This window comes from Xenopus laevis, chromosome 5S, assembly GCF_017654675.1.
Source record: "Xenopus laevis strain J_2021 chromosome 5S, Xenopus_laevis_v10.1, whole genome shotgun sequence".
Classification (NCBI taxonomy): domain Eukaryota; kingdom Metazoa; phylum Chordata; class Amphibia; order Anura; family Pipidae; genus Xenopus; species Xenopus laevis.
In genome coordinates, this window is record NC_054380.1 from 93,453,945 (window position 1) to 93,721,174 (window position 267,230).

A 267,230-nucleotide genomic window follows, 5' to 3' on the forward strand; every position below is an offset into this window, starting at 1 on the left:
TTCAGCTGCCTCTACCTACAGAGAGGATGGTCATTAGCCTTATGGAATATATAAATATATATAAATATATATATATATTTTTTAATATCATATGTATGCAAGATATATATATATATATAAATACATTTCTTCATTGAAATATCTTTAAATAATCTGTGACCATGTGCAATTGCCGGCATAGCCAGCTACCCTCCCTGTGGATGTTTAAATAGGTTATAGCAAGGCGAACTTCCCACTAGGTTGCCTGCCATATCAGCCCAAATAGTGCACAACTGGATGAGCACAAAAATGAAAACCACTAGAACAGTCCATTGGCCAGGAGACTTGACCTAAGAAATCATTGCATTATTTTGCTACAAATTACCATTTACTCTGCCCAAGTGGTGGACTATGATGCTATCATAGCAGGCAATTTGACTCTATCCTGGATACCAAACTTACCCTTCTTTGAATAACAATGGAGTGCAGGCCAGGCTGCCCATCTGCTTTGGGAGCCCTCAGCTGCCCCTGCTCAGCTCCAAGGGTAAGGTCAACCAATCACTTACCATTCTTCTTCTGTAGCGGCCCATTCATAGATATCCTCCTACAGTCCTACATGCCTGGCTCAAAGGGTAAGAAATAAATAACTGATTTTGTTGACTGTGGGCTATTAAATTCTCACTTGCTGGTAGTCCTCAATCGCCCCTCCCCCCAGTGACCATCAAATGTTATATTGACAATGGGGAACAGCTTAAATGTCATGTTATATAGCAGGACTGCCTATTTATACACTGAAACTTAAAATACATAGACATTCTAAATGCATAGCATACAACTGCTAAACCAATTTGCCAGTTTAGTCTAGAAAGAATTTTGGATATTTGTCTATATCTTCAGCTTATTTAAAGGAAAGCTATAACCCCTAAACAATGTAGTTCTCAATAAAAAAATATATTGCATAAAACCCTGCTTCGTGTAAATAGATAATTTTCATAATAATGTACTTTTTTAATAGTATTACCATTGGGTAATCCTAAATAGAAAACTGCCATTTTAAGAAATAAGGATCCCACGATTGACAGTGCACACATGCAAACCAAACAAACCATACACATACCTCCCAACATTTGAAAAATTTAAACAGGGACAAAAACATCAGCCACAAAGATTTTTTGACCATGCTCATTTTATGACCACACCCCCTAATACCATGTCCATTTTACAAAATTTGGCGGGTTATTCAAGTTTGAACACATTTCTCAAAGTTTTAGGGCCATGTTTTATGTGTTATAATAGTTTTGCTAATGAAGCTAAGATTGCCCTTTAAGTTATGAGTCCCAGACAGATCTGCTTATATTAAATTGTTACAATTGTTTCTTTGTTTATCTTAAATTGTTACAAATGTATTGAATTGCAGCTGCTCCGTGTTCTGGGCTGTCAGTGCAGGAGATCAAAGAGAAACGCAGGACAACCCAGGACTGCGGGCTGAGCTTGCAAAAATCAGGGCTGTCGTGCAGAAAACGGGACAGTTGGAAGGTATGCATACATGGAAAGTCACATGAGCCAATTAACAGACAAAGTTCTGTCTTTTGCTTTCACACTTCCTTCTGTTGCAGTTAGAGCTGCATTATATCTAGTCAGGTGATCTCTGTGGCAGCACAGAGAATATCATAAAATGGTGGCTCAAGGGAAAAGATGTAAAAGGGCAATATTTACTTAAAGAGATACTGACATAAGAAAATAACCTTTTTTATTCTCTGTCATAATATTGTCTTTGAATGCTATTTATAATTTTGCCATAAAAGTATTTGCCTGATGCTTTTACATTACCGTTCTTACTACCCAAGGCAGGTTTAATTCAAGTTTACCATACTGGGCAATTTGCACTTGGACAAGAGTTGGTGTGCATAGGTGTAGGTTGGTTGGATAATTAGGTAGTATAAAGGTACAGTTGGAAAACACCAGAAAGAGAAATGGATTTGGCATTTAGTAAGATATCCAAAAGTGCAGCACATTTCTCATATCTGGTTTACTTTGAAATAAACAGTAACTAGTAGAAGTAGATCAATAATGGAAACAAAATAGGGTTCCTTCATTTCCCACCCAACTACAGACTGGTATTACCCTTATTGGGATTCATCAATATAGTGCACAGTTTTTTTAATCGGCATACCTAGAGCCATAGAAGTGGATCCTAATTTGCATGCAAAGTAGAAGGAATCCTGGGAAGTAAACTAGTATCTCTTCCAAAATTTCCATAACCATAGAATACCCTATAGGCTAAAGCTCACCCACCGAGTTATTAAAGCACTTCCTTGGCTCTACATATGCTGATTAGAGATCCCTTCTCTGCACCACTGAGCCCAAATAGGGGTGGGCCCAGTTTGGAATCTGATCACCAACTGCCCTGGCTCTGTTTTAAGGCCCTTCCCTTTTGTCAGTTAATTTTTGTTTATTCATATGAGTAGCCGCCATATTGTTTCCCTTCAGAGCAAGTAATATTTCATCCACAGACTCAAGTTACTTCTAATATCCTCATATTATCATAATATACAAGTTTTAGTGAGCCATGTGACAAAAATGACATCACTGATGACATCACTAAGAGCCATTCATAAGGATATAATTTACAGGATATTCATGGCTTTTGTGTATTATATACTTATAAACAGTGCTAAACAGTGTCATCAGTTATACTTGACAATTATTGTAAAACTCCTGTTTGTCATAAATTAACAAACTAACTTACTAGCACTATATAAAAAAAATTATGTTGTAATATAGTCATGGAACTTCGCTGTGATGCCTAATTGTCCTATATTTTATAATCGGGGTACATTTGTATTAACCTACAACAATGACAGAGAGATCAAAACTGCTTTCCATCATAAGCTTACAGTTTGAGTTTTAGGAACACATAAAACATAAGATTATTTTATACAGAACATTGGGAGTATGACCTTGTTTATGTAATGGTTAAGACAATATTGAGATACTGAAAAGGGATTCAATCAGTGTTTTTTACAAAAAAAGAAGGGGAATTTTGCACACTATAAGTGATGTTACAAAATCTTATACATAGAAAATATTTACATTTCTACGAAAACATATATGTATCAAAATAATTATTTACAACTCCTTAAGGCAGTCATTGATTCCAAAATTGTATCCAAATAGCATGTGCTTATTTTCTGTGGCCCCACATGGCCCACCTTATGCGTTTCATACCCTCTGGCACTTAGTCATAGTCAAATTTTTTTTTGTTTTACCAGTTGAATACTGTAGGAGTGCTTTTTCTACTACAGAAGGGCAATTATATACTGAATAAAGTACCCCCTCTTGTAAAATATAAGGATATTATAAGTTACCGAGGAGTTTCATGACCATATAAAAACACAAGGCCGAAGGTTGAGTGTTTTTATACAGTTCATTGAACTCAGAGGTAACTTCTCATATCCTCATATTTTGCAACTGGGGGTACTTTATTTATTATAATACACAAGTTTCAGTGAGTCATGTGACAGAAATGACATCAGAACTCACCGTTTATAACTGATGACATCAGAACTCACCGTTTATAAGGATATTCATGGCTTTTGTGTATTATAGGGTAATACGCACAGTAACTTTTCAACATGTTTTGTTTTCTGTTTGTTGCCAGAGATCTATTTTATTTGTGATTCTTTTAGCACAGTAAAACAACAAAAGGTGAAGTCATTTTGGAATTCCGCATCGAGTTTCTGCTCCAGGAAAGCTTTCCATACTGTGCATACAGCTACACCATGGCCTCTTTTCCTACAGAGAGAATTACAACCAGGACAGAGCTGGGAGAAGCAGCAGGTCTGGCTCATTGACTTGGCAGCTTAATAAGAACCTTATCTTAACCAGACATGGAGTTTAAATTCTGGCTTAGACCATGTCTGTCGTCACATATTCAGACACTTAGAATATATAAAATGGATTGGCCTCCAAAGGAGACATAATGGGGCTTTATAATCATTGCAGAATAAACGTTGAGGCTGCAACTGAAATAGCAGAAAATGCCCACAGGGCAGGGGTAATGAAATAAAATGTCTTAAAATATGGAGCTATCACCTGTTGACAGCAATGTTTATTGAACTGTCCTATGTCGGGCTTCCAATTTACAGCTTTGTGTTGGGTTCTTGTGCAATGGTAAATACGAATTTCTTTAACTCCTTTGGTTTTGCTGTGAAAAGATGTTGACAGATGTATCACAGATATACAGCAAGCAAGAATTATTGCCAGGAGCTCAAAACTCTGAAGAGCCAATATACTTTGTCTGCATTGTACAATTCAGAGTAAAGATGCAGGTCACCTGAAAATGAACTTTTATGATGCTTTAGCGTGTGATTTTCTGAAACAGCAGTCGGTCTTTAGTTATAAGAGATAAAGAAGATATTTCAAAAGAATGCCAAGTATTTTGTTGAAGGTAGGACTATGTACAAGAGCCCAAAAAAGAATGCATTGCAAGATATTGAAATCCTTCTTGGGTGGTCAAAGGGTTCATGTTTTATTTCAATTTATAAATTTGAGTCTAATAAAATACTGCCCACAGCGGGCACCTGTTTAAACAAGTCCCTCTTCCTCTATAATTCAAATGTCTAGCAAGTTTCAACATCAGCTTGTTGGAAGAGAAAGGGGAAAAGAATTTCAACTCATCGCACAATTCTTTCTCTCTCTTTACTTTATTTGTAAATTACATTTCACTAATCATGATCCTTCTTCCTGCTTTGTTAGTGAGATATCCCATCATTCCCTGGAAACCCATATCTTGACTTTGCTTTACTAATAGGACTTGGACATTCTTCTACAGTACAGTATTGATCAGGGTTCCCATGGAGAACACAGTGAAAGGATTCTATGTACGTTTAAGTCCACACAACCTCACTAATAAGGGCAAAGGGTTATTTCCAGGATACAATCATGCATATAATGTATATAAAAAAGAACAGATATCTGTCTCAGAGATACAACTGGTAAATCCTGAAGGATGAATCTTAAACTATCATTAAGGGGGTGATTTATCAAAATCAAAAATATTCTGATTTTCTGACCAAACTAAAATTCACAACTTTTTAATGTTTATGAGCAGTGTGCAATAATGAGTAAATCCCAATAAATGTATTTTCGATTCTTCAAGATTAGTGCAAGTAAGACAGTTTTGAGGATTTAGAGGATTTTTGAGGATTTCGTTTTTGAAGTGTTTAGATCTTCCTAATAGTCCTATTCTGCCTTCTTCCCCTTCTGTCTGTCTATTATTGTTATTATTATTATTAATAACATATTTAAAAAATTATTAATAACAACAACACATATTTATAAAATACCAACATATTCCATTGTATCATATTACTTTTAATGTGTTAATTAAAAAGTTTGAACACTATGCTTTTCAACTTTTAGTCCGAGCATATGGCTGGGCCGCAGACATCCCTGTCATGAACCCTATCAAGCATATATTCAGTGACATGCAAATGAATGCAAAACCATTGTTACTTTTTTATTTATCATGAATGCATTTTTGAGGAGCATTATGCCTACTTTCAGAGGTCTATCATTCTTCTGTCATGGGCGAAATAAAAGTTTCACACGCTAAGAGACATTGTCGACTGAATACTTGAATGTGTTTTCTTGTTGAAGTGTTTGTTATGCACAGAAGTGACAAATATTCCTATTAAGATTAAAAGGGTTAGAGATTGTGCATTAGTATTTTAGAAATCTGCTGGACACGTCAGTTAACCGTTCACTTCCTGGGGAACCTTGGATAGGGAATGGTATCTCCATGTGCTGCTGGAATTAGAAATTAGATTGCAAGCTCTGCTGATGTTGAAATTCCACATACATCTCTGTCTCACCTAACAAAGATAGAAATAAAATAATTGGTGATGTGCAACTGCTAGGCAGCTGCACAAAGGATAAGAAAAGTCTTGCTGAAGCCCTGGTGATGTCTAGGAGAAAGTACCAAAATGAATTATAAAGCCTGCAATAAAAAGAATAGAGTGGAGGAGCAGAACAGCATCTTTATACGATTTTCTTAAATCAGCCATAATGAAAAATAGTACCAGGAAATCAAGCATTAGGAACTGTAGGAAGCAAACTGAAGCATAAATGGGCGAGAGACCCAGTCAGCTTGAATAGTAATTTATGTTGAGATTCCCCATTTAGGAAAGTGAGTCAAGACCATAGTAAGGCTATAGGCAGCACCGCCATCAGAAATCATGGGGCCTCGTACAACAACATTTTCTGGGCCCTTGATCCCCGCTTGCCCCAGCCCCACCCTAGATCCTGCCCACCCCACACCACATTAAAAGGCCACAAAGACAGCGCTAAAAATGGTAAACCCCCCCCCCACACACAAGTTATAAAAAGCCATTGGTGCTCAGGACCCCATTATAAGTTAAAAAGACAACACTGACGGCCAGGGTCCTACATATGTTTTTTTTTTTAAAAAAAACATTGGTGGTCAGGGCTCCTATTCAAGTAAAAAAAAATCATTGTTGATCAAGTCCCCCCTATTAGTTAAAAAAAATTGGCAGTAGGGCCCCCACATAAAAGTATTCAAAAAAACTTTGGTGGCCAGGGGCCTATATAGTATTAAAATATTACATTTGGTAGCCAGGGGTTTAAATAAAAAATTAACAAAAACACACTGGTATTCATTGGAACTTACCTTGGGCTTCTTTTGTGGCTTTGGGTCTTTTCGCATCTTTAGGACTTCAACTTGTAACTTCAGGTCACCAACTCTTTGGGATTTCGGCTCTTCGGGACTTCAGATCTATGGCGCCGTCGAGGGGGGCCCGCGCAGCACAGCCGGGCCCCCCTTTAGGCCCAAGCCCGTTACAAATGTGTGGCCCTGGCCATAGGTAACTGATAGTTCAGTGAATCATTGTGTTTAGGTAAAATGGAATACAGAGCTACAATGTAGGCCACATTATTAAACTGCTCTCTCAATGGAAACCCTGATGTGAGTCTCAGGAAACAGATGACAAGTTACCCATTGTCCGTAGTGAAAACATTGTCACAAAATTGTCCTGCTACACACTTACACATTTACCAACTTTAATATTAATCATTAATCATTTTGTACTCTTCTTTGAAATATTTGCCTTAACATTCAGTTTACTTTCAAAATGCTGTTTAAAATAGTATCTGGGTACTGGGGATACCTGATTACTGGAACCAAAAAGCCTATGCTCTGTGTGGCTGCATTTTTTTGCCTATTCAGGTCAGTTCTGACTTTTCAACCACTGGTTTCTAGGGTAAATAGAATCCTAGCAACTAGATATGGCACACTGGAAGACTGCACTGCAAAATGAAAAGTTGAATGATTAAAAAAACACAAAAAAATAAAACATAACGACTAACTGAAATATGTCCTAGAACCATTTTCTACAACATGTTAAAAAATAATTTTAAGGTGCTACCGCTTTAAAGAATGTTGTACACAGATAGAATATATGAATATTTCACATGTGCTGGTAGTGGTGTGCAATTCTGTGTATAAAACTAAAAAGTGTGCATTGTATTGGTATATTCCAGTGACTTTTAGTGGATGTTACAGTTTCTAGTATTGGCCTGAGAACCTGCCACAGAACATGTAATGTTCTAATTAACACTGAAGCAGCAATAAAATTGCAGATCTGCAGGCAGCCACTTTCTATGGATTCCAATTATTAAGTTCTGGAAAGCAACCCAAGCGACCTGAATTGAATAAATAAATAAATAAAAATTGCATGTGCCATAGCCCCTAAGACTTCTCACTTTCCATTTTATACAGGTATGGGATCCGTTATCCAGAAACCTGTTATCTAGAAAGCATAGAATTACAAAAAAGGCCATCTCATAGACTCCATTATAATGTAATAATTCACATTAATAATAAACCAGTCCTTTGTACATGATCCTTACTAATATATAATTAATCTTTATTGGATGCAAAACAAGCTTATTGGGTTTATTTAATGTTTACATGATTTTCTGATAGACTTAAGGTATGAAGATCCAAATTACAGAAAGGCCACTTACCCTGAAAACCCCGGTGTCCTGAGCACTCTGGATAACAGGTTCCATACATGTAATTGTTTTTCTTTTCATTTCAGACAGCAGCTTTAAAAATTTATACCTTTAATATAGAAATATAATGGCAGGATACTGTTCCCCATGTTTGGTAATGTTCATGTACAATTCTCTTATATCAACACATTCATGATATGTTTGAACTTCTATTGTTCAAATGAATTGCACCTCTATCTAAGGCAGTGATTAGAAGAAAATAAAGCTGCCCACGGTTACAGCAGAACCAGTTGTCTCAGTTTCCCTCTTTAATCCATTGCTTGGATGTTCTTGTCACATTACATGTAGGAACATGTCTGGCTTTTTGCATATTCAAAATCACTGGAAGGCATTTGCATCTTTAATTAAAGCAGACATTTTCTGCCACTTGTATGATGGATGGAGGAAGAATCAGCTGCCACTTGACATGACTGACTGACAGCTATCCCAGTAATAAGGGAGTTCTGCACAGATGGACTGGAGCTGACATGCTGGGGTGTGGGAGGGCTCCAGGTAGGTGAGTGGGAGTGAGGCTTTAAGTGGTTTTAATGAGAATCAGATTGAAATAATAGAGATTCCATCTAAAGGCAAATAAAAAACACCTTATGTCCCCAAGCCTTTTGTTTTTTTTTACAGAAATGTTGTCACTTAATATTGTCTTACATACCTCCACCTACACATGTATGCGTAATGCTCAGTATAAACACACTCTTTACATCTGTGAGCCTTTTGCATAAAGTAATCTGTAGCCATGTAGGTCACTTGTTCTTTAAGTGAGATGTCCAGTGTGTGGATTTCCAGAAATTTTTTTAACCTTGTGTACCAGTTCCCATCAACAGACTAAATCTGGCATTGCAGTCCTGTAACAGCTGCTGGTTGGACTTTCTGTAAACGTTGTCCCCTTTGCATTGCACTGTCTGTATTGATTAATACAGTATAGGGTCACATGATGGCAGGTATATGTTACTTTATAGAAAGATACACAAGGAATCATGTCAGTTTTAAGCTGTAGAACAAAAGAAGATTGGCACACAGGCATTCAAATTGCAGGGTATACCTGCTCGTTTATTGTGCGGAATGCAACTTTTCGGGGTCACGCCCCTTTGTCAAGCTGGTGTTAAGCTGGCCACAGATGCAAAGATCTGATCAATGTACGATCGGACTTTCCCATCTCCTGACCTGCCACTAACCATTCATATCAAAGTCTTACCATTCTGACCAAATAAAGAGGTAAAGAACAGATCAGCCGATGTTCTGCCCCTGACAGTAATTGTACGATAGACAAAGCTAATGACAGTCTCCAACTGAAAATCATACGATCGGCAATACATGCAGAGATATTATCGGCAGCCCACAGAAATCTTTTAACCTGTCCGATCGACCAAACGATCGATCTCCGCCGGACGAAAAATGTCGGGACTCTCCACTCACAGTCCGAAAATCGTACCAATCCTCGATTCGTACGATGAGATCTTTGCGTCTATGGCCAGCTTTAGAAAATAAATAAATATCTAAGTACTGAGAGTTCATGAGTGTTGGAAGGAGGTTTACCCCAAAGAGTTTATAATCGACGGGAACCATTTATAAACACACCTAAAATATTGTCTTTGTTCTTTTTGTGGAACCATACTCGTGCCAACACTTGACCCATTTAGATTTGCTGTCAAAAGCTGAACATGAAATACTTGTCTGTTAGACACCATGTAAAGTAAGACAAACAAGATTACCTTCATTTACAAGCTTTATCCATGACATAGAGGCAAATGTTCATGTTCTGGTCTTAGTGCTGCAAGTTTTACAACTACCTCACAAAAGTCTAATCCATCATGTCCTGTCACAATGTTTTGCAACTCAGAGGTCCCCCATTTGCCTAATCCAACAGCCTTCAGTTTCATATGAAAGAGCTCACAGTAGGCTTCAGCTAAACCTGTTGTTTTGGCCTTATCTAAGTCAACAAAGCCCTCTAGGCCTAATATGTCCTCAGAAACAACGCCAGCCTTTTCCATCTGGAATGTGCAAAAACTTTAGCCTCGAGTTGTGATGAATGACACCTGATCATGAGCATTTAACAGTGAGGCACTTTTAACATAAACATGTTAAAGAAAGACTTGTGTATACTAAACACCAAAACCGTGTTATTGCTAAACACACAACTCATAGGAAGTTACTTCTGAGGATAAAATGATTAGAAACATAGTAACAGGAAGGAAGAAATATTACATTACGCAGATGCAAATGTATAAAAAGCACAGATTGGAGGTGTAAGTGGGGCAGTGTAAAATTTTTATAATGTCTTATAACAAATCTTTTTTTGTGGGTAACTTAATGGTAATGGGGCACAAGAAGTGTACCTTTTAGAAACAAGTGATTGCAGCCTTGTGTTGTCAACACAAGCTGCTGTCACAGCCCTGGAGCTACTGCCTGCCTCCCCAAACAAAAATGTCATCCTCCTCCTCACCTGGGGTTTTTAAGATAAGGGTTATTTCTGTTATTGGAGAACCATTGCTTAAGATTTAATAAAAACGATGTTGTATTGTTTTATAGTTATCAATAAGTTATGGTTGCTTACAGTTTGTACAGTTGTATTATTACAGAGAAAAAACAAATGGCTCAAAAATAATTGATTTTAAATAGTGGAGGCACATGAATATGAAAATAAGAATGAATAAATAAAATTCATTAGGGGTTCAGTTAAAATAAGGAAATAAATTCTGGCTTCTGTTGGGCATTATGATATAACTTGCAAAGTTCCATAGATAGTGAGTATACAGGAAATTGTTTTCTCAGTCTCCAGTCCTCTGGGGACACTATAGGGATACTATACTTTTAGCCCAGTAAACACAGCCTGGATATTTCATGGTGTATTGCCTTGTAGATGGTCATAATTATAACGGGGTTTCTGGCAAAATAGTTTCACTATCAGACTTTTATGAATCATTAGAATACAGAAGGTTGATGAGCTGATCACCTTGGATGGGAAGCTGGTTTGTGGCTTTACTGGTTGCATTCCAGCAATACAGCCTTCCAGTTGCTGACTGATTTTTATGGTGGGTGCCTGGCCTTTGAGTAGAGTTAATGTATTAAGCTTTTTATTTGTCAAGTTAGGAGCTTAATGCTGACTAGCAATCTTTCATTGCCTGCCCTATTTAGACAAATAGTTGGCCCAGTTTGAGTCAAACTAAATCACCCCTTTATTTCTTATTACTAAGCTCAGTGGGACATTAAATATATCACATAAAGCCATTAAAAGAGAGACTGGCATTAGCTCTGAAATAGGGAGTAAGTGTAATTGTGTAGAACAATATACAGGTATTAGGCACATGGGACACTTCATAGTTGGCACTATTAGCAGGCTGAAAACACCACAGGACAGAGAGAAAGACATTTGCACAAACAGTGTAGGTCCAACTCCCACACCTGGTGAAGGGAGGCGGGGGTCCCCCCAAACCCTGGTTTGTACAGTATAACTTAACTTAAAAGAAGGGATGTAATTTCCCATTGAAATGTTGGTGTGCATGCCATAGTTCCAATAATATCCCAGGAAGCAAACAAGTATTTACCCTAAAATCATCATCATCCTCATTTATTTATATAGTGCCGGAAAAATACACAATGCTTCACATTCATTTATAATGGCCAAGCATTTTACAAAACAATTTTACAAACAAGAGTTTACAGAGAGGGTCCTACTCACACAAGAGCTTACAATCTAAATTCCACCCTAACAGACCATCAAGCTGGGATTTTAAGAGTATCTAGCAGATTAGGCATTCACCAAAAACCTAAATAGTTTACTCTGGGCCAACCCTTGGGGTGATAGTCCCACAGTTTGGGAATCGATGCACTACAATGTCTGCTCACATGCTTGCAATTTGTTACCCTAGTATATATATTGTATACACACACAAAACATGAAATAATTTACATTACAGGAAAAGAGTAAATTGTAATAGTGCTTTAAAGACCCACAACCCCCACTGCACAATCATCACAAACACCCAGCTGCAAAATAAAAAGCAGCCTGTGGCTTGGCCTCATTTTTGCAGAATAATGAAGAGCACTGTAAGCAATACAATTCTGTGATTTCTGTGGGTGGACTTGTCTTGCGTCTGAATAGCACATATGCCCCATTGTGTTGCTTAGCAGCGAAACAACACACAAAAATGTAAATCTGCAGTCTGTAAACATACCTTTAGCAAGCAATTTGAAGGTTAATTATCATGACCATAAAACGTATTTATACAGTAAAATTCATTTGCATGATTGTTATAAAAAAAATGTTTTTGAGAAAATGTAAGATACAACCATTATGTATAGCACAGTGGAGAAAAGAGTTGCTTTCTTGCAGTTGTTTATTTCCTTGTCTAAAGTTTCCAGGAAAAGAAATGATCATTTCTTTAATTGGCAATTATGAAATTGCAAGTATATTTCTGTGAAGAATGACTATTATGGTATGTGCCATGTGTTCATTTCATCTGCACTGTATATTTCATACTAGGAGAGCCAGTCGTTCCTGATTGTCATTGCTATGTGCCCTGTAAAACTGTACTGAGCTAAATATTGTACTAATGCTATGCTACCCCCATTCACTGAGGTTTAGGGGTGTAGAAGTTCATAAACATGAAAAGAGATTGCAAAAGATTTTGGATTCATGAGAGTTGGATAAGCCGTAGATAATGTAAGAAGCTGAGTAAAACAAACAGGAGGTGCATTGTGGAAATTCAAGTTGCAAAAATATTGTCTGGCTGTTAAATTGGACATGGTGCAAGAATTGGAATGTTATGGAAGAGGTAAATGTGGTTGTCATATATTTAACCAGGAAACCATGCCTGAAGTAAAAAGGGAGGGGAATGCAGAATCGCTGCCTCTGGGCAGCCGTAAGTAAAGTCATACTAGGGGCTGTGTGATGGAGAGGAGTGTTATTGATTAGTGTACTCCCATAATAACTAAAAGGAATGAAAAGTTTTGTGTTCCTCATTGCAAAATCATATTGTCCTAGCACAAGCTAAGGCCATGTTATGTATGGTAGATATATAACGGCTTAGTCACATTTTCGTAAGACCTGTGTATTTAGCATATTTTTTACATTTAACTGTAATCTTGATAAAACCATTAGAGGGTGCCCACTTAGGGGCCGATTCACTAACTTCAAGTGAAGGATTCGAAGTAAAAAAACTTCGAATTTCGAAGTGTTTTTTGGGCTACTTCGACCATCGAATAGGCTACTTCGACCTTCGACTACGACTTCGAATCGAAGGATTCGAACTAAAAATCGTTCGACTATTCGACCATTCGATAGTCGAAGTACTGTCTCTTTAAAAAAAACTTCGGCCCCCCAGTTCGCCATCTAAAAGCTACCGAAGTCAATGTTAGCCTATGGGGAAGGTCCCCATAGGCTTTCCTAAGTTTTTTTGATCGAAGGATATTCCTTAGATCGTTGGATTTAAATCCTTCGAATCGAACGATTCGAAGGATTTAATCGTTCGATCGAAGGAATTATCCTTCGATCGTTCGATCGTACTATCAGCGCTAAATCCTTCGACTTAGATATTCGAAGTCGAAGGATTTCAATTCCCAGTCGAATATCGAGGGTTATATATATTTGACCCTTAGTGAATCAGCCCCTTATTGTTTCCTAACTCCCCAAAGGCTTTTTTTTAATGCTCAAATCTCATATGTGATGTGATTTAGGATTGACTTGATTGAACTAAATAGACAACAGGCTATTCTTTCCTATTTGTGTTGAAAGTCTAATGTTTTGCAGTGTAGTGAAAAGTCTATTGAGTTCATCTTTTTTCTAACCTAACTTGCTGATGATGCAAAGCAAGGCAAAACACTCATTCAAGTTGTCTCCAGTTTCAAGAAGAAGAAATAAAACATTCTGACTCTGAAATACAAATCATACCAGTCCCTGAGTCAGGATTCTGGATAATCTTTTCTATGCTATGTGTTGAGAACCTCACTTCAGGTGCCAGTTTGGACTTACAGAATTCCCTGAGCTGGCTCTGTCAGTATATATATATTTATAGTATATACTGTATACCATAGCCTTTCTAATTTATGTGCTACAAATTCAATATGTTTGAATGGATCTCCACAAATCTATACCCCATCTGCTGCTGACTTTAACATGTCCTTAAAGGGGACGTTCACCTTTAAGTTAACTTTTAGGATGCTATAGAATGGCTAAATCTAAGCAACTTTTCAACTGGCCTTCATTTCTTTTTTTTAATATAATTTTTTAAATATTTAATTCTTCTTCTAAATTATTTCCAACTTTCAAATGGCGGTCACTGACCCCATCTAAAAGCAAATGCTCTGCAAGGCTACAAATGTATTGTAATGGCTACTTTTTATTGCTCAACTGTAGACAATCAGGATGTATCCTCTATAATCATGGCCTCCCCCCACCCAAATGAAAGCAGCCATACAGCGCCTGCCTACAAACAGTTTTTGGAGGAAAGAGATGTAACGTGATATATCTTTTTTGGAATAAAGGATAGCTCCTATGCTAAACTCACACATGGCTAATAATTCACAACGTACAGGAAGAGGCAAGTCTCCAGCTGTTCAGGAATTCTAAGAGATCCTCATAGAATTCCACAGTTTTTTTTTTGCTCTTACCTAGGACTCGTTTCAGCTTGAGGAAAATGATGTGTCTGTTTGAAATCATCCGTGCAGACTCTTCACCGGTGTACATATTGTGCAGGAACATGCACACAACCGGGTGCTCCCACAACCCCCCTTTTGTATTAACATTATTACTTACCTTTAAAGAGAGTTTAGATTCTGCATATCACAGTACAATAGAGCATTCCTTCACTGCATATATCAGAATTTATAGGGGCACTGTTTGTCTTGGCAAAAGTAAAATGATATATTCCCTCTGAACAAGAATGACTTTCATAGTTTTCAGGTTTTCATCCTATTTGAAATATGTATGGAGAATGTTTAGTATGCTTCAGAGTGTCTGGCCCATTGGTGATATCAATCATCACTGAAGATGGCCAGTCGGGCAGTGATCTGATATGTTGGGAAGCAGCAGGAGATAGTAGACATGGCTCCAGTCTGCAGGAGCGGTATTTATATGCCATCTACACAGAGGAGGCACTGTAAATTTTGAGTGTGTTAGTTTGGCCGAGGAGTTTGGCCTAGGAGAGAGACACAAAACCCCAACGGCCATGCCCACAGGGTCCTAGAATGGGTTTGGAGTTCTTCATTTTTTGTTAATGTATATTAAGGGTATCCCAGTACCTTACTTAAATAATTAAAGGGTTTAGGGCACAATCAGGACACAGTTTTGCTTCTTCTTTTTTGCATTCTCCATGTGGCATGCCACGGTGGTTGTTTAGTTGGTTATAATGAAAACCCAGTATCTGAACTACAATACAGGTATGGGACCTGTTATCTAGAATGCTTAGGACCTGGGGTTTTCCAATCTTTCTGTAATTTGGTGCCTTGATTCTACTAGAAAATCATGTAAACCTTAAATAAACCCAATAGGCTGGGTTTGCGTCCAGTAAAGATTAAATATGTCTTCGTTTGGATCAAGTACAGGGTACTGTTTTATTATTACAGAGAAAAAGGAAATCATTTTAAAAATGTCGATTTTTTGTTGTTGGATAAAATGGAGTCTATGGGAGATGGCCATTCTGTAATTCAGAGCTTTCTGGATAATGGGTTTCCAGATAACAGATTCCATACCTACCCATAACAAACTCTAACACTGTAATAGTACAAGAGAAAACAACAAATGTCTCCTTTTTGGAGCTTGTTAAAATGCTGGGATGCATGGACCCCTTTATTGTGTGTCATAAGATTGCTTGCATTTGAAATCTTAGGAGGACCTCTAGTGGTAAGTAAGTGTATAATGTTGTTTAGCCAGAGAGCACAGTCTGGTTTATTAGGTAAACATCAGGGATAGAGATAGAGAGGTAGGATGAAGGATGATACAGATTTTATGGTTTACTCCACCTTGTACAGTGTAGAAAAGTATGGATTTGTAACACTGTTGTCCATTATGTTGATTCTTTGCTAACAATGCATTGTCACATTCTGGAACAAAGCGAAAGACTCTCTAAGGAACAAGTAGAAAGAAAGAAAAAAAAAAATATATATATATAACTATATAGGTGCACTCAGATGGTGATGTCTAGGTGCTGGAACAAAAATTCATATCTATAAAGCAAAAAACTTCCGCACACATAGGTCTTGATAAGTGAAAAAAAGCTGGTAGATTTATTTCAGAAATAAATCTACCAGCTTTTTTCACTTATCAAGACCTATGTGTGCGGAAGTTTTTTTTGCTTTATATATATATATATATATGTAACAGTGCATATGACAGCATCACTGAATAAAGAAAGTGACAACACAAAAAGTACTTGATTGTGAAATTACAATGAGGGGGAAATCGAGCAAAGTGACACAAATGTAGAGAGGTTCACTGGATCAATAGATTAAAACTAGGTGGATTAAACAAGGCTTATGATTTGTTGTTTCTTTATAATGTGTTTCTTTCATTTTTGATTTTTATTGGTTTTTAGTTTTATATTCTGTTTTTTCTTTATTTGGGTGATATTTACTGATTGTATGTTACATGATTTACTGTGTTTTGTAAACATTTACAGTTGCTTGGTAATGTGTATTGGCCCATAGACTATAATGGTGCATAATTTTCGTAAGCGAGACTATGGGTCAGGTGATTGCATCATGTGGATGCAATATGTGGCTGCAACGTGTAACTTGATGTGCTTTTTAAACCTGTGATAGACCAGACATTTATGGCTTCATAAAGGAAGGATGCTTCCTAAACATTGACATTGTTGTCTGGACATTATTTATTGCTGTTATTTGATTAAATGTTGTTAAAAGCAAGGCAAAGAATGATGGCAGTGCTGTGTACTGAATCGAGCATATATATGTATACTTTTATTTCCAAAGTATAGATTTGCATAGAACAGAATGATCATAGTCTGCCTGTAGCATTACCGACAGCAGTCTGTGTGTCTGATGAGGGGTTTATAGTGGGTTGATTAAGGACCAGCCACAAAACTACATCTGATAATTAATGGCAGTTGTGTCTGGCTTTGTTGAGGTGCTGAGAGTATCAACCAAGTTCGGAAGTAGGTAACCATTAATCTGAAGCAAGAAAAGATACATCCAACACTGATGGATAATGTTTGCCCAGCTGGGGAATAATAATGAAGATACATTGAAGCTATTTTGTGTCTTGCCTTTTGATGCATCACTATGGGAGCAGAGAGAAGAATACCTGCTTCTTCCCAGCTACTCACACATACACAACGTATGGTTGTACTCCTCTGCAGCCAATGGGATTGGGGGGTTTAAATTAGTTCATTTGAATCTCCAAATGTTGGAGACTTTCATACACCATATAGCTATAAAATGCAAGAAAAATAAGAAGAAGAGTCAGCACAAAAAGAATGAATGCTTGATCCAAGGGCATGGTACCTGTGATCATATAAAAGTGGGAAATTGGCAAAAGACAATGTCAAAGTGCCCCGTGTTGTTTTAAATGAAATCAGTTTGCTATTTAATTGGCATCATTCTATAGAATTGAGTGAGAAATTCTACTAATAAATACAGATCAATAACCTCAACCCGAATTACTAGATTTAACTGAGAAATGTGGTATTTCGAAGCGAACACTCACGTACATACATTGAAACTTGAATGAAAAAAAACCTTGTTTGCATATAATGTTACCGTGGGACCAAATCTGTACAATGAGACATTTTAAACACATTTGCTTTTTGATTTTCTAATTTTTGCCATTTTCTAAAATGTAAGTTTTCATCTTATTTAAATTGTTCCAAAGTTATACCATTTGGGCCCCAAGTAAGCAGCTCAGCAAAGAGCACTACCTTTCGGATACATTAGGGGCAGATTTATCAAGGGTCGAAGTGAATTCGAGGGAATTTTCGAAGTTAAAAAATTAGAAATTCAAAGTAATTTTTTGGATATTTCGACCATCAAATAGGATACTATGACTTTGAATTCAATTCAAAGTAAAATTGTTTGAATATTCTATAATCAAAGCACTGTCTCTTTAAAAAAATTTCGACTTCAATAGCCGAATTAAACCTGCTGAAGTGCTATGTTAGCCTATGGGGACCTTCTAATGCATTTTTCTAAGTCTTTACACATCGAAGTAAAATCGTTTGATCATATGCTAAAATCTTATTTTTTACTTCGAAATTCACCCCTTGATAAATCTGCCCCTAATTGCTGACATTTGCCTGATTTGTCAACTAGGGGGTTATTTGTCAAAGGTAGAAGAATTTTGAAACAGCAGCACCGTATTTTTCTTATTTCTTAAAAGCCTTTAATTGTGCATAAGGGCATCAGTATTGCGAGAGATGCTTAAGAGCCCTACTGGATTGGGGATGAGAGCCCTTTAAGTTGAATAAAGACAATACAACAAGGGGCACTTTTTAAAATATTGGCTTTTCTCTTTTCACCTAGCAGGAGGGGCAATCAATATATTTAAGACATTGAGACATTGGGGCAAATTCACTAAGATTCGTAGTTGCGCCAGGCGTAACTTCGCCACACTTCGCCAGGCGTAGTTTCGCCAGCGCTTCACAAATTCACTAAAATCCGAAGTTGCGCTCAGGGGTAGCGTAAGGTTGCGAAGTTGCACTAGCGTTGATTCGCTAAGTAAAGCGAAGTTACGCTAGCGAAGGCTAATTTGCATACGGCGCGAAATTCAAATTTCAATGGAGGAATACGTATCAGCACTACAAATGGCTAGAAAACCTTCAAATCATCAAATAAAATTTTTATTTTGCCCTACACATGTGCCCACTGTCTAGGTAAGTTGCCATGAGTCAGGAAATGTAGGGGGGAAGGAGGGGAGCCCCAAAAAATTTTTCGATCTTTTTCAGCCTATCACCCATAATGTAGAAAACACGCCAGCGTGTTTTGGGACTTAGAAAAAATTTTGACTTTTTTTTAAACAATCCCTATCTACTCTATTGCACTTCGCCAGGTCTGAGGTGGTGAAGGAAGTCTAGCGTAAAAGGTAGCGTTCAGTACACTGCGCAAGTTAGTGAATTTGCGTAGTTACGTCGCTAGCGAAACTTCGCCAGGCGTAAGGGTGCGAAGTAACACTAGCGAAACTACGCCAGCGTTCGTTAGTGAATTTGCACAGTAACGAAAATGACAAACGCTAGCGAAGTAATGCTAGCGTTCGGCGCTTAGTGAATTTGCCCCATTTTGTGCAAACAGCTACTAAAAATGCCTTACACTTTAAACAAAACAGGGATTGTTTGTCCATATATTGCAATATATTTAAGATGGCCAACTACGTCAAAGTCATCCCATATCTGGCCAGTCCTACGCTCAATTTTCATCTGATTCATTAAGAATTCTATTGCTTCTTTATACATTTATCTATAAGTGCCTATAGGTAAAGGAAATTGGGAAATGGCAACAAAATAATAGAATGGGAAGGGAATTATAGAAGCTGAGCCCATGTGCCAAATGTCAAGAAAAGGTCCAAATCTGTTACAATCCCATTGCTAGAAAAAAAATATATATAGCATCGTGACATCAAATCAGTTATGGTCAACTAAAGCAAGCTCCGAATCCATTGTGGCCTTGCAACATTTTGGGAAGGCGGATGAGACAAAGCAACAGTTGATATTGTTGCCACTACTTGCTAGTCATTTAGCCAAAATGTCCCCAAAACATGTGCAGCCAAAAATGATTGTGTAAAAACCAAATCAGACAGCGGCCTTCAGCAGTGTGTGTGGGTTTAGTGGTTGTCATTAAATTGCTCCGTTCCAGAATTCACGTGTGCATTGCTCTGGTCAAACAATAAAATGTTTTCAGAGACCATTGTGTGTTGTGTTTTGCTACTATTCATTTGATGACTTTAAGATGGATAGGCCCCAGGGTCTTGTTTTAATGCAGAGTTTTAGCTCAGGTCCTGTGGATGGGAGACGGCCCAGGATTTAGCACATCTCTGCATGAAAATAAGTGAGTTAGCTACTGATTCAGTCTTTTGATGGAATAATTTTCCAGCTGCAGCCGTTTATCCCCAAAAATGTACAGACACTGGCAGACCAGTTTCAATTTGATTACATAGGTATGGGTATTCCAGATCTTCTGTTCGTCTTTTAATCATGACTTCACACTCCCAGATGAACCACCTTTAATTTGTTCCACAGACATGACAGGTACAGATGTTGCCCAGCTCCTCTCATTTCTGTACTTACTGTACCTAGGAATACTTGTAATATCACACACTCAGGACACTCAGCAATAAGAGCAGTTTGATTAGCAACCGAATACTTAAAGATGCTTTACTAATTTCACATCTTGCCTGTAAATACTTTTTAGATTGCAAACACAATGTGTGCTCAAATTGAACCATATATATGCATATTGATGTTATTTTATTTGGATCTCTAAGTGACAATGACGGCATCTTTTACTCCTTCTGTAATTAGACTCCCACAATTCACAAACAACAATAAAAATTCCTGCAGGCATAATACACCCACACTGACCCGTTGGAAGCAGACTCAGCTTATCACAACCTTTTTACTTTATTGCTTTTAATGAATTGTGACTTCATACTTCAGAATTCAGAGCTGGTGCCCAGCATGTTCTGATGGGATTTCTATATATTAGTCCTGAGTCACGCCTGTTGTCTCTGTGACCTGTAGTCTACAAAGGGGTAGAGATGTCGCGAACTGTTCGCCGGCGAACTTGTTCGCGCGAACATCGGGTGTTCGCGCTCGCCGGAAGTTCGCGAACGTCGCGCGACGTTCGCCATTTTGGGTTCGCCATTGTTGGCGCTTTTTTTTGCCCTCTCACCCCAGACCAGCAGGTACATGGCAGCCAATCAGGAAGCTCTCCCCTGGACCACTCCCCTTCCCTATAAAAACCGAAGCCCTGCAGCGTTTTTTCACTCTGCCTGTGTGTGCTGAAGAGATAGTGTAGGGAGAGAGCTGCTGCCTGTTAGTGATTTCAGGGACAGTTGAAAGTTTGCTGGCTAGTAATCGTTTTGATACTGCTCTGTTATTGGAGGGACAGAAGTCTGCAGGGGTTTGAGGGACATTTAAGCTTAGGTAGCTTTGCTGGCTAGTAATCTACTTACTATCATCTGTCCCTGAAATCACTAACAGCTCTCCCCCTACACTATCTCTTCCAAGCACACACAGGCAGATTTTTCAGATACATTTTTGCCCTTGATCCCCCTCTGGCATGCCACTGTCCAGGTCGTTGCACCCTTTAAACAACTTTAAAATCATTTTTCTGGCCAGAAATGTCTTTTCTAGATGTTAAAGTTCGCCTTCCCATTGAAGTCTATGGGGTTCGCGAACCGTTCGCGAACCGCTCGCATTTTTGCGCAAGTTCGCGAATATGTTCGCGAACTTTTTTTCCGACGTTCGCTACATCCCTACAAAGGGGTCAATGTATCATGTGATCATGGTCACACGTGATTGTCCACTGGTGTAAAATAGCAGAAAGCTGTTTGTTTCATTTCTTATTTATCAGCTCGCAGGATAAATGCATGGGAAATGTGATACATAACCCTTTCGTGAGTTTTTATAAATGTGCAAATCGGGTAAAATAGCATGAATCAAGCTTTACTGTGATTTGTTTCCAGCCACCTAAAATGTAATAGTAAATTAGTATTTTAATTACATTTAATTTACAAATATATGGTCTATTAGGGTCTTATATAGGGTCTTCTGGGGAAGGAATCTTTATGTAATTTGGGTCTTAATTAGGGATGCACCGAAGGTGCACCAAATCCAGGATGCGGTCAGAATTTGGCCTTTTTCTGCAGGATTCGGATTTGGCTGAACTCCTTCTGCCTGGCCGAACCAAATCTGAACCCTAATTTGCATATGCAAATTAGGGGTGGGGAGGGAAATCTCGTGACAAAAACAAGGAAGTAAAAACATTTTTCCCCTTTTCACCCCTAATTTGCATATGCGGTTTGGTTCGGTATTCGGACGAATATTTCACGAACGATTTGGGGGTTCGGTGCATCCCTAGTCTTAATACCAATTCTGCTAAAAATCATTGAAACATGAATGTTGTGCAGTTTCGTGACCATCAAGTCTAAGTACTGTTTTATTTTTACAGAGAAAAAGTAAATATTCTTTAAACATGAGAATTATTTGCTTAAATTATTACAAACATTTTGTCTCTTTGTCACCACTCTGAAAAAATGCATGCAAATTGGTTTTGGGCTTACACATATGGCGGTGCTTTGACTTCTGCTTTCTTTTTCATATTATCGTGCTTATATTTAACAAGTAGTACCTTTTGGGTTCATAAAAAGCAAATGATTATAGTGCATATCTGAAATGGATTGCACAATGAGCAGATTGTCATCAGCAAAATAAAATGCATTCTAGCTCCTTTTGGCAAGAAACCCAAACATTTCTAAATACTGTAGGTCCAGTATGGATGCAGGTTCCATGATTTCCTTGTTCTGTAACTCTCATTTCTTTTTACAAATGAGGGTCTTATAAGAGAAACGCCCGAGGTGGCCTGGTCAGCTTTTGTTTCTCTGTGCAAGAAATTTCTGCCTCATTGGTCCCACACAAGACTTCCATTAACTCCAGGCTACTGATGGTAGTACGTGGAACAAAAAGGCAATCCTGTGTCTCATCATGAGGACAAGCCTGAAAACAAATGTTGCAGGAACCTGACAGAATAGAATCATCCGCTCAGTGTCACTGCATACATTTACCTACCTCAGTGTCTATTCAAGGGACTTTCCAAAGCATTGTCAATAGTGGGAGATGGGGCATCGTTGCTATGAGGACAACGCAACAGAAAAAATGATGGCTGTCAACAGAATAGAAAAACATAAAGGCCATGTTTGTTCTCATGGTATAAGGATACATTTGAAACAATTCTAAGAGATTTAGTGAGCAAGACTAATTGGGACTCAGGAGATGAGAGCAAACTTTGGGGCTACTTCATACTAGAGAGTTTACTCAAAGAATTAACACGACCATCTCTCATACTCCACAAACCCTCAAGGTAAAGAGTTTCCTTGTTGTTTATTTAAGTGTGTTTGTTATTTAACTCCATTCGCTGGTATTGGTGAACAGTAAGGACTATCAACAGAGAAATGAACAACTATGACCATGTACTGTTTAAAGTTGAGACATGACTGCTAGTAAATGCACGGTGCCAGGCCTAGAACAGAAAGTATATACAGTACATGTTGCTTACAACTAACCAAGCATAGTAAATATGCATTATCAGCTGGAGAGAATTTAGCTGGACGGAATTCAAAACCCTAAATTACAGGTACACGACCTGTTATCCAGAAGAAAGAGGCCTTGGGTTTTCCAGATAAGGGAACTTTCTCTAATTTGGATATCCATATTATAAGTCTACAATAAAAAATTAATTAAACCCAATAAGATTGTTTTACCTCCAGTAAGAATCTTAGTACAAGTTACTGCTTTATAATTACAAAGAAAAAGGAAATTATTTTTTAACATTTTAATTATTTGCTTAAAATGGATTCTATGGGAGATGGCCGTTCTGTAATTTGGAGTTTTGTGGTTAAAGGGTTTCCAGATAATGCATCCCATACCTGTATATTGAAAACATCATTTCCATATTCCTCTTGTTGTATGGCAGCTTTCTCTTTCTCCAGCTGGCACCTCAGTCCTAGAACCAACCTACTAAGCAAGAATAAAGAGTAGCAGTTATGTCTCTACTTTAAGCAGTACATTCAAAAATGGTCATAGTTGTTCATTTCTCTGTTGATAGTCCTTACTGTTCACCAATACCAGTGAATGGAGTAACAAACACACTTAAATAAACAACAAGGAAACACTTTACCTTGAGGGTTTGTGGAGTTTGAGGAGTATGAGAGATGGGGAGAGATTCATCTCCTGCCTCTCTGAAATCTATGTACTTACTTTGATTATTTGTGTATATGGTCATTTATAGGCCTACATTTTGCTTGGCTAAAGTGTTTGTTTTTGTCAGACAAAGCTTTAGTTTGTAGCCCTATTTTTAATTGTGAAATGTAAAACTTGCAGACTCATTTACCTTATGTCCATGTACAGTATAAATAAAATCTGTCTATCCATCTCCAGAGAGAACATCACAATAACAAGAGTGTTGTTGCCAAGTATAATTATCTATAGGAATCATGCTGCTAGTGACATAACATTAAACCCCTTAGTACCATAAATCACTTTTGTGCACATTAATCACCAGTCCAGTTTACTGCTGATACATTAAAAATATTTCTGGGCAGATTAACCTTAGGCAGTCTGGGTCTGACAGTTCATCACATGACACCTGACAAGTCACTAAATTGCACAATCAGTCCACTCATTTTTCTTATGTGGGTCTTACAGCATACAGGGCCTTTCTAGGATGCCTCTTGGCTCTTAGGGCAGAGACACGCTGCGATTCAGAGAGATTAGGCGTCCAGCGACAAATCTCTTCTTCGGGGCAACTAATCTCCCCGAACTGCCTCCCCCGCCTTCCCGTCTGCTAGAATAAAAATCGCCGGCAGGATGGCACTCGGAGCTCTTCGTCTTCCGAAGTCACCTGAAGTTGCCTCACGAGGAAACTTCGGCCGACTTTGGAAAACGAAGTGCTCCAAGTGCCATCCCGCAGGTGATTTACAGGTCTGATACAGCTCAGTGTACAGTATGTGAGCTGGAAAATTTCTCCATTACGCATCAGAAAATGCAGAAACAATGCATTTCATTCTGATTTTCCCGGCCCAACGCGTTTCGTATTGGATAATACTTCCTCAGTTCTTTGCCCCGAGGAAGTATTATCCAATACGAAAAGCGTTGGGCCGTATTTAACTTGTCATAAATAAAGCCATTAATTAAACACTCGATTTTCACAGTGTGAACTTCCCTTATATCACTAAAGAAAATTAGTGCGATTTATAACTATAACTATTGGCGTCCCACACGAGAAAAAGACCCCACGACCGCAAGCAGCGAAACCGGCAACCGCCGTCTCCAACTACACGAGCCGCTCCGAAGCCCAGCACATTTGACTGAATACAACGCCGAGAAGGTCAACTCGTGAATCAGAACGGGAATACCTTTATGCGCATCAACCGTACAACTGAGGGGTAAGCGTGGACAGTATCCGCTATTTATAATTATACAGACAATACTGCACTATTCTAGCTTCTTCCCAATAGGTGCAACCTTACACGACGCAAGTCCAGGATAAAGTCTCATCACCTACAGGCACGCTAACCGCAAGGCTTTTGTGAGTAGTTCAGCTTACTAAAATATTGCATCCATATTAGATGGCTACTGGACTGTTGGGATTGCTTATTCTTTTCAGATTTAGGGATCAAAACACTGCTGTTTAGCGCACCTACTCTCTTGACTTTTCCAGTTTGCAAGTGGACCCACACACTATAGGTGCTGCTTGAATATTACCTTCGACGTAAGTGCGGTTTCTTCACCATTGTACATATAAACAATTATTCAATGTTTCTGTCCATTTCAAGGGCATAACAATGTACTGCCTCCCCCAAAAAAACATCTTCAGAGGTGCCCGGTGCAGTAGATCCTACCAGGGCCCAGTCACCCACCGGCTTACATCCCCTGCTCCTCGCCTGCTTGCACTCAGTAAAGAAAGAAAGCTGGGAAGGGGAGGGGGATTTCTAAGAACATAGAGAAAGTGGACCCTGCGGGCCCCTTGCGACCATGGAGTCTGCTCAGGGGTGCTTCGCCAATGAGGCGAGTTGAGGCTGTCGCCTCAGGCGGCAGCGCCCCACTAGGTACCAGGGGCAGCAAAAATGCTGCTCCTTGTACTTTAAGAGCGAATTTCCAGGGGAGGGGGGGGCAGCAGCAACTGGCAGCGGAGGGGCCAGGATCGCCCCTGGGTCTGCTCCCTCTATAGTTACTGTTTGTCACTGTTCCATGTTGACTCATTGAATATAATGCATAAGGGCAACATATCCTGTGTTAGCTTTTCACCATTAGGAACAAAGGTGTTTTGAGAGCAAAGATACGTTAGAAAATTCACCTATGCCTCGACACAGAAAACATATAACAGAATAATAGGAAGAGCAATAATGGACCACTCCAAGGCCATCGGGTGTAAGCACAGTGAGAAGCTTTTGTCTCAGTGGAGTTTTCTAACATATGGTAAATGTCATTTTTGGGTCAATTCACTTCTTCAGTAACTGGCCATAGACAATCATAATTAGAAATGTCCCAATTTCATAAAGGTTAAGACTCAATCTCCCTCAGTGCAGGCGACAAAATTTTGGATAAATGTAAATGCTGGTGGTAAAACATATGCACTGGGAAGTCGCCTTGTGAAGTTCAGTTGGGCTAATACAGCATGTATATGCGATGCATATGGTTTTGCAAACCAGCAATTAATGCTGATAGGAATGTAATTGGAGGAGATTACGTGCAGGTGACAAAACGTCCTTACTAGCTGCCTCATTAGCTGTGCAACTGTCCCTGTGACTGACAGTTTAGAATAAAGAGATTAATGGGCTTTTGTTTAGGTTTAAAGTATGGAAGCTTTAAGGAACTGCTGTGAAAATAAGTATATTACTATGAATTGAATATTGTGTATAATGAATACATCATATATAAGTTTTGCTTTTATAATTAATTTATAATAAGGCCTGATGCATTCTCTATTTCCTAACCAGAGAAGGGAATGAAGATGGGTTAGTTATAGCTTTTGCATCTATCACAAACCATACATATGCCACAAAGCTGATGCATTTCCTTTTTCAGGAGACTGTGGGTAATACTACAAACTATAAAGAGTAGTGCAAGTGATATAATATCCTTTTATTTCTGCTTTGTGTAATATGTGGGAGGTAGAGGCATTGGGGTTATAAGGGAATGGCCAGTGAGCTAATTGTATATTCTAACAAGATCAACTGTTATATATATATATATACTGTTATATAAAGAAATTAACCAAATGAGCATTATCTTTGTGTGTTACTTAATATTTAAATAATGTTACAAAAAAAGTTTCTTGAAGTTAAGAAAAGACCTGCATTAATCCTATAACCTATTCTAAGAGTGCAGAAGACTTGTGTAGAATAGCTGGTTCATATTTAGAAAACAATTATTTTATAGAATATTGCAGAGCTAAGGTCAGCTCAAGGTGCATTAGATGGCAAACTGCAAAGGGATTTTTTCGTGCCACAGTGACATTTAACCTCTATATATCTTCTTAATGAAGTCAGCACAGAAAGACACCCAGTGAGCTTTTGTGAGAGAGCAAACCAGTTCGAATTTGGGCTCACTAATAGGAGCTGTCACTCGGGCTTTTCCAGGTCAGAAGCTTAGAAGAGCAATTACATCAAATTGGAGGCTGCACACACTGGAATAAGCCTCCACAGGCAGGGAACCTAAATCATTAGACACGGTCCTTTTCCATGATAAATTGTAGAGGAGAGTGAAACATGCTGCTAGTCATTAATCTGGGGCAATCAGGTTGAAAGCTGGCTTGTTTTATTCAGTAATTAACTGGTTATTTGAAGAAAAATGATACATAGCCTAGCATGCGCCAATACAACTGCCAACCCTTGGATGGTAATGCAGAGCAGTAGGGAATCTCCTGAGGATAATTCATAGTGTTTCAATTAAAGACATTGACAAATACTGAAAAATGACTGCAGGATGGTATTGACAGAAACACACGAAAGTATATGCAGGGAATTGTGCTAACTCTTTCCAAAATTCAAGACAAAAAGGAACACCAAGAGCCCCAATAGTGTAATATGTTTTAACAAGGAGTAATGGTAGAGTAAACAAGTTAATACTCACAAACCAGGGTTACCGCTAGGCAACCACTGTATAGGCAGGTGGGGAAATTATCCTGACCCCACTCAGGAATAAGAAGTCGCTCTCTGTAAAAGAAGAAAGTGGGGATGATACCCCTCCACTCGGGGTGGACTCGATATGGTAGTAAAACAAAACAGAGGCGCCAAAAGGATAAAAATAGCTAAAAGCACTTAAAAACCCAATGGGTAATTCAGAGGAGGTAGTAATAAACTTACCTCCTCCAAGCAGACACCAACAAAAGTGGTAATTTTCAATAGTAGTTTATTCACAAAACTGTATTGCAACGCGTTTCGCAGGCATTTCCTGCTTCATCAGGCAATATGGAGCGGGAGCAAAAACCAACAGTGTCTTTGTATAAACACACCAGGCGCCTCTGTCGAGGCCAGAGGCGCCTGGTGTGTTTATACAAAGACACTGTTGGTTTTTGCTCCCGCTCCATATTGCCTGATGAAGCAGGAAATGCCTGCGAAACGCGTTGCAATACAGTTTTGTGAATAAACTACTATTGAAAATTACCACTTTTGTTGGTGTCTGCTTGGAGGAGGTAAGTTTATTACTACCTCCTCTGAATTACCCATTGGGTTTTTAAGTGCTTTTAGCTATTTTTATCCTTTTGGCGCCTCTGTTTTGTTTTACTACTTTCCAAAATTCAGGCTACAATACCCCAAAGAAAGATCTAAAGAAAACCAGACACTCAGATTTTTAACCTTTGAAACCATTTAAATGCCAGGGGGCTCTCCAAAACCAGAGGAGTTTAGACACACATAGCACAGAGCTAATAAATGAATAAAGCCTTTGCCACCTGCTCGCCTGCCTTCAAGTACTGTCCTTGTACTGACTGAGCTGCTCTATTAAATCACCATTACTGCCTACCCAGAGCTATCCAGGGTCCCCATAAGCACAGATAAACTCTTGCCTGTAGCAGGCAACACAAAACATCTATAGTATAAATATATTGCCTTCATTTGTACAAATCCAGGGTCAGACTGAGTCAGTGGGACAATGGGAAATACTAGGTAGTCCCGAACCCTCGTGGGCCCCAGAAACCAAGACCTGCTCCCCACCCCAAGAGTTGCATCCTTGACTTCCCCCCTTGCAACAATATAAACTAAAGTTTGTGCAGGGGGCAGAGGGGGGGGGGTTGTGGTTGGAACAGGAGGCCCAGGGGTAAAGGGCGTTGCAGCTGGGGGCCAAAGGGGAGTTTTGAAGGCCCCTGAGGTGACAGTTCATGCCCGAATGGAGTTTACAATCTAAGTTCCCCTATTATATCCACACACAATAGGGTCAATTTTATCAGAAGCCAGATATCATATGGGTTGTATTTAACATTGGTGTGACTACAAAATGGGTTCAAGTGGCACTGCTAAAACTCAGGAATTGCAATGTGGAAAGGAAGCCTTTATATGTGGTCAAATGCGCAGCATCTTTTAGTTTAGGACTTTAACATGTGCAAAGGGCCTTTTTTTTGGCTAGAAGATTGTTAAGGAAATTTTGGACCATAACAATACTCTAATCTCTGGTCTTGTGAAATGAAAACACATCTGCTGATTTTATATCATTAGACCATTTTTTGCCATATTGAAGGGAGCAGGACAGTACTAAGCAGAAACTGATGGCTTTTGCCAGATAGCTATAATTATTATTATTATTTATATGTATTTTTAAAGTGCCAATATATTCTGCAGTACTGTAAAATACATATACAAAGAACATACAGAAGTACATACATAGCAACCAGTAACAGATACAAAAGGTGAAGAGGGTTCTGCCCATAAGAGCTGACAATCTAAAAGTTCATCTAAAACAATCTTTGGATTGCATAACAATATAATTTAAATGGGGGTTGCACATTTCAGTATACCTTATTCATATGGCTATTTTCTCTGATTGGAGAAGTAAACTATCCTGTATTACCCTCATCTCTAACTGTCACTTTGCTTTCAGTCATTTTTAACAAAAAAATCCTCAGTGAAGTGGAAGGTAAAGTAAACATCCCAGCTTGTGTAAGTGTAATAGTAAATCAAAGGCAAATGAAGAGGAAGAGAGCATACAAAATGAAATGAAGTTATAATAAGTTAAAAGCATAACAAATCTGTTCTGATCTGGGAACTTTTGCTTGTGTCTGTCTTTTTGACTTTGCTTCAGCTGCTCGACAAATCCAAACAATAATCACTTTCAAATAGCTCTTGGACCAGTAAATAAAGACTTCATTTATTCCGTTCTGATTTCTTCAATCAGAGAGCAGTGAGGAACGGGTCTCCCTACAGAGATGGGAACACAAAGCTAGCTGGTTTGAAGAAAGACAGTTAATGAAAAACTGCACCAGGGATCCGGCTATAGGTCTGTCTGCTCAAATCCAGCCCACACAGAAGCCTTAGATCCTTAAGCTGCACTTTGAAGAACGGCTGCGCCAGGCCATTGATGAAAGCAAGGTCACAGACTGCACAGGCCTCTCCTCTGTACTCTGCTGTCAAGTTAAAAATCATTGAGGTTGTTTGACTAAATCTTACAAAACAGCCTAACACATCTGATTAGAAGCCAAAGAAAGGCATTATCTTGGTTTACATATCTGCTTGTTTGATTTCCATTTTTTTCTCCTTTATCATGGGAATTAGGTTTTGGACAATATCACAACTCTGAAAGGGCAGATGTTAAGTTATCCTAAGCCGTTATGCAGGAAACCTTTGCTCCCCATGGATACAACAGTGAAATATTTTAGTCTGCATTGGATACACTGAGGTAGGGGGCATTTTCAGAAAAATGGGGCTTTATTAGTTGAAAGCACTTCAAGTAAATCGAATCTGAGTACCATTAGCTAGGTTGGAGATAATCAATTTGGGTTTAGTTATTAAACAGAGTCTCAGAATTCAGGGGAATGTAGTATTCATGAAGTTACATTTGGTTTTCCAATCATTTTAAGCTATAAAACAGAAGGGAACAATAAATTCAATAAATGAAAAAAAAACAATGCATATGATATATACAAACATGTTCAAGATAAACTGCCAAGTGTCCGTCTACACATAAAGCTTACAGCAAATAGGAGCATATTAAGGGCTGTTTTGCACAGTGCCTGGCACATCAACTTAGAAATGCCAATAATTGTAGGTTTTACATTTCATTTCATATTGTAGAAAACCTTCTTACAGACAAATTAAAGGAAGGTCACAGGTAAGTCTTATAAGGAAGGAACAGCAAAAAGGAAAGAAAACACAAGAGGTGCAGAGGATGTGGTTGGTGGTAAAAGATTTAAGGTTTAAGGAACACTTCAGTTTAGCATAAGGCAGAAACATAAATACTTTGTGATCATATTGTTTGAACATCTGAAAGTCTTGAGGGGCCTGAAACAATTCATAAAAATGATACTATCCAATTTACTGTAAAATATTCAGTGATCAATTTTGAGCAGGACCCCCTTTACCTCTTGCACAGGAGAAAACTAGCTGGACAAGGTGCTGGAGAGCAGAACTCGCTCAGCCAGACTAGGGGTAGGCAACAGGGAAGGTGTGTGCCTGGTGCCCCCAAGCTTTGCGCCTCTCCTGCCTACCCCTAGTTCCAGCCCTGCTTTTGTATTGGTTATTGTTGTATGTTTATTGTATTTATTGTGTTTATGTTTAATCAGTATACACACATTTATTATGCAGCACAGTGGAATATTTTGAAGATTTATAAATGCATGTAAATAAATATAATAATATTGTTAATACCGTATATACTCGAGTATAAGCCGTCCCGAGTATAAGCCAAGGTACTTAATTTTACCTCCAAAAACTGGGAAAGCTTATTGACTCGAGTATAAGCCTAGGGTGAGAAATGCAGCAGCTTCTGGTAAGTTTCAATCAAAAAATTGAGGGTTTCTGCTCCCATTGGAGGTGCCGGCGTCTCGTTTTTGGATGCCGGTGAATATTCTTGGACGCCGGCGAATATTCTTGGAGGCTATTCTTGTACGCCAGCGACTATTCTTGGACGCCGGCGACTATTTTTGGATGCTGGCGACTATTCTTAGGCGCCGGCAACCGTTTTTGCGCTTGACCTGAGTATAAGCCGAGGTAGAATTTTTCAGCATATTTTGGGGGCTGAAAAACCTCGGCTTATACTCGAGTATATACGGTAATAATAATTATTAGAAAGTGTAACTATTGTTTGAGTAACTAGGGTTTCAAATAAAAATGAGCCAAGAGGAGAACATGCTTTATTAAAAATTCTTTTAGAGCAGTCATTTTAAGTCTTTTGGGCTCAATCCAATCTTGTGATCAGGGGCGATCCTGGCCCAATTTCTGCCCTTAGATTTCGTTCTGCTGCCCCGGGGGGTTCCATGTTGCTAATGCAGAGAGCACAATTGCACTCTCTGCATTAGAACACCTGAATTTCTGGTTTGAAATCCATACATTCTGCTCTTAAAGTTACCAGGAGCAGCTTTTTGCCACCCGTGCTACTTGCCGGGCTCTGCCACCTAAGGTGAGTTTCTCAACTCACGTTATTGGCACAGCACCCCTGCATGTGATGCAACATTTGGTCTGGCCCTAAATACCTTATAATAAGGTTATATTTATGTTAAAATATTTCTAGTTGTTCATGTTTAAATCTAGAGGGCTCCAAGACACGATAACGCTTCTTTATAATACTCTTTCAGGGATATCTTAGGCAGCGTATTCTCACCCAAAACCTCACCCTAACCATTCTTCAGATTAGGTTCCCCCCTACCATCCACTAACTCAGGGTCCCCTTGGTGAGATAGTCCATTTGGTTTTGAGGTATAGAGGAACCAGATAATTCAGAAAATTTGTATCTAATATCACCAAGGAAAAATAATGAGCTTGCATCTATCTATCTATCTATCTATCTATCTATCTAACTAAATGATAGTTCTGATATTCTCGGGTAGCTTGTGCTCTGCATAGTAATGTATACCGATAAATGCACAGAAAATTGTCTTTACACTGAGTAGCACAAAGTAATGACTTTGATCTATTACGTTTGTAGAACATTATTAGCTGGTTTCATTTTGATAAGCTGATTGTATGACCTCTGCACAAAAAGGGTCATCTCCTAACCCTCTTTTGTGTTTGTGCCTGGACACGAGAGTTTGCAGAATGAAATCCCCAGTGATTTTTGTTCTGCCCAACTCTCTCTGTGTCAATGCTCAGTCTTGCATGTGCTCCATTCAATGCTGGCCAGGAAGGCTTTTGCTTTAAATATAAAGTCTTGGACAGAAACATATTGGAATTACAATTCATTGAGATCACTCAGTCATATAACTCCAGCCACAGTGTCAAAGACTTGCTCCATTTTTGGATTCAAAGTGATTTTTACAGCCAGTAGATTTTTTTTGCAGCTATAAATCAATTAATGATCCAACAAATAAATATGCATTTCATGCCTTCTGATGGTGACAGCTTGAACAAAGCCCCAGCAATGTGTGGATGTGGTTTTGACACAAATGGGGAGGAAGCTGAGAAAGTCTGTACATATTGTGTTAGTTTTTATTTGCACATTTCAATCAACATCAGAAAGGAAAAGGCTTATATTCTGATCCACTAACTAGAATACCATAACGCAAGAAAAATCTGCTGTTTTATTTCTAGAGATAATATCACATGTAGCAGGAAATATACTCCGACCATGCAATATTAGTTCTCTAAGATTTTAACAAATCAAGTTCCTTTTGTAACAGGCCACTCCCAATATAACATCATGAAGGGGTTGTTCACCTTTAAATTAACTTTTAGTATGATGTAGAGAGTGATATTCAGAGACGAGTTACAATTGGTTTTAATTTTTTTATTTATTTATTATTTAGCTTTTTATTCAGCAGCTCTTCAGTTTGCCGTTTGAGCAATCTGGTTGCTATGGTCTAAATTACCCTAGCAACCATGAATTCATTTGAGTAAGAGACTGGAATATGAACAGGAGAAGCCTGAATAGAAAAATTAGTAATAAAAAGTAGAAATAATAATAATACATCTTTACAGAACATTTGTTTTTAGATGGGGTCAGTGGCCCCATTTGAAAGTTTGGAAAAGCAGAAGAAGAATTCAAATAATTTATGCATAGAATTGGTCATTCTACAACATACTAAGGGGCCGATTCACTAAGCTCGAGTGAAGGATTCTAATGAAAAAAATTCGAATTTCGAAGTATTTTTTGGGTACTTCGACCATCGAATTGGTTAAATTCGTTCGAATACGAACGAAATCGAACGAATCGAACGAAAAATCGTTCGACTATTCGACCATTCGATAGTCGAAGTACTTTCCCTTTAAAAAAAACTTCGACCCCCTACTTCGGCAGATAAAACCTACCGAAGTCAATGTTAGCCTATGGGGAAGGTCCCCATAGGTTTGCTAACCTTTTTTTGATCGAAGGATTTTCCTTCGATCGTTGGATTAAAATCCTTCGATCGATCGAACGAACGTTTAGCGCTAAATCCTTCGACTTCGATATTCGAAGTCGAAGGATTTCAATTCGAGGGTCGAATTTCGAAGTATTTTTAACTTCGAAATTCGACCCTTAATGAATCTGCCCCTAAAAGTTTTGGTATTTTTTTAGGAAGAAAACTAGATTTTACAAGACTGGCTATATATATATATATATATATATATATATATATATATATATATATATATATATATATATATATATATATATATATATATATATATATATATATATAGAAAAAGATAAAATCCCCTATTGTAAAATATAAGGATATTAGAAGTCACAGAGGAGTTAAATGACCATATAAAAGCACAAGGCCGAGTGCTTATACATGTCATGGAACTCAGAGGTTACTTTTAATATGCTCATATTTTCCAGCAAGGGGTACTTTATTTATTATAATACACAAGCTTTAGTGAGTCATGTGACAGAAATGACATCACTACTCACCGTTTATAACTGATGACATCACTAGTCACGTTTATAAGGATATCATTTACAAGATATTCATGGCTTTTTTGCATTATATATTTATATAAAAATCCTGGTTCAGTCATACATTCAGGTACATTTGTTAAAGTCAAAATATGACTGATGTCGTTTTAGCAACCCTCTGCAATCTCAGCACAATTATTTGCAGCTTGTTTGGGAAGAGCATAGCAGATACCTGAAAATAAAGCTATCAACATGACAGATGAAATCTCCATAGTAAAGCCAAACCTATTAGTGGCAACAGCATGAGACTAAGCATGAGAAGCATATAGAATAAACCCCCTAGGAATTATGTCTGGGGTATGGTTTTACTGGAGATGGAACAGTTACTTCTAGGTTGCAAAACCTGAGAAACTAATTCATATAATTAAAGCTAAATCCTGCAACTGCACAATACATAATATGCCTAATACTAAGGACGAACCAAAGAAATCAATTCTGTATGGGGATCTAGGCAAAACGTCTTGCAAAATTATCAGAGATTAAGCTCAGGATCCTGTCTGTTTGGCCCCATGACCAAGAGCTTGAGAGAATCTAGAACTGGTTAAATATAAGATCCTGACTTCATCAGTAGGAGATATTTTCCTTATTACTGTAATATTGCTGCTTGGCACTAACCAGTCATTGCAGAGGGTCCAGTCCCTATGATCTTGCAGCGAGGGGAGGGAAATCTATACTGAAATGCTACAAAAGCACCATTTATTATGCGTCACTGATTTTCTTAAATTCTGTTGGAAAACAGCAAGTGTACTTGTGTTGGTTATCCACTGGAGGATACTGGGAGCTGAAGTACAGACACAGCTTTTGACCCAAGAATTAGAAATCCTGCCCAGTGCTTGTTGGGTACATGCAGAGCCCCAGATAATCCAGGAAGAAAGCAATATCTATAATCAGAGTTACCTAAACTGTGGCCCTCCTGGTAGTGTATAACTACAACATCCACCAGGATACATAGTTGCTAGGAATTCTAACAGGCTTGTTTATTATTACAGGTGGGTGGGAGCTGATGTTGTGCTTACTCAGATGATATAAACTGAAATTCCAAAGATAACATGAACTACTTAACTCTATGACCAAACTTGCGAAAAGTACTGCCTTCTGTAGGGAGTGTCGTCCACTTGACAGACCGACACTACTGCATTTCTTTTGGTATAACCAGGCCATAAGTCTAAGAAAGCCCAATAACTTGCTGGGTAAACACTGGAAGGATAATTCAAAGAATGCCCCTCACCGCTCTGCCCCTCTATGTAAATGAACTACTGAATATGTAAAATATAGCAGCCTAACTGCAGGATGCACTGGCAACTCTATAGGGTGCACTTATAAACCCACAACTGATATGGGTGAACTTAGGGGGAGTAAAGTGCCAACCCATATAGCATGTAGCTATCAGTCAGGGATACGATGACTGTAACATTAAAGCCTGGGAGAAGTTTAAGGGTCAGGGCTAACACTCAGATTCGGGGAGATTAGTCGCCTGGCGACAATTCTCCTCTACTTCTCCCCGAATTGCCTCCCGCCGGCTAGAATGAAAATGGCCGGCAGTATAGCACTTGGAGAGCTTTGTTTTCCTTGTAAGGCAACTTCAGGTGACTTGGGAAAACGAATCGATCCGAGTGCCATCCCGCTGGTGATTCACATTCTAGCCGGCAGGAGGCAGTTCGGGGAGATTAGTCGCCCCGAAGAAGAGGAGATTTGTCATTATGCGACTAATCTCCCTGAATCTGAGCATGTGCAATGACCATCAATGTGTAAGTTAGTGCTTAGTGTTTATCATTATTTTGTAACAGTTGGTTTATCTTATTTCATCTTATCATCGTTTCTATGTTATTCCAGGCTTAAACATTCAATGCTGTACATAATCTATCAGTTTCCCCAAATGCCCCAGCTCCAAATTGTAGATTTTGCCTCCTTTTCCCGCTTTGTTCCTGACTTTTGATATAGTTGGAACTGATTAGCCTGCAGGTCGGGACATTTACTTTTGTTACAGACCCTGCTAAGCAACAGGACCATCCTCCCTCATTGCTAAAATTTGGGTGGACACAACCTCACAGTAAAACTCTTGTTCCCTTTTCAATGCTGTGCACATTGTGCTTGGTGGAAACACAGGCTCCAGCAGCCGCTTTTGTGGCGACAAAAACATTAAAAACAATAGGGCAATCAAGCAAAATGTGTTAATTTGACATGGGCCACAATGATGGCTCCAAACGTGATCTATGGGCATCTCTGGGGTGTGCATAGCAATACAGATAGAATTAGCCAACCATTTCTGAACCGAGTAGGCTCTTTCCTTAATGGCATGAATTAGATTAGAAATAACTAACAAAGAAATTACTAGAGAGGGAGAAAAGTAGCAAAACAAAAGAACTTAGTTGTCATGGCTGTTCTACGGATGTGCAGCTGGCCTTGTGCTGTTGCATGCGCCCATTCCAACATCAGCTTTTATTATAGAACTAGAAACTCAGATTTAGGGTATCCTTTGCTAACCATTGTACTATCATCAGTTTGGTTGTTGCATACCAGGGGTCATTTTGAACACAAAACCCTTATATGCAATAAATTGCACTAAGTTTGCCCAGTAGCATTAACCCATAGCAACCAACAGGATGTTTGCTTCTAAACAGGTGATCAATAAATTTTACCTATTGATTGGTTGATATAGGTTACTGCTTCTGAGCAAAAATAGTGCCTTTTATTACATTACCCCCCAATTAGTGTATGTGCTGCTTCCTGTCTATACTGTGCATGTCGGCGACCCTAGAAAGCATCGCACTAACAACGCAGCCACATCTTGCCCCCTTATTCCTCCAATGACATTCAAATTTGGATTTTTACAACAATATCCAGTTTTTTTAAAGCTAAAACTCAATATGAGTTTCAAAAACTCAAATTATAGATATTTATTACGTTTTTTTTGTTAGGGCTTGTAAATGCACATTTTTTTCCCCACAATTGTATTCAAATCAAGTTTTTTATTATATTCAGATTTTTTTAGTAAATAAGCAAACATTCATCATGTGAAGGTAGATTAGTTAGATTAGATTAGATGATGTGAAGGTAGATTAGTAAAAAAGTCAGATAAGTAAAAAATCTGAATATAATAAAAAACTTGATTTGAATACAATTGTGAAGAAAAAAATGTGCATTTACAAGCCCTAAAAAAAAACGTAATAAATATCTATAATTTGAGTTTTTGAAACTCATATGAGAAAAAAAAACTTTTAAAATTAAACAAATTGGGAATTTGATGAACAGGCCTATTGGGGTTTTAGGGGGAGCCTGAAAAGTACAATTACTATTGCACTTCTTAAAGTGATACTGACACTAAAAATATTAATCTACATTAAAAGTTACCTATAGCTCATGTTGATCGTTTTTCGCTGATAGTTCTAATTTTGTAAGTAATTGTTACTTGGAGTTCCTAAACTTGACTGTTTTGCCAACCTGACTGCCCCTTTTCAGCCTGTCAGAGTTTCTAATGCTAAAGGACTCCTGCTGCACAAAAATGGCAGCCCCCTCATAAAAAAGGGGATAAGAAAGGTAATGTAAAGGAATCAGGCAGATACTTTTATGGCAAAAGTATAAATAGCATTCAAAGATAATGTTATGATTAGATATTAAAAATTTTTATTTTCTGGCATCAGTGTCTCTTTAAGGCGGCTGAACATAATTTTAAACCCATTATTCATAATTAGAATTTAGGGAGGGTATGGGAATCTTGGAAACATTTGACTTAAAATTTTTATCTTCCACAAGTATCCATATGTATCAGCGTATTTGAAATACACACATACTTCATTGTCAGCATTTTTCAGGTGTTTTACGTATATTCAGCCCCTATTTTTCTCCATTCGGTTTATGAAGCATTGGCTATGATTGGCATCCTCTTGTTATACAAGTGCGAGAAGCATTTCTTAGACAGGAAGGCGGCCTCTTTCAAAGGAAGTTTACAGTTGCCATGGCTCAAAAGATGAGTGTGGGCTTCAGGTCAGTATTGGCAAAGCAAACATTCCAGGCCCATGAGCAGAACATCACTGTTGTTTACTGAGAGTGTTTTAGAAGAAACAAGTCCTACTTCATGGTAACAAAGAAGACAATCACATTATCCACTGACGGTCAACAGTGTTACAGTGCTAAAGATGTTGATTCAATATTTGTGAAGCAGCAGATAGGGCATGCTCCGTTTGTTTACTGACTGGGGTAAATTAGTTGTTACACACATGAGGATCTCTCTGAACTCAATTACAATATTCACACTTTACCTCCCTGTATTGCTGAGATTAACAGGGGCTGTTCCCTTATAAGAGATGTCTTCCATGGAGAATAAATCTCACATACACTAGAATCCTCATTTTATGTTTTTCAGGGGATCAAAACAAAATGGTGCAAAATCCAGGAAATTGTAAAATCAGGGAAATGTATTATGCAGAATACGGTATATAGGTGGGACCACAAAAAACAACTTAAAATCAGGGGTGGGTTTTACTGTAAAATCACTGAGCAACATTATTTGCCATGTCGCTCTCTCGTTTATAAAAATGATAGAAAATAAATCTTTGAGCCAAAACAGAAGTATCCAAAAGGTGCCAATATTGAGACCAGTTTTTGCACTTGAATTTTCCTTAAATGTGTTTTATCCCCTAATAGGACAAAGTACACCACACCTGACGTATAAAAAGGCATGTTCTGTTTCGTAACAACCAAACTGCACAGCCAAACCAGCAATCTACCATTCTTTGGGGGGAATTAACAAAAGTGGAGATAGCCCATTTCTGGAGTAAAAGTGGTGGTAAACTGGAGTAAAAAAACTTTCTCCATTTTCACAAAAAGAAATCAGCCTAAATTCCGACTCAACCGCCACTTTTCATGTTTTAGAGAAAGAAAGACAGTTTACAGACACTTTTATGAATTTGTCTTTCAAAAGACATAAAAATGGCGCAAAAACTACATTTTAAACAACATTTTCTCCTGCCATTTTAAAAATGAAGTAAAGTTTAGAGTAAAGGTGGCCATGCACAGAGAGATCCGCTCGTTTGGCTATGTCGCCAAACGATCGGATCTCTCCCCGATATGCCCACCTTGAGGTGGGCAATATCGGCTGATCCGATCGTGGGCCCTAGGGCCCAACGATTGAATCCTAACGATGGCTAATGGGCGATCGGATTGCGGGACTGCATCAACGAACAGATGCGGCCGCGATCCGACCGGATTTTTATTCCTGTCCGATCTATATCTGGCCAACTTTCGGCCAGATATTGTTCGGGGAAGCCCGTCGGAGGGCCCCATACACGGGCCAATAAGCTGCCGACTGGGTCTGTCGGCAGCTTTTATCGGCCCATTTATGGCCACCTTTAGTCTTCCTCGTGTGTCAGATCAATTCTAATTTAATCGGCTCCGCTTTGGTTTAGCCAATCTTCATTTCACACCTCTTGTAGGTGCCACATTGGTGAATTATTATCATATTAATAAGGATTAGCATTTTATAGTAAGGGATCAAATTTGTGTCTAACCCTATAAGTGTAAAAGCCTCATTAGTGTATGTGCTGCTTCCTGTCCATACTGTGCATCTCGGGACCCTAGAAAGCATCGTACTAACAAGGCAAGCCAGATCTTGCCCCTTTATTCCTCCAATGACAAATTTGGGTTTTTACAACAATATCCAGTTTTTTTAAAGCTAAAACTCAATACGAGTTTCAAAAACTCAAATTATAGATATTTATTTTTTAGAGCTTGTAAATGCACAATTTTTTCCCACTATTGTATTCAAATGAAGTTTTTTTTATTATATTCAGATTTTTTAATAAATAAGCATTCAACATATGACTTCATTTTAATTAGAAAAAAAGAAACTTTTAAAATTAAACCAATTGTGATTTACAGACAATTTTATGAATTTGCTTTTCAAAATAATTTAATCTGCTCTTCTTTGGTTCAGCCAATCTTCATTTCACACCTCTTGTAGATGCCCCATTGGTGAATTATTATCATATTAATAGGGATTAGCATTTTATAGTCAAAACTCAAATTTGTGTCTAACCCTATAGGTGTAAAAGCCTCATTAACAAAACAAATAAAACACTATTTTATACAATTTTATATGCATTATTGCATTGTTTTACTAGTTTTAGTTTAATGAATGAGGCAATATTAGCAATTTGAGTGAATATATTAGGAAAAGTAAAGCCTCCCAGCCATTTTTTTTAGTTTTAGCAGCAATTAGACACTTGACCTAAGACAATAATACATATTTCTGATATAAATCCCTATATTATGCAAAATAGCATTTCTTGTATTTAGATCCTTATATCTTGTTACAGAAGTGGAATTACACAAACGTTTAGGCAGATTTATAAGGCCTGAAAAAAATTATGTATAATTTTCTTAGGTTAAATAAACCCCCTCCCCCAAACAAATCCAATTTGATGGCTGACTTTGAAGGGCTAAAGACAAATTCAGAAAAAAATGTCGAGCAAAAGGCAATATCTGAAAACTATCTGTTTAAAAGGAGATTTCACAAAAGTGGAGATAGAGGTTTTTATAAATTTGGTGGCAAATCTGACACTTTTTATTTTGTCTCAAAATCACCACTTTTGTGAATTCCCCCCTTTGTGTTTAAGGAGAATGATCATGTACACTGCATACAATTTGGCTGGAACAAGTGAATCTCCTGGAGTGGCCCCAGCCTTTATATCTTTCACATGCACAAGTTGGGGAGCATGGGGGCAAGAAAGGTGCTGAGGAATCTTGTGCTTGTAATTGTGACAGACATTAGACATCCATGCAGATCCGAAACATGTTGTGATCCGAATACAATTTATTGCAGCAGAGTCTGTTTACTGTGTGCTCCATCCTACACTATTTTGAATGATTACATGTTGGTCTACTGGTGTGGCCCGATTGGAAAGTGAGCACTTTACACAGATGGAAGCGTTGGACTAAATCCATTGTATTATCCAGCACTGTACTTTGCACATAGAAGTCCAAGGCTGCACTAGTGACAATCAAAAATAAGCTTTTTTTGTTTTCAGTTAGTACACAAACATACAGTTGTGTTCAGAATAATAGCAGTGTGTTTACAAAACTGAATGAAGCTCAAAATCCTTATAATGGCTTTTATTTCCATACACACAAATGCCTTGGTAACACTGCACATTCTATTCCAAATCAAAACATGAATAAAATTGTATCAAAGTTGTGTTATTTTATTTACAGAAAGTGAAAAAAAGGAAATATTAGGCTGTTCAAAATAATAGCAGTGTCTGTATTCTTCTTTACAAACTCAAACATTCACTGTATAAACTGAAACATGTTTCAAGATGTTGCTTTCCTTTGAATCACTGAACTAATATTTAGTTGTATAATCAGTGTTTCTGGGAACTGCTGCACATCTGTGTTGTATGGAGTCCACCAACTTCTGGCACCTGTTACATTCCACAATTCTTCTGCATTCCTTGGTTTTGCTTCAGAAACAGCATTTTTGATGTCACCCCTCAAATTTTCTGTTGGATTAAGGTCATAATGTTGTTGGTCTGGAACCAAGATGTTGCTCATTTACTGGTGTGTTTGGGGTCGTTTTCTTGTTGAAACTCCCATTTCAAGGGCATTTCCTCTTCCGCATAAGGCAACGTGACCTCTTTAAGTATTTTAATGTATTGAATCTGATCCATGATCCCTGTGATAAGTAGGCCCAACACCATAGTGTGAGAAACATCCCCATATCAGGATGCTTGTGCCACCATGTTTCACTGTCTTCACACTGTACTGTGTCTTGAATTCACAAAACTTGTTTTTCCTTTTTTTAAATATTTAAAAATATGCACAGGACCAGGGGGAAAAAACAATGCAGCGGCACCATTTTACGCACCTTGTGCAGGTGTCCCTAATGCAAATTTAAGACTTGTGCCTGCACTGTAACAGTAAAGCACAGTGGCTTATGGTTAGCAATTCTGCCTTGAGGTACTGGATCCTGCATTTGCTCCTGGCTCAGGTACTATCTGCAAGGAGATGGTATGTTCACCCTGACCCTGTATCTGCATGGCTTTCTATCCATACGCCATAAACATATAGGCTCCTGATAAAAACTGACCCTACTGTGTGTAAATATGATAAGGACCTTTGATTGTAAGCTCCACTGGGGCAGGGACTGATGTGAATTACCTATAGTCTTTAATGCTCTGCGGAAATGTGTCGGCGCTGTATGGATAATAAATATAATCCAACATTTTTATTCTACTGCACACAAGCAAGGCTGTCTGAAAACAGTCACTTGGGAAAATGACAACACCTAAGTGTTCTGGGTTTTTCTGCAACCACAGCATTATCATGCAATAGTCACGTGTGTATTCCATAAGTACAATCATTTCTATTAGCTGCAAGAATTCCTGGCTTTTCCTAAACCCACGAGTGCCATTCTCCTTAGTATGACATTGCACATGAAAACTGCAGCTTTATTCTTGCTTAGTTTTTTTGTATAATCCAATACAATTTCACACTTTTCATTTCGGAAAAAAAAAAAGCAATGCTACTTACTTGTCACTTCTGTAAAAAAAAACATCTCTATTTTGTTTTTTTTAGGGACTATTAATGGGCAATGGACAATTCACATCTGTCACAAAACTAGATTATTTGGGTTTAAGAGATTAAGTGAAAAGGAATTGGGACACTAAATTACCTTTTCTTTACATTGAAGAGATGTCACACGACCTAACTTTCTCAAGTCCAGTTTACCCCTCAAATAAAAAAAAGCCAGTCCTGCCTGAGCTCTCAACAAGTGGCACGCAGCGGCATTCTTTTGTATGAGAAAGTCCCTGCCTTTTTGTTGCTGCATTTTTATCCTGGCAACCAATGGCTTTTATTTAGTGTTTGCCAAAGGGATAAACCGTTAGGCCTTAGGTGTCACCTGCTGATCCTCATGAGTCATGAATATTCCCTTAATCCTTCTATTTAGTATCCCAGAAACCTTTTCATCTCTTTTCAAGAGAGACTCTGGTACTTGGCGGCATCTTATCTGATCCTGGATGTTCCAGAGTTGTCTTCTATTTCCAAGCAAAATGTAGTGTTTCTCCTACACTTGAGCGTTGGTAATGTTTCTATATCCATTTACGACTGGTCAGATGGGTACAAGGAGCAAATCAAACCCTAAGGCAATCAGATTAATATATACTGAATATATATAATAGGTTGCTGTTAGGAAGCTTTAGTGAGCTATACGATTGTTGTTGTTTTCTTTCCGTTTCGGCATCTTTGCACACCATTGGTATAGTTTGTTTTTCGATAATGATTTAACTGTGTTTCCAAATATGACTCACATCCCATACAATTAAAATTCATCCAGACGAATAATACAACTGAAAACAAGAACAGTTTAAAAAATCCCTCCAAAATGTTTTGTTTGCCTGTTACAAGCTGGGAGACAAATGGTACAGGAATTAGTAGAGAAAGGAATGACGCCCACTGGCCCCACTGAATTCATTTACCTACATCAGAGGGTATTCAGGGGCAATGAACAAGTCACGTTACAAAGCAGAATGAAGCTTTGGGGTCAGTCACTACATTGCAGAATGTGACAAGACATTACCAGGCTTCGGCTTCTTTGTGTCCTGCTCATAATAGGGAAACACAAACTGAGCAGCTTTGGAATCAGTAGCTTCGGGATGAGACAGGCCAAACTCTTTGCAAATGCTAATGGCATTGTCATCTACTGTCAGGACATTGCCCAAAAAAGAATGTTGTCTTTCACATGAACCAAAGCTCAGACTCCTCAATGGCTGGATTTGATGTGGGATTCCCAACGCAGATTAGATATTACAGCACTGCCTCTGAGTTACACTCAACGGAACACAATGGTTTGTCCTCAAAAACTAGATTGGTCCTTTGGCTCAGAAAATATAGTTTAGGGCCTGCAGGATAGAACAAAGTATTGTTTTTCAGAACCAATGTTGATAAATGGGCCAGAATAAGAAAAGCTAAGTGGCAGGGGGAGAGTTGCCAAAGGCTGCGGCAAACAAGGAAAGCTATAAAAAAAATCAGTGTAAAAAATGTCATATTTGGGCAAACGACTGCCAATGAGTTAACCCTAAACATTCTAATGCAAATATATTCATATTTAGACATACAGTTGTGTTAAGAATAATAGCAGTCCGACATCACTAACATGATCAACCACTGCTTTTGGTACAAATTCTATTTCTACATGGCAAATAATTTACTAGTAGGTGTAATAGAAAACCAACAGACCCTACAGTCATGTTGCTGCTACTGATTCTGTGTAATGGAATCATTGAGGCTTGTTCCAAATAATATCAGTGTGGAGTTCAATTAGTGAGGTCATTCATTCTGTGAAAAAACAAGTGTCAATTATGGCCCTTATTTAAGGAAGGAAGGCAGCAAATTGGAGAGGGGAAAATATATAAAGCAGCGCAGAAAAAGGCTGCTCAGATGAAATGATTTAAAATGGCAACCAAAACCAAAGACGTGGAAGAAAATGGAAAACTACCATTCGAATGGATAGAGGAATAGCCAAAATGGCAAAGACTCAGCCAATGATCAGCTTCAGGAAGAACAAAGAACGTCTAAAGTTACCTGTGATACTGTTAAAATTAGAAGTTGCCTATGTGAAGCCAATTTATCGGCAAGAAGCCCCCGCAAAGTCCCATTGTTGTAAAAAAAAAAAAAAAAAAAAGGTGCAGAAGAGGTTACAATTTGCAAACAAACTCATTGACTACCTAAAGAGAAATGTTGTACTATGGTGTTGGGTCTATTTATCACATACCAGGGATCAGGGATCAGTTTCAATACATGAAAATACTTGGAGGTCGTGTTGCCTTATGCTGAAGAGGAATTGCCCTTGAAATGGGAGTTTCAACAAGACAATGACCCCAAACACACCAGTAAATGAGCAACATCTTGGTTCCAGACCAACAAAATTGAAGTTATGGCGTGGCCAGCGCAATCCCCAGACCTTAATCCAATAGAAAACTTGTGGGGTGACATAAAAAATGTGGTTTCTGAGGCAAAACCAAGAAATGCAGAAGAATTGCGGAATGTAAATCTTTCCAATGCATTTGCGTGTATGGAAATAAAAGCTACTATAAGGATTTTGAGCTTTATTCACTGCTATTATTCTGAATACAACTGTAGCCATGAGAGTACTTGTTTGGCTGATAAATGCATTGGCCAAAGGTTGTTTAGGTGCCACCAATGATTCCTAAAATCTTAGATTCTTTTATTCATGACACCTTTTTAAAAGAATGAATTTTGTAAGCACATCATATATTGAGGCAATATGGAGTCTGGTGCTTCAGTTGTTTATTCATTCTCTCTTAGCGTATGGCGTATAATGAATTTTAAGTGAATCAACTCAGATGCAGTTAAACTCCAGACTTTCAGCTTTAATTCAGTGGGTTGAACAAAAAAAAATGCAAATTTTTTGCATAAAAATGTGAAGAACTACAGCCTTTTTTTTTTTTAACACAATCACTTCATTTCAGGGGTTCAAAAGTAATTGGACCATTGACTCAAAGGCTATTTCATGGGCAGGTGTAACAAGCCATCCTTAAAGGAGAATTCAACCATTTTACAAAAAGACCTGTACCCCCCACCCCACGTAGACCCCCTCCCTCTTCCCCCAGGCTAACTGCCCCCCCAGGGAAATGCCCCGTACTTTATACTTACCAATTGGAGTTCGACGCAGCCATCTTCTGTGTCTCTGCGTGGAACTCCGATGCCAGTATAAAGTATGAGGCATTTCCCCAGGGGGGGCAATTAGGCTGGGGGAGGAGGGAGGGGGGTCTACGTGGGGTATCGTTCTTTTTGTAAAAGGGTTGAATTCTCCTTTAAGTGTTTCACCTACATGGAGAGCTCCTTTGACCGCATTTTGTCTGAGAAAAGAAGACATCCTGAGAAAGAAATCGCTGGTAAACTCAGAAACGCAAAAAGACCTGGACGCCCACGGAAGACAACAGTGGTGGATGATCGCAGAATCATTTCCATGGTGAAGAAAAACCCCTTCACAACAGCCAAACAAGTGAACAACACTCTCCATGTGGTAGGCGTATCTATATCCAAGTCTACCATAAAGAGAAGACTGCGTGAAAGTAAATACAGAGGGTGCACTGCAAGGTACAAGCCACTCATAAGCATCAAGAATAGAAAGGCTAGATTGGACTTTGCTAAAAAAACATCTCAAAATGCCAGCACAGTTCTGGAAAAAAGTTCTTTGGACAGATGAAACCAAGATCAACCTCTACCAGAATGATGTCAAGAAAAAAGGTATGGAGAAGGCGTGGAACAGCTCATGATCCAAAGCATACCACATCATCTATAAAACATGGTGGAGGCAGTGTGATGGCTTGGGTGTGCATGCCTGCCAGTGGCACTGGGACACTAGTGTTTATCCATAATGTGACACAGGACAGAAGCAGCCAAATGAATTCTGAGGTGTTCAGAGACATACTGTCTGCTCAAATCCTGCGTGCTGGGATTGTGAATTCCAAGACGGAAGGAAACACAATTTAAATAACAGAAACCAGTATGATGTCTGAAAGGCAATATTTTGTGTATCATATGGTTGAAATGGACTTCACACAATTATAACAGAATCATGGTGAATTGTTACCAGAGAGCATTTATTTGCATTTTTGTCCAAATACAGATTATTTCATAAATATTTGGTGTTCTTTAAATAAATGATGCTGTGTGACTTCACAGCTGGAATCTGACAGCACACAATCAATTCATTAGAGAAAAGCATGAGATTTCTATAGAAAGGCAGGGCAGCTTCCACATAACATGTTCAACCAGTATCTTCTGTCACCAGGATGATGATGAGCTACAGTAAAACAATACATCTTACATGCTTTCCAATCAGAACATCTCTATATACAAGCAATAATTTAACAAGGAAAAGTGCATCCACCGTAAGATGTAAGATCTTTAGAGTAAACATTCGGTGTATAATGTAAGTGCTGACTGAATGGGGACTGAATGATTTAACACTGCAGAATGTGTAGCAATGATAGAGGAAATCTCAATTGCTAAAATACAATGTCCTCACTAATAAAACAATGCTATACTGTATGCTGATAAGGGGGAAAAAAGTAAATATAAACCAAAAAAATGTACTATACTCATTCAGAAACTAGTGAAAATAAGTGATTTATTGAAAAACCCAACATTTTGAGTTCTGCTTTACCCTTACTCAGAGACTTCTGGTTGGTTCCTGAGGAAGAACACAGCAGAGCTCAAAACGTTGGATTCTTTTCAATAAACCACTTATTTGCATACGTTCCTAAATGAGTATAGTACCTTTTTTTTGGTTTATATATACACACACACATACATACATATATGCGTGTGTGTATTTTATATAGATATAAGGGATACACCAAATCCAATATTCAGTTTGGGATTCACCCTTTTATCTGCAGGATTGGGATCTGGCCAACTCCAAGTGCCTGGTTGTGAATCAATTTGCATATGGTTTGGGTTCCACAGAATCCCAAAATAGCAGATTTGGTGCATCCCTAATAGATACACACACATATCTATTACCCACACAGGTCTGCACTTGCTGTTGCTAGCTTTAATTTATAATTTCTTGTAAAATAAACGGCATTAATTAATAGTAGGGAAACTGCAATGCTCCGAATTACTAATCAGTAGTAAACGATACACAAGTTTAGGGGGCAGGTTGGGGAAGTCCTATGTGCCTTTTCTATCCTGCTCCTTATGAATTCAGTGCTACCAAACACCAGCAGCACAGCATTCATGGAGGGAGCATATCTGTTGGTGCACTTGTTAGGGGCAGGGTGCAAAGTGCAAATGTTGGCTTGCATCTTTTTTTTTTTTTTTATTATTTTTTTTTTTGCACTTGAAATTTGTAAAGGAGCACTTATGTGTTGTGCTGAATTTTCATGTCTGTGCTATAGAAACATTCCTGTGCACTGGAACCACATGGTTTTACTTGTGAAAATAAACTCGGGATTCCTCCTCTCTGTATATTATTGGATGTTATTGTACCAGAGTGAGGATATAGTATTTTAGCAATCAAGCACCAATGATGGGTTAAAACCAAAACAATTCTTACCTGTGTTTAAACAAAAGCACAAACACAATGCATATGGGATACTTTTCCCCCACAGAAGAATAAAATATTCACATAAGAAAATAAGGCAGGCAAGCACCACACCACCCCCCACAAAAAATCTACAAGCAGATTCATCAAATACTGTACTGGGGAATCCAGAAGGACTGCTGATAAATCTGCCCCATACTTCCTTCACTTTAAGGTTTTGTACATTTCCAGAGCTACGCAGAGATTTACATTTCTATACAAACACCAGGAAAACACAACAAACAGCATTCATTTGAATAATTTCCAGTAATGTTGCATCTATTAAGTGGATCTTGTAATGTGGAATCAACTCACCCGTTCCATAACTTCTAATCAAATTGTACAGCCTCCTCTTGTTATTGTAAACCTCAAAACCAAAGGGGTAATGTGGTAACAAAGATAAATATTTATCCTGGTCAATCAGTTTTTTGTATTATTTTGCTAATTTTCCTTCTATGCTCATTTGTTTTATAGGAGCTCTTACCTGCAGGTCACAGATATTATGAAACAATGCCACATATGTCAATCCTTAGGTTGGGGTTTTCATGAATATAAAGAAGAATAAAGGAGTATTCATGAATTTCATACTAAAACGCCTTTAAACTGGGCACTCTCCTCAAGTTGGGGAACCATATCCACGACACTAATAAAAGCCGTTTGGTTGCTTCGGGTTACTAGCCAGAAAACAACTCTCAATCATACTAGAAAACGGTTTTGTCTTGTGATAAAATGATGCAACAACCACTGGGCACTGGTTTAGGCAACACATAAACATGGTGTTCCTAGGAAAATGGTCCCTTAAGTTCCCTTTTACAGTACGGGGAGGGGGGATGGTAAATGGTGACAAACAAATTGCTGTGAATTAGAAAACTGAAACTGATCAAGTGGAAGCAGAGAGACCAATAGATGTGAACAGATATATTGTACAAGAGCGATTAGTTGCAGCTTCATGTATGTGGTTTTGTGTGGACATATATTTATCTGCGAGTGGTTGGTGCATGTATTGATTATATACACACACACACATATAGACATATACATGTATTTTATAATAGTATTAAAAGAGATGCATTGGGTGACTGTGCTGACCTTACCATTTGTGATATAAATGTGCTATACATTAAATGCAAGTCCATTTCACTATTTAAAAAAAAAATTATGTTCAATTCATTATCAAGAAAATCAGAATTTATGGGACAACGTATTTTAAGGTGACTAGTGGCCAGTTTACGTCACCCCAACTGACTTGTACTTCATTTTCAGCTATTTGCAACGTCACCAGGAGGAAAGACATTTTTACCTTTTTGTGCTGGGCTGCATTACGGGCGGAGTATGTATACTAATAATTTCCCTGCATGCTTTGTGCTTAATGAAAAGCAAACACCCCCCTCCCACCCAAATCATTATGCAAAAAACTAAGCAATAAAATATACCTGAATGGAGCAAGGTGGGGTTTTATGCTAATGCCACAGTTTCCCAGAAATGTTTCATTAATAATGGTTTAAAATTCTCTTTTACAAGGAAGGTCTCGCTATAGAACTGAAGATTTCTATTGAGATATTTCATAGATTCAGTGCTGCATTTCATATGGGAGGAAATATTATTACGTGACAGGTGACCTGCATATTGTAAATGCACACGTCTGTGAGGTCGAGAGAGGGAATATATCAATAGTTACATATATATATATATATATATATATATATATATATAGCTGATAAAATTATATGCTGCTCCAGTATAGCTTGCTTTTGGAAAAGAAATTAATACATCTAATGTGATCGCAGCACAAATTATACAGCAGCAAAATATAGTGAATAGTTGCGTACGGAATTTATAGACATCTGCCTGGCAGATAAATGAAGGCAATAAATGAAGGAGAGGTTGCAACATGGGCTGATTAGATTCCACAAAATGAGTACAAAATTCTTGAAAATCCAATTGTATGGAGCTAAGTATTTTCCTATATAGGGAGAAAAGAAGAAGACATTATGAGCTGCTACTTGGGAAGACATGGAAGGGTACATAATAATGACACAAAAGTCAGTGTTACCTAGTCAGGCGGCATCTGCTATTTCTCTTTATGAAGGGCTTCAATAAAAGCTTCAAGTTTTTCCTGGATTTCTCGAACTTTTTCTAAACAGAAAACAGATTCAGAGATTCAATTCAGTGGGAATGTTTTCTAAACAAGCTAGAGGTATTATAACAATACATTCCCTATTTTCAAACACAATATTTTCAAATGACAAGCCTGACCTCAGACCCAGGAACACAACAAAAAGACAATAGACGTTGTTCTAATTCTACCCATGTGTTTAGTTGGTTTAACAAAAAAACATTTTGGAACAACACCACCACAAATGTCAATTTGGCACCATTATGGCATGCTAGTTGTTATATTCAGACTTTGAAATATAGGAGCAATATGGTCATGAAATAATTGCACGGACCTAGGGGAATATTTATGTAGGGGTTGGAAACACACCACACATTGCCACTTTACAAACACGACACACCGTGTAACCTCACACATAGTTTTACGGCTGTGTAATGAATTTTGGTGTACATGAAGCATTTTTGACAATAGTCGGATGTAAAAAAAATACACGCTTTTATAAAATGTGTAATCTGTTTAGTGCATAGTTCTCTGCACCACACATGCAAAAAAATCCTGCAGAGCTTTTGAACCGCAGAGTATCTGCAGTGTGGGGCCATGCAATGCCTGTAACTGTAATGCACCCACACTTGCATTAATAAATGCACTCATGAGAAATGAATACAGCATGGAGGCAGTATTTGTTCTAAAAAATCTTGGTACACGTATGGGACTTGTTATCCAGAATGCTCGGGATAACGGGTTTCCAGATAACAGATCCCATACCTGTATGTGTGTGTGTGTGTGTATATATATATATATATATATATGGTTGCTATGCGTTACTGACTATGTGCAGATTTGCTCAGTGTTTATAAATGAGTCCCACTGTGTTTTACTGACCCACCCACTAACAGCAGTCAGGCTGGATGCTAATCACATTTCCCCATATAAATTTCTGAATACTAATAGAAATAACACAATAAACTCAAACACATTCTCCCTAGTCAACTGTAGGTGAATGTTCTGTGGTACATTAGGCTACAGATGAATGAATACATACAAGGCATGAGTGGAATTGTCACTGGAGGGGCATTTACAAGGGTTGACGAGGGTACAACAGGGACATTGAGGTCTTTATGTCATACAACGACTCTGTACAGTGAAATCTCAATATTACATCTGCCATTTTTAATATTTCCTCACATTCTACACTTTTTTTGTGGTCCCACCAGCTTATAATGCATCCCCCTGATTTGATTCCACTTTATCTGCTTCCCTGAAAAATGGTTGTTCTGCCGTATAACAAATAATAAATCAATGGTATTAGCACACACTCCAGTCGCAGTTGCGGTTTACTTACACAAAAAGCAGCATCACAATAGCATCATATAATGAAGCATTTTCTTCTTAGCAAGACTTCTTGGATGCTTAGTTTTTATTCAAACCGTTACATGAATCTTACATTACTATTATTTTGATGGTCCATTAGAGTAGAGTTTCCTTTACATAAGTGCAAACTGCTTTTGAAGAGTGAGAATTTACTAACACGTAGGGCTTAAATGAGTAAAATAGAAACAAAATCTCAAAGGGTCCCATTTCCCTAAATTCACATGGTTTGAGTGTAAAGCACCTGTTACATTCTTGTCACCCATTCCATAATGATTACTAGCCCTTTACACACACTTTTATCTTCCCTTCAGAAGTTGTAGCTTTGGATCAGTCCCTACAAACAACGGTCAAAATGGAGATGGAAATTCTATACTGAAATGTTATGCCCAGGATGCTGAACAAAAACAGGATTTTTTATACTTACCGTTAAATCTGTTTCTCTGTGATCAATAGGGGGACACAGGGACGATGGGGTTAAGCTCCACCCTCCAGGAGGCAGGACACTTACTAATAAATTTGTGGGCGTGCCTAACCGGCTTAACCCCCACACTCCAGCTTATCCAATCAGTTTGTCACAAAAAAAGCTGTAACAAGATTACGTAATAATCAAAATAATAATAACCCACGTAGAAGGTAAATCAGGGAATTATCCCGACATGACCAAACGGTCAATAAACAAAAGTTTTAGGGCGGGCCGCCCTGTGTCCCCCTATTGATCACAGAGAAACAGATTTAACGGTAAGTATAAAAAATCCTGTTTTCTCTGTCATCATAGGGGGACACAGGGACGATGGGGACTTAACAAAGCAGCCCCCAAAACAGCAGGGCGGGAAAACGAATTAACCATTACTTCAGCACAGAATGTAGCACCTTGCGCCCAAAAGATGCTTCAGCTGAAGAAAAAATATCAACTTTATAGAATTTTGAAAAAAGTATGTACAGAGGACCAGGTAGCCGCCCTGCAAATCTGGTCCAATGAGGCCGAATTACGCCAAGCCCAGGAAGCTCCGATTGCTCTTGTAGAATGAGCTCGAACTCCCTCCGGTGGAATCTTCCCTTTGGCCATGTATGCCTGTCTGATGGTCTCCTTGATCCATCTAGAAATGGTAGCTTTAGATGCAGGATGACCCTTCCTGGGCCCTGATGGTAATACGAAGAGAGTTTGAGACCGTCGAAAAGACCTTGATTTTTCAATATACCATCGTAAGGCTCTAACTACATCTAAGTTGTGTAGCCGACGTTCCTTATCATTCTTTGGTTCCGGACAGAGAGAGGGAACAACAATGTCTTGGTTGATGTGAAATGACGAGACCACCTTAGGAAGGAAAGACGGAACTGTGCGTAGGACTGCCTTATCCTTGTGGAACACTAGAAAAGATGGATCTGCCGATAGTGCACTCAGTTCTGACACTCTTCTAGTGGATGTAATTGCCATTAAGAACACTACCTTCCAGGTAAGCCAAGTATCTGAAATAGATCCCATCGGTTCGAATGGTGGATCCAGAAGGGCTTCAAGAACAACATTCAAATCCCATGCTGGAACTGGAGGCTGATATGGAGGAACTATATGTGCCACTCCTTGTAGAAAAGTGCGTACTGTATCATTCAAGGCTAGTTTGGACTGAAATAGGATTGACAGAGCTGATACTTGTACTTTCAGAGAGCTGAGTTTTAGACCTCGCCTGAGCCCGCGCTGCAGGAAAGACAGAACTCTCGGAATGCTAAGCTTGTGAAAGGATAGATTGAACTCCTCGCACCAACTCCGATAGGATTGCCAGACTCTGTAGTATGATTTTGAAGATGAAGACTTACGAGCTCTCAATAATGTGGCAATAACTTCTTCTGTTAACCCTTGTCTTCGCCAGATGTCTGCCTCAACAGCCATCCCGTCAAAGCGAACAACCCTGGGTTGTGATGTGCCACGGGCCCTTGGAACAGAAGGTCCGGCCTGTTCTCGAGACGTATCGGTTGTGCTATTGACATTTCCTGAAGGTCGTAAAACCAAGTCCTCCGAGGCCAGTAAGGAGCCACCACAATTACCGTGATGTCTGACTGTCTGATCTTCTTGAGGACTCGTGGAAGCATGGGTAGCGGAGGGAATATGTACGCTAGACTGAACTGCCACTTCTGTGTCATGGCATCGACCCCTGCTGCCAGTCTCTCTCGGTAACGAGCAAAGAATCGAGGCACCTTTGTGTTGTTTCTTGACGCCATTAGATCGACCTGTGGTTGTCCCCAATGGAGTACTAGTTTTGCAAACACTTCTGGGTGAAGTTCCCATTCTCCCGGATCTAGACGAATTCTGCTGAGGTAATCTGCTTTGGTGTTTAGAACTCCTGGGATATGGATCGCGGACAGCTGTACTTCGTTGGTTTCTGCCCAACTGAGAATTTGTTGAGCTTCCAACAGCGCCGCTTTGCTGCGAGTACCTCCCTGGCGATTTATGTACGCCACTGCGGTAGCATTGTCGCTCTGTAATCGAACCGGACTTGCTTGTAATAACTCTGTCCATTCGGCCAGAGCTAGTCTTATTGCCCTTAGCTCTAAGATGTTGATTGGAAGTTTGGACTCCCTTGGAGACCATTGACCTTGGGCAGACAAGTTGTCCCAGGTTGCTCCCCAACCCCTCAGACTGGCATCTGTGGAAATTATCTTCCAATCTTGCGTCGCCCAGGATTGACCCTTGGAGAGATTGGTCGGTCGCAGCCACCACTGGATGGCTACTCTTGTCGACTGAGATAGATTGAGCTTGCGAGTGAGAGCTCCCCCTCTCCATGACGTTAGAATGTTCGCTTGCAATGGTCGTAAGTGAATCTGTGCAAATGGAACGGCTTCTATGGTAGCAACCATGAGTCCCAGTACTCTCATTCCTAGATGAACAGTTGGACTCTGATCTCGGAGGAGTAGACGGACTTGCTTCATGACCTTCATTTGCTTGTCCAATGGAAGATGCACCATTTGTGTAATGGTATTGAACTCGAGACCCAGGAATGTCATGTGATGACTGGGTCGCAAATTGGACTTCGACCAATTTATGGTCCAGCCAAAATTCTGCAGAAGACTGATTGCCTTGCTCCGATCTTCCTCTGCCTTTTCCTCTGATCTGGCTTTCAGAAGCAGATCGTCCAGATAAGGAGTGACTGAAATCCCTTGCAGACGTAATGCCGCCGCCGATACTGCCATTAGTTTTGTGAACACTCTGGGGGCTGAAGAGAGTCCGAATGGCAGAGCCACAAACTGGTAGTGTTGGTTCCTGAATGCGAATCGAAGGAAGGAGTGATGCGGCGGCCAGATTGGTACATGGAGGTACGCATCTCTGATATCGATAGACATCAGCAGTTGATTTTTCTCCATCCCTCTTATCACTGATCTCAGAGTCTCCATTTTGAATCGTACTGATCTGACGAACCTGTTCAGCTGTTTGAGATCTAGTACCGGCCTGAAGGAGCCGTTTTTCTTTGGCACAATGAAAATGTTGGAATAGAATCCGGAAAATCTCTCTGAATGTGGCACTGGAACAATCACTCCAGTTTGTTCTAAATTTGTGATGCAATTTAGAAAGGCAGCAGCTTTGTCTGGATCTGCAGGAACCCTGGACATGATGAATCTTTTGCCAGGAATGGTTGAGAAATCTATGTGGTAACCTTCGGAAATAATTTCGTTCACCCACATGTCTGACGCATGGTTGATCCACACCTCCCGGAATTGGAGTAACTTGCCCCCAATACGCTCCCCCGACTCCGGAAGGGGTACCCCGTCAGGCTGACGAAGACTTATCTGCTGCGGGCTTGATAACCGGTCGATTGGTCTTCCAATGCATGCGACCTTTGTCGTTTGTTTTGGCTCGAAAGTGTGACCGCTGTGGTGAATTGTTTCTTCGTGTGTATCGTCTACTTGAGCCACGAAAAAACCTTCCCCGTCTGGTGGAAGTAGTTGTTTTACTTTTGGCCTGTGGAAGAAAAGTGCTTTTTCCTCCCGTCGCCTGCGAAATAATTTTTTCGAGCTCTTCACCAAACAGGCGCTGTCCCTTGAATGGAAGAGATGTCAAGGACTTCTTAGAACTCAGATCTGCTGACCAATTTTTCAGCCACAATGTTCTACGTGCTGCAACAGAAAGAGCGGAAGTACGTGCCGTGACTTGAACTGTGTCTAGTGCGGAGTCGCACAAATAAGCCGATGCCTCTGCTATCGCATTGGCTGATGATAACAGATCGGATCTGGAAACTGCATTCTGGATGTCCTTGACAAGCGATTCGGACCACGCTTGTATTGCTCTGGCCACCCAAGCCGAAGCCAGGCATGGGCGAAGAGCTGACCCAGACGAAGAATAAATTGACCTAAGAAAACCTTCCAATCTTCGGTCAGATGGGTCTTTGAAGGATGCCGCATCTGTGACTGGCAATGTAGTGGACTTGGCCAATCTTGATACAGGTGCATCAACTGCTGGGGGATTAGTCCACTTTTCTACCAGATCTTTCGAAAATGGATAAGACTTAGAAAATTTCCTAGTCGTCTGAAACTTTCTTTCTGGAACACTCCACTCTTCTTGTATTATGTGAAGAAGATGCTCATGAGAAGGAAAACAAACTTCGGATTTTTGCTTCCTCTTGAATAACCCCAAATCATCCTGGGATTTGGGCGTTTGTGATATATTCAACACATCCATAACACCCTTAATAATACCCTCCACATCATGCTGACTATCATGATCTCTGTGGTCCTCCACAGTTTCTTCCTCCTCCCCAGACGAAACTTCAGAAGGAAGTAATTCTCCCTCAGATTGTGAGGATGCCTGCTCAGCTGCAGATTCGTCAGACAAACAATGAATAGACGTAGTAGGCACTTTAGTTTCTTCAGACCGCTTTCGCTTAGAGCTAGTCTTTTGATCAAGTCTGGCTAACATTCTTCCTAAATTGTCAGCAATAGAGGGAAGACCCTGCAAGGAAGCAAGGGACTGTGTTAAATGAATGGCCCACAATGGTGCTGGCACATCAGCATCTGAGCTGAGCCCCTGACCTTGAGAAATACTCTCCCTTGAAGGATTCTCTGGCTGAGCCGCTGGAGGGCTTGAAACATCCTCTGAAATGAGCGCTGTACTCTGCCCCACTAAACAGGACTTACAGAGCGGCTCCCCCTGCCCTCGAGGCAGCTTAACATTGCAATTGGCACAGGCAAAAAATTTAATCTGCGCTGTTTTGGCAGCCTTCCCCCCTGCCCTGGTGAATAACCCCTCTGACCTACCTTCTGCCATGGAGATTGGGTAAGTAGGAGTGTGTGGGGCAGTCAGCAACCGCTTACAACTCGCTAGCACTTGCAGGAGCGGAGAAATGGACCATCCGGTGCGCAGCAGAAGCACTATGCGCAAGATGGCCGCTGGAACGCATACGCGCATGCGCACAAGTGCGCAAAATGGCCGCTGGAACGCATACGCGCATGCGCACAACGTGCGCAAGATGGCCGCCGGAACGCATACGCCGCATGCGTTCCAGCGCAGCGCGATCCGGCCCTCTCCCCCCTCAGCCGTCTCCTCACTTAGACAGAAGGCGCAGCGAGCGCCCAGACACAGCATGGAGGGAAAGAACCGGCCAGTACAGGAGCACGCCCTGCACCTCTTACCAAAACAGTAAGGATAAGGGGGGGAACGGGGGGAGGGCTACCGTGCTAGGGGGGAGGCTGCCAAGCCAGACCTGTGAGGTGAGTTGTTATGCCCAAGGCAGGTACTCACCTCGTGCCCATCCCGGCCAGACCATCTGCCATCGCCAAACTTAGCAGGGATACGTCTGGGTGGTCGTTATAGCCTATAGCGGCTAGAAATGACCCCGGTGGGCGGAGAAATACTGGGACTGTACTAAGGACAAACATGCGCTGCCCAGAGTAAGACCACAGAAAGAGAGTAGTCATCCTTGACTAACATCGCTGGACGTCCATCCTCCTGGTAACAGGACACTTAAAAAACTGATTGGATAAGCTGGAGTGTGGGGGTTAAGCCGGTTAGGCACGCCCACAAATTTATTAGTAAGTGTCCTGCCTCCTGGAGGGTGGAGCTTAACCCCATCGTCCCTGTGTCCCCCTATGATGACAGAGAAAGAAATGTTGAAGTCTTGTGGTTAAAACATTAACACTATCAATGCTTTTCTTATAGTAAGTAGTAAACATCTAGCTCTGACTATACCAGAAACAAGATATTGAACAGAAGGATTATTTTATATATGTTACATATGTTACTGAATGAAAATGTCAGATGTTCACGACAGCATTAAAGCCCTCGCAGAATCAGTAGGAGTAATAAAGGAGTAAATAAGTTAAATATGTCTTTAAGACTTCTTCAGGAGTTTTATGTTTAAAAGGTTGTCTTTACAGACTCTTTACATATGCAAAATGAAGCCTAAATTAAATTGGTCTTAAAACCAGACCTGTTATACAGAATTCTTGGGACCCGGGGTCTTTACGTAATTTGGATCTTCATACCTTAATCCTAATAGAAAATCACGTAAACATTAAATAAACCCAATAGTCTGGTTTTGCTTCCAATAAGGATGAATTATTTCTTAGTTTGGATCAAGTACAAGGTATTGTTTTATTATTACAGCGAAAAAGAAAAGGAAATCATTTTTTAAAAATTGGATTATTTTGATAAAATGGAGTTTATGGGAGATGGCCTTTCTGTAATTCAGAGCTTACTGGATAACGGGTTTCCTGATAACAGATCCCATACCTGATATAATACTGATATAAAATTACTTGAAATTTAAAATGAAATATGCTGTTTGCATAAGCACAATGTACAGGTAAGGAATCTGTTATCCATAATCATGTTATCCAGAAACTACAAGAAGACTATAAAATGAACGAATCCAGAAAGTTTCGAAATACAGGAAGGCCAACTCCCATAGATCCCATTATAAGCAAATAATTCTAATTTTAAAAAATGATTTCCTTTTTCTCTGTAATAATTAAACACTACCTTGTACAAGGTCCCAACTAAGTCCCATACCTGCATTTAATTGTCACACTTGTGGTGATGGCATCTCTGTGCTGTGGAGCTGCTTCTCATCAATAAGGATGGGACATTTTGGTAAAAGAGAAGGAAGAATGGATGGTACAAAATGCAGGAAAACACTGCAAAAGAACCTTTCTCAGTCTGTTTAAAGGGCACCTATTGGGTAAAAATGTTATCCCCAACCAAAGGTGTGGGCTAATTGAGCTTTGGTTGGGGATAACAGTAGGGGGGATAACAGTAGTTGGGGATAACAGTAGTTTGGGGATAACAGTAGCTATCTGGTTGGAGATAACAGTAGTTTTCTTTAAAAAAAATGCCCCCGCCAGCGCTATGATACCTGCATCGGAGGGAGCTCCCGATGCAAGCAGCCATGTCCGGTCACTTGCAATTCGGGCAGCTTTTCATTATGCGAGTGACCAACTAAGAAACTGTGGAATAACAGAATAAGTGCAAAAACAGGGGGTGTGCACCAATAAAGCTAATTGAAAAACTCACCTCAGACGGCAGCACCCCACCAGTTACCAGGGGCCACAAAAGTCGCTCCAGGAAACTTTATGGGGCAGATTTATCAAGGGTCAAATAGTAAATTGAATTTTGGAGTTTCAAAATTCACACCGAATTTTAATCCCCCTATTCGAATTTGAATGTGAAATTTATCACACCTCGACCATGGAAACAGTCCTAATTGCAATATTCGCCACCTAAAACCCGCCGAGTTCATGTACAAGTCAATGGCAGAGGTCCGTTGAGCCATTTGGAGGTGTTAATGGCCTTCCTGACATTTTTTTTTTTTTTCCAGGAGAAAAACGTGATTTGTATGAATCAAATACGTTTCAAATTTTCAGGTCAGAACCATTCAAATCGAATATTAGAAATTCAATTTTTTTCTTAAATAACCTCTATTCGAATTAAAAAAAAATTCAGATGAATTTGAAATGTGACCTTTGATAAATGGGCCGCGTAGTGCAGAGAACGCAACTGTGCTCCATGCACTAGCGTTGTGGACCCCATGGAAAGGTGAGTTAGGGGGCAGCAGCAGGAAAGCCGACTCAGGGCAGCCGGGGGTAATAATCACCCCTGTGCAAAGAGGTCATGAGACTTACCTGAACATGAGTGCAAGGTTGTTCCTTATAGCTTTTATCTAGAAGATTATAGCAGCCTTTGAAGGGGGAAAAAAACTGCGTGGGATGTTAACATTATCTGCACGAACAGGAGAGTCCGATTTTAGGATTTCCTGCTGAGCATGAGAATGTAGGAAACATCAGTTGTCTATCTATCCCTGATCAGAACACACCTGAGCACACGTAGCCGCTCCTTTACAACTGCCGCTATGGACAACACGAGCCATTTTATTATGTTTGCTCTTCAAACACAATATCACTATTGTTTAGGGGTGTACATGAAACCATATAATGCCTAAATAGTCTGCAAATATACAGGGTCATAAGCAAAGGTTAGTATTTCTTTAAAAAAAATCCTGCAGGCAACCCCCGCACCAGCAAACAGCAGATGGTTGGTATATGCAGCATCATAAGCTGAACTAGAACTGGCGCCTTGATAAAATACAGAATCCAAGATGCCAATTATCCGAAGTTTCACAATGATACATCAGAGTCTCATGGTAAAGTGATTAGTCATTGGATAAGTCAATATTCCAAAAAAAGTACATAATTTATTATGGATTAATGACAGTGTTAACAAAAATGCTACCTGGATGGTGTTTTCACTTTTGCAACCTCCAATTCAACCCAAAACTACGAGACAGGTTTAAACAAGGGAGATGCTTGATATCAAAGAAAAAAAATGCATGTGAAGATTTTTGGAATTTTATCAAATTTCTTGCGAATTCTCTCCAAAAAATTTTGAGTGTTTTCAAGACCAAAAAAAAAATTGGCAAAATAATAATAAATGCACTTGTTGAGAAATGCTAACAAGGTATTTACTAGGGATGTTCCAAACTCACTATTTTGGGCTTTGGCTGAATCGATCGTGAAAGATTTGATCGAATCCTGAAACAAATCAGAATTTGCATATGCAAAGGGTAAAGAGAACTGCGCTCTTGGTTAAATATTTCTTTACTCGGTTATTTGTTTGACGAATAGTCACGTCATTTTAAGGATTCCCCCAAATTTGAATCCTGCTGAAAATGGATGAATCCTGGCTAAATTCTGAACCTTTTTTATGTGACAAAAAGTCATGTGATTTTAAGGAGTCCGTTCCCCAAGGCAATTGAATTCAGCCGAATCCATATCCTGCTGAAAAAGGCCGAACCCTGGCAAAATCCCAAACTGAATTCTGGATTCAGTGCACCCCTAGAATTTACTTTGAAATTTTCCTAAAGCGGTCTTTATAAGCCCATAACATTTACATCGAAAACAATATTTATAGAATTTTATATATTACTGGACATACTGGGAATCTCTATATTTAAATGCACAACCCTATAACACAGGACTGATTTGTCATTTCTCTGAGAATTAAGAAAGAAAAAATAAAGAGTAGAAACCACCCAAGCAGCTTACTCGGTAACAGAGCAGTGATTATCACCTGCAAGAAAAGATTTATAAGAGGAGGGCTACAACCTTTTCCTTAAAGACAGTAAAACAGACGGGCAGTGAATGGAGAGGCAGCAGGTCAAGAAAACACAGGGAGGAGACGCTATTCTGCACTGCTCATTCTTACAGCAGAAGAAAAGGGGTCAACATTGTAATGGCATGTCCCAATCCTGGAAAGGGCCCTTTTCCATACTTTCATAAATACACAATAGCTCCTTCACACCCTGTTGTTAACAGTGATACATTTTTGTTTGCCCAGTGGTTTTGTAGTGGCAACGTTAAGTAGCAGGGCTTCTTGAATGAGGGGCTTTGGCTCATTTAGGTCAATTAGCTGGAGTGATCTAATAATGGCAGCCAAATTGTAATTGCTTCAATAGACACAACAGCTGCAGTAGCTGCACCTGGGAACAGCTACAAAAGAAACCATCCCACCCCTTATTAATGAATCCCACTATATTCACGCATTAAACTTAGTTACAGTGGGGAAAATACGTTTTGAACACGTCAACGTTTTTCTCAGTAAATATATTTCTAATGGGGCTATTGACATGAAATTCACACATAGGGGAAAATTTACTAAGCTCGAGTGAATTTTCTAAGTTAAAAAAGTTCGAATTTCGAAGTAATTTTTTGGGTACTTCGACCATCGAATAGGATACTACGACTTCGTATTTACTTCGAATATTCCTTCCACAGCACTTTTCTAAGTTTTTTTTGATTGAATCGAAATCCTTTGATTGATCACTAAAAATAGTTTGAATTGTTCGATCGAATACGCTAAAAATCAATTCGAGGGTCCTCTTTCGAAGTTTTTTTAACTTCGAAATTCTACCCCTAGTAAAATGCCCCCAGATGTCGGTAACAACCCAAGTAATCCACACATACAAATAACTCAAAATAAGTAAAGAAATGAAGTTATGTGTAATAAAGTGATATGACACAGGGAATAAGTACATGAAGAAAGGGAGGTGCAAAAAGCCATGGAAAGGCAAGAAACCTGGCTGGTGTATAAATCCCCAGTAGAAAGTGAAATAAATAATTCCTTAAAGCAGGTACTGACACGTTCCTATAAAAATCATAGGATTGTGTCAGTATCAAGTATTTGCTGCACCCGGAATATTTTCCCTGAAAGCCACCCCGTGGACCTTTGCGAAGCCGACCTGCTCACACTACTAACGGATCTTCTGCGTTGCTTCCGTGACGCTGGGCTGGGGGCGCAGCGATTCTTCCATAGGCTAAAGTCCTGTTTTCATTAGTAATTCGCCTATGGAAGGATCGTGCCGTCCCCAGCCCAGCATCACTGAAACTGCATAGAAGATCTTTTAGCAGTGTCGGAGGGTTGGATCAAAGCAGGTTCACAGGGCTGGTGGGCGGCTTTGAGGGAAAATATTCCGGGTGCAGGAATTACTTGATACGGACACGTTCCTATGATTTTTATAGGAACGTGTCAGTATCGCTTTAACACGGACTTGGAATAATGCTTCCGTATTTCATGTTTACATCAGCTTTAAGTGCAGAATTGATGGAGCTTGTGCTTATATTACAGTGTGTCAGCAACACAGATTTTTATTCTTGTTTCTTCCAAAAAAATATACAAGTTGCCGATATGGAAAGTGTTGCGGTATGACAGATGACAGGAGTTAAGGTGGAGGGGTAACGGGGGTTTCTACAAAAGATAAAATATGCAACATGTGCCAAATAATCAACTTATTTCTTTGTGTTGCCTCAGCTAAGATTTCTCACCTTTCAGTCCAACAGTTAAATTAGCCCTTAAAGGAACAGTAACATCAAAAAATGCTAGTGTTTTAAAGTAATGAAAATATCATGTACTGTTGCCCTGTACTGGTAAAACTGGCATGTTTTCTTTAGCAAGACTACTGTGTAGCCATGGGGGCAGCCATTAAAGCACAGGCTACACAGTAGATAAGAGATAAATTCTTAAGGATCCCACTGTATACTACAGAGCTTATCTGCTGTGTACCCTGTGCCCTTTCTCCTTTTTAAGCTTTGAATAGCTGCCCCCATGGCTACGCAGCAGTTTGTTTATATAAACTATAGTAGAATTTCTGAAGCAACCACACCAGTTTTACCAGTGCAGGGCAACAGTACCTTAGCTTTTCATTATTTAAAAGCACTTTAATTTTTTGGTGTTCCTGTTCCTTTAACATCTTCAGGCAGCGGTGTTGTAAATATAACTGAACCTTTCAGACAAATAGTAATGCACTTAAGTTTGTTCTGTGCAATGCAAGCATCAAATGTGCAAATAACCTTTTCCAAAATAAATACACTGTATATATTTCCACTACATTGACTTTACTGTATAACATTATGTATGCTGCTTCTTGGATGAAGTGCTGACGTCCAAACCGTTCATCTTATACTGAAGGAATAATTGGAGAGAGCATCCCTGGGCAGCTGATAGCCTGTGCTGCATGTCTGGAGCCAAGATATTAACAAGAGGTTTCTTTTTATATGCGACCAATGTGGTCTGACTGAAGGGGAATCACAAGCTGATGGTCAATGGTGTCACATGAACGATTTTATTGCCACATTGGCCTTTTTGTGACCAGCAGCTGACCCAATATCTGTTATAATAGGAAAGTCATGCAGATATTGGCTCAGAGAAGTGATTTTAGTTTGTTACTTATAGAGGAAACACTTAGATACCAAAACTGCAGGCATTACAACTCCAGGCTGGGTAAAAGTACTATATGGGATCCGTTATCCGGAAACCCTTTATCCAGAAAGCTCAGATTTAAGGAAAGGCCGTCTGCCATAGACTACATTTTTTCCAAATATTTAAAAATTCGGTTATTTTTTTCGCTGTAGTAATAAAACAGTATCTTATATTGGATCTAAACGGATATATAATTGATCCCTATTGGAAGCAAAACCAGTCTATTGGGTATATTTAAGGTTAACTTAATTTTCTATCAGATTTCTAGTTGTATGAAGATTCCAATTATGGATTATCTGAAAAATCCCAGGCCCTGAGCATTCTGGATAATAGTTCCCATGCCTGTACTGACTATACAGTTCTGTGACCTTAGAAAAATAATAATTGTGCTAGAAAAGAATTGCCAAGAGAAATTGCATTGATTTTGTTGCATGCATATATGCTTTCTTGCAACACAGGGGCAATGAACTATGTATAAGTCACATACATTCCAGTTTGTTGTGGTCACTTCTATATGGCTGATCGGTGGCATATTTAACTTACAGGGGACACACTCAATAGGCAGTAATGTAATAAGTATACAAAACATTTGTTATGCTTATTTGTTTTGTCTTCAGCAAGAAGCAGAATAATAAAGAGCACTGCCCCAGTTAATAATGAGAAACAGAGGCTACTTAGAAGGCCATTGAGTGGCATCTTGTAACCAGGCAAGTAGAAGAATATGATTATGATCAGCAGCACCAAATACAGAAAGCAGAATCAGAGGCAGTCAGTATAAAGTCCACAGTGGCGGATTAAGGACATGTGAGGCCCCTAGGCTACACTTTCCCCTGGGCCCTCTTCTAGGGCTGGACCTTATTTCGGGCACAGTACGCGCCATGGTAAATATGCTAGTGGTTTCAAGCTTAGGCAATGGCACATGACGCTAGCGTATTTACGCAGTGAAACAAAAATAACAAAAATTATCTCACTGTCTGCAGAAATTATTCCACTGTCTGCAGGCTGCAAAATTTTTTTAAATTTAATTTAAAGAAAAAATTCTCTGCCTGGTGCCCACTGGCACTGACTGCTGCAGCCTGCAGGACCCTGGACCTTGGTACTGATACCACCACGCTGGCTGGCCCCATGGCCCGTTGGGTCCCCCCGCCCCCGTGCCTTGCTTTCTAGCTACGCTAGCTGCCTGGGACTGAGACAAGTTGCAGCACAGTGCAGTCAGGAAACTTGAACTTGGGCAGCAGCTTCTTGGTAAAGAAATTGGCAAGACTCAGAGGAGTGGTGATGATGAATGAGTGTGACAGTGGAGTCACGAAGACGACAGACAATCAGACTGCTTGTCTGCGTCTGACCGAGTATGTGCGAGAGCGCGCTGCACTCAACTCGCTTAAGTAGCTGCGGGTTTTTGCCGTCGCACACCAGTGACGTCACTGATGAGCACCTGCACTTCCACATGAAGACAGTCAGCCCGGCGAGTCTACAGATTGGTTGCACTTGCACACTGTGATGCAGAGAGGCACTGTGAGCCAGTGATGCTGCCGCACCCCTGCATCATGCCTTCAGTGTCTTGTCTCCCAGAGTCCCAGTCAGCAAGCCTGGGGGGTGGGGTGAGAATTTTTTTTTTTTTTTTAAACCCACGGGCCCCTACCACTAATGGGCCACTAGGCTTGCATTAATAACAGTGTTAACAAAATGGCTGCTGCCTACTTGCTGTGATTGTGAATTCCAAGACGAAAATAACCAAGATTTTAATAATTTTTAAAGTGCAAGTTAAGTTTATGTTGCTTGACTAACATCATATAATAGGATTTGGAATTATTTCTGAACGGGACAGGTCCCCTTTAAGAGACAGATATGGAGGGGGGCGTTATTAGAAGGAATACCATTAATCCTAAGTGGTTGCCACAGACACTATGTGCCTTTAATTAGTGAAAGTTGGGATCCACGTGTGATCAATGCATTAGAAGATGATTCCAGCTAAATATGTATTTACAGGCAAATATTCCCATTAATACCAATGCTTTTTTAAATTTCTTTATCTGGTGTTCCTTTATCTTCAGATATATAAGATGCGCAAGGTTTAGTTAAGAATATCTTCAGGCGTATGTTATTCAGCACAAAAAAAAAAAACGTAACTTTTTGCATATGTGTATTTATCAGTATGAATGGTGCCTGTCGCATTGTTACCTCTGTTGAAGCGTTCATAATATATTAGCTGAGAGTCAGATAAGGAGAATGAAAAAGACAAGCCTGTACTTGTATATTTAGTACAGGGGATGACACAATATCTGTTGCCCAGACAATGATGAGGCATCTAATGCTCAAGGAGGAAAAACAGCAAGAGACAGGCTACACGCTCTCCGGCAGCTCCTAAACCTTAGGTTCTCTCTAAATACGCTGAATATTGCCATCTTGTGTGCATAACTGAACAAAATCAGTAGCAGATCATGATGCTGGTACCCAGCGCCTAGAAAATGATAGCGGATAATATTAAATGACATGAGAAAACAGGCTAAAATGTCATTATTCTTACTTAGCATAGACATACTGATGATACATTACTGACACGGATCTCTGCCTCTGTGTGGCTAACATGCTGCAGATAATGTAACACATCGCATAAATACACCGGCGGAGGAAAGGCTAGTCTATCCTGTACCAGTATTTATTTTAAGGGACCACAATGAATGTAATCTGACTGTCACCTCAACCATGGGACCTCAAATGCAAGAACACAAGCATTTTCCAAACTAAATTTGCCAGTGTGCACAGTGACAGTTGGGTATCATTCATTCCTGTCTCTCTGCATATTGTACAGTTCCAGGACAGATATTATGTTGGCAGAGAAAATACACCCAAAGGTGCCTATCACTTTTATTTACACTATGGTCAGTTTCATCTGCAGCCAATTAACCTGACTATATGCTTTGGTGAGAAAAATCCCGACTGCAGGGAGAACATACAAATTCCTTGTGTCCTGGCTGGAATCAAATATAGGACCCCCCCCACACACGGTGCCACCATGCTAGATAAACAGAAACATTCCACACAGCATTTCCCTTTATGTGTCTCACCTTTCTCACCTTCCCAACCAGGTTATTTTTCCTACTCTCACCCCTTGTCCTGTCTAAACGCTCCCAATATTTATCCACGGCATCCAGCTCCGATGCTGAGATTGCTCCGATGCTGAGATTTAACTGAGGACAAATGACAGACACATTACTGACCCTTTGTACAGAAAACCATTTCCACAACTAAGCCAAAGAATAAATATCTTATTGGTTACAAATGTTCCCCTTTTGGATAAAAAAGTCTCAATGTGACAGCCAGCTGCTTGCATACAAAAAATACACACTATTAAGTGCTTTGAAGTTCTGTAAATAGCAGCTCGGTTACTTTGCAGACACCAGGACATGTCTGTATGTCTGTCTCTGATCCCAGGGTAGAAGGAAATGCACCAGTGCAAAGGCCAGAGGAAAACCTCTTGTAAATAGCAATGACAGGACTGAAGACAGATGTGGGTCAGGACAACACAGCTGCAAGAATGGAGCTCTGGCAAATGATACACAGATCTGTGCTCCAGCCTCTCCAGCACAGTGACTAATGCAGGCCCCAGCTTGTAAATCCATACAATTTAGTCACTCATGTAACAATATATCACTGTACATCTCCAAATAGCATATTTTGTGATACTTTAAGATGTATTTTGAACAGCTTAAATAAAACAAATCCTTCACCTTCAATGCTCACCTTTATTTCAGTTCAGCTGTTTTCAGAAATAAAGACTTTTTTCCAATTACTTTTTATTTGTGACTATTTTTTAAATACAGGTATGGGACCTGTTAACCAGAATGCTTGGGACCTGGGCTTTTCCGGATAACGGATCTTTCGTTATTTGGATCTTCATTAGTGATGGGCGAATAAATTCGCCTGGCGCATGGTAATCCTAGGGGTTGACTAATCGGGGGTTGACTAAGCCCGATTAGCGCTGACTAATCGGGTTAGTCCAATATCACACTGCCTTTGGTGGGCATATTAGGGGAAAGATCCGTTCTTTAAAGTGGACCTGTCACCTACACATAAAAAACTGCATAATGAAAGTCCTTTCAAAATTAAATATGGAACCCCCAATTTTTTTTTTATTAAAACATCCATACCTGTTATAAAGGTGTTTAAATATCTAAACTGTCAATCAAATATTACCTGCCCTGCCTCTATGCCCGTGGCACAGAGGAGGGGCAGTCAATTACTTTCACTTTCCATTCAGCACTTCCTACATGTCACTGCTCTCCTCACATTCCCCCTTCCCTCCTCAGGCTCTATATTTGTGTAGGGCACTGCACATGGACATTAGGTCCCCCATTCTGACGCATACACAAGATTTTGTGGTGATACACAAATTACCTTAATAACCATGTCCAGAAAATGGCAGCTGCCTGCTGCTGTGATTGTATAATTCCAAAACAGAAGGAAACACAATTTAAATAATAAATACAGTGTAAGTAAAGTTTATTTTGCTCAACTAACATGATAGAAAAGAATTTGAAATTATTTCTTAGGGTGACAGGTCCCCTTTAAGCGACCTTGCCAAAGGAGGGGATCTTATAGTGTATGGCCACCTTAATATAGTAATTTGAAATTACTTTAAATAGTTATCTCATGTCGTATTTTCTCCCATCACTCAGACACAAAAGAGAAAATGTTAAAAATAATTATATTTAATTATAGTTATACTAAATAAATCAAAGCCCTGAGTTGTTCATAAGTGATATTTCAATAACAGATGTTCCCTGCCTTAATAAAATATAACTTAAAAAGGAATTTCTGGCTGTAAAAGAAGGGACTGGAGGTGAGAACCTGCCTAGCAACTAACACACAATAAAACACTATCACTCTAGGAAACAATAAGGAGAACTTAGCAACCCTGTTGTTAACTGCAGCGCAGAGTCCAAAGCACAGCAGACATGTCTGGGCATGTGCAAATATCCCCATTGCTAGTAGTGCTCTATACTATTTCACTATTTTACCCACAATCCTTTCAAGGATCTGGATTAACATGCACAGTACTATGTACAAACCAGGAAGGAGGTGACTTTATTAACATGTACCGTATATAGGCAGTGTTACAGTCTATGAATAATCAGTGCACAGGTCAAAGCTCTCAGTCATTGAGTAAGAATTCTCCCCCAGTTACAACAGCATATCCTTATATTTCATTCTAAAGCTCTGATCAAAATGCAGGGTTGGCTAGTACTATCACTTAGCTTGAAACTTTTCCCAACACTTTGAAGGGGTATTTGAAAGTGTACCCGAATGAACCAATGTCCAAGAAAGAATGCACCTATGCAAATAAATCAGGGAGGCACCAAATTCAAATCCCAAATCCTTCGTAAAAGATTCAATTAAATACCATACTCAATCCGAACTCTAATCTGCATATGTAAATTTGGGCAGAGTGCACGTCGGCGTTGGGCCCCAGTGTAGATTTTTTTGCAGGGGGGCCCGGCGTACTCTAGTTACACCACTGACTATAAGTGTGGTTTAAAAATGTTTTACCTTCCTTGTCTGTCACATGATTTTAAGGTTCCTGGATTCGGTGCATCCCTACATTAAACACAACACACCCAGCAGTAAAAAAGTTAAGTGAAATCATATAGTGAACATACTCAGAGCTGATTTTGAAAATGCATCATACTCATAGTGTTTCCCGAAATCCACTCTACTAACTGGCGAAAATTCGCCAGCGATGGCTTCGCAGCCATTGCAACACTTCGCCAGGCGTAGATTCGCTAGGACAACGCTAATTTACTAAAATGGGGGGTTGAGTCAGGGCGCCGAACGCTGGTGAAGTTTCGCTGGTATTACTAAGGCAATTAAACTGAAGATGCGCTAGCATTGGCTGATTTGGATACGGTGGGAAATTATAAAGTTGAATGGACTTATATGTTGCTGCAAATATATTACATTACACAAGTCCAGGGAACCTTAATTAAGAAAATAGAGTTGTTATAATGCCCTACACATGAGCATACTATATAGTTAATGTTCCATATGTTAGAAAATGTATGGGGGAACCCAGTTACCCAAAAATATTTTTATGGACTTTTGCAGGCTATCGCTGTGAAAAATGGAAAAGACGCCAGCGTTTTTTTAGACAAAATTTTTCCACTTAAAAAGATCTAAGCACTCCAGTGCACTTTGACTGGTCTGAGCTGGCGGAGGTAACATTCACTAAAATCCGCATCTTAGCGAATTTGCGGAGTAACACCAGAGCGAAAATTTGCCTGGTGATAGAGTGCGAATATTTGCTAGTGTCTGTCTCTTTCGCTAGCGAAGTTACGCCTACCCCCTCTAGTAAATTGGTGAAGTGTCTGAAAGCGGTAAGTCACTTTGCCCTTTAGTAAATCTAAAGCCCCTGTGTGTGCTTTGAGGACTGATCATGTGTGATCAGTACATATAGATTCATTCAGCATAAGACAGCAGATCAGCTTTCCTCCATACTAGTGGAAAAATGTAAGCCCCAGATAACAGCATGACAAATCTCCACCCCTCACCACACCTTGGAGCAGCAGTTAAAATACACCTGTAAATAGCCTCAGTGGATAAAACATGGATTAAACAACTGCAGCAGCACTCCAATCTTTGATCAAACTTTTAATTTGTGCAGCAACGGCAACGTTTCGGGCTATACCAGCCCATTATCAAGCTTGTTTAATCCATGTGTAGAGAACCTGTGCAGAGAGGAGTACAGCGTGCACCCAAGGCTTCAAACAGCCAGTTGTGTGAATGTGGCACTTTACTTTGTTTAGCCCCCAGTGGATACACACAAATAGGTGAAGCTCCAGCACTAAAATACTCCATGTGCACCTAAAGACCCATGACTGCTGCTCCTGCTTGGCCAAGGACACCATTCTGGACCCATTGTGGCTCACCTGTACCAGCAATCAGATCCCATTTCTTCTCTTTTTACATTTGGTGCTGAAGTGGAGTGAGCTGGGGGTCTACGAGTGAGGGTAGTGGGGGGGGGGGGCAGATGTTATGCCAATTTATTTTCATTAGTATTAGAATTAGTATTTTCAGCCGGATATATGAGGGGCTTCCACAGATTTCAAAGAAAAACAAACAAAAAGAACATCCCAAAGTCCCCATTCAATGCTAATAAAATAGGATAGATCTGCTTCTCTTCTGTCTGCATCAGATTGTTTGAATAAAGTTTGTTGTGCTAGACACATTATTGCCTTATTCCTCCTTTAAAGTGAACAACACTGACACCTAGAGGCAGATTCTATTTAGTTTAGAATGTACCAAGGTTCCTATTGCGGAGTGTTATTAAATTTGACTTCAGAATCCAGAATATTGGAATTAAGATAAAATATAGATCACTTTTTGAACTCAACACATTTTCTTTTCATTCCTACACAGATCTGCAAATTGTGTGAAATACTGTAGAAATATGGACTGTAGGAGCTGCACAAAAAAATTACAATTGCCAATCTGGAAAAGGAAAATGATTTATCTACAAAGTGCCCACTAGTTATAAACAGCACTTGCACCAAATGTTTATTCACATCAAACCCTGCCCCAGTGGAACTTACAATATAACTTCTCTGCTGCAGTCACACAAAAAAAACAGAGTTACAATTTGGGCACATTCAGGAAGAAACGGGAGCACTGGGTGGAGACCCATGAAAATAGCAGAACACAATTCCCACTCGTGTATGTATATTTTTATTTATAAAGCACTACTTGTGCTCGTAGCACTGTACAGTAACACTACTCATACAGATGTGCATTTTTTTAAATGTAAATTTACATTAAAGGGGCGGTTCACCTTTAGGTTAATTTTTAGTATGTTATAGAATGGCCAGTTCTAATCAACCTTTTCATTTGTCTACATTATTTATTTATTTTTTAATAATTTTTGAGTTATTTGCCTTCTTCTTCTAACCCTTTCCCAGCTTTCAAATGGGGGATCACTGACCCGATCTAAACACAAATGCTCTGTAAGGCTACAAAAGTATTATTATTGTTACTTTTTATTACTCATATTTCTATTCAGGCCTCTCCTATTGATACTCCAGTATCTTATTTAAACCATGCATGGTTGCTAGTGGAATTTGGCTGAAATTGCAAACTGGAGAGCTGCTGAGTAAAAAGCTAAATAACTCAAAAACCACAAATAATAAAAATGAAAACCAATTGCAAATTGTCTCAGAATTAGGGATGCACCGAATCCAGGATTCGGTTTGAGATTCGGCCTTTTTCCTTGTGTCTGGCCGAACCAATTCCGAATCCTAATTTGCAAATGTAAATTAGGGGCAGGTAGGGAAATCACGTGACTTTTCGTCACAAAAGAAGAATTTTTTCCACTTATTCATTTTCTGTCCTTAAGTTTCATATGCAAATTAGGATTCGGATCGGTATTCAGCCGAATCCCAAATAGTGGATTTGGTGCATTCCTACTCAATATATTACTCTTAACATCATACTAAAAGTTAATTTGAAGGTGAACAACCCCTTTAATGCTGGTGGGAAGGGATCTTCAGACACTCCATGAGCCAGTGTCCTTAGATGACATTAAGGGCTGGGCAGGGGGAGGGTAGACGTGTAGGGAAATCACTATTACTAGGTGATGCTCACACTACAACATAGCATTTTATATTGAAAAACTGCTTATCTGAACCTATGCCCACTTATAGCAACATATTTGTCAAAACAACATTTGTTCTATGAATGCTAGGAAAACAGCCTTACATCAAATGATTTGTGCAGGAACTCTTGCACACAAAAAAAGTTTATCTTTTATTTTTTCAGACCCTGAGAGAACAGCACTGGCATGGTAATGTACTTACTGAGATTTTCTGCTAGTTGGACCCTCTTTCCAGTTAATAAGGTTACTTTTTTATCACTGTCTTCAGCAAAGTCTTCTAACACCTCTTTTACATTCTTCTCTAAACGCCGTACTGCATGCAACAGAAATAAGCCCATGTAAATTCTCCAAAAAGTAAGACAATTGCAACATCCAAATGTTAAACAGATTAACTGTACTGAATGCAATGGATTTAGGCATATGTTCTAAACACAAAATGAAGGGGCAGCTGCTTTAAATGGGAAATATGACAAATAGTGTTGGCACATTACCACTGACAACCTTTAATAAACGTTTACCTTCTGTATTAATAAGCTGCTGTCTCAGAGTGTTTGCAGTTATTCCCAGCATTCTCTGTATTCTCCAGAACAAAACCACATCATTGCACTCCAACTGAAATATATGGAAGGTAAAATTGCCCTTTTATTTGGATATAAAAGACAACACTTTGGCACTGTAGTTATAGGCAGCATAATGGTTTTTCCAGGACAACTTAATGATACACTAGCACCACCTACCAGAAAACCATTGGAATTATAGGACAAATATACCCTTTGCAAGACAGATGATTAGGGTTGGTTCTCATGGATATTCAATTTACCTTATATACCTATATATATTTTAACCAATTAACCCAAATATTGTCAGGAGATTATTATTTGTAATCATTCTCTTGTGAGCAGGACCCTCTATACCCATGTTTATTCTGTAACCCTTGTTTGTGAAATTATTGTAAGACCCCTGTTATAAATTAATGCAAAATGCTGCGTAACTTGCTGGTGCTATATAAATAATGATCACAAAGCACACACCTATTCCTTATGACATGAATTGTAAAAGTTTTGACTTAACCAGACCTTACCTCTGAGTCTACAAAGTGCCTTTGATAATAATAGAAACCTCTTCTGCAATGGTTGCAGTGCTCAAGTTCACTTTTTAAGAAATGCCTTCTGTACACTTGGTGCCATGTGTCTTTTATCTAGGAACAAAACAATTCAGTAAGGTGCTTGATAGTTAAAGGAGAACACAAAGTTCTGAAATAAAAAAAGAAAATATTGGTTGCGACCTATCAAATTGCCATATACATATCAATATTTACCTTTAGAACGTTTACCTTGATTCATCATTTGAACAATTGACAGGAACAAAAGACTTTTATTTCCACTGGCTGATGCAAACTAATAAGTATGTATTTTTGGCCTGTGTGTGTGAGCCCAGAAACTCATATGAGCAAGAGGGACAGACTTTAGTAATTAAAATGGCAGTTTTCTTTATAGGATTATCCAGTGCCACACATAATTCCAAAACCAAACTGTTCATGATAACATTTTGTTCATATTTTAATTACAGGCTGCTGTATGGGTTTCTTTTTTAGCAATGCAATTAAAGGGGTTGTTCACCTTCCAACACTTTTTTTCAGTTCAGTTGGCTTCAGACAGTTCACCAGAAATACTTTTTATTCTCTATGTATGACCATTCTTCTAATATTGAAGTGTAAATCAAAATTTTCACCTTCTAAAGCAGCTCTGGGGGGGTCGCCAACTCTCTAAACTGATCTAAATTGATAGCATTTCTTATCTCTGTCCCTACTGAGCAGAATCCCTGAGTTTCATTAAAGGCAGCTGTTAGAATTAAAACGATAGTTGCTAATACTCCAGAGATGCAGCTGAGAAATGTATTAACTAAATGTTGCAAAATTTTAACAGTTCAGAATCTGCACCTGAATCACTGAGCTGCCAGACTCAAACACCAGAGACAGGTACAATCAACTTTAAACTTAAGATTTTGGAAAATAAGTAAAAAATAAAAAATTTAAAGTAATTGAAAAAAGGTTTTATTTCGGGAGAACAATCTGAAAACAACTCAAAAAAAGTGTTTGAAAAGTGAACAACCCCTCTGGTTTCAGAGATCATAGTAGAATTTACTGCACACAGGAAACTTAGAAGTCACACAATTAATTCAACGTATATTACAACATTTAATAAAAATATATATTTTACTATTATTTTAACACATCAAATTTACAAATTCGGCACTGTCTTTATTATGCTCACCAAAACTGGATCCACTTCCACTCCTCTAGCCTCCAGATTTTTTCTTACAGTTGTTACTTCATCATTAGCAAGATACGCAGGATGGTCTTCGTTAACTTTTAACATTTTTTCTAGTTCCGTTTTAGTTTCATTACGTATGTGCTTTATGGGTTGAAACAAAAGAATTTTCCATGAATGACATTTTAATACTGACTTTTAGTTATTTGAAATGTGCAGCTTTTCTCTTTTACTCACCTGTTCGGGAGCCCGGGAGGTCCAAGAAGTCCATCTCTCCTTCCAGTCAGGTCCCACCATGTCCCGAATAACAGATTCAGCTAAAACAAGATAAATCATTGCAGGTTAAAAACATGAAATCCAAGATCTTTGCCAGGTATATTCACAAAATGGATAAATGCCCTGAGAAAGTAGCTAAAACACTTCCTTGTAATAAATACTTGCGCATACAAATTGCTGGCAGTGTTTAGCTAAGAATACTTTCATGTCACCACACATAGTGCCAGATAAGAGATGAAGCTTCCACAATATCTTTGCAGACTAATACCACACGGATTGTGACAAAACACAAATTAGTTATATCAAATAGTGATAAACTGGGTATTTCAGTCTCCACGTTGCCCAAGCTTCATGGCAAAATCATATCTGGATTATTTTTCCTCCATATCTTTTGTCATATTTTTAAATTTTAACAAATTTCACCCAATAGAAGATTTGTTGACCAAAATGTTCCCTAAGAAATTTTCTGAAAAAATAAATAAAAATAAATTAATTAAAATTAAAAAAAAAAATAATAATAATAATAATAAACTCATTCAAGATAACATTTTAATTTTAAAGAAATATTTTCCATTAAGAGCTTGAGTAACAAAATCCCATTAACAAGGAATATGATTTCCAAATGATACAATGCTACCAATAGGAAGTTTTTTTTATGCACAATGATGATAATCAATAATTCAATTCATGTGTGCTTCAAGAGTGGAAAACGGCTCAGGTGCATGCTGTACCCTCTGCCAGGGCAAATAGATGCAGATCAACAAAAGCAGCAGCACTACGATAATTTGAAAAAAGCGACTCTTTACTTAAAGTGCCAAGGCAACGTTTCGGGCTTCTATGGCCCTTTATCAAGCCTTGTTGATCAGCTCTCTATAAGCAGATACATGAAAGAAATGGCCTAAAGTGAGGCACTACATCTAATTGTTTTATGATGTCTGATACATCTATTTATTCCCCAGAAAGAATATAATGAACCTACTATCTTTCAAGCGGCTTTGTAATGTATCTTCCATGAAATGAATAGCTGCATCCCACTGTTGTTTATCTGAAATGGAACGGTCTTCTAAGGTATTATGCTGGATAACACGCTAAAAGGTACAGAACAAGCATTACTGGAAATAAGGTAGAAAGCAGATATAATGCACATGTAGTGAACATATGTATAGAAGTGTAATGGTATTTGTTGCTTAGTAACAACAATACAATCATATATTTATAAAAAAATTCTAATACCAGACTGTCTTCTGCCTGCTCATTCCATTTATGCCTCTTGATGCTCTCCTCTTTCACTGACTCCTTAAGTTTGTCAAATATGTCATCATGTTTGCCTTTCTGTTCAGTCATAAAGCGGGAGAACTCCTGCTGAAGGGTCTCCCATGCAACCTACACAAAACAGTGATTATACAGCAAAACATTCATATCGTTTAAAGGCAACAGAGGTCTTGTACACTTTTAACAAAACTATACATTCAATAAAAAATATATAGTTTCACAGTTATATTTCAGGAATCCAATTTTATGCATATGTTTTAAACATTTGCTGCATTATAAACTATGGAGCAGTTACCTTTTCTTTAAAAATGTAAACACTTTACAGGACTTATGGAAACCGCATTTTATTGTTTTAAAATCTGCGTGTTGAAATAGTTCTGCATGAGTTTGTATTCTCACCTCTACAGCTTTATTAGGCAGTTGTTTGTCAGTCCATTGTTTCAGCTTTATGTCCACGGTGGTATTGAAAGTACCTGAATTCATAGTCTGGGCTGCTGGGAGGTAGATGTTCTCGATTACATGAGTAGACACTCTTTCCCATAGAGTCTTCTGAAGAATCTCTTCCCTAAGAAGTCACCATAGAAGAAGAAAAAAAATGAATTTAATGTGAAAGATCATGGGAAAAATATATACTTTAGGAAACACCACAAAGCAAAAATCACATATTAGATCTCCTTTTTAGCTTGAATGTTTGCTAACATAAGGTTCAAAGTTTAAAAATGGCAACTTTAAACCTCATACCTTCCATCTTCTTTCATTTATGGCAGGTTGGACTTGGGGAGGGGGCTGGCGCATTGAAGGTATTTCACTTGTAAAAACAGAATACCAATACTTTAATAGGCGCTATTTCTCCTTTGACACTGTCTATTCAGCATATTTTGGTATCTGAATGCATATCACTTGAAGGTGAAGCCACATAGGTTCCATGTAAAAACACGCTTTTTGTTTTTACTACAGGCTGAAGTTAAGGTCAGTACACCATCCAAGAAGTTGGATTATGTTGACATAATGATCAGAAAATGTATGAACAGAATTGTTAGTTCGTCCCTTCATTTAGTCAGGTTTGCCTCACTATAAAAAAATAAGGGGATTCCAAACTACCACAATTATAATAAATACAGAGTGAAGCATATAGCTTCAATAGTTTATTTTCCTGAATCTGTACCATTAAATAAGTTCCTTTGTCTGCAAGTTGTCCGATATTCTAGTATAAAATGTCTCCACCATTAATACTGGCTTGCAAGACAAGCTAAACGAATGCATCACAGAAAGATCAAAAATGACCTCAACTCTGATACAGCAGCCCTCTTCTTATGTCTGCAGCTATATGACAGACTTCACACGACATATTGGCATTCATGCATATGCTAAAGCAGAAGAGAAAATTACCAGTGCTTTGGTGTAACCTGGGTAAGGCTGATAACCTCATCAAGTATTTCATTCTTGGCTTTCTCAAACAGTTCATTCTATAAAAAGATTTATAATTAGATATAAGCAAGAAAAAAAGTAACATGTACTTAGAATGTAATTTAAGATCTGTCCTACAGGCAGCTGAATAATGGCAATACACAGCAAGTATAAAAGGTTCTTAAAATGCCATAAGCAATAAGGGTAAACCAAACAGTAAGTGAATGGTTTATTATGTCACACTTTTATAATAAATAATTTATCATTGTATAAGTTTGCATGTACATAAATGTACACACACGCACATCTCTGCCTTTTGCATTATGACAGCACCAATTAAATAATATGTTTATCCTTAATATGAACAGACTGCAAAACTGTACAAATTGTGTGCATACAAGTGTTTGCATATGCACTATTGATCAGACAATATTAAATAAGTGGACCAGCACTCAGAGATAGCTTGAGGATAGACTACAAGACAGATTGACTGATAAAGTGTAGTAATTTGTGACCTTTAGGGTCAGGGCACACAGGCAGAATCTGGGAGATTAGTCACCCGGCGACAAATCTCTTCTTCTTCTTCGGGGCGACCAATCTCCCAGAACTGCCTCCCCGCCGGCTAAAATGTAAAAAGCAGGCGGGGTGGCACTCGGAGCGATTCGTTTTTCTGAAGTTGCCTGAATTTTCCTTGTGAAACAACTTCAGAAAACGAATCACTCCAAGTGCCATCCCGCCCGCGACTTACAGGTCACACTTATAGAGTGTGTGACCACCTAAAGGTGCACAGTTAAAGGTCAAAAATGTATACACTATATCTTTCAATCTGTCCTTTTTGTCTATCCTCAACCCATCTCTGAGCGCTGGTCCACTTAGTTAATATTGTCTGATTGTTGCATCCGGAGGAGAACGGATTTTGGGCACCTACAGAGGAAGTGGATTGCAGGATCCTAGATCTTTTTTTCTTCTCTATATGCACTATTTATGTCTTGCCTAGTTTACTTGGAGGTGAAGAGAGGAAATTAGTTATTTTAAATTTCTACATCCACACAAATTGCTGTAATATATTATTGATATATATTACTGATATATTTGGTCAGCAGGGTATATAATATGAGTGGCTGCAGTTAAGTTATCTCCTATAGTGATAGACACCTATCTTAAGTTCTATTCAGGCTATATGCTGTGTTGGCCAATTAAACATGGGAGCCTTTACTATAGCTCAATAGACAAATAAACAATAGTTCTCTAGTAGCAAGGCTGAAACCGAAAGCAAAGTTAAATGCTCAACAAACCCTATAAATGAAAACGTATACAAATTAAATGCAAGTGGTTAATGTAAGGAGAAAAAAAATATAACTAATACATTACCCTGTCAAGCTCACGCAGCCGTGGGTAGTTGTTCTTCCATTCAGTCTCAAGATTAAAACGTGTTGCTATGAAAAGAGGCAAAAACGTGTCAAAACCAACATCTTGTGCCAATTAACAGCTGTTTCTTATAAACTTGTTTTTATACATTACTTTACAGTATATAACAGACTATAACAGACTGTAACACAGTACAAATTAGGATGATAAAATATTTATGGATTTTCACATGTACAGAGAGATGCCAACCTGGATTCTAAGTTCTCAGGGTCTAAGTTCTCTGCCTGCTCCCACTCTGCATCAGCCCTGCAGCTTCTGTGGATTTCAGGTGATATTTTCTATGCATGGAGCAGGTAAGTAAGGATTTGGGGGAAACTTACTGACAGTGGGAGACCATATGATGGCTAAATCAGTGTGCATGTTGAAAAATACTATTGAGTTGTCTGCAAGTACCAAACAGGTGCATGTGCGTTCAAAGAAGCACACCCAAACGTGTGCATTTGGCATGCAAAATCTATAATAATCACTGATACTGATGCTATATTGCACTGGACTGACTGCCCAAACGGAAAAGATTTTGGGCAGAAAAGAAACTCTGAATTTTTAATTTCAAATAAAATATTTTAAAAAAAGTATTTGGAATCCCATGTCATTTCTGTGTTGCTTACATTATGTAATGGCAAATTAAGGCACTCACTGAGTGAACAAAGTACTCAAAATATAGGAACCTGCAAAGTTCACTCCATCCCTGCTCATTTGACTAAATCCTAGATCTTCCCCAGCCAGTATGCTTCTTTTAAGAGGAGAGATTTCCCAAACCAACGCCATTTTTAAAAGCATAGGACCACCATTTGTTTAAAGGGGCGGGTATGGGGTGCTATTACAAACCACATATGAAGCTCAGCCCAGCTTCAGGCTACAATACAATATACAAAAAGGGGGGTTCAAGAGACACTGATTACAAGTAATGCTACTATGCAGAGAAGTAAAAGACTTTTTATACTATGACCAGAGGTAAACAAGTTAGGGACTATCATATGGGGTTTACCTTGACGTGGTATGGTGGCTTATCAACTTTGTGGTCATAACTTTGTAACCAAAAACCCCTGTTTTGTAAACACATGCACTTGCATTACTTATGAGACAGGGGACCAGGGAATGTGCATTGAAAAGTAGCACTTCCATTATTATACTTAAATATACTTTAACTTAGCCTTTTGAGTGCTCCCACAACCCCCCCCCCCCTTTTTGGAAGTTTTAATACCTCTGCAATTATGCTCCCCATAAAGGAAGAAAACACTGCCAGTAGAATCATCAAAAACAACAATGGTCAGGAATTGGCTTTAGTATCTCAGGGCTGCTCACGTCACTTTTAGCCAAGCAAGGTTAAAGGAAGAAAGAAGCAGTCACAGCTCTTAAACCCAGGGTGCTACCACAACTGCAACTGTTATACTAATTACATGTAAATGGGAGATAATGCTACCTTTAAAAGCATCAGCTTGCTGTTCTATCGACTCCCGAACCATTTTCCAAAAGCAGTCAGAAACAGCCAGACTTAAATTCTTGGTTGTCACTTGATGAGCCTTTAGCATGCCTTTTCTAGAAAGGGGAAGAACATAAAACATTTAAGGTGGGGCAGATTTGTAATTTGCCAAAATAATAAATAAATAAATAAGTGTGTGTGTGTGTGTGTGTGTGTGTGTGTGTGTGTTTCAAATGGCTTTTGTGTGTGTATGTGTACTGTAATTTATACCTTGTAAGCAGAAAGGAAAATATTTTATCAGTGCTATTAGTCAGTGCCAATCAAGTAGGTTAAGTCACTGCAATTTCAAGTTTATCTTGATATACAGTAACTTGCAAAAGTATTTAATCATTGACCAATTCTCTTTACTGGATAACAAATTGTACTCTGATATCTTGGTGTCTGTGAAATTATTATTTCATTCTGTGCATCTAAGGGTTAGACTCCATGGAAAGTAGTTAAAATGATAGAAAACAGCTCCTTGAACAGGCACCTGAGACACTCATAAGGGAACATATTGCCTATATTTATATTGCATCCTACTCCTTACTAAGGACTCAAATGGTAACTGTTATCAAAAAATATCTCCGACCAAAGGTTGGGGGTAACAACAGTTTTTTTTCAATTGCTGCCAGGCTAGGCCACCCACACTGGAGGGAGCTCCCGGTTCGAGCAGTCATGTCAGGGCATACGTATGCGCATAATGAGGAAATCTTGCGCATGATGTCAGACGCGAATTAGGCCGCATTATCTCCCGCCCCGTGCGAGAGTCCTATCGCAGGCGGGGAACAATTTTTTAAAAACAAAACTGCTGTTAGCCTCAACCAGCGTGTGAGCTCTATTAGCCAGCACCTTTAGTTGGGGATAATATTTTTTGGCAACAGGTACCCTTTAAAGCAGAAATAATTCTACTCCAACAAAACGGGCTTACTGTTGATGAGATTTTGTGCAAGAACTACTTCAGTATCCCCGCTGCTAGAAGTTAAAAAAAAAGAAAAGAAAAGCAATACATACTTTACAAGTGATGATCCTTGAAAAAACTCCTCTTCATAATCTTTAATAGAATCAATACTTTCATTGCTGTTGCCTATTAGAATAAAAGTGAAAGCAGTCACTCAGATTTTGGCAGGCTCTGCAATACAACCGGTACCAGCATACCAGCTGTGGTGCACAACAGAAAACAAACTCGTTTAAGAGAGAATAGCATTCTGCCTATACTGTAAAACTGCATTTATCAGCCAGGGGATACAGGCAGCAATAGCACAATAGCAGCAGGCTGACCATATATGCCATAAACATGTTGTCTCTATCTAATGAACACATAAGTATGCAATTTGCTGCATCGTTGGGGTTATTATAGAAAATACACCATATTACATTGAAACAGCATACAAAATGTTCTGTCATTTTCTCTCTTCGTAGCTAATAAAGCTGGTAATACATTTTATTGCGTACATTTGTTGGTACATGTTTGGTTGCTCACCAATCTCAACCAATATCTGCTGTTCCAATTGTTTGCACTCTTTGCAGGAATACAATATGTGACTTTTGTATGCTCTGCATCGGTTTGACCCATGAACCTACTGATTGTGGACAGTGTAGAATTTATATTATTATTATTACCTTTTCCTGTGACCACAGCAAAGTAACCCAGTGCCTTCATTGGAAACAATTTTCCTTCAATTATTTGTTGAATCTATATATGAACAGAGGTCTACAATGAGAACTGTTTTTCTGATGTCAGACAGTGCCAAACAATACACCGATATGAAGAATAAGCACTTACACGATTAGGACTGGCGACATTTTTCTCCGCAAGATCTACTTTAGTTAAGACAAATATAGTGCGCCTTCCCTGTGGATCCATCTGACTTACAAGGTCTGTCACAATGCTTCGTTCTGCATCCACAGACCCATCTGTCACATTCATGAGAGAAGTCAGTTAACACAGTTTCACAAAAACAATGCCCAGACAATAATGGTGGGAAAGTACAATTTGAGACTCATGCTTATTAGTACTTTATACTAAATAAAAATGCTTATTTTTAATAAAACTACCAGTGTAACTAAATGGTTTCTTAGATTGAAACATAACATTTAGCCCCTCTTTTTCTTCTTCTCAACTATATACTACAGAGTTGTTAACAAAACATGCCTGTTTTGTGTTCTTGTTATACTTTAAAACAAGCTGTCCTTTAAAGAGACAACTGCAAATGTAAAATGAATGTCATTTGATACAGGAAGATCAAATATGTTAAAGATAACATTCAACGGAAATGTATAAATGATATTTGTTTGAGAAATGTTTAATACTGTCTCATATACAGCAATGTAAAAATAAAAAAAACAAAAACCCCAAGTATTCAATTTGTAATATATATATAATGTTTTTTCTTTTTAAAGCTAATCTTAGTTATACTATCTGAAGCCATTTATGGCAGAATCTACATATATATATTTAAAACATACTATTGATAGTTCAAACATACCTGTTATACAAAATACTGGTAGAACCTGCATACAAATTAAATATATCACACTTTTTTTTATCAATCATTCGTTCTAGAGCAGGGATCAGGAACCTTGGCTCTCCAGCTGTTAAGGAACTACAAGTCCCACAATGCATTTGCCTTTAGACTCCTTCAAAAGGCTCCATTATTGCATTGTGGGACTTGTAGTTCCTTAACAGCTGGAGAGCCAAGGTTCCTGATCCCTGTTCTAGAGCTATAAAGCTACCTGATTAGACCCACGCTGGGTTCTGTTTAAGCTTTTTAACTGCCTTTGCTATGCACCAGATAAAAGAAGCAGTAACATCCATGATAAGCCCAAAGATTGAAAGGAGTGTAAAAATATATAAATAGTATAAATGTATATTTAAACAGACACTTACCTTGAATGCAGAGAATAATAGCATTTGGGTTTAGCATGTAGGCTTTGCTAATGTTGAAAATAGTCTCCTTGGTATCTGGTGCCATTCCTGATGTTACAGTCTAAATGAAAATTAAGGTTTATACGGAATTGAATACTTTAAAAGGGTGGTTCACCTTTAAGGTGGCTTTTATTATGTTATAGAACGGCCATTTCTAAGCAACTCAATTTTCATTTTTTATGTTTTATAGTGATTTGCCTTTTTCTTCTGACTCTTTGCAGTTTTCAAATGGGCGTCATTGACTCCCTTCTAAAAAACAAATGCTGTGAAGGGCTAAAAATGTATTGTTACGTTTTATTACTGATCCCTCTATTCAGGCTCTCTCCTATTCATATTCCTTATTCAAATGAATGCATGGTTGCTAGGGTAATTTAGACTCTAGTTACCAGATTGCTTAGTTTGCAAATTGAAGAGCTGCTGAATAAAAAGCTAAATAACTCAAACAACACAAATAATAGAAAATGAAAACAAATTGCAAATTATCTCAGAATATCACTCTCTTCATCATGCTAAAAGTTATCTCAAAGGTGAACAACCCCTTTAATATTAAAAACAAATCCAATCAACAATAAATGTGACTTACACTGATGACTCCAGGTAGATCCACAAGCACCATTCTCTGTATCCCAGGGCCTTTCACACTTAAAGAAATGGTCTACAAAAGACAGGTAGAAACATATGACAAGGATGAGTAGAAAGAAGCATAAAGCAGAAAATGAATTTTGTATCAGTTACTCAAAGATATTCATAAAACGCTGGCAAACATTTCCATGATGGCCAGTGGTTTGATAAGAGAAGAGTAATAACTGCACTAGCAGTGTTACCTCTGGACTAACAGTTTGTCCATTTTTCACACTTTTCCTCATTCGGACCTCTATTTCATCTCTCAGTGCTGCCAACTGTCAAAGAAAAATGGAACACATCATTACAAATAGTTTACTTTATGGTTTCTAACAAATATATTACATTTTCTACTGCTGCACTAAAAAGGGTTTAAAGTTTCACTTAAACTGATAACAGTTTGCCAAGTCACCTATGCTATGCAAACCCAATCCGCTTAATATCATGTATATAAAACACATAATTCACATTGGATAATCATGGTTTAGGCCATCATTCATCTAGTCAGTACTAGACTATACTAGTGCTGGTTCCACGCATTCTCTGTTTCTTGTTGGCACTTTGATTTTTAGTGCATGTTTGTTTACATGGCAATTTACAGCATAGATCAAAAAGTCAACCATGAGCATGGAAAGGGATAAAACAACTTTCCACATTTTGAGGAGGCAGATTTATCAAAGGTCGAGGTGAAAATTCGAATGAAATAAATTTGAATTTCGAGTTATGTTTTGTGTACTTCGACTAGGGAATAGTCCAAATTCGATTTGAATTTGAAAAAAATGTAAAAATTTGAATATCGAAATTGATCATGTACTGTCTCTTTAAAAATTCGACCGACCATTCGCCATCTAAAACCTGTCGAATTGCTGTTTTAGCGTATGGGGGACCTCCTAGAACCTATTTGAAGTCAATTGGTGAAAAATCAAAAAAGGTTTTTTATGGAAAAGGTTCGAATGCGCTATTCCTTCGATTCAAATTTGGCTGAATACAGACCTATTTGATCGAAAACTGACCTATTCGACCCAAAAAAAACTTCGACCTAATTTCGGTTGGTCTTTTTGAATTTCAACGTTTTTTCAATTCGAAATTCGACCCTTGATAAATATGCCCCTTAGTGTGCTTTTACAGCTTTTACCCATTTTTGTACACATAGCTTTAATCAGTATATTACAGCTAAAAAAATATAAATTACATACACAAAATGTAGTTACTTGGCACCCGGTTTTTTTGCTTTAGCCAAAGGCACAAGTTTTTGATTGGCCTACTTACTCTGTAAACACGTGAACAGAGGATCATACATACGGAAAGTTCACTTTGAGTCATTCTAAGGATACTGACAATTTGCATGTCAAATCTACATTATCCATTTAGGATCATGCAAAAAACAAATGTCCACAAAAGCAAATTTACAATACAACTGAGTGCTCATCTACAGGTTATATAATGTTTAATTTTTTTTACTTACATCTGCCTCCTTGGTGAGGTCAAACTCCCGCGAACTGTCCTTAAATATAGCTACATGATGGGGACCCTCACTCAGAGTAACCTTATGGGGGAAAAACAGATGTAACAGAAGAAAAGGTTAGAAAAGCTGCTTCTCACTGCCCAATTATTGTCTGTTTGGCACTGGATCCCTGAATGAGAGATACATATCAAAAGTACCTTTACAGGAGAACGAGTCATCATCTCGCCAGATCCACGAGGAAAGATCCGGGCCTGAGCAATCATCTCCAAGACACTTGTCTTCCCAGAACTCTGATCTCCAACCACCACTACCTGTCATAGGCAAAACAATAACATTATTAGTCCATTGACACATGCTGTTTTCCAGTCTACAGTTTTGTGTTCATGTGATATTTTAATGAAATAGGTATGTCTTAATACTTAAATGTTCATTCAGTTTGATGCTTGTAATATTATTAAACCATGGCATTTTCTCTCAACAAGATAATTGAAAGCTTATATTTTAATGACATTCTGCAGAGCTCACAATAACTGTGCACTTCATATATCTGCCTTTTGAAAGGCTTTGCTGCAGAGATGGTGGATAAAGCTAAATTTAGTCAGCGCTAAAATTTTCAGGGTTCAGGAGACCTACAGCTGGAAAAATTATCCTTTGCATTTACAGCAAAAGTAACATCCTAGTACCCTCTCCGCATGATAAATAGTTAGCAAGAGAGACAAGAACAAACGAAGAGAAGATGTAAGTTGTACTGTAAAAATGCTGTTTGCCTTGATTACTCCTTAAATGTTACCGAAGAATTCACAGTTACAACATAATGATAAATGCAGTATTTTGTCACTGACATAAATTAATTTGCAAGTTCAATGAACACAACGAAGAAAGGCCAGTCAATACAATATTTAATACATACTCTTGGTAAATGGTCCTGTGTGTTGTAGTTGGCGTCATAATCAGATAGTATGTCTAATACTTCAGAGTACATATCAATCAAAGATTTCTGGGGAAAGAAGAGTATTCAATGTAGAGAACAGATTAGGAGTTAATGCTATTTTAATGCACCACTGGATAACATCTCTGCATTAGTGCTCATCTGTAAAGACTGCATAAAAATCCTATATTTATATCTGCTTCAGCATTCCTTTCTTAGTTTTCAAAATATTTCTATTTCCTTCATCCAAAATGAATTTCTTTCATGCTGCAAGCAAACCAGTCTAAGCAAAAGTACATTAAATATTTTCAGTGGTTTAGTTGTTTAGAATTACACTTCAATTATACAAAAAAAAATCAGTTTTTGGGAGGAAGACTCCTTTTAGTCAACAGAAAAATAGATACTTTTGTGGACCCATACAGAGGAAGGTGGGGGTCAGAAGACAGATGGTAACCAATAAGGAACAATCATGACTAAAAATACCTATGTGTGTTTTTATATTTGAGGATAACTTTGCTATACTGTTGGAATCCCACTTCCCCAGGAATAAATTCTTATTGTATATATTTACTGAATTGAGGTTACTTTCTATTCATTGCTGCTTCCTATTGAGTCTAAGGTGTCATTAAAAGGATAATTCTCATTCTTTTTGTCTTAAAGATTTGTTATATCCCCCTGAGATTGTGATCGTCACTTCCAAGGCAACTCTTTGAAAGTACCCAACACTTCTCCACCTGAGAAAGCACAGTCAAAAGGTGTCACAACTACATATAAGGTTATCTCGTGTTAAATCAGACCACATAGCCTATCAAGTATTAATGATTAGTGACAATATATCACAACCAGAAATAATGAGCATTTTATAGAAAAAAAATGTAAATGAACTAAAGTTTGGAGGAAAACAGTTCCAATATACAACCTTTAGCTTCCGTTGATGAATGCCCTTATCATCTTTTTGCAGCACCAGCTTCCTAAGATCTTTGTTTTCTTTTTCAAGCCGTTCAAGAATGCGTTGGTATTTCAGCTATAAAATAATTATACATGTTTACTACTTACTGAAGACTCCATGTCTGTTTAGCTACCATGTTTTTTTTTGTTTTTAATGAATGAAGATGCAGCCAAAGATAAATAATGCTTTCCATTGTGCCTGTTAAACCTACCTGGTTTCTTAGAAGTTCTTCTTGGAGTTGATCTATCTTATCTTTGTCTGAGACCTATATAACAACATGCACTTGATTAAAGGTAAGATTATACAATAACCAAACATTAGACATTGAACATTATATATACATATAAAATAACCATATCACTGCTTTAAATCCAGGCCCCAAACTGAAGCTGTAAAATACAATAAATAAATAAATATATATATATATTAGATCACATAGAACAGCACTCCAATTTAGTGAATCATATCACCTTTATTTGCATGAATCTAGCGTATATATATATATATATATATATATATATATATATATATATAAATTTGACGTAGTTGGCCAGCTTAAATATATTGCAATATATGGACAAACAATCCCTGTTTTGTTTAAAGGGTAAGGCATTTTTTAGTAGCAGTATGCACAAAATGTCGCTGTCTTAAATATATTGATAATGGGTTGAGTGCAGAGGACTCTTGTATTTGACTATATATATATAAATATATATATATATATATATATATATATATATATACACACACACACACACACACACACACACACACACAATACAGTACACAGTATATATAAATGTGTAGATGAAGACTTAGGCACACACTAAAGTGCACATAACCTGGGTGCAAATGAGGAAGATATTGCTGATGCACACCAGGAATTTCAACAATGAAAAAAAAATGATTTATTGGATCAACATTTTATGAATATTTATATATAAAATATTATTCAATATAATATAGTATACAGTATATACTGTATATATGTATATCTCTAAATGTAAACAAAGAAAAATCAATTCCTTCATGTTTATCAAGCTAAGGCTTCATGCACACCAAAAATTCCATACATGTATGTAGTTAAAATCTAACTAACTGGAATATTACATAGGAAATCTTGCATTAATGTCATCTACTTAATTATAATAGGCATTGAACTGTACTCAAGAGGAAGACGTAATTATTTGAGTAGTCAGAACAGATTTGAACCAAATTTCTCTACTCTAAATAATAGTGCAAATCATGTAATGTTCATGGGTCTTTAGAATAAAGAGAACAATACATTATGAAGTATGTATGTATATGTATTTACAGTGGTGTTTGAAAGTTTTTGAACCCTTTAAAATGTTCTATATTTTTATATGAATGTGACCTAAAACATCATTTAATTTTCTAATAAGTTTAAAAAGTAGATGAATAAAACCTAGTTAAAAAAATGAAATGCAAATTATTATATTTGGTCAATATTTATTGAAAAAAAAACTATCCAATAACATATCTGTGTGTGGCAAAAATAAGTAAATCCTTAGGATTATCATATAATTTGAAGGTGCAATTAGAGTCTGGTGTTTTCTGTCAATGGGATGATAATTAGGTGTGAGTGAGAGACCTTGTTTTATTTAAAGAACGGGGAAAAAAGCCTGGTCACACATACAACACATTTCTGGATGTGTATCATGGCTCAAAAAACAACTGAATCGTGAACAGCAAAACTTTACCATCAAAAACATTTCAACATAATCATCTGAGTATTTCCTCAGCTGTCTGTAATTCATCACATAAGCTACCCACAATCAGGTTAAGCACCCTCCAGAAATCCTTCATACTTTCCTATTCCCTGTATAATCACTACATTGCAAGAAACTTCAGCACTTTATCCAATAGAAACTAAACATGGTAAAATGTTTGTCTTTTTCACTTCAGAAAGCCTATGTGAACCTCATTCTTTATTAGTAAGTAGTGTAAAGGTGCTAGGTGCTACCTTTATTGGCTAACTACGATAATAATCACAGGAAGCTTTCAGGACAGTTTAGTTCCTTTTTAACTTTACACCACTTTTGTTATGCTTCATATCAAATGCTTTACCCTATAAGAGAAAAGCCAAATGTTAGGCACCCCTAGTGATTATTAAGACTCAGGACTGATGCTTCTGTTTGCTGAAAAGTGCACCAGCCCTAGGTATTATAGTTAATGCTCCACACTGCAATCTTCTGCAGCTTCTTGGACCTTCGCTACAGCCTGGACCAGGTGCACTTGACAAGCAGAGTAAAAACCAGCCTTTGCATCAAAGTTCTGCATTTCACTCTACTGTAAAATGCATAACAGGAGGACTGGATATGCAGGAATAGGAAGTAAATGGATTCCTTTATTCGTCACAAACAAAATTATAAAAGTACAACCAGTAGTGAAAGTACTATCCAGGGCTGGAGCAATTTTTTAACTGAACAGAAGCATTTGCCCAGGGTCTCAGATAGTGACTATAAACACTGCCTAACATTTTGGCATCCCCTGAGTGATTATACATGTATTTTTTTCTTTAACTTTAACCAATCACAAGATCCTCTGTTTGTTCCAGTGTTCTCCACTTTTGTATGATTGTCTTGAACATTTAGGGGCAGATTTATCAAGGGTCGAATTTCAAGTTCATGGGAGTTTTTGTAAACTCCCATGACTTCGAGATTAGACCAATCTAAATTTATTATTAAATTAGAATTTTATTAAACTCGGGTGAATAGGATCGAACTGAAAAATCGAATCAAATTTGAATCGAATTGAATGTCAGGAAGGCTGCAAACAACTCCAAATTGATCCCAGGACATCCTCCATAAACTAAAACAGCAATTTCAGCAGGTTTAAGGTGGCGAATAGTTGAATTCAAGTTCTTAAAGGGCCAGTGTATAAAAATTTCAAATATCGAATTTGAAAAAAGAAAAAAATCGAATTTTAATAATTCCCTAGTAGAATTTGACAGTGTTGGCCATAAAAAAATTAGATAATTCAAATTCCGAAGCTCGAAATTCAAATTTTCACTTCGAACCTTGATAAATCTGCCCCTTATATTTTATAAAAAAATTGCAAAAATTATATAGCTTTATAATCAATGTTTCCCCTGTTGATGAATAATTTTTTTAATGACCAATTAGCTACACATACGTATAAGTACAGTTCTAATGGTATAAATGTAAAGTACCGTTAGTAAAACATATTGTATTGTCAAGAGGCAACATTGGGTGACTACGCAATGCATATGTTATACTAACAGCGATCCTAGTAGGAGTGTAAGTTTGGATGTTTTGCTGGCGGAGATTAAGCACGGGCAAGAAAACGTCCTATCTGCTGTTACCCTGAGAAGATGCTAACATGTGCAAAGTCTAAATCCCCAATCGCATACCAGATGTTTGCATAAATGCTGCTTGCTGGTTAATTGCTATGGTTTACTATAAATTGTAATGTATACATAAAATACATTATGTATAATTTACTGTATATGAAGGCTCAGTTACAAATGCAAGCTCAAAGTTCAAACATGGGCACAAAACCGCATGCATTTGGTCACCATTCAGATAGGTGCTAGCATCTATACATGCTTCACTATACTTGTGTCTTGTTCTAAAATGCCAGTTCCTTCCACTTTTCAAAAGGTCAAGGTGAGCTGCATCCCCACTAATGTCAGTAAAAAAAGAGAAAAGCAGTTTATGCAGAAGGTGGATTTTAATTTGCGTTTGTACTGGATGCAAGTTGCAGCACATGCTACTTTGCAGGCAACCACTCCTCCTCTCCTCCTGTTCTATCAGAAATTGCTCTGAAAATTGGAGGAGTAGACAAACTGAAGCTTGAGCAAAAGTTCATCTTTTGGAAAGTGAATGATCTCAAATAATCTCCTGATCTCAATCTGAGAATTTGTGGCACTGGTTAAAAAAAAAAAAACAAAGTTGCACAGCACGAACTGACTTGATCCACCTGGAGAATACCAATAAGCTAAAACAATGCCACATTAAAAAGCTACAATAAAAACATGAGTTTTAGCGCTTTAATAAAAATATTACAGGAAACAAAATGTTATCATAGAGTTTGTTATTTTGTTTGTAATTATTTATAGTTTTTGCCCCTGATTTTTTTTATCTGCTAAATATCATGCTTGTGCACTTCTACATGGCTATAAAAAGGAAGAACAGATTTCTTTTGAAGAAAAGGGTGGGTATGCTTTTACACACTGTACACGTGAAATCTATTACGTTGGTACAGAACATCCCCAAAAATATCCCTATGACAACAAGCTTTACAAGCTTTTGTAATCATATAAGATTTATATTAAAAATTGCTTCTACAACTTAATGCAGTAAGAGAAAAAATGTTGCTCATACAGAGGGGCAAATTCACTAAGCCGCGAAGCGCCGAACGCTAGCGTTAATTCGCTAGCGTTTGGCATTTTCGCTACTGCGCAAATTCACTAACGAACGCTGGCGTAGTTACGCTAGTGTTACTTCGCAACCGTACGCCAGGCGAATTTCCGCTAGCGACGAAACCACGTAAATTCACTAACTTGCGCAGTGTACTGAACGCTACCTTTTACGCTAGACTTCTTTCGCCACCTCAGACCTGGCGAAGCGCAATAGAGTAGATAGGGATTGTTTAAAAAAAAGTCAATTTTTTTTCTAAGTCCCAAAAAACGCTGGCGTGTTTTCTACATGATGGCTGATAGGCTGAAAAAGATCGAAAAATTTTTGGGGCTCCCCTTCCTCCCCCCTACATTTCCTGACTCATGGCAACTTACCTAGACAGTGGGCACATGTGTAGGGCAAAATAAATTTTTTATTTGCTGATTTGAAGGTTTTCTAGGCATTTGCAGTGCAGATACGTGTTTGAAATTTGAATTTCGTGCCGTATGCAAATTAGCCTTCGCTAGCGTAACTTCGCTTTATATAGCGAATCAACGGTAGCGCAACTCCGCAACCTTACGCTACCCCTGTGCGCAACTTCGGATTTTAGTGAATTTGCGGAGCCCTGGCGAAACTACGCCTGGCGAAGTGCGGCCAAGTTGCGCCTGGCGCAACTTTGCATCTTAGTGAATTTGCCCCAGAGTCTCAAGATGTGCTAAATTAAGGGGAACATACACATGGACAAAATACACAGGGACAGTAACACAAACACAATAACTGTGTTCTTTTTTTCAAAATGCAGAAACTGTCCCTACCTGCTCTTATTATGTACCGGACCATGGGCAGCTTTGGGCCAAGCTCTTCTTGCTGTCCTTGCCCTAACTGTGCCCCACTTCTGTACCCGCAGCATCTATTTCAAGGCATGCTTGCCCAGCCCACTGCGTAAAATCAGAGATAGGGTGGGGCAGGCACAGGTTTATAAATAGACACAGACCAGGTCGGGTGCAGATTTTGTATGGATGGGTAAGGGTCGGGTCGACAATTCAACAACCCAGAAATCACTACTACTACTACTACTACTGAACGTGAGACATAGAGCCTTGCCATTAGGACAGACATACATTTTTTATTTGCTCCCATTGGCTGTGCTAGAAAAAAGGGAATGTGCATAATGTCACCTACAATACAATTTGCCAGGCATAAGGATGCCACCTGGCCATTACTCGGCCTAGGTGCAAGGGCAAAGTTATATGGAGCCCCAGTGAAATACAGTCTTTCCTGGGGATGGGCATCCTTTTTAGAAAAAAGTGCAACAGCCCATCCACTGGCATTTTCTTACATTTTCAGCCCTTTGATTATTGGCAATTGCACATGTGCATTACAATATAACTTGCCAGGGTTTACTCTACTGCGCATGCATGAACAAGAATTTGTTGAAGAGATGCCTGAAGAAAGGTAAGCAAAATGTGGTACAGTTTTTTCTATCTACGGGCTGGTTCAGTTTGCTCCTAACATGGAAAGCTCAAAATCTTAGACACCTTCCAGTGAAATTAGCTTTATATGTCATTCCAGTACAGGCAGTGTGTAAGAGGAATACGCAAAAAAATAAAAAGGGAAAGGGTAATGTGTTAAAAAAAGGAAAGCAAATAGCAAATAGGAAACAGAGAAGTTCAAAAAGTAGAAATGAAAAGATGATGAAATGTAGAAGGGGGATAAAATGGGAAAATAGTTTAGAAAGGTAATGTGAGGCAGAGAAAAGTCTGGGGCAACAGCGAGGTGAAAAGACAAAATGTAAAAAGTTAAAAGCAGATGGAAAGAGAAAAGAACATAGGAAAAATTGAGTGGGGGGATAAAGATGGTACAACAACTGAAAAAAAAGAAAGATGGGTTAAGTTGGCAGGTAATATCAATGTAAGCAGAGGGGGTTATTGCAGATAATACATAAAAGCCCTGACTATCTTGTAAATTATATCCTTATAAACGGTGAGTTCTGATGTCATTTCTGTCGCAAGACTCCTAAAACTTGTGTATTATAATAAATAAAATACCCTCTGATGCAAAATATGAGAAAATTATAAGTTACCTCGGAGTTCCATGACCTGTATAAATACACTCAGCCTTCGGCCTCGTGTTTTTATTTGGTCATGAAACTCCTCGGTGACTTATAATATCCTTATAATTTAAAAGGGTACTTTTTGCCAAATACAGAAATAACCAAACTATTGTTATATATATTTTTGTTCTTTCTTTTTTTTAATGTCCACTCACACCTGCATGCCACTCACCTGTAAACACTGGAAATGAGATCACTCCAGACATTATAATTAACAGCTTGGCTTTATATGTTATAAGACTTCAAATAATGAAGAAATTTTGAAAGTTCACACTAAGAAGGCATTTTAATAACCAGTGTAGAGTCTGCTGCCAGTCTGATGTTCAACTGCAACCATCAGATTTTTGCTTTAAAACCAGAGACCAGTGAATGCTGCTTGAGCATTGGCTGCTATAGTTTACTGAGAATAGAGCAAAAGGTAGCTTCTGTTTTTTATATTACCCTTAAATGTTCACAATATCTATAATATTTACAAAGGAGCACTTACAAAAGCAAGCACTAAGTTCAAAAATAGGCACAAAAGTGCATGCATTTAAATGCTATTCACATAGATACAGGTACATCAATACAGTAGAACCACAATTTTACGTTTTTTAGGAGGACCAGAAAAATATGGTGTAAAATGCAGGAAAATGTTAAATCAGGGAAATGTATTATGCATAATATATAGGTGGAAACACAAAACAACAATGTAAAATGAGGGAAAACTTCAAATCAGGGGATGTAATATTGAGGTTTCACTGTGCATGCTTCATAATACTTGAACTAAAATGAGAACTCAGGGCTGGAACGAAGGGTCAGCAAAAGAGGCACATACCTAGGGTGCAACAGAGCTTCCACACAATATACCAACATGGATGCTAATTTGTGTATACATTGGTAAACTGTCTGCAAGCTGCAGCACCTGCTACTTTGTCGGTGGCCTATATAACACTAGAATTCTGCTGAAAAATACTGAATTGTATGCTCATTTGACTCATATATGCCCTATGAAATATTATTCATTCTAACAAGGCATTTCACATTTACTAGGATGAGATGAAACTGTATGATTCACATAGCAAACAAAAAAACAAAAACAAAGAAGTGCTCTCAATGTTAACTGCTAAGAAAAAAGCCCACTCATTTTCAAACACAATGTAAATGGTCTGAATGCAAGATTATGTGTAGTATCCATAATGCAGGAGTTTACACAGTGCACTTGCTCATGCAACATGCTATGCAGGACTGGTCTCTTATATTAGAGCTCACTAGCCACTAAGACTATTACTGTCACATAGCACCAAATGAAACTGGTACTTACATAAATGTTATAGTTACTAGAAACCATGAATGTCCAAGTCACTGCAATCCAGGGGGCAAATTCACTAAGATTCGTAGTTGCGCCAGGCGTAACTTCGCCGCACTTCGCCAGGCGTAGTTTCGCCAGCGCTCCGCAAATTCACTAAAATCCGAAGTTTCGCTCAGGGGTAGCGTAAGGTTGTGAAGTTGCGCTAGCGTTGATTCGCTAAGCGAAGTGAAGTTACGCTAGCAATGGTTGATTTGCATACGGCGCCAAATTCAAATTTCAATGGAGGAATACGTACAATCACTACAAATGCCTGGGAAACCTTCAAAACATCAAATAAAATTTTTTTTTTGCCCTACACATGTGCCCACTGTATAGTTAAGTTGCCATGAGTTAGGAAATGTAGGGGGGAAGGAGGGGAGCCCCAAAAAATGTTTCGATCTTTTTCAGTCTATCACCCATAATATAGAAAAAACGCCAGCGTTTTTTGGGACTTAGAAAAAATGTGAACTTTTTTTGAAGCAATCCCTATCTACTCTATTGCGCTTCGCCTGGTCTGAGGTGGCGAAGGAAGTCTATCGTAAAAGGTAGCGTTCAGAACAATGCGCGCGTTAGTGAATTTGCGTAGTTACGTCCGTTAGCGTTAGGCGCTTCGGCGCATAGTGAATTTGCCCCCAGGTGTTATGAAATAAAATTCCCCACAATTGCACAAGTTTAAGATTTAACCCCATAATGACTTCAAAGACTTGTTTACACCCCCTGTGTAGATATGATGCATGTATTAATTACTCTTAATGTCCTATTAGCCATCACCTTGCGATGTTGCTGTGAGGTGCCCATGTTAATGTTCCCAGCAGCCCTGCGAGCTTCTTCTTCATGTTGCTGTATCTGCTCTTGTAATAGTATGAGTTCACCAAGCAAACCCTGCCGTGAGTTTACAGAGAGAGACACGGGGTGAAGGTGGGGGCCAAAAACAGCAATGGAAAAATTAAAATAAAGGGGTTAACATAAAGACAGATGGAAATGCCTGGAAACAAAATAGCACGATAAGCACCAAATAAAGCATGTGCTGAAAAGCTTGTTCCAAAAGCTTAGAAAAAGTACAGTACGCATTTGTTGTCTTTACTGTTAGAAAATCAGGGCATATTTTACAGAAAAGCAGCTGATTAAAGCATTGCCTTACACATGTAAGCCTACACAGCACTGTTAGAGGTGCAGGATTTGCATTTTGGGTACTATAATATACCATCACCCTACTGATTCAGGTGTGAAATATTTAATTACTAGTTCCCAATAACCTTTTGTTCTAATAGAGGAGGCAGATAGACATAGGATGTATTTTGCTAGTAATGGTTTCTGGTCTATTTTTCACATGCTGTGAATTTAGCCTATAGTCATTATTAGAACAGTAAGGTAATGTATGTATGTATATTTGTATAGCGCTCCTTGAGGGCAAATCACTGTACAAACAAACTATCACAACAAGGTAATAAAAACAAAATATTATTTACACCTCTAAATTTTAAGCCATTTTCATTTCATCTTGACACTGCATAGAAAAAGTGTTCATTGTGTAATGCTTGGTGTATGTGATTTCAGCTTTTTATTGCCATGAAACAGCAACATCCAGTATGGCTAGATCTATTAACATGGTTTTGAATGATATATAAACATCACTATGATTCATTTATTCAGGGAGCACAGGATATACGGTTGCAAAAGACTTGATGATGTGTCAGAAAATATGAATATTTTCCACGATTTGTATACTTAAAGGAGAAGGAAAGCTACCGAGGCAGTTTATTGCCAATAGATTAGCCACAATGGTGCAAGCTATTCTCCACAATATTTTACCGTACATCTCTAGAAGCTCTCTCTCTGTTGTTTAGGATAGCAGCTGCCATATTAGCTTGGTGTGACATCACATCCTGTCTAAGTCTCTCCCTGCTCACTCGTAGCTCCAGGCTCAGATTAGAGCAGGGAGGGGAGGGGGGGGAAGGGAGGGAGGGAAAAAAGGGAGGGGAGAGGAGCAAACTGAGCATGCTCATGCCCAGACCCTGGAGGTTTAAGATGAAAACAGGAAGTCTGATACAGAAGCCCATGTGTACATAATAGAAGGAAAGACATGCTGTGTTTCTTTTTTAGGACTTTGAGCAGCATTACTTTGAGTGTTTACTAGTGTATTTATATAGACCTTTCTGATAAAGCTTACTTAATTTTAGCCTTTCCATCTTGTTTAACACTGGTTCTAAATACAAAAACACACATTAAACAGTAAAAAACGGAATTCAGTCAAAATAGATAGTGGTATGCAATGTCCGTCAAGGAAAAGGTTAAAAGGGGAATGAAAGGCTTGGAAAAGAAAATCTGCAAAACAGACTCCACGGGCCACTTTTGCAATTTACGTTGACTTTAAAAACATAGAAGTTTTTAAGACAACTCTTTCTAAAATGCTGTTTTCTCCCCATTCCAGCACCTGCAGCAATCAGGAATAGGGAGAACTGCTTATGCAGAAGGCCTCCCCAATTGAGGGATAGTGTAGACACAGTGCAGTGATGTGACATCTCCAACAGTCAGAACAAGATCTACTATACTCCCAATTTGGAAAATCCCGCACAGGTCACTAAGGGTGTCACAGCAGTGGGTTAATGTGGCCATAGACATAACAATTACGATCATTCTTGGAAAAGATCTTTCCAAGAAAGATCGTTCGTTTCAGTACACACGTGTAGAGCTGAATCGTCAGATATACAGCTAGAAACAATAGAATTCTACCTGTATCTGACGATTCAGCACTAACAATGGCCGATGTTTGTGTGTCTTTAAAGGCACCCGATCAAAATTTTCCGTCCAGCCCGATCGACGGCTCTTTTCTCCATCATACACGCTCCGAATATCATACGGAAATTTGTTTTGTGCGATATTATCTGTGGGTCTATGGCCACCTTTAGTATTGGGGATACTAATTGGTCCATCCAGATCAAAGCACAATACCATGGTAAGCAGGAGAACAGAAGGCACTCTATGCAAAGAAAACATTTAAAGCTGTTTTGCCCTGTCAGAAGTCTGTCAACTCAGTCTGTAAACTGAGCAAACATCAAACAAAATGTAGATATGAAGTTTAGTATAAAAAGACAAAATAAACTTAAAGGACAAGGAAAGCCTAATATCCTATATAATAAAGTTCAAGTGTCTCTGCGTCCAGTCCCTGTGTCCGTGGAATTGCGCTACTGCGCATGTGCCCCAGCAGTAGCCCGCCTCCTGAAAGCTCTGCCAATCACATGTTCGGACACATACCGCATACCCTATCATCTGCCCTATCGTCCAGTGGCATCGTAGATGACATTCCCCGGTCCCTGGCTGGACCACGTGGTGTGCGTGCTGCTGGTAACCAGGGAAGCGAGCGGCGGAGGCACAGGATGCCGGGGGTGGGGGGAACCGGAGCTGACAGCGGTTGCCTTCCTGGGACACAGACACAGGTAGGCACAATGAAGTTTTCTTTGCGCGGCGGCTTTCAGGCAGGCTCAGTACATTCCCCGGTCCCTGGCTGGACCACGTGGTGTGTGCGCTGCGGGTAACCAGGGAAGCGAGCGGCGGAGGCACAGGATGCCGGGGGTGGGGGGAACCGGAGCTGACATCGGTTGCCTTCCTGGGACACAGACACATGTAGGCACAATGAAGCTTTCTTTGCGCGGCGGCTTTCAGGCAGGCTCAGTGGTGACGCTGGAAAAGAATGTAACCTGGTATGCGACTGCTGAGCGCTCCCCACACACACACACAGCAAGTGAAGCCGATGAGTAGCACAGCTGTGTATAAGGGAGACGCTGATGGCTGTGTCACAGGAGATGCCGCTCTCCAGTGGATTTTGCATTTGACAAAACCCAGGTGCTGTTTGATGAGCCACTTGAACTTCACTGCTACATACAAGGTGGTGGAAAAGAGCTATAAAAATTCTTCTTTGGGATACAACTGGAAGTTGATAGATGTATTTCCAGCCTTCTTAACTACTTCTCTGTTGTTAGGACATGATCACCTCAGCAGCTGCTGAAAGCTAACTAATTCCAGAGATCAAATAAGACAAGAAAGAATGTATTTGGTTGGTTTAAACTATGAAGGAATTGGTGCATAGAACTCCCCCTGAGTGTTTAATGCTGATATGAAAGTTTGCTGAAGGAGGAATAAAGGGCTGGGCTGTTTCTGGTGTTTCCTTCTCTGTGGAAGATCCTTTATTGTCTCTTCATCCTATATCCTAAGTGTCTCTGCATCCAGTCCCTGTGTCCGTGGGATTGCGCAACTGCGCATGTGCCCCACGGACCTCTAGCGCCCGTTAATTTAACGGGCTTAATGTCTAGTATAATAATAATATATATGCTGTCTCATATGAAAAGCCTAACTACAATACCTTATAAAGCGCTCTTGAATTACCTGAAATCATATCCATTTTTATGTAGAATAAACTTGTTTCAAAAAATATTTCCAGCTACTTCAATCGCAGTCACCAATAAAGCTGCGCTCTGGACCAAGAGCAAGACTTTGATTCTGCGCAGTTGAATCTAGAAGGGATGTGGAGCAGCCGGTAGAAGGCGCTTTCTCATGTACATGTCAATAGCTATTGGCAGTCTGATCGAGAGCAAGTATCCCGTTTCACAGTCTGCGGGCAGAGCTATATTTCTGAATGCGCGCAAACAGCGCATCCGCCATATTTGTGAAGACTGCATTACAGCTGCAGCGAAAAACGTTTAAACTGCCAAGTAACGGAACAAAGCTCTACTAAGCAAAAATAAATTTAGTGACTAAGCATATATGTCAGTCCTTGAACTGACAAAACAAACAAAATCAGCAGTCTCCTCATTCAAAGCACGAAATGGCAGTTCACAAACTAGGAGTCCATAACATTTATTTGTATTTGTAAGACAGCACTTTGCATTGCAATTGATCTGGGTATACACAACACTTGCACAAACCTAAAAGCAATATATATATATATATATATATATATATATATATATATATATATATATATATATATATATATATATATATATATATATATATATATTATATATATACATATACATATACATATATATATATATATATATATATATATATATAATCCAGTAAATGGACCCGCACTCGTTCATATTTAGTGAAATAAATGTGTCTTTATTCACAGGTTCATTTCCATTTACTGGATTGTATTATCAAACTTTGACCAACGCACCACCATAGACTGAATTATATCCGGAAGGAGTGCGTTCACTGTACCGACAGAATATATATATATATATATATATATATATATATATATATATATATAAATAACCTTTACAGGAACCGTTCAGTGTAAAAATAAAAACTGGGTAAATAGATAGGCTGTACGAAATAAAAAATGTTTCTAATATAGTTAGTTAGCCAAAAATGGAATCTATAAAGGCTGGAGTGACTGGATGTCTAACATAACAGAACCCAAATTCCTGCTTTTCAGCTCTTTGTAAAATGTATAATGAAGCAATAGAATTCTTAATGAATCAGATAAAATTGAGCATAGGACTGGCCAGATATGGGATGACTTTGACGTAGTTGGCCAGCTTAAATATATTGCAATATATGGACAAACAATCCCTGTTTTGTTTAAAGGGTAAGGCATTTTTCAGTAGCAGTAGCACAAAATGTCGCTGTCTTAAATATATTGATAATGGGTTGAGTGCAGAGGACTCTTGTATTTGTCTATATGTATTTTGTGGTCACAGCCTCATTGCACCCCCGCCTAATGGTTTTAAAAAATAGTGGTGAGCACAACTTTCCCTTGTTTGTTATAGTTTATACAGGAGCAGTGACCAGCTCCATGTTGTAGCTCCCACCCTTCCCAACTATAGTCAGGTGATCCCACTGGTGTCTAATAAAAGGGCAGCCAAGTATGGAGGTTTACTTTGAAAGCAGCAAGTTAAGTTGCAGGTAAAACCATGTCCCTTTGTAAAATGTATAATGAAGCAATAGAATTCTTAATGAATCAGATAAAATTGAGCATAGGACTGGCCAGATATGGGATGACTTTGACGTAGTTGGCCAGCTTAAATATATTGCAATATATGGACAAACAATCCCTGTTTTGTTTAAAGGGTAAGGCATTTTTCAGTAGCAGTAGCACAAAATGTCGCTGTCTTAAATATATTGATAATGGGTTGAGTGCAGAGGACTCTTGTATTTGACTATTTGTATATATATATATATATATATATATATATATATATATATATATATATATATATATATATATATATATATATATATATATATAATCCAATAAATGGACCCACACTCGTTCATATTTAGTGAAATAAATGTGTCTTTATTCACAGGTTCATTTCCATTTACTGGATTGTATTATCAAACTTTGACCAACGCACCACCATCGACTGAATTATATCCAGAAGGAGTGCGTTCACTGTACCGACATATATATATATATATATATATATATATATATATATATATATATATATATATATATATATATATATATAAATAACCTTTACAGGAACCGTTCAGTGTAAAAATAAAAACTGGGTAAATAGATAGGCTGTACGAAATAAAAAATGTTTCTAATATAGTTAGTTAGCCAAAAATGTAATCTATAAAGGCTGGAGTGACTGGATGTCTAACATAACAGAACCCAAATTCCTGCTTTTCAGCTCTCTAACTCTGAGTAAGTCAGTAACTTTAAGGGGGGCACATGGGACATAACTGTTTAGTGAGTTTGCAATTGATCCTTAGCATGCAGGTTAGATTCAAAAGCAAACAGTTATATCCCATGTGGCCCCCCTAAAGTCACTTATTGGTTACCGTCTGGTAGAGCTGACAAGCAGGAATTAGTGTTCTGATTATTATGTTAGACATTCAGTCGCTCCAGTCTTTATACATTACACTTTTGCCTAACTATATTAGAAACAACTTTTTATTTTGTCTATTTACCCAGTTTTTATGCTGAACTGTTCCTTTAACTTAATAGATCAAAACCTTTGACTTACAGTACATAGAAACTACTAAGAATTTGATAAAAATACAAATTTAGTCAATACTGAACTTTTTGGCATATGCAAAGTATCTCCCCAACCAAGTGTCAAATCTGTGTGGCCAGCACACCTGATATCTACCAGCAGATTCACAAAAGAATTGATATATCTTACACTGAAATCTGTAGCAAAACCATTTGTGGCAAAGATATCCCTGTACAGTGGTATGTTATTCTGTTGTAACTATAATTAGGTTAATCACTGGCACGCAAAAGAATAAAATATGCAGTAGGTTGAACATAAATTAGACTTATACTTTTAGTTTAAAGAGGGTGGTCACCTTATAGTAAACTAGCAATATAGCATATAAAGCAGTACGCGTTTTCAAATTCTTCTCTATGCTTATAGCGAATTATGTTGTTTTAAGAGGAAGAATGTGAAAACCAGCACACTGTTTGCAAACAATCTTCAATTTTTGTCTATTTTTATATAATTGAATTTTATTTTCTGCAAATCCCACGTATGCTGCTACATGCTTGATTCACCATTTTAAAATTAAGAAAATCTAGTTTTACAATCTGTCCATGCTGGAGAGAGTTTGAATAGAGAGAAATACTTCAGAAGCTGGAAAAAAAATATACACTATGTTTAAAGTTAAACAGGAGTTGTTGCAGATGTGAAAAAAAGAATACCATACTAATGAAGGTAAAGTACGTGAATACTTTTCAACTGACAGATTCAGATTGGCGTCAGATGATTTAGGATTAAAGAAATTTGTCTCCCATAGAAGGTGAAGTTATGAGGGTCCAGAAACCTGCCTGTTTTTGAAAATGCATTTACTCTGAGGCACAATTTTGACAAGAATTTAAATGTTTGTAGAGTTCAGAACCCATTTAAGCTTAGCATATAGTTATCTTACCTTTTTGAACTGTTTTTCAGAACCCTCAAATGTCTGGCTGTCTGTGGCTTTAAAGGCAGTCTCCCCTCCTGGGCCTGACACAAAAGAAATCAAAAAACATACTTTATCTTGCTTTATGCCTGCATAGCGCAAAACTCAAGAAAAGATAACAGGTCTTTAAAGAAGAACTAAAAAGTAACTAAAGAAGTACGGCAGAAATGTTATACATTTTGTTTTGGGGTTCTATACCAGCCCAAGGCAACCACAGCCCTTTAGCAGGGAAGATATGTGCCTCCAAAGATGCCCCAGTAGCTCCTCATCTTGTTCTCTGCTGATTCACTGCACATGCTCTGTACTAATGTCAGTTACTGACCGACTCAAAATATACAGTGATCATAGAATATAAATGTCACAATATAAGGCTGATTAGTAATTAATACATGGCAGCACAGAAACCAGTGTAATTAGCATCAGAATTTAATAATCAGCCCTGAAGCATCATCTTATATTACAGGTCAACCTCATTTTCTGCTTGATAATTTGCAAGGACCCCTAATCTTAGTTTCTCAACAGCTGCTCAGAGGCCACTGAGCATGAGAGTGTCTCAGCCACTTTCCAAGATGGTGACTCCCTGTGACAAGTCTGAAGTACTGGATAATTGCTGCTATTACGAAGTTGAAACTTTAGGCTGATGCTATAGGTTTATTTTATAAAATATGGCATTTTAAGCCACATTCATTTTTAGGGTTTAGTTCTCCTTTAACTGTCAAAATGATGCTGTTTAGCTGAAAGGGGAGTGTTTTTGAATTTGTGGAGCAAAATGGCATACAAATGTATGAAACAAAAATGGCATCAAAAGCAGACAAGAAATACATGGAATGATATTTAGATTTAGGCTTCCTTTCCATATACAGGGCCATACTATAAATTATTGACATTTGAAGAGGTTAACTCTCATTTTCCCACAGACTATAATAGTACTGAAGTAACTTAGAAGGCTGTATAATGGATGTTATAACTGATGTTTTAGCTTGTCAATAATGGCAACAGACAGGGCATTTACACACCTAAAAACAGAAGTAGATCAGAAGGTCCTATGACTTCACTAACCAAATTGTGACCTGTGAAAAATCAGCAAAAAAAAAAAAAAAAGGGGAACAATAATATTGTGAAATGTGAAAACATGTTATTAAGCACTGGAAAGGAAACCTATTGTATCTGTGATATCATTTTGTAAAGATGAAAGACACAACATACTGCTAAGCATTAACTATGAACCTCATTTATATCAAAACTTAACAACAACATTACCCTCCTCTGACATGACAATTTAATTTATTCATGAAACGTATAAGTAGAGTGTGGAAATGGTTTAAGTAAATAAAACACTGCTGTGATATCATATTATATGAGTTAATACACATAGTATAATACACTATAGCTCCTACAGAATAGCAGGAATAATCAACCCTCGGTGCTCCAGGTGTTGAGCAAATACATCTTCCAGTATCCCTCTGCCAAGTCATCTGATGGAGGAATGCTGGGAATTGTAGTTCCACAACATCTGGGATGATAAAAGTTTACTATACATGAGCTACAGTATTCTCCTTTGTGTATTTCCAGCTGTTCAAATTTCCTTACCTGTGGAGAACCATCCCTTTAATAAACTAAAGCTTTCTCCCAGCTTCTCAAAGTCTGGTAGAAGCTTGGATAACTCCTCAGCATCAGGAAGGGCTTTACTTAATTTTTCTGTGAACAAGAAAGACTTTTTTTAACATTTCAAGCAAACAGAAAAAACAATGCTCACAAACCTTAACTGAAAAAAAAAAATTAAAAACTCTGTTTTACTAATATAGTCAAGGTCTAGTCATAAAAAAATTTTTCTCAAACAGAAACAGTGCTAACCAATTGGGGAAAATGACGAATAAGTTTAATTTTACAAAGTGTTTTTCCATAGTAGTTACATGGAAAAGATTTCTGCAGATTCATTAAGTCCCCATAGATGTGTACCTTGTTAAAATGAATGCAATGTTCATTCTTTTTGGGACAAAGCAGTAGGTTCAGAATTGCTGAACTGTAACAAGCTATACACATAAAATGTATTTGACAGAATAAATCATCTGAATCAATTCTGACAAATAACCATATTTTTAAAGTTAAGTGTTTATAAATAATTGAAAATTCTAGCTGATATGTTATGGTCTGTACTAACCAAAATCAATGTGTTGATCCAACTCCCAAATAAAGTCAGGCACTATCCACTTGTATTCACTAAGATCAGGGAACATATCCTTCCATTGATCAAAGGTCTAAAATTAAAAACAAAAAGAATTGTTACTGTAAACTACTAGAAGATACCCTGGAAAAAGAAGTTTTAAAAGTATACCAGAATGTTATCTCGGTGTAAACAAGCAATGAACTATGAACATTTTGAACTATTCCTTATACTTTGCATTCTGCTCATGTTTAAAAATATAAACAAAGAGTATTCCATCAATAAGAATTTAGCAACCATAGTTATTTTCTTCAAATGAAGTTAATAACAGGAAAACATTTCTAATTTCTAATAAGAATGACAAATTTTAGGAGATGGTTTGCAAACACATGTACCTTTTTTGCGGTGTATCCACCACCAACAGCAGATCCTAGCAGAAGATAACGCAGTTTTAATAATCGGGATGCCAACCTTGCTACCCAAAAGTTACGTTTAGCGTGGAATCCATAGCTCACAGGGAAAAGCCTGCTTTTCCGTGGTGGGAGGCGAGAGAGAGAGGAGTACCATTGTGCTGATATTCTTGGTAAAGGCCTGTGGATCTTCAAGCTTGAAAAATGGGAATGGCAACTTCTCTGAAAATGTAGGTTATGTACAGGTATTTTGGTATCATTTACAGAATGCTTCTTTACCAGCCCTCGGCAAACAATGCTGTAATTGTTAAAAGAAAAAATTAACAATGCATTCCATCTAGTTGTAAAAATGTCATGCATGAGAATTAAAACACGCAAAGTAAGACCAACTGTTTTGTACCGATGATATTCAAGTAGGGATGACATTTTCCTATGGACTATAGCAAAGCTCAATGATATACCAAGAGGGAGGTATACTTAGCATTAAATGAGCTTTCTTTCAGCACTGCTTAGTCCATACTGGCAGACAAATCAGCTGTCCACCGAGAAACCCTCTCTTTCCCATATGCAGCCTGTTAGGTTGTGAGATAAAGAGGGCTTCTCAGTGAACTGTTGGTTTATTTTTATTGTGTTCACAGGAATCAGGAAGAAAAATTTGACTTTAGTTTCAAATTCAGATTTTGAACGTTTAGTATAAGAAATAACATAAGACTGTATAACCTTCCTAGCCAAAAGAGGCAAAAGGGATATTCAGCCAAAGCCCTATTCATTGAAATACTATGGCACACTCTTTATATATATAGAATGTGAATATAGAATAGAATGTGGCACTGCTTGGAATACATTAAAAGGGAGCAACCCCATTGCTTTTATTTTTCACAAAAAAGAAAAAAAAAACACATTTCTGGAGCTCTGACCCTTTGTGAGGTGGTGCTAAAAAAAAGTATAAAGTGTAAGAGTTATAATGACACAAATATGGCTTCTAACTTTTTTCCCTGAAAGACTGTTACATAATATTTTAATTCAGACACAAAATAACTTGGTTATAAACACCTAACCAATAAGCACAGCGCGGCTAATTTACTAATACAGCGGCTAAATTAAACCAGTGCAGCTACCCACAGCCACCAATCAATTTTACTCATCAGATCAGCTATTTGGTTGGGTCATTCACCTTCCAAACATTTTTTTCAGTTAAGCTGGTTTTCAGACTGTTCACGAGAAATAAAGACTTTTTTCAATAATTTTCCATCTTTTATTTCTACGTCATTTCCAAAATTGAAGTTTAATGTTCCAGTCTCGGTCTGGCAGTTCAGTAATCCAGGTGCAGATTCTGAACCGTTACAATTGGCATACTTTAGTTTATACATCCGAGTTGGTGACCACCCCCACCCCCCTCACACAGCTGCTTTAGAAAGACATAAGGTGAAAAATTAAACTTAATTTTTTTCATTATTCGTAAAACGGTCACAAATAGAAAAAAGGAAGTAATTGGAAAAAGTCTTTATTTTTAGTGATCTATCTGAAAACAACTTTTCAGATAGATCAACAAGTTTGAAGGAGAACAACCCCTTTACATGAGCCATGCCGTGTTGTGGAATATGGAAGAAGGCTGTGCAACTGTGTAACCCTATTCCTAGTGACCCCAAACTTCACACAATCCTGAGCTATTTCTCAGGATTATTATTCTAAAAAGACAGACACCACATATTCCACAGCCCTGATCAGACAAAGCCCCTGGTATATATCTTAGAAAATGCCCATGCTTAGTTTTTGCTAGCCTTTAATTGTGTCGTCTCATCCTCCCTCTTACTGCGCAGCTTTAGCTGCTCCTTTAGTCCCAATGAGGTGTGTCTGTGTTCTGTACAAGGACAATGACAGGAGAACCAACAACACAGTTCAGGGATGAAGCTAAAGCTTGCCAAGCGCTTCACAAATCCTATGACTGCAGCAGCTACTTGCCATTTGCTAGGGAGCCAAGCCACACACAGTGTACCCATGTGTTCCAGACAGAATGAAAGAGCAATGATGCCAATATGAAAGGTTAAAATAATGAACTGGAACGCATTGTCGGGGGGGACAATGGCAACTCACCAGGCAGCCCGCAACATTTTGGGCGACGGGGATTAACCCCCGTATTTCCCTCACATACAGATCCCGCAAAGCTGACAGGCAAGGGCACGTATGGAACTGACAACAGATACACTTCCGGGTAAGGAAAGGACTACTGATCTAGAAGGCTCGGTCGGAACAACTACCGCACCTATAGTTCCGGATAGGAAAGGTTCCGCATTTGCTGCACAAAATACATAAAATAGCCCCTAGCGTATTAACCAGGTTACAAATGTAAGATCGCATAATACTTGTCACTTTGTGAACCTTCTATACGTATGACCAGGTGGTATTCAAGGCAGCCAGAAACTCAGCCTTCAGCCCAAAACTCCCATTCTGGTTTCTCTCTCACTTAAACTTTGTGGTGCCGCATACCTCCCAACTGTCCCTTTTTCGGAGGGACAGTCCCTCTTTTGACAGCTCAAACGCAGCCCCTCTTTTCTCTGCACTGAACAGCCAGAAAAAGAAACAAAGTTTCTCACTTAATTGGCTTTTAGCAGAGAGCCCAGAACACCTAACAGGTGCAAATAAGATACTTTGTAACAATTTTGAGACACAAAAACACAGTTTAGATAAGGAGAAATATTTCCAAACTTTCATAACCTGCCAAATTTTGTAAAACAAACATGGTAATTAGGGGGTGTGGCCACAGAAAGGTGTGTGGTCAAAAAATTGCTGTGGTACGTGCGGGAAAAAAAATTTTGTCCCTCTTTTTACTTCCAAAATGTTGGGAGGTGCCTTAACTTAGCCTCAAAGTTTTAGAACTTATGGGTTAGTCTCCTAGAAATTGCTGACAAATTTTTATTATGGCATGGACATGTTATTGCTTTCTGCAATACAACCTCCATGGGTTCCTTTATTCACATACTTAGTGCCTACTGCCTAGGGTTGCCACCTTTTCTGGAAAAAAATAACGGCCTTCCTATATATTTGTGTTTTTTCGCTATTAATAACATTGGGATCAACCATCATTTTTACCGGCCAGGTGGAAACCTTACTTCCAATACAGTATATTTATGTTTTTTCCCTATTAATAACATTGTGAACAACCAACATTTTTACTGGCCAGACTGGTAAAATACCGGACAGTTGGCAACCCTGCCAGTGCCTTATTGAGTTGTGAATAGAGTTGCCACCCGGCCGGTATTTTACCGGCCTAGCCGGCCGGGGGCGGTATTACAAATTTACCGGCAATACAATTGCCGGTAATTTGTAATACCCTTTAAAAAAAGCCCCTGGCCTGCCCCCAATTCGAAAATAACTTACCTTTTTTCCAGCGATGTGCGATGTTGCTCCGCCCCTTTTGCGGCACGCCGCGTGGCTCCGCACCCTTTTAGCATCACGGACTGCCCCCTTTTGGTGCCCGCCCCCCACTGGCCGGTAAAAAATTTTAATAAAGGTGGCAACCCCATACCTCCCAACATTTTGGAAGTAAAAAGAGGGACAAATTTTTTTTCCCACACGTAGCGCAGCAATTTTTTTGACCACACCCCTTTCTGTGGCCAAACTAATTACCATGTTCGTTTTACAAAATTTGGCAGGTTATGAAAGTTTGAAAATATTTCTCCTTATCTAAACTGTGTTTTTGTGTCTCAAAATTGTTACAAAGTATCTTATTTGCACCTGTTAGGTGTTCTGGGCTCTCTGCTAAAAGCCAATTAAGTGAGAAACTTTGTTTCTTTTTCTGGCTGTTCAGTGCAGAGAAAAGAGGGACTTTCCAGTACAAATGAGGGACTGCGGGTTGAGCTGTCAAAAGAGGGACTGTCCCTCCGAAAAAGGGACAGTTGGGAGGTATGCAACCCTAGTTGTGACTAGTCATGTGCATGTAGGGTTGCCACCTGGCTGGTATTTTACCGACATGGCCGGTAAAAATTATGGTTGATCCCAATGTTATTAATAGTGAAAAATTACAAATATAATGGAAGGCCGGTATTTTTTTCCAGAAAAAGTGCCAACTCTATGTGCAGGTCAGGAAATACTCAACCCAAGATCAACCCTAACCCACAAAACCCACACCTGGCCCTTACCCACAAAATGTTGCAATTGAAGTACCCACATCCAACCCGTACCCATGTTGTCTTGTTCCATATTGTACTTCTGTGCACACCTTTGGTTAAAAAAAAAGAAACTTTTGTAAATAGGGGAGCTGTGCCAATGAGGTGAGTTGAAAAACTTGTCTGAGGTGGCAGCACCCAGTAGGTTACCAAAAAGATGCTCTTAGTAACTTTTTAAACCAGAAATGTAACTTTTATATTGCCAGAGAGTGTAATTGCTTTCTCCACACTAGTGGTGTGGCCCCCTAGACATGCGGCCATGCAGGAAAGTTAATCATTGAGGGGGGCAGCGTTGCAGGAGACGCCTGCCTTAGAAATGCCACTGAGTGTAGGCGTGTACTTCCTTTGACTTTTTTGGGGGTGTGGGATCAGTGTTTTTCAATGGTGAGTAGGGATGTAGCGAACGTCGGAAAAAAAGTTCGCGAACATATTCGCGAACTTGCGCAAAAATGCGAGCGGTTCGCGAACGGTTCGCGAACCCCATAGACTTCAATGGGAAGGCGAACTTTAACATCTAGAAAAGACATTTCTGGCCAGAAAAATGATTTTAAAGTTGTTTAAAGGGTGCAACGACCTGGACAGTGGCATGCCAGAGGGGGATCAAGGGCAAAAATGTATCTGAAAAATCTGCCTGTGTGTGCTTGGAAGAGATAGTGTAGGGGGAGAGCTGTTAGTGATTTCAGGGACACCAGTCCCACTCCCCAACACTGCTAGACTAATAGCACTGGGCTCTTATAGTAGTAGTAGTAGTAGTAGTAGTAAAACAACAAAAAAATAAATAAAAGCAGTCCTTACAAGGACTACTGTTATTGCAGCAGTCAGCAGATGAGATCAGAAGCAGGACAGCTGCCCACTGCAGCTACATACAGAGCACTGCAGTAGAAGGTAGATTACTAGCCAGCAAAGCTACCTAAGCTTAAATGTCCCTCAAACCCCTGCAGACTTCTGTCCCTCCAATAACAGAGCAGTATCAAAACGATTACTAGCCAGCAAACTTTCAACTGTCCCTGAAATCACTAACAGGCAGCAGCTCTCTCCCTACACTATCTCTTCAGCACACACAGGCAGAGTGAAAAAACGCTGCAGGGCTTCGGTTTTTATAGGGAAGGGGAGTGGTCCAGGGGAGAGCTTCCTGATTGGCTGCCATGTACCTGCTGGTCTGGGGTGAGAGGGCAAAAAAAAGCGCCAACAATGGCGAACCCAAAATGGCGAACGTCGCGCGACGTTCGCGAACTTCCGGCGAGCGCGAACACCCGATGTTCGCGCGAACAAGTTCGCCGGCGAACAGTTCGCGACATCTCTAATGGTGAGGGTAATCTTTAATTAGAGTTCAAATTACAGGGGTGGGGGTAGTGGCTGGGCTGTTATTGCAGGTGACCTAGTGATCGAGGGTTGAATCAGGGTTGTGTCTGTTAACAATCTAGGTATGTAAAATTTGATTTTGACACAACTGTTTAGGTTCAAAATTGTGCTGGTGGCTTTTGGATGCCCTCCTGGGGCTATGAGTCAATTAGCAAAATCAGTAAATATATATTGTACTTGAGTGAGACAATCAATACATATATATTTACTGTATATACATTTCAGCAACTTTTTGTTTTACCTTCTGCCATTTTACACAGCTTAAGGTTTTTACACAATATTTCTGGTTTGGACATTAACAAAAGCAGGAACCCCCTTACAGTAAAGGATTCTGAAGATGGGTTTATGGGAGTAAACTGCAATTTGTATGATACTACTATTATTACTTCTAAAGTATTTATAAAGCACAACATATTTTGCAGCATTGTACAATAAATGGGTGTTTGATTCACAGATACATTTGGTGATGAGGACCCTGAATATACAGTACTACACCAGCATATTGAAATCCGTAGCTGTACCGCATGTGTATTTGTATGTAAGTACCTGGCCTTGATAAAAATGCTGGCGGAGATGTTTTATTTCTAACTCTGTTGCATTCCATTCCACAATGGATATGTTTTGGAATGTGCACAAGCTCTGCTGGCATGTGAAGGGTTAAACACCTGGCTGATTTAGGAGGAGGGGTCTGCGTGGAGTTCCTTTGCAGGAGGAGCAGTTGCATGCTTATACGCCTGTCAGAGAAGGTGTGCACTGTTTAAAAACATTTGCCTCTCTTGTACATAACACAGAGGATTGCTGGGTGTACTCACATTGTATTATTCCCTGCTGGATAGAATCTTGTTGCTTTTGATGGGTGAAGCGCAAAAGGATGGACACCGGGCATTACTCAATCCAGGAGAGGAAAATGAAATGGTAAGTAACTAAAGTTGTGCCAGAATTCTTACTTTATTGGATCAAAGGAATATTTTCCTGAATTAGAGTTGATCTGTGTTGATGTGCTGGCAAACCCTCAGTACAGTATTCACTTGTTAATGGTGCTATTGTAAGAATGTGGTTGAAATAATTAGGGTCCCAGATGTACAGTATATAAACAAAGCACACTTTATCCCAGGTGTCTATATAACAAAAGCACATTTTACACTTACAGTTTTTTGTGTGAATTAAAAGTTGCAATTCCTCTTGCTGTATGTGAGCAGTAAGTCCCAGAGGCTTAGCTGGCACTGTGAGATCACTTGCTTGGCAATTCTCCTTGACTGCCGACAAGAACTGCCTAAGGTACTTAATTGTATAAACCAGCAGAACTTGCTTCATTCACTCTCTGGATTACCAGGTCATCAAGAGAGGAGTAACTTGCTTGATTTCCTTCATTCATGCCTTAGTCTATCCAGGATAAAGCTTAAACTTGTTTTTTTTAAAATTTAGAATGATTAGTTTGTGCTCCATTGATAGCAGTATTCATTTTTTATTTAATAAATGTGTTTTTCTCAAATAAATCTGGCCCACAGTCTGAGAGAATATGCTCACTATTGCTAGAATACTGTTAATTCGATATGGATTGCCAAATCAGAGATTAACATGAAGTAAACTCAATCATATAGCAACATTCCATTCTGGTAACTGGAAATAATTAAATGGGCATGTACAGATGGGTAACTTGGCCTGCAAGATGCTGCTTTTTATGTGGCCGCCAGCAGATAAATGCAGTGCCTTTCGTGTAAGAGCAAAACTAAACAGAAGATTTTGTTGCATGAAGTTGGTTCAACAGGTTGCATCCTACAAGTTGTGCGTGTTAAAGTAATGGGACTGAATATAAAAATCTGATCTGTAAACTACAGGAAAGAGGTGACATAACTGCAGGAGGGGAATGCTACATGCCTCGTTTTTTATCCAATAATATAAAAGTCTGACAAGATTATATCTTTTTCTTCCTCATATACTTGTGTGTATGTATGTATGTATGTATGTATAAACTAGTTGCTGGTGCACACAGTAAACTGCATTTGTGCCTGTGTGCAGGATCAAAAAAAACATATAAACTTCAACTCAAAGAACCGCACCATCCAGGACTTTCAATGTTCAATAAAGAGAAAAATTTATTATCAACGTTTCGGCTCTGTGTCTCGAGCCGTCTTCAGGATAAATTGTGCATACAAACATACAGTGATTAAGTACCCTAAACACCCGCCAAATGATCCGTGACGTGTAACAACTTGCGTGACCCCCTCTGATGACATCATTCCACTTCCTTTGTCTCATAATTAGTGTATAATCCACTTCATAAAATTAAAATTAATGTATTAAACCAATAATGTGGAGCTTCAGTGGCCAACCCACCCTAGTGCAGTGCCACCCGCGATGTGTGCAACTATTTAAAAATATCCGTGTGCGCTACTCGCCCTTTCCTTGGGTGATCGTAGCTGTCACGGACTTTGCTCTACTAGCTTCCCAAAAGCACTCCGTGGACGCCACTCGCAACGATCGCCGGTGCGTGCAGCCCTTACAGACTGAACTCTATGTGGCAAGGGAACCCCCACCCATTTACCTGTTCTGCTGTCGCCCCGCCAGTAGGTACGGTACGGTGTATAATCGCGAGCCGACCTGTCAGTAATCCTTGCTCCTTCCGTCCTCCGATGCGTCCAATGCGCCTCTGCGACCTCGTACTGGTCTTAGTGCCCATCCATGTCGCACAGCCTCCCTTGCTGACCCTTACTGGATCCAATACTGGAGAAGTCCGCCGTCGGGCAAGTCACTCATCAATCGGTCCCGCACAGCCGTATATTAACCCTTCATGGGTGATTTCTGCGCGCCAGTAGCGCTTCTGCATCTCCTTACATAGCAGTAGGGGCCATCTTTCCACATGACGTTCGGGGTCATCACTCCCGGGGTGAAGTATACACTGCCCCTTTTCTGGAGTCCCCATACGATTACAAGTTGCTGGTTTGCTGGTGCTTCAAATGATTAACCCGAAGTAGGCATATCCATTGATTCAAAACTTGGCATTCACATGTTCTGACAGGTCGTATCGCACACCATCCGAACCCTACCAGGGGCCCAAGTCCCACTGTGAGGAGGATTCCCATCGTCACCTAGAGCACAGAACAAAAAAACTGAAGAATGGTTTAAAAATGGAATTTTTGGGGAAAAAAGACCATGTTATTGTGTGTAACTATAACACTGCACAATTCTATATATAATCAAAGGGAAGGTTAATGTTGTGTAACACTCTCTCAGGTTTAAACAGCACTTGTTGCAACCTTTATTTATCCTGAAGACGGCTCGAGACACAGAGCCGAAACGTTGATAATAAATTTTTCTCTTTATTGAACATTGAAAGTCATGGATGGTGCGGTTCTGCGGTTCTTTGAGTTGAAGTTTATATATATATATATATATATATATATATATATATATATATATATATATATATATATATATATATATATATACTGTATAGTAATATAATATATATAGTTCTGGCTTGAATACTTGTCATAACATGAAGGTGGATGTCTGTACCTGATGCAGATAGACGTATCTTCCACTATATCATGTGATCATGCAGCAACAACTCTTCATTTACTGTTCATAGGGAATAGGTCCTGTATTCTGATGGATATACATCATGACATGTGCCAACATGAGCTCATGGTGGGGCAGGGTGAAAATATGGTGACTTATATGTGTTTTGTGCAATTTGCATCCTGCCCTCCCAATCATTAATGAGCACTTATATCTTAAACACTGGTAGAAGTATTGCACATGTGCAACCCCAATTACCTCCTATTCTTCTCGCATGGGTTGTCTATGTACATCACACATGTGCAACTCCCAATTACCTCCTATTCTTCTCGAATGGGTTGTCTATGTACATCATCTACATTGTACCCCAGGATAATGTATTGTCCATTGGTACTGACTGTAAGAAGTGGAACTTTAGCACTATGCCATAAAAGTAGGCATTTTTACTGGGCTTTACTTGACCATTAAATAAAAATCTATTAGACATTGCTCAGAAATTGTGTTTGCTTTACGTGAGACAACTGAAAGAAAAACAGTTCTGATATTCAGTACTCTGGTTATGTCATGCAGCTTCCAGTAATTTTATCCAACCCCTGCTATAACAAAATTTGAACAGCCTGTAGACTTTAATGGGTTTCAGTTTTTAAATTAAAGTTATTCTAATATCTTTCAGAGTAAGCTATAGTTGCTTAAAACATCATTGAATTTTAATACTGTAACATACTTTAGATTAATTCCCAAGTATGTTGGGCATGGCACCCTTAATTTGTACAAGCAGTTTTCCATGGTTGTTGCTACAATGCAAGCTACAACGCAACCTTATTTTCCAGATTTCCAATATAAATAATTGCTCCTGCAAACCAAATGTTTTCCAGTAGATACTGCTTACAAAAAGATGTGTGCTGGTGAGTAAATTCCATGCAAATGGGCACAAGGTCCAACACTTCTGTTGGCAAATGCAGAACTTCCCATCATGACAGATTGTCCCTAGATACCTTGATTCCTTTGTATTCACATTTGTGTGGAGTCATCATCAAAAGCAGTTTTTTTGCTTTCTATTAGATGCAGTATCCGTTGCTTTGGTGCACCATCTAGTCTCTGGATGTGAGTATCTCCACGGTGAAAACTTGCTGCCAGTTTTGAGACATTAGCCATTTCCCTGTATAATGACTCCCTTTTAATATATTGCGAATAAATTGGGAATTTTCTGTGAACTGGCATAACCTTGATACAGATTTGCTGTATAGCTGACACAAAGGACTACAGTCTAGCAAATGTTACTCCCAAAATAATTCACTTTTTTTGTTCAGCACAATCTGTACATTTCAGCATTTAATTGGAGTAGTCTGTTCCTTTGCATGGATATGTCATCGTGTAAATGCAGGAGGTAGGCATTAGGCTAAGATTATATGCGTGCTTGATCAAGAATCTAATATTAGCAAATGAATTTTGAATCCAAGGATATATTAACTAATTAAGCCTTCTTTATTAGAATTGCTACATAAAAGGCATTTTGGAATGGCGTGGTTGAGCAGCACAATCTTTTCATTTGAATGACAAATTCAATATTTGTTCCATTGTTGATATAGAGCCAAACTTTGCCTTTGTTTACATTGTCAAAATAAACCGCATCAAGAAGTGTTTGTTTTAGGATTTTGGTCTTTTTGTTTGTTTTTTAAGTTCATTAAAGGTCTGGGATAGCTGTGCACATTTGTTGGTCAAGTAGTGTTTACTGCTGTGTGTGAGGACTGCTTTTCAACTAATGAGTATTTGCATGCTCACCGTTAAAAACATCATATACAGTACAAAGAAAAGAATTTAAGGTGATGTCTCATGGGGCACATTGTCACTTGTGACTAAACATACCTTGCCATTGGGGATCCCCTCTGATAAAATACATGAATCATGTGAAATAGCTTTATTCTATTTTAACCTGCAAGCGAGGGTAGAAGTATTCTAATGGCACATATAATAACTCTGCCCCTTATTATTTTCCAGATGGGGCAATAAAGCAAATGGTTGAGTCATTGATGGGAAGGGGCAGGCAAGTGATGTGAAGGGATGGCTTGTGGAATTACTGGGACAAAAAATGTAAATTCACATGTTCATTGCTAGTACATTTGTAGTACCAGCACTGGATTTGGCTGGTATATTAAATACCGGCCTGGTGCCAACCTTAATGTAGAGGCACATAGGTACAATCATATATGGTTAGGAGATACTCGGGGGAAGATTTACTCGAGGGCGAAGTAGCTAACGCTAGCGTCAATTCACTAGCGTTACCGCCCAGAGGACATCGGCAATTTACTAATGGGCACAGGCGTCACTTCACTCTTGAAAGAGATAGACGCTAGTGGTCATTCACACTCTATCCCCAGGCGACAATTTGCTCTGGCGAATGGATGTTACTCCAAAAAATTCAATGAAATGCAGATTTTACTAAATGTTACCTCTTTCGCCAGACTTGCCTTCGGCAGATCAGACCAGGCGAAGTGCACTGGAGTGCATAGATCTTCCACAATCTTCTTACATCATATTTTTTAGTGGAAAACGCTGGCGTCTTTTCTTTATTTCAGAGTGATAGCCAGTGTTGGACTGGGACACCAGGGGCCCACCCAAAAACCTTAGACCAGGGGCCCACCATAAAACCTTAGACAAGGGGCCCACTCTCAGTAATAATATCCTTGATCTCCTCAATCACTATATCCTATATTCTCCTAGTCTGTTTTCTTTATACTATAATCTATTATTCCATCTATTTAGCCTCTTTGTTCTCATAGAAATACGGAATGGCCATGAAATAGGCCAAAAGTTTAGCAGCATAAGGGCCTACTGACACCTGGGCCCACCGGGACTTTTCCTGGTATCCCTGTGGGCCAGTCTGACACTGGTGATAGCCTGCAAAAGTCCTTAAAAACTTTTTTGGGTAATCGGGTTCCCCCATACATTTTCTAACATATGGAACATTGACTATATAGTTGGCTCATGTGTAGGGCATTATAACAACTCTATTTTCTTTATTAAGGTTCCCTGGACTTGTGTAATGTATTTGCTGCAACTTTAAATTTCCCACCGTATGCAAATTAACCTGAGCGCAAGACCTCTAGCGAATTTGCGCAAGGCAGAAATTAAAGTGGACCTGTCACATATACATAAAAAGCTGCATAATGAAAGTCCTTTTCAAATTAAATATGAAACCCCAAAAACATTTTTCATTAAAACATCCATAACTGTTATAAAGGTGTTTAAATATCTGAACTGTCAATCAAATATTACCTGCCCCGCCTCTATGCCCGTGGCATAGAGGAGGGGCAGTCAATTACTTTCACTTTCCATTCAGTGCTTCCTACATGTCACTGCTCTCCTCACATCCCCCCTTCCCTCCTCAGGCTCTATAATTGTGTAGGGCACTGCACATGGACATTAGGTCCCCCATTCTGGTGCATACACAAGATTTTGGGGTGATACACAATTTCCCTTAATAACCGTGTCCATAAAATGGCTACTTACTGCCTGTTGGCAGTGATTGTATAATTCCAAGACAGAAGGAGTGAATTTTCATCTAGCTAAGTGCTGTGTAGCGATGGCTGCGAATCGGTCACTGGCGAATTTTCGTCCTCGATTAAATCTGCCCCTAGGTGAGGGCCCTGCTACAGAATTTGCAATATAAAAGAAAACATTTAAATAATTTTATTTATTGTGATTCGCCAAACAGCCTTGATTATCTGATAATATATAAATTTATAGGCACACAATTAAGGTGTCCATACACTGTATGCTAATCATTACAGTATATGACCAAAAGGGCAGATACTGCATGAAGGGTCATACATGGCCTAACCCCCTTTCTTTTGTTCAGGCTCATAGCTTGAACAACCAGAACAGTAGTTACTGAAGAGGACATGCAGCTTATCTTCACTTCACTTCATCATCTGCTTATGCACCTGATCGACAAACTGACCGATATCCATCATACATGGATATTGGTTAGGATCATTGTGCCAGCATACACATACCAAATTAAGTTTCATACAATTTTTTAAGTGCATGTATGGTAAACTTAAGGGCTCTTGCAATGGGTTCATCTGAAAATTTGTCTATTAAAATGCATACTGACACATCAAGGCGCTGTTTTTTTAAGTGCAATGAAAAACAATTCATACACAGATTTGAATGCTGGTAGGAACATCTTGGAAGAATAAAATTGAATAAATTATGTGTGATCAAACTCTTGCCTCAAATTCGCATCAAATGCACAATAAACACCAAGGGGCAGATTTATCAAAGGTCCAGGTGAAGTTTCGAATTGAAAAACTTCGAATTTCAAGCTATTTTTTTTTGTGTGCTTCGACAAGGGAATAGTCATACTTCAATTCGAATTTGAAACTCTTCTCTTTAAAACTTTGACTTCAACCATTCGCCACCTAAAAGCTGCTGAAGTGGTGTTTTAGCCTATGGGGGACCTCCTACAACCTGTATGGAGGCAATTGGGGGAGTTTGGGAGATCAAAGGTCGAAGTTCGATGGTACAATTTGAAGTAGGCTGAATTCAGCCCACATCGACCCCAAAAAAACTTCGACCTCCATGCGATTGGTCTTTTTGAATTCGAAGTTTGCCGTTTTTTTAACTTCGACCTTTGACCTTTGATAAATATGCCCCCAAGAGTTGGTTTCTGAAGCTGTTCAACAAACAGACTTAATACAGCCTCCAATTCCATAAACAGGTTTTCAGTTTATATTTGTTAACCAGCAATTAAGAAATCAGGTTATTCAGAATAGCTTATCTGCTATTCTGCTAAGTGGGTCTGCTTTGTCCACTGCTACAAAATGTAATTTTCTTTCTGAATTGAACTCTCATTTTATACAACTTTCACATTGTTGTTATTGCTACCAATGCTGTAAAAACATAGCTTTGTTTAAGGGTATTGTATTTAAAAATGATTGGTTGACTTCCACAATAGTGTTTAAGGTACATTTCGTCCTAATTTTTTCCTTATGTGTTTAGGTAATGGTGATTTAAGTACTTCCCATCCCCCATAAATTTAAGCTGTTGATTAAAATTCTTTTCCCGGACTTTGCAGAATGCACTATTTAGTCTTTTCTTTTAGCTTATTAAATACGATTATAATGCTTTAAGTCACATGTTTGTTGCTATTCTGCTTCATGTGTTAATATTTTTTGCTATAATTAAGTTATGCACCACTGGTGAGCACTATATTATATTGCTTATTGCATACTTACAGATTAACTTAAATCTTCCAGAATACCCTGAACTAGTTTTCGTCCTTGGCAGACTGTAATTATAAGGGATCAGTTGTTACCCTCTCTACCTCCTAATACTGTATTTGATTTCTGCGAAAGAGAAAGTGATGTCTGAGCAACTACAAAATCTCCTTTCCAGGTTAAATTATGACAATCGTTTTGCCCTAGGAATTAATGTAGAATCTACTGTATGTATGATCTACTGAATGACACCAGTTTTAGCAGTGCACTCCGGGTTCTAACAGAAATCGCCAACTTACAGTAAGTGTTTCAGCAGTTAAAAGGTATAAATTGTATTAATACATTTGATTACAAACAAGCTTCCGAGGTCTGGCGCGTTTCGTGTCCACGCGCTTCCTCAGAGACCTAATCCTTCATTACTATGCACAGATTTTAAACCCACAAAAGACCCTCCCATAAAATTAACATATCAATTAGTACACTTCATTAAGAGAGTATTTTTCACACGAACAATTTAAGACCAATTAAATATCAAAAACAGTTCATATGACTTTTCATATACTTTTAAGCACATATCAAATGTATTCCAAATCATGCATACTTGGGGAATTTGTCATTTTATATATAGATCCCTCCAAATCAAAGACACGGTACTTAGTTTCACCTGTGAAATGACTGCTTAGCACAAATTTTTTGTAACAGTTCCTGACAAATATATATCCCTCCAAGCAGTGTTGCTTAATTACACCTTTGTAAAAGAATTAATTGTGGCGATTCCTTTGAAAGATGATGCACTCTAAAAGTAGCAACTTGTATCAAAAACTGAATTTAGCACCTGGGGCTGTCTAGTAAACAATTTATAAATCCATCTAACCTCTGCTATTAGTAACTTTGATTGTAAATCCCCTCCTCTTGGGCCCATGATCACTCGTTCTATACCATCTACTGCCAGTGGCCTGACATCTCCTTTATTACACTCCTTAAAGTGTCTTGATACTGGCACCATCTCACTTCCTGAATTCGGATGCTCCCTTACTCTGTCCTTTAGGCGCCTTATCGTACAACCCATATACTGTTTAGAGCATCTCATACATGTCAGCAAAATACACCACTGATCTCGTGTTACAGTTTATGTAGCTCCTTATTTGGTGAATTTTGGATGTTACACTACATTCAAAGGAGCTCGATACCTGAACTGCTGAACATCCCTAGATTCTGTAACCTGCCAGGGTTTGTTTCTTTCGTAAAAAAAGCTAGACCCAGTCCTAGCGTGGGAGCTTTCCTGGCTCATTACGGATGGTGGCCTGATGAACTTACTATCAGTGTGCTGCAAGGCCACATAACCACACAACCCTGAGTTTTGGGCCCTACATTCCCAATGTTAACCTAGAGAAATGTTCAAGTTTTAACCAGCAAAAATATAAATTGATGACCATGTTCACACGATGTATTTGAATGTGGCCAGAGAGCTGTTTCATATGCGTTGTCATGTAGTATCTTATTTATTTACAGTATGCTAATTGTTTGGTAAATCAGGGAAGTGAAGGTGACTAAGTATAACTCGAGTATAGAGTATTGTGAGCAAATATGAATATTTTTTTTATTGGAACTCTCCCAGACTCTTGTGAACAAAGAGCAACTATATGTTCTAATGAACAGCATAGGCAAGATAGACCTTCCTGGCTTATACCTCAATATAAAATAGAATTATACCTGTAAATTCAGCATGTCGTGAAGGGAATTACACATGGAAATGACAATTTAACTCAAACTAAATCTACATGTTAATGCCGTGTGCTTAAGATTTTTCTAATTGTTGAGATGGGTGTTCCCTCTGGTTCTTGCTTAATAACGTATACCGGCCAGGACAGAATAAAGCCATTTACAGTAATATTCACCTGTGCTGAGTCTTGTGGAACAAGCTCTGTATGATTTACTTATTCTGGCCATTTACCTGGTTGCCAGGATCTAGCCAGGCATCTTTTGATTAGAGAGTGAATTTTATTTACTGAATCATATCTCTATGCTAAGGGAATTGTGATTAATTACCAACATTTTAAATATTTTTTTTTTTACAAGAGAGTATCAACTGTGAATGAAACGCTTGAGGGAAGACTTCTCAAACGTCAAGTTTCTTCCTTTGCCCAGGTTATGCTACAAATGTTGTTTTCCTTCCAGGTAGAATTTAACTATTATTAGCCAGTAATACGTTTTGGTGAAAAGTGTTTTGCATACATACCCTTACTATTTTATGTTAGTGTTAGGGGCACATTTGCTAAGCTCGAGTGAAGTGATTAGTGAAGTATTTTTTTGGCTACTTCAACCATCGAATTGGCTACTTTGACTACGACTTCGAATGGAACGATTCGAACTAAAAATGGTTCGACTATTCTACCATTCGATAGTCGAAGTACTTCGACCACCTACTTCGCCACCTAAAACCTACCGAGCACCAATGTTAGCCTCTGGGGAAGGTCCCCATAGGCTTTCCTAGCAATTTCTGATCGAAGGAAAATCGTTCGATCGATGGATTAAAATCCTTCGAATCGTTCGATTCGAAGGATTTAATTGTTTTTTTTCCTTCGATCGAACGAATTGCAGTAAATCCTTCGACTTCGATATTCAAAGTCGAAGGATTTAACTTCGATGGTTAATTTACCATCGATATTCGACCCATAGTAAATGTGCCCCCTAGTGTCATGTAAGTATCTGTAGGAATGTCTGTAGCAGCAAAGTAGAAATCATTACAAAACACTAACTAAAAGTTGATTTTTTATGTTTCCACAACAGGACATATTTGGATACAGGACTCACATTTGCCGAAAAGTTCTTTGTATTATTGGGTACATGTTCTCATTGGGGTTCCTCCTGCTTTTATTCTACTGGAAGCCAGAATGGAATGTGTGGGCCAACTGTGTTCCATGTTCTCTTGAGGAAGCAAGTGTTGTGCTGCTCCGAACAACAGTAAGTTGTTTGTCTTTACTGCTTATTTAAAGTATAATTGTGTTAATGTTTCAACAAAAGTAAATTGGAAGCTCTGCTAACTACTGTATCGATTGTGTAGACATCGTGCATATTTCCTTAAATAAAAGTTTCCTTTAGGAAAGAACACTTTTATAAAATAGCCTCTCAAATATCGTCTCAAAATGTTGTCAAGCTGTCTTCGTTGTATTCTCCTAGTATGCTCACAATTTCACTGTGTATCCGGATGGAAATTTTTCTTTTTAATTCATTATTATGCTCACACAGGCACACAATACATTTTTGCTGTAGTCATTTTCACTGTGCAAAAAAGTTTTTAAAAATGTGTACCATATACATAGTTGCCAACTGTCCCTAATTTCCAAAAAAAAATGTTTCCAAAACTTTTTGTTCCAAGACATCTTGTCCTTGGCAGTATACCCATTTTTTTAATGAGCAATTGCACAGATACAGTATAGTGAAATGTTGCTAGAAATGAAAAAAAATGTTAATGGTGTCTTTCACTTGGCAAGCTATAGGTCTCTCCCCCACTGAGTAATCAATTGGGCAACTAGCACCAAGGACAACCAAGGCCTTAATGTTCCTCCAGTATATGCAGCTTATGAGGTCTGCTTTTTCTCATAATTTACCACTTTAGTTTGCCTTTTCTGTACACTTTCCTCTGTGTTGTTCATTATAATCCTGTGATGATGGACAAGGTAGTCTAAAATACAGATATGCCATTATTAGATTAGATTTTTACTAGATTAACTGCTATAATGCAATAATGGATTTGAAACATATTCATAGTATGGAAGCTGTACAGGATATTTATATTATATTTATTTATAATAGTTTTATTATCATTAATGCTTTGGCATATGGCTGCATGAGCAGTTCTGTTGAGGAACCATTGCATTAAGACAAGTTTTGACACAGTAAAAAAGTTGGATTTCACTATTTTGCATACAGGCAAGGAGATGCTCTCCTCACTACCACTGTGCTGTTTATGTGTAACAGAGCTCCTGTTATAGAGTATGATGCTCAACTGTCCAATATGTGCTGAGAGTAGTATTGCACATAACATAGCTACCAAAAAGGGCATCACACAAGAAAATCTTATATCATGTTGCCTTATTGAGCCATTAAGGTCCCGAAAGTTGCTAGCAAGCTCATGTTGCATCTAGAGTTCTGCACTTTATATAATTCTGTATTACTGCATGGGATTTTCTGTAACTAGTCAATTCTTGCACTTGAGTGCTAAGAAAAGTGTGACCTATACCCAATTTTTTGTTTCTCTTTCAGGATGAATTTAAACAGACCTCATGGAAAAAGGTGAAGTGGATCCAACTTTCCTCTAAAGATTTCATTGCTTACGGTGCAGCTACCAAAGACACAGATTCAACCGTTAACAAGGCAATAATAAAGCCAGAGCTTAAAGTAAGTTCATGTTGTTAGTTATATAATATCTGAACCTTGCTACTGTATTTGCATGAGATCAGTAATTTTGTCTAGGAAACTGTTAAGTAGCTTAAATTTATGCTGTTCATTAAAATAGTCCATATTATCTTAAGAAAGAAAACTTTTTGAAACCATCTTTGTACTGATATGAATGATTGGGCAGGGCCCGGGGTACCTCTGTAAAGCAATGGGTCTGAATTATATCAAATAAGACTATAATAATAAGATAAGATTTGTACCAGCATAAATAGGATTCCAAAAATACAAGCAGTAATTAAGCTTTAGCAAATATTGATTCTGTATGTTTTAGTTGCGCAACCATTAAATAGGAGAGCTGCCTGATCCCCATTCATGCTTCTAGTTCGTTAGAATGAAAACCTATCTATATATATATATATATATATATATATATATATATATATATATATATATATATATATATAATACTTATAATTATCAATAAACTTAATAAATCTGTTGGTAAACAAGAAAAGTATATGGCAGAGTAATACTCTAGTAATTGCAAAATCATACCCCCTTGATCAAGAGTTTCTGTTGCATGTACAGTCAATGGCCACAGTCCATTCTCATATTGAAGAAAATGTGACGTTCAGCACCTAATTGTCATAAAATAAAATGCCTTTATTTTATACAAGTGGCAGAACCTGGATAACAACGTAATTTCAGGCCACAATCAATCTTTTACCAATCTCCTCTCTGTATATGGCATAGTTACTTGAATATACAGGTACTAAATAAATCCTACCATGCCCGTTGATATGAAATGTTTGTTCTGCCATTACTGAGACAAAGAAGTAGGAAGTTAATTGTGGTACCCTGTGGAGTATAGGCACCACAGGGCATTCATTGTTACTAGAAATGTACCATATGAAACCCCTTCTTAAGCAAACCCCCAGATCAGAGGTCCCCAATAGAGATGTCGCGAACTGTTCGCCGGCGAACTTGTTCGCGCGAACATCGGGTGTTCGCGCTCGCCGGAAGTTCGCGAACGTCGCGCGACGTTCGCCATTTTGGGTTCGCCATTGTTGGCGCTTTTTTTTGCCCTCTCACCCCAGACCAGCAGGTACATGGCAGCCAATCAGGAAGCTCTCCCCTGGACCACTCCCCTTCCCTATAAAAACCGAAGCCCTGCAGCGTTTTTTCACTCTGCCTGTGTGTGCTGAAGAGATAGTGTAGGGAGAGAGCTGCTGCCTGTTAGTGATTTCAGGGACAGTTGAAAGTTTGCTGGCTAGTAATCGTTTTGATACTGCTCTGTTATTGGAGGGACAGAAGTCTGCAGGGGTTTGAGGGACATTTTAGCTTAGGTAGCTTTGCTGGCTAGTAATCTACCTTCTACTGCAGTGCTCTGTATGTAGCTGCAGTGGGCAGCTGTCCTGCTTCTGATCTCATCTGCTGACTGCTGCAATAACAGTAGTCCTTGTAAGGACTGCTTTTATTTATTTTTTTGTTGTTTTACTACTACTACTACTACTACTACTATAAGAGCCCAGTGCTATTAGTCTAGCAGTGTTGGGGAGTGGGACTGGTGTGCTAATCTGCTGCTCCTAGTAGTTCAGCAGCACCAACTTTAATTTTTTTTTTTTAATATTCATTTTTTTTTATTTTACTTTTTTTTTTATTTTACTACCGCTGTAGTAGTGTATAATTTGACCTTTTAGGCATTATTTGCCCTGTAGGCATTATTTGCACACTGTTTTCTTCAACCCGCCATCGAGCTGTGTGACCTTGTTCACATTCTGTCTAAATATCCATAATATTACCGTCTCCAGAAAAAACACCGGAGTCACTTTTTTCAAGCAGCATTCATATATTTTACGTAATCCGTATCCACCGCTGTAGTAGTGTATACGTTGGCCTTGTAGGCATTATTTGCACACTGTTTTCTTCAACCCGCCATCGAGCTGTGTGACCTTGTTCCCATTCTGTCTAAATATCCATAATATTACCGTCTCCAGAAAAAACACCGGAGTCACTTTTTTCAAGCAGCATTCATATATTTTACGTAATCCGTATCCACCGCTGTAGTAGTGTATACGTTGGCCTTGTAGGCATTATTTGCACACTGTTTTCTTCAACCCGCCATCGAGCTGTGTGACCTTGTTCCCATTCTGTCTAAATATCCATAATATTACCGTCTCCAGAAAAAACACCGGAGTCACAAGGTCAACGTATGGCGAAAAATGACTATTTTCAGCATTTATATGGCATATTTTTTCTGGCAACTGTGCTTCAGTGGCTGCGTCCAAAAAAACTGGGCAAACAATGCCTACAAGGTCAACGTATGGCAGTTGTTTAAAGAGAACAGTAGATTACTAGCCAGCAAAGCTACCTAAGCTAAAATGTCCCTCAAATCCCTGCAGACTTCTGTCCCTCCAATACAGAGCAGTATCAAGCAGATTACTAGCCAGCAAACTTACTATCATCTGTCCCTGAAATCACTAACAGCTCTCCCCCTACACTATCTCTTCCAAGCACACACAGGCAGATTTTTCAGATACATTTTTGCCCTTGATCCCCCTCTGGCATGCCACTGTCCAGGTCGTTGCACCCTTTAAACAACTTTAAAATCATTTTTCTGGCCAGAAATGTCTTTTCTAGATGTTAAAGTTCGCCTTCCCATTGAAGTCTATGGGGTTCGCGAACCGTTCGCGAACCGCTCGCATTTTTGCGCAAGTTCGCGAATATGTTCGCGAACTTTTTTTCCGACGTTCGCTACATCCCTAGTCCCCAACCTTTTATACCTATGAGCCACATTCAAATGTAAAAATATTTGGGGAGCAACACAAGTTTAAAAAAGTTTCTGGGGGTGCAAAATATAGGCTCTGATCCCTATGTGGACTGGCTGCCTACAGGAGGCTCTCTTTGGTAGTACACCTTGTTTTTACGCAACCAAAACTTTCCTCCAAGCCTGGAATTAAAACAATAGCTCCTTCTTTGAGGCCACTGGGAGCAACATCCAAGGGGTTGGTGAGCAACATGTTGCTCATAAGCCACTGGGTGGGGATGACTACCGTAGATTAATTTTCTATTCCTTAGGTTAATAATGTTGCAAAAATCTGTTAATCAGCTGCCTTGCCTTGCATTGTTTTTACAGTCTAAGCCATCAGGGCAGAGAATTTTATGGGACAGACAAACATTGCTTTTAATAGCAATACATATACAAATACAGTAACTTAAAAACAATAGAAAAGTGTTATTAATATGTATTGCAACATTTCTTAGAATTATGTTTTCTTTTATTAGGCAAAAGATTTGGTTTTTGGGTTGACATTCCCTTTAACTTACACAATTTTACTGGAGGTAATCTACTTAATACGTTAATCCTCTCAAACTCCACAAAATTGAAAGAGTCATAATAGTCACATCACAGTTGATTCATCAAGTACAAATTCATTAATTGATCAAAGTTCCAGTTTTCTCATAAATAGTACAGGCATGGATTCTGTTTTCCAGAATGCTTGGGACCAGAAGATAAGGGGGTTTCCAAATAAAGGGTCTGTCTGTAATTTGGATCTTCATACCTTACATCTACTAAAAACATATAGGTATCGGACCTGTTATCCAGAATGCTCAGAACCTGGGGTTTTCTGGATACGGTTTCTGTAATCTCCATACCCTAAAGGGGCGTTTCACCTTCAAACAACTTATTGTTTTCAGATAGATCAGCAGAAAAAAAATGACTTTTTCCAATGACTTTCTATTTTCTATGTGTGACATTTTTTCTAATATTGTCAAGTGTCTTTTATCACCTTCTGAAGCAGCCCTGGGGGGGGGGGGGGTCGCTAACCCTGTAAACTGTTCTAAATTGATAGATTTAGTTGATATATTTCTTATGTTTGTCCCTGCTGAGTAGAATCTCTGGGTTTCATTAAATGCAGCTGCTAGAATTGATACAATAGTTGCTAATACTCCAGAGATGCTGCTGAGAAATGTATCAACTAAGGGGCATATTTATCAAGGGTCGAATTTCAAATTGAAAAAACTTCTAAATTCGAATTCAAAAAGACCAACCGAAATTAAGTCAAAGTTTTTTTTTTGATCGAATAGGTCCGTATTTGGCCGAAATCGAATCGAAGGAATAGCGCATTCGATTGAATTCGATTCGAAGTTTTTCCCTAAAAAACTTTGATTTTTCAGAGTCCACCAATTGACTCCAAATAGGTTGTAGGAGGCCCCCCATAGGCTAAAACAGCAATTCGGCAAGTTTTAGATGGCGAATGGTCGAAGCCGAATTTTTAAAGAGACAGTACATGATAAATTTCGATATTCTAATATTTTTCAGATTCAAATCAAATTTGAACTATTCCCTAGTGGAAGTACACAAAAAATAGCTTTAAATTCAAATTTTTTTCATTCGAAAATTCACCTTGACCTTTGATAAATCTGCCCCTAAATGTTACATAAATGTTGCTAAATGTTACAGTTTTAAAATCTGCATTAGAATTACTGAGCTATCGGACTCAAACACCAGAGACACAAACATTCAACTTTCAACTTAGATTTTGGAAAAACAGTAAAAACATAAATAATGGAAAGTAATTGAAAAAAGTCTTTATTTCTGGGGAACAATCTAAAAACAACTGAATTGAAAAAAGTGTTTGGAAGGTGAACAACGTCTTTAACTCTACTATAAAACAATTTAAAGGAAAACTATACTCCCCAAACAATGTAGGTCTCTATAGAAAGATATTGCATAAAACAGCTCATATGTAAAATCCTGCTTCATGTAAATAAACCATTTTCATAATAATATACTTTTCTAGTAGTATGTGCCATTGGGTAATCATAAATAGAAAATTGCCATTTTAAAAAACAAGGGCTGCCCCCTGGGATCGTAGGATTCACTGTACTCACAACCATACCAACAAACCATACATGTAAGGTCACATGAGCCAATTAACAGACAGAGTTGTGTCTTTTGCTTCCACACTTCTTCCTATTACAGTTAGAGTTGCAGTATTTCTGGTCAGGTGATCTCTGAGGCAGCACAGTGATCATCACAAAATGGTGGCTCAAGGCAAGAGATGTAAAAGGGCAAGATTTACTTAAATATATATTCCAGTTTGGTAAGATTCTTTAATATGCCACTTAATATGATATGAACTATCTGTTGCTTAAGTGTTCATTTTGGGGGTATAGTTTTCCTTTAAACATTAAATAAACCCAATGGGATTGTTTTGGCTCCAATAAGGATTAAGTATATTTTAGTTGGGATAAAGTATAAGGTACTGTTTTATTATTACAGAGAAAGAAATTCATTACAGACAAAGACATTCATTTTTAAAAATTACATTTTAATATTAAATATTTTAATATTTTATTATAATGGAGCCTATGGGAGATGGCTTTTCCGTAATTCTGAGCTTTCTGGATAATGGGTTTCCGGATAACATATCTCATACCTGTATGACATTAAATAAAACAATTTGACAACAGTTTGTGTGCAGGTGCTATTACACTGTGATGCTACTTGCTTAGAGTGGTACTCATATTCTAAATCCTCCGAGAGTACAGAAGCAGCAAAAAATACACTAGCAGCAATTAGCAAAGTCAGAGCATTATTATTGCTTCTGAAATTGTATCCAAAAAGATGCTTTTCTCCTTAGTTATTATCCGGTATAGTGGTCATTCTTGGTTGCGCCATGCATCATAATGATCAAGACCCTGCAATTTCACATCAGATGGACTGCTAGCATATAGTATTGAAAGATTCAGGCCTGACCAGTTTTCTGGACAATCCTCCGTGCATGACTTTATTCTATTGTATCATACATTTTCATCCTGAATTTCTTCACTGGGTTTGCATATAATGAGATTGCCAACTCTGAAAATATCTTAAATGCCCAGTGCCCATGCAGCTCACTAACATCTATCTGCAGAGATTTAGTACTAAAGCACAGTGATAAAAAGCCACTCCATACACAAAAAATAAACCACATCAGTTTGGGAGGGTTGACGTATCTGCATAAAGGACAAAGCTTTCTGGTCCACCCAGGGACTTTGTTAGCTGGCCATCTTGGGCCCAAGGTATTTCTGAAAAAAATCCCTGTCAGCCTACAGCAGTGATACCTCTATCCTCCCTGATGATGGCCCTTCAGGTATGTGTAGAAAAGCTGTTAACCAGTTGTTCTCCCTGAGACTTTTGCTCACAGGAGAGGATCAAAGAAGGTGGAAGTCTTATAATATTGTACTGTGAGGCTAGTTACCGGCAATACAAATCTGTATGACAGGGGAATCTCTTATTGTCGAGGATAAGTATATTATTACATTTCTTCACAATTAGTTCCATTCCCATATTAAGTACACACCTAAAGGCAGAATGCTTTTATATAGGTCATGAAATTATAAGGTACAAGATATTTGGGCACAAGTATCAGTATCTATTGATGTATAAGCAGACTGCAGGAGAGGGATGATTTGCGTGAGAAGGGAGTTCAGCCAAATGATGTGGTTTTAATGGCTTTCTGGTTGCACAATGGACATGTTACCATTTTGCATATGGAACAATGCTTAGCAACACATATATTTCGTTCTAAAGAATACAAAACCTCAAATTGCTTACTGGGAAAAAGTAGTAGGAGGTGAATGCCCAAGAAAATAGAGGTAACATTCTAGAATGACTGTATATTTGTGCTTACATTTTTGCTAACATCTCCCCTTATACAGTATATCTACACTAAAATTAGGGATGCACCGAATCCACTATTTTGGATATGGCTGAATTCGGTCGAATACCAAACCGGATTGAATCCTAATTTACATATGCAAATTAGGGGTGGAAAGGGGAAACATTTTTTACTTCCTTGTTTAGTGACAAAAACTCACACGATTTCCCTCCCCGCCCCTACTTTGCATATGCAAATTAGGATTCGGATTCAGTTCGGCCGGGCAGAAGGATTCGGCCCAAATCGGAATCCTGCTAAAAAAGGCCAAATCCTGGATTCGGTGCATCCCTACTAAAAATAGAAGCTGAACAGGCAGGGTTCCTACCTGAATTCGGTAGGTTTGAGTACTTTTTTATTCGGACTTTTAACACCATCAGACTTTAACAAATCCTGGGAAAAAAACTCATGGTAAAATAAAATGATATTTTCCCCTTTAAAAGTCAGACAAGAAAAATCGGAGCTTGATAAATAACCCCCTTAAATGTAAGCTTAAAGGAGAATGCAACCTGTGGGGAAAAAAAACCCTACCCCCACCCCAGGTAGCCCTCCCTCCTCCTCCCCGGGCTAACTACCCCCTGGGGAGATGCCCCATACTTACCCCTTGGCGTAGATTCTTCCAGCGAAGTTCCACGCGTCCATCTTCTGGCTCCTCGGTAAGCTGACTGTGAGATCGGCAATTTCCGTGTAATTCAGAGCATGCGCAGTTGTCGCAAACCGGCCGGAAATCTGCGCATGCGCTGGAAGAATCTGCGCCGAGGGGTAAGTATGGGGCATCTCCCTGGGGGGGTAGTTAGCCTGGGGGGAGGAGGGAGTGCTACCTGGGGTGGGGGGTAGGGTTTTTTTTTGCCCACAGGTTGATTTCTCCTAAATAACTTGTTTCTGTTACTAGAATAATCCAGTATAAAAAATCAATGCATACCACTGAGAATACACACATACAATACTGGCATGTTTGCAAAGTAATCTTTTATATACACATGATGAACATCACATACAATGATATACAGTATATAGACACTTCAAACCAATGCATTGTGATATAGAACCCTCCATTCACAAAAGCTCTATGTGCTTGTTTGCTCAGTGGGTGCATTTTCTTACATTCACATTTTATATGCCCGGTTTTGCTTAATGAATACAGATATATGCTTTGCATCCATATTTTCTTTGATTTTTAATCCTTGAAAATTCTTGGTATGCCCTTCATTGTTTTTCATTATAATTATCCAGCTCTGTCATGGGTATTATTTTTAAAAAATAGTTATCCCACTATTCTTTACACTGTAACTTACCAATTCCTGGTAGTTATCTATAGATCATCATTCTACCTTGTCATAAACATAACAATAACATAAGCAAAGCTAAAGGTACGCCACTTTAATATAGTTAATATATTATCTGTATACATTTATTTGTCACTACTGTCACCACTGACACTACTGTTTATAGCAAGAAATGTCAGATCATCTGCTCTGGTTTGCATTGAGCATGCAAACTTCTCTCAGGGATGGAGGCAATGTTAGGATCTGGCTGTTTGGACTGGTGATGCAAACAGCATTTATAATCTGCTAAATACTTTACTACCTCTGTCTGCAGCTAACTACTAGTAGAGAAGGGCAAACAGGGTAAGCCAAGGAATCAATGTTTTCTTTAAAAAAAAAAAGTAGGACGTTATACTGAAAATTTCCATTAAAATGTGTCTGTAGTAATGAACCATTATGTGTCAATTTAGCTCCTTCTTGTGTTTCCAGATGTGAGTCTGATGGGTCTCTTTAATACATTGTATTCCCTGAGAGTCAGTGATCTATTCTATAAATCTGTATGCTTATACATTTTGACTTGTTATGTAATATTTTCATTTTTGTAGAAATAGCCTGATATATATTCTTATACCTTTTGAATGTAATGGCACCATAGTAATTGCTGTTGGCTTCCACTTTTTTTAGGTGCGATACATACAGGTTCAGAAAATCCGTTACATTTGGGATAACAGTGAAAAACTATTTACAAAAGCAGGGTATGTTTTTCATGTTTGTCTTTCACTCACCCCCATCTCAAATAGTTGTGATTTTATTGTATTTTAAATTATCATTGCAGAATTCTTGAGGACCACTACTCCTGTGCATCTATACATTCAATGTTTGAGTCTGGAGTTGCAAGAGAGGAAGAAGGTATAAGGTAAGAAACCTGTGTAAAGCTAGGAAACAGTACCTGTGCATGTGACATTTGCCTTGGTAACTATTACATTGATTCTAAATATACATTTAAAAAGTATTATTTATAATATTAAAAGAATAAAAATATATGTATTTTTGCCCAAAACCAATATGAAATAAAGTGTGTAAAGTAATGTCGTTTAGAAATTACTGTTTTACTGAATGTCTGGAAGTATTGTTGACTCTTTAGGTCAGATTTATTAAGGGTCGAATTCAAATTTTCAATTTTTTTTATGATCAAAACTGTCAAATTCGACTAGGGAATTATCCAATGTTGATTTGAGTTTTTTAAGATTTTTTATTAAACTCCGGTCCTTTAAGAATTCAAATTCGACTATTCACTACCTAAAACCTGCCAAATAACTGTATAAGTCAATGGGAGAGGTCCAGGGATCAATTTGATGATGTTTGTAGCCTTCCTGACATTTCAAGTTTTTTTCATAAAAAATTTTTGAATCAAGTTTTATATAATTCGAATCGAATATAATTCGAATCGAATTTTCTGATCGGTAAAATTAGAGTTTTAACAATTCGATTTTTTTAAATAAATTTCTCCCAATCAAATTTCTAATTTAAACTTGCTAAATGTGCCGCCCCATGTGTGTGCATGGAAAAATGCATTTCCTGGTATTTGCAGTATGCCATTATTTCTGTTTCCTCTCTGTCAAACAATAGAGAGTTTATCTTGTTTTGTGACAGGGATTGTATACTATCAGACAATTGTCTCACAAAACAAAGCAGAATCAATTACACTTTATCAAAACATTTCCTTAAGGATAATAGAATGTTTTTCTCTAATGGGGATAAATGTGTCACCTGCCATTACACAAGAGTTGTCCGTAAATCAAAAGACCCGCTCCTTTGGCGAGGCCAGTTGGGGGGGGAGCTGGGGTTTGGGGGTTTAGTTCTCCTTCAATGTGAAAGAAAATAGGTCTTGTAGGTTTTGCCTATTTTTAAATTAAAGGAGAAGGAACGGCATCACTTGTTATAATTGTTTACCTGAGACCCCAGGATGGTTCTCCTGAAAACTGCACCAGTTCTGGGTACATCTGTAGAAGCACCATAACACAATCTTCTGCTTTTTCATTCTTCCTGGCTGGTGTGCATGTGCAGAAGAGTGAAGACGGCCGACATTTTGCATCAAAATTCAGCTTTTTGCTTTACTGCACACCCAGATTGAGAAGATCACAAAAAGTAGATGTCTACAGGTCTGTCTATTGCCCAGAATGCTTAGTACTGGGATTTATAGATAGCTTTGTGGCTTATTTTTATACTTATTTTTATTATACTATTTTTCCAACTGTTTTACTCACCAGAGATCCTTTTATTTCTTGAGTTAAACAGGGCAGACATGGAAACTGGGCCAAAAAGGGGGTTATACTACCCCTTATATAGATTCTTAAGTAAAGAATATTGGTATACATTCTTCTGTGCATAGAACCTGACTCATCTGTAGACATTATATTTATGTATGTAAGCTGGTTACTTTTTGCTGTTTCTAAAGTGCCATAAAAGTCTTGTCTGGCTTTTTAACATACCTTTGTGGTTTGGTTCTTTACATAGCAAGAAGTCACCTACAAAATATTTGGTTTTTATTTTATGACAGATTGTTAAAATGCAAAAGTGGAATGCTCTGTACTAATTGATTACTGATAATGTTTTTTTTTTTTTTGCAGAAGACATATTTGTGGACCTAATATCATTGATGTAGGCATTATTCCAATATGGAAACTACTGGTTAAAGAGGTAAAAACTACTAAAAGGAATCACATCACAAAATGCAGCACTGGACCTGTTTTGTAAAGTTTACATACATGTGAGCAGAGTAATATAATATAAGAATTTTGGCTTGGTCCTGCTGTGAGGTAACGTGAGTGCCCCCTAGAAATGTAAATCCGGATAAGAGGTCTTTCTGTAATTTGGATCTCCATATCTTAAGTCTACTGAAAAATGTATTAAACTTAAATTAAGCATTCATTATATCTTAGCTGGGATAAAGTACAAGGTATTGTTTTATTATTACAGAGAAAAAGAAAAGCCTTTTAAAAATCTGAATATGATTAAAAGCCTATGGGGAAAAAATGATTTCCTTTTTTCTTTGTAATAACAAAACAGTACCTTGTACTTGATGATAAATAAGCTGCATGAATCCATATTGATGGGAAAGCAATCCTATTAAGTTTATTTAACATTTAAGTTTTTTCCTAGTAGATGTGTTTTAATCTGACCCAAATTACAGAAACACCCTTTATATGGAAATCCCCAAGCATTCCAGATTAGATGTCCTATACCTGTATACAAAAAAGAATGAGGACCTGTCCTGAACTTGGGCAATTCTCCTGTGTCCAGTCTCTCTCTCTCTCTCTAGCTATATATTCCCCTTTTAATGTCAGTATTGTATGTTCAAAAATTTAGCATGATATAGAAATTAATTTCAATGCAGCAGGTATTTTGTTTTAACTTTTAAACACTATCGAAATGGTATAGTTCTTTAATTTCCATCCTTGTACAGGTCCTAAATCCATTCTACGTGTTCCAGCTCTTCAGTGTGTGTCTTTGGTTTGCCGAAGAATATATTGAATATTCAGTGGCTATTATACTCATGTCACTAATTTGCATCTTTTTATCAGTGTACACAGTACGACAGGTAAGGTTTTTATATTACATAATTTATATTTACTTCTATTTGCTGGTGTGTTATTTTTTCATTTGTAGAGAAATACATTACAATGGATATTGCTGCATCCTAGCCAAATAATGCTAAAGGCTTTTCTATAGTTCACCAGGACATGGTACATTTTGGGGCAGATTTATCAAGGGTTGAATTCCAAAGTAATGTGAGTTTTTTTGAACTCCCATAACTTCGAAACTCGAATAAAAAAAGACCAATCGAAATGTATTAAAAAAACAACCAAAGTGTAGCTTAAACGCCCAGTGTCGGACTGGCCCGGCGGGATACCGGGAAAAAACCCGGTGGGCCCCGACCCCTAATGGGCCCCCGCCGGGCCAGTCCCCCGTCCCGATCGTCCTTAAAAGAAAAAAAGGTTTTTTTACGTGCCGCGCAGCGCCATTTGCGCATGCGCGCGGCACCTTTTACTGAGGAACGGCGCCTACACGCAGGCGCGCCGAGCAGCGCCTTCGTGCAATCGTGCTCGGCGCGTCATAGTAGGGAGGCAGGGGGGGTCGGAGGGGCCCTGGACATTAGTCCCGGTGGGCCCCGGGCCCCCCAGTCCGACCCTGTAAACGCCCAAATGGAGAGGTGCAGAAAAATAAGCGTTTTATGTCAAACCTGCACACACACAAGAACAACTCCCATATAACTAAATATGTAACCTGTTATACATCTCTGTTTTTTCCCAATGTTCAGCAATCAGTAAAACTCCACAAACTAGTTGAATCTCATAACAATATCACAGTTTCAGTATATGGAGAAGATAGAGGTAAGCATATAACTGAGTCATGGCAACCAGGTGGGTGTGTTTTAGTTACATACACTTTTTTTCCCCCCAGAAATCTTTTTCAGAGTAAAGTAAGTCCTAGTAACTGTTATTCACTTTAATGGAAATATAAGCCTGGTACTGCATCCGTTTTGTTTTCTGCTTCGCTCTTTTAAAATACAGAATAAATAATAATATTGATGGATATGATGGCCTGTTCTGCTGGTATAACAGATCATGCTCTGAACATTCAAATAAGAGACTTCTCCTAAACCTCCAAGTGGGAGAGTGCGATTTAATTTAAAGCCCTGAACCTAGTTTTATGTTGTGTTAGATTATATCATTTTAAATAGATCTAAGGCCTTAGTCCTTCATTTCTTTTTTGCAGGGATATTTGAGTTGGAATCTCGGCATTTAGCTCCTGGCGACATTCTTGTGATACAAAGAAACACCCTTTTACCGTGTGACGCTCTTCTCATTAAAGGAGGATGTATAGTTAATGAAAGTATGCTTACAGGTACATGCAGTCATCATATCTTTTTTTTAACTTTTTGCTCCAAAAATCTGATGGTTACAATCAGTTTACAGGAATGCCAAAGAATTTAAAAATATTTTAGAATTTCAGCTGCATCTATTACTGGTACTGTATGTACTATGTTAGCCAGTGATTGTAGCAGTAAACCATAGAATGAGCTCACCTTAAGCTTTAGGGCTTATTACTGTAGGTTCCTTCATGAAGCATGCAATAAAATATTCACCGACAGAGGGTTGCAAATCCAAAACTTGACCATTTCTCTTCAGTAGACATTTTCTGTAAATTATATAACATATATGGGACCTGTTATCCAGAATGCTAAGGACCAGGGGGTTTCCTAAAAAGGGGATCTTTCTATAAGTTGCAGACCTTAGGTCTGCTAAAAATCATTGCAATATTAAAGGGATTCTGTCATGATTTTTATGATGTAGTTTTTATTTAAAAATTTCACTATTAACACTGAAAATAATTCACTCTATAATATAACATTTCATTCCTGAACCAGCAAGTGTATTTTTTTTTCAATTTTAATATTAGTGTATAGGCAGCCATCTCAGGTCATTATGCCTGGTCATGTGCTTTCAGAAAGAGCCAGCACTTTAGGATGAAGCTGCTTTCTGGCTGCTATTTCTCTTATACAATGTAACTGAATGTGTCACAGTGGGACCTGGATTTTACTATTGAGTGCTGTTCTCAGTAGGGATGCACCGAATCCAGGATTTGGTTCGGGAATCAGCCTTTTTCAGCAGGATTTGGATTCGGCCGAAACCTAATTTGCATATGCAAATTAGGGTTTGGATTTGGTTCGGTACTCGGCCGAATCTTTCACAAAGGATTCGGGGTTCGCCCGAATCCAAAATAGTGGATTTGGTGCATCCCTAGTTGTTAGATCCACCAGGCAGCTGTTATCTTGTGTCAAGGAGCTGATATCTGGTTACCTTCCCATTGTTCAGTTGTTAGGCCGCTGGCAGGGGAGGGGTGATATCACTCCAACTTGCAGTAAAGAGTGACTGAAGTTTATCAGAGCATAAGTCACATGACTGGGGGAAGCTGGGAAACTGACAATGGGGCATATTTATCAAAGGTCGAAGTTAAAAATTCGAACTTCGAATTCAAAAAGACCAACCGAATGGTGGTCGAAGTTTTTTGGGGTTGAAGTAGCGCTGCTTCGATTCGTACGATTTGAAGTAGCGCTACTTCGATCTACTTCTATTCAAAGTTTTTTTTACTTTGAACTTCGATCTCTCAAACTCCCCCAATTGCCTCCATACAGGTTCTAGGAGGTCCCCCATAGGCTAAAACAGCACTTCGGCAGCTTATAGGTGGAGAATTGTTCGAAAAAAAAATTCGACCTTCGAATTTCGAAGTTTTTTCAAATTCGAATCGAAGTTGGACTATTCCCTAGTCGAAGTACACAAAAAATAGCTCGAAATTCCACGTTTTTCAGTTCAAAACTTCACCATGACCTTTGATAAATGTGCCCCAATATGTCTAGCTCCATGACACATTTCAAAATCAAATATAAAAACTTTGTTTGCTCTTTTGAGAAATGTATTTCAGTGCAGAATTCTGCTGGAGCAGCACTATTAACTGATGCGTTTTGAAAAAAAAATCCCATTACAGTATCCCTTTACATAAACCCAGTAGAATGGTTTTCCCAAAAAAGATTAATTAGATCGTTGTTAGGATCAAGTACAAGGTGCTGATTTGTTATTACACAGAAAAAGGAGATATGTTTTAAAGTTTTGAATTATTTCATAAAAATTCAGTCTATGGAATTTGAACTTGCTGTAATTTGGACCTTCCCATAATTCTGTTCAGAGGGACAGAGTCGTCAGTTCCACTGGTCCTTAAACTATATCTTTTATATCTTTTTATACCTTGTACAGGTGAGAGTATTCCAGTGACCAAGACTCCCCTGCCTAACACAGATAATACTGAGCCATGGAAAGTTCACAGCATACATGATTACAAACGGCACATTCTTTTCTGTGGAACTCAAGTCATCCAGGTTAAAGCGTCTCATAATAGCCCAGTGAAAGCTGTTGTATTGAGAACAGGTAACAATATACTTCTTTGGTGGATGTTTGTTAAAACAAAGGTTGACTTTTTTTCATGTTTGGAATTTGAAGAAAAGGCTGCTTGTGAATTTGTGCACAGCTTGATGGGATCTTTTTAGTTTTTTTGATTATTACTCTTTTATGATGATTGTTTTGTCTGCAATAAAACATGGTTTTAAATAGTTTTTATCTTGCATTTTAGGGTTTAACACTGCCAAAGGTGATCTTGTGAGATCCATCCTCTACCCTAAACCTGTGAATTATAAGCTGTTCCGAGACGCTGTCATATTTCTTTGCACACTTATTGGAACTGCCCTTATTGGAATGATCTATGCAGTCTGTGTATTTTCTCTATCTGGGGTAATTTAGCTATATATTTAAAATATTATTTGCCTTTTAGTTTTTTGCCTTATTTTAAGCCAACAATCTAAACGTTAAAAAAAAATAGGGTCCCGTGAATCAATGGAGATTTCAGCCTTGAGGCCAGATTTTTCAAAATTTGAAGAACATTCATGGGTTATGGAAAGTCTCTTAGTTTAAAGCAATGGAATACATAATTTGGACACCAGATGAGCAATTAATGTCAGATTTATCAAAATTTCTTGAGCATTATTTTTTTTACATGTTTTATTTCTTGTGTCCATTTTCTCAAGTACAGATATGTCTTAACATATCAGTAGAAAATAGAAATATACTACTGAATGCTACTAAATTTCCTAACCCAGTTCAATAATTCTCAAGTAAGTCCTGTAATAGAATTCTTCCCTAAAAGAAATTACATGACATAAGTATCTATAGGTACAGCAATCCGAGGGAGTGCTGTACTTACCAAACTTTGCCCCCTTTGTTAAAGGGGAACTCCACAAAAAACATAACTTAAGCTTTTTGAAAAGTAAACATAATTTCAAGCCACTTTGCAATATACATCATTTAAAAAATATGCAGACTTTTCATGATTTTTATTGGTTTCTGACAGTTCCCTAAGCCTAACCCCCTGCTCTCCTGCTGATCTCTCTGACTACTTTGCTGAGCTGGCTGACTACTATTACTTTGTATCAACAGTCAGCTTTAACAGTCCTCTTTATCAAATTTTGGTTTGGAAGCCGGAGTTCCCTTTTAACAAACGAACTTACTATTGATGGAAAGGGTTAAAAGGGTTTAAAATAAGTGCACATGCAATGAGAAAAGTGCAGGTTTGAGTTTGACTGTATTTTTTTAACGATAATGCAGTGTTCCCCCCTTTAAAATTCCTGGGTCATTTTAGTCCCAAGGGAGCAATGCACCTGATGCAATTGTCACTGATGCATTAAAACAAGCACAGTTATACATATGCATTAACACAAATCAGATGAATTTGCACTAGAAATCTTCAATATTTTGAAATTGTAAAAATGACATCTACCTCCAATTTTTAGGCATAAGCTTGGCCAATTTGGAAACCAATAGCATGGGTACTAGGAGTTGTTGTTCAATCAGGCTGAAAATCCTGGTCTAGATTGTCAATATTTGTTTCTATATCAATTGATAATGCTAATATCATTTAAATAGCACTTATACATGTAAGCAGCCATTTGCAGAGAGGTTGTTCGTCATTTACATCAATACTTTCCCCAATGGCGCACCCTATCCCACACATTTGGGACAACTTAAATTGAGAGCCAACTAAACTGTGTGTGTCAGTCTTTGGAGTGTGGTTGAAAACCAGAGGAAACCCACAGAGATAATGAGAACTCCATGTATATAGTATCTCTGCACAGGGCCAGATTTACATAGTGGGCGCCCCTAGGCCCACTGCCGTTCGTCACCCCTGTCCCCTCCCCTTTATTCGTGCAAATTGTCATCATCTTGACTGGAGCAATGGGGATTGGCCCATGGTAAATTTAAAAGTGATGGTATCCCCTGTGTTTTTGAACCAATGTGGGTGTGGTTGGGCAGCATGCCACCCCCCTAAAATCCTGCCACCCTAGGTCCGGGCCTAGGTGGCCTTTCTGTATGAGGAACCTACAAAAAAAACAAGGGAAACTATCACCTACATCCTGCTGAGATTATTGACTGTTTGGGCAAATATTGCAGCAATTTATGAATATTGTTCCTCGACATAAAATTGTAAAGAATTTGGGGATTCATTATCTACAGTACGTTATAATCATTATGTTTCAACTTTTTCTCTTTCACTGTTGGTCAGGTTGCCGCTGGCGAGGTGGTACTGAAGGCTCTCGATGTTATCACCATTGCAGTTCCTCCTGCACTTCCTGCCGCACTCACTGCAGGGATCATGTATGCTCAGAGAAGACTTGAGAAAGCAGGAATCTTCTGTATCAGTCCACAAAGGATCAACCTGTGTGGAATGCTAAACCTTTTCTGTTTTGATAAGGTATGCATTGGAATAGTGTGTATATATAGCAAAAGAAAAGTTTAATAAAGAAGGCTTACATTTAAAATTAAAATTCCCTTCCAACCTTTTTCCGACTAAAAACAGTACATTTCATAGAATGATACATGCCAAATCTATGATAAATAGGATAAATGAAGACATTTTGTAGAGATATAATTTGTATAAGATATTGTTTATTACATACTATAATTTGATATGTGCTGTATTTTAGAATGAAACTAAGCCATAAGAAACAAGAACAAGCTCACCCCTCTCCCTTATTATTTTATACCCACGGGCTAGGTAGAACAAGAGCAACACTTCATTTAACACACTCCTTGTGAAGAGATTTCTGTAGCCTTAATAATGTGAGCCCCTTTTGCTTCCATTATCATGGTGGGACCATAAATCATAAATATTGCTTTGCATATATCAATGTATAATGGTGGTGTTTGAAAATTAAAACCTGTATTACAGTATATTTGTATGTAGATTTACCAATTATTCACAGCAGAGTAAGTCCCTTATCCACAGTTTCTAATTTTTGGAGCATGATATATAAGGGGATAATTCTTGTTGCTGAAGGACACATGATTGCAATGTTGAGACCTGCAGAACCCCTCAACTTCCTTAAGCCCCCACAATATGAGACACCAGGTTGGGTAAAAAAAGGCTGCAGTGTTAATTAACATTCCCGTTAACATATACAGATACATAATATATATACATAACATTATAACTTATTATAACATCCAGCAGTAACCAACTGAACAAACCCTGAGTCTAGGCCTGTTGCCTGGGTCCAGCCTTTCAAGTCCCTATCTGAAGTTATGCACCTCCCCTAGTACCCCAGGCCTACCAGTTAACCCCTCATCTTAAAAAGTGCCTATTTAAAATCTCTATGGCTAGATTCCTAATCCTGGCAAACCCCTTGTCCAACAGACTCCAAGATGGAAAGTATTGAAAGCTACAAGGGAAGAGGTGGAGTTCCCACCTAGCAACGTCATGCCCACCTAGCAACATCATGCCCTGCTTCCCTCCATTTGTGTCCCAGGAAATAAAAAAAACCCTCCCTCTCTCCCCTTTTTCTCTCTCTCCCTCTTTTTCTTTGAAGTTTTTGCAATTTATATAGATATGTGAATGATCTTTTGTATTATATAACCGACTACGTATATTTATATATTTTTGTTTCATTTGTCTATTTATTTATCTGGCTGCTTTTGTTTGTTTCTTTAGCTACTGTATCCAATTTGTCTAATGGCTTACTTTAAATTTTGAAATTTTGAATTCTTGATTTTGCAACATAGTCTCTATTTTGACGCTGCAACACACATTTTTGCTTGATGGACATTTGGATATATTTTCTGCTCACATAGATTTTCTAATAGCTCTATTACAAGTTTATATCGTCTGACGTTTAAAATCCATTTACTCTGTGCTATTGCACGTTTCTTGTGATCTCTTGAATCAGGTTTTTTCTATTTGATTTTAATGGCAATTGCTATTTTAGTGTGAGCCCAGTAGAGGGCACCCATGCTTCTGATGAAGTGACATAGAGGTCACGAAATGCGTCAAGCACACATCCCCTGCCCGCATGTGATTTTAATGGAGTTTCAATAAAGTACATCTAATTTTAAGAAGTTGGTTTCCACGTGGTTATCATGGTGTCCGGTGGAATCCGTCTCTTTATCCCTTGAAATAAAAAAAACTAACCTACCTCCACCTGTAGTGACAACTTCTGTGTTCCACTAGTTTCTTCATGGCTGAGCTGGATCTGTGGGGATAGGGAAAGAACAGATCCATGCAGAGCATGAGTCTCAGAGTGCAATGCTAAAATGTTAAATATTTTCCTTGTTCAGCTTGGCATTAAAAGAATATGAGATATAGAATATACAAGCCAACCAATATCATCTTTTTATTAAAGTTGACTATGTGATTCAAGTTTGGTGAGTTTAGCCTCAAAGCTGTAAAAGTGGCAGCAATTAAAATGTTCAAATGTGTAAATTTCCGCACTTCCCTCTCCTTTCCTGTGACAATTCCTGCTAGATGGTGCAAAAAACTCTCTAGACGGTCGGCACACGTCAATCATAGTAATCACAGTTGAATGGAAGAGAGCAGCACAACACCAATTTGTTGCAGGTGGGGAGCTTCCCCATTTATTTTTCACCAAATAAATGGGGTGAAAAATAAATGGGGAAGCTCCCCACCTACAGCAATTAAAATGTTCCCATTCAGAGTCAATGCTGTTGTTGGCTCTTTCCATTTTTAGGCGTCCAACCAATATCGCCTTTTCATTAAGGTCGACCCCATGACTATGTGATTTGAGTTTGTTGAGTCTAGCCTCAAAGCTGTAAGAGTGGCAGCAATTTAAATTTCTCCATTCAAATTTGATTGACTGTTGTTGGCTCCTCTCACTTTTGGGCATCCAACAAATGTTGCTGTTTCATTCAGGTTGATCCCATGACGAAGTTATTCAAGTTTGGTGAGTGTAGCTTCAAAGCTGTAAGAGTGACAACACTTTGAAAATCTTCCATGTTAAAGTAAATGGAAAAATTGGGGTGTTCAGAGTGCCGCCCCTAAAAGACGGAATCGTCTAGAAAAGCACAAGCAACCTGCTCTGCTATAGGACCCCCCTGTTGTACCCCTAAAACTGTAGGAGGAATAGCGTTTAGAAAATTGGGGGCACGAAGAAAAAGAAGTGGAAGAATAAGCTGAAGTCGATGAACAATATTGGTATTTTCCAAACCAACAAAATTAAACTGCAGCCTCAAAGATCATTTTGTGCCCTCTCCACGAAAGCTGGATAGATGCATAATAAAAAGGCAAAATATATATAAAAAAGAAAAAAGAAAAGTAGCTAAAACCCATACATTTTCGAATTTTAGAAATAGTATTAACTTAAAGGTGAACTACCCCTTCAAAGTACTGGGTAAAAAGGGCAAAATATGCAGGACAGAAAGCTGCAAAACTATATCTGTGAATATAATCAGCAAAAGTTTGGATTTAAAGGCAACATTCACCTTATCTATCCTTAATTTTTTTTGCATCAAAGACTTTACAGCAGTAATTTTTTGTTATCTTTTTTTCTTGCCTGTTACATGAGTAAACGATTATTCCACCTGATAGTTAATAAATGTTATCTGTCTAGCTATGCAGGAAGCAATTGAATGAAAATCACATTCCCATTTAAAAGAAAATGTTTTTTTTATAATCACATTTACAAATAACTAGAGTATTGAATAAATGGATACTATATGAGTGTTGCATTCTTTCATTATGCAAAAAAAAAAAGCTTTTGGGTGGAAATTATATACGAGAAAATATAAAATAAGCACTTCTTGCAAATGTTTCTGTTAAATATAAATACATAAAAATAAATAAAATAAATTACCTAAGTCTAACACAGTCTGAAATCTGTCTTTGTATTTATTTCCTAGACTGGAACCTTAACAGAAGATGGGTTGGATCTTTGGGGTGTAGTTCCTGCCAGTGGATACAGGTTTGTTTTTTGTTTTTTTTTATAATACTCGTGAATATTTACCAGTTATTTGTATAATCATTGTTTGTTCACTGTTGTTCATAAGTAGGCTTTGAGAAACAATTAAGAAATATGTAGTTCATATAACTTTTTGAAATTTCAAGCTGGTAGTAAAATTCTTAAGAGAATCGAAACCCCAAAAAATGAATTGGTGTAAAATTATTCACAGTGGTCCTCTGAGTACTTCTTCAATTGATATTCCTTTTCTAAATGTTTATTCTTATATTAGTGACCATAAGGGGCAGATTTACTGAATGGTAAATTTGAATTGAAATTTTCACTTTTTTGTTGTTGGTCAAAACAAATTAGAATTTAAAACCACCAACTCGAATTTGAATTCGAATGAGATTTATCACGCTCGACCCTGGAAACCGTTTTAATTCCACTATTCTCCACCTAAAAACTACGAATTCATGTAGAAGTCAATTGCAGAGGTCCCTTGAACTGTTTGAAGATGTTAATAGTACTGATGAGTAGTGATGGGTGAATTTGTCCCGTTTTGCTTAGTCGAAAAATTAGCGAATTTCCCACGAAATTTGCAAAACGGCGAATAATTCGTGAAACAATGTCGGCGTCTCGTTTTTTGACACCGGCATCCATTTTTGGACAACTGCATCGCCAGTGAATTTTCGCTGCAGTTTTGCTCATTTATTCCCCAGCGGCGAATCACGCAAATTTGCGCCTGGCAAATAAATTCCCCATCACTACTGATAAGCCAAATTGCTGCTAAGTTTCACTTAGAAATTGACGCCCCATAGACTCCAATGGGAGAAAAAAAAATGTAAAAAAGAAAAACTTACACTCGCACACCCTGGCCGTCCAAAATCAAACGAATCCCAGTTGCTCGATGTTAGAGGAATTGGGCAACCTCAAAAACAGCGTAGACACAGAACACACCGGCACAACATGGATAATTCTATCAGGTTTAACCTTGCTCGTTTATTGCGGATGCAATGTTTCGGGGCGTGACCCCTTTCTCAAGCAATGCTTGAGAAAGGGGTCACGCCCCGAAACGTTGCATCCGCAATAAACGAGCAAGGTTAAACCTGCTAGAATTATCCATGTTGTGCCGGTGTGTTCTGTGTCTAGAAAAAAAAATGTTGCACGTTGAAAAAAATTTGACAAGCAAAATGTCGAGTTTGGTTTTTTGGAGGAAAACTCGATTCGAATTTGAAACATATTAATACAGTCTGTAAATTTGTCAAAATATGTTCTACCATTCTCTTCCACTGAACTCTAAATGTAGCTTTACCCATGCCTGACTCACATGGTATCTAAGCAATTAGCATGGATGTTTAGGTTTTATCATTGTTTTTATTCATATAATCTCAATGTGATTTACTTGAAAGCAGATTCCAGAATGTAATAATGCTATCGTCAGACCTGAGTCTTCCATGGGGTCCACTCTTTGGAGTTATGGCAACATGTCACTCCCTAATCGTTCTAGATGGCAGTGTACAAGGAGACCCACTGGACCAGAAAATGTTTGAGTCTACCTGCTGGGTAAATCTACTACTATAATAATGTACTTTTATACTTCTTGACTATACACTGTCTTTCAGGGGCAATCCTTGCTCCTCTACCGCCCCTCATCCCTCTTGATGCTAGCGCAGAAAAGTGCAATTGAGCTCTATGTGCTAGAAGAGCCTAATTTCAGATTTGAAAACCGGAAAGTTGGTTCTTAAAGTTACCAGGCTGCATTTTTGATTCAACTGGTAAACAGTGGGGAGTTTCTGAAGCCTCATCGTTGCTTTTTGTTATTTTTTTACACTAAACAGGGCAAAACTGAAACTGATTTTAAAATGACATTCAACTTTTGGTTACTACAAGCTCAGTCATAACAAATCAGCCCACAAGCTCACAGTTCTGTATTCAGAAGTTTTTCAGTGCACTGCTGATTTATTTTTTCCTTCACATTTGCCCTGCTTTACAATAAAAGTCTCTATATCAATAAGCCTGATACACAGGTAGCAAAAATGGGAAGAGATCTGCTTTAAAAACAAAGTATGCACTTTTTATAATTAAATAAATAAACAGTGGGGGTGGACTGCATACAAACATGGGACCTTCCCCCTCAGATGGCTAATGAAGCACTCTCTGGTTGGTAGCTGCATACCTTCCAGCACAGAAAAAGAGGTGTAAAGATCTGAGCAGTGAAAAATGACCCCCAAATACCAAGCACATTTTATAAAAGAACACCATTTTTTCATGTTTGTAATGGCAGCATCAGATGCAAAGTGCACCAGAAGGTAAACACAGAGGCCATCCACCATTCCTTGACATAGGTTTTGATCCTATGCCTTCCATTACATACTGTGAGTAAGTTAAAGGCACGTGAGGAATAGATTCCAATTATTTGCCAGGTATGGATTTGCGGCGAATTTCCACACTTCGCCGACTGCAAATGTTTTCGTGAAACTTCTGCGAAAATTCGCTGTGGAAAAATTCTCTGCAACAAAAAAATGTTGCGTGTCAAAATTATTTGGACGCAATGTAGACAAAAAAGTCGCTCGTGTAAAAATTGACGCACACATAAAAATTTAACGCATCAAAATTATTCAGATGCCCATTGACTTTTATGCATTTTGTCAAAAGAGTCGCCCGTATAAAAATTGTCGCTCGCGTCAAAATTGTCGGGCGCCAAAATAATTTTTACATCCATTGACTTCAACGCATTTCGCGAATTTTCATTGTTTTGTGAATTATTCGGCAAAGCAAAACAGCCCAGATTCGCTCATCACGACTCCCTAACGCAAGATAACAGCTCCTTGGTACTGGAAAGCACAGGATCAGGCAAAAAGACCTGAGATGGCTGCCTACACACCAATATTACAAGTAAAAAATATCTACTTGTTCATGAATAACATTTTGTATGGTAGAGATAATTATTTGCATTGTAAACAATGTGATTTTATAAATAAAAACTACACCCTAAAAATCATGACCGTATCCCTTTTAATACCCTTTCATTTTTTTGGTGTTATGTTCTTATAATTAAAGAAAAGTAAACAAGCACACAGATACAATTGTCAAACTGGGACAATCCCCTATGTTTACTCATGTTGAAAGACAAACAACAACATTTTGGGGGTGCTCTCCTTCGTCAGTTTTTATTTTTCTACAGTCTGGTGCTGTTCTACCTAATTGCTGAGCACTGGGGCTTCACATATACAGGTGTGCACGTTGACTTATCTGTGCACCATTAACTAAAGGGAGAGCCAGTGGAAGATAAATGTTGATGGCTGCCACATAGTTAATTTGGGTTTGAAAACACAATTGAGACAAATCATTGATGTGCTGCGAATCCTGCCAAGTATTTCTTAGTAAAAATGAAGAGACTCTGATGCTTCCCTTGCCTCCCCCCCCTCTTAAACAGTTGACCAGGGACAGTATTTATGGTAGATTGAAGCACATAGAGACTTATTTATAAAGGTGTGTACAATGATTTAAACGAGAACAAAACAGTGCAAAGTTTGTAAATTCATTAGTGCATTCCTTTCATGTTGTGAATGATTTAATGCCATGCACCTCAGAAAATATTATTATTTATAATAGGAGTCATGGTTTACAAAGAGCTAAGCCCAGTATATATTAAGGTGTGTATACAATTATTGTACACTACCTTAGACCAGTGTTCTTCCCTTGCTTCTGTCTATCTGTGCATAAATAATCAGTCACAACACATGAGTGGATTCCCTATCTCTTAGATAATATAGATAGTTGTCAGAGTACTTGACAACATTTTTTGATGGTGCTTTTTGGTCTGTGAGTGCATGTGAGGTCTTAGAACAAGGGAATAGTGTCTCCTTGCATAAGTGTATGGCTGCATGGTCTCTTTTGTCTCACCAACAGGACTTGTCACTTTGGAGATACTTCACCACAATAACATTTTAAACAAGAAAATCTGCTGACAAAATTGACACTATTGCCACAATTTTCTCTAGATACTTGAAGATCAACAGGAAGATAACATGACAGAGAATACGCCACAACGAATAGTAAAACCTGGCCATAATACGAGCAGTGTAAGAAACATATTTTTTATTTCATCGGTATTTATTGGATGCACTTAATGGGTCTTTCTCTATAACACCAGCAAAATGTCATAAGTGGTTTTTACATTGCTGGCTCATTTATGTAGTGTAAATGAAGTTGCAGTACTTACAGCCAAAGTTGCCCTTTACATCCCACTGATCTGGTCAGATGAATCACATGCAATTGTCAGATGAGAACCTGGTGGATGTATTGCCTTCAGTCAGTATTTTACTGGCCTAGCCGGTAAAATAGCTGCCAAAGCCAGGGCTGGTATTACTAATTTATCGGCAATGTAGTAGCCAGTAAATTCTTAATACACTTCAGTTTAGCTCCTGGCCCACCCCCCATCCTCTCAGAATTACATTTTTCACTGTTCTGATCCCCCTTGAAGTGTCAGTGATGTCATAGCTCTGCCTACCCTCATTACTCTGCCCCTCTGATGTCACTGACCACCCCCTCCACTGGCCAGTAAATGCATCCCAAAAAGGTGGCAACCCTACCTGGTATCTCCAGTGTTCCCCCTGCTGGCTGCGTGACAGCACGCAAAAAATGTGCAAAAAGGATCTGGGTTAATTGCTAATGTTATAATGCCAATTGCAACTCAACATAGTGGCAAAAATGACAGTGGAATTATGGGAAGAAATGCTGCATTGTGGATTAAAGGAGAACTAAAACTTAACTAAAGAACTATTATAGAAATGCTGTACATTATGTTTGGGCTTCTATACCAGTCCAAGGCAACCACAGCCCTTTAGCAGTAAAGATCTGTGCTTCCAAAGATGTCCCTGTAGCTCCCCATCTTCTTTTGTGTTGATTCACTGCACATGCTCTGTGCTGCTGTCACTTACTGAGCTTAGGGACCAACACACATATATACAGGAATATATATCAAATAAATGTCATAATATAAGACTGATTAGTCAACAGCTGCTCAGAGCCCATTGAGCATGTGAATGTCACTGACACTTTCCAAGATGGTGACCCCCTGTGACAAGTTTGAAGGCCTGGACCATTGCTACTAATGAGAGGTTGAAACTTTAGGCTGGAGCAATAAGTCTAGTATATAAAATAAGACATTTTTAGCCATGTTCACTTTTAGGGTTTAGTTCTTTTTGTAAAACATGGTGGACTTCAGTAAGTAATAACAATATTCAATATCAATAGGATAAATACTAGAAATGTTCTAAATGGGTTTGTAATTTGTTTTCCCCTCTAAATATTTAGGGGGCAGATTTATCAATGGTTGAATAGTAAATTTCAATACCGGGTGTCAAAATTGATACATTCAAATTTTAATCCCTCTATTTGAATGTAGATTCAAATATGAGATTTATAACACCTCAACCATGGAAACAGTCCTAATTCGAATATTTGCCACCTAAAATCCGCCGAGTTAATTTAAAAGTCGATGGCAGAGGTTCGTTGAGCCATTTGGAGATGTTAGTACCCTTCCCGACATTCAAGTTTTTTTGTGAATCGAATACAAATCGAATAAGATTCAAATTTTCGGGTCGGAACCATTCGTTTGAATATTAGACATTCACATTTTTTATTAAATAAGCTCCCAGTCGAAATGTGAGTATATTCAAATTTAAAAAAAATTCACATGAATTTGAAATTCGACCTTTAATATATGGGCCTCTAAATGTTGAAATATAAAACTAAGCATGTTTTATTATACGTTTTTGATGTGTTGTTCAGAAAGTAGAAATTTATATACAGTAGAACTAATAAAGTAGAAAATTGTATAGTAGTAAAAACTGTTTAAAAATGTGTAGCAGAACTGGTAGGTGGTAGAATTGACAGTATTTACGATATTGCATCAATCTCTCATCAAGGAAAGTGATGGATACCTTTTCGCTTGTTTCTATATTCAAACACTGTATGCTATGTATCTCCTGTTTCCCTAGGATGCTATTGAAGGCATTCTTATTCTACAGCAGTTCCCATTCTCCTCTTCACTGCAGAGAATGTCTGTAATTACACAAGTACTGAATGGTGATGAATATGCAATATACGTGAAGGGTGCTCCAGAGATGGTGGCTTCATTCTGCAAAACAGAATCTGGTTAGCTGTTTTATAAATAGTTTGACTTTGTTAATAATGTGAAATCTTCTACCCTAGCTATCTAGGGATAAAGGTATGTTGTCAATACTGACTATTGCCAGTGGGTAATTTCTAATACCCGTTGAATGCACAAATTACACTACACAAGTGCAACTAATATTTCATTATTCATCCTCTCCTACTATACCTGCTACAATTCATTCTTTTTATCTTTACTACAGCTGCTGCTCTGTGAACTTTCACTATATATGGGCCCTAGGGTGATAGCAAATCCCCCAGTTTTCTTTTTTATTTTACAAGATTACAGTTCCAGCTGATGAAAAACAGCTTCACAGTATTATTCTACCACCACCATATTTTATAGTTCACTCATATCTGAGTGGGAAATGGTAGATTTGTCTCATGTATTGCTTTGAACTTTCACGAAATCAATCCTGTCTTGGTTTCATCTGACCACAAAACCTACTTTAAACTGGGTAATTCACATGCATTTTTGTAAACTCCAGCTGTAGTTTTTGGTAACATGGTAATTGCTTTTTATGTGCAGCAGCTATTGATCCATACATACAGTGAAGTAAGGTGGTAGTAACATGATACTATGGGACAGAGATTGGGCATCTTTTTAAAATAAAAGGAAAAATTAGGAATATTTTGCAAAAGTAGCTGTTTCAGCAGAACAATAACCCTAATGAACCCAAGGCCAAAGTAATACTGTGCTTCAAGAATATAAAAATGGAGATCAGTTGAAAAGCTGTGATTTTAATCCATTTGGATAATGCACAAGTATTACATAAATCCTACAGTCATCAAAGCTTGTTCATGCTTATCTCAAAAGATTTAAAGCAGTTATTTCTGCAGAAGGAGATTATAAAAAAATATTGTGTATATGTTTATATATGTGTATTTAAACAACAAGCATATTTCAGATTTTAACCCTTCTTATGATTATTTTCTAACATAGACCATTAATGCATTAAATAGTTTTTTTTCAAATTTCAAATAAAATATCACTGGGAACAACATTTCAATGTGGGATTTGTCATTCGGTAAACTGGTCATGGGTCAATTTTCCCAAGCATTTCAGCTATCATTTATATTGTCAATCACCCTGAAAATTCTGAGCAAGACTAGGGGGCAAATGTATCGCAAACCGAAATTGAATTTTTGCTGTGAAAATTGCAGCAAAAATTGTAAACTCAAATTTTTGAAAAAGCTGTTTAATAATTTGAGTTTGAATTATAAAAAATGTAATTTTCATATGGTTATTTTTTTCACAAAGTAACTTAAGTGTTTTCCATAAATATGCTAGCAGTTGAGAAAAAAAATTATTGTGAAAAAGATCAACTTTCAAAATTAGTAAACAGGCCTTTAGATATTTGATATACTTTTTAAAATGGATATTTTTCTCTTTACTTTCCAGTTCCAATAAACTTTTCTGATGAACTGGAGTTTTACACCAAGCAAGGCTTCAGAGTCATTGGGTTAGCATATAAGATATTGGACATGAATGATCCCAAAAAAGTGATCACGCTAAAGAGGTAAAAATAAGTAGATTTCTATTGGTATTCAGATGGAGCTACAATAATGTCCTTTCACATCTGTGATTATAAATTCATAAATTAAAGCCATAGCATTTAATGATATAAAGCTAAAAGCAATTGCAGAAATGAAGTTGTGAGATATAATTTAGGAGCATACACAGGAGCAAGCAGTTTGTAATAGGTTGACTATATCCTACAAAATAAGGTTCAGAGAAATATTAAAGGATTTTACTTTTTATTGCATGGCTTCCTGGAGAATAGTATATCAAAGTAATTAAAATATAATGTAAGTGTTGCCCTGCACTGTAAAAGTTGCGTATATACACAAATCTGCTGTGTAGCCATGGGGTCAGCCGTTTAAGCTGGAACAACTGAGAAAAGTCACAGACACAACACTGTTGTATTCTACATTTGTAGCCTTACAGGGTGTTCATTTTTTAATAGGGTCAGTGACCCGCATTTTAATGCTGGAAAGAGTCCATGGTTTTCATTTTTTGTTATTTTGCATTCGAAACAATCTGGTAGCTAGGGTCCAAATTACCCTAGCAGCAATGCATTGACTTGAATAAAAGACTGAAATATGAACAGGAAAGGACCTCACTAGAAAGAGGAGAAATAAAACATAGCAATAACAATACACTTGTAGCCTAACAGAACATTTGCTTTTTAGATGGGGGTCAATGATAAAAGGTTAAAACACAATACACAAAAACATGCTTGTTATAAAAATAATAATTAATTGGCTCTGGCTAAATAAGAAGGTTAATGCAGCACAGTACAGGTATAAGATATATTATCCAAAATGCTTGGAATCTGAGGTTTTCCATATCGGGGATCTTTCTTTAGTTTGATCACTGGACCTTAAATCTGATAAAATACATATCAATATTAACCAAATCCAAAAGGATTGTAATGCAACCAATTTGGATTTAAGCTAATATAAAAGATTCTTTGGGAGATGGCCTTCCCATAATTCAGAGCTTTCTGGATAAGAGATTCCATACCTGTATGAAGTGAATTTGGAAAGGTCTCAATATTATTTTAAGGATTTCTAATCTTACCTTGTTGCTTGATGGAAGGAAACAAGGTATTGGGAACCAGGCTTGTTTATTAAACATTGTTACCATGTTATTTGATACTAGTGGTAGCATTTCATGCAGTTCTGTCTGCTGAATCCAAAAACAGTTACTTGGACTTAACATTTCATGGAAGCATTGGATTCTTAATGTTATATCACCCTTAGATTGTGCAGTTAATATAAATTCTTGCTCAGATTGTAATTTTTTAATATGAAAATATTTTATATAGAATGTATATTATGGCTGGGCTTTCCTAATGCTTCAGCATATATTTTTATGTAGTACAGGTGTGGGACCTGTTATCCAGAATGATTGGGACCTGGAGTTTTCTGGATAATGGATCTTTCTGTAATTTGGATCTTCATACCTTAAGTCTACTAGAAAATCATGTAAACATTTAAATAAATCCAAAAGGATGGTTTTGCTTCCAATAAAGTACAAGGTACTGTTTTATTATTACAGAGAAAAAGGAAATCATTTTTAAAATTTTGGAGTCTATGGGAGACAGCCATTACGTAATTCGGAGCTTTTTGGATAACGAATCCCATACTTGTATTAATATATTGACTTCAGGCTTTATCCCACTTATATTGTAATACAAGATCTAGAGTGCAACTGTGGTCTGTGCACATCTCTGTTAGTAAACATGCCCCTTAGTTTGGTTTTAAAGTCAAATACAGTGGAATATTAAATTTGCTCATTGATAATTGTGTATTTTTGTTATAAGGGAAGAAGTGGAGTCAGATCTCATTTTCCTTGGATTGCTAGTGCTGGAGAACCGATTAAAATTAGAGACAAGGCCAGTCTTGAAAGAGCTTAACCGTGCCAAGATCAGATCTGTTATGATCACAGGTATCTCCGTCTAATAATCAAATATTCAATCTGACATTGATCTCTCTATGGCAGCTTTCAAGGTAATATCTTCAACCAAGAAATGTTGTTCCGTAAGTGATATGATAAGGTGGAGTTATTAGACTGGTGTATTGTGTTGTTTGTCATATATTTGATGGGCTTATCGCAATTTACTATGCCATACTCTGTCATACACTTATATGTAATAAAAGGCAAATACAGTCATGGCCACTCTGCTTAAAGGAGAAGGAAAGTCATCTTGCACTTGGAGGTGCCATATGTTAGGGACCCGCAAATGAATGTGTTTACTTACCTGAATACTCGGGCCAGTGCTCCTATCATCAGAAAACTGCACCGGCCCTGGGTTATTCCAGCGAGCACCACGGAGACCTTCTCTTCTGGCTTCTTCTGTCTTCTCGTGGCTGTGCATGTGAATTAAAGTGAAAAGCCGAACTTTAACTAAAAATTTGGCTTTGTCATTCTATTGTGCATGTGTCTGCCCTGGGAAATTTGAAGACAGAAGAAGTAAGACAGGTAAGTAAATACATTCACTTGGGGGTGCCTAACATTTGGCACCCCGAGTGGTTAACGACTTTCCTTCTCCTTTAAAACTGACACCTGTACAATAACATTGTTTCACCACAAGGAAGGTGATATTGGTGTGTTTTTCTTGCAGGAGACAATCTTCAGACAGCTGTCACCGTTGCTAAGAACTCTGGAATGATAAGTGAAGGCAGCAATGTCATTTTGATTGAGGCCAAGGAACCAAGTGGGTCTGACTTGGCCACCATCACATGGACATTAGTGGAAGGCACAAAACCTAAAAATTCTGACATCATGGTAAGAGTCATCAAATGCAATAAGATTCTTCTTGGTATGTAGCTGTTATATGTTATATATCTCTTGAATAAGAGAGCAGGGGTAATTGTTTAATGCAGGGAAGGGTGCAAAGTGTACAAAAGGGAGCAGGCTGCATCTAACAGCATTGCACTCACAGTATGTCCTCAGAAGTGATGACCAAATCAACACTAACTGGCCAAAAGTTACTAATTTCTTAATATTCACATTTCTATTTTTTTCGCATTCATAATTTTTTCTCAAAAAAATAGATTTTTTTGTTTTTCTCTTAAACTCTAAAAAATGGGACATTTCTTGATTGTACAAACCACAAAAAAACTCTAATACAAAACTGCACCAAGTAACAGCTGCCAAAGTCCCTTAAAAGACAATGGGAGCTGCGCTGATATTACTGGGCCATTTATAATCAATTCAGACTTTTATAGGTTTTCTGATTTTTTTTTTGCTATAAACTGTCTAATAAACTCAAATTCTTAGATTTTAGAAGTTTTTGTATTTTCTAAAGCATCATTTTGTATTTTTTTCCATTCATACTTTTTATATTTGGATCTTTGAATAACTTTCATGGCATTTAGAATTTTAGAGGAATAAAAACCCCTTAAACCACTAAAATTCAACCTTTAATAAAAAAGCCTCCAAAGGGTGTGATTTTGGGCCATTTAGTGCTCCAGCACTTGCAGTGGAGGCATAGATAAATGAGGCCCAACATGTAGTAAGAAAGAATCCTATAACCTTATGCATAATGTCTAGTTTTACATATTTAGCACGTGTAGTATATGGGAACCTGTTTTCTAGTTCAAGTCTTTTCTTCTGCTTATAATAATATTATGAAATGCAAATATCTGAAACCTGTGACTCTTCCCTACTGTAGCTAAAGTACAACTCTCAGAATTCTCTTATGTTTAAGAAAGGGTTTTTCTAAAACTCAGCAGCTAAAGAGCTACATGTTGCAGATCCCTGTTAAAATGTGTAGGCAAAGCATATCTGGCAAAGTATCTACTAAAGTAGCACCATAGTTGGCGTTAACAGCAACTTGTATTTCAGCTTTGATATTACTTTAAATCATTTTGTTTTTGGGTAGCAGAAGGATGACTTGTTCTATAATGATCTTGTCTGTGCAAATGAATAGTCTTTCCTTCTTATATTTGTAGGATATTTGTATCAGCATGGAAGAGCTATCTAAACCTGCAGATGAAAAACTTCATTACCATTTTACAATGACTGGAAGTACATACCAAGTTATAATTCAACATTTCAACAATTTGTTACAAAAGGTAGCCATTCTGTCATGCTCTTTATATGCTTAGATGTATTACCTGGGTGATGGTACAGGTACTGATTTAGCTGTGGTTAAGTCAGGATGGATTAAAACATGTTTTTGACTTAATAAGAATGTATTACACATAGTTTGAGACCTGCAGGAAGAGGAGTGCCAGCAAGTCTGTGATGCTCATAATCTATTGCCAACATGTTAAAAGCTAAATTTCTTTTCATCGCCTACAGATTCTAATACATGGAACAGTTTTTGCCCGTATGTCTCCAGGGCAAAAATCTAATCTTGTTGAAGAATTTCAAAAATTGGGGTAAGTTCTGCATATGTTTTCATATTTATTAGAACATATTCTTTTCATTGCTGTCACTTTTATTTGTACTCTGTTAGATTTCCAATTACATCTCCTATTAGATGGAAATTGTGGGAAAGCAGGAGGTGGTATTTTTAGAAAGGATTGTTTGCCAACTTAAAGGAGAAGGAAAGTTGTTTACCACTTGGGGGTGCCAAATGTTAGGCACCCCCAAGTGAATGTGTTTACTTTCCTGAAACCCCGGGGCGGTGCTTCTATCAGCAGAAAACTGCACCGGCCCTGGGTTATTCCAGCGAGCACCACGGAGCGATCCTCTTCCGGCTTCTTCTTTATTCTTGCGGCTGCGCATGCTCATTAGAGTGAAAAGCTGAACTTAAACTAAAAAGTCGGCTTTTTCATTCTACTGCGCATGCATCTGCCCTGGGAAATTTGAAGAAAAAGCCGGAAGAGGATCGCTCCATGGTGCTCACTGGAACAACCCCGGGCCGGTGCAGTTTTTGCTGATAGGAGCACCAGCCTGGGGTTTTAGGTAAGTAAATAGATTCACTTGGGGGGTGTCTAACATTTGGCACCCCCAAGTGGTAAACGACTTTCTTTCTCCTTTAAGGGAACAATAAAAAGAAGAGTTACTTGCCCATCAGATTAAGGTTGGTAAACAAATCATATTAGCAATGTATATTGATATTGAGACTGTCCTGAAAATCCAGTCATCGCCTTGCTTTAGTCAGTGAGACATCTAGCTGCAAAAAGCTCATACCCTGAGATGTGTTTTTTTTTTTTTCCATGTGGAAAAATTAAGCTCAGGGACGCTGTGCCAATGAGGTGAGTTGAGAAACTTGTCTCAGGTGGAAGCACCCCACACGTTACCATTGGTAATTTTCAGTGCAGAGAACACAGTTGTGCTCTCTGCACTAGCGTTTTGGGCCCCCCACTGGACCCCTTCTGGCACCAAAAAGGTGAACATAAGGGGGGCCATCAGCAGGAAAGCCACAGCAGAGGGGTCAGAGTTGCTTCTGAATAAGCTTCAGTTTTTATTTCAGATAAGGTTGACTTTAATGGCAGCTTTGCCATGTTTGTTTCCCTACATTTTTTGATTCAGGTTGTTGTTACATGCTATGTCATAAAACTGAAAAATGATTACCTTAAAAGGTCACACTGTAATAACATTGTTTTTAAAGTTTTATATAATACTTTTGCTATTGTAAAACTTTTGTTTTTACCCAATAGTCCATTCTCCATTGCTACTAGTGAATACTACATATTTTTCATGTCAAAACGAGTTTTTGTATGCAACAGCTTTTGCCACTGCATCTACTGTACATGGGCAGGAAGTAGATGGGATGTAGGCATTCTTTTGCATGCCCCCTTAACCTGTTCCTCTTTCACCCAAGGCAGGAGGATGTCAGGGAATGCTAGGTGCACGAGCCATGTACTCACCACCTGTCAAAGCTGCACTCTACACAAGGGGGTGCATTTATTTACATTGGAGACAAACCTCACCAGTGATGTTGCCCATAGCAAAGCAATTGGATTTGAACTGTTAAGGTGGCCATAGACGCAAAGATCCTATCGTACGAATCGAGGATTTGTACGATTTTCGGACTGTGCGTGGAGAGTGCCGACATTTTTCGTCCGGCGGAGATCGGTCATCTGATTTTGTCCCGACCAATCCCACCCATTGCGCATCGTAATCTGATTGGTTCGGCCATAGGGCCGAACGTTCAGATTACCCCTGATATAGCCATGCCTGTTAGTGGCATATTGGAGAAAGATCCGCTCATTTGGCGATGTCGTCAAACTAGCGGATCTTTGCGTCTATGGCCGCCAAAGATCTGTTTTGGTGATATGGGCAACATCATGAACAATGTTTGTCATCAATTTTAATAAAAATGCCCTTGTGGGTTTTTTTTTTTAAACTGGAGTAAGATACATAGTACAGAGTCTACCTACCAGTGCTGCAGGTGCAATTGTGCACCCGTTTGAACTTGCACCTATAGCATTTGTGAATTAGCTCAAAACTAGCACTTGAGAAAGGAGGTTGTACCTCCGAAACGTTGTGTGTGGATCTCAATAAACTACAAGTTTTTTGCACATTTGCGTGTGTGCCACACCTCAGTGTAGCCAGAACAAACAGGCATGGTAGGCAGGATTTTTATACAAAAATTATCAATACAGGTCTGGTATCCATTATCCGGAAACCTGTTATCCAAAAAATATGGAAAATATGTCTCCCATAGACTCCATTTTATCCAAATAATCCAATTTTTTAAAAATTATATCCTTTTTCTCTATAATAATAAAATAGTCCCTTGTACTTAATCCAAACTAAGATATAATTAATCCCTATTGGAAGCAAAACCAGACTATTCAGTTTATTTAGGGGCAGATTTATTATGTGGTGTAAAAAACGGCAGAAGAATTCGCTGCACATCACCTGGCATTGTTGTGTAAAAAATGGCATTCTATTTTTTACATGCTTTTTCTTTCAGCAACTTCTGCTGAAACTTACTTACTTCATCTGGCGTTTGCATTGCGTAACATAATATACACCTTGATAAATTCACCATTTATTTTACAGAGCTTTTTATACCGTTTTTGCAGCCAGTTTAGTTTTACACAGCATAAAAAATAGGCCCCTTAATGTTTACATGAATTTCTAGTAGAGTTAAAGTATGAAGAGCCAAATTACAGAAAGATCCATTATACAGAAAACCCCAGGTCCTGGGCATTCTGGATAACAGGTCCCATACATGTACGGTAATTAGGGTGTTTTGCTGCAACATATTACTTTGCCAATAGAATCAGCACCACAATATTTACTAATGTTAGGCCTTAAACGATATTTTGAGCATCACTGACCTTTTCTTAAGGATGATGTTGTACATTAACAGCTGATTAAAGGGAATGATATAGAAAGAGGCAGTAGACAAAATGGCATAAACATTTTGTCGTAATGAACATCTGATCATCATTATGATCGTCTGTTTTCCTGTTACATTTTTGCTTAGTGCTGTGTGGAACCTTTCCTCTTAACTTCAAGTTCCTCCTTTACCTTCCCCACAGGTACATTTAAACTTTCCTGATTTTTCTGTCCAGCACATGACCGGTTTCTTTTCCTTTAAACACTTCCATTTGTGTGAATGTAATCTCTTTGTTTCTGTGCCGGCACTCCCTACTCAATCCTCCGCTCTCTTTTTGTGAGTTTAATATTCTACAATAGATGTTTTCAAGAACTGCACATTGTTTCAATTATTATACTTTTATATTTTTTAGTTACTCTGTTGGCATGTGTGGTGATGGTGCCAATGACTGTGGCGTAAGTACATTATCCAAACGTTTTTAACTTTTTGGGTTAAAGAAAGGCAAGTCTTAATTGCTAACTTTTAAAATATTTCAATATTTTTAAATGGGTACTACCTGAAATTTTAAATTCTTTAGAGGAGTAACACAGGGTAGTGGGGTAATTTATAACATTTTCACTTAGAACTCTTTGCTAGTGACTAGGCAATGCCAAAGGCTATTAGACCAATCAAATGAAGCATGCTGTAGTAATTTAGCTCTTGCAGTTCTGTCTTAATAAATAATTCTCAGCAAAGGAACTATAGACTTAAGCTGATTTTTTTTCTTTCTCCAGGCTTTGAAAATGGCGCATGTTGGAATTTCCTTATCTGAACAAGAAGCTTCTGTTGCGTCACCATTTACATCAAACACCCCAAATATCGAGTGTGTTCCATGTTTAATAAAGTAAGTTATGATTTTTTTTTTTATTAAACTAATATTAGTTGGGTAAATGTCCCAGAAATACATTAATTGCCAAAGTAGAAGATGACTTATCTCTTTCTACTAGATCTGGCCAGACATAGAGTATATGGGTAAAAGCATCCAGACACATTTGTAGCTTCACACAGTCCAGGCAGTCTGTGTAACCTGTGCCTTTTCTCCTTCGAATGGCTGTCCCATGGGCTACAAGTAGTAATGAGCGAATTTATTTGCCAGCCATGGATTTGCGGTGAAATTCTGCATTTCGACATGTGCAAATTTTTTTTCAAAACTGCGGATAAAATTTGCTGAGAAAAAACACCCATAAAAAAAACTGGCCATTGACTTTAATACATTTGGACAAAAAGTCACCATAAGAAAAAACGCCCACTGACTTCATGCATTTTGCAAAATTTTCACAATTTTTTTGCGGTTTCTAGGGATTCGGGTTGGGATTCGGCCTTTCTCAGCAGGATTCAGATTCGGCCGAATCATTCTGCCCGGCCGAACCAAATCCGAATCCTAATTTTAATATGCAAATTAGGGTCAGGGAGGGAAATTGCGTGACTTTTTGTCACAAAACAAGTAAGTAAAAAATGTTTTGCCCTTCCCACCTCTAACTTGCATATGCAAATTAGGATTTGGTTCGGTATTCGGCCGAATCTTTTGCGAAGGATTCGGGGGGTTCAACTGAATCCAAAATAGTGGATTCGGTGCATCCTTAGCGGTTTCGTCAATTTTTTGGCAAAGCGAAACAGGACAGATTCGCTCATCACTAGCTACAAGCAAACACCAATTTTGTCAGTACATTATATTTGAATTACTTTAAAGCTTTTTCATGTTTTGATGTTGCTCTTCCTTTAACAAACAGTAGTATCTTCAAATTAGCTAGGGGAAAGAAAACAAGAGAAAAATAAATATCCATCAAGCTTTAATGGGAAACAAGAGGAGTTTAGCACTGGCAATCAAACATAAGTAAATTTTTTTATTGTGATAAACTGGGTACATTTATAAACATTAATCTTAAATGTCTTAATAGCATACTATAGTTTTAGGGGGTAATTTTAAAAAGCCTATATATTCCTTTTAACCAGGATACATTTTTAATGTTTGTGTTTAAACAAAGTAGTTCTTGATTTTATTTTACACTTTTCCTAGGGAAGGGAGAGCTGCTTTAGTCACGTCATTCTGTGTGTTCAAATACATGGCTCTTTATAGTATGATTCAGTACATAGGAGTTCTGCTGCTCTACTGGGTAAGTTGTTGCATCTAGCTTGTATACCTAAACAGGCTATAACACTTTATTTATTTTTCCTCCATATTCTAATGATAATATTAAAGGAAAGGCTAACATTAAGTAAGCTTTATTAGAAAGGTCTTTATAAATACACCAGTAAACCCTCAAAGTAGTGCTGCTCTGAGTCCTCTGTCAAAAGAAACACCACATTTCTATCCTTCTATTGTGTACACATGGGCTTCTGTATCAGACTTCCTGTTTTCAGCTTAAACCTCCAGGGCACGGTCTTGAGCATGCTCAGTTTGCTCCTCTCCCCTCCCTCCTCCCCTCCCTAATGTAATCTGAGCCCAGAGCTATGAGTGAGCAGGGAGAGACTAAGGCAGGAAGTGATGTCACACCAAGCCAATATGGCAGCTGCTATCCTAAACAAACCGAGAGAGCTTCTAGAGCTGTTTACTCAAGTATGGTAAAGCATTCTGCAGAATAAATATAGTGTTATAGCTTGCACTATTGTGGCTAATCTATTGGCAATAAACTGCTTCGTTAGCTTTGCTTCTTTAAGAGGTGAAAAAAATAATGATTATGCTTTGTTTTTCCTACTTCTACAGAGTTATTACTAACTGAACTGTTAGCCTTATATAAGGCTCCATACATCTATTTACCATTAAAATCTTACCTTTTGTTTTCCATGTTCCTGTTGTGTAATAATGACTATTTTATTTAACTTTTATATCCTTCCCTGTTATGTAAGCTAAAATTTTAAGGACAGTGGCATGCATAGAAACACCACATACCATTCTGTGTCTACTTTCATTTAATGGAACCTACCTGTGTGATGTGGTTTTCAACCTGAAAATGCACATTTGCTCATTTTGAGGCCAATCTCCACTGGTTTCTTTCATCTGAGCTGGCGGAGAAAAAAATACATCTGCCATTGACTATAAGCCATTACTACAGTTACAGTATTAGCTAAATAATTAGTTAGTACAGGTATGGGACCTGTTATCCAGCATGCTGGGACCTGGGGTTTTCCTGATAACAGATCTTTCCGTAATTTGGATCTTCATACCTTAAGTCTACTAGAAATTCAATTAAACATTAAATAAACCCAATAGGCTGGTTTTCATTCCAATAAGGATTAATTATATCTTAGTTTGGATCAAGTACAAGGTACTGTTTTATTATTACAGAGAAAAAGGAAATTATTTTTAAAAAATTTGGACTATTTGGATAAAATGGAGTCTATGGCAGATTGCTCTTCCGTAATTCTGAAGTTTCTGGATAATGACTTTCAGGATAACGGATCCCATACCTGTAGTATCTTTCCATGCTGTATTCCTGATTCTAGCTGTAATTAAGTAATTTCAGCAAGTTAATAATAATTAAACACTGTATAAACTTACATAGAATAACACAAATCTCTCCTACAATAAGCGGCTACTTGTGTCTTATTTAAGCGAGGTGCATACATTTGGTAAATGAAATAATTTGCACCAGAGAGACATTCTGATTCAAAGTGCAAAATAACTGACCTAGAATAACATGTACTAGTTCTGAGCAAATGTGCTGTTCGGACATAACCCATAGCGATGAATTAGCATGTATGGGAGGTGTGACACCTGTTAGCCAGAATGCTTGGGGTTTTCCAGATATGGGGTCTTTCTGTAATTTGGATCTCCATACTTTGTTTGCTAAAAATTATTTAAACATGAGAAGCTAATGGAAAATATTAAACAAAAATGCTAGTGTCTCTCTTATTTATGCAAATGTCATTACATTTATGACTTTTAGAACATAACTTCCCATTAGCAATGAATGGACTAGTGCAGCTGAAATAATTCAGATAAATAATTGCTATGGGTCACTACATTTGAAAACAGGTTTGCACTAGTGATGGGCGAATTTTTCCCCTTTCGCCAAAAAATTAGCGAATTTCCAGCGAAATGCACGATACGGTGAAGAATTTGCGAAACGTGAATTTTGATGCCCGCATCAATTCTGAAGCTCACGTTAAAGTCAATGGGCGTCCAAATAATCCACGCTCGTCCAAATTTTTTTGTCGCCAACGAATTTTCGCGTCTGTTTCGCGAATTTGGCGTGAAACGCGGAAATTCACTGCAAATTCGCACCTGCCAAATTTATTCGCCCATCACTAGTTTGCACCTATGTTTTTGAATAAGCCTTGAATTCTTTCTAGGGAAATTGGTGATGTTCAGGCAATTTTGGGGAAATTTACTTTGTTTTCTATATCATAATGCTGTAAATAGCGGATTTCAGATTTTATATGCAGACAGATGGTCATCCAATTTAGTTAAGAACATATTTACTGTGAGGAATAAATCTCGTTATCTCAGTCTTTCATGTTTTCATTTTTCAGCAACAGACAACATATGCCAATTATCAGTTTCTATTCCAGGATCTGGCTTTAACCACTGTAATCAGTGTTACAAGTAAGTATAATGAAGTGCACATGCCCTCTACAATTTTGTACCCCTGCACAGGAAATTAAGCAAAATGTAGTACAGGAATGGGACCTGTTATTCAGAATGATTGGGACCTGGGGGTCTTTCTGTAAATTCGATCTCCATACCTTAAGTCTACGAAAAATCATTTAGGGGCAGATTTATCAAAGGGAAAATCCGATTTTCAAACAATTTTTTGTTTACTTCGACTAGGAAATAGTCCAAATTCAATTTGAAAAAAAATTCAAATTATTCAAATTTATCATCTACTGTCCCTGTTTTAGCCTATAAGGGAGAACCTCCTAGAACCTATTTGGAGTCAATTGGTGAACTTTGAAAATTCGTAGGTTTGTAAGGAAAAACTTTGAATCATATGATTCAAATGTGCTATTACTTCTATCCGTACAATTCGAATTCGATCGAAAACGGACCTATTCGCCCATTTGGTCTTTTTGAATTTCGAAGTTTTTAAAATTCGAAATTCAACCCTTGACAAATCTGCCCCATAAACATGAAATAAACACATACACACACCCAAACAAAGGCCCCAGTGATGGCCTAAACCTTGATTGTTGTAAAATAAAGATTTTTCTCTCCATTTAAGTCCCAGGATGAAACAGCATTTTTCTACCATTGACTTTTACATGACTTTGACAGGTTTTAGCTGGAGTATTTTTGGATTACATTTTTTTTTGCAGTTTTGGAGTATAATAAATCTTGAATCATTTTAGTTTTTTCCCCTCTAAAAATGTGTATTTTTTTCCCTTTTAAAACTCCACCAGAAAAATTTTAGGCTTCATAAATAGGCCCTAAATAAAAATAATGATTTAATATGAAGCTAAATCCATTTGTTATAGAGTAAATCATTTTACTTATTTGCATTATTTATTTTTGGATGTTGACTAAACTACAATGGATGTGTCTTCTTTTTTGTTTCGATTACATTTTTGCACATTTCATACATATGACTGAATACAGATTAAAAAAATACAAGGGTCAGATTATAGAAAATCAACAACCCAATATTAATCAAGAAAAGCATTGATTAAGGTGCAAAGGGTATAGTACATAGATGATGCTATATGTGAGGGATACTGTTGTCACATAATTAGCTGCTCTGCTTGATATAATGTACAGGTATGGGACCTGTTATCCAGAATGCTCGGGACCTGGGGTTTTCCGGATAATGGATCTTTCCGTAATTTGGGTCTTCATGCCTTAAATCTACTAGAAATTCATTTAAACATTAAATAAACCCAATAGGCTGGTTTTGCTTCCAATAAGGATTAATTATATCTTAGTTGGGATCAAGTACAAGCTACTGTTTTATTATTACAGTGAAAAAGGAAATTTTTAAAAATTTGGATTATTTGGATAAAATGGAGTCTATGGAGACAGCCATTCTGTAATTCGGAGCTTTCTGGATATCCGGTTCCCCCGATAAGGGATCCCATACCTGTAGTAGTAATTACATTGAATACTTAGGGTAGGACTACATGGACGTTTTTGGCGCGATCCGACGCGCTGCAACAAAACGCCAGCGTCAAATCGCATGCGATGGAAATAAGGTAAGTAATGGAAATGCCGGATGTGATCCGTCGCAACACGACTGTCAGATGCAGACGCTGCACTCTGCGTCTGCATCCAACAGTCGTGTCGCGTCGGATCAATGCTGCGACACCATGTGACAATGCATTCACGTATCTTATTTCCGTCGGCGATTTGACGCCACCGTTTTGTTGCAGTGCGTCGGATAGCGCAGAAAACGTCCATTTAGTCCTACCCTTAAAAGTGCTAAAGTTCACATTGTCTGTTTTATTTCAGTGAGTTTGAATCATGCATATCCCAAGCTTTCTTCATATAAGCCACCTGCTCAGCTCATCTCTCCTCCCCTGCTGCTTTCTGTGTTGATTAATATCATCTTAAGTCTAATTCTGCAAGTATGTGGCTTCATCATTGTTCAGAAACAGCAATGGTACATTTCTGGCCTCAGCTCCATTTATAGGTAAGCCATAGTAGACAAGCATTTATTTTGGCTATATAAATTGCAGTTCATTATTAGGCAAAATTGTAGTTTACTAGTACTAGTTTAAGTCTGCAAAAGGTTCTAGTATGGTTATACCCATATAAATTGGATAAACGTAATAAACATAACATGTCTGATCACTAGCAGAACTTACCTATGCCATAAATGCCTAATCTTCCTAGCAATGGTGTGATATCTTTAAATCAAACCAACCAAGGCCTATCTAAAAGATGATTACAGATTATTTTACTGAAATATCCTAAAAAGCAAGATAATAAGGGGGTGTTGCCAAGGCATAATGAAAAACAAAAAACAATCAAAACTAATCTCAACATCACATTCCTGTTAGAGGCTCCTATAAAGAAACATATAGGCGTGCTGGTTCCAGTAGTAATAAGGAATATTTATTATGATATGATGTAGAATCAGTACTATATCACTCTTGCAATGTGCAAATTAGAGTCTTGATTTCAGTAACGGGTAAATGAATTAAAACTTCACCTTTATTGTAAATGATTAAAGGGGTGGTTCACCATTAAGGTAACTTTTATTATGCTATAGAATAGGCAATTCTAAGCAACTTTTTCATTGGTTTTCAATATTTATTTTTTAAAAGTTTTATAGTTATTTGCCTTTTTCTTCTGACTCTTTGCAGCTTTCAAATGGGCGTCACTGACTCTCTTGTAAAAAACAAAAGCTCTGTAAGGCTACACATGTATTATTATTGTTACTTTTTATTACTGATCCTTCTATTCAGGCCTCTCCTATTCATAGTGCAGTCTCTTATTCAAATCAAATGAGCACAAGATGCAGCAGGGTCTTCTTATTGGGCTGCACTGGTTTCAATACAAAGTGCAAGGGACAGACACGAATGCTCCAAGGATGGGTCTCAATGGGTGCAACTGTGTGCTCTTTAAGGCTTTAGCACTTGCATCCATGGAAATAAAAAAATTAAGTCTTGGGTATATCAATTTTGCTTCACATACATATAGGGGTTGCGTGGATACATTTTGTTGCTGTTTAGATTGCAAACGACAGTTGGCATTGTACCTTTTGTGTTGTGAATGTTTTAATTCTCAGAATACAGACAGGTTTAACCTTGTGAAGCTTTTATGCCCTGAATAGCTACAAATGTAATTATTACTACTGACAAGTGCATTTTATAGCTCTTGAGACTAACAGACCTTTCTCTCCACAGTGCCTGTCTCCCAAGAAATAACAGCGATTCAAACAGTCTGCTTATAAGCAATAACACTAACCTGACAACTAGCGACAATTCAGCCAAAATCTCTGAATTCCAAACCTATGAAAATACCACAATCTGGCTGTTGGCCACTTTAAATTGTCTGATTGTAGCCCTTGTAGTCTCAAAAGGAAAGCCATTCAGACAGCCTTTATATACCAACTGTAAGTATCATGACATTTTTTCAAATCAGCTATTGCAAGATAAACTATATATTTTTACACTTTTAAAGGGATAGTTAAACTGAACATTAACATTTAGTATTTTGTAGACAGTGGCATCCTAAGGCCACTGGTCTTTATTTTTTTTTGTGAGGTTTGAATTATTTACATCATTCAGCTTTGAATTGTACATATTAAATATGTCTACCTGCTACACGTTCATTGGGCTTAATTACTTTAGCAACCATAAGTATTTAGCATGGAGGATAAATAGTAGATAACCCAAGATTAACAGTAAAACTGAAACCTTACAATCACTGTGTTTTTGGATTTGTGGGGTCAGTGACCCCAGCATCCAGATAGCATATTCAGATAAATGGCAGAAATAGGCAAAATAAAACAACTAATAATTCAAAAACCACAAAAATCAATAATATAGACCAATGCAAAAGTTGCTTTACATTGTTCCATATCTAACAAGTTAAAGGTGAACTTCTCCATCAAAGCAACATTTATTTTGAGTATCTGTATCTCCAAACTGATAACCAGCTTATAAATATGTACATATTAAAGGAGAAGGAAAGGCTAAAACTAAGGAAGCTTTATCAGAAAGGTCTATATAAATACACCAGTAAACCCTCAAAGTAATGTTGCTCTGAGTCCTCTGTCAAAAGAAACACAGCATTTCTTTCCTTCTATTGTGTACACATGGGCTTCTGTATCAGACTTCCTGTTTTCAGCATAAACCTCCAGTGCAGGGCTTGAGCATGCTCAGTTTGCTCCTCTTCCCCTCCCTGCTGTAATCTGAGCCCAGAGCTATGACTGAGCAGGGAAATACAGGCAGGAATTGATGTCACACCAAGTGAATATGACCGCTGCTATCCTAAACAAACAGAGAGCTTCTAGAGCTGTTACTCGGGTATGGTAAAGCATTCTACAGAATAAATAGTGTTATAACTTGCACTATAGTGGCTAATCTATTGACAATAAACTGCTTCAGGACCTTTCCTTCTCCTTTAAGGATAAGAAAGGAATACACCTACTCTAGATCATAAAACTAAGAAAAATGAGAACAACCATCTGATCAGAATATTCCAATGATAAATAGATTAGTTTACCAGGGCATACAATCTTTAATGGGGTAATATAAACAAATATTCCCAGTTCTAGCACATATTTGCTAGTCTTTACTTTTACTAGAATCATATGATCTGTTTCTCTTGGATATTAACCTACAGCAAGATTTGCACCTATTACATTGCTCAGAACTATATTGTATGTTACTATGTATGATTTTTTTTTATATTAAAATCTGTAAAACTGTACCTAAAGGCAAGTAATTATTTTTCAGATATATTTATAATTGTGATCGCTGTCCAGTTTGCAGTTTGTATATTTTTTTTGTTTGCCGATATTCAGAATCTTTACAAGGCTTTGGACGTGAGTATTATAATCCTTGTCCCGCAAATGTCTTTATATACTGAAAGCCTGTTACAAAACAAAAACATAAATCATATTTTCATAAAGGTCCCATCTTCATAATTATTGAGATTTTTTAATAATTTGTTCAAATGTTTTGCATAATGAAAAAAAAGTCCTTCTAAGCAAAAGCGCAATATACTTTAACGAAAATATTTCACTGGTTTAAAATGCTTTTTTAGATTTTCTTTTGAATTAAAAACAGTATTTATTCTGTCCTCTGGATCAGGCTCTTTAAACAAGACAGCAGAAATTCATATACTGTATATCCTGAGAAACAATAAGCTGAATGTCTGGATCTTTCAGAGGAGCAACTGTTCTCCATAATGCGGCTATGCGGCCTTGCCGCAAATCCGGGCCTGGGGAAACAATCATACTTATGAACAGCAGGGGGAGCCCCCGCCTTCCCAGCCATGCAGAACTCAAGCAGCTTTGTTTGTTTCCCTGTAGAGCAGTCAGCGACTGTGTAGAGATTTGTATTGGATTTTATTCTTGTCTTTACATCCCCTTTACTGTTTCCAACTACAGCTGCAGGGACAAAGATCATGGAGCCAGATTTAAACAGATAAACTGGGATTCTATTTGGTATACTATTTTGTTGTAGCCACTGGTTCTGCAGAGTTGGAGAAAGTTTGTATTAAACAATACAAAAACTATAAAATCCACATTATATTATATAACAACACAGGACCCAGTGCAATCTGCATATTCTGATTATAAATCAGTTTTGCTGTATGGGCTTCTGGCAGATATTATTTGACTTGTGCTGTTTTGATAATTTATGACGATCCTGAAGCAGCCCAGACCACACTGAGCATGTGCACAGTCTTGGTCTTGCAAAGATGTTTAAAGGGGTTGTTCACCTTTGTAACAAATTGGCATATCTAACAGTTCACATGAATAGAACAAACTTTTCCATGGAAATAGTTAACAGAAAAAGTACAGTTCAAGAGATATTCACCTCAGAAGTGTCCCTGTACTAATCCTTCAGTTCCACACAGACCCTGTGCTGGGAGGGGGTCACTGACCCCCAAAAACACTACAGTGTTCACTTCCTCTTCCTTATATGACATCACACATTGTACTGGCAGCTAACTTAACTCCTATTGGTTGTGTCTGCTGTCAATCTGCCACTGCTTCCTGTGCTGGGGAATTTGAGCAGCATTCAGGTACTGAAGAGAAACTGTTACAAGTTTGTGAGAGGGAGGGGGAGTGTGGGCTGTGTGCTGCAGAGACTTCAACTGTGCAGATGGGGGGGGGGTCGAGGTGCTTGAGACCAGGAGTTTTACGGATAATAGATCTTTCCATAATTTGGATCTTCATACCTTAAGTCAACTAGAAAATCATGTAAACATTAAATAAACCCAAATAGGCTGGTTTTGCTTCCAATAAGGATTAATTATTTCTTAGTTGGGATCAAGTACAAGCTACTGTTTTATTATTACACAGAAAAAAGAAATCATTTTTAAAAATTTGAATTATTGGATTATAATGGATACTATGGGAGATGACACTTGTACTTTCCAGAAATATATTATTTTTTTGGGGGGGGGGTCCATGTATTATTTGTGTATTTACCTCATAAAAAATCATTATTCGGCAGCTGACGTGACTTCCTGGGACTATTTGTATGAGCTTGAGGCTTTCCAAGTGAGTTGAATTTTTGTGCATAAACTAAAATATTTTTCTGGTATAATTCCCTATATCATGAAAAATATAACTTTTTAATTTTTTGGTATTTAGAGCTCTAAATCTTGTTCCAGAAGTGGAACACTTAAACACTTAAAAAAGGTATCGTTTTCCTAGGTAAATTACCACCCCCCCCCCCCCCAGGAGAGCGCGCAAAATGTTCAAAAAACCTACCTGCCCTCAACACTGCTCTGCCTGTCACTTAGGGCTGCCACCTTACCCCTTTAAAACCAAACACATATGAAATTCACAGCCTGCATGGCTAATTAGCAATTCATTTAGATGCATGATACATGGCTGCACAGAAATCAGTTCAGTCTGCATCATCTAAATGAGTTGATAATTAGCCATGCAGGCTGTGGATTTCATATGTGTTTGGTTTTAAAAGGGTGAGGTGGCAGCCCTACTGTCCCTGCTAGATGTGTAAGTTACATACGTTTCTCAGCAAGTCAGTGCTGGTTTTGTTGCAGTTTTGTAAATAACTGACATTATGCTTAATGCCAAAGATATTAAAAGGTAAAAATATAGAAAAGCCAGTATTTATTCCCAGAAAAGGTTGCAGCCCTTTGGCACTCCATTCAGTTATAGCCAAGGCAGAAGGACAGTGCCAGAATTGGGAGAACAATGTTGCTCCTTCCTTTTCTGCAGTGTTTGTCTGCATGGCTGTGTGATTGTTTGTTTGTTGCAAGGCAGGTTTGTTTATATGCTGCATCTGTTAACCTCTGCCATTACAATTGAGTAATCAACCAATAACATTCAAATTATGTGACTGGTTACAGTTCACAAGCACCCAATAAATTACTAGGAGGAGGGCAGTATCAACATCCAATAGGAAACAAGTAAGGGCAAAGCCTGGGCGTGATGGTCATCATATAGGAAGTTCTTGGTGTGTCAGGTTCAAAATAGGCCACTCCCATCACTTCAAAAAACTGGTCAGAGAGACAGGAGAAGGACTGAGTTAATAGGTATAAAAATTAGCTTTTACAATGGCATTTTTACTTTTTGTTATGGAAAATGGTTTTTCTAACACATTGAGAGCATTTTTAGTGGTTTCATAAGATTTGTACATTGAAGGTGAACAACCCCTTTAACAAAGTTACAAGATGGTGACCCCCTGTAGCCAACTTTGAAAGCATAAGTCATTTTTTTGAGTAGGCTTGTGGGGCAGTAAGTTCATGTTTATGCTTAGTATACAAAATATAGCATTTCTAGCCTTATTCTATTTTAGACTTTACTGCCCCTTTAACAATGCAAATTAATTTATTTATAGTGTTACTGGCCCTTTTTTAGTTCTAAATTTGCAAATATTTACCAAGAAAACTAAGCTAGAATTCTCATGTGTTCACAGCATGAGGTGAAATAGTAGAATGCAATCTCAAGAACTGGTTTTGATTCTCTCCTTTTTGTTCTCAGCTGGTCTGCACTCCTCTCATATGGAGAGGAGCTATTGGAATCATGCTGCTCATCACATTGGCAGTGTCTTACATTGCAGAGGTAAGCATTTCTGCATGGCAGTAAATGTCATAATAATATTATAATTATTCATTATTTTAATATTATATGTTGTCTAAATGAGCTACAAATGTTACACTATAGTTTCCTGGGAAGCTGGAATACCTGGGAATTTAAATGCGATATCCGGACTTGTTTCCAGACTCCAGAAAAGCATCAATTGTTTGCTATGATGTTTCCCATAATAACCAGAAATCAGAAATTGTGTTTGAACATGCACCAAAAAATAAAGGAAAGATTTGAGAAAGGTTTCTAATTGTTTTCATAAGCATCAGAGCAGCCTCTTTCTTTGTCCTGACAACTTCCTTGACTACTTGGTGGTCAGACTGGTCAGAAACTGGCCAGCAGGTGGCGCTGTTGGAACAAAATGAATTCATATTAACAGCCTTATACCTTAAAGGAATTGTTCAGTGTAAAAATAAAAACTGGCTAAATAGATAGGCTGTGCAAAATAAAAAATGTTTCTAATATAGTTAGTTAGCCAAAAATGTAATGTATAAAGGCTGGAGTGATTTTATGTATAACATGTCAGTCAGAACTCTACTTCCTGCTTTTCAGCTCTCTTGGTTTACACTGACTGGTTGTCCTGGTTACCAGGCAGTAACCAATCAGAGACTTGAGGGGGGGCCACATGGGTCATATCTGTTGCTTTTGAATCTGAGCTGAATGCTGAGGATCAATTACAAACTCACGGAACAGAAATGTACCATGTGGCCCCCCTTCAAGTCGCTGACTAACTCAGAGTTATAGAGCTGAAAAGCAGGAAGTTGGATTCTGGCTGTTTTATTAGACATCTGTTCACTCCAGCCTTTATACATTACATTTTTGGCTAACTAACTATATTAGAAACATTTTTTATTTTGCACAGCCTATCTATTTACACAGTTTTTATTTTCATACTGAACTGTTCCTTTAATATCTTGGATTAAAAAGAAAATAAATAATGAATGTAAATGACAAACGTGCTTAGAATAGCACTCTCATCAATTGTACAATCACTTCTTTTAAAGGTTTACTTATCCGTTAAGCAAACAAAAAATCTACTAAGCAAACTGATAACCTTTTACAAAACCATTGTATTGGTAATATGGTAGCCATATAGTAACTGGAGCTGGGGGAAAAGGCCATTAAACAACCAGGTTGACTTTGGTTCATAAACCAGATATAGAGCTTTTCTGATATAAAAAGGATTTGTTTCAGATATATATATATATATATATATATATATATATATATATATATATATATATATATATATATATATAAACAGTATGTGACTGATCAACCCTCCGCTTTTGTGAACATGTCGCTTTAAAAGTCACTTTCAATTCCTATTTGTTGATATGTGAATTTTCTGTTTGGTATATTATGATAAGGTACTGTGCACATACTATGATTATAATAATGAAGAGGGAAATTTAATATTATATATAATACACAAAAGCCATGAATATACTGTAAATTATATCCTTATAAACGGTGAGTAGTGATGTCATCAGTTATAAACGGTGAGTAGTGATGTAATTTCTGTCACATGACTCACTAAAATTTGTGTATTATAATTAATAAAGTACCCCCAGTTGTAAAATATGAGGATATTATAAGTTACCTCGGAGTTCCATGACCTGTATAAAAACACTCGGCCTTCGGCCTCGTGTTTTTATATGGTCATGAAACTCCTCGGTAACTTATAATATCCTTATATTTTACAAGAGGGGGTACTTTATTCACTATATATACTTTACTCCAATATATTATACCATGAATGTGTATTTTATTTTCCAGGAAGCTATCATTGAAAATAGATCACTGTGGAATGCAATGAAAAAAATCTTCCATTATAAATCAAAAAGTCCTTACAAGAGGCTACAGCGCTTGTTAAAGAAAGATGCAGAGTGGCCTCCACTCAACAGAAAAGACTATGCTGAGGAAAGGGGATACTACGTCAATCCAACTTTTGAAAGTAATGAACACAGCTGACATGGATAAACAGAAAATGTGTATTTTTGATCGGATTTGTTTAAAAATATTTGTGTGTTCTATATTTTGGACTGTGATTTTAGATTTTGATAAATTTTATATTGTAATAAATTTTGCAAAATGTATTATGCAGCCTAGTGTTTTTATTTTCTTCTAAATGTTTGCTTGCATTTATGAACTACATCAATTTATTAACAAACATTAATCTAAAAGCATGTTCTCATATACTATGGGCCATGTCTAGGAGTTGGGTTAGGATTCGTTTCAGGTCATTATATTTGTTTACCCTCAAGACACTGTCAACAAACAGCTTGTATAAATCACCCTTCTATTTTATGCTTTTCATTCAGTTATTTATTATGTTAAGGTTAAATAAGAAATAGTTGTTTGTTAAATGTAGCAATATACATATTCTCATAAATCAATATTTAAGTAATATTTTCCATGTGACAGAAATCTAACAATGCTTTTATGGATGTAGCTCACAATGGGACAACCCCAATAAGGGGATTATTTATCAAAGTCCGAATTTATCTCAATATTTTCTGAAAAAAACTCTGGTCATATTTATTAATACACTTTCCTGAAAATTTCGTTTGCGGGAAACAATCGTGATAAATCCGATTTTCACAATATTATCGGATTCGTCATCCGATTTTCAAGATTTTTCACCTGAAAACTCAGAATTTTGCCCAAAAAATTTTGGGTATTGGCAACAACCCAGCGCACATCAAAAAATCATTGGGACTTCTCCCACTGACTTATATGCAACCTCGACAGGTCTGAGATGCCGGATTTTCAGATTCAGACTTTTCCATCCTCGGGGTTTAATAAATTCTGAAAAATTCGTGATTTTTTTTAAAAGTCAGATTTTATAAAAAAAAAAAAAAACACAAATTTTTCGTGATTTTTGCATTCGGAGTTTAGTAAATAAACCCCTAAAAGTAGACCTTGCGTTAGTAAAGTATGGGCACTCCTGTCCTAGAACAATGCTTCGCATATTGGGCCCCTGTGGGTTTCACCAGCCACATCTTCACTGGTAGGTAGTTTCATTATAAAGTAAGAAAAGTAACTATAAACCAAATTAGCTTGGTTTTGCATTTGGAATTTGTTCAATCTTTTGCAACAGGTATCAAAGAAATTGCCATTTACACCATTAAAAGTTAAATAGTTCTAGGACCATGTCATTTAATTCATATCCCATTTATAATTTAGAAATAGCAGAATTATGCCCAGAACATTGCATGCTTTTTGAACTAATAAACGTTTTTACTTTGCAATAAGAAAGTTCTGCACTATGTTCCTTGTTTATTGTGAGTCTGTGTCCATCCCAAAAGGATTTTATATAGCAGCTGGTGCATATGTAAAGCTAATGACACAGCCACTAAAAAACTCTAGCTATAGGTAGTGGTGTAAAAGTGACAAAAACACCAGCTATATGCTCCAAATTATCTTTTGATATTTTAAATTAGGATTAGATTAATTTGATTGGAAGTGGTCTTTTTTCAAACCAAAATAACTATGTACAGTAATAGCACTCAGACATGCCCTATATTATACTATATTATACTATACTGTACTATCATTCTGTAATTAAGGGGAATATATCCTTAAAGGGCACCTGTTGGGCAAAAATAATAGCCCACACTCTGGTTGGGGGTCAGAAGAATGTGGTCCCTAAATTTCGATTTCAAATTCAGCAGCATCCTGATGTTCCAGTTTTTCCAGTTAAATTATGTAGCTGCATGGTGATGATTCCTTGAATTAAGGAATCTCTTCCATTTCTTGCTTAGAGCATGCAGAACCATTGGTAGATGCTACTTGTAACTATCTAGGAATCAAGTCATATATTTGTCATGGGTGTAATGCATGTGTACACTTCCCCATCCAATTGTCCTGTGCTGAATTGCTCAGTAGATTCATCTTCTGTATATGTAATATCTTTTATTATTATGCATGTTATGTCATGTTAATGTGTTCCACCATGTACTCTTGTGGATCATAAATCAATTAACATCATTCAGACAGTTTTTTGATTTCATAATACAACCACTTTGAAAGGACTCAAGTTCAAATTATAAACTACACCCAATATCTATCAAATCTGCCTCAAGAAGCAATAGTTTTTTAGCAAAAAAAAGTGAAGCAAATTAAAAAAATATAAACAAATACAAAATGAAGAATTGGCGATTCTATAACATAAAGTTAAATTAACTTAAATTTAAAGGACAAGGAAAGTGTATACATAAATCCTGCTTCAGATATAGGCATACCTTTTGTGTAGTCAGCCTTGCCTTCCAATCGTCTCTGTGTATAGCCTTTGGTGACATCTGCAGGCTGCTTACAGAAATAACCGCACAGTACTGTGTAAAAAAATCCCATGATGCATCCGATCTCAACACAGACAAAGGCAGAGGATTCTGCGCACTGAAAGCGTTCAAAGGGAGCGCATGCGCAGTAGAGCTCATATGTGAACGAGCGAACAGAGCAGGAGGACGTGCAAACTGTGCACGCAGCTTGTCCTTGTGCCCTCCCACTTGTATGCGCGCACCAATAGCAACACGTCTAAACGGTTGCTATGGTGACGCCTTGCCGGACTGCCTGTTACTTGTTAGGATCCGTTTTTTTTTAAATCAGTTACTGCACAGCTTCGGGCAGCTTCAGTTGCTGCTCTTCTCTTAAAGTAACGGCGCTCCTTTCTGGCAAATGCTCTTTACAGATAGAGGAAACTTTTGAGGTACTGGATATTTTCTTTTAAAGAAAAAACCTACAGAGTTTTTAAATCGCTCTCTCAATTAGAGGAATCAGTGCACTCTCCTATATTTGTGCACTGTACAAATAGTCAATAATGTTGAAATGAATAAAATAGTACTGTGGTTTGTGTGATGGTATATAGCCACAAGTTTGTACATATTTACCCACAATGATCCTCAGCAATTAATGTGAGCGATTTAATAAATAAATTAATTATTTACTGATTTACATCACAATTCATTCTTCATATTAATCGATTCTTTTTAAGTTTTTTTTAAAATAATTATATTTTTTAATTAATTAGTAATACATTAATTTTAAATTCATTTAATATACTTAAAAAAATTCAATAAAGCTATAATATAGAATCAACTTGTTTTTCATCCATTTTGTATGTAGTAATTTAATTTAATTCGAGCATTGCCATGTCCCTTCCCCCCCTTCATGTAACTTGTACTATATATTTTTTTTTTAGCAAATTAATCATGTGGCGTTCAGCAATAAGATGTGCGCCAATGATTCTTTAATACATAACCAAAAGATTGTTTTTTAAATATAGAGCATCTAACCTCATTGGACTAAAGGGCACATTTACATAGCACGTAGCATAAAGGCAGCATATATTCACAGCACTTCTAATGAGCTATAATTCCTTCAGGACAGGGTTCATGTCAGCAGTAGTTGAGATTGAATAATGAAAGGTATGACCAGGTTTCAGCCTTTTCCCTTAGTGATGTCTGTATGCTCCTATTTCCATAAAATTATACACATAGTCTTTACTTCAGGGTTATTTGTACCCAAGATCATGTACTTGTAAAGTGTAATCATATCCCCTCGCAAGGAACTTTTTTTTCTAGAAAAAACAACCCCAACCTTGAAAGCAGTGGCGTAAATAGATATTACTGGGCCCCACAGCAAATTATTTTTCAGGCACCCAAAATTTTTAGCAGTTGACTAGTTTTATCAATATTTATTGAAACTGTACATGAATTAGTGCCTCGTGGGGCCCCTATACCTCCTGGGCCCCCCTGCAGGCGCAGAGTCTGCTTCCTCTATAGTTACGCCCCTGCTTGAAAGTCTCCCCTCATAATGTAACTCTTCCATCCCTCTAACCAGTTTAGTTGCACTTAGTATCTGCACTCTCTCCAGCACTGGAGTCCAAAACTGCCCCCCATACTCCAGATGAGCCCTCGCCAGGGAATTAAAAAAGTTAATGCCCTTTTTTATACAAGAGAAAACTTTATTTGCTGTAGTTGCCTCAGAATAACACTACCCAGAATTAAACAACTTGTTATCTTCAGACTCCGTTTGTTTTCAAAAGAAAAGATACACTGAATGCTGTATTGTGAAATACTTACACCTCTAACAGAGTCTGTGTATATATATTTCGATCTATATATCTAAATATATATATCTAAATATATATATATATATATATATATATATATATCCATATGTATATATATATATATATATATATATCTATATGTATATATATATATATATATATATATATATATATATATATATATATATATATATATATATTCTTATGAAGGATCAGCACACACTGTTCTGTAGTGAAGTAATAGTGTTTATTTTCTAAAAAAAACACCCATGAAAAAGGTCCCCTTGTTTTATATATTATGTGCATTTTAGCATTACCTGTAATCAATGTCCATTGAACGCTGTTTTTTCACTGAGGGCTAAATCCTCCCCAGCCAGCAATCAGGCTTTTAAAGGAGAGATATTCCCAAAACAAACGCCCAATTTTAAAAGCATAGGATCACCACTAGTTAAAATGGGGGATATGGGGTGCTACAACCACTGATGCTATGCCACAGCTCCTGGCTAAATATACAATATCAAAACAGGGGGGTTGTGGGAGCACTATAAAGGCTTTAAAGTTTATATATATAAGTATAATAAATGCTATTGCTATTTACCTTGACGTGGTATGGTGGCTTATCACTTTTATGATCATAACTTTGTAACAAAATAAATCCTGTTTTGGGTACATATGCAATAGCATTTATTATACTTATATATATATATATACTTTAAAGCCTTTACAGTGCTCCCACAACCCCCCTGTTTTGATAATATATTATATATATTTATATATATATGTATGTATATATATATATATATATATATATATATATATATATATATATATATATATATACACATACATACATTATATATATATAGATATATATATATATATTATCCATGACATTAGATAAGGTTAAATTAGTTAGTTTGGTAATGTATTCTTTATGCATCATACCATAGACCATTCATAGGTCTTTGTAGAATTTTTAAAAATATGTATTTACACAATTTTTTTGTCTCAAGTAAGTGGAGCTAAACCTCAAAAATTTCTTTCTTTCAGACAAACATACAGAAATGCCTAAATGCATAGTACACGGATGTCATCACTACACAGGGCAAAAGGATAAATTCCCGAACGTGACACTTCATAACTTTCCAAAAGATATCTATGCAATAACCAATTGGTTAAGACAAACTGCACAGTATGGAGACAATTTGGATGCAGAGGCGGATAAATTTTTACAAGCATCTAAAACTGGACGCTATAGAATTTGTTCGTTGCACTTCACAGATGATTCTTTCATCATGCAAGGATCCAAAAAAGTACTGAAGCCTACAGCTGTACCTACCATTTTTGAAAACCAACCAACCACAGTTTCGGTAACTGCAATGGAAGCTGCACCTTTCCAAAGCCACAAGAGAAGAAGAGTAGACGATGAAGTTCCTTCTACCTCTCACACCTTAGTCCGTGTAGTACGAAATCTTATAACAATTGGAACTCAGACAGACAACATAATTATGGTTGATGAAAATACCACTACAAGCGATACACTATTTGGAATAGATCAGTCATGTGGTTCTGATTACTCAATGACAACTTTGGACATAGCAATACAAACAGGAGATGATTCTGTGCCTGCTGAACCGCGGAAAATAAAAGCGGACCATACATACCCTGTTTCGTTTTCTACACCTATAAAATTAACACAGCATATAGTTACAACTGGAAATATATCAACTGAACAGAACCTCAGAGATTCTACGGTTCTGGAAGATCCTAATTTAATTGTAGATCTCGATAGCACAATCAGCAGTATACAAGTGCTTGACACAAGTACTGAAGAAGAAAAGGAAACTTCCCTTTATGTTCCAGAAGAAAGTGTTACATTTACAGAAGAAGAATCAACATTTACAGAACAAACTGAAGAAATAAATCAGCGACGTTTCATTGTTTTTGAAGAATCCCTTGACCAGCTGTTTTATCTGATCAAATGTCAACATAGTGGTGAATTACACTGTCAAGCTCCCATAATCGATATCGAGAAAAAAATTTACGGAAGTATGGTAGAGGTACAGTTAACCTGTATTTCTGGACATAGATCCTTTGTATGGAATTCCCAACCTATGGCAGGTCAGATATCAATTGGCAACGTATCACTGGCATGTGCTATTTTACTAAGTGGTTCTTCTTTTACCAAAGTGAAAGAAATGTTTCAGCTAATGGCCATTCCTTTTTTTTCTCATACTACTTACTACACCTACCAGAAACGATACGTTTTTCCAGCTATAGAGTTGTCTTGGATCAATGAACAGGAATCTTTGAAAGAAGACATCACAGGTAAAGCTGTTGTATTGGCCGGTGACGGACAATTTGACAGTCCGGGACACTGTGCAAAATACTGCACCTATTCTATGATGGACATAATGACTAAGAAGATTGTCGATTTCGAGATAGAGCAAGTTGGACCAGGGAAAAATACAGGACAAATGGAAAGAAATGCATTTGAAAACATTGTGGAGAAACTGGAAAACAAAGGAGTAAATATTAAAATATTGGCAACAGATCGTCACCCGAGCATTAGAAACTTCATGCAGTCTAAAAGTGAGACCATTAATCATCAATTTGATGTGTGGCACATCTGTAAGGGTCTGGTGAAAAAACTTACAGCTGCAAGCAAGAAACGAAAATGTAAAGATATAGCTGAATGGATTGGACCCATAGCAAATCACTTGTGGTGGTGTTCACAAACATGTGATCAGAATGTTGACAATTTGTTGGATAAATGGAAATCAGTGCTCTATCACATTGCAAATAAGCACACATTCAAAAATTTGAAAACATACAAAAAATGCCAGCACAAAAGATTGACTGCAGCACAAAAAAAAGATAAAAAATGGATAACCACTACTCATCCTGCTTACAGCACTTTAGTCGGTATTCTGACCAACAAATTGCTCATCAAAGACATTTCTAAAATTGAGAAATTCTGCCACACGGGAGACCTAGAGAACTTCCACAGTAAGGTATTAAAGTACCGGCCAAAAAGAATTGCATTTAAAATGGACTCAATGCATGCTCGAACCATGTTGGCCGTGCTCTCTCATAACAAAAATGTTAGTCGGCAACAGGCTACTATTCGTTGTTCGAAAAAATCAACATTACCGGTTGGGGAAAAGAGATTCAAAATTGTTTTCCCTAAACAAAAAAAAGAATGGGTTGCAAAACCTATTTTTGAAGAAGTCTCGGATTCTCATCTAAGCAACATAATTGTTGATGCCGGAAAAATATTGAATGGCGTTACTGTTCACCGTTGGGAGTCTCGTAGCAAGGCCTTACCCAAAAACATTGCTACAAAAATACGGCCTGAGAAATCAGTGACAATAGCCCAGCGTTACTCTAGATTTGGAAGATAAGACTCATCTTCAATAGAAAAAAAAAAGGAATGGTTATTGACCAAGCACCTGAATGCTATTTTGATTTTTTTTCCCTTAGAAAAATTCTACTGTAATAGTTAAATTTTGTACCTTGCTTTAGAAAACCTGTTAATTATTTTCAGCGATGCACAGTGGTTTTGAATGATATTTTTGATTCACATAGATTTAAAATGCTGTTAACATTGATTTATAATACATTATTGTAATAATAAAAATACAACAAAAGAGAATAAACAGTTTTTTTTTTATTTATAAACGTTTGTAATTTGATAAACAATTTTTCAATAAATATAATAAATTGTAACATATAATAAATACAATAGTATAAATTAATTTACTAGTAAATATAACTAGTAAAAAATCATATCCTCTGCCGAAAAATCACCGGCAGTGAGGAAACCGACATATTTTCCTTTCGGGTCAGGAAAGGCTGCTCGAATGGCCGTAACGATACATGATGGGATCACTTTACGGTTTCCGGTACCAAGATATCCATAGACCCAAGTGGTGAAACTGCGATATGCAGCTCTTCTTATACCCCTGTGTAACGAAAGAAAAATATTAGTATGTGTAATATATATCTAATTTCATAAAAAAAAAATTGAAAAATACATACCGCATATATGCAGCCTGTTTGGGCTTCTTCTTCTGTTTGAAATTTGTAATTTTATAGGCCCAGTCAGCCCGCTCTTTATTTAGGATATCATTGGTGACACGATCCCATTGAATTATGCAAGAACATTGGTCAGGTATTAGAGCCTGAATTGCTGGTTCCTCTTGACAGCATGTAGATTCTTTTTGTGTATTCATTGCTGTACAATTTCCACAAAGGCACCAATCTGTTTTCCCCACTCGTTTTTGATTTAGCTGTGAAGCATTTTCTTCTTCTTCTTCTTCCTCTTCCTCTTCTTCAGTACTATCTTCTTGTTCTTCATCAGCACTTTCTGTATTTGGTGTAGGAAAACATTCCCCAGCCTTCTTAACTTCAGGACGTGACCGCATTCTTTTTATAAGGTCGTTATACTAAAATTAAAGTGAAAAAAGCAATTATTAATTGTGAAAGATAGTGTTCTATAAACCGAAGAAATAAGGAACAGGTTAACAAAAACATATGTATATTACAGTAATTAGCTATACATGGGTATACAGGTGTAAGTGAGGTATGTATACAGGGCATGCACAAGGTATTTATGACAGTTGTACCTGTTCCAGCACCGATCATAATGCCCCCTTTGGTCCCATCTTCCAGCACCGATCATAATGCCCCCTTTGTTACCTGTTCCAGTACCAATCATAATGCCCCCTTTGGTACCTGTTCCAGTACCAATCATAATGCCCCCTTTGGTACCTGTTCCAGTACCAATCATAATGCCCCCTTTGGTCCCATGTTACAGCACCGATCATAATGCCCCCTTTGGTCCCATGTTACAGCACCGATCATAATGCCCCCTTTGTTACCTGTTCCAGTACCAATCATAATGCCCCCTTTGGTACCTGTTCCAGTACCAATCATAATGCCCCCTTTGGTACCTGTTCCAGTACCAATCATAATGCCCCCTTTGGTACCTGTTCCAGTACCAATCATAATGCCCCCTTTGGTACCTGTTCCAGTACCAATCATAATGCCCCCTTTGGTACCTGTTCCAGTACCAATCATAATGCCCCCTTTGGTACCTGTTCCAGTACCAATCATAATGCCCCCTTTGGTCCCATGTTACAGCACCGATCATAATGCCCCCTTTGGTCCCATGTTACAGCACCGATCATAATGCCCCCTTTGTTACCTGTTCCAGTACCAATCATAATGCCCCTTTGGTACCTGTTCCAGTACCAATCATAATGCCCCCTTTGGTACCTGTTCCAGTACCAATCATAATGCCCCCTTTGGTACCTGTTCCAGTACCAATCATAATGCCCCCTTTGGTACCTGTTCCAGTACCAATCATAATGCCCCCTTTGGTACCTGTTCCAGTACCAATCATAATGCCCCCTTTGGTACCTGTTCCAGTACCAATCATAATGCCCCCTTTGGTACCTGTTCCAGTACCAATCATAATGCCCCCTTTGGTCCCATGTTACAGCACCGATCATAATGCCCCCTTTGGTCCCATGTTACAGCACCGATCATAATGCCCCCTTTGTTACCTGTTCCAGTACCAATCATAATGCCCCCTTTGTTACCTGTTCCAGTACCAATCATAATGCCCCCTTTGGTACTTATTCCAGCACCAATCATAATGCCCCCTTTGCTTCCATGTTCCAGCACTGATCACAATGCCCCTGCCCCTTCATAATGTTACCCATAATCTGTACCCGTGCCTGTGACAGTTAAAAAAACGCATCATATCTCCCATAAACATATATTGAACAGCTAACTATCATAGCACTTTCCAAATTATGTTTCTGTGTCATGTTCAAACGAGAGCATGGTTGCTAGGGTAATATAGACCATTGCAACCAACCTACCTAAATGAAAAACAGAGTAATAGTAAATACCTGTTCTGCATCTGATGTAGATGTAGTAGGCATCTGAGAATCGTCATCACCTGACATTTTTTATTCTGTAAATGAATTTATTTTTTGTGAATAAATTAAATTAATTACTGCAAATTAATTAGATAGAGAACATATAATATATAATCAATTGATTTTTAAATTAATTATTAATATAATTTATGCTAATAATTAAAAATTAATAACATAGAAATAATTAATTATGGACTGTATTCACTGCCAATAATTATTTCATTGTATAATTAATACTTTTTAAAAATAATCAATTAATTAATTAATTATTTTTTGCATGTATCTTTGATTATATAATGCTATTAAAATTAATTAATTAAATTTACTTGACAAATGATTATTAATAATGCTATAGCTCCCTAAAATATATTGGTGAAATTAATGGCCAAAGCAAACACATTTACTTGGATATCCTTGCAATCAGTGTAAAGCACTTCTACTAACTTCTATATACTTTAGAATTGATCTAAAGCACACCTATTAACTTGCATTAAAATCGGATAGACTTGAAATTCTCTAATATGATGTTACATTCTCTAATATGATGTTCTCTAATATGATGCACCTGCACCTTTATCTGCGTTTGTGCGCGCTGTTTTAGACTCGTGCGCTTGTTGCCCACAAGGAAGTCTGGTGCACGAGCTTTACTGTGACGCTCGCGCACGTGATGCGCGTAATAGATTTGGCGCATGCGCATATGAACAACCGGCGCCATCTTGAAGAAAGAAAATGTCGGCGCTGATAACGATGTGCTTCATTTACAGACTAGGATGCGGAACAGGAGAACAGAACGGATTTTTCACTAAAAAACCTAGCGACCAGGTACTTCATAGGGTGGACTTTACAATCATGGGGGATAAAAAAAAATACTTTCCTTGTCCTTTAATGATAATCTGCATACATCATGTTTTATGATGCTGGTAAAAATCAGAGCAGCTAAGGAGATATTTAATACAATAGGCAGGTCATAATTTCAGCAGAAATCCAATTTATTCACTTTATCTTTTACAGAGCATATTTTCTGATTATTAACCAAATTTTCTGCTGTGATGCTGAAGGGGGTCCTTGAAGAGCAAAAGAGAAATTCATAGTTGCAGCATCTACTGTGTATTAAATTTAAATGCAGATCAGTTTAAAAAATATTCCTAAGGGATCATTTATTCTATGTTGAAGCTTTCATAATACTTTAGTAATAGTTTTATGCTAAAAATGTTACATTTTATAGAATTAAAATTCTTTTTTTAAAAGGCAAACATTAGTACAGGTAAAGGAACCCTTATCCGGAAACCCGATATCCAGAAAGCTCCGAATTATGGAATGGCTGTCTCCCATAGACTCCATTTTATCCAAATAATCCACATTTTTAAAAATGATTTCCTTTTTCTCTGTAATAATAAAACAGTACCATGTACTTGATGCCAACTAAGATATAATTAATCCTTATTGGAAGCAAAACCAGCCTATTGGGTTTATTTAATGTTTAATTGATTTTCTAGTAGACTTAAGGTATGAAGATCCAAATTACGGAAAGATCTGTTATCAGGAAAACCATACCTGTACTAACTAATTATTTAGCTAATACTGTAACTGTAGTAATGGCTTATAGTCAATGGCAGATGTAATTTTTTTTCTCCGCCAGCTCAGATGAAAGAAGCCAATGGAGATTGGTCTCAAAATGAGCAAATGTGCATTTTAATGTTTAAATGAATTTCTAGTAGACTTAAGGCATGAAGACCCAAATTACGGAAAGATCCGTTATCCAGAAAACCCCAGGTCCCGAGTATTCTGGATAGCAGGTCCCATACCTGTACAATTATTTCAGTGCATGCCGTTTTTTCCATTTACTTAATCACTATTCTGCTTCGTTGAAAAAACTAAACGTTGACTTTTAGCCCCATCTAGTGCCAAGAATTTGGATACAAATCTTCAGCAGGGTAAAGAGAGGCTGTTTTATTAATTGTATTCATAGTATAGCTTTATTAGTGTGTATCTGCAGCATTCAATTCTGAAGCAGATTTGCTCAATGAAACAACAATATTATACATTTTAGAGCTCCTCACATATCATAGGACTCATTGTATAAACACAGAATTCCAGCATAATAGTGGGGATGAAGGTGCAATAAAAATACAAATAATTGCGCACACACTTTAAAGAGAATTGTACACAATTACACTAAAAATATTTGGTGTCTGGATTTCATTTCCTGCTCTCAGTGTCAAAATGGCATCTGCACCTAATTCTTAGCTGTATGTTTTGACGAAGGTGGTGGTAGCATTAGGGTTCCCCTGCATCTATAGGTACGCTAAATTCATCTGAACACACTGGCTGGGAGCAGTTGTTTTCCAAGTCATCCAAAGTTGCCTCACAATATGGCAAGCCAAAGCAACTTGTGTGTTTTCCCACGACAATTTACAATTTTGTCGGATGCCCAGCTCAAGAGGGGTTAGCAATGATCAACCTAGGAAGGCAGTAGGGGGAGGTCAAGTAAGGGTAACAATGTAAAGGGGGTTACTTTGTTGAGGGGTTAATAGCTCGGTAGCCAGTAGTTCGGATCTCACTCGAGTTTTGAACATGGGAGCAGCATCCCACCCTCCTGCCACATATAAGTTACAATTTATGAGGGTTTTATAGTTGGGTGTGTAGCCCACCTTTGAGTGTGCTTTTGCTGTGTATTGTGGCTGTGTGTGGCCAGGCTAAACTGCTTGACTTGTGCCCAGGCCCCCAGTGTACTTGTGCAACTCCCGGTACCTGGTGTAGTTCAGTGCAGCAAAGGATCCAATCACAGAGATGACTCTTGCATAAATTAACTTGTTTATTTACAAAGGATAGTTGCAATGAAGGCATTCACAGACACTTTGATGTCAGAGTAATGGTAACAGGATCCCTTCTTTAGCAGGTTAAATAGCACAGTTAGGATGAACACCTGCCCAGGCATAATCAGCTTGGGGTCTTGGGTCTTGGCACCCTCACTGGTCCTCACCCATTGAATCCCTGAGTTAGTCATGTACTCACCACGGGGTCCTAAGCCCACTACTTCTCATTGGAGGGGAAACTACTCCCTATATACAGGGTCGGACTGGGGGGCCCTGGGCCCACCGGGACCTCTTTCCAGGGCCCCCTCTGGCCCCCCTAATGTGAAGTGCCGATCGGGCCACACGCATGAGTGCGCACACATCGCTCATGCACGAACAGCGGGCGCATGCGCAGACGGCGCTGCGCCGAAAGAAAACGTTTTTTTTTACCATTATTATATCAGAAGAGGGGTCTGGCCTGGCGGGGGCCCATGAGGGTCGGGGCCCACTGGGTTTTTTCCCGGTTTCCCACCGGGCCAGTCCGACACTGGCTATATACCCTGAGCCTAGCTATTGCTCCTAGAGCAACTATACCAGAACTTACTATCACTAAATAATTCACCAAATGTTAGGCACCCCCAAGTGATTGTATTTACTTTACTAGTTACTTTACCTGAAAATAGGGTTGCCACCTGGCTGGTATTTTACCAGCCTGGCCTGTAAAAATGATGGTTGTTCCCAATGTTATTAATAAGGAAAAAAGATAAATATATAGGAAGGCCGGTATTTTTTCCCAGAAACCTGGGCTAGTGCTCCTATCAGCAGAAAACTGCACCGGTCCGGAGTTATTCCAGTGAGTACCACGGAGCGATCCTCTTCCGTCTTCTTCTTTCTTCAAATTTCCCGGGGCAAACGCATGCACAGTTGAACAAAATAGTCGACTTTTTAGTTAAAGTTCGGCTTTTTGATCTACTGCGCAAGCGCAGCATCGCGATGAAAGAGGAAGATGAAAGAGGATCGCCACATGGTGCTCACTGGTATAACCCCGTGCCAGTGCAGTTTTCTGCTGATAGGAGCACTGGCCCGGGGTTTCAGGTAAGTCAAAACAATCACTTTGGGGGTGCCTAACATTTGGCACCCCCAAGTGCACAAATACTTTCCTTCTCCTTTAAAGGAGAACTATGTTTTGGGCTTCTGTACCAGCCCAAGTCACCCACAACCGTTTAGCAGTAGAGATCTGTGACTCCAAAGATGCCCCAGTAGCTCCCCATCTTCTTTTCTGCTGATTCACTGCACATGCTCTTTGTTGCTGTCACTTACTGAGCTTAGGGACCAAATCAAAATATACAGTACCCATAGAATATAAATGTCACAATATAAGGCTGATTAGTAATTAATATAAATAATGACAACGTGGTAGCAAAGAAACCAGTGCAACTAGCACCAGAATTCAATAATCAGCCCTGTAGCATCAGTTGATATTACAGACCAACCTCATTTTCTGCTTGATAATTTGCGACAACCCTTAAACTTAACTTCTCAACAGCTGCTCAGAGCTGACACTTTCCAAGATGGTGACCCCCTGTGACAAGTTTGAAGTCCTGGATCATTTCTGCTATTGAGAAGCTGAAACTTTAGGCTGGTGCAATAAGTTCAGTATATACTGTAAAATATGGCATTGTTAGCAATATTCATTTTTAGGGTTTAGTGTTCTTAAGGGAAAAAATGGACCACCCAAAGGATACTGGGTCCTGGGGCTCGCACTGCAGAATTTTATATTCCTGCCAGCATCCCTTTAAGAAGTTGTAATCATTACTACACATTCAGTTTTCAACCCATATTTAAACCCAATCTATGAAAAACTCATCCCACTCATTGTATTTGCCCATTGCCCTTAGACTTATATCACACAGGAAGAGTAATACTGATAACCTCTCTGTCCTTTAATTACAGTTCTAGAACAGCAGCCGACAAACAATGACTCACAAGCAGCCTCCTTATCTATATACTCCAAAACATTGTAACCTTGCATTATCTTGCTGCCCACATAAGGTGTTCTTTAGGCATCTGAGCCTGTGATCTCCTCCCACAGCTACAGGTTATTTGAATGCTGGACAAGTGTAGGTGTTACTGCTTTTTGGGTTTAGTGCTTTTTGGCATGAAATGCCATGCCCCACTTTTCAGGCAAAATATCATCACACCTGCATTTCCAAGTGTGTGCTGTATAGGTGAATGGGAGTGTGGGAGGTGCTTTTCCCTCATGTGATGCCACCATGTGATACCACCAGAAGAAGAGGGAAATTTGAAAAGTATATAAAGAAAGCCTGAGATGCTGGTAACTTACTTTGGGTGATTCACCTGATGAAGGCTGATGGGCTGAAACATGTAATGCACAATTTTCTACAATAAATACATGATAATATAAAGACAAAGTGTGCTCTCTGGGTACTATTTATATTTACTTGGAATTCTATGCACTCTTACACTGGGACTTCAGACTGTTGAGAAGCACAAAAATACAGATTTATACGATAAGGCCAACCTTGCATCTATTTAATGGCACATACAGTAGGGTACTTTGTCAGGCTTTGGGAACCATGATTAGCCATGTGAATCAGGTCATTGTACATAATTACAGAAGGTGCAATTTGTGTGCGGGCGACAAGGCCTGCCATGTACCATCACCTTTTGAATCAAGAAGAATCTAGTTAGGAATTCACTGAGCAAAAACTTTGACTTCTCAGGTAGAAGCAGGATCTGAAGATATTTTGTAAAACATGAATAGGCTTTATTATATAAATGCTTATTGAATTCTGAGTTAAGAAGAATGTTATAATCTAAGCCATGAAAGACCACATAATAGCCAGGGACAGTTATTAAAGGGAACCTAAAAATTGTTTGCCACAGAACTAGAGTGGAAACGCACTTTTAAGGTTACCAATTGCTGTAAACTGCAGGAAAACAATTTTAAGATACTCTCGCACTGGTATAAAGTTCCTACTGTATTGGCAAAAATGAATGTGAACATACCAGATAATTGCTGGAGATGTAATCAACCTATGGCTGATTTAAGTCATATCCTATGGCATTGCAACAACATAAGACCTTATTGGCTTGAGATACAAAGATTATTAAAAAAGAATTCACCGACCTGGATTTGGAAGATTCACCGGCTTGCTATCTCTTACACAAAAATAACTTGTCTGCATTCCAATACAAAAGCTCGGTGGTACCCATTCTCGTAAATGCAGACAAGTCCCTATACCAAAATACTGGAAATCTACAAACATTCCAACAATAAAAGAATGGCTACTCAAAGTGCAGGAAATTTTTCAGTTTGAAAAGCTTAAACAGATTAAAATGGAGCAAAATCAACAACTACAATTTGCCCGAAAATGGCTCTACTGGACCACCTTTACCAAATCAAGGGATTATCAACAGTTAACTACAAGGATGTAGAATAGACAATATGAAAACTATTCACTACTCTTCCTGCTCTCTAAATCAATTAGGGACATATAAGACCCCCTGGTCTCGTCAACCTCTCGTCCCCCTTCCCATCTTTTTTTTTCTTTTTCTTTGCGATTTATATTGATCGATTTGAGCTCTTATTGTGATTCAATGTAAGAGAAACTTGGGCAGAGCATGGAATTGTATGTTCTTTTTTTAATCTTAAAACATTTTTTCTGGAAAAACTTAAATAAAGAATTTAAAAAAAAAATGATTTGCCTCATTATAAACACCAGCACAGGGAGCTCCCTCCAGCTATCTGGCTTGTTTTGTGGCAATGGTTTGTAACAATTATTGTGAAAGCCTGAGATACAGGTTAAGTACACTTTGCTATGTCAGGTTTATGGCACATATTTGGGGTAATTGTGATGTCAAAGGCAGGGTGCAAAATGCAAAACAGGAGCAACTGAATAACGGAAAATTTTATCATACTTACAGTAATTTTCGTTTCCTGGTTACTATGGGCAGCATTCACACCTATGGGTTTATCCCCACCCTCACTTCTTAATAGGACAGAAGTTAATTAGATTAATTAACTACTCTAAATGACCCCCTTCTCCCCTCAGCTCACTGTCTTTTGATGTCCGAGATTATAGTGGGAGGGTTCGGTGTGAATGCTGCCCATAGTAACCAGGAAATGAAAATTACAGTAAGTATGATAAAATTTTCCTTTTCCCTGGTCACTATGGCAGCAACCACACCTATGGGTCAGTACCTTAGCAGTCCGAACAGGGTGGGTTCATAATATAAACACCACTTATATGCATAACTGAAAATTTTATCAATCGGCCAATTGGACCGCTTCCAATACTTTCCTACCAAAGGAAGTATTTTCTGAAGTAAATAAATTTACATGATAATGATTCAGAAATGTGTTTGTTGAAGACCAAGATGCAGACTTGCAAATCTTTTCCAGCTCAACATTCGCCTGAAATGCCCAAGAAGTACTCAAAGATCTTGTGGAGTGTGCTTTAACCCCTTTAGGAGATTGTAACTCTTTTGCCTTGTAAGCCAAATGAATACATTTAACAATCCATCTGCTCAAAGTAGCCACTGAAGCTGCTTGTCCTTTTCTGGCACCATCGGGGACCACAAAAAGTCTGTCTGACTTTCTCCATTCTTTTGTTTCTTCCAAATAAATGGAAATACAGCGAACTAGATCCAACATTTGCCATTTCTTTTCCTGTTCTGATACAGGATCTGGGCAGAAAGCCGGTAAAATTGATTCATGATTGACATGAAAAGTTGATACCACCATAGGTAAATAACCAGGCACTGGCCTTAATATTACCTGATGGGGTTGAATTACAGTAAAAGGCAAAACTGCCGACAAAGCCTGCAAGTCACTGACTCTCCTTGAGGAAGTTATTGCTATAAGAAACACAGTTTTAATTGTGAGAAACATCTGCGATATTTCTTTAAGAGGTTCAAAAGGTTCTTCTGTAAGAGCCTGTAATACCAACAGCAGATTCCAAGTTGCTGATAGTGCCCTTACTGAAGGTCTGAGATGTAAAACTCCAGCCATAAATTTTTAAATGTTTTTATCCTTTGCGCACTGAACTCCTATGAGAGCTGAAACAGCAGACACTTGTAAAGGTGGCCATACACGGGCAGATAAAGCTGCAGATATCGGTCACTTGGACCAATTTGACAGCTTGTCTGCCCGTGTATGGGGGCTTCCGACGGGTCTTCCTTGAGCCCCTTGGCGCATCGTAATTCGATCGGTTGGCCATACGGCCGAACGTTTGAATTACCCCCGATATAGCCCTGCCGTTAGTGGCATATCAGGGAAAGATCCGCTCGTTTGGCGATGTCGCCAAACAAGCGGATCTTTGAGTCTATGGCCACCTTAACTTTAGGGTTCTCAGACTTAGACCCTTATCAAAACCTGCTTGTAAAAAGTCGAGAATTTGCATAATATTTACTTGTTCTTGAATTATTTTCTTTTTTTTACACCAGTCTGAAAAGATGCTACAGATTCTATCATACGTTCTGTTTGTAGAAATCTTTCTAGCAGACAGCATCGTATTGATTACCTGATTAGAAAGGCCCTCCTTACTTAACCTTTGACTTTCAACCTCCAAGATGTGAGGCATAAGACATGAGGATTGGGATGTCTGACAGGACCCTGACTCAAGATATCTTTCCTTTGAGGCAGTCTCCAGGGGCTCATTATTACCAAGGATTTGAGCATTGGATACCAACTCCTCCTTGGCCAGTCTGGAATTATTGCAATTATATCCACTTTCTCTGCCCTGATTTTCCTCAGTATGTGAGGGATTAGAGGTGTTGGAGGAAAGATATATAGGAGACCTACACTCCAATCTTGTTGGAGAGCATCCACTGCTGCTGTCTGATTGCAGGGGAATCGGGAAAAGAATGTGTCGACTTTCCGATTGTTCGTCGTGGCCATCAGATCCACATCCGGCAGACCCCATTTCTGTACAATCTAAATAAACACTTTGGGATTCAATTCCCATTCATGTCTGCTTATCCTTGCAAGACTTAGAAAGTCTGCTAGCACATTTTGTTTTCCTGGACGATGAATGGCTGATATGTCCTGTAAATTTGACTCCGCCCAAGTCATGATCGGATACAACTCATTTATGAGACTCTGGCTGTGAGTCCCTCCTTGTTTTCTTATATAAGAAACTGCTGCCATGTTGTCTGTCTTGACTAACAATGCTGCTCCTTTCAACCTGCGACCACATTGCTGAATCGCTTCCCATACTGCCCTCAGCTCCAACACATTGGCCAGCAGTACTTGTTCCTCCGTTTTCCACAAACCTTGTAGACAATGATCTTCCACATGTGCACCCCATCCGTACGGGCTGGAGTCCGTTTTTAGCACTTGACTGTCTCTAAAGAAAGTCCCTTGGACAGATTGCTTTCCAACATCCACCATCTCAACTTGTCTTTGGTTTCTACTTGTATAAAAATCCTTTGAATCCAGTCCTGCACAATTGAATTCCATTGACTCAAAAACATGCTCTGTAGTGGTCTGATCTGCCACCGTGCCCATTTTAACATAGGGAATGTTGAAGTCTGGAGACCCAATACACTGCTCACTTCCCGAGATGAGCTCCAGGGTCTCCGCATCAGATCTCTGACTGCTGTCTTTATCTTCTCCTTCTTTTTGTCTGGTAGAGTCACTAAACCCTTTACTGTTAGAAACCTGGCTCCTAAATATATCAGATCTTGGGAAGGAACCAGCTGACTCTTCTCCAGATTTAAAAAACAGCCATGATCTTGAAGGATCCTGATGACTACATCCCTTTGTATAGTTAATACTTGTGGGTCCTGCGACTTCATCAAAATGTCGTCTAAATAATGAAATATTTGAATTCCTTGTCTTCTGATCTTTGCTATAAGTGCCTGTAGGACTTTTGAGAACACGCGTGGTGACGTTGCCAGGCCGAATGGAAGACAAGTAAACTGGTAGTGTAGATCCTGACTTAAAGCGAATCTTAGGAACTTTTGGTGCGAGACAGCCACTGGGATATGAAAATAAGCATCTTTTAAATCTAAAGATAGAAGCCAGTCTCCTATCTGGATTTCCTTTATTATTGAATAAATGGATTCCATCCTGAACCTTCTTATTTGCAGAAACACATTGATTGACCTTAAATCCAGTATTGGACGAAAATCTCCTGTTTTTTTCATCAACATAAATAGGACTGAGTAAATCCCTTATCCCTGAAACTCTCTGGGAACAGGCAGAATGGCTCCATCCTTTAATAATTGTTGAACATATCTTATCATCACTTTTCTCTGGTCTGTTGCACTGGGAATCTTCGATAACACAAAGTGATTGTACATCGGTACTTCCTTGAATTCCAAGTAATAGCCTTGACTTAGCGTTTGCAATACCCACTGATCGCTTATCGACTTCGTCCATACTTCTACAAAATATGTTAGCCTCCTGGGTATCTCTGAAGCATGGACTGTCAAGGATTCAGAATCTCTTTGTTACTCCTTATAACTTAAGAAGCCAATATTCCGATTTTTACATCAGAATTTTAGCTCCGCTAGTGCAGAGAGTAGAATTGCATTCTCTGCACTAGTGATGTGGCTCCAGTGTTGGAAATGGTATGCGAGGGGGCGGCATCAGAAAGGCTGCCTCAGGGTGGCATGGAGCCATGAAATACCCTACATTAAAGCATCTTTCCGTACACCCTATCGATCTCCTATGGCAAGCAGTAAGGACAGGGCTGGCGTGTGGTCGGCCAGGCCCAGATTTGTGGCAACAAGATGTTGGGGGCGCCCACAACACTACGTGACTATGTGTATAGGGTATTAATTTAATAATTCCAGCCCGGTATACCTGCCCTGCCCACGCATAATAAAATCTCATTAAAAATCTCACGTAATTGGGCTGGCGTGTACAGTGTCATGATGTCACTCTGCATCTGGCCGGATTAATATACTATTTCTGTGGCCAATGTAGGATCACAAAGTGCAACTTAATAAAGTGCAACAGATGGGGGAAGGTACAGCCACTGGGCCTGGAGGAAGGCAGGAAAGATAAATCCAGCTCTCTGGTCAGCAAAGGTGCACTCTGCTATACAGCACAAAGTATATCATGTATTTATGAAGACCCCAGATAGAAGGGGGACTTCTACTTTGCACCCCTTAGTGCTCTTGCCCTTCTGTCTGGTGTCTTCATAAATTACCCCTATTGTTAGCATGTATGTCTGCCCATTGAAAACAATAGTCATTGCGTTGCATAGTGATACTGGCACAACATGGTAATGCTGAAGCAAAAGGAGTTTTTACTGTGGCAGGTAGAATGCCAAGTCCTATAGCCCTGAGAGGTAGATTTGGCTGTTTTTGGTGACAGAGCCAAAAGTTACTATAACAATATTTTCTTAGGGACCCTCAAATTTTGGCCTAGATGGCCTCTTTTACAAAACACACTTTAAGATTGCACATCAGTCCTGGCCCCACAGCAATGTTTTGGGTATGTTGATAACCCACTGTGTAAAGGTTTCAGAAATGTGTGAGTGGAGTGTTTCTGCTTGTATTTGCTCATCAGTGTGCAAAAAAAAGGCTAGCATGGTGTTCAGTACCCATGAAAAAGATAGCAGATTGAGATTTTATAGGTTATGTTTTGTCAGATTAGTGGTGGCTCTTTAGTGGATGCCCCAGACAAAAGCTATGACACATTTCAATAAGAACAACATTATGGTACTAAGGGTTTTATTGTAAATATAGACTAAACCATTGTATCATATGAAGAAAATTACCACTCCAATATATGCGTTTTTTTCCCCCATTCATTTTCAAATCCATCCTTTGCTAATGTTCATTTTAACGTTGTCCTTGCCTTGACTTGTTTTGAAACATGCCAAGTAATGAGAATGCTCCTGCAGCCGCTGTGACAAACCCAATGGCGCCAATAGCTCTATTGGCCTGAAAAAGAAAAGAACATACAAATACAGTATGTGAAGTGTGATCCAGTTAACTAGGCACAGGGCACATATTGTACAATTAAGGCACTTGGTACAAGGGGCATATCTAGTGAATTGGTGTCTGAATGTAGCCTATCACTTTCTTGAATGAAATCTGCCTGACATTAGTGGTGTCCCTGTGTGCCATGGGTCTTTCCATGCTGGCCAATGATTTTGGCTGATCAGGCAGCTGTGAGTCAAGCCCCCACAGACGCAAAGATTTTTCTTTGATGAACGACAGATTTCAGTGCAATCCAAACAATCCGCCAAATTATCGTGAGGTTAGTGGGAATCGATCGATCATGCACCTAACGAATTAATCGGCCAGGTTAGAAACTTTTCAACGGTCACAGTGAAATGTATCTATTGTCCAATTGTTTGCAGTGCCAAGCAGGCAGTTTTCCTGGCTTCAACTAGACAAAATGGAAATGGTAACAAATCATACAGTTAAACGATCAAGATAAGCTTGGTCTAACTATAATGAAAAGATCTTTTAAAAACCTTAACATCTACGGCCAGCTTTAGACAATGAAAGCAAACATTTGAATGCAATGGTAAAAATCTGCTCACTGTTTTTACGAGCCCTGTACCTGTACATGATTATCTGTTTAAATGTGTTCTACTGTGATTCAGTATTATTTGTTCTTTCTTTGTTCTTTAATAGTGATGAGCAAATCTGTCCTGGAGAAATTACGTGAAACGAATTGAAGTAAATTTTTTTATGCGCATAACCATTTTTGTCGCACCAAGGGGCAAATTCACTAAGAGTCGTAGTTGCGCCAGGCGTAACTTTGCCGCACTTCGCCACACTTTGCCAGGCGTAGTTTCGCCAGCGCTCCGCAAATTCACTAAAATCCGAAGTTGTGCTCGGGGGTAGCGTAAGGTTGCGAAGTTGCGCTAGCGTTGATTCGCTAGCGATGGTTAATTTGCATACGGCGCCAAATTCAAATTTCAATGGAGGAATACGTAGAATCACTACAAATGCCTGGGAAACCTTCAAAACATCAAATAAAATTTTTTTTTTGCCCTACACATGTGCCCACTGTAAAGTTAAGTTGCCATGAGTTAGGAAATGTAGGGGGGAAGGAGGGGAGCCCCAAAAAAATATTTTGATCTTTTTCAGCCTATCACCCATAATATAGAAAAAACGCCAGCGTTTTTTGGGGCTTAGAAAAAATTTGAACTTTTTTTGAAGCAATCCCTATCTACTCTATTGCGCTTCGCCTGGTCTGAGGTGGCGAAGGAAGTCTAGCGTAAAAGGTAGCGTTAAGTACAATGCGCGCGTTAGTGAATTTGCGTAGTTACATCCATTGCGAAAATTCGGCAGGCGTAAGGGTGCGAAGTAACACTAACGAATTTACGCCAGCATTCGTAAGTGAATTTACAAAGTAACGAAAATGACCAACGCTAGCGAATTGATGCTAGCGTTAGGCGCTTCGGCGCATAGTGAATTTGCCCCCAAATGTATTAAAATCAATGGGCGATTTTTCTTATGGTGACTTTTTTCTCCAAATGTATTAAAGTCAATGGGTGTTTTTAGTTATGGTGAATTAAAGGAAAACTATATCAACAATGTAGGTCTCTATTAAAAGATACTGAGTAAAACAGCTCATGTGTAAAACCCTGCTTCATGTAAATGAACCTGTTGCTTAAAGGAAAACTATACCCCCAAAATGAATACTTAAGCAACAGATAGTTTATATCAAATTGAATGACATATTAAAGAATCTTACCAAACTGGAATATATATTTACATAAATATTGCCCTTTTACATCTATTGCCTTGAACCACCATTTCGTGACTCTATCTGTGCTGCCTCAGAGATCACCTGACCAGAAATACTACAACACTAACTGTAACAGGAAGAAGTGAGGAAGCAAAAGGCAGAACTCTGTCTGTTAATTGGCTCATGTGACCTTACATGTGGTTTGTATGTGTGCACAGTGAATCGTACAATCTCAGGGGGCGGCCCTTATTTTTTAAAATGGCAATTTTCTATTTATGATTACCCAATGGCACATACTACTATAAAAGTATATTATTATGATAATGAAGCAGGGTTTAACACATGAGCTGTTTTACTCAGTATCTTTTAATAGAGACCTACATTGTTTGGGGGGTATAGTTTTCCTTTAAGTATTCATTTTGGGGGTACAGTTTTCCTTTAATTCTCCAAATGCATTAAAGTCAATGGGAGTTTTTTCTTATGGCGACTTTTTTTGTCCTAGTGTATTAGTCAATGGGCGTTTTTTCTTATGGCGACTTTGTTGTTCCAATGCATAGAAGTCAATGGGCGTTTTTCTTATGGTGACTTTTTTCTCCAAATGCATTAAAGTCAATGGACATTTTTTCTTATGGGCGTTTTTTGCACTGCGAATTTTCACCGCAGTTTCGTGAACAAATTTGCACAGTGACTTGGGACAGCTGGGAAATTGACCATATGTCTAGCCCCATGTCAGATTTCAAAATTAAATATAAAATAATCTGTTTGCTCTTTTGAGAAATGGATTTCAGTGCAGAATTCTGCTGGAGCAGCACTATTAACTGATTCATTTTGAAAAAAATATTTTCCCATGACAGTATCCCTTTAACCCATTTAGTAAGCCATAACCAAATCAACAACCAATTGAATTGGTTATGGCTTAAATAGCTTAAGCATTCACAAACCTAAATATATTATAATAATAATAAATTGCTACTATTAGAGTTTTCAAAACGCATTCTGCATTATATTCATGTTTGTGTTTTTTCTCCAATTGTGAAAAAACTGAATCTTAACTTTTGATCAGTCATTCCACTGTGGCCTCTTTGTAATTGAACTCTACTCTATTGAATTGTTAATTACAAAATATCTAAACTAGTTTCTCAAATATGTAAATGATTTACTAAGCAATTGCAGACTTTGCATGACAGGTTCAGCAGTTCCAGAGGTGAACAAAATTGGGAGGCCGAAAGGGACGTGGGAATGTGGTTCCCACATAGGGGTGGGACTGTGTGCTCAGCACGCTTGGATTGCTGGATAGTAAAGTTCACTTTAAGATTGACACTTACAAAAGACTATCACCCATATGTAATAAAAGGCACTAAGTTTGCCTAGGAGCAGTAACCCATAGCAACCAATAAGATGTTTGCTTTTAGACAGGTGACCAGTAAATGCTACCTGCTGGTTGGTTGCTATGGGTTACTGCTCCTGGGCAAACTTAGTGCCTTTTATTACATAACCCCCAAAGGAATTTGGTCCTCATTATCTGCAGTCCCTGCTCTAAAAGAGATGAATTTCCAGTTTAAAAATGTGGTTGTTAAAGCTCAGAGACAGGCAGCAGTCCAAGGTGAAATGCAGTCTGAGGCAGGGTTTCACAAGGGGTCATCTAGCGTCCTGGCAAGAAAGTCAAAGGTACGTCTACACATATATACATACACACTTAAAGATACATACTGTACTGAATATACAGAGGCATCTCCAAAAAACTTAATAGATGGGGAAAAAACTAGCCAGGTACAGTATGTTCACAAAATAATCAAAGCCCGTGCCAACCTCATGCACAGTAATGGAAACGTTTTTACAGAATCTGTCAGGCCTGTACTTTTGCAAATTCAACATGAAGTGAAGTTTCGGAAGCATGCAGTCCTACCAACTTCTGCAAGAAGACTTCTATCAAGGCAGGCTAGGACGTTGGGCCATGTTTTGAGGTACACTGTATCTATCAGAGTGGCGAGAGCAGAGCTGGGCAACTTACAAACAATGGCGGGTGCAGCACCCAGGTAAAAGCACCTTCGGAGAACACACCTACATATACAGACACAAATACAGAAAAGAAAGGAGAACGTTCTTGCCATGTCTTTCTATCTCTTCCCTTTCCTCCAGTAAGTTCTATCATGTGTTCATCTTTCCCATCCCCTAAACTCTGGAGCCTCTCCTTTCCCTTGCAGGTGCTACAAACAGATTGCTAGAACACAAGAGTCCACTGACTACTTCCTTAGTCTGACTCATTCAAATATAGAAAATATTGCCTCCAAAATTGCTGGTGTTAAAGTGTGAACATGTAAATCAAGATTGATTCAGGGTTCACAGGCATCACCATAAGGGACAATGCTTAGGGTGGGTTTAGCTCAAGCTTTTCTCAGTGTTCTCAGTGTTTAAAGGGGCTGTTTACCTGCAAACACTCTTTTTTCAGTTCAGTTGGTTTCAGTTGGTTTGGAGCAGAATCCTTGAGCTTCATTAAAGGATAAGTAAACCTTAAAAATAAGTGAATGTAAAATTGATGAGGGTGTTATTCTAAGAACTTTTGCAATGTACATTTATTATTTTTTTTTTTTTAAATCCCAAGATATTAAAGAATACATGTGCTGTTAATATGAATGAATTTTGTTCCAACATCGCCACCTGCTGGTCAGTTTCACACCAGTCTGACCACCAAGTAGTCAAGGAAGTTGTCAGGAGAAAGAAAGAGGCTGTTCTGATGTTCTTCTGCTTAGGAAAGATTTGAGAAAGTTTTCTAATTGTTTTCCTAAGCAGAAGAACATCAGAGCAGCCTCTTTCTTTCTCCTGACAACTTCCTTGACTACTTGGTGGTCAGACTGGTCAGAAATTGACCAGCAGGTGGTGCTGTTGTAACAAAACTCCTTCATATTAATAGCATATGTATCCCTTAATATCTCGGGATCCAAAAAAAATAAATGATGAATGTAAATTACAAAAGTGCTTAGAATAGTACTCTCGTCAATTTTACATTCACCTATTTTTAAGGTTTACTTATTCTTTAGAAGAAGCTGTTAGAATTGATACAATAGTTGCTAATATTCCAAAGATACTGCTGAGAAATGTATCAACTAATTGTATCAATTAACTGTAGCAGTTTAGAATCTGCTGGATCACTGAGCTTTCAGGTTGAAACACTAAAGACAGGAACATTCAACTTTAAACTTAAATTTTGGCTAAACGGCAAAAAATAAAAGATGGCAAGCAATTGAAAAAAGTATTTTTTTATCTGAAAACAACTGAACCGAAAAAAGTGTTTGGAAGGTGAACAACCCCATTAACAAGAAGAGTCTATTCACAATCTATTAGGCTTTGAATTCAGTTTATGAACTGCAAATGGATAGACATTGTATAATTCCAGGTGTATAAATAGGTGTTATTGCTCTTTGTTAAACACTTGAGAAATGGTGGGCTAAACCGGCATGCTTAAAGCATTATTTGATAAAAGTTAATCTGTGAGAGGGACTGAAGTTTCATTTTGGCAATATAAGGTCACTGGCCTGGAAGAACAGTATAATATAAATGATGTATGAATGAAAAAGAGGGCAGTTATTGTTAAACTGGCCATAGACATGCAGATATACCTTCAATATCGGACGTACAATCTCCTGACCTGCCACTAACCATTCAGATCAAATAAAGTAGTAAAATCAGACAATGTTCTGCCCCGACAGTAACCGTAGGAAAGTTATGTCCGACAAAAAACTGGTGACAGTCTCCCAATGATATAGTCAGATACTATAGACAACACTACACAATACATGCAGAGAAATTAACATTAGCCGACCAAAATATTCTAACCTGTCCGATCGGCTAAATGACCAATCACCACGGGACACTCATGGTCGGAAAATTGTATGAAACGAAGATTCGTACAAAATGGATCTTTGCGTCTAACCCTTGTTTAAGTTTGTCAAAAGCTCCCATCCTTATACTGTTAAATACTGAACCCATGGCTAAATGTGTTCTATACAAAGAGATCTGATAGCCCACTGTATTTCATGTATCAATATTCTTTTTACAATGTAAATTTTTATGAAAATGGCACATAGGATTTTCTGCCTGTCCCAAATTCTAGTACTTAAACTCCATTGCCTATATAGAATCTGCTGATTTTTGATGTTTTTATTTACTATGTGTTACATGTTTAAAAAAACTGCTACTAAAAATTTGTCACCTGATCAGACACTCCTTCCCCGTAGCGAAGTAGGGTTACAAAATGCTCACAGTTATTCCCAAGGAGGTCGTAACATACTTCTTGGCCAATAAGAAGTTCTGCCCGTTGGATAATTTCTTCAGCTGGCAAAGGCGTATATTTATCATCATATTTATTGTTTACTTTATACGTATTGCTTCCGACTACATCTTTCAGAAGTTGCATCTTAACAAGAGCTTTCCTGCTAAAAACTGACTTGGCACTTGAGAACGAAGCAGCAGCAGTCTCTTCTGTAAACAAGAAATATGAAAGTCTTAGTATAAAGTGGTGCACAATATGCTAATCTGTTTACCAATATGTGAATGATATTCATCAAGAAACTGGCAATTCACTGTACTATCTGATTCCAATTACTAAAATACATGTTGTTTGGGAGAGTTAGTATTTGAAGCTCAAACCATACAGGTGTATTGAGATAAAACAGAAGCAAACATTTATTGCCATGCAATATTAACACTAAGTTCTATGTTCGTAGTAGGTGGTAAAGCCAGATTTTAGTACAAGGATTATTGTAACAATCCAATATTTTGTAGAATATAACACATACAGGAAGTTTTTCACCATGGTAACATTTAAAGGAGAATGAACCTTCCCCCAACCCCCCTCCAACGGCCCTACTCCCTCCTTGCACAACCCATTACTGTCCTTATTTTCTATATTTTTGTACCTACTAAAGGTTTCTGTTCTCCTTTAAGGTTAAGGCACTGGGCATGTGGCATGCTTCACTACACCTATGCTTCTGTTTGTAACTGTACTGACAGGAACAGCATTGCAGCTACAAGGAGAGGAGATCACCCTGAACATGAAAGAATGCATTTCAGGCCAATCTCTGCTCCATGTAGCTGCATTCAGGCCATCACTGTGCATCTGTGTGTCAATGCAGCAACACGCAGAGGGGTATAGAACCAGAGTTTATTGTATGATGATGCCACCAGAGAAAAGAGACTGCCATGAGTGCATCGCCAGCATCAACAGGTCCAGTTTCAAGTCTGATCCAACCACACCATGGGCCATATTTCTAGACCCAAACTTGTCCAACCCACAAGTTTCAGGCCAACTAATGAGCGACTGATGAAGAGCATATATTGTCTTTGTTTTTTAGTTTGGCAGGTTCATGACAGCAAAACATGACTATCATGCAGATGGTCTCTGTTTTTTTTGTCAATTTCTTTCCTCACAACTGGTAACCTTAACACTTCCCTTCTGGGACCATAACCGTGACAGTATCTTTTATAGCAATAAATCCAAGCTCCTTATTTCCCCACTAAACAAACGATATACATAAAACACACCATTGTTCACCTTCCAACAATTTTTTTCAGTTAAGTTGGTTTCAGATCACCAGAACTAAAGGCTTTTTTTTCCAATTACTTTTTATTTTCTATTTGTGACTGTTTGTTACTATTGAAGTGTTAAGTTGAATTTTTCACCATCTTTCTAAAGCTGCACTGGGAGGGGGTATCACCAACTTCATTATAGGGGAACTCTGGCTTCCAAACCAAAATTTAATAAAGAGGTCCACACAACACAGAAACCCCTAATATACCCATCACAGTTACCTGTTTCTTCAAAAAGTATGAATAAATGCCATTTTCTATGCTGAAATCCAGCTGGTTAACAGTTCTTCTCTTTCTGCATCATTTGAAATCCTGGCAGGGAAGGAGGGACTAAACACTGATGTTATAAATTGTAACAACTTGTCCACAGCTGGCTGTTAATACAAAGTAACAGTAGTCAGCCGGCTCAGCAAAGTAGTCAGAGAGATCGGCAGGACAACAGGGGGCTAGGCTTAGGGAACTGTCAGAAACCATTAAAAATCATGAAAAGTCTGCATATTTTTTTAAATAACGTTTTTTTGCAAAGTTGCTTGAAATTATTTTACTTTTCAAAAAGCTTACGTTGTGTTTTTGTGGAGTTCCCCTTTAAAAGCAGCTGTTAGAATTGATAAAACCATTACTAATATTGCACAGATGCTGCTGAGAAATGTATCAAGTAATGTACGAAAATGGCAACGGTTCAGAATCTGCACCTGGATTACTAAACTGCCAGATTGAAACACCAGGGACAGGAACATTATACTTTAAAACTTACATTTTGGGGAAAATGGTTAAAAGTAAAAGAATGGAAAACAATTGAAAAAAGTCTCGTGAAAAGGGCTGAACTGAAAAAAGTGTTTGGAAGGTGAGACATCCCTATAATTTCAGATAACTTCATTGTTTGCATGCTTGAAATATACATGTCTATTTTAATTGTTCATTTGAAAAATCTTTGAATGGACAAACCCACAAAATTACAGAAAATTGTTACTAATTACACTTATTAGAAAGAGGAATTTCAAGCTTCAAACCTGAGATGCTTTGGGGAAATAACTCTCAGCAGCTATTCAATCAGTTTGAATTTTTCACTACTGACAACAAAGGGGTTATTTATAGTGATGGGCAAATCTGGGGCAAATCTGTCCCATTTTGCTTTGCCGAGAAATTTGCAAAAGTCCAGCGAAAAATAAAAATTCAAATTTGGGCTTTTTGCAGCATCGGGGTCTAATAAATGTCAAAAAAATTAATTTTTTCCCCCCACAAAAAATTCACATTTTATAGTAATTAAAACTCATATTTTTTGAGTTTTTAATATATACACATTGATAAACTCCTCCGTTGATTTTTGGTTCTTACATTGTAAAGACTACTCTTACTTAGAACAGGACCAAGATGTAAAATGACAATGACTTGCCTCAAATTTGTTTCTAAATGGTCTTCATTAAACACCACAATCCATGGGGCAAATTTATTAAAGGGCAAAATGGCTAACACTAGCGAAAATTCACCAGTGTGACATCATTTCATTACTTTGCCGATTTAAAGGGCGCTGGCGTCAATTTGCTAGCAAAGTGGACCTACTCTAGCGCTACTTTGCACTCTTACGCCAGGCGAAGTTGCGCTATGGCAAAGGGACGTAACTACGCTAATTCACTAACTTGCTCATTTTGCTGAAGGTTACCTCTTGCGCCAGACTTGCCTTCGCCACCTCAGACCAGAGAGTAGATAGGGCTTGCTTCAAAAAAAGTTGAAATTTTTTCTAAGTCCCAAAAAAACGCTGGCGTCTTTTCCTTTTTTAAGGGTGAGAGGCTGAAAAAGATCATAAATTTTTTTGGGTGTACCTTCCTTCCCGCCTTCATTTCGTAACATATGACACCTAAATTATACAGTGGGTACATGTATAGGGCAAAATAACAACTATTTTATTAAGGTTCCCTGGGCTTGTGTAGTGTAAACTATTTGCTGCTATGTATACGTCCAATGTACTTTAATTTGGCGCCGTATACAAATTAGGCATCGCTAGCGTAACTTTGCTTGGCTTGCCGAATTGATGCTAGCGCAACTTCGCTACTTTTCGCCTACCTGAGCGCAACTTTGGATTTTAGTGAATTAGCAGTGCCCTGGCGAAACTTCGCCTGACGAAGTGCCTCGAACACAGCGCTGGCGCAACTTCGAAGGTAAGTAAATTTGCCCCATAACTCTAAGCTATGTCCAATCTGGTGCTTAAAGTATAAATAAGTTTACATATTGCTCTCTAATTACCCTGATGATGCTGCTGGTCAGGGCTTTGTAGAGGTCACTTGCAGAGTATCAAGCAATTTTTTGAGCTCATAAAAAAAATCCCATCTTTGGTTAATAAACCCATACTTCTTCCTAACCTGAGAGCAGAACTGAATATTATTATAATGATCCTTCATTTACAGTATATAGTGTAAACACACTTTGAGAAATCTATGCAAGTGCAGTTTTTACCCAGTGGAGCCACGTTGATGACATAACCATCACCAAGGTATAGGGCCCAGTGTTGGTAAGCTGGTCGGAATATTTCAATCAGGTCCCCTGGCTGGAGATCTTCCGGAGTCCTTTCATTTTGGTTATCATTAGAAGCCATCTGAGAAACATAAACACATAATTGGACCATGTTTATCTTTTGCTCTTATAGAACAAACAAAGGGAAAAAGAGCTCACAAACGAATGAAACGTTGAAGCACTCAAGTATGGAATGTGGCCTGGGTGCACCTGCCTGAACCCACAGATAGGGAACAGAACGGCAAATCATAGGCAATAGAAAAATGGGCGCTACAAAGGATTCAACATAGGGTCACGTAAATGTAGAAGTAAAAATATTTTATTCAAATTTGCATAAAAAAGTCAACATCTCCTCACATGTTTTGTGTCCCAGGGATACCTAGCAATGACCCATAGCCCATGACTAAGTAACCCTGGCACACAAAACATATAGGGAGGAAGGAGATGTTGATTTTTTAATGCAACTTTGAATAAAGCATTTTTTCTTTTACATTTTTGTGACCCCTTCAGGGGCGTATTTAGATTAAAGCACCTGAGAGTAGCAGGTTTTAGGGGGCGGCCCTCAGGTGCCTGTACATTTATTTTTTAAGTTTAAAAAAAACCATCGCCCAGCCTCCTCCACGGATTTCATTAGGAAATCTGGTGAAAGACATGGGGGGGTGAGGGGTATAAGGCCAGGCTTGTTGGAAGAAGTGACGTCATGCGTACACATCGTGTGATGTCACTTCCATGACAGTGCGTATGACATCACGAGCACGACACACTGACATCACGCGCATCACAAAGGGGTGTATTTAGGTCCGGTGCCTAGGCCTCAGACCTAAATACAGTCCTGGACCCCTCCTGGAATCCTCTGGAGTGCCCATTTGTCTTTTGCTTTTCCCTGGCAATTTGACATTTTTTTACATGAATTTGCCTGCAAGGAATCCAGTCAGGGGAACATGATACACACTGAAAAACTTGCCTTAGGTGATACTTTATTGGTAAATGTAGTCAGAATTTCCAGTTTTTGAACCAGAAGTTAAGCTCTTTAAATGTAGAGAATGGAATTGCCTCAGGCAGGCCCACACCCAGACGAGCCACTGGGATATTATGATACTCTGTCACTCATTAAATACTGTAGCACTTAATGCATTACAAACATCAAAGAGTCCCATGAGGTTGAAAAAAAGGCTGGTTGGCACTACAAGGGCCTGCGTTAAGTGTGCAATCAAGTAACCTGAATTTTCCAACTTTCTCCATTTATCTTAAATTGACGCAATAAAGTGCAAAATTTATTTTTTTTTACTCCCTATTTTCCAATTTTAACTTGAATGGCTGCCCCATGGCTACATAGTAGCGTGTTTGTGTAAATGCAGTAGTGATCCTGAAGCTAATACACTAGTGCCGTGTTACGGTGCACTATATGTAAATGCATAGAGATCCCTTTTGGTCTTTTAAAAGCAGTGACCACCAGTTTCTCATCAGTCTAGCTAAAGCTTACATTCATACCACTGCCATAAACGTTTCAAGATCATAACATTTCTGAGTCAAGAGTGAGTAACATTACTTGCTGCTTAACTATTTAGTGGTACACTTCGTTGGTTGGATATATTTAACACCTAAGGCTAGTGCCACAAGGGGGGCTGAAATAATCCTGCTGAAATACAGAATGCAAAATCTCATGTCGAAATCAGCCGCGTGTGCCTACACCTGAGCTAACGCAATAGTTCTGGGTGCAGGCAGGAGAGGAGGCTCATGCCCTTACAGGGGCTGATTTTAAGCCTGTGTATTTCAGCAGTTACACAAACAAAGTATAGCACTCAACAGCAAAACGTTTTTAATTAGTAGTCCAACATTTTGGTTACCAACTGTGACCTCTCTCAAAGAAAACAAACAAAAGACAGTTTTGACAGTACTTATAACACCAGCACTTGAGTGTAAGCTCTGTAGGTGTAACTCACTGAGGCAGAAAGTTCCAACAGCACTGCATGCACAAACAGTATAGACTTGAATCACTTTACATGCTGAAACCCCACCCCAAATTGTTTTATTTTTTATGGAAAATAGTAGAGCCCCTGTCTCAAGAACAGGCATTTGCCCCTACTGTATATATATCAGTAAGTTTCTACACTATTACATTACATCCATTATCTTCCACAGTGGCCACTACCAACCTTTGGTGGGTTTTTAGAGACTGCAATTGAACACTCAGCTTTTTAAAATTTTAACAGTTGCTTTCTTTATACTAAATATATAAATATCTTTAAAAACCACAAAAAGAGTTAACTAGAAGCAAATAATCACACATGTGGCCCTTCCAGCTGGCAACAACTGTTTTATAGAAATACAGGTTACTGGATATTGGTGAGTGAAGTTGTTAATTTGGAATCCATATGAATAATGCTGGGTTAACATATATCAGAACTGATTTGTTTGCATGGTGGTCAAGCAAGTTTCATAAAGCCTTAATAATATAAACAAAGGATTAAAGATGCCTGAATGGACTACATGTTAATGCAAATAGATGACATCTCACAATCTGCCTTCATTTCACAGCAGTCTGTATTGATTCCATCACATTCTGGTGCTTTAAAAGCCACACATTTGCATCCAATGAACAGCACAGTGGTGAATCATATGAAACATGTTCAGGGAATTGTTTTCCTAGTTTTTGTAATAAATCTAGTAGATGAATATAAAATAATTGTATCATGGAACACACTGTGGTAGCTTTTAATGGATGTGTATTTGTGCTGGAATATACAACTTTGTCTTGTATTTTATTGTCTTTAATGTATGTGGAATTTGCTGCAGAATGTGCCCAGCTCAGCACTGGTATCTTCTGGAATGTAGCACTTTCCTATACATACTAACAAAGGCTAAGAGATACATGTCACTGTCAACTTGAACATTCTCCGTGCATTAGCACAGGCCTAGACAAATGGTACTTTTGATTGCCATGGAAACAAAATGCATGGTTAGGCTGGCATACTCATTCTTTTGCCAATAGAATACACTGCATGTATATGTAAGCGAAAAATGCCAAAACATTTTTCTTTTAAAATAAACATTCTGCACATGCACATTATAAAGTAAAAATTGACTAGGCATCATCACATCCCAAACTAATTAATCATAAAAAATAAATTTGTTATAAAAAATAATTACAAAAAAAAATATATATATATATAACGTGAAGAATGTTCATGTGATAGACAATCTTCTGGATGCAGCTGAACTACCATTCCCACCTTCAGGTAAAAGCTTATGAGGCTGCTGGAAGCTATAGTGCAATAAAACACGGAGGCATGAATTGTCGCCATCTTAATATAGTTTTCATTTTTTTGCTAACACAAAGCCAAAAATAAAAATTCCACGGATGCAATCAGGGTTCAATATATATATATATATATATATATATATATATATATATATATATATATATATATATATATATATATATATATATATATATATATATATATATATATATATATATATATCTATATATATATATATATATATACAGTATTTTAGTATTTTAGTTTTAATACGTTCAACCACAGGGGAGAGCAGGAAGAACATGTAAGCACCAAACACAGGTGGACTGGAACATGCTGTATTCCAACTGCGTTCACTGCTTATATGCGTGCTTGTGAATACAGGCCCCCTCAAAAGAATACTTTGGGGGCAGATTTATTAAAGGGCGAAGTGACTAATGCTGGTGACGATTGGCCAGCGTTATCGCTTTCAGGGACTTCACCGATTTATTAACGGGTGCAGACATCACTTCGCTAGCGAAGGAGATAGACGCTAGCGGTCATTCGCACTCTAACTCCAGGCGACTTTTTCGCTCTGGGAAATGGACGTTACTATGCAAATTCTTTCGCCAGGCTTGCCTTCACCAGCTCAGACCAGGCGAAGTGCAATGGAGTGCATAGAACTTCCTCAATCTTCAGTTACTTACAGCATATATTTTGAGTGAAAAAAGTCCAAAAAACGCTGGCGTCTTTTTCTTTTTTCAGGGTGATAGGCTGCAAAAGTGTTTAAAATTCTTTTTGTGTAACAGGTTTCCCCCATACATTTTATAACATATGGGAACATTATTTTATACTGGGCTTATATGTAGGGCATTATAGCAACTCAATTGACTTTATTAGGGTTCCTTTGGCATTTGTAGTTTTCAGTGGAAATGTAATGTATTAGATGCAGCATGTAACATAAAGAGGTCCATTCAACTTTAAATTTCCTGCCATATACAAATTAGCCTGAGCCGAAGACCTCTAGCAAAGTTGCACCAGGCAGAATTGAACGATAGCTCTTCATCGCTTTGATTTGCTCGCATTGTTCGCTAGCGTCTGACTCCCAGGATGAAACGTCGCGTTTTAGGAAATTAGTGATGTCTGAGCGATCTTTCGCCTGGCGAAGTGTTGCGATGGCTGTGAAGCAGTCGCTGGCAAATTTTTAGCGGTTAGTAAATTTTCCCCATGCGCTCTCCTGCAGTGAAACGCATTTAAATTCACAGCAGGGGAACACAGGGCTAAACGTCAGTGTGTAAGTTACACAGAGCAGCCTATCAGATGTTTGCTTTTAACCTGCTGATGTTGGTATGGGTAACTACACCTGGTAAACTAAACTATGTGACTTTTATTACATTACAGAGTCCAAAAATGTGTCCTTAATATTTAAGTCAGTAATGATAAATCCAGTAAGCTTTTCTTCAAAGAATAGGTAATATATTTATAAACTCTGGGTCACAAACCTTATGCCCAGTCTAAATATTAACCCTTTGAGAAAAAGGTAAAGAAAGTCTGATCAGATCAGATGATACTTTATATTTTTGGTCCAATAACAACTGAAAGCCCGCTTTTCTGGCATTAGTGTATTTAGCTGGCTACAAACACACATACCAAATGTCAAAACAGTGACACTCCTGGCAAATGTTATAACTTTATTTGATCCTGGCTAATCCCCACTATCTTCTAAGCAACAGGTGGCGACTAACTATTACATTACAAAAAATGTCATATCGACCCCCAGTATATTTGAACGAGTTGCTTATTGGTTCATAATCGAACTGACTGTGATATATATGTGAAGATTTGTGAAAGGGAAATCAGAGTTTAATCTAAAGGCATATGAATAGTTAAATACTCTCTGTAAATTGCTGCTTAATGTAATATAATAAATATTTCTAGTGAAGGCACATTATTTGAGTGTATGTTTTTCTGTGCAATATACTGGAAATAGAAAGGGATAGTTCTTTAATAAAAATAAATACATGCTCTAGTAAGGTTGTTTTAACATAGTACAGCTCCATAATCCTGAGACTTTATGCTACTATGTTGCATTTAGTTGGAAAAGATCTTTAATCACTAACACAGCACTCACAGTCACAGCGTCACCCGTCACTCACCGCTCTAAGCCGAGCATCTCCTCTCCTGTGTTCAGGCACACGAGCTACAGGTAGCGGCTGTCTCTTTAGGAACAGCTTTCAGCCTATAGCAACACTGTCATTGTCATGTAGATAGGAGTACACGCAGCAGCCAATCAGCTGTCAGGTCTCGAAGAAAAGAACTGCTTCTGGATGGAGTGGTACCCGGTCACGTGAAGAAGAATCTGGAAATGATGTGCAGAACCTGTGCTGGAAGTGTCAGTCCTTCCCACTTCCTACAGCACAGAGCCCTCAGCATTTCCAGCACGTGCTACTGGCAGGATAAAGATGCTGTGCTGATATCAGCAAATGTGCCTGTCATGTGTGAATGCTGTGATGTGTGGAGCAGTGATGTCCATCTTTATATTGCCCTCCAGATGTTGCTAAACAATAGTGTTCGGCTGAAAGCAGATGCTGAGAAATTTAAGAGCAGAGCCACTTTTATAACATAGGAATGAGAAGGAATAACCACTAGCTGACATTATCTTGCAATCTAACCCATCATTATAAAAGGCATAATATTCCCTCATTAACATCTGACAAACTCACAAAGTCAGTAATATATATATATATATATATGATTGTTAGGCTCCAATGTGCACTCACAGTCTGTACAGTATGATGTGTAGATCTTATAAACAGTCTCCTAGTTAGCTCTAATTCAACTGCTACATCATTGATGTAAGAATACAATTCAGCCACTCCTGAGTACTGTGTGCAAACAAAGGGGTCATTTATGCAGTTGCAACTTTAGGGGATCATAATTTACAGTATTTATATAGCAGCAGCAAGCTACCCATTGTTTTACATTAATTTATAACTTACAGGTCTTATGATGCCGTCCCCCTTACCTTTCCCGGGCTTACCCCTTTCACATCAGAGTGGGTCAAAGGGAGGCACAACTGCACACATGTCACACGCATGCCACATATCAGAAGTGACAACACCAGGGCCGGAACTAGGGGTAGGCAGAAGAGGCACCTGCCTAGGGCGCAACGAAAAGGGGGCGCTGGGCAGGTACCTGACTTTTGCCTACCCCTAGTCCACGTTCGCTGCTCCTCCCACTCCTCTGGCACTCGTCCCTGCCTCCCTCCCCTCAAGCGCTTTAGCGCCTCCCTCCCCTCAGTCACTTTCCCCACCTCTCACCTCTCCCCTCCGTCGGTTTCCTCTGCCTCCATCCCCTCCGGCGCTCTAACACCCTCCCCTCCGGCGTTCTGCGCATTCGTGCGCACAATGTGTTCAGTAGTGCGCACATCCCCGCGAGCGAGCGTGGAGGAGAGCACGGAGGAGAGCACGGAGCACGGAGGGGGCGCGGTGGCCGCCCGGGTTGCCTAGGGCACCCGGTCGGCTTGGCCCGCCACTGGACAACACCCAGTATTCGAAAAGAGCAAATGGGTTTGATTTGTGTGAAAGCACAAATATAATTGCGCAGATTGCAGTGCAATGGCTAAAATTGTGTCAGGCACATCTCCCCTAGGCAAATGCTGCATTATTATGAAAGAGCTACATTGTGGTTAAAAAAGCATGGCTATTGTGGTCGTAAATGACACCTAGGGGCAGATTTATCAAAGGTCAAGGTGAATTTTCGAATGCAAAAAATGTGAGTTTCAAGCTATTTTTTGTGTACTTCAACTAAGGGATTAGTCCAAATTCAATTTGAATTTGGAAAAAATTAAAATATTCGAATATCGAGATTTATCATGTACTGTCTATTTAAAAATAAATAAAAATGTCAAATTGAGGTTTGACTGAATTAGTAGATGTACAGGGGTTCTCCTAATCAAATTAGGAAATCATTACTTTCTAAAATGTTGTAGTTAAACTCTCACTTCCATAAGACTAGGGTCATGCGAATGTGGATCTAGCCGACTTGCCGACTTTTATTACATTCCCCCATATATGTAATTTTTTTGTCATTTGAGCAAACAAGTGAAGCTACTCCGCATCAAGTAACTTCTAAATCTAAGAATATAGTACTGAGCCCCTCCTTACAAGGTTGTTCCCTGTACACTGTGTTTTACATTGATATTGATCTGCCCCAGAAACTTGAACAGCTTGCACTTCAGGAATGACCTATCTCATTATAGGGAAAGAAAACTTGCTCAGCTAGTGGGATGAAGTAACCTTTGTGTTTGGAAATACAGAGTCTAGCATACTAATATATATTATCACCTTATAATATACAAGAGCCATGAATATCCTCTAAATTATATGCTTATAAACGGTGCTTAGTGATGTCATCGGTTATAATCGGAGCTTAGTGATGTCATTTCTGTCAGATGACCGAAACTTGTATAACATGAACTGTATAAAAACACTCAACCTTCGGACTTGTGCTTTTATATGGTCATGGAACTCCTCAGTGACTTATAATATCCTTATATTTTACAATAGGGGTACTTTATTCACTATATTAACGTTCTATAATTTCCTCCCAACTCCAGATAATTATATTACCCCCTGTGGCGTGATTTGAAAAGCAAAGCAATAAAGATCATTTGGATGCAAATCATGGTGAGGTATTTTCGGTCAATTTAAAACCAGTTTGAAATTTCGTGAAAAACCAATAACTAGGTGCAGTCACGAAATGTAACAAACAGGTTAAACAGCTGTAAATCTTTATGATGGGGTAATATTTTCTAGAGAAGCAAATTACTGTAAAAATAACAACTCTCTGAAAGTTGAAAACTATAAATTAAGCCTCCTTAAAGGGCTGCTCATCTTAACATTATTTATTAGTTGTAAATGTTCTTCATTTTTATTGTTTGCGATGTTTGCTTTATTTCCATGTTTTTCTGTTGCTGTCAAGCTTGGTTATTTTGTTTCTTGTGGTTAATTACCTTAGCAACCAGGGCTCAACGTTGAAATCAAAATGGAAGATTAATAGGAGAGATTAGAGAATCTGAAATAAATAATGAGCAATAAATAATGATAATAAATAGATGGTGGTATTATCATTTATTGAAAGAGTCCCAGTAGTTTACTATTTAACAATATATTTTTTACTCTGGAAAAGAATTGTCTGAATGCTTTCTGAAGATTCGCAAAATTGCAGGCGTCAAAATTCGCGTCTCGCAAATGTTTTGCCCGTTTTGCGAATTTGGCAGCAAATCGAAATGGGACAAATTTACCCATCGCTGATTAAATCTAATTAGACTGGCAGTATATAAGCAAAAGGTCTTTATAACTAACTTGAATCTCTCCTGGAAGTGTAAAAGCATAGGGGTAAACTCATTGAATAGAAGTTCATTAGCTGATGCATTTAGGACTCTGAAAGACCTGAATTGTGAGTGACAAGAAGGTGGGGTTATCTGTGGCCATATAGAACAGAAGCCTGTGGAGACTTTCACTGACACTCCACCAAAGTGTCTGCAACAAGTGGAATGGACAACTGACTTCCATTTTCATCCATTGTTTTTTTATTTGAATTTAACCGTAAGAGTTAAATGCAGCAAATGGAAGCAAAACTGAAAGATAAGCATCATGGGATGCTCAATGAAGGCACAGAGAATGAATTGGTAAGTACACACTTTCATTTGCATTTTAAATCATTACCAAGCACTGTGCCCTTGTAGCATTACTTGGGCAGAAAGTTGATAGTTCAGTTCCCTGTACAGTTCATGGCTATGGACAATGTATAAACAATAGACCATAATCCAACATATACATATTATAATATATTACATTTGCTGATTCTTTAAATATGTAGGAATTTTACCATTTTTAAAAAGTTCCAGGATTTTTTAAAAATATGTTCTGTTCTACATTATGCTCAGGGTTGGGCTTTCCCTTTTATACTTTTCAACATAGGTACTGCATTGTTGGCAGGGGAAGTGACATCCAGCTAATGATGTATTACCCACACTATGGGACAACACTTTATCTAACAGTACTCTTCCAGTTGTGCAAATAAACCTGCCAATTTGCTGGCATTAAAGGGGGTAAACTAGAAATACTGAAGGGAAACGAAATCACATTGAATGTACAGTTTAAACTATTTACTTCCTTAAAGAAGCATTCTCAGCAAACTTTAAAGTTGCTCCAAGATTCAGTTCTATAGTTTTTATTACTCAGCTATTGATATACGGCTATGAATTCAACATTGTGGGTTATTCAGATTTGCAAAGTATTTTATGTCCATAGGCATGGATAAATTAAGTATATTGTCCTTTTTAACTATCACCTTTGGCATTTTTTTTTATTTTTTTTTAAATAATATATACATCATTAAGGGATTAATCTGTTTCTGTTTGAAACTAAACAAAAAATCTGCCCAGACAAAGCCACAAAGACCAAGTACAACAAGCACAACAGCAAGCCCATTAGCAAGGCAGGACAGCTATTGCATATATGTGCAATAGAGCATGCTTAGGGGCAGATTTACATAGGGTCAAATATCGAGGGTTAATTAACCCTCGATATTCGACTGCCGAATGTAAATCCTTCGATTTCGAATATCGAAGTCGAAGGAGTTACCGCAAATAGTTCGATAGATTTTAATCCATCGATCAAACGATTTTTCTTCGACCAAAAAAACATTAGAAAGCCTATGGGGACCTTCCCCATAGGCTAACATTACACCTCGGTAGGGTTTAGGTGGCGAAGTAGGGGGTCGAAGTTTTTTTTAAAGAGACAATACTTCGGTTATCGAATGGTCAAATATTCAAACGATTTTTAGTTCGAATCGTTCGTTTCAAAGTCGTAGTGGAAGGTCGAAGTAGCCAATTCGATGGTCGAAGTAGCGAAAAAAATCATTCGAAATTCAAAGTTTTTTTTCTTCTGTTCCTTCACTCGAACTAAGTAAATGGGCCCCTTAATGTTTGTGACAAATATACATAATCTTTGACAATCACTCTACCAGTGAGTGTAATTGCATTACAGCACGTGTGATATTTGATCTTTTGTCAATTTTCCATTCTAAAAAACACCCACATTTAGCATCTGCGACAATCACTTGAAAGCTTGAGTAAAAGCACTTGTTGAAAATTTGTCATAATGCATTATATGTCAAAAATGTATCCTTAGCTCTTTGCAGATGTCAGTATGCTTGCCACCTTCAGTCCAAACCTCAGACCTCAAACTCAAGAAATGAACCTTTAGGCTGTGCAGCTGTACTTAGGCTACTCGAGGGCAGGGTGTTATTGTCAGACCAGACAAACTTGATTACTAATGAATGATTTATTATAAAGGAAAATGATTGCCAAACTCTGTTTCAGGAACACACCAACACTGGACTAAAGGTTTTGCCTGCTAAGTGTGGTCTGTGTTGCTGTTGAGAAGTTTAGCTAGCTTAGGTATTGTCACAAATAATCAAGCAGAAAATGAGGTTTGTCTGCTGTAGAAGCTGATATTACGTGGCTGAATATTTTATTCTCATGCAAATTAAACTGGTTTTTATGTTGCCAAGTAATGTGAATCTGATTTGATCATTAATCAGCCTGTTCCTAAACCCATTTAAGTGACAGCAGCACAGAGCAGGGCCGGAACTAGGGGACAGAGTAGGCACATGCCTAGGGCACAAAGCTGGGGGGGGGCGCCAGGCACATACCTTCTCTGGAGCCTACTCCTTGTCTGGTCTCCTCTCTCCCTGACTGTTTATTCTCTTTCCCTGTCTATTCGAGTTTGTGCGCGCTGCAATTCGCCCATGCGCACAAGTGGCTCTGTGACCGGCCAGGTTGGCTAGAGCACTTGTTCTGCCTGACCCGGCTCTGGCACAGAGCATAAGCAGTGAATCAGCAGAAAAGAAGATGAGAAGCTATAAGGGTCATATTAAGAGGCACACATTTTCCCTACTAAAGGGCTGTGGTTGCCATGGGTTAGAAGTAGTCACAATCCACAGTCTAAATCCACAGTGTTGCACTTCTGTAGGTGGATAGAAAAGTTTTAACCCTTAAGCTGTAAATGACCACCCATTTCCTAAAATTCTATTTAACTCTTGATACATCATTAGATGAATATATATTGTTATTTAGTGGGGAATGTATTGAAGGTTGTGACCACACGAGTAATGCTAGATGTACAATTGTAACCTTTATCATGCTTATGCAAACAAGATCATTTTTCCTATAAAAGTACTTCTAGGTGCTCAAGTTGATTTGATGTAATCTGGTTGGAATGTTGCTTGATTGTCTGCATTAAGTTTCAGGATAGCGTTGGTCATCCTTATTGGGTTGTAACTTTTCCCTGTAATGTGCTTCCAGTTCAGATTGGGCCTGCATACAGATCTCTACCTGGAACACCTTACACTTTTGCCCAACTTAGCAAAGCAAACCAAAGTCTTTACCGCCTCTATCCTCCAATCTGGAGACCATTTCTCACAATTACACTGGTCTTGTTCTGTGGTTGGTCATTTTTATCCTCACATCCGTCCTGCTGGGATGTTAATGCACAATAGGTTCAAATATAACTACATTTGCAGGAGGTAAAGCAATCAATTTTTTTCTCATTACAACCTCAACATTACCTCTTGCCACTGAACTAGCCCTCATTATTCTCTTCAGCATTACCTTTTCCCCCCATTTTCCCTACTCATTGACCCCACTCACTGCACGTGTAACGGAGTGGAACATGGGTTCTTAACTGCAGTTACCATAGCAACCAATCAGACCGTTCCTTTCATTTTTCATCTTACTTGTAGTAGAGTATTACAAGCTAATTGTTGATTAGTTGCACTTGTAAAATGTAGAGCCTATTAGTAAATTAACCATCCTGTCTTTAGGGCAAATCTCAGTAGGGGTAATTTATCATAAAAGTGGCTCATTTGGAGATCTTACCAAACAAGGGGATCAAGGCATGTATAACCAGTAAAACATGACAAGCTGTCCATAGCAGCAACAGTGAAATAGGGTAAACAATATGTAAATATACATTTAACTTTATATTTAAAGGGACGATTTAAAAGGCTTAGTGGAGCTTTAATGAATTCTTAATATGCAACCTTTAGTAAAGCTAATTTCAGCATCACACATCAACATTGTATTCTCTTGTTTTTTTAACAGCAAGTATTTGGTTACAGAACAAAGAGATGGAGACAAGTCTTGTGTTATTTGGGATATGTGCTTACTCTTGGATTGACTCGGTTCCTCTTTTATTGGAAACAAGAGATGTATGCCTGGTTTGTTTGTAACCCTTGCAGCTTGGAAGAGGCAGACATTTTACTGCTTAAAACTACGGTAAGTGATTTTACTTCAGTGCAATTTGGCTAAACTATTAAATATATTTATGTGAGCAGACTTAAGGGGCACCTATATTTAAAGGACAGGATGGATTTTTTTTAAAATTGACTTTACATCATTCATGAACCTTTCCAATGTTAACTATAAATCATGCCACTTTTATTTGTCATGTCTACAGTACAGTATATACATTTATTTAATGTCAATACATTTTAGTAGATGGCCTCTTTACATCATATTTCAATTTCCCTTTGTATTTACTTTAAACAAAGGGAATGTAAACCTTTAATGTAAATTAATGCCAAATTGCTCAAAGTTCTGTTCTAAGCATGTTTGCAATTTATATTCATGAAAATTCTATCTTTATGAAAATTCTATCTTTATAATGAATTTTGTAACAACTCCACCTGCTGGTCACTGTGATCCTGCTGGCAGAATGTACAGTGTCTTATAAGAAAGAGGACTGTTCTGATGTTGCTATCTTCAGGAAACTAGAGGCAAAATCGCAGATAACCTTTCTCATGTCTTTTCTGAGCAGACATCAGAACAGAGATTATTGCGAATTTATTCGACAGGCGCGAATTTGCGTTATTTGCCGCCGGCGTACAAAAAAAATGGATGCCGGCGCATTTTCACCAGCAAATGTGCGCCGGCGTCCAAAAAACAGATGCCGGTGTCAAAAACGAGATGCCGGCGCCGTTTCGAGAGTTTTTCGCAAATTTTTCGGCTAAACGGCGCAAATTCGCCCATCACTAATTATGAGATCCAACTTTTGTTTTTGTATTTTTTGTTTACAACTGTCTCTTTGTGAAAAAAATATTGCTTGAGAGAAATAAAAGTAATCAATACAATAAAGATCATGATCACATTTTATTACATCAATGAACTCAAACATACACGAATAACAAATCTCTCTCTCTCTTTCTTTCTTTCTCTCTCTGTCTCTCTCTCTGATGGTGTCAAACTTTATGCTGCAATATATGAACTGAAAACTATATTCCAAAATTAATCTTTTCCAGGATGAACAGAAAAAATGCTTTATGAAGAAAGTAAAGTCATTTCATGTTGCCAATGTTTCCCAAGTGTCATTCATGCATAATAGCACTGCTGAAAAACCACCTAATAAAGAATTAGCAGTAACCACTGAACTGAAGGTTGGTAAATGTAATTAAAATTGTGGAATGACATATTAATAGTTTACCATAATGTGCTAATTACATTAAATTATATTATAGTCCATTATAAAGTGGATGATTTATGACAGAGAAGCTACTTACGTGGCCAAAGCCCTGGGACAGATTCTTGGACCAGTTAATCTCTTGGTCTTTACTAAAATATTACGAACTGCTCTTAATTTTAAACCACTACTGCTATGTATTTTACAGCTTCACTGTCAGAGCAATGACTATTTTACATACGTTATAATATGTACAACAAAATAGCAATATACTGTACTAGCGTTATATTTTAGACCAACGGCTTCAAAGGCCAACTACAAGACAAAATGTACTATGCCTCCATCATGCAAAAATAAGGGGCCTATTTAAGACTGCTTGTGCTTTTGGCATAAGAAATCTTTAAGGAAACCCCATATGAGTTTCCAAAAAAGCACAAGTAATCTTAAACAGGCCCCTAATGTCTAGGGTGCTAGTAAAAGTGAGGGAACTCTCCAGTAAATATTTGACAATGATGTGTCACATGCACTTTTTCCTCTCATTCCTCTCACTTTTTCCATGGGTTTATAAGTGATACATTTATTTTTATATACCGTAATCAAGACCTTAGATAATAATACTGAGAATGCCATGCAATTAAATGGGACAATAAAGCCATGAAATGAAAATTCTAATTTTGGAGCTTTATTTGGTTTGAAAAGTTTTCAATATTTATTAACTAAAATGGAAAGCTTTGGCATCTAGAATGTAGAAGTCAATGTGAGTGGTCCTAGCCAAAATGTGAACTATTTATTCAAAAAAAGTTTTGTTTAAGCTTGTAAACTCACTAAAATGATAAGTAAACCACAAATTGAAGGTATTTAAGTTTTATTTTATTAATTCAAGTTTTTAATATTCAAAATGTTTCATTAATAAGGTAACCTTTGTGCTTTTTTAAATTGTGAGTTTACTTGAAGTAAAAAAAACTAATTTTAAAAAATAGGCCTCCCCATCCCCCAACAGTGTAAGTGAAGCTATACTATAAGTGAAGTGGAGCTTTGTTTAGACTACAGATATAAGATGACTGAGCAATGATGTTAGAAAACAGACTGCACTAACCACAGAATATAAAAATCTTGCATCTCAAATAAAACATATAATTTTGAATTTTATTACAACTGGATCTTTTAATATATTGGGCCAGACTCTGAGAAAAAGTTATGCCATGGTTTATCACGTGAAAACTCATGGACAAGATTCAACTGGAGAAGAAACACCTTTTCAACACATTCAGTTCTATTTTTTTTCCCATAGACTTCAATAGAGTTTTCACATGATAAACCAAATTGAATCTCATCCATGACTTTGTTTTACGTGATAAACCTTTTTCTCGGTTAATTGAATCTGGCCCAATATCACACTTTTTAACTCCTTTGCTTATCAAGGAATGTTTTTTTCAGGTTCGATATATGTATGTACAAAAGATAAGATATATTTGGAATCCATTTACAGGAATGTTTCAGAGAAGTGGGTAAGTTTAAGTTACATTGTGCAAGATGCTTTCTGTAAAATGTTAGAAACACCTAACTGGTTCATCATTTTTATTAAGGGTTTTGGATGACACCCATTCATGTTCTGATATACACACAACATTTGGCTCAGGGTTCAGTAAAGAAGAACAAGATGGCAGGTATGTAAAACCTGGTGTTTCTGTCGATTTTTTGATTTATTGATACTTGTCTCACTTACCCATTTAGTTGTGAAACAGATAAAAAGACAAGACATGTAGGGGCCGATTCACTAACTTCGAGTGAAGGATTCGAAGTTAAAAAACTTTGAATTTCGAAGTTTTTTTTGGGCTACTTCGACCATCGAATGGGCTACTTCGACCTTCGACTACGACTATCGAAGGATTTGAAGTAAAAATCGTTCGACTATTCGACCATTCGATAGTCGAAGTACTGTCTCTTTTAAAAAAACTTCGACCTCCTAGTTCGCCATCTAAAAGCTACCAAAGTCAATGTTAGCCTATGGGGAAGGTCCCCATAGGCTTGGCTAACTTTTTTTGATCGAAGGATATTCCTTCGATCGTTGGATTTAAATCCTTCGAATCGTTCGATTTCGAAGGATTTACCGTATATACTCGTGTATAAGCCGACCCGTGTATAAGCCGAGGTACCTAATTTACCTAAGAAAACTGGAAAAATTTATTGACTCATGTATAAGCCTAGGGGCTGATTGAAAATCAATCTGTACCTGCACCCACTGAATAACAATGAAAGGTAGGCCTGCCCACAGTTTAAAAAAAAAAAATTGTAAGCACACCAGTCACAGTAAAATAACTTATAACTCAACCAGGGGCAGAGAGATGGAAAGATGCAGCAACTACATACGAGGCTCCTTCTGCGGCCCCAACAGTGTGCAGGACACATGTAAATGTTTACAGTCCGCAGCAAGAGCTTTGAAATTCCTCTGCTTATTTTGGTCACAAACTCTTCTAGGAGAATATGGCCTGGATGGGGGAAGGGGGTCCAATAATCCCATTATTATAAATAAGACCCTGTTTAGCAGTTGGTGCTGCCATGCTGGTTCCTGTAGGGAGAAGATAATCCATATAGAATACAGGGCTAGCAGTGGGTGCTGGGAAATAACACAACACTTTATACAAAAGGGCCCTGGTCCCCACACCCCATTTTGTGAGCCTATGAATATCAATGAAGTGAGGAGTTACTAATGACACACCCAGGTGCTGAAAGTAGGGGTTATTTTCTTTCAAATACCGTATATACTCCGTATATACGCCAATCCCTCACCGGATCCCTCACCGGATCCCTCACCTCCCTCTCCCATAGCGCATCAGGACTCTGTGACTGACTGTCACGATCGCCGCCCGGAGCAGGTCCAGGAGCTCCGGGCGGCGCGTCCTTCCCTGCCGGCGTCGCTCCCAAAATGGCGGCGCCCATGGCGCCGGCGCCGCTACCCCACGTGGCGGCCATGGGCGCCGCCATTTTGGGAGCGACGCCGGCAGGGAAGGACGCGCCGCCCGGAGCTCCTGGACCTGCTCCGGGCGGCGATCGTGACAGTCAGTCACAGAGTCCTGATGCGCTATGGGAGAGGGAGGTGAGGGATCCGGTGAGGGATTGGCGTATATACGGAGTATATATGGGAGAGGGAGGTGAGGGATCCGGTGAGGGATTGGCGTATGACCCGCGTATAAGCCGAGGTCGAGTTTTTCAGCACATTTTGGGTGCTGAAAAACTCGGCTTATACGCGAGTATATACGGTAATCGTTCGATCGAACTTTCTGTGCTAAATCCTTCGACTTCGATATTCGAAGTCGAAGGATTTTAGTTCCTAGTCGAATATAACTAATTAACTATAATTAACCCTCGATATTCGACCCTTAGTGAATCGGCCCCTTAAGGTCAAACAGTAAATTCGAATTTGAATTTTGGTCAAAAATCGCAAATTTGAATTAGGAATAATCCAAACTCAATTTGAATTCGAAATTCAAGATTTATCAAACCTTTACCCTGGGAATAATTTGAATTAGACAATTCGTCACCTTAAACCTGCTGAGTTCATGTATAAGTCAACGGGAGAGGTCCAGTGACCCTTTTGAAGATGTAAATAGCCTTCCTGACATTCGAGTTTTTTGTTGGAGAAAAAAACTCGATCCAAGTTTAGTTGAATTCAAAATGAATTCAATTCGAGTTTTCGAGTCTGTAATATTCGTTTGAGTTTTAGACATTCTAATTTTTTCTTAAATAACCTCCCAATCGTATTTCAAGTATATTCGAATTTATTAGAGTAAAGAAAAATCACATGAATTCGAAATCGACCTTTAATACATGGGCCTCCCCATGTAGGATCTAATGCTACAAGTTAATGAATGTATTTTGATTTGATTTGAAATGCAATAGTTTTTGTAACATTTACTAAAATACACTATATTTTAACAGCAGCCCAGAATATGGGAATCAAAAGAGAAAAATCAGCTGGGCACCTTTAGAGGCACAGAGAAATGGGCTGTCTTGGCTTTAGGCTGTATAAAAAATAAAACATGTAATTGTGTAGTATTTCTTGGCGTGAATTCTGCCATTCTCTGATAAATATAGCTATAATGTTTGTTTCTAATGCACAGGCGGCAAATTTGTGGATCAAATTCAATTGAAGTGGAAATAACTCCGATATGGAAGCTCCTTTTCAGGGAGGTAAGAAGTACATATAGAGATATAGACAAGGAGATCTTATTTGTTAACAATATCGTGTCAACAGGATTAAGACCATATTGTGTTTGCAAAGGAAAATTCCAACAACAGGGTTTTAATGTAAAAAAAATGAAAAAAAAAATGAAAAAATTAAGCATATGCAGTAGCCATAAGAATTATTTAACCCATAATAATCATGTTTCCAACAGTTGTTGCTTTTACCATGTGTCATTGCAATTATTTCCATTTTTATATTCAGTGTTAATCCACATTTTTGTGATTTAAGGCTTTAGCAGTTTGCAAGATTGAGTTTTTTTTGTATAATGATAGATATTGTAATTACAAGCACCTTTCCAGTTTACATGAGTTAAGGAATGTCTGTTTTTGTAAAATGTAACTTATTGGAAGCAGCATTTGCTTATCCCTATTTGTTTTTTAGATCTGACTCTTGAAAGCAGGTCAGCTCCACTCTGAGTGTTAATTAGCTGGCTTCTACATTGTTTCAGAAGTGAGAACAAGAATTGCAGAGAATTGTAACAGCTTCAATGCTAATTATACTTACAAGTAGATATAAAACCATTAAAAAACAAATTCATATATAATTGAAAGTTGCTTAAAGCCACAGCTTCTTACAAAACAATGAGGCTCATTTATCAACACTGGGCAAATTTGCCCATGGGCAGTTACCCATAACAACCAGTCAGTGAATAGCTTTTTAAAGCCAGCTGCAAGTAGAACAATGAATGCAGCAATATGATTGGTTGCCATGGGTTACTGCCCATGGGCAAATTTGCCCGGTGTTGATAAATGACCCCCAATATTTTTTGCGTAGGTTTCTATTTTAATACGGCATCACAGTAGTTGTCTATTCATGAATGTTTTTCTTGAATTAGTAGGTATAATTAATAGATATATTGAAAACTTATTACAAATCTATAATTGTACTAACGTTTTATTTTTTTTTAAATAGATTTTCAACCCGGTTTACTGCTTTGAAGTCTATGCATTAATTTTGTGGCTTTCATCTGGATATATTGAATATTCCATGGCCATCTTAATTCTCACCGTTTTGTCTATTATTGCTACTGTCACCTTGCTGCGGATGGTAGGTATCTAAGCATTTATTTTACACAAATGCATTTAATATTCTTTTTTGCTGGATAATGCATTTTTTTTTTGTCTTACAGCAATCTGTGAAATTACATAAAATGGTTGAATTCCACAATTATATCATGGTTTCTGTTCTTCGAAAAAGCGGAGGTAATATAACACTGTAAAACATACATACAGATGGTTGTTAACTCATTTTGGATATGATTCAGTATGGAACAAATAAATGGCATGAGATATGTTGATTATTTTTTTAGGGCTCATAAAGGAGGGCAGTTGTACATTGCACTCCCATTTGTAACTGAGCCCTTTTCAGTAAACAGGATTCTGCTCCATTCCTTTCTATGGGATTTTGAAAGGCTAATTTATCAAAGGATGAACTTTCACTTTCACCCATTGATAAAAACTCTTTTACAAATCCCATAGAAATGAATGGAGAGTGGCGGAAATTCACTCTAGAGGACTGTGGCGATCTCTAACTTCACTCTTTGATAAATATACTCCTGTGTGTGTGTTAATACAGTGGCTTCATGAAGGTTAGAAAATACTTTTAAAAAACATTACACTGGATCTGAAATAACAGGAGCTGTAAAGGCCTTTAAGAAAATCTAAAGACAAATATTAAAATAGATAGGCATATTCTATATGACATGTGCAATGTTAATCCCAAAGGTCTTAAACCAGATTTGACTAGAAGAGTATCACCATCATCAAGCAGACCAAAACTCTTGCAAGGCCTACAGTTATTAAACGAAAGATATCAAGATGTTTTCCTGTTTTTATGAAACTGTCCCAAATCAGAATATGAGCATAAGAACATCACCATTGTATAAACCTCTGCAATATTTCACATCTCAAAAAGTAGAAACTATGCGAGGTTCATAGGTACTGGCGTTTACAATTAACTGGGAATCCATACACTTCTCACTAGAGCTCAGTGCAACTCAGGTCTCACTGAAAGCCAGGCTTCAAGAGATCCACTTTACTACTCCATCTTCCTTGGCCACTTGTCTGATATGTCCCTTTGTGTCTTTTTTGTTTGATATGTGGGTCCTAGATTATTTTAGATGACATCTAACCCCAGTGATTTCTAATATGCCTGACTAAAGAGTTCTATGCCAAGCTCTGGATCTGCACCCCATACCACTGAGGTGGGGACACAGCAAAAAATAAACCTCAAATGTTGCTTACATACTGAATGCTTCACCACAGTTCTCTACCAAACCAGTTTTTCTTCCTCTGGACCATTAAATAAAGCTCACCCATAAAGGTGACATTCAAAACACAGGAATGTAAATTGATGAATGACAAATTTACATTCCTTTTAAATGTGTCTTGAAAAATCTGGTTAGCCAACAACAAATTCTACAGAAATAATCTTTTAATTATATAGAAGCTGAGGTATGTCCAACATCAGCTTTCCACTGTCATTTAACTAAATTTTCCATTCAGCGCCGATTCTGATGGAAGAGCAGACTGAGGCGTCTCCTGCAATGCGCCCCCCCCCCAGCTGGCTTACTTGTCAGGAGGGGAGACAAGAACACTAGTGCAGAGAGCGCAATTGCGGTCTCTTGCACTAGTAAAGCCTAATTTCTAGTTTAAAACCGTAAATTTTGCTCTTAAAGGTGGGGCTGCTATTTTTCAACTCGCCCCATTGGAGCAGAGCCCTTGTTTCCACTGTCATGTAACTAAATCATTCTCATATTATCAGCAGCTCCAAAAAAGGACACATCAAGGTTTTTTATTGTGATAAAATACTTATACATGCATAACTGTCAAATAGTTATGAATATCATTTTATTTATCATATTCCAGACATAGAAGAAGTGCAGTCCCAACATTTGGTTCCGGGAGATGTAATCATTTTACCTGAAAAAAAAATGTACTTACCTTGTGATGCAATTCTGATATCTGGAGGCTGTGTTATAAATGAAGGCATGCTGACAGGTACTGTACCTTTAATGTACTTACTGTACACCTGCAATAAAATCTATATTGTTAACTAGTTTCAGCATTTTTTTTACCAAAATGGTCCTTGAGTTACCAGCATTTTTAACAGGAGTGCTGACCATGGTATGCCTGGATTGTCTGCCGCTTCAGTCCAAAGCTGATATAGTGGGGGGAATATGTTGTGGTGTATAATAGGCAGGATATGCGTAAGCTGTGCTGCTAAGAAGTATGCATACAGGCCCGGGAGTGCCAAGCCCACTCTCTCCCTAGGTTTAATAAGTGTGGAAAGGTGGAGTTGCAGCCTTGAGGAGCCCCATATAAACTTGCTGGTCAGGCTGTGTACCCCAGTAAATAGCTGTTGTGGTATAAAAATGGGGAAGTGCCAAAGTGTATATAGCCACTTGAGCAAGTTTCCCCCTGCTGTTGTTCATCAACCAGAAATAGTATTGACTTAGCAGTGTTGGTTTATAAGCCCAAGACCAAGCCAAAGTCCTGTGTGAGTTTAACAAGGACTTGAAGTGATTGGCCCTTTTGCCCCAAAGACTTTCACTTTTTCCTCTGCTCCTCAATTCCACTCTCAGTTTGTCTCAACTACAAGCCACCACAAACCAATTGGTTTATAATGGCAAAAGTTGCACAGAGGAAGGAGTATCTACGGAAAGTTGAAAACGTGTAATGTCTTCATATTTTGGTAGCTGTTCTGTAGCTTTTCTCCAAACATTATGCAAAACCCAGTGCACATATTTGTGAGTTCATAAGGATTTCCATTCTCAGTTTGCACCTGTAATCGGCAGTATGGCTAATATTTAGTTATGTAATACTAGCTTACAACTTTGCTTCATTTAGGAGAATGTGTTCCTGTTACAAAGACACCATTGCCCTGTGTAGACAATTGCATTCCATGGAACATTCACACTGGGGACAGTTACAAGGAGCACATGCTTTACTGTGGAACCGAAGTCACCAAGACTAAGCCAGATAGTGAAGGACTGGTAAAAGCTGTTGTACTGCACACTGGTGAGTTAATGTTGCTCAATCTGCTGATATTTTGAATTTTTTGCTTGCTTTTTATTTAGATACGTATGTGATCACTGAATAGTGTATCTGAAATTATTGTTAGAACATATCATAAAGGTTTTCTACATCAAAGTATGCACAGCTCTTCTGCTAAAAGTATTTTGCAAAAGTCATGAATATCTTTTTAAAAGTGTTTACGTTTACAGAGCTTAAAGAAATTCCCACTGACCAGAAAAATATTTTTGCGCCCTCCACTGATAACAGTAACATGCATACAGGCGCATCGCTAATAACAAGAACTACGAGCAACCTTCTTTAGCATCACACTTGAGGTTTACTTATATGAGTAAACTTGTGTGTAACGCGTACTATAGACCTATGGTTATTAGCATCTGCATCACTCTTCAGTGGAACTACACATTTACATGTGAGGTGCAATTCAGTAATATGCATACCCTTGGTAAAATGCATTTGACCATGAAAAACAAGCAAATTGTACAAAACAAAATATATAAGTATAATTCATCTGTGTAGAAAAAAATAATTTATTTATATTTGTCTATTTTTTTTTCTTTTAAAATATTTCCTTATTCCCTGTAAGAATACCAAAGTATCTTGTACTTGTATATTCAGTGTATTTTCCCTATACAATTGTTGTAAGGGAACATTTTCGAGAGAATGTTTGCCATGAAAAAATAACAAAAGTGAGAATTTAGCATGGAGAAAGTGAAGTAAATAATGAGATGCTAAAGTGACTGCTCTACCTATATAATAGAAGTTCACTAGCCTGAACCAGGATACATTTTTCTTGGTGAAACTTCATTCTTGTGCATGGTAAATTGGTGAAGAATCACTGGAGAAATTTCAACTGGTGAAAAGTTGTGAATTTTCTCCAATGTGAAGTTAATTCGGCAAAACATAGTGTGCTCGTCTTTTAGTAAATTGGCAATGTCATGGCAAATTTCAAGTTTCACTCTTTATTTAATAGTAAATATGCCCCATAGAGCGTAACCTTATCAGCTGGATACCAAGAGAAATTACAATCTTCAATATAAACAGCAAAATAATTGAAAGAGTACAAATTGTGTTAGCACGTTATTGTCATTCTAAAAGTTTATTTAAAAGTGGATTGCAATGTATATGTTTGGAACAGAGTTGACGCTCTCCTTTGTATTGTTCCAGATTTCTAAACTGCTCCATATTTTTTCTTTTTAAGGTTTTAACACCACAAAAGGAGATCTTGTGAGGTCCATCCTTTATCCAAAACCAATAAAGCTTAAACTCTACAGAGATGTTTTCTGGGTCATTGCTGCACTTTCATTAGTTTCAGTTTGTGGTCTTATATACTCAGTAGTCATTGGTGCAGTCCAAGGAGTAAGTAAATTATGTATTTCGGATACTGAATCTAAACTGATATGTAAAACAAGGTCTTAATCTGAATAAAAGCAAAATCCACATGGGATCAATAAGGGGTGTTTCTAATTCCAGCTTTAGTTTGAGATTTAAGTGAATCTTAGCATTTATTTTTAATTATTTGGCTGAATCCTAATTGGGCTATGGAATAAAAAACACTATATTTGCCCAGGTGAGGTAACGTAAAGAAACTAATCAGCAGTGAGAATTTACTGGTCAACTGTTTAAAAGCACACATTTATTTGGTTGATATGGGTTGCTACAGCCTACACTTGCCAAGCTTAGTGCCTTTTATTATACATGGAGGTAATTGTTCAGTTGTTCTACTCTGACCCCCTAGTCATGTGGCTTTAAATCTCTGGAATAATGACTGTCACCAATTTTTGTTCATAAGTAATTTTTGTATTATTCTACTATTTTACATTTAAATATGCAAATTAGGGTTCAGCTCAGTATTTAGCTACATTTTTGGGCAGGATTCAGAATCCGGAAATTATGGATTCAATGCATTCTTATTATTAATACTGTATTATTAGGATGCAAATTGACTCTGATGTAAATAGTAATAACTTTAGCATAACTTTAGATTTCGTTTAGTATCAAGAGATATGTTATCATAAGCACATGCTTAATTCCACACCTAGGTTGGTCCCACAATTACAGAAAGGCAGTCTCCCATAGACTCCATTTTATCCAAATACTCCAAATTTTTAAAATGATTTACTTTTTCTCTGTAATAATAAAACAGCACCCTGTACTTGATCCAAACTAAGATATAATTAATCCTTATTGGAAGCAAAACCAGCCTATTGGGTTTATTTAATGTTTAATTGATTTTCTTGTAGACTTATGGTATGAAGATCCAAATTATGGAAATATCCATTATCCGGATGACCCCAGGTCCCGGGGATTCTGGATAACAGGTCCCATACCTGTACTGTATTATCAATACATTGCATTAATAAAGTAGTTATTACAAATGCATCAATATATGGTCAAATTCATTATGGCCAATTAACAAATATCAACCACCAGTTCTATTCATTTTATATTAATTCATATCAGTTAATTCATTCTTCACCAATCAGACTCACTAATGGATATGAATCAGGCTTAAAAATGATGTCACATTTCACCCACTCAACAATATTGTTGTGTTATTTGACCTAAAGCCACTATCTGGATAGTACCTAAAATTGCCATTAATGTCGGCATAGATAGGCTTTAATTCTTGGAGTAAACAGCTTACACAGCAAAGATGTGATAATAGGAAAAATATATACTGTATATATTTGGTAATATCTAGGCTGTGACTGTATGTGAGCTAATTTTATGTTTTACATTAATATTTTAGGCAGAAACAAAAGATTTAATTCTGACAGCATTTATCATGTTGACATGCGCCGTTCCTGTCTCCTTGCCTCCTGCATTGGCTGTTTGCATCCTCTACAGTCAGAATCGTCTAAAGAAGCATGGGATTTTCTGTATCAGCCCTGATCGGATAAGCCTTTGTGGACAGCTAAACCTCATCTGTTTTGACAAAGTAAATATTGTCTAAAGTATACTCTTGTAAAATACACTTCTAAAATGAATCTGGAAAGCCTTGGGATTATTATAGCCTATTTGATTATTTTCTGCTCCAGAAATATTTTCTTTTAATGTTTTAAGTCTGCTTTATGTTTAGATACTTAGGGGCAGATTTACTATAGGGCGAAGTGACTAACGATTCACCAGCGTTACCGTTTTTAGGCTCTTCGCCGATTTGCTAATGGTCGCAGGTGTAACTTTGCTAGCGAAAGAGACAGATGCTAGTGCTCATTCGCACTGTATCGCCAGGCGAATTTTCACTCTGGCAAATGGACGTTACTCCGCTAATTCGCCAGCTCAGACCAGGCGAAGTGCATTGGAGTGCATAGGACTTCCTCAATTTTTAGTGGAAAAAGTTTCTAAGTCCCAAAAAATGCTGGCGTCTTTTCCTTTTTTCAGAGTGATAGCCTGCAAAAGTCCTTAAAAGTTTTTTTTTGGGTAACTGGGTTCCCCCATACATTTTCTAACATATGGAACACAAACTATACAGTGGGCTCATGTGTAGGGCATTATAACAACTCTATTTTCTTTATTAAGGTTCCCAGAGTGCAAATTGCAAACATTTTAGTAAGAACCAATTAAGGATAATGTATTTAATATATACTATAACCCATTTTGTCTGACCCCAGACAGGAACCCTAACAGAAGATGGCTTGGATTTATGGGGCATTGTACCTTCTGGGGAAAACTGGTAAGATTAATTACATTTGATTTTTTTAAAAAAACAATCTCTCATAGTCTTGTCAGGATGAAAATGAGTATACATTTTATGAGTAAGGGAACAATTTTAGCGTACGTTCAAACGATTTTACTTCGATGTGTTAAGACTTAGGAAATGGTTGTAGAAGGTCACCATAGCTTAACATAACACTTCAGCAGGTTTCATTTGGTGAAGTATTGAAATCGAAGTTTATTTAAAGGAGAAGTAAAGGTTAAAATTGAGTAAGCTTTATCAGAAAGGTCTATATAAATACACCAGTAAACCCTCAAAGTAAAGCTGCTCTGAGTCCTCTGTCAAAAGAAACACAGCATTTCTTTCCTTTTATTGTGTACACATGGGCTTCTGTATCAGACTTCCTGTTTTCAGCATAAACCTCCAGGGCAGGGCTTGAGCATGCTCAGTTTGCTCCTGTCTCCCTCCCTCCTCCCATCCCTGCTGTAATCTGAGCTCAGAGCTGTATGTGAGCAGGGAGAAACTCAGGCAGGAAGTGATGTAACACCAAGCTTAAATGGCAGCTTCTATCCTAAACAAACAGAGACAGTGTCTAGAGCTGTTTACTCAGGCATGGTAAAGCATTCTGCAGAATAAAAACAGTGTTCTAACTTGCACTATTGTGTCTAATCTGTTGGCAATAAACTGGCTTGGACCTTTCCTTCTCCTTTAAAGAGACAGTACTTCGATTATCAAATGGTCGAATATTCGAACGATTTTTACTTCGAATCGAAGTTAAAGTAAATTCGAAGTCGTAGTATACTATTCGATGGTCGAAGTATCCAAAAAAATTACTTTGAATTTCTAATTTCTTTACTTCGAAAATTCCCTCTAATTCACTTCAACCCTTGATAAATCTGCCCCTACATGTTTGTTTTAAGTTTTCAGGAAGTACATCATGTCACCTCTGGAGATACCTTACCATGGGGGCCTTTACTTGGTGCTGTTGCCAGCTGCCACTCTCTGATTGTCCTCGACGGTAAAATCCACGGAGATCCAATGGACTTCAAGATGTTTGAAGGCTCTGGATGGGTAAAGCTTACTTAAATTTAATTTTCTAATTCCATCACAGTTAGACTTTCTGCTTGGTCATATATTTTCTCCAAGCAAGTACCTGTATACATTATTAACAGGAAAATGTTTTTGTTGTGGCAGAATATTGATGACAGTGAACCAACATGCACAGTGTATGGAAAATGTTGTTCATGTGTGACCGTTAAACCTGCATCGGGATCAAAGGTATTCAAATTTTAAGAATTTTAACAAAATAATGACTGTTTTAAAGCAAATTTAAAGCAAATTTACATAGGAGAAATGTCTAAATACAGTTGTGACTTCACTTGAACCATAAAGGAAAGTACAAGGCCCCATCTAGAATGATGATGCCTAATTTGAACTTCCTGTGCTGGTGAATGAGCTGGTTTTGATCATTACATCATCTTTGTAGGATTTTTTTTAAAAAAATTTCCAATCACACTTAGTGGCACATTTACTAAGGGTCGAATTTCAAATTGGTAAAACTTCGAAATTCGACCATCAAATTGTAGAAATCCGATAGTCTAATTTTTTTTTTGATTGAACTTGGCTGTTTTCCATCTAATTCAAATAGTTCGATTGATCGTTGAAATAGTTTGAATTGAACTATTAAAAACTTATAACAACTTAGCCAAATACTGGCTATAGGTTCTAGGAGGTCCCCATAGGCTAACATAGCAATTCGGCAGGTTTAAGGTGGCGAAGTGTCGAAGTCGAAGTTTTTTAAAGAGACAGTACTTCGATTTTCGAATGGTCGAATATTCGACGTTTTTTCAATTCAAAACGGATTTTGGCCTATTCGATGGCTGAAGTACCCAAAAATTACTTTGAAATTCAAAGTTTTTGAATTAGAAAATTCACTTTGAATTCACGTCGATCCATAGTAAATGGGCCCCTTAAAATGCCTGATAAAAAGACAGTTTTAAATCCAAGACCAACATCAAATTATGTGACCACATGGCCAGCTAGTTGCCTAACTATAACAACTGAATACTAATACAGCTCATGTATTACTAGTGATAATACATTCCTTACTGAGAATGATCAAGCTAAAGCCACTGTTGGTGACTTTTATAGCTTGACCTAGGTCCTAAGCAGAAAAAGCTTCAGTAGCAATTCACTATGTAAGAAGGGGGTTCATAGTCTTATTAATCCTTTTGTAATTTCAAGCGGAATAAACTGACAATATTGTTAAACACTGAGGTGTAAGGTGTAACTTAAAGGGATCCTGTCATCGGAAAACATGTTTTTTTCAAAATGCATCAGTTAATAGTGCTACTCCAGCAGAATTCTGCACTGAAATCCATTTCTCAAAAAAGCAAACAGATTATTTTATATTCAATTTTGAAATCTGACATGGGGCTAGACATTTTGTCAATTTCCTAGCAGCCCCCAGGCATGTGACTTGTGCCTGCACTTTAGGAGAGAAATGCTTTCTGGCAGGCTGCTGTTTTTCCTTCTCAATGTAAGTGAATGTGTCTCAGTGGGACATGGGTTTTTACTATTGAGTGCTGTTCTTAGATCTACCAAGCAGCTGTTATCTTGTATTAGGGAGCTGTTATCTGGTTACCTTTCCATTGTTCTTTTGTTTGGCTGCTGGGGGGAAAGGGAGGGGGGTGATATCACTCCAACTTGCAGTACAGCAGTAAAGAGTGATTGAAGTTTATCAGAGCACAAGTCACATGACTTGGGGAAGCTGGGAAATTGATGTCTAGCCCCATGTCAGATTTCAAAATTGAATATAAAAAAATCTGTTTGCTCTTTTGAGAAATGGATATCAGTGCAGAATTCTGCTGGATCAGCACTATTAACTGATTCATTTTGAAATTTTTTATTTTCCCATGACAGTATCCTTTTAAAGAAGCACCCATCCATACAATTATAAATATAAAATTAGAATATAACAACTCATTTTAATTCAAGCAATAATATGCTCATTGCAGGTTAGATTTTAAAGGGTGTGTGAACCCCCCAAAAAATGTTTTTCCTAATAAAAGAAAATATAATTCTAAGCAACTTTGCAATATACATTCATTACAAATTTTCTGTTTTTTAAGTTATTTGCATATGTATCGCTATTGAAAGCAGTTTCTGTCTGTCCCTTTATATTCTTTGCCCTGGTGGTTCTGGCTTTCGAAACAATGAAACAAAAGCTAACACTTTTACAGACCTGCCTTGCTGGAGGAGACTGGCTTTTGCAACATTGTTTAAAAAGTAACAACCAGGAGTTAAGCAAATATTGCTTTCAATAGCTATTACATTTACAAATAACTTTTAAAACACTAACAATTTTTAATATATTCATATTGGAAAGTTGCTTTACAATTCTGGTTTTTTTCATTAGGCAAAAAGTTATTTTTTGGGTTGAGATGTCTTTTAAGAATGGCATTTTCATGAGTATTTACTGTTTCCATTTTATGATTAAGGTCCCAGTAGACGGAATCCACATTTTGCTCCAGTTTCCTTTTTCCTCTGCTCTGCAGCGAATGTCTGTCATAGCCCGAGTAATAGGAGAAGAGAGACTCACTTTATTTTTAAAAGGAGCTCCCGAGATGGTGATCCAATTTTGCAAACAGGAAACAGGTATTATGATTTTATAAAGTGATTTAAAGGGGAAGGAAACCTAGCCGGCACAAACCCCCCACCCCCCCTCCCGTTTGTTGCCCACCCTCCCTCCTCCCCCCTGGCCTACCCGTCCCACTGGGCAAATGCCCCTAACTTGTTACTTACCCTTCTGCGCAGGTCCAATCCAGGGAGTTCACTGACGACATCTTCTTCCACGCGATCTTCTTCCTGCTTTGAATGGCGCATTCGCAGTAGGATCATTTTGCTGGTACGATCTACTGTGCATGCGCGTGACTTTTGACGCATGCGCAGTAGATCCGTGCCAGCGAAATGATCCTACTGCGCATGCGCCAAAACGCCGTTCACAGCAGGAAGAAGATCGCGTGGAAGAAGATGTCGTCAGTGAACTCCCTGGACTGGACCTGCGCAGAAGGGTAAGTAACAAGTTAGGGGCATTTGCCCAGCGGGACGGGTAGGCCAGGGGGAGGAGGGAGGGTAGGCAACAAACGGGAGGGGGGGTGGGGGGTTTGCGCCGGCTAGGTTTCCTTCCCCTTTAAGTAAAAATACTCTGAGAACTAAAGACCATAAAAGGATAGGAATTGTTGCATTAAGTTACCTCCTACCCAGGGCTGGTGCTGCTTTTTATCATAAAACGCACCAGCCTGGAATACTTTTCCTATGTGTTCTGCGCCACCATATGTTTCCAGTATCCCAGGTATCTCCTTCTCTTTCCTGGAGGTGCATGCACAGTGCAGCGCTTTTTTTCAATTTGGTTGGAGGGGCTAAATGTGTTTTAGAATTATAATAAAAATGATTTGCTAGCCATTTAATTTAACAGAAGAAATATTCTTATTCACTAAACAGTACCACCTTCCTTCAAGAACACACTTGATTACTATACAGAACAAGGCTTTCGAGTCATTTCCCTGGCATATAAATATTTTGAGCTGCAAGAAAATGGTTCACTTCATAACTTAAAAAGGTAAGTAGAAACAATCTGTTTTAAAATGATTTGTATAAAAGTATTTGTGTAATAGTTTTAGGCCTCTAAACTTTTAAAATAAAGTTTTGATCCACCTCTTTCCTACTTTATTTACTCGTACTTTTCACGTGCATAAGTGTGCTACTGAATTCTCAGGCCTGGATTTGCGGCAAGGCCGCATAGGCCCGGGCCTAGGGTGGCAAAAAAATAGGAGAGGCATGCCGCCCAGCCGCATTATGGGGACGCGTTCGTCCCCATTCAATTACAGCAGCTGCGCCGGCGTTTTTTCGCCGGCGCGCTGGGAAGGGGAGGTGAGGTGGGCGCTAGGACCGCGCGCCCGCCTGGTCGGACCGCGCGGCCTAGGGGCGCCCCTTATTAAAATCCAGCGCTGTGAATTCTCACAGAAGTGTTCTGAATTCCAAAATAGAGCTATGTAGTTAAAAGACACTAAGAGGTCTGAATAATCAGTTTTTAAAAATTAGAATTATTTGCTTATGATGGACTTTATGGAAGATGTGGATCCAAGTGGATAACGGGTTTACAGATAAGGGACCACATACCTGTTTATCATACAATTGGTGTCTATATTGAAAAAGGTAGACACTATTTAAACATACTTTTTTTTAAATAACATTATGTCCAACCCTGCATTCAAACTTTTGTAGTCTCAAATTTTTTTTTTCTCAAATTTTTTAAAATACTATAATTCCCATCACACTCTCAAAAGATCTGCCCACCATGCAATGCATTATAGCCTATATATCTATCTAGCCTAAAACTATGTAGAATGGGAAAATAATGACCAACACTATGGGGCAGATTTATCAAGGGTCAAAGTGAATTTGAGGGAATTTTCGAAGTAAAAAAATTCGAAATTCGAAGTAAATTTTTTGGATACTTCGACCATCGAATAGGATACTACGACTTCAACCATTCGATAATCTGTCTCTTTAAAAAAACTTTGACTTCAATACTTCGCCAAATTAAACCTGCCAAAGTGCTATGTTAGCCTATGGGGACCTTCTAGAGCATTTAGAGCATTTTTCTAAGTTTTTGGAAGTCGAAGCAAAATCGTTCGATCGATCGCTGAAATCCTTCGAATCTAATTGAAATGTTGTTGATTAGGATCAATTTCTGCATATAACGGTGTGGCTATATCATATAAATATTTTTTTAAAAAAAAAATGTTGGGCCATTATAATTATGCTGAATCTAACAATCCAATCTGCAATAAAGGCTTTTTATGCTATGTTGGAGTGCTGTCCATGGATTCTTAAACAAACGAATCCTAAATATCGTGACACAAACAAGGAAAATTCTTTTTTTCAAAATGAATCAGTTACTAGTACTACTCCAGCAGAATTTTGCACTGAAACCCATTTCTCAAAAGAGCAAACAGATTTTTTTATATTCAGTTTTGAAATCTGACATGGGTCTAGACATATTATTTCCCAGCTGCCCCAAGTCATGTGACTTGTGCTCTGATAAACTTCAATCACTCTTTACTGCTGTACTGCAAGTTGGAGTGATATCACCCCCCTCCCTTCCCCCCCAGCAGCCAAACAATTGAACAATGGGAAGGTAACCAGATAGCAGCTCCCTAACACAAGATAACAGCTGCCTGGTATATCTAAGAACAACACTCAATAGTAAAAACCCATGTCTCACTGAGACACATTCAGTTACATTGAGAAGGAAACACAGCAGCCTGCCAGAAAGCATTGCTCTCCTAAAGTGCAGGCACAAGTCACATGACCAGGGGCAGCTGGGAAATTGACAAAACGTCTAGCCCCATGTCAGATTTCAAAATTGAATATAAAAAAATCTGTTTGCTCTTTTGAGAAATGGATTTCAGTGCAGAAGTCTGCTGGAGTAGCACTATTAACTGGTGCATTTTGAAAAAAAACATGTTTTCCGATGACAGGATCCCTTTAAATAATATATAACTACTCGCTCCTTGTCCTAATTTGCACCTGTAACATTAGAATTCTGTTTTATATTTGTTCAAATCTTTCATGAAGAATTCAGCCAAATACTAAAATAGTGGATTTGGTGCATCCCTAGCTGAAAAAAAGTGTATTAGCATATATTATTTTCCTCTATTGTAACATCTTGCTAACATGTCCAGGTGCCCATTCCCATCTTCACCCAATTGTATCCCCACATTATGTTTAGAATTCTGCCATAAAAACAAACCACAAAATGCTTTTATGAACAGTTTTTGAAGACTTTTCTCTTCTTCCTTTTCTTACGTTGTCTTATGTGTCTCTTGTATTTAAGGAAAGAAGTGGAATCTGATCTGATATTTCTAGGATTTTTAATAATGGAAAATCAACTTAAACCTGAAACAAAGTCTGTTGTTCAAGAACTTATTTCTGCTAATTTAAGAATGGTCATGCTAACAGGTATTTTTGAAAAATGCACCAAAAGTAGTTATTCATATTTAAAAAAAAATATAGATAGCAGTCTCAAGTTAAATATATAAAGAAACCCGTCGCACAGACTTTACCATTTAAATATGCTTCAGAATGTCATTAACAATAATGTACAACATTGATTTGTAAATCTCTTGCAGGATCATTCATAAGTAATATAGTATAAATACACTATAACATAACTTTAATATAAAATTTTTTACTTTCGTTTTCATTTTTGAAACTATTTTCTACCAATGACTTCATGAGTAAGCAGACCATTGTAATTAGATTATGTAACAATAAGGAACATTGTTGAGATAATGAGTTGAATTTTAATGTGACTGTTTTGTTGTTGTTTTTTCTGGAAGGTGACAACTGTAAAACAGCTTGTACAGTTGGAATGGGTTCAGGAATGGTACCCAACACCGACACTTTATTTTTGCTTGAAGCCACTGAACCCGAAAAAGACACTCAACCATTCATTAATTGGCAGATTGTGAAGAAGAATAAGGATAATGATGCTAAACTAAATGTATGTTTATCATAAATGCATTGACATCTCCATTTAAATGTACTCCGCATTATCTGTATGATGTTAAAGTCGTTTCAAGGGGGTATAATAATATTACTAGCAATGAAGAAGAGCATGTTACCGTTTTAACTTAATACCATTAAAGTCATTCTACACAAATCAATTTAAGCCTGTACAAAGAAAGCTGGCCTCCCTACATGTAGGGGCAGATTTTTTATGTAGTGTAAAAAAACAGTGGAATAATTCACCTAATTAAAAAGGTCTGAAGTAGTGTAAAATAATGGCAGTAAATCTGGCGTTCGCAAGGTGTAAAATTACACACACCTAGATAAATTCACCATTTATTTTGCACAGCTTTTTATACCCTTTTTTTCTGCAAATTTAGTTTTGCACAGCATAATAAATAGGCCCCATAGTTTTTGGCCAGTCAATTCAGAATTCAGTCACTCCCGTCTTAAAATTCTGCCATTCAGTGGATGTTTGTCTATTAAGTAGCTACTAGAATATAAAACATATCCTTTGTCTATTACAGGAGACAACAGTTAATATTCCATGCATTGATGACATAAACTTTAATTCGATTCAAGTCAAGTTGGATTATGCCTCCAGTGGAAAATATGATGGTACTGAAAAACAAAACTTGCCTGAATTGATGATGCCCAATGTAAGAACCCATTGCTTTATATTTCTGCTTTATATTATGATAGATGTTACCAGAATATATATTTTTAATATATATATATATATATATATATATATATATATATATATATATATATATATATATATATCTCCAACATATAATAAACTAGGCTTATCATTATTAGTATAATCATCATCATCAGACAGAGCTAACTATATCACATCTATTCTGATTGAATTTACCACTAAGCTACACTCCCAGCCACAAACTCCTAACTGCAACTTTTCTTTCCTTTATTAGGTATCTCTACTGTCAACCGCTTCTGCTGATTTTGCACCTTCAATTGCTGCTGTTGCTTTAAATGTAAGTCTACTGCCTTTTGCTTTTCTGTTGTTTTAAATGCATGTCTATTGCTATCCATTTCTCCCTGATTCTGCACTGCCTTTTTCTGCTGTAACTTGCAATGTGTGTCTACTGCAATCAATTTTCCTGATTATACACCTTAAATTGCTGATGTTGCTTTACATGTATGTTTTCTGTCATCTATTCTTTCTGAACCCTCATTTTGCTTCTATTGCTTTAATTGTATGCCTACTGTGGTGTGTCCAGATGCCTAGTTGAGCAGAAATGATCCTGATACCATCCTGCCTGTTTTACACTCCCTGACTCCGATTGTAACCGAGACACCCAGTGGCTAACCTTAAGTTAGTATTACTGGAATAGGATATGGACAAAAATGGCAAGATGGATAGCTTCAGCAGGCTTCCCACCACACTATGAGAGCCTAGACAAGATGGCGCTTTGACCAGGCCACGCGCACACCTGGGCAATGCATAACAAATTTGCAACAGGACAAGCCTGCCAACAAAGCTACTCAACTCTTACTACAGGGCACTGATGATGCCAGAGAAGTGCTTACTATAAATACAGATACTAGTTATGGTAATGGGTTTTGAACATATGGCAAGATGAGCAACCTACACTGAAGCAATGCTCCTGCTATACTATAGCAACTTCTGTCGTGGTCTGTATAGATCTACTAAATCTTGAGCCCAAGTCTCATATAATATCTGCAGACATTCTTTCCATAGCATACTTGGATCATGCCCCTTAGATGATAGCTGCTTCTTTAGGTTCATAATGCTAGAATTCAGATAATATTCCACCTGTGCTGTAGGATGCTAGCAAAGCTTGGGCCAGGGGGTCTATATTTCCCTTATTAAATTATAGAGGGCTGATAGAAACATGGAGAAGGTTGATCGTAGTTTATGTAATGAAGATTCTCCAAAGTGTAGACAGGATATGGCCATACCACAAAGGTTACTGGACTTGCTTCATATTGAGAAATATTCACATATTTACTTGCCACTACAGTGGACCCAATACCTTAGATAGAATTAGTGTAGATTAAGGTCTGCAGGAATGTACTGTTTTCACTTGTGGGATAGGTAAACTTAAATAAAATTGTATTTTTACCCATGTTTTACAACATCCCCATATCAATATATACTCCAAGCAAGTGTAAGCAAGTATATAAATCACTACTATTTTCATGAAGAGAGGATTGGCCCTGCCTTGCTATTTATTATACTACCATGCCTCCCAGCTAAACTACTCACAATGGTGTCTGGCACTGGATATTAATAACTATGTATTGCTGGTGAAAACAGCCTAAACTGGGTCACTTCTCTAGAAGCATTAACAAACCAACTGTACAGGGGTGGGAAGTGCATGTTTCTATCAGCTGCTACAATGAATACAGTTATAAATATTTTTGGGATCTACAGTAAGAGTCTCTATCCCAGGTTGGACATCAGACACCTGGGGATACAGCTATCATTAAATTACCTCAATTTCGATTGTATCCGGAGGCTGGACTACATCCCCCTCTGGGAGTGATTTACCTAGGACAGGTAGTAAAAGGACAGTAACTCAAAACATTTCAGGCAGTGTACCTTGCCCACAGCTGTCCAGTAAAATTTATGGATATATGGGTGTGTGGCTGGACCACCATCTAAGGTACCATTGTCCTAGTACACATCTCAATATTATCATATAAACCTGACTGGGAATTGGTTTACATGTATCTAGTGACGAATACTAGTATAATATCTTCATTATAAAACACAGTGCATGCCATGTAATGCAATGCTGCTGTATCTGGAACACTGAATACAACATTATTTCTTCTTTCTTTTCCTTTCCCTCTTCTTCTTGTGTTTATTGTGTTAAAAATGTAAGCATATTGCCATCCACAGTCTCTGAATTTGCTCCCTCAATTGCTGATGTTGCTTTAAATGTATTTCTACTGCCATAAACGTCTTCCTGATTTAGAACCCTTTTCGCATCTATTGCTTTAAATGTGTCTGCTGCTATCCACTTTAATCAATTTTGCAGCCTTGTTTTCAACTGTTGCTTTTAATGTATATATTTCCATGTCCAGATGTGCTGCTTTGCTTTGATTATATATTTGACTGTATATTAACTATATTTATTAATTGAATTAATTGGAGTAGCTGTAAACAGTCAAAATGTTGTGTATCAGTACAAATGCTATGGATTATTGTGTGTTTGTTGCTGTTGCTTTGTGAATGACTCTTTCTTTGTTGATACATACTGTATACAATGTCTGTTACAGGAGATAGTAAAGGATATCCAATGTGTGGCACCTGGGAGCCATTATTTAATGCAAAACAAGTATCATTATGCCATGACTGGGAAATCATACCAAACTATCAAGCAACATTTTCCTGACTTGATGCCAGATGTAAGTATCCATGACAAGGGGCACTATTTTATTACTTTCAGTTCCTTTTGTGCCTGAAAAAAGAAACTATTAAAAAACCTACCATGTCTAAAATTTTGAAGTAATAAAATTGATACATACATTGGATTTTTTCCAAACAAACACATAGGGAGTTATATACTAAACTCCGAATACAGAAATTTTTTATAAAATCGGACTTTTAAAAAATCACGAATTTTTCGGAATTTATTAAACCCAGAGAATAGAAAAGTCAGAATCTGAAAATCCGGCATCTCAGACCTGTTGAGGTTGCATATAAGTCAATGAGAGTAGTCCCAATGATTTTTTGATGTGCGCTGAGTTTCGTGTGAAAATTCCGAAAAAATTGTGAAGATCAGATGGAAAAATCAGAAAAAAACGTGAAAATCTGATTTTTTCCTGCAAAGCAAATTTTTGGGAAAATGTAATAGTAAATAAGCGTAAAAAACCCGAGAGGATTTGATCGGAAATTGTAGCAGAAAATATTGAGGTAAATTCAGACTTTGATAAATGACTCCCATAAAGTTTCTGAAGTGTTGGTTTGAACAATATGCCCCATGTGTCAGGACTATTTCCTCTGCAGACTCTCTAATACCTTTTATACTATTCAATATACCCCTAATCAACTTGTATGACTATAAACTGCTTGAGAGATTTTCTTTCATACTACACTTTCTGTAAATTTGCTTCAAAAAGAATATACTTTTTCCATGAATGCTAACATTTAATTTCTTTTGCCACATTTGCTTATATTATACATATTAATTTAATAACAAGAGAAAAGATGTATAAAATATTCTCTCCAATGCATGTATATCATGTTAGCAGTCTTTGAGAATTTGAAGACCTTAAACCTTTCTATAGTGTATAGGAGGTATACACTACAAAATATTTACATAATGTTACGATTTTTGTGCAAACTTATAAATACAGAGTACCAACTTATTTTAGTCTCTTACTTGTATATGGTCAATTGTTGCTTTCTCTGTTTAGTGAAGGTAAATATGAATGAGCTGCTTAGATTATTTTATGTCTAAGAATGAGAATGTGGAGGGATTATGTAAAATTATGACAAACCAACTCTCACCTCAATAAAAATTCAAACATACATTTAAAATACATTTATAATCAGACTTCTAACTTGTAAGAAAGTGACCAAACATGAATTAGCATGCTTTCAATGAAATGCCTACACACTGTAATATAATAGTTTCTTTTCTTTCTTTCAGATCCTACTTAACGGAACCATTTTTGCCAGAATGACCCCCAAACAAAAATCTACCATTATCGAAGATTTGCAAAATATAGAGTAAGTCCCCCATGTTTGAAAATAGTTATATTGGCACCACATGGGCATATCTCACCAGCATTTTGGACAAAAATGATCTTTTTCCTCAATTGAAATATGACCAGGAGTAGGAAAATGTCTGCACAAAGCTCCTCACCAGCTCCACTACTTACTATTGAAGGGCATGGAGATATAAACCCTTAATGGCTAGAAATCCATATTATATTATATACTAGATTTACTTTACTGGTGCAGAGGTTCAGTAGTCCCCTTTATCAGTAGGGACACATGCCTTTAAAATTCTCTACAGCAGCTCCTCATCTTGGATATTGCTAAGTGTTGGGGACTCTGCACATGCTCAGTGTGCTTAGGTTGGTGTTGAGAAGCTAAGCATAGCTGTCATTGGAAATCATCAAAATATTAGCAGTGAGGTTACATCTGTCATAGAGGTTAATGCTACAGGGATCATCATTTCTGATGCAGAATGCACTTTAATTCTGCTATATGTTGTGAAGCAGTTTAATCATTAATAAGCCTTCTATCATACATTTTATGTTGTATATATACTGCTTAGGTAAATGACAGCAGGAGAAGGCAAGAGCTTTAAATGACCAGAAAGAAGATGGAAAGCTACTTGGTGTATCTTGGGAGGCAAAGATCTTCACTGTTAAAGAGCTGTGGTGGCCTTCTCCTGGTCCACAAGCCTCAAACGTAGCATTTCTAGTCTAGTAATTGAGTTTAAGTTCTCCTTTAAATATGAATCTAATACAAGTGTTCCCCAACAACCCTCCAAATATTGTTTGCTACTACAAAACAACTGATGTCACCAAGGAGTTACCCTGATTTTTTTGATATCTGTCAGCTGGTGTTATCAACTACACCCTCTCATTTGCTTATGCACAGCACATGCATCTGTTCTGTTTATGCACTTGTTATGTGTGTCAATAAAGGGATATGTATATATGTTGTAAATATATATATATATATATATATATATATATATATATTTCTTTCTTTTTTATAGTTACTATGTGGGGATGTGTGGAGATGGAGCTAATGACTGTGGGGTAAGTAAAGTAAACATTGCTAGTCTATTTATTTGTTAAGCTTAAGTTCTGTGTCTGTGGGGTAAATTCAACTCAATGCTCTCCCACTAGTACAGGTTTGAATAAGAACATTTCTGTGTGTTTGGATGATCTGAATCACCACATGACAACTACAAGTCAAATCACTTGTGGGTATGAGGCTTTTCTAATGTACTGTAGCATTGTATTTACAGGAATCGCACTACTAAGTTTGCAGGAGCCTCCCCCTGAGGGCCCCTATTATTACCTATTGTTTACAAGACCCTGGGCCAAGTCAAGTAAAATGTGGGCTTAAAAATGACCTGTGCTCTTCTGACTTTGCCCATGATCCACCCCAATCACGCCCCATTAAGCTGTAAACCCGCTAATGATCCTAGAATGCCATACCCACTCTATGGAAGTCCGACCACCTATACTACTCAATATAACACTTTTACATCTCTTAGAGCCCATCTGCCACAGGACCCCTGACTGCAGTAGCCTTGTGTATATAAAAATAAAAATGTTGTAGCTGCAGAAGAATGAATGGATGGAAGAGCTGAATTGTTAAAAAACCACTATGTATATAGATTGTAAACTGTTCTCGGGAAGAGCCCTCATTACCTACTGCATGGCTATATTAACATCCTTATGTACAGCAATTTAAATTATGTTGGCACTTTATAAATAGATGTGATAATAATAATGAAGTTAATAAAGTTACTGTAGACCTATACATGCATCTAACGGCTCAATTCACTAAAGCCATCTCTTTTTTTGTGTGTGTGTCAATTCTAACAGCCTTTAACTTGATGAAATAATTCACAGATAATGTAATTCTGAAAGCAAGTTATGCTTGGTATAATTTAACTGTTACCTGTATTAGAGCTTGTCATTAGTGATATTCCCAGAAGAATATAAAATTACATTTATTGTATTGACATTTGTATTGCCTGATAACACTTATGTCTACTATTCAATAATCAGCATTAAAGGAGACCCGTCACCCAAAAAAAAATTCCATATCCTATTTTATCATGTTAGTCAAACAAAATCAACTTTAATTACACTGTAAAAATTATTAGAATCTTGTTCCCTTCCGTCTGGGAAATCATAATGATATCAAGCAGGCAGGAGCCATTTTGTGGACACTGTTATTAAGACAAGCCTTGCATCATATCAAAAATCTTGTTTGTGCACCAGAATGGGGGACCTGATGTCCATCCCCATACCCTGGTTATAGAATTAAATGGTGAAAAGAATGGGGGGAATGTGGGGAGAGCAGTGACATCTAGGAAGTGCTGAATGGAAAGTGAAAGTAATTGTTTGCCCCGTCTCTATGCCTAAGGTATAGAGGAGGGGCAGGTGATATATGATTGACAGCTGAGATTTTTAAATGAGTTTAAGAGCTATGAATGCTTAAATAAAAAAAATAATTTGGATTTCATGTTTAATTTGAAAAGGACATTTATTATACAGCTTTTTATGTTTGGGTGATAGGTCCACTTTAAGTGTAAATTACTGTGATTTTAACCATTTTCATGTGGTGAGCTTCTTATGTTATTGCCCAAATAAATGCATATATTCTTATTTAGGCACTGAAAGTGGCTCATGCTGGAATTTCATTATCAGAGCTGGAGGCTTCAGTGGCTTCTCCATTTACATCTAAAATAACAAACATTACATGCATACCCACCCTACTGAAGTAAGTTTTTATTTGATTGGAATATGAGGGTTTTCCTTTGTAATAATACATTCAAATATTGGTTATACTCAAATTGTTCTCAGTGTCCTAAAATGTATGTTTTTAAGATTCCTTTGTGTTCACATTGTTCTACAGTAGTGATCGGCGAATTAACGGCGTTTTGCTTCGTCGAAAAGATTTGCGAAATTCGCGTTTTTTCCGTTTTTTTGCGGCTGGCGAATAAATTCGCCCATCACTATTCTACAGTATCGCATTGTTGATTGGTGTGACATTTCCAGAGCAAAGTGTTGGCAATAACATGCCTGGAGTTCTCACACAGCAAACCTGGTGGAAAACAGCTTTACTTGTTACCTGTTACAGTACAACTGACTACTTGCTCTGTTGGAAAAGCATGGGCCCCTTTCACTGGGAATAACAATTATTGGATATTTTCACTATTTACATTAATTTCCAACCGTTTCTCTAGCTTTTGTTAAACTACCACTCGAAATACTAATGACAAGTGACAAGTGTTGCATGTTGGACATTTCGGATTTATGTAACTATTTAACTTCTTAAAGTGTACCCCACTTTCTTTAATTCCAGCCCTGCTTTACATTAGTGGAGGTGTAGTTTGGATTTAAAAAAAAGTAAAATAAATAGGAATAGCCTTTAGTATATGCATGAATGTTACAGTGCAATCCATGTCAATCAATTATGGTCCTGGTTCCTAGCATTGATAGAATCTTGAACAACCAAAACTAAACAGAGCACTCATGGGACATAAATGGTTAAAAAAGAAAGAAAGGTTTCAATCTATAAACCACAACAAGACAAATAAATCAGATACACTTTATACAAGAAATAGCATAAAAGAGAGGGTACTAGCATAGTTTAAAAAATATCCAATGAATAAAAATTTGTTGTGATGCTTGTGCAACAATGCTTAGGCCCTGGAGTATTCCAGAGGTTCCCTTAAGTCTCCTAAAAGGCATTTGAGCATTCATGCTTGTTTGGATCAAGTACAAGGTTTTGTTTTATTATTACAGAGAAAAGGGAAACAAATTATAAAAATTTGAATTATTCTTTTAAAACTGACAGATAGTTTTCTGGATAAGTAATCCCATAACTGACTCTATATATTTAATTGATTAATCAAGTGTGCTTCCAGGTTGCCAAACCTGCCTGGCAACTAATAAAAATAACAATGGTTTTGGAAGTAACTTTTATCACCTCAGAATCGATTGTCAGTATTGCAATACAATGAAGTTCATCTTTATATCTCAGTTTTTAAAAAATGAATCTGAAACTGCCACTGACTGATTTTTTTATGTTTCACAGGGAAGGGAGAAACGTATTTGTCACTTACTTGTCCTTGTTTAAATACATGGTGATGTACTCCTTTATCGGATTGGTCTGCATGTTTCTTATGTTTTGGGTATGAATTTCTAATACTTTACATTTTTGAAGGGGAACTAAAAGTTCCTTTTGCTTAACCCATGCACAGGCATCCCTGCCCTCTTCCCAGCTGCATCAACCTATTGCCAGAACGCTAACTGTTGCCCTGAACCTGGTGCTGAAGTGTAGATCTGCACAGCAGAGTTTGTTAGGTTTGGGAGTTTCACTTTTTGTCCCAGACTCCATACTGGGGATTGCCAACCATATGCCTTTGCAGTGGAAAATGACCCTTGATGTTGGCTTACAGTATGCTTCCATTAATATCTAAGCAGCCTCAACTTGAAAAATTTGGAAGTGCTTTAAATGAGATTTTGGTGTGCCCATAATCCTGATAATCAACACAACATTTTTAGCATTATAAATGACAAGGGCATATTATATTTTTGTGAACTCTTTTATATAAAATTCTTATACTAAATTTAGGAGGTGAATAATTCATTGATCCTAAAGGATTTCCAGCAATTTGATCTGTTTAGGATTTATCAGTAACACTACAACAGTAAAGTACATTTTCAGGAAAGTTTTAACAAAATGGCACTTATTAATTTAGATTTGTCTGTGCTTTAAAATGGAGGCATATTGATTCAGGTCACTAAGGTACTTGCATCCAATCACTCTCCTGCACTCCTACATCGTTGGTAATGCATCCATTCTCTTGTAATGAATAGTGCACCACTGTGCCTATTGATGCCGGGGAACCCCTGGGTATATCAAGGTTTAATTACAGGTCACATGAAGCTAAAGTACAGGTCAAATGTTGACTGTTCAGTTGCTTTTTCTTTTAAAACTGTATTATATCAGATAGCACGCACAGTTATAGTGCATGTGTTTGATAGCAATGTCATAAAATCTATCTTTTTTTTTTTAATTTCCCAGGAGCAAACAATACTTGGAAGTAATCAATACCTTATGCAAGATATTGCCATTACCATCCCTCTTATGCTTACAAGTAAGAACCTATTAATATATTTTGTAAAATGTGTAATGGATGTACTGTGTAACTTGCCGACCTTGCTGTTTGCATTCTGTACCTGCCTTTGTAATTGTAATTTGTAAGTGCAGTTATTTATGCACCTTGCACATAGTCCAAAATCTTTGCTATGACACCAGTGGACCCCAGGCCACAGGATCTGCTTCCTCTAACGTTACGTGGAACTTCCCCACCCCGGCTGCTCTCTTACCTTCGGCCAGGGAAGGAGGATGCAGGGAGACTCCAGCACGGACGGGGAGGGGGCGGGAAGGAGGGTGGTTGGGGATTGCAATGCACTGGGCCCCCCCCTTCGCATTCTAGTTACGTCATTGTATGACACTGTTGTACTGGAATTAAAATCAAACTCACAGTTATCCCATAGCTAATTGTCTACATTTTAACTAATATTTAAACACTCCAAATATTACTAAGCAGAGACTCCAAGATGATGGCTTGGGCTGAATAAATTGGGGTGTCCAAATAACCCTAGCAACCATGCATTGATTTGAAAAAACTGGAATATGAATAGGAGAGGGCCTGAATAGAAAGATGAGTAATACAATTATAAAAACAGAATGGAGACCAATTGAAAAGTTGCATAGAATTATATAACATACTAACAGTTAACTTAAAGGGCTGGTGTACCTTTATGTTAACTTGTAGTATGTTATAGAATGGCCAATTCTGGTCTTCAAAATTGTTTATTTTTTATAATTATATGCCTCCTTCTTCTGACTCTTTCCAGCTTTCAAATGGGGACACTGACCCCACCTAAAAGCAAAGGCTCTGTAAGGCTACACATGGGGAAGCCCATTTATCAAAGTCTAAATTAATCTCATTGCTTTTCTAAAAAATACTCTGACCAAATCGGCACAGGTTTTTTTCCTCTTATTTATCAATGCATTTTCCCAAAAATTTCCTGTGCAGGTAAAAACCTGAAAAAATCGTAAAAAAACGAATCGTACACATTTTTAGGATTTTCCACCTACAAAGTCAGATTTTTTCTGATTTTTGCCTGAAAACCACAAAATCTTTGGATTATTGCACAAAGCCCAGTGCAGATCAAGATGACTTCTCCCATTGACTTATATGCAACCTCTGAGATGCCAGATTTTCGGATTTAGACTTTTTCCATCATCGGGGTATAATAGGTTTTTTTTCCCACTAACAATTCAGATTTTATAGTACAAAAACACAAATTTTTCGGGTTTTTGGCATTTGGACTTTAATAACTAACCCACTTATTGTTATTGCTATTTTTTATTACTCATCTTTCTAATCAGGCCTTTCCTATTCATATTCAAGTCTCTTATTTAAATCAATGCGTGGTTGCTGGGGTAATTTGGACCCTAGAAACCTGATTTCTGATATTGCAATTGAAAGAGCTGCTGAATAAAAAGCTAAGTAACCCAAAAACCACAAATAATAAAAAAAAAAACAATTAAAGGTGAACAGCCCCTTTAATACTCTTGTCAGGGCTTGGATTGGTCTGTGCTGTCGGAATATTTTCTGTTTGCATACTGCTATGACACAAAATCTTTGTGTTGTGGCTACTTGTTAGTTATAGTCTATTTGTGTTCACAATTTTTTAATGTATATTTTACATATTTTGCAGTGAGCTTAAATGGTCCTGCACAGAAGTTAGCACCATACAGACCGGCTGGACGTTTGCTTTTACCACCCTTGCTACTTTCAATAATTCTACATCTGTGTTTCACCGTCACCGTGCAAATGTGTGCTTATTTCGTGTTACAACAGCAGCCGTGGTTCAGCAGAAGCAATGTATTCCAGTAAGGAGAATGTACTGTATATTTATAACACTACACTTTAATTCTTACATACAGATAATAACTATGATTGTATAACTATGTGATTCCACAAAGTTATATAAAAATAAGCTTTATCAGAAAGGTCTATTTGAATCTACTAGTAAACCCTCAAAGTAATGCTGCTCTGAGTCCTCTGTCTAAAGAAACACCACATTTCTTTCCTTCTCTTATGTACACATGGGCTTCTGTATCAGACTTCCTGATTTCAGCTTAAACCTCCAGGGCTTGGGCATGAGCATGCTCAGTTTGCTCCTCTCTCCCTCTCCCTTTCTCCCCTTCCTCCTCCCCTCCCTGCTGTAATCTGAGCTCAGAGCTATGAGTGAGCAGGGAGAGACTTACGCAGGAAGTGATGTCACAGCAAGCTAATATGGCAACTGCTATCCTAAACAGAGACAGTGTCTAGAGCTGTTTACTCAGGTATGGAAAAGCATTTTCAAACAATAAAAATGGCGTTCTAGCTTGCACTGTTGCGGCTAATCTATTGGTAAGAAACTGCCTTGGTAGCTGTGTATCTCCTTTAACCTTTTAAACAGTGAACTCTCTTCAAAGTTGTTTGGGTTCTGAATTCTATGAGGAGTAACAGTATTGTGAGAAATCACATCAGAAATATACACAGTGCTGCTTAAAGCTAGTTATGGGGTAACTTTTGCTACCATAATAAGGTAACTGAATATTTATCCCCACAAACTCAACTATTATTATCCTTAATTATTATACTGAAACACTTCTTTGGACCAGTTCCTATTTCTGATTATATTTTTTATCCTATTAGTGCTTGCATCCCTCAGAACATGAGCTTTTCTAATGAAACAACACTTCGGGAGCCTGACGTATCACAGAACTTCTTTACCACCACTTGTTGGATAATAACCGGAATCAATTTAATCACTATTGAGTTTGTGTTTTCCAAAGGAAGGCCATTCCGCCAGCCAGTATATACTAACTGTAAGTATTCCCAAAGCTGTTTTTTATTTGTTTTGTGTGCCCCCTATAATAACTGCTGTGAATTTTTGAGTTTCATACACATGGAGGCCTATTTTTTAAAGGTCGAATTTTAATGAATTAAACTCTATTTCTCTAAATCCACAAATGCCAGGAAAGTTATCCGAATATTAAAAGCACAGGGGAAAATACCCTGAAATATGCAATAAACAATACAAAAACCTCTAAAAATGCAAGTTTTTTGGACAAAGCTCCCACTGAGTCCTATGGAACGTTGACAGCTTTTCTCTGTGCAGTTTTGTATTAGAGGTTTCAAGTTTTTAGAACTTTAGAGAAATAAAGAAAACTAGTTTTTAGAGAAAAATATATATGAAAATAGAAATCATCTGAATGATAATAAATCATCTCCTTAAAGTTTCCACTGGTTTGGCAAGGTCACAAGAAGATATTTGACTATCCAGGGCATTAAATAGTTTAGTTTGGGGCCAACACTGAAATCACATAGGGAGGACCTCTACAAACTTACTGAGAGAGGAATGTACTGTATATTTGTCCAACAGGGTTCTTTTACTATGTAGCGCAGGGGTGTCCAAACTGCGGCCCGAGGGCCACATGCGGCCCAGGATGCATATGAATGTGGCCCAGCTTGAAACGCTTGGTTCCCGAGGAAATAGGAGGAGGGGGGACTCTGCCCATTGCCCAGTTAGTAATAATAATATAATAATAAGTCTATTTAATATTCAGGTGTCCCATATTCCAGTGTATAGCTCCATCTGGTTATCCAACTTGCATTTTAGTTCTTTTCTATGTATTTCCTTTACTTTTACAAATCAAACGTGTTTTTGTGTATGTCATGTGTGGCCCCAGACAATTTTATCTTTTTCCAATGTGGCCCGGCGAGCCAAAAGTTTGGACACCCCTGATGTAGCGCTATAGTAAACTGACTTGTGCTAGGGCCGTTTACTCTACTTTCCTTGGTGGGCTGAGACCACCGATGAGCTCTCTTTCTCACCCTTGCCTCCACTCGCAGCTGGGTGGAGGCAAGGGTGTAGTGTAACTGTAACCTGATGCGATAGCACAATGAAGGGCACCAGTAGTTCTTTAACAGTTGAACCAAGAACAATATTTATTGAACAAGAGCACAGAGATATTTAGCACATTGATCCACAATGGAGTATAGAACATACACAGCAGCATAAAGGAAGCATATACTCACAGCACGTATAGGCTGAATCCCCACAGGCTAGGGAATATACAGCAGAGAGTAAGTTGACAGCATGTGATGGGTATTGCCCGGTTTTCAGGATATCTTCCAGTGGCAGACTAGGGGAACTCCTGACATCCCTATATCAACACTTAGTTCCTTACTCAGGTCAGTAATACCCTGGGATCTTAATCCCTCTAATCTCCTTGGCGGAGCCTTGAGCTGCTCAACTATTTAACCTCTCTATCACTCCTAGAGCGATCTATAAAACGAGTATAGCTGTCTAATTACTAGGGCCAAGGCGCCTAGGGTCAGCACTACCCATTCCCTTCCAGCCTGCTTGGTTGGGCTAAAGCAATGGACCCAGAGCACATGGTTCCTAAACCTTTTATACTCTGGCACAGTGCCATCTGGTGTACACTGTGTGAACTGCAGGGGTTACATAAGCACAAGGTCCCCATAAGGACCCACTAAGGTGTCCATATTACTAGGGATGTGCCTGTCTGTAAAGTGTAAGGGTGTTTTTTCACATCCCTACAACTATATTATCAGTAAAATAATGTTTATACTTGTAGTTAACCAATATGCATAATAAGCTACAAGGTAACATTTTGTTGTTCCCCTGTAGATATCTTCTTCATGTTTGTAGTGGCGCAGGTGGCTGTATACATGTTCTTTCTGTTTGCTGATATTGAGTCACTGTACGATAATATGAAGGTAAGACAATCCTCTATAGGTAAAAGGTGCAACCAATAAGATCTTTACTTTTAAACAGCAATAGCAATATTGTAAAGATACTGTAAGGATATTGTATTACATTGTAAGGACAATGGTAAAAAGTTATACAATGCAATGCCCATCAGTTCCTCAATGTGAGATGCATGAAATACAAGAGCTGTCTAGAATGTTGGTTAAAAAAACACAGTGACGGAAAGTGCACTTTTCTCACTGCACTTGCCGTCATAAATGACCACTAGACAGAAGGGATCAAAGGCATATTTATAGAAAGTTATTGCATTTGACTTATTTTAGTTTCTTATAGGTAAACTAAATAATTGATATGCAATATACCTTATTAGATTGTGAGCTTAAACAATATTGCAAGTTAATGCCCTTTTTTTTTTTTTTTTAAAGTTCTGTCTTGCATAAAAAAGGGCATTAACTCAAGGGATGAAAACATAATTATGCCTTTTTATCGGTCCCTGGTAAGGCCTCATCTGGAGTATGCAGTTCAGTTTTGGACTCCAGTCCTTAAGAGGGATATATATGAGCTGGAGAGAGTGCAGAGACATGCAACTAAATTGGTTAGACAGACGGAAGACTTAAATTATGAGGGTAGACTGTCAAGGTTGGGGTTGTTTTCTCTGGAAAAAAGGCGCTTGCGAGGGGACATGATTACACTTTAAAAGTACATTAGAGGACATTATAGACAAATAGCAGGGGACCTTTTTACCCATAAAGAGTATCACCGTACCAGAGGCCACCCCTTTAGAATAGAAGAAAAGAACTTTCATTTGAAGCAACGTAGGGGGTTCTTCACAGTCAGGACAGTGAGGTTGTGGAATGCACTGCCGGGTGATGTTGTGATGGCTGATTCAGTTAATGCCTTTAAGAATAGCTTGGATGATTTTTTGGATAGACATACTATCAAAGGCTATTGTGATACTAAGCTCTATAGTTAGTTTAGGTATGGGTATATAGAATTTAATTAAAAGTGGTGAGGGGTGTGTGTATGGATGCTGGGTTTTCATTTGGAGGGGTTGATGGACTTTGTCTTTTTCAACCCAATTTAACTATGTAACTAACTATGTAAATATAGCTTCACAACACTTAAATTGCCAGAAAACATAAGAAAAAGGTTAAATTTGGCTTACTGCAACTCAGATCATTCCATTTTAGGCCAATGTGATGCACAATGGTCTGGTCACTCTCAGGACAGATCACACTTCTGTGTCTCAATTCAAACTCTAACCCTCAGCTTAATTAAGAAAAAATAATAAATTGAAAGGCAAAAACTTAAAGAACATTAAAAGATATTTGTAATAGCAGAGGATGGCAATATGTGAAGGATATCACCAGGTGCAGTCTATGAAATCCATTTGCCAACTTTCTGTAAAGTGTGTTTGTACTGGTTCATTTGACTGACATTATTCTTTCAATCTTTCAGATTGTCTGCATGCCATATTACTGGAGAGGAATTATATTTGGCATGGTGTTTGCACTTTTTACTGTATCCTATTTTATTGAGGCAAGTCTTTCATTTCTTCCTTTTACTTGTTTATTCTACTGTACTTTGAAAACAAGCTGCAATTCCGTAAGAAAATCTCACACAACCTTTTAAGCTTTGAATGTTACATAAGTGCAGTTAATGCATGAGGGCTCATTTGCTAAATGTACATTGCCACCCATGAGTTACACCTGGCATCTTTAGGTGCTCCAATCCAAAAACCTGCATCTTTATGTGGAGTTGCTTGCATCTGGCAGCACTGCATAATGGAGGAGCAGAATGTGGGCATCCCTTGGCACAAGGCAGGAGTAAAAGGGGACACAAGGCACAAGGAAGTCTTGTACTTGAGGCCTACTCATGATGCTAGAGAACCTTTCAAGGAACAGTTCAGTGTACAAATAAAAACTGGGTAAATAGGCTGTGCAAAATAAAAAAAGTTTTTAATATAGTTAGTTAGCCAAAAATGTAATGTATAAAGGCTGGAGTAACTGGATGTCTAACATAACAGAAAAGAACACAACTTCCTACTTAAAGGGGGGCCACATGGGACATAACTGTTCACTGAATTTGCAATTGATCCTTAGCATGCAGCTCAGATTCAGAAGCAACAGATATGACCCATGTGTCCCTCACTCAAGTCACTGATTGGTTACTGCCTGGTAACCAATCAGTGGAAACCAAGAGAGCAGCAAAGCAGAAAGTAGTATTGTGGCTATTACGTATTATGTATTAACCAACTATACTAGAAACATTTTTTATTTTGCACAGCCTATCTATTTACCTAGTTTTTATTTATATACTGAACTGTTCCTTTAAACTTGAGGAGGTATTACTTCCAGGACTCCCTTTCTTGAATCACACACTAATATCACTTCCAGTGCTACACACATCAAACACATTAACATCATAAAAACATACAAAAATGCACACTTATTTGTGTCTGCACCATTAAATGCCATTTTGTGGGTACCCCGGATTATGCCGAAATTCTGACAAAAATGCATTATGGGTAAAAACACATCTGAGTACATTTCTTCCACCTAGTGTAATTGAAAATGAGGCCTATGTTTTTTTCTTTTATCTATTTGGGTATGTTAGGTATTGTAAGTGCCATGTTTGAGTGTGCCTTTTTGTTATGTTTAAGCAGAATAATTTATGCTAATAGGTATTATTGTATTGTGGTTATGTTCATTAAACTAAATCAAAGCTGGGTAGTTTCTAATGACATGGTGCACTGTTTTCAGCTTATGCTAAAGGGTGTGTGCATCGTGTTCAGTTCTCCCTGCCCACCAACAAATATTCTCACAGATTCATTTAAATATATTCCACAAGCCATATTTCAAGAGCTTGAAACAAAGGTGAATTTAGAATTATGTAAAATATATTTTCTGATTTGTTTTTCTAGGAATGCATCCTTGAAAATAGAAGTCTGTGGTTAAGAATTTATAAAAAGTTCAACTGCAAGAGCTTGAGTCAATTTAAAGAGCTCCAAAAAGCGATGGCAATGGACAATCATCCCACTGTGGTGCAGAGAAAGATAAACGTACTGAATGTTAAAGGATTAAATCAGAATGCAATGCAACCATTATGTAGTGACTACCAAGGCCTCTAGATGGCGCTGTTATACATAACATGTTATGATGTCAACCTTTAGTCTTGGAAACTGCTTTCTCAAATAATGATCCCAGAATTCAGAAGTGACTACTGCAAAATACTCACAAATAGAATATTTTATGCAAAGGTACCAAAAAAATTTCTCTTCCAAAAAAATATAAAAATATAACACTGTATATATACTGTACATATAGATATGTATATAATTAAAAATGTATAAACCCTGAATGTCTTTTAGTCTGTCACATTTAATATGGATTTTATATTGAAGTGCATGTCATTACACCTCTTATTTAACAGCTCATGTGTCATGTCTTGTAAGGCGAATATTAAACACTTTTTTACTGTTAAAAGCAGGGGGACAATTTTTACCCATTTTTACTACTGAGAAATATAAAGATAGGGATATACCGGATTCCATTATTTGGAGATTCTGCTAAATCCGAAACCCTTGTCAAAAATTCGGCCAAATCCCAAACCAAATCAAAACCCTAATGTGCTCATGTAGGAAGAGTATAATGGAACATTCACTTCCTTTTTTGTGTGATGAAAAGTGACTTTAAAGGAGAAGGAAAGCTACCAAGGTAGTTTATTGCCAATAGATTAGCCGCAATAGTGAAAGCTATAATACTGTATTTATTCTGCAGAATGCTTTACCATACATGAATAAAAAGCTCTACAATCTCTCTCTATTTGTTTACGATAGCAGCTGCAATATTAGCTTGGTGTGATGTAACTTACTGCCTGAGTCTCTCTCTGCTTGCTTATAGCTCTGAGCACAGATTACTGCCGTGAGGGGAGGATAGAGGGGGAGAAGAGCTAACTGAGCATGCTCAAGCCCTAGCCCTGGAGGTTTAAGCTGAAAGAAGGAAGTCTGATACAGAAGTCCAATTTTGTAGAGTCATGTCACTATGGCAACCTTTGTAGGCTGTTGCAATTGGTGCACGTTTATAGAAGGTAGAGATTTTCTCGGTTTAGGTGCATTATTGAGAACTAAAATGCACACTCACGAAGATTGCTTACGTGCACGCACTGCCTGTCCTCGATTGTTCTGAGCATGCCAAGAAGTCTTGGTCTTGATGAAATTATGTATAATGGGAAGTTTCCATAAAGAAGTAAGCAGTTTGGTCTATAAAGTGGGGATTTTGGCTATAACGTGGGGGTTGCACTTAAAAGTGCTTAATCATGAGGGAAATGGAAAGAATGGAATGCATTACTGTAGGTATGGCTTTTAATAGAGGTTAACACATCCCGATGCTTTCCTTGTCCTTTAAGTAAAATCTGATGCATGTTTTAATAAAATATACAATAAACAGCAATATAGAAGGATATATATGAGAACAGTGATATTAGTAAATGATTTATTAAAGGAAAAAGTAAGTCAGTAAGGTAATCATGTAAAAGGCACAATAATCTAATGTATTATCACAGCAGATGAGCTATGAATGCTTACTTTTAAACATAGTGTATAGCACTTACTGCACTTTTTGGATGCTAATTGTCATATTTTGGAGCAGTATTTGCTAACTGAAAATGATTAGCTATAGAGTTGGTGTATGACTGCTTCCTAGCTGCTTACAACCAGAATCTTATAAATAACCCAACAATACCCTACAATGTGTGCTTGCTTTTATATTGTATGGGCTAATTGCTCCAGTACAGATTTTCATATAACATAATTAGTGAATCTTTGTTGTTAATTGGCTCATGTGACCTAACATGTATGGTTTGTTTGTGTGCACCGAGAATCATAAGATCCCAAGGGGCAGTCCTTAGTTCTTAAAATATCAATTTTCTATTTAGAATTACCCAATGGAACATAATACTAAAAAAAAGTATATTATTATGAGAAAGGTTTATTTACATGAAGCAGGGTTTTGCAGGTGAGCTGTAAATAGGTGCCTCTCATTACATACAATGACATATGTGTAATCATCACACAAATTACCTTTTTTCATACATTATATTTTACCAGACATTAAAGCAACAGTTCAGTGTAAAAATAAAAGCTGGGTAAATTGATATGCTGTGAAAAATAGTTATTTAGGTAGTTAGTTAGTAGTGATGGGCGAATTTATTCGCCAGGCGCGAATTTGTAGCGAATTTGCATGATTCGCCGCCGGCAAATAAATTAGTGAAACGGCCGCGAAAATTTGCTTGCGAAAATTAGCTGGTGTCAAAAAAAATGGATGCCGGCGTCCGTTTCGTGAATTTTTCGCCATTTCGCAAATTTCCCGGGAAATTCTAGAATTTTTCGGCAAACCGAAATGGCGCAAATTCTCCCATCACTATTAGTTAGTCAAAAATATAATGCCTGAGTGAATGGATGTCTAACACAATAGCCAAAACACTACACTACTTTTCAGCTCTCTTGGTTTCCACTAATTGGTTATCAGGCAGTAACCAATCAGAGACTTGAGGGGGCCACATGAGTCATAACTGTTTGCTTTTGATTCTGACCTGCATGCTGAGGATCAATTGCAAACTCACTGTACAGTTATGTCCTATGTCGCTGACTAACTCAGCGTTAAAGAGCTCAAATCAGGAAGTTGTGTTCTGTTCTGTTAGACATCTGCTCATTCCAGAATTAATAGATTACATTTTTGGCTAACTAACTATATTAGAATTTTTTTTTTTTGCACAGCCTATCTAGTTACCCAATTTTTATTTTTACACTGAACTATTCCTTTAAAGGGATACTCTCATGGGAAAACTGCATCAGGTAATAGTGCTGCTTCAGCAGACTTCTGTATTGAAATCTGTTTTTCAAAAGAGCAAACAGATATTTTTATATTAAATTTTAAAATCTGAATATGGGGCTAGACATATGGGGGCAAATTAACTAAGCGCCGAAGCGCCGAACGCTAGCGTTAATTCGCTAGCGTTTGGCATTTTCGTTACTGCGCAAATTCACTAACTTGCGCAGTGTACTGAACGGTACCTTTTACGCTAGACTTCCTTCGCCACCTCAGACCTGGCGAAGCGCAATAGAGTAGATAGGGATTGTTTAAAAAAAAGTCAAAATTTTTTCTAAGTCCCAAAAAACGCTGGCGTGTTTTCTACATGATGGGTGATAGGCTGAAAAAGATCAAAATTTTTTTTGGGGCTCCCCTCCTTCCCCCCTACATTTCCTGACTCATGGCAACTTACCTAGACAGTGGGCACATGTGTAGGGCAAAATAAAATTTTTATTTGCTGATTTGAAGGTTTTCTAGGCATTTGTAGTGCTGATACGTATTCCTCCATTGAAATTTGAATTTCGCGCCGTATGCAAATTAGCCTTCGCTAGCGTAACTTCGCTTTACATAGCGAATCAACGCTAGCGCAACTTTGCAACCTTACGCTACCCCTGAGCGCAACTTCGGATTTTAGTGAATTTGCGGAGCGCTGGCGAAACTACGCCTGGCAAAGTGCGGCGAAGTGCGGCGCAGTGCGGCGCAGTGCGGCGAAGTTGCGCCTGGCGCAACTTCGCATCTTAGTGAATTTGCCCCATAGTTTCCCAGGTGCCCCCAGTCATGTGATTTTTGCTCTGATAAACTTCAATCACTCTTTACTGCTTACCTGTAAGTTGAAGTGATATCACCCCCCTCCCTCCCCCCCATCAGCAGAATACATTACATTCAAACTTATACTAGATGTCAGTAATAGCTTGTCAATGACTTCCATTATGGTGAAAGTTGTGTCAATGAATTCCCTTGTGAAAGCACAAATCACATAATTGTTGCTATAGGGCAATGTTGGACTGGGCTTCCCAGGGTCCAACTGAGAACAAGAAATCCAGGGCCCACTCTCACAGAAAATATATGTATATTACAGGTCTTATACATTTGTGCCCATCGATATTCTGGTTTCCACACAAACCTAACAACAGCTTTTCTATACTGTATATATATAAAGTAGTAACTGCTGCACATGTATAGCATTGGCATTCTATCAGTGATACAAACTTCTTGTTTACCAGGACCGCACTTGGCCTTTTCTACTTTCTTAGCACAATTACTAGCCACCGGTTTGCAGAATGTTATTCCCTCTAGAGTTCTAGTTACAGCTGAATACATACAGTGAAGCCTCCATTTTTCATATCCTAATTTTATGTTTTTCCATATTTTATAGTTTTTTGTGGTCCCACCAATATATAATGCATTATACATTTCCCTGATTTTACACCACTTTTCTGGTCCCCTGAAAAATTGTAAAATGGGGGTTCTACTGTACATAAAGTAAAGTAAATACAGCAGGAAGAGGTTGTGCAAAAATGTCACAAGCACAGAATCTATGTTTATACATTCTATTTCAGTCTAGGGGAAAGCTGCTTTGTTCCCAGAGTGGCAGAAGGGTTAAAAGATAAGAGTCATCCAAAAACAAACAATTAGTTGGATACAAGAGTGGAGCAGGAGAGGGGGTGAGGTACAAAAATATATAATATTATAGATATTTCTATCTATCCAAATATATAGGGGCAAATTTACTCAAGGGCGAAATGACTAACGCTGGCGGAAATTCGCCAGCGTGATGTCATTTCGGTACTTTACATAACTTTGCTAGCAAAGGAGACTGACGCTGGCGCTCATTCGAAGGCGAAGTTTCTTAGCTACGCAAAATCACGGATTTTATTGAACGTTACCTCTTGCGCAAGAAATGCCTTCGCCACCTCAGACCAAGCGAAGTGCAATAGAGTAGATAGGACTTCCTCAAAATTTAGTTGAAAAATTTTCTAATTCCCAAAAAACGCTGGCGTCTTTTCCTTTTTTTCAGGGTGATAGGCTGCAAAAAAGCGTACATTTTTTGGGGGGTAACTGGCTACCCCCCAACATTTCCTAACATATGGCACATAAACTATACACTGGGCTCATGTGTAGAGCAATATAACAACTCTAATTAATTTTATTAAGGTTTCCGGGCCTTGTGTAGTGTAATGTATTTGCTGCAACATATAAGTCCATTCAGCTTTATCTTTACGCCGTATGCAAATTAGCAGACTTCGTTCTGCTTGCCGAATTAACGCTAGAGCAACTTTGCCAGCGTTCGGTGTCCTGAACGCAACTTTGCATGTTAGTGAATTAACATTACTATGGGGGGGGGGGTTGTGGATGCACACCTGAGGCCAGTTTCAAAAAGTTTAAAGCCCTGTCTAAGTAATTCAAGTAAATATGCAAGTGCATGTAATTTTGAAACAGGGTTTTTTTTGTTACAAAGTTATGATCATAATATTGATAAGCCACCATACCACGTCAAGGTAAAACCCCACATGGTGGTCCCTAACTTATTTATCTTTAGTCATAGTAAAAAAGGAACATTATTTCTCTGTGTAGTAACAATTCTTTATGTAAACATCTCCTGTGCTTTGGTTTCAAACTCTGTGCTAAATCCTCCCCCGCCAACTGCTGAGCGGCTTTTAAGAGGGAGAGACTGCCTTAACCAACGCCCATTTTAGAAAAGTAGAAGCAAGGTGTTGTAATTAAAAACAAAGTAGAGTGATATGTGCAGTTGCACAATAGTGTGTATACATGTGTAAGTGAAATGTGAAGGCGTGTATGGTAGTGATAAGGGAAAGTGTATGTGTATTTGGGAGTATGTATGTAAGTAAGCATAGAATGAAAGAGTGTAAAGGAGAACTAAATGAATGACAATAAGTGTATGTGTACATAGAGAAATATCTAATGGGACGTTGTCTGAGTGCATTTGGCCTGGCGAAGTGTTGCGATGCCTTAAATCTTTAATCATATGCTTAATATGGATATGGCCAAGTGGTATAAAACAAGACACCGTTGGCATTGGAAATCTATCTGGGGCAGAAAGGGAGGCCATGAAATCATTAAGAGGAAATAAAAATATATTAATTAGGTGTGCGCATAAGGGTGGTGGAATAGTGATTCTTGATTATAGTTATTATAAAAGTGAACTCCTTTCCCAATTGCATGATAAATTGAATTAAGATGAATTGCTTAATGATCCCACTACCAAATTCCAAAATGAATTGAAGGGCATCTTAAATGCTGCTGTAATAAATTCATGGATTACTGAAGAAATAATGAATTACTTCCTGCCCATGTGCCCGGTAAAACCAGTGATATACCTTGCCCAAAATCCACAAGAGCCTATCCAAACCACCTGGGCGTCCCATCATATCTGCGAACGGGTCATTAAATGAAAAAATTGCTGAATATGTTGATTTTTTTATTACAACCATGTATGCAGAATATTGGGAGTTACCTTAAAGACAATAATGATTTTTTAAAGGTCATAGAGAGTATTGACCACCCAATCAGTGATTTAATTTTGGTCACCATGGACATGTAGAGCCTCTATACCTGTATCCTACACAAATCGGGTATAGAGGCAGTACACTATTATTTAATCACTGGGAAATGTGTTATAAGATGGTCCACCAGTGGAATTCACATCATCACTTCTTAAATTTATCTTGCATAAGAACTACTTCAAATTTGAAAATCTTTATTATATAAAATGCACCAGGGCAGCCATGGGGTCGAAGGTCGTGCCGGTTTACACTAATGTTATGTATGCTTATGAGAGTGATAATATATTTAATCATCCAGTGTTTAAGCGATATGGAGCCTTTTACAGGTGCTTCATAGATGATATCTTTTTTGTGTGGCTAGAAACACCCGATGAATTGCATAGTTTTGTGAAACAACTGAATGATTGGGAAAGTCCAATAAGATTCACCTTAAAACACGACTGTAACAGTATGGCACTTTTGGATGTAAAAGTGTATAAAATGGGGGGTAAATTACAATTACAGGAGTCAAGAGAGTCAAAAGAGTGAGTTTATTCTCATTTCATCCATATACGTTTGTACAGTACACAGTGAAACAAAAGAACGTTTCTCTAGGACCATGGTGCTACACAACACAACATATATGTACCGGACAACAGACAAAAAGTGCAAGTACAAATATATGCAACTCCTGCAAGACAGGTCAGCACAGTGCAGGGACAGGACAAGACACACTCATCAGATGTAATATGTTAAGTAAGTAATGCTAAACATCAGACATGATAGTTGTATCATTGTGACATGACAGTAGCAAGAACATGATAAAGAACATGACAAAGTGCAGATTTGCTCATAGGGAACAACTGTCTGTATGCAATGGCTATTCATCCATACAATGGCATACAGTAGCGGTGTAACTTTGTGGTATATAGTAAGGTCAGATGGAGTGTGTATGAGAGAGAGATCTGTCCGGTCCCTGAGTATTCAGGAGCCTTATGGCTTGGGGGAAGAAACTGTTACACACTCTGGTAGTAAGGGCCCTAATGCTTCGGTACCTTTTTCCAGATGGCAGGAGTGTGAACAGTGAGTGTGAGGGGTGTGTTGTATCAGCCACAATGCTGGTGGCTTTACGGATACGGAAATTACCAAATAGACCCAAACTTAGTTACAGGAGGGGGAGGAACTTAAAGGAAAACTTGAGCCCCTCGGATCCTGTAGAAAAAAACATGAAACAAGAAAAGGAACATTTCCTTAGCCCTGGTGTTTTCAAATGCAATGGATGTGTGTGATGTGTAGCAGTCTGATAATAGGAGACAGTTTTCACTACCTACAAACAGGAAAGAGATACGCGATTAAACATAGGATGACTTGCACCACGACCATGGTGGTATACATTATAAAATGCCCGTGCGGCCTAATTTATTGTGGGAAAACCATTAGGCAGCTCAAAGAACAAAAAGGGATGCATAGAGCAAGTATTACAGCAAAAAACAGGATATATCCCAACAGTTGGTGGCAAAACATTGGGCAGAAGCCAAGCACAGTCCAGCATCATTCAGATGCATGCCTATTGATCATGTCCCCATAAAACCTAGAGGGGGAGATTACAATGAAGCCCTGTTAAAAAGAGAAGCGTTTTGGATATATGAACTGGATTGCGTTGCCCCTAGAGGGTTAAACAGGCAATTAGTACTAAATTATTTTCTGTAGAATGTTAAGGTTGAAGCAAATTTTATTGAAACAATGTTTTTAAATATGCTATGCTTAGCAAAACTTTGTCACAATACATTGTAATTTTTTGTATATTAAGTATATAATTTGTATGCACTTTACAGACTCTGTTGGTTTTGAACTTAGAATGGACTCTTTGCACAATGCACCAACGACACCAAGTGGTTAGGAATTATATACTGTTGATGTAATGTATATGACATCATCCTTGGCACCAAATTCAAATGGGGTTGTATGGGTATAAATGCACATAATCATTGTACACAAACTATCCTTGAAAAAGGCCCAAATGTGGGCCAAAACGTCGGATATATGTATGCAATAAAAGCAATTTGAAGTGATTACAATACTGGAGTGTGGGTCTTTTCAACAAATCTATATGCAATACTTTTGACCCTTCACCGCATCAACCCAAAAAAATCAGAATATCCTATTGTGAAGTACAAGTACAGGGAGGGCTCCCATGCTCCCATCTATGGACGCCCATGCCCGCTGCCTGCCCTCTCCTGTCACCACTCCCCTGACCTCGCAGAAATTAAAACGCTATTAAAATGGTAGATGTGAGCATGGGTACATGTGATGGGGTGGGCTTGCAGGGGACTTTGTGGCAGTGGCAGGGGGGCTGGAGTGGCTGGAGGGGGTCCCTGGGACAGTGGTTTACAGTGGCATCCAGTTTTAGAGAACACGGTTTCCTGGTTTTGCTTTACTAGGAGAGGCATCCTGCAAAACTCCCTACCTGTTCCCTAACTTGCACCCCATTCAGACATGAAAGTTAGGGACTGGCAATGGACACCATCTCAAACGGGGCCATGCCATTAACATGTGTCCTATGGAAGGTGGCAAAGATACGGCTTGCCTGCTCCCATTGCACAGTTTGTGCATATTTTTTAATCTCAATGTTAATCAAAAAAATTATGCTGAAGCCG

The 267,230-nt window shown here is 38.0% G+C and overlaps 5 protein-coding genes across 15 annotated transcripts; 2 read left to right on the forward strand and 3 right to left on the reverse strand.

Annotated features, from left to right (window-relative positions):
- Window positions 1–47,416: 47,416 nt before the first annotated feature.
- On the reverse strand, window positions 47,417–108,868 carry opa1.S (optic atrophy 1 (autosomal dominant) S homeolog). 5 transcript variants are annotated; one of them, XM_018265671.2, is made up of 31 exons: window positions 108,711–108,868; window positions 106,602–106,914; window positions 106,204–106,300; window positions 105,633–105,740; window positions 105,059–105,112; window positions 104,013–104,086; window positions 96,891–97,001; window positions 88,506–88,559; window positions 88,265–88,369; window positions 87,328–87,414; window positions 86,615–86,728; window positions 86,418–86,498; window positions 85,156–85,230; window positions 84,915–84,986; window positions 84,293–84,392; window positions 83,189–83,319; window positions 83,026–83,098; window positions 82,417–82,489; window positions 81,364–81,479; window positions 79,884–79,948; window positions 78,495–78,571; window positions 77,505–77,670; window positions 77,067–77,216; window positions 76,813–76,921; window positions 75,795–75,874; window positions 75,561–75,701; window positions 74,369–74,485; window positions 73,806–73,899; window positions 73,490–73,600; window positions 50,978–51,060; window positions 47,417–50,887 (listed from the first exon to the last, which is right to left on the reverse strand). In XM_018265671.2, exons 1-30 carry the CDS (start codon window positions 108,725–108,727, stop codon window positions 50,996–50,998), a joined length of 3,030 nt encoding a protein of 1,009 aa, XP_018121160.1. In that variant the 5' UTR covers window positions 108,728–108,868; the 3' UTR covers window positions 47,417–50,887; window positions 50,978–50,995. The 5 variants fall into 5 exon arrangements, with proteins under 5 accessions (XP_018121160.1, XP_018121162.1, XP_018121163.1 ...); XM_018265673.2 differs by lacking the exon at window positions 105,059–105,112; XM_018265674.2 differs by lacking the exon at window positions 96,891–97,001.
- A 3,226-nt stretch (window positions 108,869–112,094) lies between these two features.
- Window positions 112,095–175,844, forward strand: atp13a4.S (ATPase type 13A4 S homeolog). Of its 4 annotated transcripts, XM_018264465.2 has the most exons (33): window positions 112,095–112,206; window positions 112,599–112,682; window positions 112,981–113,059; window positions 122,968–123,066; window positions 123,679–123,852; window positions 125,155–125,289; window positions 133,943–134,013; window positions 134,094–134,174; window positions 135,889–135,958; window positions 136,725–136,859; window positions 137,580–137,652; window positions 138,038–138,166; window positions 140,074–140,244; window positions 140,447–140,604; window positions 142,430–142,618; window positions 146,056–146,117; window positions 147,509–147,659; window positions 150,101–150,181; window positions 152,102–152,258; window positions 153,679–153,796; window positions 155,606–155,730; window positions 156,407–156,570; window positions 157,740–157,862; window positions 158,092–158,171; window positions 161,445–161,487; window positions 161,806–161,915; window positions 163,089–163,185; window positions 165,545–165,617; window positions 167,454–167,634; window positions 168,854–169,062; window positions 170,411–170,499; window positions 173,641–173,721; window positions 175,525–175,836. In XM_018264465.2, the coding sequence occupies exons 2-33, from the start codon at window positions 112,669–112,671 to the stop codon at window positions 175,717–175,719; spliced, it is 3,717 nt and encodes a 1,238-aa protein (XP_018119954.1). In that variant the 5' UTR covers window positions 112,095–112,206; window positions 112,599–112,668; the 3' UTR covers window positions 175,720–175,836.
- Window positions 175,845–183,567: 7,723 nt separating this feature from the next.
- Window positions 183,568–184,502, reverse strand: LOC121394078 (P2X purinoceptor 7-like). The gene is made up of 2 exons (XM_041564090.1): window positions 183,863–184,502; window positions 183,568–183,786 (listed from the first exon to the last, which is right to left on the reverse strand). Exons 1-2 carry the CDS (start codon window positions 184,246–184,248, stop codon window positions 183,597–183,599), a joined length of 576 nt encoding a protein of 191 aa, XP_041420024.1. The 5' UTR covers window positions 184,249–184,502; the 3' UTR covers window positions 183,568–183,596.
- A 12,775-nt stretch (window positions 184,503–197,277) lies between these two features.
- On the reverse strand, window positions 197,278–207,430 carry plaat1.S (phospholipase A and acyltransferase 1 S homeolog). The gene is made up of 3 exons (XM_018264792.2): window positions 207,292–207,430; window positions 203,465–203,733; window positions 197,278–197,489 (listed from the first exon to the last, which is right to left on the reverse strand). The coding sequence occupies exons 1-3, from the start codon at window positions 207,428–207,430 to the stop codon at window positions 197,388–197,390; spliced, it is 510 nt and encodes a 169-aa protein (XP_018120281.2). The 3' UTR covers window positions 197,278–197,387.
- Window positions 207,431–216,063: 8,633 nt separating this feature from the next.
- Window positions 216,064–259,018, forward strand: atp13a-like.S (ATPase type 13A-like S homeolog). 4 transcript variants are annotated; one of them, XM_018265678.2, is made up of 32 exons: window positions 216,064–216,282; window positions 219,763–219,936; window positions 220,959–221,093; window positions 222,554–222,624; window positions 222,703–222,783; window positions 225,238–225,307; window positions 226,275–226,409; window positions 226,492–226,564; window positions 228,230–228,361; window positions 229,211–229,381; window positions 230,598–230,755; window positions 232,149–232,337; window positions 233,011–233,072; window positions 233,975–234,125; window positions 234,249–234,332; window positions 236,555–236,711; window positions 237,558–237,675; window positions 239,956–240,080; window positions 240,461–240,624; window positions 241,157–241,288; window positions 241,568–241,630; window positions 243,909–244,034; window positions 245,282–245,361; window positions 246,365–246,407; window positions 248,000–248,109; window positions 249,430–249,526; window positions 250,423–250,495; window positions 252,132–252,306; window positions 253,118–253,290; window positions 255,120–255,208; window positions 256,659–256,739; window positions 258,124–259,018. In XM_018265678.2, exons 1-32 carry the CDS (start codon window positions 216,211–216,213, stop codon window positions 258,328–258,330), a joined length of 3,771 nt encoding a protein of 1,256 aa, XP_018121167.1. In that variant the 5' UTR covers window positions 216,064–216,210; the 3' UTR covers window positions 258,331–259,018. The 4 variants fall into 4 exon arrangements, with proteins under 4 accessions (XP_018121167.1, XP_018121166.1, XP_018121168.1 ...); XM_018265677.2 differs by having other exon boundaries at window positions 216,066–216,282; window positions 243,906–244,034; XM_018265679.2 differs by having other exon boundaries at window positions 216,067–216,282; window positions 219,780–219,936; window positions 243,906–244,034.
- Window positions 259,019–267,230: the final 8,212 nt, after the last annotated feature.

Coding starts and splice junctions, on each gene's coding strand:
- opa1.S (XM_018265671.2), bottom strand. Junction 84,393..84,914: donor ATCTACCTGGAGTCATCAGT/GTAAGTCACATT, acceptor ATTTTCATTTAG/ACTGTAACATCAGGAATGGC. Junction 82,490..83,025: donor TGCTGTGGTCACAGGAAAAG/GTAATAATAATA, acceptor TTATTCTAATAG/GCAACAGCAATGAAAGTATT.
- atp13a4.S (XM_018264465.2), top strand. Junction 136,860..137,579: donor CAGTGTACACAGTACGACAG/GTAAGGTTTTTA, acceptor CCCAATGTTCAG/CAATCAGTAAAACTCCACAA. Junction 165,618..167,453: donor CACTGTAATCAGTGTTACAA/GTAAGTATAATG, acceptor GTTTTATTTCAG/TGAGTTTGAATCATGCATAT.
- LOC121394078 (XM_041564090.1), bottom strand. CDS start 184,248: ATGCGGTCACGTCCTGAAGTTAAGAAGGCTGGGGAATGTTTTCCTACA. Junction 183,787..183,862: donor AAACAGGCTGCATATATGCG/GTATGTATTTTT, acceptor TTCGTTACACAG/GGGTATAAGAAGAGCTGCAT.
- plaat1.S (XM_018264792.2), bottom strand. CDS start 207,430: ATGGCTTCTAATGATAACCAAAATGAAAGGACTCCGGAAGATCTCCAG. Junction 203,734..207,291: donor CATCAACGTGGCTCCACTGG/GTAAAAACTGCA, acceptor TCTTGTTTACAG/AAGAGACTGCTGCTGCTTCG. Junction 197,490..203,464: donor GGGAAGGAGTGTCTGATCAG/GTGACAAATTTT, acceptor TTTCTTTTTCAG/GCCAATAGAGCTATTGGCGC.
- atp13a-like.S (XM_018265677.2), top strand. CDS start 216,211: ATGCAGCAAATGGAAGCAAAACTGAAAGATAAGCATCATGGGATGCTC. Junction 219,937..220,958: donor TTTTACTGCTTAAAACTACG/GTAAGTGATTTT, acceptor AATCTTTTCCAG/GATGAACAGAAAAAATGCTT. Junction 226,565..228,229: donor TGTTCTTCGAAAAAGCGGAG/GTAATATAACAC, acceptor ATCATATTCCAG/ACATAGAAGAAGTGCAGTCC.